Source organism: Aptenodytes patagonicus, chromosome 6, assembly GCF_965638725.1.
Source record: "Aptenodytes patagonicus chromosome 6, bAptPat1.pri.cur, whole genome shotgun sequence".
NCBI lineage: Eukaryota > Metazoa > Chordata > Aves > Sphenisciformes > Spheniscidae > Aptenodytes > Aptenodytes patagonicus.
Window position 1 is genome coordinate 48,374,495 of NC_134954.1, and position 288,358 is coordinate 48,662,852.

Genomic DNA, 288,358 nt, shown 5'->3' on the forward strand with positions numbered 1-288,358 from the left:
CATTGGGGCCTGCATCCCATGGATATCCACAGGAGCCTGGAAATCACCAGCACCTGCTGATCTGTGTGTGTGTGTGTTTTCTGGATGTGGATTCCCCTTCCTGTTTTTCAGAGACAGGTTCAGGCATGGATGTGTCAGCTGGCTTCATGACTGCATGAAGCAGTGGGAAGAGTTCTCTCTCTCTTTATTTCTCATATTTCTGATTGTAATCATCTTGATCATGATTTGCTTAAAATGCAACCACATACATGCTCCCTCCTCTGGTTAATCCTGGTTCTTCTGGTGATTTGCACAAATAAGAGTCCCATGGCAAACGCCAATAATCACTTGTCCTGCTGAAAGCCCTCAGTGAAAAATGGGCAGCATGTAGCACCCACTACCGAATGCTATGTCATAGCAAGCCGTTCAATGGCTAATGGCTACTAAAATGATCATGTAGACCAAGCACCACCTGCTGCCCAAAAAAATTAAGCTCTTTAAATCCGTAACTACCAACCCCAAGCTAACTGCATCAGGCTTCATCAAATAACCTGATCAAAGTCTGAAATAACCTGAGGAGACCTTGCAAGAACACAATGTAAACCTGGTCCTGCAGGCCTTATTCTCTCATACCCTCCTATAGCCTTCACAAAAGCATAGCAGCACTACTCCTGCCCCAAAATTAAGAATAAGGCATTCAGATTCATAAGACCAGTCCTCAGACGATCTCCTGTGATTTTGCCAAACACAGCAGGAAAGACACCTCTGTAAACCTTACTTTCTTAGCTGCTTGTGTTACACTTACTCTTAGTTTTCAAGAAAGCTCAAGACCACCTACGATTCCTGCAAAGTAAGAATAAGATATTCAAATTCAGCCTTGAACTTGCCGCAGAGTATCCTACAGACCAGAGAGGGAAATGTGCTTGTCAGTATTTCGTGTCCCTCTAATCCTACCTGTAACCGTAACTGTAACCCCATAAAAGGGAACACAAGACTTGCCTGGAAATCGAGAGTAAAGGCATTCAAATCCCTTCCTATGTGACTGTCTTGAAGGACCTCTGAAGTCACCACAAGGAAATGTTGCTGGGATCTGATTTTCCTAAACTTGACCTGAACTGCCCGGTTGCCCAGGTAGTTTCAATAAGACCATTAAATGTCTTCAGACCTACCTTCCCTTTACCTCAGGAGCCTTACCACATATAACAGGAAAGATATCTCCAAATTATCTTTTCCAAACCCTAAACTGAGTCGTAACTGTCAGCCTACAAGAGCTTAAACACCTATGGCTCCTCCAAGTTTAATAACCAGGTATTCATACATGACTGTACCAATCTCATGGCTTTGCAAAATCTGGCAGAAAACCCACTTCTGCAACACTTATTTTCCCAGATTCTAAACTTAACCTTAACCTCAACCCCTCCTTTAGATTTATGAAACTTCAAATATTACAAATAAAGCATTTCTCAGGGCCAGTTCACGGCTTATCTCCAAGAAACTTACTAAACACAGGAGGAAAACATGCCCCTGCCCCAGACCTTACTTTCCAAACTTGCTTTGTGCTCAGCTTTCCAGGTTTAAAGCCGTCCCAAAACCAGCTACTCGAATTGTCAATAATGTTCTTCAGCCGCGACACGGTCTGCTGCGCTGCCAGGGAAAGGCTGAGATACTCCCCAAGCAGAAGGGGACAATCTTTGAAGTGTCCAGACGGCATTTCTAAGACGACGGCTCTCCCTCGGGCGTCGCGGGGTTTGGGGCGGGCTCAGCCCGGCTGCCGGGCGGGTTTCCCCGCCGCCCGGGAGATGGAGCTGCGCGCCCGGCTATGCCCGGAGCTCCCCGCCGGCGCTCGGGACCGCTCCCGGAGGTGCGGTAACCAACAGCCAGGAGCCCAAATTTAAACATGCTGCAATTATCTAAAGCCTAAGCTGACTGCTTTACGCCGGCTTATTACTTTATAGCAATTAGTTGCGGTGCGCGAAGCGCTACGGGCCGATAGCTGTAGATCTACAACCTGTCCGTGTCACCACCGTTTCAGCCAGTAGCAGAACTGAGCTCCGACCAGAAGTAAAGCAGCAGGTGAATAATACGGAAAATACCATTTTTCAGTTGATAAGGATCTGAAAAAGAAAGAGGAATTTAGCAAGGGAAACGGAAAGCAACACAGTTCTCACGCGGTGATAGCAAAGAAACAAAATGTGATATTCAAACGGGAGGAAAACAGCCCAAATTCATCCAAAAATACATTGAGATTGATTTTTTCAAGAGGCACACTACATGAAATACAACATGTTAAGGCTGTTTACTAAGCTAAGCAGATGCAACCCCCTAACTAAACACTAAAATCACATGTAAAAATAATCTTAAAAAATCACTTGAAAAACAAAAGCTAAATTTAAAAAAGTATAAAAGTATTTCACTGAGACATACGTGAATTAACATCATTTAAATAAAGCCAGAATAAAACCAGAAGATGTCTTCCTGGAGCACAGAGAAAACCCCTAACAAGAGTAGGTACCATGTAAGAAATGAATAACAGATGGACCAACTGGAGGATTGCGCTTAGTGTAATTAACAGTAGCACTTACCGGTAACGGTTAATGGTCCTATACCACCACACATCCCAAAACAAAGCCTGATCAGAGATGCATCAAAAGACATGAAGTGAACCCTGAGGCTTATGTGCCATTTGGATCATGTTGAAGACATTTTCATCATTCATGAAAAACCACAGCTATTGGAGAGAAAGAGATATGAACAAGTTTCCATCTTGTAATCTCTATATTTTCTGTAATAATTACTCTTTTCCACCAAAATATTATATATTGTTAATTTTTTCTTGTCTGTCTCTAACTGCTACTGACTCTGAAGGATTTACACCCCTTCAGCTGCCATTCAATTGTAGGAACCTATCTGAAATCACTGCTTTGCATGATTTGCAAAGATTTTCAGATCATGCTTTGCATGATTTGCAGGAATCTGCTTCTACTAAAATTCAGAATGAAGCCAAAAAAATGTTTAATATTTACCAGATATGACTTTAAAAGGTGAAAAAGTTCATGTCACTAGAAGATAATTTGTATTTTCCACTAAAATTTAAAAGATATGTTTCCATGTGATGTTGTAGATCTGCCTTTTTTCAGTCAGAAGTACAGCTCTATTCAAAGTGACTTGATTGTCTGGTCAGAAAACAGCAATTATAAGTGATAATTCTCAGAAAACCCTTTTTTGCTCGTAAGGTCTTGTATTTGAAAGCTCAGCAGCGTTTTAGTTTGATAAGAGGACTTACTTGAGAAAATGGCAACGGGTTTGTAGGTAATAGGCAAACTAAAAAGATGGCATTCACTAGGTATGATGGTTGGTTGACTTTTAGCCTCTTCACCATCATGCTTGAGAACAAAATGGGAAAAAAAAGACAAGTCTTTCCTAAAAACAAATGTTATCTTTTGAATTCTTTTATATTCACAAACTCAAAGCATTTGTGAATCTGAGTTTTCCTCTTTCTAGGGCCTATCTGTAGGAAAGGTTCTTCCAGTGCCACCTTCTGGTAGGCATGATCATCAGGAAGACTGGCACTGAAGCTGATGTAGGGGTGAGAAGATGAAATGTCAACATAGATATTTATTTCTGGCAACTTATAAAACAGAATGACACAATCTAATGGCAGAGGTTTTTTTCTGCATATGATTTGTATCATTTGTACCGCTCATTGTTATCCTTCAATACATACACATATACAAATTTACTTATAAACAAATAAATGGAGCACATGGAGCATTGCTATTTCATGTCTAGAATATGTGAGAAAGATTTTCATTCAAACAAATGTGAAAGTGAAAATAGATTTTTAAGGGGAGTTAGCTTGCTTATTTTCACCATCTAATAAATATTTGCTCTATTTAGTACACAATAAAAGGACATACCCATCTTCTCTGCCAGACAAAACAGAGAAGTTTTGCAAAGGAGAAGAGTGTCTTTATCATCACTTTATTTTCTGACTTTACAGCAACCTCTCTGTGCCATCTTCAAGGATATATGTGCTGAGATGAACTGAGGACGGAGGTGGAAAGAAAGAGAAACTTGTGCTCAGATATTACTGCAATTCCAGAGGAGAACCGAGCATCCATAGACAGAATCCTGCTCCCGTGTATGGATAGCACAGTCCTGGATGACAAACACAGGAGAACATTCAGGAGACACCGACACTACTGCTGTGAGCCTGACGGCCCCTGCAGACTGTAGAGCACAGTGGTACCTCTCTGCGCATTTTAATTGTGCAAGGCAACTGGCAGCTGGTATAAATTGGAGACATTCTTCATCTTCTCTAATTTATTAAGAAACTTGATTGGGAATGCAGTAGTTAAATGGGTACAGAAATAGCTTTAAGTTACCTCGTTTCGTTGCCTCCCCCACTCCTCCCACTCATCTGCACAGCACTGCCCTCATCACCATTCATCTCTCCACCACGGCAGTAATATGCCTAAGTGAACTTCTGTGCAGGTGCTCCATTTCTTTTCTACTGCCTGTGTATTTGATCAAATCTATTTTTTCACTTCATTTCATATTCTAATACCTATATTTCATTGAAGGCTTCTTTTCAGTCCCTTGTAAACAATCTCATACCATGGTCAAGAATATTATCTCCAATTTGCATCTTAACGCAAACAAATGAAGATGTGTTCTCTTGCAGTTAACTAGAAACAAACCAAAAAAAGCCTTGCTTAAGTTCATGGTGTTTAACATAAGGCTGACTTAACAATTCCAGGCATTTAAAGAAAAGAGGTTTTCTTCTGTTTATGGAAAGGATTCATAGAAGATATTAATTTTGTAATCAAATAAAAGTTAGCATTAAGGTTGTTAGAAACAAGCCTTTGGCTGAAAGTGATTGTACATTGATCATGTTGGCTGCACCTTGGAAGGAGGAGTTAGCTGCAGAGATGCAAGAAGTCCTGTGTCACTAGTGATGGATCCTGAACACAACGTTCTATGAGTCTGATATTGACTCTTGCATGTTTCTTCCCAAATATCGCTTAGTGAATCCTTTTACAGAACCCCCTCCAACCTGGTGTGCAAGACCATCAGTATCTCGCTGGATATTTTCTCCCCCATAGAGCTTGTTAGTTTGGTTTCTGACTAAAACAATGCTGTTGTCCAGATGAATGAAAGCTACCATCTCTTCAAACTGAAAATGCAGATCTAAGCAGCCTTCTGCTGTCTGTCCTTCAGACTGAACTAGCACAGGTGACACATGAGGGTGAACTCGGAGTGAGAAGGAAACACATTGCAGATGGACATGGGTCCATGGGTGTGGATAGGATGTGGGTAGGATGACATGGGCTTAAGTCATCCCGGGAGACTTCAGCCTTGCTGAAGATCACTGAACTGATCTCAGGGATCAGTTGTTCAGAGATCCAAACTAGGATAGGCAGGAATTCCCTTCTGCCGCTGGCTGATTCCTACAAAGCTAAAAACAAGGAGGAGGACAGAATAGTGTAAACATAGTAACACAATGCTCCTGTACTGGACCGGATCAAAGGTTCATCTAGCCTGCTAATCATGTTTTCAGCAGGTCCATCCTGGATGGTTTAGCAAGGAGGAGAAAATGGTGCAGTTCCACCAGACACGATGGCTCAATGCAGTACCTCATGGCAGCAGAAAGAGCGAGGGTCTCCTCCCACTCCCTTTTCCCCTCTCCCCCTGTCTTTATTCTGCTCCTGGCTGCGCATTCCTGCCCCTTACCCTGCGTTTGTGAAGGTGTTTGTCAGGTCTTCCATGAGCCAATGTAACCTGTTCAGTGACGAGGAGTTTTCTAAACTGAGTCTCACAGGCACCAGATCTGGTTCAGGAGATGGAGCAGACTACACCGACCAGAGCAAAGGGAAGAGAGAAATAGAAAAGGAGGCAGAGGGAATGACCCCTCCTGCCTTGAGCAGCAACAAGCTGTTACATTTATCTGGCTGCACACGAAAAGGCAGCAAAAATGAAGTGTTTGTCTATTTCAAAAGCTCGGTGAGATAATGCCCTGCTTCTAGCTCTGTAGCCTTGTGAGCTAGATGTGTAAGTAATCACATTAGTTCTACTGAGATCCCTCGCATGCTTGACGTTACGTGTGCACCTACATTGTCACATTCGGGCTTATTTTCTCAGAACGAAGCCCTTAATCAAAGGGCGGGAATATGACAGTGCTGCCGACGGACAGCAGCTGCAGCTGCTTAGAGTTCACAGCTCTGACATGCACTTGGTCACATCAGCTATTGAATGAGCTACCTCAAAATTTCAACAGATAATTTGAAATCAAGGCAATCCAAGAAACTTACGACTACTTGTGGATATATAATAGAAGAAATGGACTATAAATTACCTATGAACTTCATTATATGCCTGACACCGACTGAAACTGCCAAGGGTCTCTAATTATATCTATATTTTATCCTTTTCAAGCATAACTTAATATTGAAATACAAATTTCTCAGAGGTAGAGATTCTTGCTATTGTGAACCTTGAACCTATAGTTAAAAAAGAAAAAGAGCTGACAGTTGCTTTTGAATTCTGGAGGGATTTTTTTTTTTTAAATGAGACTTCTCCCTCTAAATCAAAATGAATTTCAATTCATTTCGGAAAGAATATGTAGTTCTTGTATTTACTGATAGCTTTGCAGAGCACCAGTCTATCTAGAGATGACATGGATACGGAAGAATTACAGATGATAGTTTGAAATAGATCTTTAAAAAATACATCTTAATGGTATGCTCTATATTTCTGCTTCCACTAACGCTTCCAGTCAATTTTTAAAGATGCTAGGTCTCATTCTCCATTGCCCTGCTGTTGGTTTTGAGGTTTTCTGTGTTGCCAAAAAGATTCTGCCAAATACCACAGCATGAAGTGCCAGGATAAAAGTACAGAAATGCAAAAATCAGAGATTTGTTCTCCACTGCTTTATACTTCATATTGTCAAACACAGCTCTGCAAGCCACCTGAAGAGTGATCAGGTGAGAACTGTCCACTCCCGTCAGGAGGGTAGGTTTAACACCTACTTTCAACAGTGACTGTGCTCTGCAAAACAGTGGAGAGGAGGGTTATTCACGTGTTCTTGTACAAGTGAACATAAACAAGTGGATGCTCTAGCAAACTGACAATAGACTACTAACAAAGGGCCAGATGCTTTTATCCTCTTACAAGGGTGAAGAGGGAAAAAATGAGTAAATATTTATATTATCATAGTGGTGTGTAACTGAAGCTCAGATGTGGAGGAAATAATGATTTACCAGCATGTTCCTCCTCTCTTGGAAATCCACATAAACCAAGCAAAGGTTCAGCAGTGAGAAAAAAATTCTAATGGAAGAACTAAGCCAGACGAGAGAGCTACAGGTTTTCGGGATGTACTTTTCTCTGGGCTCGGAAGATGACTAGCGGAGAGCAATGCTTTCCTGGGCAAGAGTCACCACAGATGAATACGAAAGGTCTACCTGGGCACATGAGAGAAGCGTATGTGCATTGTGGTACATCTGCTTCAGCCCCAGCACCTCAGAAATCTTCTCTCCTAGAGCCTTGGGCTAAAGCTCTGTGTTCAGGACCTCTCCCTGCAAGATGACTCCAGCCAGAACATCCTTAGCTATTGTGTCACTGCTCATGCCACAGCTCCACTAAGGCCAGCCTTCCTCCAAAGGGGACCTGACAGGCTACAGTGTGTAGATCATTCCTCCTCTGCTGTTTTTTTCCAGCTTGTCCACCCTCCTCCCACAATTACTTAAAGTCAATGGCCATCAGTTCTCCTACACTGAGCACCTGAACAAGGCAGGTGCTTGGACCCTTGCACCTTCCCCACTGAAAGATCACAGAAAGTTAATTTTGCGCAAGAACTTACAATAAAATATTTTGCATTTCAGTCATAAATTTTATCCTAATGGACACTTGCCTTTGAGAGTCCTTGGAATGTCATTACAGGCTATTTATTTCTATGTTGTGCTTGGTCTCAGTCCTAGGGCCTTAATATATCTGTAACTCATTTAAGTGAATGTTAAGGTTGCCCCCAGCCAATGGAGGGCAATCGAACCACACTGCAGCAACTGAGAGTAGAACAAAGATGCTTCTTGGATGGCAAGATGCGATCTCTTCAGTGCACCTCTGGAGTGAAAGAAGGCAAAGTGCGTTATCTGATGCTCGTCCTGTCCTTTGTGGATAAGAGGTTGAGACACCACCTTGAGACACACGTCATGTGTCAGTGGAGTGTTGGGGAAAACACACTCACAGCTGGGATGGTTAACATCCCAGGACCATCTCTGAAAAGCAGTCACATGTGACGACACATGCTCTTGGGCATTTCCTACACTATGTGAAATACCACTGGCAATCATGAGGGTAAAATGGGAGTGATGACAGGAATGGCAGAGGAAGGCAACCACTCAAAATGTTGTGCTGTATGTAATGAAGAATATCCCCATATACACTTAAAATGCTTAGCAGGAGTTTCAGTTGACTAGTTTACTTCTACAGCTGTAGAAGTTACACTGTACTGTGATGGGAAAACAATTCTTCATCATACCCAGCTCACTGTGGAGCACTTAAAGCACAGACCCAGGTGTGAACTCACTCCGAGAGGTAAAAACAAAGCCGCATTATGTAATAAGATTTAATGATTATTTGAATCTCTTTTTCCATCCCTGTGGATCATTGATTTAACCTTCCTTGTTTTGTTCTTGGGATATTGCTAAAACAAGTAACCATGTTCTGAAAATAATCAGGATCATTTTTAGTATAACCCTGTAAAAGCGTTTTGACTTTTGCTTTCTCTCTTCAAGAAAGGGACACTAAACAGAACCAGTATCTTTGCTAGGAACGGCAAAATGTTTCCAAAATGTTCAGATCAGATGGCCACAGGGAACAAATGTGTAAGCTATTGTGTGCATAGCCTGGGATTCAACTATTATTTTCTCTCAGACGAAAACAAAAGCAGACCTTTTAAAGCCACCACTAAGGAGATTTCTATTTAGAGAATATGCAATAACTCATATTGAGACAAGATTTTAATCTCAGCAAAGCTTTGGATAATCTGCTGGCACCTGTGTTTGCTGCTCTTCCACCCCACTGCACTGCTTAGACTGAGGGCCAAAGGCCAGATCCTGCAAGTTTGTTTGTGGCAGCGGTCCTGCTTACATGAGTGAGAGTCTTGGCAGGAGCGAGGCAAAGGTTTTTCAGGATCTGTCCCTGAAAGTGTCACCTATGAGGAAATGACACCAGTGTCATCATCTTTTATATTCCTTTGGAGCCTCTTACTCTTTTTTCCAAATACTGCGCTAGTCGACATTTGTTGTGGTACATATCGTACCAAAACATCATGCTGACTTGCTTGAAGAAATGGTGTGAAGTATAGACAACGCTGTCCGAGGGAAACAGAAAGAAAGGTGTTATCTGGGATGATTTTTGAAAGAATTGGGAAAGGTTTTTCAGATGTAGATCTAAGCTACTGGACACATCAGCCTGTGTGTGCTCTGGAGAGATTTTTATAGGGGTTTCACGGTATGAGCAAACGTTTTCAGTACTATGTAGATACCATTATGGATACTGTGGAGTCTTGTTGCTCCTGAGGCCTCTGTACCTGACTCAGATGTGAACTCCAGTTAGCAAGTGTCATGCTTGTAAGAGTTCAGTCTCTGCAGCTCAAAGAAGGAGAAAGAAATGTAAAAAAAAAATGGTTTTATGCATGATAATTTGGGCATGCAGTGAATGGTGCTGTAAAAGGAGATCACGTGGCTGGGCATAGGAAAGAAAAGAAAAAAAAATCTACATCTGATGTATCTTACATAGGTTTCACCCCCTTAAAAATGAGCATTATTCATTTGAAAGGGTTAAAAATAACATCAGATTTCTCTCATTCTTTGATTCTGTGATTCATGCTTCCCATTTTAAAGTCTCACCCTGTGAAGAGGACTGCATTATCAAGGAAAGGAAAGAGGCTTGCCAGGGACAGAAGGTAATTTCCCGTAGCAGGTGCATACAGCAGGTGGTACGCAGTGTACCTGCAACAAAAAGGTAGATTTAGGCTAAGATTTTATTTAATATGGAAAACTTATTGCATCCTGAGCCACTACTGGGGACGTGCCAAAAATCGTGTCTGCAGCATGATTTATTACGTGAAAATACCACCGAACTAATCAGTGGAGTTACTAATTAATACAAATCTGCATTTTTGCATAAGCAATTAGTGCAAAGAGAGTGCAATGAAAGAGGAAGTTTGACTCATTTAATCTCAGTGTCTATTCAAGCGGAAAGACCCACTAGGGCAAGGCACTAGGATCTACATTTGGATTTTTTTTTTCCTTTTGATTAGTTAAAGGAACTAAAAGGTCAAATTATCAATATTTAATTCAAATGGAAATGCATTTGTTCAAGAGGAAAGAAAACACTTTATTTAAACAAGGTGGGACTCTGGGGGTAAATGCCTGGATCAAAAATAATTAGATTTTGCAGTTATAACAGCATCTAAATCCCGTCTGATAAGAATCCTTTTTCCTAATAACAGAGGTGGTTTGACACCGATAGCAAAGACTGCTGATGTTATTTAAACTCTAGCTCAAGCGGTAGCTGGCCTACCAATACAATTTAGACATTTGCTTTAATGGTACGTACTTCTCTGATTTGTTTTTTCTTTTTTTAATCCATTTGAATTATATTTTAAATCTATTGTGATTTCATAATTACGTGCACTTGACTAAAAGAGTCATTTAAAAAGCTGATAATTAAACCTTGGTGGTGATGTATTTTCCATTAACTAAATAGAAGTTTACATTTATAGAATTAAAACAACAGCAGCATTTACCTAACGGGGAAAAGCTCAATAAAATTAATACACTGAGTCTTAAGGGAAAAAAAGAGCAGAAAAGGCACCTTAGTCATTCGTACCAATTTCGAGCCCAGCTGTACATGTATCCTGGAGAGTAGCTTGTGCGATACAGGCGCGCCCCGGCACCAAGCCGGTACCAGAGCGGTATTTTAAAGCGTTATTCTCCCCCGGTGATCTCTGAGCCAAGGCAGCTGGAGCAAGCTGATCGTTGCTCGGAGTGTTCCGGGCAGCGTGCGACGCGGCTGCCCTCCCCTCCCCTCCCCTCCTCCCGCCGCAGCGTTTGGAGAGGGGCGAGCGGGGGAGCCCCGCGATGGGGCCGGGCGGGCAAACCCAAGCTGGCCCTTCCCGAGCCCGGCTGCCCGCGCCGGCAGCGGCGGCGGCCCCGGCCCCGCGGTGCGATGCGGTGGGGTGGGGTGGGATGGGATGGGATGGGATGGGATGGGATGGGATGGGATGGGATGGGGTGGAGAGGCCGTGCCGAGCCGGGCCGGGGATACAGGGGGAGCGGGTAGGGACACTTTCCCTTCTCTTTCTTTATTTAGGATAACCTTCGGGCTTTGTGTGGGTGCCTCGCTGGAGAGGGAGGGAGCGGGAAACGTGACAGCGAAAGGAGAGAGCCCGAACAGCCCGGGCTGCCCAGGCAGTAAATCACTCGCTAAATTATAAGCGCGGCTTCCTCTCTCCAATAGCTTTAAGCTATTTGGGGAGGCATCCTTCTCCCGCACTCTCGCAGGTGCAATATGAATCAATTATCTTAATTAAGATAATGCCGCAAACCCAAGAGATTTCCTCGGGAGCGGATTTCGCGCTCCGGACAACTGTAAGGCGTTTCCACAGCGCTGCTCCCTCCGCAACAAACCCCCCTCCCGCCCGGCCGGGCCAGGGCTCAGCCCCGGCGGCGACCCGCGGAGGGGATGCGCTCCCCGCCCGCCGCACCGGCGCTCCGGGCCCCAGCCGGCGCCGGGGCTTCCCCTCCTGCCAGGGCCGGGGGGCGGCAGATGAGGGGGGAGCCGGCGGGGCGGGGGGCGGCCGGGCCGGGCAGGAGCTTTGTTGGGACGCGTGGGGTTCGCGTGCCGCGCCGCGGGGGGGGAGAGGGAGAGGGAAGGGAGGCAGGGCGGGAGAGGAGGAAAAGGAAAAGGAAAAGAAAAAGGAAGAGGAAAAGAAAAAAAGAAGGGATTCGGGAGGAAAAATAAGCAGAAGCCGAATTAGCAGCCAGCTGGAGAAGGAGGAGTCTGTAGGTCAGGGGGAAAAAAAGAGCCGCTTGGAGCGATAAAATCACGGGGCTAGGAGAAGAGAGGCAGAGAAGGTGGGAAACCGGAGCCACGGAGGCAGGGGACGGCCCGAGCGGGGAAGGCAGAGCCGGCTGCATGGGAGATCCGGGAGGAGAAGCGGTGCCGGAGCAGCGAGAGGAGCGGGAAGGATGAAGCCGGCGCGGCAGAGCCCCGCCGCACCCGGAGCGCAGCGCCCGTCCTCCGCCCCGACGGGCTGCACCGAGGAGTGCCGCCTCGGACCTGCCGGCCCGGCTCCTCCACGGCCACGCGTGTCCCCTCGCCCAGCGCCGCCTGAGGCGGAACCAGCCCCCCGCGCCGGGCTCGGCGGGCTTTAAGCCCCTCTGTCCGACTGCCCGCCGCTTTATTTGTCTATCTACTAACCTGTCAATCGACAATTTGTTGACTTTATTTTGTTCTCGGGGAAGCTGACTGTACTGAACACACTCGGGGGCACTCGAGCATCCCAAAGCTCTCACCGCTCCCCGGGATGCAGTTTTCTGTCAGTGCCCTCCTCCTGGTGTTTTCGCCTGGTGTTTCCCCAGCGCCCCACACGCCGGGTGTATTCCCAGTCAGTCCCATCCAAACGCGGGTGACATTTTCCAGCAGCCGAGACAGGGCTGGCCCAGCCCCATTCCTCTCCCGCGCCCTCAAAACCTGTTCAAACCTCACCGCTTCCAAAACGCATCCGTTTCAGCAGCGCGGCGGCCCCCGTAGCGCCCCGTTAACGGGGTCGCGCTCCCGAGGGGGCGGCCGGCCCGGCGGGACGCCCTGCCCAGCCGCCCGGGGCACGGGCACCCTCCCGGCCCCTGCCTCGGGGACGCCTCTGCGGCCGGAGAGGGGCTCGCCGCGGGCAGGGGCTGCCGTTAGGTGGGCAGGCACCGGCGCTTCCCTCCCGGCCGTTGCCCCAGGGAAGGGCCGCAGCCGTCGGTGACCCGAGCGTGCCCCGCTCCAGCCCCGCTCGCCCGACGCGGCGGCACACGCCGCGCTGCCGCCCCTCGCTTCACGCGGAGAACCGGCCAGCTTGGAAATAACAAAACGCAGCCGGCCGTCCTGCGTATTCGATTACCGAGGAGGCGAACATCGCCCGGCGTCCCCTCCTGCCGCCCCGCCAGCCCCGGGGCTATGTAGGTCACGAACAGGAGAGAAACGTTTTAAAAATAACCCGACCTGGAAAAATATCTTTCGAATCTGTCTCCGCAGGGGGGAATTATTGGTTTCGCATTTAAAACCGCATGAGGCGAAAACACATTCTTTTTTTTTTTCTTTTTATTGATAAAATCTCCGGATAACGCGTGCCGGTAGCAAAGCTCCCCGTGTTGTCTATCACGCAAGGGGGATATCCCCCTCGTTAAAGCGCATCTCTGAAATTTGGCGGTGTTTGCAAACTCCGCCGAGGCGTTCAAAGACTTTAAAGCCAGCGCTCATCACCTTTCATTCAAACTCCCCGTTAACCGGCGGTATTTCCATCAAAAACCCGGGGAAAGCGAAACAGCCTTTGCTCCAGACGGCAGGACAGACCGAGGGGCACAGCAGCCCCGGGACGCCGTTTCCCCCAGCACCGGAGAAAGCCACGGGGGGGAGGGGGGAGGGAGGGAGGGATGTCTGTGGCGGCGGGGGAGCGGGAAGGACGGGGACATGGAGGCTCCGGGGGTCAGAGGTGCCCGTTAGGAGCTGCTAAGGGGGGGCGGCGGGGACCCGGGGAGGCCGCACCCCGGAACAATGGGAACAATGCGGCTCCGCGGGCCGGCGGCGGGGCGGGCGCGGTGCGGAGCGGAGCGGTAGCTCCGCTCCGCTCCGCACCGCGCCCGCCCCGCCGCCGCCGCCACCGGGGGGCCGCCCGGTGACAGATGGCGGCGCCCGGCGGGCCACAAAGGGCGTGGCGGCTCAACGGGCGGGCGCGCGGCCGCATACAAATAAGGGGTGTCACGTGTGGGGAGGAGGGGGGGGGCACCGCCGCCGCGCCTGACGTGGGCGGCCATATGGCGCGTGCCGCCGGGCGGGGCGGGGCGCGGGGCGGGGCGCAGGCGCGTTGGGCGGCGGCGATCGCCGCGGTACCCAGGTCCCGGTGCCGGCCCCCCGCCGCGCATCCTCGGTCCCGCTATATAACGGGGGAGCCCGGCACTGCGCAACCTCGGGAAAAAAAACACGCGGCGCCCTCGCACGGAGACCTGCGTCGGGGTTATGAGACCGTCACCGCGCAGGAGAGGCTGAGCAACGGAGGTAACGGGAACCCGGGTTTCCCCACCACCACCACCCGCGGGAAAGGGGTTGCTGGCGGCGGCTACCGGGGTGGGAGAGGAGCCTGCGGGGTCGGGGCGGGCGGGACCTGCCTCTGACGGAGCAGCTCCGGTTTAGGTTGTCGCTTGCGGTCGTGGGAACCGGCGGTCGTTCCTGCCGGTGTGTGCCGGCAGCTGTGTGCGCGCACACCTGTATCCATCCATACACGCACACACACGTACATGTGTGTATACATATATGTATGTAAATGTATATGCGCCTCCATACACACATATAAATATGTATATGTGCGTCCGTCTATACACACACATAATATATATGTATATGTGCTTCCACCTATGCACCTCCTAACTTCCAGCTCCCTCTCCTGCGCGGTGGGCAGCCGCCACGGTCCCCCCGGAGGCTGCGCCCCGCGGGCGGGCGGCTTTGTTCCTGTGCCCGGTGCGACCGGGGGACGGTCGCGGCCCCCCACAAAAGGCCCCCGCGGGGAGCGGAGGGACGATGTCCGTCTGCGGCGGAGGGGATTACGGAGACGGAAAGCCGGGGCCGGTCCCGCACCTGTTACCGCGGGCGGGCACTCAGCGGCAATCCTGGGGGGCGGAGGCGGGACTCGGAGAGCCTCGCCGGGAGAGGCTGAGCAGCGTCGGTCCGGGGGAGCAGGTGCCCGGCGCCCGTCGGGGCGGTGCGGGAGCCCCGCGCAAGGCGGCGGCGAGGGGGGGCCGCGGCGAGCGGCGGGGACAGGCGTCACGGGCGGCTGTCCGTCCCTGTGGGTGTCCTGTGGGTGTCCCCCCGCCTTTCGTCCTCCCCGATTCGGCAAGTGTGTTCTTTTTTTTTTTTTTTTTTTAAAAAAAAAAGACGCGCTTGGTCTGCCCGCGCCGTGCCGCCCGGGCTGCCTCCCGCACACATAATCTGCTTATATTCCCCGTTAATATCAGCGAGTTACATAATGGCATTTGAACATATGTCAACTTAATTATAAGGCAGGACCGCGGAGACAATTAAAAGTTTGCGCTGGCACCGTGGGGAAGCCGGGGCTTCCCTCGGGAGGGAGCGGGGGGGGAGGGGGGCGCGGGCGGCTTCTCCCCGCGGGTCGCGGCGCGGGGCCGCGGCCGCCGGTCCGGGTGCTGATACGGCTCTCTTCTGTCTCCTCCGCGACGCAGAGGCTCACCATGACCAAGTCGTACAGCGAGAGCGGGCTGATGGGCGAGCCCCAGCCCCAGGGCCCCCCGAGCTGGACGGACGAGTGCCTCAGCTCCCAGGACGAGGAGCACGAGGTGGACAAGAAGGAGGAGGACCCGGAGGGTCTGCACGCCGAGGCCGAGGAGGACTCGCTGCGGAACGGCGAGGAGGAGGACGAGGAGGACGACTTGGACGAAGAGGAGGAAGAGGAGGAGGAGGAGGAGGACGACGACCAGAAGCCCAAGAGGCGGGGCCCCAAGAAGAAGAAGATGACCAAGGCGCGCATGGAGCGGTTCAAGCTGCGGCGCATGAAGGCCAACGCCCGGGAGCGCAACCGCATGCACGGCCTGAACGCGGCCCTGGACAACCTGCGGAAGGTGGTGCCCTGCTACTCCAAGACGCAGAAGCTCTCCAAGATCGAGACCCTGCGCCTGGCCAAGAACTACATCTGGGCGCTCTCCGAGATCCTGCGCTCGGGCAAGAGCCCCGACCTGGTCTCCTTCGTGCAGACCCTCTGCAAGGGCCTGTCGCAGCCCACCACCAACCTGGTGGCCGGCTGCCTGCAGCTCAACCCGCGGACTTTCCTCCCCGAGCAGAGCCAGGAGGTGCCGCCCCACGTGGCGGCGGCGGGCGCCCCCTTCCCGGCCCACCCCTACCCCTACCAGTCGCCCGGTCTCCCCAGCCCGCCCTACGGCACCATGGACAGCTCCCACCTCTTCCACCTCAAGCCGCCGCACGCCTACGGCGCCGCGCTCGAGCCCTTCTTCGAGAGCGGCCTGGCGGAGGGCGCCAGCCCCGCCTTCGACGGGCCGCTCAGCCCGCCCCTCAGCGTCAACGGCAACTTCTCCTTCAAGCACGAGCCGGCCGCCGACTTCGACAAGAGCTACGCCTTCACCATGCACTACCCCGCCGCCGCCGCCGCGCTGGCCGCCGCGCCCGCCCACGCCGCCATCTTCCCGGCCGCCGCCTCCCGCTGCGAGATCCCGGTCGACGGCCTGGCGCCCTACGAGGGCCACCCCCACCACGAGCGGGTCCTCAGCGCCCAGCTCAACGCCATCTTCCACGACTGAGCCTCCCCCCGGGGGAGGGAGAGGGGAAGAGCCGAGCCCGGCCGCCCGCCGGCGGCCACCGCCTTGTTTACAGGGGGCAGCCCGGCGGGTCCCGCCGCTGCCCTCGGGGGCCGCCGCGTCCCCGCTCGCCTGCTGTCTTGCTTCCGCTCCTCGGAGCGACGCTGTAAATTTGGGGTAGGGGCACTGGGATCGCGTCAATTACCTGATCGGGATAACAAAATCACAAGCAATAATTAGGATCTATGCAATTTTTAAACTAGCGATGGGCCAATTACAAAATATATATGAAATCTATATTTTTCAACCAGCGTTTTACTACTTGTTACCTTTCCCATGCTGAATTATTTTGTTGTGATTTTGTACAGAATTTTTAATGACTTTTTATAACGTGAATTTCCTATTTTAAACCATGCAGCTTCATCAATTTTTATACATATTGGAAAGGTAGAATTATATCTAATTTATACAAAATAATTTAACTAATTTAAACCAGCAGAAAAGTGCTTAGAGAAGTTATGTTGCCTTAGCACTTCTTTCCTTTCAAATAGTTGAAGAAGAAAAAAAAAAAATGCACAATCCGGGCAATTTCTTTCCCATGAAAGTCTCTTTTTTTTTTTTTCTTTTTTTTCTTTTTCTTTTTTTTTTCTTTTTCCTTTCTCCCCTACAACAAGAACCAGATCCCCTAGGTCTTGAGAAGATATAAGAACGAGAGACTTATTTTCTATTAAAACATATCAATTCAACACATTACTTGCACAAACTTGTATATAAAGATTATAAGCAAATGCCAACACCCTTTTTAAATCGAAAGCTGCTTGACTATCACATACAATTTGCACTGTTTCTTTTTAGTCTTTGAACCCCCTGGCATTCCGTGGTTTTTTTGAAGAGAACTTGAAGATGTTAATGTTTCCAGGCGATATAAATGCATGATTTTATACATGTTCACACAATCCGTGGTTGTCATATGCTCATCTTATAAATCGGAACCTAAAACTAATCAGGTTGTTAAAGTCGGGCTATATACCTATTGTAGTCGATTAGTACGGTAGCTTGAAACAAATCCAAACCATTTAATCCGTAATTAGAACAATAGCTATTGCATGTACAATGCAGTCCAGAATAAGTGCTGTTTGAAATGTAACGCTGGTTCAACTGGAATCAATCTGTACTGTAATTTTGTTTGTAATCCTGTATATTATGGTGTAATGCACACTGGGATTTTAGAAAAACATCCATCCTTTGGCAACAACTTAGTATTGAACATTTGGTCGAATGTTGCATTTCTCCTTAAATGTGATTATTATTTTTTTTTTCTTAGTGTAAGTAATTCCTATGGGATTATTGTTTTATGCGGATAGCTCATGAAAGGTGCAACACTTATTATTTGTAGAATAAAATTGGACTAAAAAAAGGACACGGATTCTTTACTTACGTTGAGGGGTTCCGGGGGAAGGGGGGGTGGATTTTGTTCGTTTGTTTACAGCGAAACTGGCCATTTGCAATGCTGATTTGTTGAATTAGGGAAACGGGGGCAGAAACGCCGTTCGCCGGGGAGCTGCGGCTGCCGGTTTGGGCTGCGCCGAGCGCCCCGCACCCGCTCCGGCAGCCCACGGCCGGGGGGGCTCAGCCCAGCGCAGCGGCTGCCGCCCACCCGCGGGTCTCCCCTCTCAGGCCACAGAGGGAGCGCTAGGGGGGGATCCCCCAGCCCGCCGGGGCCGCAGGCGCCTCGTCCCGCGGTGCCGGCGGGGCTCCCCGCACCGGGCCGGTACGCGGGGAAAATGCTGTTTCGGCCCCGCCGGCAGCAGGTGCTCCTTCCCCCCGCAAGCCAGTCCTGGATCCAGCGCTATCGATTCGCCGTCTCCCCCTCTTCCCAGACGCGAAACGTGTTTCTCTAATCGTCACTGAGTATTCTGGGGCTTAAGAAACCCGGAGAGACAACCTGCGGGAGAGCAATTCCCCTAATACCAGGAACAATTATCAACAGGTCTTCGCCTCCGACCCTCAGAAACAGGTTTAAGACGTTCCCTGAAATACCTTATATGAAGCCTGTCACAAAGCAGAGGTATTTCATAAATATTTCACTTAAGTCCAGCAGAAAGTGAACAGGCTCTCCTGTGGATAAGGGCATTTTTCACACAAGCTACTGACGTCTATTTTAAAAGGTGTTTATAGTTACAGAAATCCAACGCGTAAGCGTTGCAAACCTGCATTGGTGCTGCAGCACCCTTACGGCCAGTCTTCCGTGCTAAAAACACGCTGAAAATCAATTGCGACGCTGGCTGATGCATTTTGCAGCATCCTCCGGCGTTTTGCCCGAGCCCACAGCTCTGCACTCCAAAACTGTTGCTGAATCTGAAAAGGAAGAAAGCAAAAGGCAACTTTTCAAGCACCCGATTAACCTTTCCCAGTCAGTGGCAACACAGCTAAATATACCCTAGATAACTCGGGGGGGGGGGGGGAGGGGAATGAATGACAATTTTTCAGATAAAATTGAAAAAGCTGACCCAGGCTTACTCACCTTTTGGTTACGCGCCTTCTTCTTAAACATAAAGATTCTTCTAGTCAGTCAAGGGGCAACTCACATGCCACCATCTTTTATTCAAAGGCAGGCACAGATGTTCCTTCTGCAGGGGAGGTTTTAATTTATGAAAATGATATTGTTTATGCATGAATGCACTCTGCATAACACACAGTACTTCCATCTGATGAGAGAAATACCACAGAACCAGTGCCAATGTCAGGAACATATTCTGCAAATTTAGTTGCTTAAATGTTTAATGAATATTTGGAAGGCATTTCCAAACCACAAGAAACCTTTTCAATTACCTTTTCTTTTTCCATGGTTAATAACAAAATTCAATTCCTCTAGCCAATGCAATTTACTTAAAAGATCTACCTAGGCTATCTGAATGTTTGCTACTGCGATACTTTAGAGAAAATAATATTTTAATGTTATGAGCAACCTAATAAGGAAAAATAATTAGGCATTTTGGTAACTAGAGGCTCCATTTTACAAATCACTTGTGAGTTTTGTTATTTCAATTAGTTTAGGTTTTTTTTCCCCTACCCTTATAAAATATTGGACTTTTTTTTCCCCCCTTTAGCTGCTGCTTCTGATGCCTCCATGATATTTATTTTTTCTTTCTGTTAATATCAAGCCGAATCTTGAAATCTCTGCTCATGACTCCCACAGGAAGGTCTATCAAGGTCTCTTTCAAAAGGAAAGAATTACTCACACTGTTCCTCTCCTATGAACATATCGCTAATTAACTAAGGCTATAGTGGGATTATCTCACTTCTGCATGCGGAGGAAACTCTGGGGTTGAGTCATACCCACACACATACTGGGTCATCCAGCAGAGGCCTAGGACTCTTTTTATGGCTTGTTGGGACCAGTGGCCTTTCCCTTCTTCTTTATGCCGTACTTCTGACAGCAGAAATTGTTCTATCACCAGCGCCTGCTTGAGAAGACCCTGGTGAAATCTCTGCAGGAACAGTGCACGAGTAAGTCACGACTTGCAGCTTTTCCCTTCTTGGTTTTCTGAAGCAACAGAAGAGGGTCCGGAAGTTGTGGACTCATCATTGCCTGTGATACAGCTGAGGCCCCAGCTATGACAGAGGGGTCTGAAATGGTGGAATTCCAGGTCACAAACACAAGATGTCAGAGAGGCTGAAAACTCAGCTTTTACCTAGCCGGAATGAAAAAAGAGCCTCAACATCATCAGACTTCAGCCCAGTGCCTTCAGGAGGACTCCCCAAGTGAAGGGAAGTAGATTCAAGGAGAACCAAGATTCCTGAATTCACCAGAAGACAACAGAGCATCGCTTTCTCCAGAAGATACTGTTCCAGAATTTTAATAAAGTAATATTAAAAAACAACATACAATTCCAGAGGTAATAGGAATTAACAGAAATAATTTTAAACTAAGACTTGAGACCAAGTAAAACAAACCTTTTCTATCATCTGTAACAGTAAAAATTCTTGCAATTATTTCAATATTGTAACTGATCAAAACTGGATCGACCGTGACCTTAATGATTGCTTTTGATGTATTAAAAAAATAATGAGTCTCCCTTTTTTTTTTAAACAACACAGTACTTCTGTACAAAGAACCATTTTGTCAAATACATTTAGAAATTACAGAGTTAAATTCCATTCTCTTGTTTACACATATATATTATCTAAAGATAAAAAACCCAAACAAAACCCACTCAGTTCTCACTCATTCCTATTGAGGAAGAACTTACAGAAATGAAAACTTGGAGTTCTGCCTGGTGCTGTATCAGGGAAAATATGCAGAAATTGGTCTTTGTTTTTATTGACCAAGATGGGTTGTATGGTAATTATTTCAGAAATTATAAATGGTCTACACTCTTTCCTTAGCTGAAAATCCCACCTTACAAAAAGCCTTGAAAAACATAGTACATGAATATGTGTTAAAACAGTGAGCTGAAGATCTACAAATAGACTGTTCTTTAAATATGTACATAAGTTTTTTAAATAATTCATATATGTATTTAACAAACTGTCAGAAGCTATGCAATACAAAATTAAAACTGACAATGCTCTCAAAGCATTCTCTTAAGTATTTAGGTTGCCTACAGGGTATGTAAAACATAGAGTATCAGCCCTGGCTTTCAGTTTCCCAGCTTGCAGTAGTTTACAGCAGAGAGTTAACTGCATTTTTTATGAAATAAAATAGAAGCAACTAAGATTTACACTATTTGCCAACATTTTGGTGAAAGAACAATAGAAAACAAGATTCAGAGTAAAACTTATCGCCTTAAAAAGATAGCGTATCAACCTTAATGCAAAGAAAAAAATAAAATGTCTTCTGGTCAACACATTCTCATTTTATATTCCTTCCCGTTATCACATTTTCCTCTATTTTGAATAAGATCAGTTTCAGCTCCTGGTGCTCACAGGAATGACTGCAACTTCAGACTCCATTCTTGCTGCTTCTTATTCCTGCATAATAATTTCACTCATTCTTGTTCTCTTCTTTGCAGAGATTTGTCCATCTCCACAACTTCAGACTTTCTTTTCCTTAACTGCTCTTCTTTCTCTCTCTTTTTTTTTAATGTTTTCCTTCTCCTTTTCAGACATACAGAAATATGTCTAGTAATAGCAATGCTCACTTCTATAGACTATTGGTGCCTTTTTCTTCAGAATAATTTATGACTTCACTTATTGTGTAAAAAGTTTGGTGTTCTGGTAAAGGTCTCTTCTTTGAAGTCAAGGAAAAACAACACAACAGAGCTGAATTAATATTGAGAGCTATAAAGATGCTTTTCTAGACTAGCAATGTAAGAAGGGAACATACTTAGGAGAGCTAATATTTGGGAATGAACAGCTGAAGTATAACTGACTACACACTAAACCTTCATTGTATAAACAGACACTGTAGCCAGAAAAACATACAAGCCAAGGGTATGCTGCCAATTTCAAAATTCAGATTTCTCCAGAAGCAAATCTCTACTAGCCACTGAAACAAGCCAGCTCCCAGAAATGTCCAGTTGAATCCTTCAGATTGGACATAACGTATTTTCCCCGCAGCATCCCCTCATCTCTTCTTGTCTTAATTCCTGTTTCTTAACTTCAGCATCACACTATCCATGAATCAAAAACTGGCCTTCCCATTTCTTGCCTATTCACCTCATTGCATTTTCTACCCATTTTTCTTGAGGGGAGAGGATTTATTTTCCAACAGCGTGCTTTACCTGCTTGCTCTCCTTCAGTAAACACTAGCTGTACTTCCCTCACTTGCTATTTCTGCCAGAGGTTGTCCTACCTCTTCTCTTTCTTCACTTCACAGGGTTCTTCTGGAAAAGACTTCTGAGACTCTCAGTACTTCTTAGCATCTAGACAGCAAGAGATGATTTCCTTCATCCAGAGAGAAACTGTTAGTTAAGGAGAGGTTAGCTCATCTCTTCATTTCCTATTACCTCTTGTCCAGGCCCAGAAGATCCTCCCCTCTCCTAGTTCAGCTGCCTGTGCTCAAGGCCAGCACCCTGGCATGGAGCAGTATCTCCTCCAGGTCCAGACTGCTGAGAACAAGCTCTAAGAAACCACAAGGGGGATCTCCCCTCCCTCACTCAAGAACTGTGTCTAAGAAAAGGCTCTCACCCCTGGTATCTGCCTTCATGATATTGTAGCCATGCCTGTGCCTGGCCATATCCAGACCCTGACCCACAGACTTGATACCGTTGCTTGACCTTGGACCTTCCTTGACAGTATAGACTTCCCTGGTGGCTGCTGGCCTAGCACTGACACTGGTTACTGTCACCAAACCTGACCTGCTGACTCTGCTTTTCAACTTGATGTTGGACATACCTCATTGCAATGGGTTTTTCTAGCTATCTGGACTCTTGGCTGAACTTAGCTACACACAGCTCTGCTCACCTTGGTCAAGTATGTGGGGCCCTACCTGACTTGTGGTCACTCCCAGCTCTGCTCCCTTTTTAGAGCAGCCTGCTCTTACTGTTCCTTGACACTCCTCTTGTGCTTCTGGCTGCTAGGGTCCTGAGGGCACAACTGAGCCCTGACCAGCCCTCCCTGCAACCCCCCACCAACCCCGCCCAAGGGCCCGGAGCTCTATTTAAGCTCAGACTGGGACTATCAGTCCTTTCTTTAGAAATGCTGTGGGATGCTGGTCTCCAGTTCAGCTACAGCCCTGATCTGGCTATGAGCCCTGCGGATCCAGATCTGCAAATGGATGTCCGGGCCTCAGCCCTGCCTCATCACTGTGAACCTGCCTGATGATCTGGATTCTTGGGGGATCCTGGCACCCTCCCCTAGCCTTCCTTGCTCAGCTACCACCAGGTGGGTCCTGGCCAGAATGGTCCCTGCCTTACTAGCCCTGGGGTCCCCCTCTTGGCTCCCTGGCCCTTAGGGAGCAGCTGGCCCTTGCCGTGCCCTGACAATGGCTTTGCTTCCCTTCCTGGTGTGCCCCCCTGCCCCCTTTTTGCACCTTCTAATTTACTTGAGCTATTTGTTTAAAAAAACAAACAAAAAATGTTAAGACAATTTCTAAGGCAGCTCCACTGGCTCTCTAAGTAAGTAAAATGGAGTAACAGAGTAACCTGGGATTCAGACTATAAAACGCAGCACAAAACTGTTCTGTGGACTCAGTTCTATGAATTTTTTTTTATTCCTGGTATGCTGTAAGAATGCACACTTTCCATACTTATCACTAGAAAAAAAGAATAGCTATGTCTTGTAGAGAACTGCTGATGAACTAGATGTCCTCATGCACTGCATAATTAGTCACCCTTAAATTGAAAGAGGTACATTAAATTCAAAGACAAAGTGTTATTTATTTTATGCATGGAAAACACCAAATATTTACAAATATTCAAAGAATACTTTGGGAGGCTATCTAAAGAGCCACAAAATTTAGTTTGAAGGATTTTTATAAAAATGTCCTTCAACTTACTCCTTATTAAGAGGTGAATAGAGCTTCTCTATGTTCCTGTATCTATTGCCATTGAATCAAAATGCACATGAGAGAACAGGAAAGTAAAACACATTTTAGCTGCTTTGGGTGACTTGCAATGCTTCTATATCATCCCTATTCCTCATGCAGCATACTGTATTTCTAGATGTCCCTTGATCATTCTGCCATCACAAGTACCTATAAGCGCCACTTACAAATTCTGGCTATGATCAAAGATGTAGAAGAAATAAAGGTCATTACATGCAGGTTGAGTGCTCTATGCTATTTGGCTGCCTACTATATAATTCCTGCTATACATTTACTGTTTGTCTTGTGTGTCTCTTTTTTTTTTCTCTAATATGGGAACATCACACAGGATGCTACATGGGATCATCAATACACACAACCCTTCTTACAATAAAGGACAAGGAAGTTCTATGTGTGAGAGTTCCAGACATAGTCTGGAAAATGGATAAAATTATATTGCTGGACTATTCCATGTTTTTCCAAATTCAATGTGCAAATCTGAAAGTTGTGATATTAAAAAAAATAAGTCTATTAGAGTAGACTTGCTTAGAATATTATTTTTTTTTTCCCCAGGAAAAAGTGTCTGTCTCAGACTTACAAACGATTGTGGGGATTGAAGATTTGTGAACAGTAGCAAACCAAGAGTGAACAGATTTGTATGTTCCTCATATGGTTTTTGTTACTATATACAGTTCACTTACTATTTTATGTTTTTATCTACTACGTTTTAGTATCTTAACAGTTAGTGATCTAATACACCTTTCAAGTAACATCAATAAAAGGGTGTTAGAAGTTTTAATGACATCAGTTGGAGGGTATTACAAGTCTCTTAGGAATTGTAATAGTCTTCCACTGATGGTGCTGAAAATAGTATTATTTTATGGTTCTAAGACAGTTATCAGCTTATCCTTTCCTGTACCTCATGAGAAATTATCTGGTGACAATGTATAATATACATAGATGGGATAGGCTAATAAATGGTCTCAGAAACAAATACAAATGACTGCAGGGGATTATAAAGGGCATACAGCCTCAAAATTGATTCAACTATACCCAGTTTCATGTTGTGCTTTATCTTCTAGTTAATGATTTAGCTTTCCTTTTGAATGACATCAGTGCAAACACATTAAAGATCACCGATGCCAAATAACAGACACAAGTTTAATTGGTTCATCTACTGTTGTACCAGAATGATAAATTGGTAAGGCAAGCTTGTTTGTTTGGCTTGCAGTTTTTCCTGCCTTGTCACGCAGTTATCTTTAGGCAAAAAAATGTATTTTGCACAAAACTCCCACAGTTTAGACATAATTTCAATTATTTACACTTTATTTTATCTGATTACTCTGCAGTCAAGATATTTATATCCCAACAAAGAAGATCTAAGGGACAAAAAATATTGACACAATTAAAGTCAGAATAAGACTACTGACACTAACAGCTTTAACAAGCAGGAACTTTACGTGGTCACGTTGTGATTCAGAAAGGCAAATTGGTGAGGGCTACATTTCAGTGAAAGCTGTATCAATGGCTCGATGCAAATTGAAAAGCATGTACAGGTTGCATATTTACCAAATATTCATAGCATATTTTAAATGTTGCAAAGTAATAGATGGAAATAAGTATAAAAAAGCTGTACCATAGTGATTTTTTAAATACGTCTTAAAACTGTCTTCTCAGCTACATAATTAGCAGCTTGGTACAGGTTTTTATGGAACTATTAAGGAAGGCAGCTTAATAGTCATGAAATCATGTATAATCTCATGGACTCTCAGCTGGTTTGATTGCAGACAATCAGATTTCCTTACCTGTAACAGCATTTCTCTTCTAGAGAGAGAAACATCACAGGAAGAGCCTTGGATATTTTCACATGTGGTTTAAACTGTAATTTGTATCAACCTGCAAAAGGCAGTATTTTTAATTTTTTGCTTTATTTCTCAGAGGGATGTTGTGTATTTGTCTTATTACAAATACTAAAGATAAAATTACTACACTGCTCATTTAAAAATGTCCTTTTCATGCACGAATAAGCCACCATGACATTATACAACTCGGAACTAAAAAACCCCTTGCTGTTTTCCTTCAAGTTAAGCCTTTGCAGGCTCAGGAGCACCTTATAAATTGGAGTTGATGCTGGAGCTCTAATGAGATTGTCATCAGCGAATCTTACAGCACCCGTGAGTGAAGCTGTCATACCTCCAAACAGTAAAATCTACCATTTACAGGGCGGGAGTAAAGAAGGGGTCTCCCTCCTCTGCATTTAAGCTTTGAGGGTGAGGGATGACTACACAACCTTCCGGGTATGCTTTCTGCATTGGCCCACTTGACGCCGAATCTAATGTTGTACGAGTTTATATCAGATGCTGAGTCATTGTGTTCCTCAATTGTTATGAAGGGTATGTGTAATTGTGATAACTTCACCTAGGTTTATGATAATACCGTTTTGCAGCATGAACGTCAACATGGTATTTATCTTAAGGCTAAGCCATAGACACAACCTGTGCAGGACTTGACCTTTTTAGTATGAAAGGGCTTATTATAACTTCACGTCAGTTTTCCAAAGCTAAATAATCCTAATATTTTAGTGACGACAGGAAAGCAGAAGACATATGGGACTCTGACAAAGAAAATGAACTTTTGTAGCTAGAGAATTCCTTCATTGCGCTCCTTGGGGAAGCAAGAGTAACTTAGGAGAACAAAACCGTAAGAAGCCTTTTGACCGTTGTCACCGTACTCCAGTTACCCTACAGAGCACCGTACCTAATGTAGGGTCCCGGGTTTGTTCCGCTACCCAGCACAGGCTGGGCAGCCGGGGAAGCCTCAGCGGGCGGCAGCAGGGCCGTGGTGCCAGCCTGCGCTCGGCCCAGTTTCAGGTGACCCGGCGGAGTCCTGCCCCGCTGATGGCAGCGAAGGGCTCCCCCTCAGCGGCGGAAGGGAGAGACGTCTTCCCCAGGAGGCGCTCAGCGCGGCCCCGGCCAGCCTGACTCCCTGCTCCTCACCCACCGCTGCCTGCGAGGGGACTGGCGGGCTCGCGGCGGACCTGCGGGCGGCGCCGGGCGAGGACGCGGCTGCCGTCCCGCTCCGGGCGCCCTCCCGCCGGCCCCTGGGCGGCCGCGGCTCCGCCCGCGGGGCGGGGCGGGCGCTGCCTTGGCAGCAGCCGGGACGCTGAGAGCGGCCGGTCGCGCGGGGCGGCGGTGCGGCCGCCATGCTGGGCGCCGCGGCCCCCTTCCTCGGCCCCCAGAGGCGGGCCTGGCCCGAGGGCCCGGCCGGCGGCCGCCCCCCGCGGGAGCAGCGCGCGCGGGCGGCGGCCGTTGGCGCCGCTCGCGCTCGCTCCTCAGCGGCGGCGCCCGAAGAGCGGCGGCAGCGGCGGAGGGTGGCCCCGCTGGCGGCGGCCCCGCCGGCCGAGGCGGGAGAGGAGCCGCTCCTCAGGGGCATCTTCGAGATCAGCAAGAGGAGCTGCGACGTGGTGCTGAGCGCCCGGCGGCTCCGCTGGAGCCCCATCCTGCCCGAGAGCCCCACAGGTGGGACGGGACGGGCCGGGGTGGGGTGGGGCGGGGCGGGGGGTGTCCGCCGGGGAGCGGGGGCCGGGCCCGGGCCCAGGCCCAGGCCGCCTCCGGGAGCGGGCGGCGGCACCGCGGGGCCGCCCGGGGCGAGTTGGCCTTCCCGCGGCGCTGCGAGGGAAAGGCGAGCTGCGGCTGGGGCCTCTCCGGGCAGGGCGATGGAGAGTCGCCTTTAAACGGGATTACAGTAAACTAGTTGAAGTCAGTGGTGTCAGGCATGTCTCTTCCCTTCAAGGTTATGCTGGGGATTAGAATAAAAAAAATAAATAGTTCATAACGCAGTGAGCGTCTTGAGTGTCAACTCTTCCTGGCAAGAGCCCTTACTTCTTGGCGGGTGATATGAAAAGGACAAAATGTAAGAGATGGTGGTTTTATGGCTTCTTAGCCCCAGGCAGAACAGTAAGAGGATTTGATTTTGTTTCTGCTGCATCAGCTTTTCTCAGCTTACTCTCTTTGACAGGTACATAAACTGGAGCACGTGTAGGTGGGTATGGTTTTGTGAGATGGGCCTGAGTTTTGTGATGAGGTGTCTGTGACAGGTTGTCCTTGCTCCATGCTTTTCCAATAAAGCAACACGCTGTGGAAAGTGCTGTCACAAAGGATTTGATCAAGTGAAACAAATTATACACAAAAGTTTTAGAAGAAAAAGAATGCTCCTTAAACTTACTCAAATAGTCTTTTTTTTCTCCTAGAAACTGTGCAAACATAAACTTACTTTCAAAACTACATGCAAGCTCTTAGAAGTGCCTGTTTACTGCAGTGACCTCCCAGTGCTTATGTGAAAGAGAAATCAAAGTTGCGTTCAGGAATGCAGAGTTTCCAGACAGCACAGTTGCCTTACTGTGCTATACCAGGCACAGTTAGATTGTCCAGGCCTAAAATACCAGGTTTATTTTAGTATTATTTTGGACAGAACTTAAAACTTCATATGGGTAAGATCCAACAGCCATAAATTCGGCATACTGAGAAACAAAGTTTCTTCCACATACCAGTTTTTCTATGTTATGATAATCTGTTCCTCTTCAAGGTAGTCTGTATGCTGCAGAGGCTCGAGAGTGGTGTGGAAACCTGGGATTCCAGTACTGCTGCTGCAGAGAAATACTCAGATGCTCACCGCTGAAGTTGTTATGCTTCATTTCATGTAACCATGTTGGGATACCAGAGCTACTGAAATCAAACTGCTATGGTGCCATGCACAACTATTGACTCTTATCCTCCGAATAGTGTAACCATGTTAATGCAGTGTTGTGCTCAGACTTAGATACCTGCTTTTCAGCAGGACCATTGAGTTTTGATGAAGGCTGCACTGGTGTGCGTACGGTCCTTCCTCTTGTGGAGTCAGTCTGGGTGCCTTAGTAATGCTGTTACACAACACTGTAGCCTCTCTTCCTTCCCTTTTGGGGTTAACTACAGGTCTCTGTGTATGTGATCTGAAGTGAGATTTATTAATTATTTAGTTCTGTGTGCAGTGCTCTAATATGATTGCCACTTTATGTTCTGGCTACTTTAATGTAGCTTGAATTGTCATATATCAGGAAGTTGGGTCCACGATTGTCTTTTAATTGTCACCAGTGAAAGATTTTTAAGGTACAGACAGGAAGAATGAATTTCAATATGTATTGCTTCATGCTTCCAGGGATGGGAATATATTCTGGTATTTTGTTTTTCTAGGAATAATCCACCCCCTAAATTGCTACTTTGTGTAAGATCTTTTTATCCTGAGCTTACTTATACACACATTGTGAGCTTTTCTGTCTTAGTTCCTGTGAGGTGATAAAGCACACAGTGCTTAAAGTCAGGCATATTGCAGATGGCAAAACTTCAGGGATCTTATGGAAAGCAGCACTGACAAGTTGGTGTCAATTATATCAGGATTTGGGCTTTTACCGCACATGTATTAAATATTTGCCAATATTTTCTTGTCTCTGGCAATTCAGTTTTGTACTATGTTGTATTGACCTGCTGAATATTTTGGTTTCTGAGTAGTTCTTAATGTCCTACTTCTTTACTAGCTTCAGTGGAAAAGGCAGTGGTGTCTGCCAAATGCTAGGTTTTTCCTGAAGTCTGTGGTAGGCTATGAACTTTTACCATAGGATTTCCAAATTCTTAAATGTCAAGTACTTACGCTGAAGATAAGAGGATTTTCAGTTCCTCAGTTGGTATGGATGCCACCACTATGTCATCTGTAGCCGTTCCTGCTGATGCAGTTGCAGAGGTCAAATACAGGTTTTGGAAGCTGAATGGTTTTTTTCCCTCATGCTATCTTGTATCCCAGTAGCAGTTACTCTGGGGTGTTGCAAGTGTGGGACCTGTACTGGTGCTGGGAGGAGCCATCTGTGTTACTGTCTCATTTGGTGTAACGGAAGTACAGCAGTGCAGTGCTGTCAGAAGGTAGGGGAGATGGTCGATGGCTGTCTGGATAGGCCTGTTCCACCGGGGTTTGGCTTAAGCATACTTTCTCCAAACCAAAACCTTCATAATGTAGTTTACTTTAGGCTCTAAAAGGTCAGGTCAGGTCTTCACCCTTTGCCAGTGATGCTAAATAAAATGTCTCTTGCTTGGACTTGTATGTAGTAATTCTTCGTAATTTTGGAAAAGACTTTTCTTCCATGGCAGTCACTCTAGTCTGTCAAGTCAGAGAATTGCCAGGTAGTCGCTTTCTCCCCTTTTCCCTACTCCCCCTGCCCCCCTGCTCAATAGTTCCTCAAAAGTATTCCTGTCTTGCTGAAGTTGTTGTTTTTTGTCCACAGTTCTGTGGCTCCCATTGTGTGTTCTTACATGTGGTAGCTCGTGCAGCCTTGGCTCCTTCAGCTTCTCCTAAATAGAACTCAAAGCTCCAGCTTAAAGTTCTCAAGCAGGTGACATCTGCTGTGCCTGCGCTTGATCATTTCACGCTCATGTATGCGTAGTTCTGCCCCATTGCACTGTTTCTGTGGAGCTTTTGGCAGTATGATTATCAGGCAGACTTCCTTCTTTACTCTCCCTTTGATTTCTGCAGCTTCTGTCTCCTAGAGGTTTTTGGCTACCAGTGCTCGCTGAGGATTTTTGAAGGCTTCCTTTGTTGTTCACTCTCCAGACCTCATAGTAAGCTCCCCAGCAGCCTCTTCTCTCCTCTCAAATAAGCATGACCCGTTATGAATTTTGTGTTCTCCATTATAACAAAGCTTTGGGCACAAGTAAGGCCTGGGCAGGCAACTGGATGTGGAGCCTGAGGGAGCAAATGTATCAAGCAGGAACGTGGGCAGTGCGAAGCATGGCGTGGCTGCCCCCTCTGAAATGCTAAAATTACAGCCCGGGTGTGCAGCTCAGCTGAGCCTTTACTTCTCACCGGAGCCAGATACCCTCTGACCCGTAGCTGGTTGCTTGCTTTTAACAATGCAGTGGGCGTTGCAATGAGAAGTAGAGCTCACAGTCGGTAGTCCCTAGTTTTTTTTCTCTAGCTTCTTTCTATGTAGCTTTCCTATGCTATAGATATAACCACTGAAATTAAGAAAAAACAAGACTTGTCTATCTGTATTAATAATCCAGCCCCAAACTGTAGAGCTTCTCATTTTGGATGCTGCTTCAAAACCATAGCAAAGAAAGCTATCTTACATACAGATTTGAATATTATATGTGATTTTTAGAAGTTCCCAGAAGATAATAAGAATGACTGAATGATGGAAAAAAAAATATTATTTACATTTAAGAACAAATGTAAAAAGGCTAAGTGCTGGGTCCTGCACTTCAGCCACAACAACCCCATGCAACGCTACAGGCTTGGGGAAGAGTGGCTGGAAAGCTGCCTGTTGGAAAAGGACCTGGGGGTGCTGGTTGACAGCTGGCTGAACGTGAGCTGGCAGTGTGTCCAGGAGGCCAAGAAGGCCAATGGCATCCTGGCCTGTATCAGAACTAGTGTGGCCAGCAGGAGTAGGGAAGTGATTGTGCCCCTGTACTTGGCACTGGTAGGGCTGCACCTCGAATACTGTGTTCAGTTTTGGGCCCCTCACTACAAGAAGGACGTCGAGGTGCTGGAGCGTGTCCAGAGAAGGGCAACGAAGCTGGTGAAGGGTCTGGAGAACAAGTCTTATGAGGAGCGGCTGAGGGAACTGGGGCTGTTTAGCCTGGAGAAAAGGAGACTCAGGGGAGACCTCATCGCTCTCTACAACTACCTGAAAGGAGGTTGTAGCGAGGTGGGTGTCGGTCTCTTCTCCCAAGTAACAAGCGATAGGACGAGAGGAAATGGCCTCAAGTTGCGCCAGGGGAGGTTTAGATTGGACGTGAGGAAAAATGTCTTTACTGAAAGAGTGGTTAAACATTGGAACAGGCTGCCCAGGGAAGTGGTGGAGTCCCCATCCCTGGAGGTATTTAAAAGACGTGTAGATGAGGCACTTAGGGACATGGTTTAGTGGGCATGGTGGTGTTGGGTTGATGGTTGGACTCAATGATCTTGGAGGACTTTTCCAACCTTAATGATTCTATGATTCTAAATGCTCAGAGTGGATTTTTTTTTTTTTTGGTGTAGCTAAAGTTTAAAAACTAATGAAATGTAGGCGATTGGCAGCAGTGGATGTGGGAATCATTTGTATTTTAGAACAGTTTCAGTACAAATAGTGTCAATTCAGTCTTCTTTATGCTGTTCTTCCAATACGGCTTGTTTTTTGCTGTTGAATGAGAACTTTAATCCTGATATTTCTTTAAAGCCTTCAGCATCTTTTTAAAGATTGCCACAGAATTTCCTGATTTACAATAATTGCAATTTTTCAGCAGATTCCTGTCAGATAGGAAATGGAACAAGACTGGCACTCGCTCAGTGTTTTATTGGTATGCGAAGTCTGGAGGCTTTTGATCATTACGAAAAACTTTATAAGTGTAGTTTCTTGTGTGTGTAGTGTACTTGACTGAAGCGTATATGAAGTTGTTCTCTCAGACTGACAGCATGTAGGCTGGACTGAGTATTTGGATAATAATAATAATTTCAATAAAACTTGCTTTTTTAATATAAGTAATTGAACATAATATTCTAAATTAATTGACCAATAAGAAAGTAAGATCTCTGGAGCAATCCAGAGGTTAATGTATTATTGAATATATATTTTCATAATGAAGTAAAAAAGATCAATATGTTAAGTATACTATTCTTATATATGGTATACTATAGTTCTTGTTTATATTATTCTAAAACGTAGATTTATATATATGCTATATAAGTGCAGCAATAAGGAAAAAAATCACTGATGTATTGCAACAGTGAAAGAGTTAGCAATAAAGGACTTAAAATTAATTCCAAGTGCATAGTGGCCTGCTGCCAAGGCTATTTAGGAACAGATGTGGCTGAAATAGATACCAATAGTCTGTTTGGGATCTCTAAAGTAAGACATCTGTCAGTCTATCGGTCAGTCAGGAATAATGGAAATGGGAACTGGCTGTTACAAAATGTGAATTACCGAAGTGCCACGTTGGTGAAATTCAAAGCTTTTGAATCTACTCCTGATGTGTAGAGAGCATAATTTCTTTAAGTGGCTTATCTATTGTCCAAATAGGAAAACTATTTTTAAGGAAGAGACATAAAAAAAATAATATGAAGTGTAACTCACTCATGAGAGTGAGATGTACATGTATCACATTAATATGTAAGATGTAAATTGGAGGACGAAAGCATGCAGTTTTAAACAATCCCATGGTGTCTGAACTTGTAAGACACTCTTAAATCTTTTTCAAGGAAGTCCATAAAATTAATGTCTTTTAGATAAATGCTGCATGAAACTGTGAAAGAATTTATTATTTTACAACTTTTGTGAAAAATTAAAAATATTTAAGGACATACTAATTAAAGGTCTTTTAAAATTTATTCTTTATTTCAGGTGGCTTCTAGACATAATGTCTCGATTCTCTGTCTGTCTTTTATCCTTTATCAGCAAATCAGTTCATGGCTATGTGTTTGTGGAACAATTTACGTTTCTGGTGTTTTTCTTGTATTTCATGTTTATGCTCCTCTCTGCTTATGTTGAAAGGGATTAACATACCCTGGGCATCTAATACTGGCTTTTTTATGTACTACAATTCTCTACCTCCAAAGAGAGAGATCAGATATTTAAATCTTTGTTCCAGAAAATACATTTCTGTGCTAGGTCTTGCAAATTGTATTTGTGTGTGTTTGGGTTCACATACGTGTTAAGCTGTGCATGTGTTAGTGAGTTGGATTCTGATGCTACATGAGTTTGAAATAACAGGATTTATTTAGCTTTCACACAAAGTAATAACTCTTCTTCATGGCCTTTTCTTTTTAATGCAAAACTATTTCTATTGGTGATATTGTGGTTTGTGTTACCTTAAAGCTCTTGTAGGCCATAAAATGGCAAGTTTTAGACTTGCCTAAAGGTGATGGGTTTTGTTTTTGTGGTTGTTTTTTTGTTTTTCTTCACTTCTCCTGTTGCACTATGTAATAAGTACGCCTTGCCATATACTAGTATAGATAAGGCGATGCTCTGCTTTATTCATCTCTTCCGCCTGCCTGGCGAGCAAGGGACGGTGGCTGGCTGGGTGCTTGGCATATTATGCATCATCAGGCATTTGGCACACCAGTAACAAGCCAGACGTAGCTGGTGCTGTTTTTTGGCTGCTGAGCAGGCCAATTGAAGAAAGACAGGTTGGAATCAAGGAGCAATCAGGAGGTGGGGGTGAGCTGATATATTAAGGGAGTGTAAGGGTTTTGGTGAAGTGCCATATGGGTGTGGGAGGGATTTGTGGGTACTGTGGAGAGGGATATTGGTGAACGGAGGGGAAACTGAAGCTGTTGCTGGGCAGATAGGAAGACATGCAGGGTGCTGCCATAGTGCGTGAGGTATGCGTGATACAGGGTAGGGAAATCACTGGCAAGTCAGAGGAGACATAATAAGGTGGTGAAGTAAAGAGAGGTAGGATGCAAGTTCGTTTAAAAAAAATAGTATTATCAAACTTCCATAATTTTCTTGTACATAGAATAATTGCCAACTCTTTTGACTATGCTTTCTGTGCAAAGGTGTGCAAGAGGAAATTGATGGTCTTGCTTATATAGCATGATGGAAAGAATCCAAAAGTGTATATTAAAAAAAAAGTTGATATACTAACCAATCTTTGATGTCCATGCTAGTGCTATTTTCATGTCTGTGATAGTGCTGTAGGGCTAAGAGTCCCTTCTTCAGTGTAAATTAATGTTCTTTTTAAATCATTAAAAACAGTATGCAGTCAAATCCCTTATCTAAGCATTTATCTTGTATCTCAGTTTCTGAATTGTGCTGTTCTTCAGCCTTTGAGAAACATTATTTTTTTTTAACCCCTCTTTCATATTCTAGGTGCTGTTGTAATCTTTTCTTGGTTGTCATTTTACCATATCATCCCTGAATTTGTGTCTCTCTAGTATGCACCTTTATACCTTTTCTGTTGCATCAAATGTTACCAACTTATCTTGACTTTCGAGTGTAGTTTATTGGAAAATGTGTGGTTTCTTTCAGGCAGTCCCTCACATTTAGAAGCAGTGCTCTGTAAACGTCCAAGAAGCTACATAATTCCTGAAATCCTTTCCTAATTTTTTTTTTTTTTTTTTAGTTAATGTCTGCAGGAAACAAATACAAAATCTGGTGAATAGCTTGGCCGCTCAGAGTCTGAAACTGCTGCCTACTTTCTTTGTCTGCGACTGTTTCTCTCCTCGGACTGTGTGTAGGATGTGGTTCTGTAGCACCTTGTGTGGGATAGTTGTAGGGATCATGGTTCCTAATCGGGTCTTCTGCTATGGTAAATCCATATAAGCTTGCCTCCATAGTTGTAACATGTTCATGGTAATAAATGGGTTAGAATTCAGAATATGATGTTCTTTTGCATTTTCTTATTTTGTATCTTGACAAAAGACATGCTCAAATTAAGACATTTCTATCTTTATTTTACAGTTACAAAATAGAAATAAAAATAAAGCAGGAAAGTCTGCCATCTGTCTTGTTGGAGTCAAAATAAACAAAACTTACATAAACAATTTTCCTTTCATTGTAGATATCTTATTTGTTAACTGTATATTAAAAGAGCAGCAGATAAATAATAGGTGGTGTTGCAATTATTGAAAAAACAAACAAGTAGGTATTGGATAGAAGGAATCCCTTTTTGTTTTCTGTTTCATTTAGGTATATCCAACTATATTATGCACTGCCTTTAGAAGGAAGTTTTTACTTAAATACACATAGTACTTTAAAAATATGTTTATCCTTCTTGGACAATTTATGAAAAAGCCTAAACGGCTGAAAATCTGAGAACATAAACCTGAAGAATTGAATAGTCTTTGTGTACCTTAACATTAGTGGGTTGTGGAACTAATGTTTTCCTTTCAAGGAAATCAGTGGTCCTGGTTTTTATGACTTATGTCGTAACAGTATGTGCAGACAAAAAAACATAATGTGTTGAGTATCTGATACATGTATTACCATATTGCCATAAGGAACTGCTATTATGTTAGACACCAACTGATTTTGTGATAGTGTTGGATTTCTCTCACATATGCTTATGTTTTTGTACAGATGATCCTCTAGGAACATCTGCTAGTTTTGTGGTGGTATCTGCTGTTTCCTTTCAAAATTTGACCTTTTTGTCATTTACTACTGGGACTGCTATAGAATTGCATTCTACTCAGATCCTTTTCTAAACTGATTCCTGTCTCATAGACATTAACTGTCAATTTTTTGAGTTAATTGTGTTTCACCATTCTCTGACATACTACAGAGTTGAGTGCAACGGTAAAGTTAATAAATTAACCTTTTAAAATACCATTTTATGATAATTTTTTTTAAACTGCTAACTTGAAATAAGTGACTAGAACGTCCTCCTTCCAACTGTTTAGGTGGTCTCAAAAATACTTGCGTCAGCAGACTAAGTGTAAGGATGGTATTTCTCAAACTATTTCACTAGGGAAGAAGTTTTGGAACTCCCTTCTTACAATTTAGGAACCCTTCCCCTTTTAGTTGGATTGCAGATAATATCCTTCGGACAGCAATACCAGTTTAGGATCACATCTTTAAGTGTAGCTGAATAAGTGAAAATGCAAGCACAACTGAAATTCAGTTGTGCATGTGGCACTGCAACTGGCAGGGAAGTCATGACCCTGTAAATGCAACCAAAAATGGGTTCTTAACGTGTTGGAAACTCCTCCTCTTGGATGAACAACCAGATGTATTATAATCTCTCTTTGACATGTAGAAGTTATCTGGGTAACTGGATTTTATGTAGTTACGATGAAGAGTTGAAGACATTAGTACTTCCTATTTCTGCACTCTGGCTGAGCATAGAAATCCTTTTTGTAGGACTGTAGATTTTACTATCAAACTGTTTTGCTGTGGCCCTCTGGAGGAAAAAATGGTGTGTTGACTTTTTATAATTTGGAAAAGTGGCTAATTATTTTGTTTCCAACAAAATGTATGCTTGTGTAGAGATAGTAGTTACTTTCACATAATACTGCTTGTGGTTTTAAAAGTTAAATGTGTATTTAAGCATGCATGAGACTTAATATTTTGAAAAATAATTAGGCTTCTGGTATTTCTTTAGCTTCATTTATGGATATGCCTTGTCATTTAGTTATACCTTTTTACTCCAAACTGATTCGTTCCAAAGGTGATTTTGAAGTTAAAAGTAATTGACTTGTGTTAATATTTTTCAGTGACAATGCTGCTAAAGGAAAAAAATAGTTAACTCATTTATAATGCGTTTGTGGCTTTCTTGGTTGAACCTGAATTTCTTTATAAACATGTGTTTTGTTATTATCAAAGCATGCAGCTTAAAAATGCACTATTGAATAAGAACATTTTGCGTCCTGTAAGGTCTCAAAGTAACTGTTTTCCTATTGCGTTTCCTCATGGAGTCATAACCTGTCCCCCCAGTGTAGGTTCAGCAGAGCAACAAGAAATGTCCCACAAACTGGGAAGTTTCGTGATACTAGAACTACCAATATTACCAGCTCTTCTTTGTTTCTGTGTTTCACACAACATCCCAATCCCCATTATTTAGGTACAGTTATCAGGAGTGGCTTGTTTATGGTGTAGAATAGTATTAGCTGAGTTTATCTTTTGGGAAGGAGTTTGGTGCTCAGAGATGAGTGCATTTGTTTGAAGCCTTGAGCTGTATTTGTATCTTTATCATGCTTGTAAATGGGAGTGTTTAAAAATGCTTATGTAGAGATTGAGGGGGTGCTTCTGATTTTATTCCTTCCCCAAATTTGCCTACTTTGTTTCTCTTTAAGATTGAAGAACATCCTCAGTTTATTCTTTGATGGGTGGGTATTTGATTAAAAGAATTTTTTTCTGTGTGATTTACGTTTGTCATCCTAGCTGAAGATTGTAAAATATTTCAGCATCATGTCTATTGTAAATGCCAAATATTGAATGTTATTTTATGAATATTAGAGATGGAAGAAAACAAAGCACAGAACTCATGTTGAGCTCTTTATGTATATCTATCAATGACAACATAGCTCTTAGCAACTTTGAGACTGATGCAATAAATACGTAAGCTCTTAAATTGCAAAACCAAGAAAATGCTTCAAGCCACACTTAATTTGGAGGTTTTGTAATACGATTGTGTCGTGGTTTAACCTCAGCTGGCAACTGAGCACCACACAGCCGTTTGCTCACTCTCCCCTGCCCCGGTGGGATGGGGAAAGAATCAGAAGAGTAAAAGTGAGAAAACCTGTGAGTTGAGATAAGAACAGTTTAATAATTGAACTATAATAATAATAATAATGATGGTAATAGAATATACAAAGGAAGTGATGCACAATGCAATTGCTCACCACCTGCCGACCGATGCCTAGCCAGTTCCCGAGCAGCGGTCGCCGACCCCGGCCAACTCCCCCCAGCTTTATATGCTGAGCATGATGTCACATGGTATGGAATATCCATTTGGCCAGTTTGGGTCAGCTGTCCTGGCTGTGCCCCCTCCCAGCTTCTTGTGCACCTCCAGCCTTCTCAGTCGGTAGAGCATGGGAAGCTGAAAAGTCCTTGACTAGTGTAAGCACTACCTAGCAACAACTAAAACATCAGTGTGTTATCAACATTATTCTCCTACTAAATCCAAAACACAGCCCTGTACCAGCTACTAGGAAGAAAATTAACTCTAACCCAGCCAAAACCAGGACAGATTGTAAGCCAGAGCATATAGAATGATTGTAAGCCACAACGCTTGATTTTTGTAAAATTGGAGCTCAGAAACCAGAATGGATCACAAATTATTCAAATGATCCCAGGGTAACTTACATAAGAATTAAAAATTATTTTCCAGGCCCACCATTGGCTTTATGTTACAAGGAACGATTAGTTTTCCTTACTAGTAGTACGGAAGCTGCTGTTTTCTCTCATGGTCTGTCAGTGGTAACAGACACAGATAAATATGTTTATTTAAAAAAAAATAAAAGGCGTTTTAAAAAAAATAAAAATTGTAGGTCTGGCTTTTCATGTGAGCCTTGATGTATGGTAGCCTTTCTGTAAGGGATTTGATGAAAGAAAATTCTACTTCTCATGTTTAAGATCTTGTGCAACTTCCTCCCTCCTCTGACTTCTTGTTTAGTTGTAGATGTAGGAATATATTAAATTGCTGATAAAAAATGTACAGTAACTTGGTTTACCTTCCAGTCCTCTAATCTAGCATGTGGCTGTTTCTTGCCTGTGTGTTGCAATTTTAAACAAATGGTCAGTTCATGAACAGAATTCAATGCTGAACTCTGAATTTCCTGGCTTTTGTCTATTTGGGCTATGTAAGATGGTAGTTACTCAGATGCGTTTCAGTACAGAGTAGTTGCTGTAGTTGTTGGTTTATTTGAACTGTGACAATATATCTCTCTTGTCAGTCCATACACTCAAATGAATATAGGAAAGTATGCTTTGTGAAGCTCAGAAAATGCAAAGCAACAGATGTTACGTACTGCACAATTATATGTATCCTGGAAACAGATCTTTACACAGTGCAGTCAGTCTTGGAAAAACAAAATTTGACATACAAATGATCAAGTTAAGGGTAACAGCAATAAATACTTACGACTAAATATATTGCTGTTTCGCAGATACTGTTCTGAGTTTGAGTAATTAAATGCTCACCGTTCTATTAAAACCCCCTGTGAGACAGATGCTTAAAAATCATCTTTGTATTTATTTTTTTCTCTATTGTTTCAGTACAGCATAGTAGAAATAGAATAAGTATTCTCACTTAAAAATAACGTTATAGGAAAATGGCTTTTTAAAAAAAAAAGCCTATGTTATTCTAACCTAAATGAAAATTCTTGTAAATAAATTACTAAAACCAAATAGGAAAAATTTCAAGATACCTTGCTGGCTTTCTGTGAGAAAACAGCACATCTTTGCCTGGCTGATCTGTTGACTGTTCTGAAGGTGGTTCAAAATGAGACTGCTCCTGTACCAAGTCCTCTCCCTGGTATGCTGTTTGTCGCAGGGCCTTTTGGAGACTTGTCAAACAGCTCTGTCAAGAAAGGTACTGAAAGATTTCATACTTGGATGGTTTTGGACTTCCCAAAGGCCTGCTCTGTCATATCTTTGTAGTGTAACTGGGGGTGAGGTAATTAGTTAGGCATCAAAATTATCATAGCACCAGTGAATAATACTGGCTATAGATGGTGGTAACTCATGTCGACGTCAAACTTTGAACACATTTGTGGTTTCATTTAGTAAATTCTGCAGTTGGCATATTCCAGGGTAAACCTAAATATATTGATATATTACAATAATCAGGAGAAGGTTGTATATAGATGTCTATTTTTAACTTGGTATTATTTTTATTAAAGGAAGAAGAATGCTTCTGAATTTTTCATGTGAAATGAAATGTTTCTTGGTCACTTGACTGCAACACACTCATTAAACAAGGCTGTGATTAAACTAAGAATATCCTCCAGATCCTTCTCTGTTTCATAGATCTTTTGTGATGGAGGACTAGTAATAACTATGGTTGCTTTAGAAAAGTGCTTAGCAGACAAAAAGAGTACCTAAGAAATGTTTGTAGTGGTTTTTTTCTTTTACTATAGTACAAACAAAAATGAAATAGGCTTTTTTTGTTTTGCACTTACATTTGTTGAGGAGTTAATTATTTAAGATATGATGGAAACAAGCAGGTGGTGTTTTTGAAATTTCGTCCCGAGGTCTCACTTGTTTTATGGAAACCATTTGTGGAACGTACACACAGAAATTCAGTACTGAACTTACAATGTAATTTATACATATATGCTTGTTTTGTCTTGCTTAAAGCAGCTATTGCTTTTTACATTTGCAAGTTTAACAATTTAGCAATATTAGTTTGTATGCAGGAACAGACTAATAAAATGAACTTACAGTAAAAAGAAAGCTGTTGTTAAATACGCTTATCTTTGTTTCAGTGTTTGTAATGTTTGTTTCCTTTGTCTAATTCATGGAGTGAAAGCTGCCTGAAAAGTTCATAGTGCCTTTGGTATATTAACAATGCAGTCTGGAAGGAGTATGGAAGAGAGAAAATGGCATGGGATAAACACAGAAAAGCAGAAATGCTGAACTTGTTTTTTTGGGGACTGTTAAAATAGGAGTGGAAAAGCATTTAGAGATTGTCAGTTATGTCCTACAGCACAGCTTCAGAGGCATGGCTGTTTTACCAATTTGACTGGGCAATGGGACAGTGAGTCCAAGAGTTGATATAATTAAGCATACTGCACTTATTTGAATGCCATCAGCTTGGGATCAAGATCAGGAGCTGTAGCTAGACCATTCCTAACGTATATGATCATAGGTTTATTATGTGGAAAATGTCATCTGTCACTTAAACCGTTGTTAGGATTATTATGTTAAGGATCATTAGGACATAAATAGAGACTAAACCAGATGTTTGTATGCTCTATAAACCAACAGTTATTTAACCATATCTTGAATACTGTGTGCAGTTCTGGTGTTCTCAACAAAGATGATGTGGGACTGGAGAAGGTTCAGGGGGTGACAATGATTAAAGGTAAGGAATGGCTCCTGGATGAGAGTGATGGACTAGGCTGGCCCTTTTTGGTCTGAAAGGGAGGCAGTTGAGATAGGTCCTGGAGAGAGCAGATGGCAATGGCTTTCTATCTTCCAACATAAGAAATATGGTGCATCTAATAAGGCTAAGAAGAACCAGGCTCAAAACAAAAGGAATAATCATGCAGCAAGTAAGAGAACTGCAAAACTTACTGCCAAAGGATATTGTTAATGCTAAAAGATTTTGTGGATTCAGCTGGAGGTGGAAGGCCTCATTTGAGTGCTGTTAAATGTGTAGAAACTGCAGTCAGTTCAGGGTGTCCCAAATGAAAACAGGTGGAGAGTGGAAAAGTATTAGTGGAAAATAGAATAAATGCTTGCTTTATTCCTGCTCCTCTTCTCTTAGCATCTGCTTGTGGCTATGGTTTGACATAAGATACCAGGACAGATGGACTTTTGCTCTGACCTGGTGTTGCTGGTCTTACGTACCAGAAACAGGTTAAATTATATTTAAATGATATTTTATGTAAAAGCACACGCACTAGTCTGTAACTCCATCTGTATTTGCACTACTAAGCAAGCTTTCTTGGTAGAATTTGAACTTCAGTTTGCCTAGCCTTCCATTTGCAAGGTACTTATTTTTATTGGTGGATCGATACAGTTTAAAGTATATGAGTTCTTTGGCTGACAAAATATCAAGAGGTTAATTTTATTAAATGCTGTTAAGAATTACAATACAGCAGCAGACTGTATAGGAAACCTGTATTTCTTAGCCGTAAGTGCCTTGAAAATATTGCTCATATGTATGTTTATAATTACTATAGTCTTGGGGTTTTTTATTTTTATTGTGGAGAAGGAAAGTTAAATTCCAAATACAAAAGCTAAACTTGTATAGGATATGAGTCTGAAACCATTACAAACCATTCCAGAAGAGTAATTAGTTTCATCAACCTCAAGGTTAGGAAAGAGTGCAGCTTCAATATGCTTAGCTGTTTTTTTTCCATAAATCTCTTTCAGAAGATTTCTGATATTCACAGGGTAGAAGATGACCCTCAATGTAAAACATCCATTTGTTATGTCAACAGCTCAAAGATGTGTGCCAAGGTATCTATAGTAATTAATTATTGAACACAGGTAATCATAATTTTCTTGCACTGGTTCACTTGAAGGCTAAGTCAAAGATTATTGTCTGATTTGTAACATGTGGCTGGATATGTGTAGAAAGTCAGATTTGTTCAATTTAGTTTTCAATGAGCAAGATAAGTTTAATATTGTGATAGAGGAAAATTTAGGTAGAATAGTAACAATAACGCACATACTGTGCAAGCGCCCGTTGGAGACAGTCTGAAGATGCATCTCTGTTAGTTGCTGTATGGGTGCTTTGGATAGGAATCTCTCTCTGATCCTGCAACCATATGCAGGATCTTCATGCGGTGAGTAAAATTCTTAGGATCTGCAAGTAAGATGTTTACTTCAACCTCATAGTGGTAATCCCTGTACGTATGTGTCCATTTGGTGTAATGCTAGGCATTTAAAAGTTTGGGGGAGTAAAAATTCGTATGTATTATGAGCGGTTTGAATTGTATCTTTGTCGTCGGACATGCATTTCTCCAACAGTGAAAACTCATCTGAAATAGGTTTTTTTTGACATGTTGATCAGTAGTCTTTCTGTTTGATTTTAGTCCTTCTTAGTACTAGGAATAGGAATAGACTGCAATTAGGAATGTGGTATGTAGCTACAGTTACCACACTGGAGTTAAGCGGAGTAGATGGGAGATGTCAAGGAATTTGCTTAAAATATCTATTTTAATAGCAGGAGACTGCTTGTTTGAGGCTATTGGTGCATGCAAGGATGAAAAGCATACATCATGGAAAATTTTGAGGTGGGTTCTTTGTTGGTGGTTTTTTGACTAGTGGCTCTGTTTTGAAGCAGTTGATATGCCTGTCAGAAAATAAGTAGGTTTCTGTATGTAACTTAGTATACTAATGTAGTTTGATGTAAAAGTGAAAGCTATTTCTATGCTGATAGTTAATTTTGAATTTCACGGTACTTAATGCTAAAATTTTATTCACAAAGCATTTTGTGGATTCTGCATGTTCTTTAAAATGCATTAACTTATTCTACTTTATGCACTGGTTATTACACAAATCAAAACCAAGATGGAGATCTTTTGATGTTTGAGAATCTTGTGAAAATTTCAAATAATGTGTTTTAAATGACATACTACTATTTAGTCTTATAATTCCTGAACTGTATAACAACATAAAATATTAAAACAACTCAAAGTACTGGCTTTACCTGATAATTTTTGAGTGTATTTTGATTTCCAAAATAGCATTATATATAGTTTTCTGATAGTCTAATCAGATACTCCCCAGAATTATTTTTTTCTGGAAAACATTTTGTAGAGCTGTTGATGTACTTTATCAGTGTCTTACATACATGGTTTGAAATTTAAATTAGCTTAAAGACATTTATTATTTATAATTCTAGTTTTATTTTAACGTAAGTGTATTGCAGTGTGTATTCAACAGTTCTGCTGCTAAATGAAGTAAGCATATACTTAGCTTGCTGCGCAGATACATGGGCACAGGTGGACGTCTTGGTAGTATGCACCATGCAGTGAAACACATGGCACTACACAACATGGGGCAAAGAGCACGCAGTTTGAATTAGAAGTGATTTTATGGATACCTTGTAAATTTGTTCTTGTTCATATAAGGGCTGTAATTTCTAAAAAGACTACATGTTTTTATATGGAACATTTAGGATACACACATCACTCTGATGTAGTTGTCCTTACTTTGTGGAGAGAAGTGGTATTGTATGAGCCTGTTTATGTCAATATTTTAATAATTTATCTTTATAACTGCTTTTGTCTATATTTATAGTAACATTGGCACCCTGTGTACAGAAGATACAATTGGTGCTGAAAGGAAACTTGCATCCATCTGGAAGCAATAAACTTTTCTAAAAGACTGCACAGTGTTACTTAATCCTGTGATTTCTTACTGTGAGTGAAATTAAGGTTTGGTTCAGTTGTGTCACATCATATTGGTGTCAAATCTTTTGTGAGAGCTTTGTCATAGTGTTAAGCTACAAACAAAGTTTTAAAATTGATGAAAGTCTGAGAATGTAATTTCTTCAGTCACAGGATTATGTATCCCTGCAAATGTAGTCAATTCCATATAATAATAAATTGTCATACCAGAAAACTTCTGGAGTATTGTATTTTGTAAGCTTTCTCTTTATATGAAGGACTAATTTGTATACAATTGACTAAGTATACCTTAAATTTTGCATTGTGTTCTAAGTCATTTTTGGACTATGCATATATCATGTAGTATAAAGAATATTTTTAATATGCCAAAATATTTTACAAAGTTAGAGAAATATGAACAGTTCCCTTAAGAGGAAGGGGAAAAAAAAAAAGTATGTTATAAAGATCATCTAACAAAATTCTGTGGGTTTTTTTGTTGCTTTTCTTTTAAGTCTGTTACAAGTGTGGTGTACATGAACAAAATAGGATTCATTCATCCCTGCAGGCAAAGTGGTGTACCTTACATTCTTCCTATTCCTATGTGGCAACTGAGCTGAAGAGCGTTGGGGTGAGGGAAGGTTTTTATGCTTGTCAGAGGACTCTGGTAGTGCTGTTGCCATCTCTTACCCTTGGGCTAGTGTAGAAGGTGCAGATAGAATGATACAAAAGATGGCTGAGTTTATGAAGAAAGCTCCTAAAAAAAAAAAAAAAAAAAAAAAAAAAAAAAAAAAAAAAAAAAAAAAAAAGACCAAAGATCAACAAGGATAAAGCCAAACATGTAGCTGTTGACCAATGAGAAGCTCATGGATGAGCTTATCTAGCAGCCGACAGCTATGCTTCAATACCTAAAAGCATGAATTGCTAATATACACGAATTACCAATAGCTTACAGAAGGAAATTGTCCTGTGTTTAGAATGGGATGTGTCTGTTCTTTTTTTCCTGAAGAAAATATTTGCTTGAAAATCTTTTCCAGAAAAGACCAAAATTCAGATATTTGAGGCATGTTGAGTTCCCTGAAAGTGGGACACTGATATTTAGCAGTATGGATGGTTTGTAGATCTGTATTGAGGCTGAAGCAAATCTTGTGCCAGTAAGAGTCCAAATAGAACTAATTATTAACTTGTAGTTAATCAAACTCAGTGATGTCATGTGGTCATAAGAGGCTATTTTGATTCCCCACTTCCCCTTATTTTCTGAAATGACAGAAGTAATTGCCATGATTATGACATAAATTAGTAGGTACAAAACAGTGTGTATGTGTGAGATTTTTTCCAAAGGAATGTAAAATTAAGCTCATGTTTCCTCTTTGGGGATTCTTTAGTATCTTTCAGCTCTGCTAGCCCATTGTATTAAATCATGTAAGCCATTAGATCCCAGTCTTCTGTTTTATTTCAGAAATCTCTCTTTAAATGAATTCCATTATATGATGGTTGTATTGTTGGTCTGTGTAAGACTAGTCATTTAATCTGATGCTTGTGTTTGCAGAGGCTTTACAAAATGATGGAAATCATTGATGTTTGTTCCCCTGTTGTTACTCTGAAGTTTGTTACGTAACTCCTTTCACTTATTACTTGAAAAGCCCCAACGTTTCAGACACTTAATAAAAGGTTTGCTGCTACTTTTCCAATCATATTATGAAATTAGGCAGTATGTGGGCCATACTCCTAACATAAAATGTAGAGCTTTCTATGGTAAATTTATTTTCAGTGACCTCTTTCTTGGTGTGGTGTTAATGAGAAAATGTAACTATTAAAAAGCAAAGACTTTGCTGCATGCATCCTCTCAAATGCTTCAGGTTCAAAATCACTCACTCTGCCTTGTTTCCTTTCAGCTAGCATTGTAGCTGATGTATAGTATAATGTATAGCATTATTCCCAGTAGATCTTGTTAGGGGCGTTATTTTTCATTTCATCATCTCCCTCAAATTCTTTGTTGGAGAATGAAGGGGAAACTCTTCCTTAAGTTGAAGCTTCTTGTCTGGAACAGCGTTAGGCCTTGTGCTAAGCTTTAATCACACTTTTCCATGGAGGTATTTATTCAAGAAGCTATTGGGCTTCTTTTAAAACTACCAGTTTTGCTATGTTTTTCTGACTAAGTTCTGCCATTAGCCTGTAATTAATAAGCAAGGTACTTCACTGCTCTAAAACAGAGATGGAACAAGACACTAATGAAAGCTTCATGGGTAGATGTCTCATGAGCTTCATTACAAGAAGGGCCTTGTCCATGGCCTGCTGGGCATCATGGAGACCCAGGATGCTGGGTGCAAGTGTCACTCCTAAGATCTGGTTGTGCTCAGAGGGGAAGTCCCCAGATCTGTGTCCTCTCTAGGGGGAGTCAGCTCCAGCAAAGACAACCTCTGAACTGTACTAAACTCTGCCCTTGTGGTATGAGATTAATTAAACTGTTCCCATGTTTGCTCTGCCAGTTGCCAGCATCATCTTTCATTTTGGTTCAGCCAGAACTAGGCATTTTGGCAGTGGTTGGTTGTTGTCAGAAATTTGCCTATTGCCATCTTTTAAAGGTGTAGTGAAACTTAACCAAATTTTAAGTCCTTGAGTATGGTCCAGCTCAGGACTTCAAGGACTACACCGAATGTCCCCTGAAGCTGCTGTTCCTGCAGCTGCTGTGATGATATGATGCTGGGGCACAGGGGCACGTATCTGTAACAGCCCTCTCAGTTTGATAAGGAAGCTCAGAAGAATGAGGATTAGTTTTTAAAAGATATGGTGGAGAACAGGGATTGGAATCAGCTGGTCAAGGGGTCTTGGGGGAAAGAGCAGTTCGAAACACGGAGAGAGACAAGAGAGGAGGATGAAAGGTAGAAAGTTACAGTTTTATATGTGTTTACCCATGCTATGAATATAGTAAAATTGTCAAGAAATACCGTGAGCAAAGAATAAAAAACTTTTCACTTTTTGTAGAATGTATTGAAACTTGCACAACACCATTAAAGCCAGTTTTATGTTGTATTTATCACTTTTTTCTTTTTTTAAATTTATTATTTGTAAGAATTACTAAACAGAGAAATAAAATAATGTAATTTCTGTTATTTGATATAAGCCTTTATCCCATGATCTGGGATTTGCATTGGAAAATTACTGGGGGTTTCTTTTTTTTTTTTTTTTTGGCTGGGATTGAGTTGAAAAATTGGAGCCTGAAGTACAGATTTATTCAAGAATATTATTTTTTAGTATATCAATTATTCTTCCTAATAATGTTATTTTTCGGGATAGATATCCATGATAGTAGTTTGAAATAAGATGAATTCTCTAAGCTGGAATAGTGAATAATGCCTTTTACTGCTGTATTAAAATAGTGTGTAACTTCCTATCCAGTGAAACTAACTGCCGTTATAGGTTTATAAAGTGGAGTTTTATTCTGAGACAAATTTTTTTGAATTGATAATTTTTTAGAACTCTGTTTACATCTTAAGAGAAATCATTGTGTGTCTTTCCCAGTTCTTGCTGACTCTTGTTGATCCGTGTGTGTGTGATCTTTGGGGAGTTAGCAATTGGAAGTGAAAATGCACAGCAGATTGTCTCAAACCATGTTGGCTTCCTGCTGATGAAAGGAGACAGTCCCAGTCCTTCCTTCCTCCTTGCTGTGTATTTTCTTATCACTTTGAAGCATCTCTGGTTTTGTAGGACTTGTGTTGAGCTGATTATATTAAACAGCTTGTCAGAAGACTAAGCCAGCAAAAAAAAAAGTGGACAATCTATGTTACTTTAGGGAGTTGAATTGAGTCAGCTTGATTTTGCCAAGTGCCAGACATAAGGAAAAGGGCTGAACTACACAGTCGTGGCAGGTGAGTGAGGGTAGGTACCTGTATTGGAAGAGGGATTAGCGGCAAGGTATTGCATTGGCTTGGCAAAATACATCACTTCACCCTCAGATTCTCTAGAGAAGGAGAATGAAAATTGGTTGTATTCCTGTCAGATGTTTTTAAGCTCAGTTTTCTGCCCTGAAGGAATACAGCTGTTGCTGCAAGTGAATAGCTGCCATTAAAAGATTAAGTTAGTAGTTACACCCTGCTCTTACTCTCCAGTTCTGGAGGAACTGAGATGCATCTCTTCAGTACTTTGTAGTACTGCCTGAACTCCTTGCGGTTCCCGAGAAGGTCATCATACACAGTCCGAGAAATGTTTTTCTAGACTAGGGCCTTGGTTGTGTTACGCTTCTCTTACACCACCATTTAAAAGGACTAGAGTAGTATAAACGTAATATTCAAAGAAAACCCAGCCCCTCCTCAACTTGGCCCTTGCTGTACCTGCTTCGCCTCAGCTTAGTTTGATACTCTTGGCAAGCAGAAAGTGCAATTTTGCTTTCTCTCCTTGCAGAAAAGAGTAAGAGGTATAGCATCAAATTTTGCCAAAGGTGTTGCATGACCTGTCTTTTTGAAATTAAAAAAACCTTGAGAATTCAGATGTTCTGAAAATAGCTTTTCTGTCTCATGTTTAGAGTCTTTAAATTAATGTTAAATAGCATGACGAGCTATACAGTGATTCTCAGCTGTTCTGGCAAGAATGATCATACTTGCTCCTTTATATTTCTCACTGCCAGTCCTTCTTAATCAAAGTTGCAGCTGAAATGTAGAGGTTTTATGAATCAGTTGCATGCTACTTACTGTGCTTTGCAGACTACAGTATGGGAAAAATGGGCTTAATAGTTAATGAGTTAATAGTTGCTGTTTTATGTGTATTAGACATTATCATATAAATTTTAAATATTTCTAAGCCTAAATTTGTAGACATATTGTCAAAACTAATTTCATTTTTGATTCTACTTACTTCCTTTTTGGTTTTATATTAATACAGTTATATTTTATTGTATATCCTGAATCGTTATTTTGAAAATAGTGTTCATACAGTGTAATATTATCTGTAATCAGTTCTGTAATAACTGCTGTTGATCACTGTATTTTCTTTGGTATAGTCTTGATGATTTTTATTTCTAATTATTTCTATTATGTTATGCTGTACTCAGCTATAGCAATCAACTATTAATGAAGTAAACTTTGAGAGCATAATGGGACAGAGCCTAAAATGTGTAAGAGATTTATCTATTAAAGGTAGTTAAGTGGGGCTAGGTGTCTTGCCAAAGGTCATAGGAAGAATTTATGACCAAGGGATTATAACACATTTTCCTTCATGTCCAATTCTCATGCTTGAATTATACAGCCACATTTCAAGTACATTTTCTACTGTTTCCTATGTACTCCAGAAATTTGTTATAGAAATTAAGTCCTCAAATACCACTTCTAGACTTGGGCCTCTATTATAGGAAAACAGTCCAATAAATGTTTTGTTATTGAAGTGTTGGTGCTTAAATTTTAATAACACACTTCTCTTTACAAACTGTTCTATTTTTCAGTAGTACTGCTTTTTTCTTTGTGTATGTTTTCATCAATTTTGCTGTTAACATGAGATAATCCATTTGTTTAAAGACTAGTTTAACACTCTTAGCAAACCAAATTTTAATTAGTTATCTACAATTAAACTGTATTTGAGTGAATTAGTCCTTCATCCTTTGATTTAGCTCAGTGTGGTGTATTTAGACATAATTTTTTATTAAATAATAGATTAGACTACCATAAATAGGAAAAATGTAAGATAGTCTCATTGCTTGAAATCAGTGAGAGGATAAATAGGGGCATAAAACGTCCTAGAAATTCATATATCCAGGCAGGCTTTTTTTCATGTTGTATTTGGAAAAAAAAAGTGGACATGTGCAGAAACTGTGAGTACAATTAGCGTCAAGCAGATAAATCCAACTCTAATCCTGTTTACGCTCTACATCAGACAGATGTGCTGAGATTGATTTAGACAAGCCCTTGGCTTATAGTAATTTTTTTTTAAGTGTCATATATTCTGTTTTTGTTAGATCTTTGTTAAATGTTAAGTGCTGTTAGTTTTATTCTTCCTAACGCCTGTAACCTACTTTATACAGGTTCCCTCTCTGCTCTCATGATGACAGGGCAGCCTGGTAGAAGAGATTATCTTTATTCCTTGTAATTAAATTGACTTTTTTTTCAGAAGATACAACAATGGGAAGTGGGTACTGAATTAAATAAATAGCATGATATCTAATAGATGTATACTTAAATCTCTTGCAAGAACAGATGGTACCCAATATCTTTCTAAGTAATGTGAGAGGACAGTTAATGTCCTGAAACAGCTAGCAATAACCGATATGATACTAACGAACCAATAGGTTTTTTTAAGTTTAAAAAAGTGTCTAATCCAATATTTACTTTATATTTAAAGTAAACTTGGTTGTTATCACATACTAGAAATACTTTATAAATCTAGCTCATGACTTAAATTTTCTTTATCTGAATTGTTTTATAACATTCTACTGCATTTGCAAGGGTCTTATTTTCAGTAAAAATAGAAGATGAAAATTATAGAATATGCCTAGGGACTTTTATACAGATTTCTTTTCAACTTTAGTAAAAATTTGCTGTCCTAATCCTACTAGCTAGTTCAATATTTCCTCTACAATTTAAAACTTAAGGATGATGCTTTTGTATGATTCAGTATTCCTACAGTTTATATGGTTCTCCAAGCTGTATCTGAAAATGTATTCCAGTAGAACAACTAGAGTCAAATGCTATTTTTGAAAGTGTAGTGTGGCCTAGTAAGAATGTATTATTTTAATTTTCAAAAGTTTTGATGTGCATCTGAGCAACACAAGAATTTGACAAATACAGAGTAAGAGGAAGATGTAAAAGCAAATAAAAATCTGGCTGAAATAGTAGCATGAAAAGAAAAGACAAGACAAGCCTTACCTGGCTTATGATTAAATGTCATTCTGTGAAAGCTAGTAGGGAGAATAAAAAGTATTTTAACAGACGTTCATTTTACTTGATTTGTGCACGACAAATAAGCTGATGTTTGTAATTTATTTGTGATGCATGTGCATAACATTAGCATAGCAGAATTTGTGATACTCTTAGCAGAACTAATAGTTTAATCCAAAATGTTATTTGTTTAAAAATATTTAAAAAGCAAACCCATTTAGCATATTTGTATTTGTCTGGGGGAATAAATGCTGCAGCTCGGTTGTTGCTGCAGAACAGTTGTTATATTTCACGTGTCTTTATGTTTACCAATTTTCCTAAAATGTTGAGTTTGTGGACTGGAACTTTCAGTGTTCTGTATGTCTGACAGCGAGACTTTCTGGAAAAAGATAAGCAGACCCCGTCGAAAATGCTGTTTTTAAAATTAAAACAAGTCTTAAATAAAGGTACTAAACTATGTAGTTCTAGGTAAGTGATTCAGGATATCACAAGTGAATGTTTCATTTAAGGCCTACAAAGACTATTGACCCCCAAATGTTTTAGAAGAGCAATACAAAGTTTGAAAAAAATCAAGATCTCGGGTTTGGTAACATTAGTATTAAGGTTGCTTGTACAATGTCCACTCACCTTTTGAGTCTATGCAAAATCATAGTTCAAATGGAATCATACACATTTTTTTTCCTCCTCAGTCCCCTGGTTTCAAGCAATGTCTCTTACAGAAAATACTTTTACAGCAGTCATTATAGTACTTTAAGCTTTGTTTTGTTTTATATGTTTGGTGAGTTGCCTTCTGTTTATTTGCTGCGTACTTCTGAAAATCTGCACTACAGACAATTTCCTGTGTACTATCTCAGCGCACACAAACCATTACTTGTCACAGTATTCCTGCTAAGTATGGAATGGTTTTAGTCCAATTTTACACCTTAGTAGCTGACATCTGGAGAAATTAAGATGGTAAAATGTAGCAAGTTGGAAAAATGTGTGGGAAACACAGGAGGGTCATGCTTCTATCTCTGCAGTAGGTTATTTGATATGGAATAGGAAAAATACCAAAATGGGTTGGTTGAGAACTGTTGGGAGAGGTAATACTGACCTGAGCTTTAGCTGTGTTAGCATTGCTGAGGTGCAATCCTCCAGGATTTCTGGATAGAAAGATGATCACTGCATAGCCTGGTTCAAGAAATGATGTTGAGAAATGCCAGTGTCAAACTGTTACAAGAATTGATGCAGGCTTCTTTTTCCTGCTTAGAAAAAGTATGACTTTCTGAAGCCCTCAGCTTCATGTGGTGTAATGAAATAGGTGATACTTGATTTTGCAGTCTCACACCTGCAGTGCTGTCCATCTTCTCCAGGAAGACAGTTAAAATAGACTTTTGCAGCTTCTCCCTGGCACTTCAGCACTTCATCCAACAGAATCTGGTATGGCTTTTGCTATTGAGAAACCACTTGACTGAGCTGTTGCTAGATTTGGAAAAGGTTTCTGGTTTTGCAGCTTTTCTTGCCTTGGGCTGCAAAGGGAACTTTATTGGTCTAATGTATTGGATCTGTTGTCATTACAAAACAAGCAGGGAAACTTTTCTTTTCATGTGCGGAGTATCTGACACCTGCAGGAATGGTGGCGTTTTTCCTTCAGTCTGTGTATTTGACTTTGTTGTTGAGGAATCAGGTGTTTTACAGCTCAAGAGAGCAGAAAAAGGAGAAGCCTGTACCACAGTGGTTCCGTTGATACATCTTCAAAAGGCATTTGGAACTAGTGTCACGGAAGTGATAGTGTCTGCAGCCACGGGGTCCATGTGTATAACAGCCCCGAGACAAGAAAACCTTCACTTAGCGTTCCAGCCTAACACAAATCTCCCCTGGGGTGAGGGTCTTGAACTGTCACAAAAACTTTTGAAACTGTTTTTCTTGTCTTTTAAGTAAATTCATAACTCCAAAATGAAAGCTAAGATCAGTGTCACACTTTTGGTTTATTTTTCTGTTTTTGCTTAACTATTTTCTGATTTGTCGCTAGTCTAAACCCAAAAGGCAGCAGTTGCATCAAATGCCAAATTTATTTTTTCATGAAGTCAGCTTGGGTCATAGCACACTTTCTGATCTCTGAGAGCTATGATTTAGGAGAATACAATGAAGAATTTGCTTTTTGAATGCAAACACACACACACACACACACACAAAGATGGTTCACTGTTCTTGGAGCCTGCAATTTTATTTGTTTTTTTGAATATCAGAAGAGGGATTAAATTGCCTCTCTGAAATTGAGCTATTTGTATAGCTGGATACCTAATCTAAAAAACAGAAAGTTGGTAAAATATAAGACCAGTGATTGAGGCAAATGATATGCAATAAGTTTCAATATAGGCATGAGCAGATGCAACAAGTGAAGCTAGAGATGACGCCATAACAATATTTTTTAGTAGATATTACTCCTAATCATGTTGATAACGCTTTTTTTTTTTCCTTTCTCCCCCCCCCCCCCCCCCCCCCCCCCCCCCTTACAGGTGATTCCCGTATGCTTTTACAGGCTCAAGAAGAGATTATTGAAATGAAAGATGTCTTTTCAGTAAAACTGAAACGTCGTCGTTTTGCAGGACAGAAAAAAGGTGGTACTTTGTTGGGTATCACAATTTTTAAATGCTTGAATAAAGAAGAAAATAAACTAACAGACTGTGCTATCCATTTAAATAACTTAAGTGAAGATCATTGTCATTCATGGTTTAGACATCTAAAGGAAATTTTGAATGGTAAGCACTTAATTGAGGTTGATACCATTATTTTTTCAGACTTGTTTCTATTGGCAATACGTAAGGTTGAGTGAAACTTAGAAAAATACTTGCCTGTGGAAATTAAGACACAAAGATATGAATGTTATTGCTGGAAAATTTTGTTTACTACTGAAGTTTTACATAGTGAAGTGTAAAATTTAGGAAAGTGACAATAATTGACTAATGCATCGGTAAAAATTAAACTAATGCTACTTTTTGGAAGTGTTTTGCAAGCTACTGAAAATAAGTAGCTTACTGTATTCTGACTGAAAAGTCTTCTGGGAAATCTGTTTCTTAAAGAAATGAAATATACTGTTGATATTTTCACTTGGAATTGCAGCACATCTGATGGTACTACAGTTGTTGCAATCCTGGGAACTCTTCAGGGACTTCCTGGTGACTGTTTAGGAGCTCCCACTTGAGACCCGCAGATTCTTTAAGAGGCTAATGGGAGAGGCTTTCCTCTTCTTCATAAATTCACAGGTGGAAGTGCTCTTAAGGTTCTGTAGGACTCTTATTGTATAATTTGATACAAAATGTATTGACACTAGCTAGTGATGAGAGGCAATTCTTTATTTTTAAAATATCTCTCTGTGTTTGCCTGGGCTAATGCCAGTTTTGGGATGCTTTGGTTAACCCATGATAGTTGCATTTTTTTCATGGAAGCTGTATCAAATTTAAGAAAAAAAATATTCACCATTTAGGGGGAAAAAAACCCCAACAAACCAAAGCCTTTCACTGTAATTTAATACCATCAACGTGGAAAAGACACAGAATATAGCACACTTTTGTTGTTTTGTTTTTTTAAAATCACAAAACCCACACAAACCAAACTCTGATTTAGCTCCAAAATGTGTCTCTGTTTACAGACTATAGCAAATGAGTTTGTTTATTACAGAAGAAAAACAATCCATCTTGTAACAGACTATTAAAACTCCAGCTGAATTGTTAATACTGAGCCAGATTACAGAATGCAAATCTTAAACATCTGTAGCATTTGTAACAACACTTTCAGTAGTGATTTATAGTGTACTTCTAGTAAAGTGACTATGTCAAAAGCAGGTACTAGAGAAAGTAAAATAACATGAGTTATTAATGGTGCATTCTTACATTGTTTGCTTACAATATGCTTTGGATTTTCCAAATAAAAATGTGTACTAAAAAGTGCCTTCCCTTGCCCCTTTGTGAAAGACTTTACCACAAAATACCTAAATCTGCAAAAGTGCCAAGATTCTTGCAGATCTCCAGCTACCCATAAAGGCAAGGACATTTGCATAAGGAGCAAATGTCTGTTTTGTTCCCAGATTACCCTCCATCCATCAGGAGCAGTGATACCATATGTTCACAGAAAAAAAGCTGCAGTATCTCTTGCTCAGGTTGCCTTGACTTCGAGGTGCAGTCTCTGTTTTATAGCTTTGTAATTGGAAGCCACCTGAACCTGAAAAAAGCATTCTGTGCAATGTTGCTGTTTCTAGTTCTTCCTTCAGCTTCAGTCTTTCTCCAGAAGCTCAAACCTTGTGCAGATTTTTCTTGATCTCGAATCAGTACATTTTTCTCCTTTCCTTTTACTTCAGGAATAATCAGGACTCAGAGGGGGGAAAAAAATAACCAAACACAACCCCCAAAATATCATTCACTAATGTGTATATTGTTTTAAGTTCTGTAATTACAGTAAAAGTAGTTTTCACACTGTTACATTTTGAAGTCTGAGTAGCTATTCAAACTGCCTTTTTATCCAGAAAGTCAGCAAAAAAGCAGCAGCATTTCTGCATTCAGTGTGGCAGAGACACATTATCAGTAATTGAAACAGTGATGGTATAGTAATGGTATAATTCAGAAAAAAAGGCTTCTGATTTAAAATGTACCAAACATTGGTAGGAAGTGCCCAGTGGGATTCAAGTCTGGACTAGAAGTACAAAATGCAGATAGGTTCTGTTGATTCCTCAGTAACTGAAATCTCAAAAGGCACATTGATATACCTCTGCTTGAAACAGTGATGAATTTTCATAGTTTTTGCCGCAGCTTGTTCTCGTAGTAGTGCTGGTGTCATCTTTGTTAATGAACTCAAATTGGCTCCTTTTTGGTTTCCTTATGAACTGCAGGATAAAGTTAAAATTTCATCCTTCTAAAATAGTCAAAATTTAAGTGTACATGTCTTTTTCCTAATCTATCTGGTCACAAAGTAAGTTTTCATTAACTGCTGCATTATTTACTTGAAGGTTTTTTATTGCTTCTAGGCTGGAGCAAATTAAAAGCAGGTGATTTATCAAAGTAGAGTGTATATATGTTTGGGTATGGCTGTCAGTAAACATGTACTTTCATTTGTCAGAATGGCTAAATATTACTAAAAGGTGTGCCTCCTTTGAAAATAAGTGCAATTTCTATTTGTTTACCTTACTCTCTGACAGTTTTTTAGATTTTTATGCGTATACATTAGTTAAGGAACAACAGTAGCAAGTTTATCAGTGATGATACAAGCTAGAGTTTTATCTGGAAATTTGTTCTAGTGAAGACTGCATTTTTTTCTGAAATACCACGTATACAGTTTCCCTTTTACTGTGCATTTTGTGTCTGACACGAATGTTTCTTGCATGGTTTTTCCTGTTCATTCTTACTCTCTTCATAGTGAGTATCCTCTGTTGCTTTGAATTGGTGTCCAGAGTACTTCAATTTAAAGTCTAACCAGGCTATAATTTTTTATGAAGCCTGTCATCATATAAGTGAGCACACAGATACGATATAGTTGTTTAGAATTTAGTTACAATGGCTTTGTGTGTGTGTGTGGCAGGGTAACAAAACACATCTTCTCACTTTTAAATAAGTTCTGATTTTCCTCATAACATTGCTGCTGTTCAGATGCATGCCAGCTAGATATGAAGAGCTTGCTCAATGACATGGTGTTCAGGAAAACTGATCTTCTGTGTATCGCATATTTGTTAAACTGATGTAAAATAACCACTACCACCTTAAGGCAGGCACTTACGGAGCCTTGGTTTTGGACTGGCTCCTGGAAAACCCCACATGGCAGCTTAGACAGGTTCTAGTATGCTGTTGATCTCATGTCAGACCTGTTGTACACCTGACTGTCAGTGATTTCCATTTATACATCGCATCTTTTTGTACTGGACTTACGGGCATGTACAGTGGACATACTGTGTCAGTGGAATTCACTGTTTAAAATCCTCTGTGCATGCAAATGCCCAGTGTTACTTAAAGGGTTAAGACAGCCCCAGAAATGAGGGAGAATGCATAATTAGCAATGCTTATCCATTTATTTGATTTTTTTTTAACCAAGACTTATTTTTATTAACAGTTGATTTGAAAAAGTTTTCTGTAAACTAACAGAAGACAGTAAATATGGTTATGAATAAATGATGAAGTAGCAAAAAATGCATGAAGTGCATTTTATTTTTATCTACTATTCTGTAGTGTATCTCACACTAGGATTTGATATGAATGTCTGAAACTTCATGCATGAAGTTTTAATTAAACCATTAATGTTAAACATTAACTTTGGTTAGTTAATATTAACAGTGGTGTCTCCATAGTTACATTAACAAATCTGTCTCATATTATTAGTTTTCCTCATGTATGATATTCTTACTGTTGTATAAAGTATTTATAAATGCATGCAATAATGACATGATTCCAGGCTCTTAACTTTTGTAACATAAACCCATTTTCATAAAGCTAAGAACTGAAAGCAGCACAGATGTATGTCTGAGCATAGCGTCTCTGCTGCCCTATGAGCCTTTGTTTTCAGAACACCCTGATTGACCCACCACCCTTCATGGTTCACTGATTCACTTGATAGCTCAAGTTTAAACTAGTGCATATTAGCACATTTGTTAGTACTAGAGGAACAGTTGGCCTTCCTGCTTTAGGCTGCTGGTTCATTTCAAATGGAGCAGCCACAGAAAACAATAACAGAATACCAGTTAGGAGAACACCAAAAGGCTGACAGACTGAAATCAGCCGCAGACTGTAGTAAATGAGATTGAGTCATTCATACAGATGATGTTAAAGAAAATTAAAAGACGATTATTATTTAAAAATGCTTTTAAAGAAGTTTCACTATATAGTTGTATGAAAGTTTGATTTTTGGCTGTTATTCGATATTCTTTCATTAAACTCAGTTGGTGGTGTGTTATAACATGTCCAGTGCACGCTGGGAATGATAAATAATAATTTTTGTCTTACCATCGATTCATGTCAGTTGACAATCATCTGGTACAAACAAAACCACATTAGTAGCGTACCGTATCTCTGCTCACATGCCTTGTTTGTGACACCTATTTCTATAAATAAAATAGCTTAACTTTCTGCAAAAGTAAATTGATATTCAAGTAGTCATAAAGAGAATATTATAACGCTTTTATCCTTTGAATTCATTTGGTTCTTGAAAATCTCACTAGGATTTATGTATTAACTCTGATCTACTTTTCAATGATAGCCTAATATATATAATCATAAATACAGTTCCTGTTTGAGAATAATTTAATGAATGAATTTTTTGTTTTGAAAAAAAGGAAACAAAAATTCAATTAAGTTTCCTTAAAAATCTAAGAATTTTTTTCCCCACCCATTGAAAAGTCTGTATTCCTTTGCCTGCTTATGTTTTCTTTTAAAACTTTATATTGCTACCTGGCACTTAACTGTTTTTCAGTTTTATGTATAAAAATTTAAGTGAGCTATCGATGTTTGCTTTTTTTTCCTTCAGCTTTCTCCTAATGATGGTTTAACAGTAACAAAAAATGAATTGTAACTCGCACTGTCTGAGTAACGGAATTTATGACTCTTCATCACCTTCTTCTACTTCTACAAACTCTGTACTCTCCTTTATCCCTCTGTTTTGTGTTTTATAAGTGTGTGTGTGTATATATATTATGTTTAAAGATATACTTTACTTACAAATTAAAGATTCTCTAGTCAGTTTTTACAGTTTTCTGGCTCTGGGTGTTGGTGGGGGTTGAGCATTTAGGGCCGGCTGATCACAGGTAGGAGTTCCTGTAGAGAAGATAAGAAACATGCCAGCACATTAATGAATGTGGCTAAATCTCTTCTCTATTAAATCAAGAGTCCTTATTCTTATAGTTTTCCATTTAATTTCTATTGGTACTTTAGGAAAAATATCAAGTCACAGAAATTATTTTTTTGGTCTTAATATTTTTATAACTTCTAAAAGACTGCAATAATACCCTAGCAGATTTCCAGTAAGTCTTGAATAATGATTATTATAACGTCTTTATGATGATGATTTGTATGTTTTAATAGTCTTTAGGAACTTTTGTGTTCTAGGTAGTCTTCCTTATTTGTGGTGTAATTACTATGATTAGAAATTGCCAGTACATACCTGCAGTGCTTGTTTCTGTTTCCAGAGAATCAAGAATACTTTGGGTTGGAAAGGACCTCTGGAGATTATCTATTCCAGCCTCCTGCTCAGAGCAGGTGAGCTTCTAAACAAGATCAGGTTGCTAAGAGCCATGTCCAGATAAGTTTTGAAAGTCTCTAAGGATGGACATTCCGCAGCCTCTCTGAGCAGTGTGATCCATAGCTTAACTGCCCTCATCGTGAAGAGCGTTTTCCTTATTTCAGATTGGAATATACCCTACCGCATCTTGTGTCCATTGCCTTTTTGTCCTTGCACCTGCAAGAAGTCTGTTTTGGTAGTCTTTGTTAGTCCCACAGTAGATACTTAAGGACAGCATTTAGATAGATACTCTGTTCTCAAGGCTATACAAAGCCTGCTACCTCTGCCTCTTGTATGTGGCTTGTTCCAGCCCCCTTGCTGAAGTCACTTCTCTGTTGGACTCACTCCACTTGATTAGTCTTGTGCTGGGGGGCCTAAACATGGATGCAGTTTTTGAGATTCAGGCTCGAAAGACTTTGAATACAAGGGCATAATCACATCCTTTGAACTGCCAGTTGTCTTCTTGTTAATGCAATCCAGCAAGCACTTGGCCTTCATGGCATCAATAGCACACTGTTTACTCACGTTCAACTCCTTGTCCATCAGGAACTTCAGATGCTCTCTAAAGAGGTCAGTCCCCAGCCTGCACTGTGAGGGTTTTGCAGGGCCAGGTGCTGGACTTCATGTTTGTCTTTATTGAACATCTTGAGGCTTTTGTCAAACCTTTCTTGTAGCTAATCAAGGTCCTTGTGAATGGCAGCCCTGCCCTGCAGCACATCTGCTCTCCTCACCAAGTTCCCTGTTTTCTTTTTATCTCCTTTTTAAAGGAGATACTTTCTTAATGTAGGTACTAAGGCTTATTACTGAAGACATGCAGGATTCACCAGGCATTAAGGATTCATAAGGATTAATTTGCCGTGCAATGACACGGCACTGTGTGTAACATTTTGCCATAAATGTAATTAGAAATCTTGTTTTTTATGTACGCTTTTAGATTATAGCAGAAAACTGGTCCAGTAATTTTCTTCAGTATCTTTAAGAAATCTTCTAAGATTTACTAACACAAACTGGATAAAGTGCTAGTTTTCATTTCCAGATTCTTTGATGTGTTTAAATAAGTGAAAAAGTAATCTATGGGACTTTTGTAATTGTTATGTTTTGATCTTAAGGAATATTTTCCCCTTTGATGCTGAAATAATATTTAGCTATAATTTCTCTGAGGAATTGTTCCTGGTCAGTTGTTGAGGTAGAGTAAGCGGGGAACAGTTTCAGGAAGCACCAGCTGACAATCTGAAGGTACACGTGGCTGTAAAAATTGAAGTAATACTCTACATGGGGCAGGAAAACGTGCTTTCACTCTTGGTTCTTTTTGGAGCTGTGGCCTACTACTAATTGTGTTCTTGAATGCTGAAAGCAGTACACTTGCCAGGTATTCTAGCTTTCATTTGGCTAAGAAAGTGATAGTCTAACCTGATACTAAAAGAAAATTTAGAATTTATAAATTAGTTAATTGAATACAAAATTTTTCGAATCATATATTTTAAATAACTACTAAAGAAACAGCAGTATCCGTATGCCACCGCTTGCTTTTTGTAGCAAACCAACCTGACTGAATCATGGCAATTGTAGGAATTCTAGAAAAGAGAACTTGAAAAGTAATGTTATTGTTTTAGTATGAATTATTTACTATTCAACAAAATACCACATTCCAAGTAATAAAATTACTTCACGGAATCAATGTGCAAGACAAGGTACTGTTTGCATAGCAGTATTTCTCAGCATTTGCTCAGAGTTCGTTACTTCGAAGACCTAAATGCAACTTTTTAAAAAATAAAATGAACAATAATTCTCAGATTTCTGAATGATATTACTAAGTTTTCTATTTCTTTGTATTTCTTCTGACCTCTTTCAAGATGAGGGAATTTCTTTTGCACTGTTTGATTTACAATCTCAGAAAACAAAAGTATTGGATTGTAATATCAGTTTTGTTGAGTGTTATTGTCATATGCCTGCTGGGAGTGTTTCATATTAAATTGCCAAAAAGATATGTTTTGATGTTTGGTTGGGTTTGGTTTTTTTTTTTGTTGCCCAATCTTATAACTTCTCCACATTCACCCTGCTCCTGTATCAGGGTTTAACTAGTTACAACATATACTTTTTTTTTCTGGTTCCTACAATGTTTTAGTTAGTGTGTGATTCATTTCTACTGTTTTAGCTGTACATACAGAAGTAATCAGTACTGTAATTTTAAGATAAATAGCGCACATCCAAGAAGAAATTGAGACTTTTTTTAGACTGTAATTTACTTATCCTGTTAAAGTACTGTAATGGTTCTAATAGTACAAAATCAGTTAAGCTGTAAAAATAGCTGGGCTGTGTGTAATCTTAAATGTTCTGTGTTTTCTTTTTAGGCTTTCAAAATAGACCAAAATCCTTAAAAGTGTTTGTTAATCCAAGTAGCCACAAAAGAGAAGCCACTCATGTTTATTATGAACAAGTTGCACCTCTTTTTAAGCTTGCTGATATCAAAACTGATGTCACAGGTAAGTTGCTTCAAAAGCATAGTTTAATCCTTTGTGAAACTAGTACTTAAGCGTGCAAGACAATTTGAATTTACTGCTAATCCTTACTGGCTTTGCCTGCAACTAATGCATTTGGAACTGTAGTTAATACAATGCGATATATTTTTATTTAATCAAAAAATGTTTTAGTAATTCTGTTATTCATTGAATATTTTCCCCTATAGCTATCTAGTAATATATTTTTTGTATTTCTTAAAGCAAGCATTCTGTAAAAAGAAACAAGCATTTAATGTCTGACAGTCATGTATGTGCTTGCTAAGACTTGTTCCTGCCTTCTGACAAACCCGTGTCCTTAAATATTACTTCTCTTCTGAGAAAATCTATTGGCCTGACATCATAAGAGGGGCTTATTGGAAGGACACATTATTTCTGGATTCTGACTCAGTTTCAGGGATGACCTGGAAGCCAAAGTGGTTAAGTTCTGTAATGACAAGGGCGGCTCTCACTAGGCACATGGGCACGACTTGGTGTCTGGAGAACACGAAGGTACAACTTTAATGTTGTAGTGATGCTGCCTTCTGCTCAACAATGGGTTCCTGATAGCAGGTTTGGATTTAAGGCCCCAGTTTCTGCCAGAGTTCTGCTTTATGTCCTGAATTTGCCCTTTGGTTGTTTCATTTGACTGCCCTTTTTATAAGAAATTGAACAGGGAAACAATGAATTTTCTTAAAGCAGTAAAATATTAATGATCTGATCATTACTTCTGCCCCCTTCTGTGAAGAGATGGAAACTTACGCTACATCAAATTTGGTCCCAAAACCCACCCAAGTTTACAGAGAAATGATATTAGTATTTCCCATTCCAAATATTTTTTTTTTATCCATAGTATTACAATTCCCTTTAATACACTGCTAATTTTTGATTATGCATTTCATATCCATGTGATGTGTAAACTCTGGTGCAAGACATTTTAACACCAAAAAGTCTTTTTCCTATGGCTGTTGTAATTGGTTTGCAAAATAATCAGTTCCAGCTTAAGCAAATTATAAGGCAGAGGGCTCATCCTACAGTTGTCCCTTAAACTTCTTGTGAAATCATGACTAGTTCAGGTTGCAGGCCAAAAATCATTCTGAGCAAATCTGATTTAGGCATGAGGATATAATAATGCAGTAAGTGTTTGTATATGAGATTTATCTTGCTAATTTTATTACCTGTATCTATGTATTTTTAAATTACTTAGTCCACAATTTAAAGTAAAATAAATTGAAGATTAAAGATGCATGAGAATAAGTGTGGAAAAGATTCAGTCTGTGTTAGAATTCTGTAGTGATAACTTCTTAACGTCCCTTAATTGACAAGTGAATGCCAGCAGCTTTATATAAGTTTTGATTCTCACAGACGTATTTTTCACCTGCAAGACATAGGTGATATTGTAAACAGATTAATAATAATGCTGCCTTCTTAGAAATTGAACTTAGCCTTGTTTGGTCACAATTTTTTAAAAAAAGTTTTTGTCATGCAAACCTTAGTTAGAGATGAATGACTATGTCATATTGTTAAATTAGTTATTACTTTACTTTAAGCAACTATTTAAAAAAAAAATATATTCCTTGCTACTGGTTAGTGTTTCTTTTATTGTTACTGTGAACATAACCTTGTTTGTTAAACTCGGTTAAAGGCAGCGTTATCATTAACCTGTATAAGATTACATTTTTAGCTATGTAATGTCACCTGGAATCCTAAAGCTGAACTAATAAGCCAAATCTGCATCAATAGTTTTTTAGATTACTTCATAGAATTTAATATAAGCTATGAATATAATTTATAGTGGTTTTAAAAACAGTTTTCCTAATTGAATAAAAACAGTTTAAAGTTTAATTTTTATTATTTTTCTTTTAAATTTTGAAAAGAAACTTCCGTTTTTAGCCAGATAAATGTTTAATGGCTTATCCTTAAAGTAAGGTTATTTTGGCAATGTCCAAATACTATTGTGCTTATTAGCTGCCTAACACTCCTCCTACAGGCAAAATGGGAAAACTGCATTACAGTTTTAAATGCTAGTAGTGAACTAAATAATTAAGAACTATGCAGTTAAAAAAAAAAAGAAAAAAAAAAAAGGGGGGTGGTGGTGGTGGGTGCTGAGTGAAAGGCCTACCTACTGGTACCATCTTCTAATAAAACCAAGTGCCTCATTTCAAGTAAATTGAACTGGTTTTTTTTTCTCCCATAATTATTTTGGATTTTGTGAAGTTGGAGTGTGCATCTTGCTGTTACTGCTTTTTTGAAACGTGGCCAATATTTACATACATAGTGGTGTTCAAAGGTGTATTAGGTAGTGAAAGTTGAAGGCTTTTGTACAATTTTTACACTAAAGAGTTTACTTCTAGTCTTTTCACATAAACATATTTAAAGCTTAAAATTAATTGTACACAAAAATATTAAAGCAAATTTGAACCTCTGTCGTGGTTTAACGCCAGCTGGCAAGTAAGCCCCACACAGCCGCTTGCTCACTCCCCCCTCCAGTGGGATGGGGGAGAGAATCGGAAGGGTAAAAGTGAGAAAACTCGTGGGTTGAGATAAAGACAGTTTAACAGGTAAAGCAAAAGCCGTGCACGCAAGCAAAGCAAAACAAGGAATTCATTCACCACTTCCCCTCGGCAGGCAGGTGTTCAGCCATCCCCAGGAAAGCAGGGCTCCATCACGTGTAACGGTGACTTGGGAAGACAAACGCCATCGCTCCGAACGTCCCCTGCTTCCTTTTTCCCCCAACTTTATACGCTGAGCATGACGTCATATGGTGTGGAAATATCCCTTTGGTCAGCTGGGGTCAGCTGTCCCGGCTGTGTCCCCTCCCAGCTTCTTGTGCCCCCCCAGCCTGCTTGCTGGTGGGGTGGGATGAGAGGCAGAAAAGGCCTTGACTCTGTGTAAGCACTGCTCAGCAGTAACGAAAACATCCCTGTATTATCAACACTGTTTCCAGCACAAATCCAAAACATAGCCCCATACTAGCTGCTGTGGAGAAAGTTAACTCTGTCCCAGCCAAAACCAGCACAACCTCTGAAGTGACTTCTAGCACATACACAATACAAGACTTGCAGGTTACTAAAAAACAAAAAAAAGCCCAACAAACTTTGACAGTGGAGTGCTGAAAGACAGCTCCCCTCATCCAATCTTGTATTTTGGTAGCTGGCTGTTGCTTCCTACGTGATCAAGCTTGCCAGATCTTATTCTTCATTGTAACTTCTGTTGGAATAAACTTTTTGTTTTTTAGAAGTTTGGAGTGAAGGTATTCTCTCCTACTCACGGATATACAGCAGTCAAAAGGCATGTATGTAAATAAGTGAGTTCTGAAATAGCAGTTACTTTCTCCAATTATCTTTAAATTTGGTATGGTTTTCTTTTTTTCTGCCAAATTACTTTGGATACTACAGATGTATTAATTTTAGTCAAATTAACAAAAGTCTTAAAGCGTGGATTGTGTTTTGTTGGTTTTTTTGGTTATTTTTGTTACATGGAATAAACACATCTCTGAAGTGCTCAGGGCAGTAGAAAGTGGGAATTGGCAAATGTGAACTGAAACAGTACTTTATTGCTTAGCCTTAGCTACAGTTACCTAAATCTGGTCTTTATACAGTCTTTTAAGAGTTTGGCAATCTTGAGTGCTGCAGCTGGGATATGGCTGTTAGGAGAAGAACAGTGACGCTTCTAAAAATCAGTTCAACAAAAGCTCGCTCCACATTTGGGTTACCTACAAGCACTATCAAATAGTGATAATTGGAGCTAGTATTTTAGAAATATATTAGTATCTTGCAAAATCTTACACATACTGAAGAAAAATAAATAAAGGTAACCTCAACAGACTCCTAGTTTGTCTCGCTTCGCTTCCTAGTTTTGACTCTTCTGCTTCTGTTTATGCACAATTACAAGCTGGATGTTTAGGCAAAAACAACAGCCTTCCCCACATCCCCATTTTTAGGGCAGAATCACAAAGGAGAAGAGAGTGATTGAGAATTGGACAAATAACGTTGGTTTAAATTTACTGTACAGTAAATAACATTAATTTTTTTTCATCCAGTGTCAACACCAGTTAATCTGTTGTTATCATTAGCAGTTTTAATCCTATTGACATTAGTCTGTGACACGAGTGCCAGTATTTATACGTGTCATATGGAAGTGTCCCACGTTTTGAAGTGTTGAAATAATCATATGTTGCTTTTTCTGTATGTAGGGTCTGAACCCTTAGTTTCTTGTTGGCTACGTGAGATAGGGTGTTACAATGTATTGGAGTATGCGTGACTGTTCAAATGAGGTACACTGTCAGTGCCCTTCTCTCAGAATGCTATTACTTGAAACTTAATGCATACTGGAATTTACAAGTTGGGAACAAAATGTCCTTGAAAAAGGAAAACTTTTTCAATTATGCATTACAAATAGTTGGAAAAAAGCATTAAATAATATTTTTGTGATAATATTTTTGCCAAATGTGTAATCTGAATCCTTCTGAAATGGTGAAAGAAGTGCTTTCTTCCTCTTAACAAATTTATTGTGTGTGTGGGTTTTTTTTTGGTTTTGTGTTTGGTTTTGGTTTGGTTTTTGTTTGTTGTTTTTTTTTTTTTTTTTTCCCCTGAATTGGAACAAAACCAAATATTCAAACATCTAGCTTTTTTCCAGCTATCAGAATGACTTTTACGTGTTTCTCTGGAGGTTGTCAAGCCTGCAGAAGACTTTTTAGACATGGACTTTTTATGTCTGTGTTGGATTTTTCAATTTTTTTCCACTTGATCATTTTTCTATATATTCTCATGAAGTTTTTCCTGGAAACTTCATTTTTTCATTACCTTTTTGTCACAATGTTTCAGAATAGATGCTGTGTACCTCTGTCATTCTCTCATCAAATTTTAAATTTCTTGGGATTATCCCCGATGTTAAGCCTTGCAGTAGTCCTCCTATATAATTTCCGAACTTAAGCTATTAGATGCAAAGAGGATGGAGTCCCAATCAATCTGGCTAACACTAGTAATTTTTACTGCCTTTATTGATTTCTCTGTAGACATGAGTCCTCTTTACTTTCATGTCCTTGTTCTTTGAGTGAATTAATTTTGTAATAGTAAACATAACTTACATACACTACATTAGGAAACCATTGAGCATGTTTTCTTTTACAAAATAAAATCTTATTTACTGTACCATTTTAATTAGATTGTACTCATAACTTTCTAAATGTCATCATGTTAATTTAAAAAGGCATGTAACCTGGTAACCAACTGTATGTTTTCATGGGTAGAGTTTCTTTCACAGTTAAGCAGTGGTAAGATATTTGAATCTTTCTGCATTTTTGCATGATGCACAGTTTTATTGGTCACTTTTTTCACAATCTATAGATAATGATAAAAGGATAGTTCCTATTGGTAAAAGCAAAACTGAGTACGATGGCTTAAATATTGTGCTTTGATCTTCCAGAAGAGGTCCTGCATGAAAGTAAATTCTGTAAATAATTCCTGAAATCTATTATAGTGATAGGTATTTCTGTAGCAAAATGATAATTCTCTGCCTTTGATACAATCAAAATAACTCTAGTTTTTAATTAAGAATTTCCAAAACACCAAGCACTAGAACTTTGCTAATACTGGCTGGGAGATTTTGAAGTTATATGCTGATATACAATTGTTTAGTGTGAAGTGTAAAAAATTTTCACTTTTACTTTGATTTAGGTTTTTTTTTTTTTAAGTTATATATATACTCGCTATATATACACGCATTTTTTTGTGTGTGTGTGTGTGTATATATATAGGGAGACAGAGGTGTTTTCAAGTCTTGTAAGCAGCATTTGAATAGTCTGTAGAAATACTGTTATAACAGGTACAGATACGGAATGATTGTTTTAGACACCAAGACTAATAATTTTAATAGTGTTTAGAAACACTGGAAAAAAGCCTTGAACTGTGCTAGCACCAGGGACAGACAAGCATGAAAGATTAATGTAATTTTGCATATAATGATGCACATTCTTACACAAAAAATCCATCTGCAAGTGTCATGTCAGTCACCAAAAATCTTTGATGGGTGGCTGCAGCTGGGCTGTCTCTTCTGGCAAAGCTGGCCTAGAAAATGCTAAATGTAGTTATGATGCTTTGTGCCATCTGTAGTATGCCAGTTTATCCTGTCTTCACTGGCATTTACAGTACTATATACGGTATCGGCAAACAGAGAGACATCAATGTAGAGTGACAGATTCATTTCCTCCAGAGGCTATGAACTCTGGTGTATACTTGTGCCACCTTCCTCTGTGTGTTATATTCTGTTGTCACTGGTATTTGGCTTGATTTCATACTTCTGTGTTTAACTCCTCATATTTTTGATTTAGCAATTTGCATATCCTAACACAAAGGCAATTAAATTTGATTGACACTGAAATAATTCAGTCTTAACTGAGGATATGCTTACATTTTCCTGAAGTTTACCAACTGTGTCAATGCTAAAACTTACATTTTGATGCAACAAACATCTTCTCTCATTCTCTAAATTTAAATGCGCTAAATAGCCATGTGTCTGATGGCAGCTGAGTTTTAATGTGTCTTGCCTTTCAGCTAGCGTAACTGTAAAACATACCTTCTCATACTTTTAATGCATTTAATGATTTAAAAAAAAAATCTGAAGTGAATTACTGTGTGTTCCTTATGTTAGAAGGGCAAAAATTTTAAAAACCCTTTAAAATTATCTAAGCTTCTGATAATTAAATGATGTTATTTTCCACAGTAACTGAATATGAAGGACATGCTCTGTCAGTACTTAAAGAATGTGAACTCCAGGCATTTGATGGGTGAGTTGGTTAGTGACAATGAATGTTAGTAAACCTCATCACATTAGTTTTCATTTGTATTCCATCCAAAACTATGCTAGTAGGTATTTCATGAGTTACTCTGTTTGACATATATATTAAGCCTGAGGAAAATCAGTTCTCATGAGATGCTTTGTTTTTTATTACTTACTGACAATAGGTTTGTATCATAGATTCATAAATGATGGTAAATAAACATAGCGCTTTCTTAAATATGCTTCATGAAAGCTTCGGTCTCTGTATTTGCAAGAATGATACGAGTGCCTTGTATTTCACTCTATCCATTCAAGTGGTTCTTAAGGAGGACATTTTATCTAAAAGTAACTTGAATGTTTTTTCCATTTAAAAAAAACAAACAAACTTCAAACTTATTTAAAGTGAAGAGTGAAAATGCTTGTTCGATCATTTTTAAAGACCTTCCTATGTGGATTAATTCTGAAATCTTTGGTATTTTTACATTAATCATTCAATAATAAGATTAAATAATATATAAAAGTAGTTTTGCATACTGTGGAAGTCTTACAGGATTCTTACAACTCTAACTGGAATATGCAGTAAGCCATACAAGAAGGCTTAAATAGTGTCTTGTAGTCTAATCAATTTCTATTAATTCTAGAAACTCGGAGTTAGGTAAGAAAATATATCTGAAAATGTATGTATGTATTGCAGATTCTGAGGATAATTTCTTTCCAATTAAGACATGCCTTTTGGGATGCTAGCTGGGGAACGCAGCCCCCCAAACCACCTCAGTCTTTCCCAAATAAAATTGTAATGACAATTTTGGTTTATTGAAAATTAAACCAGAAAATGTATGGGATCTGGTTTGAATTGAAAAATGAATTCCACAACAATGAAATTGTCCTACTGATGAAAAACTACACTTTTAGCAATTCTGGCAGCCACCTGACGTAATGTCTTTTCACTATTTCCATTAAGTCTTGAGAAGTTTTACTTGTCTCTTGAGCAGCATTGCTTGTGACTTGGCAGGCTTTAGTTCTTTCCTGTTTTGCCCTGGCTTCCTGTCCGGTTTTGTTCAAGTCAGATACTATATCTGTCGCTTAGTTCCCTGTTTAGAAAACAGAATAGCACTTCTGTACCTCCTTTTAGATGTGGAGGGCACTGTATGTGGTGGTAAGAGGTAAGGTAGTTTTTGTGCTATTTCTGCATGGCAGAGTTCATGTAGACCTGATCTGCCTTGCCCAAGCTTGGAAGCCACTGGAGGTGAGTTAGGTGTGGACTGAAGGCCGTGCCTGCATGCATTAGTCTGCTGCTCTAACTCGGCTCATGCTTTTTAAGTGTTGCCTATTGCAGATTGACTGAAAGCTAATTCAAGTAAAAATTTACAAAGGGCAAGACACAATAGTTTTTTATTCATTACAGTAGGTAAGCAGTATAGCAACATACAATTTCTGATCTTGAATTTCTCTCTAACAGAGTTATGGTTCCTTACATGTTAAACAGCATATGAAATAAATTTGAACCTTACGATTTGCAGTAGTAAATTGGAAGTTTATATCTCAGTGCTTTCTGTAAGCAATACTGCTATGTTTTAATCCTTTGTCAAAGCTGTTTGTATATAATTTCTTTTCTCTGATTTCTCCAGTTCCTACTCTGTTTTGCAAGACCATAGGCATATGTCATGTATCTCATATATATACTCCACCTCTTTTGCTATCTTTTTTTTTTCTTACCGACACTGGAAATTTAGGTACTTTGCTAACTTGGCAGTGTGCTTTTTTCCCCGCCTTGGGGCCAAGCCTTGGTGACAAATAGAGAGAGTGCATTTGTGATGCTGCTATCTCAGCTGCATTTTCTTGTTTGTATAGTGACAGAAATACACAATATACATGCATGTATTCCTTCCCTAATCAGGAGCCTAAGGTATTATGGATATTGTTTAGAGTAGCCCGGGTTAGTCAGACTTTAGTGAATAGTTGATTAAGAAACTTGTGTCTGATGGTTAGACTGATGGTTAGACAGATGTTTCTTCCTCTAAGAAGCCTTCTTCAAGGTCTTAGTCAAATCTGTTTGCTCAAGACTTTCTACTCCTTATGCGTAGCAGGTTCTTGCTGATGAGCTTTGGAATCCCTGGTCCCTGATGGTATCTCTGTTTCCAGCCAAAAAGGCAACTCTTGATGATTAATGCTAAATTAATAAAAATTAAAGTTAGAAGCATTTTTATGTTATTCTTTGCACTCTTCATCTATTTCCAATAACAACACAGCCCCCAAAATCAGAAGAAAATATACCTGTTTTCAAAAGTTTTAATAGCCAGAAGACAATCCATGTAAGTTCTTCCAGGTGTACAATTTATCAGACTACAAAGATTAACTGTTTTTGCTGCTGTGGCAGAAACGTTTAAGCCTAGGAATAAACCAGTCTAAACCAAAAATGAGACAAAAGACAGGAGATGACTCATGATTACGAGCAGAAAGCAAATGTGCTCCAAACTTTTGCTATATACTCTTTTTTTTTTTTTTTTTTTTTTTAATGTGGGCAGTGTTTAGCTAGATAGAGGAAACATTCCTAAAAATTTAGAAATTAAAAAATAGCTAGGAAATAATAATAGGAACTGAAGAAAAATGTTAAAGGAGCTGAGACAATTTAATTTAAACATTTAATACCATAATGAGTATTTTCTTATAAAGAGCTTACCAGTTTTATCTGGTTGAATTATTGGACATAGTTTCACAACTGTATTCATATAGATACATGAAAAACAGATATTTTAAGTAAGTGCCTCCTAACGTAAATCTGACATTTATATTGTAAATGCTTGTCATGTACTATTTACTATTTTTATCATTAAAATGTGTTTACCTTAAAAACATCTAACTTTCAAACATTACTAATTTGGAGAATCACTTTAATAGTTACTTAAATAAACAAAAACAGAAAGAAAAAAAAAAAAAAAAAGACGTTTGCTGTAACAGAGCTTTTACAGACAAATGCATTCCTCTCTATAGCCACAGCAGGTGGGAGTTTAATTACATGCTCCAGAAGCAGTGATTAAGTACCTTCATGCAAAGGATTGCTTGGCACTAGGGTTTTATACCTTGCTAAATCCCTCAGCTGCCTGCATAGTGTGTGGAATTAGCTGTTTTCAAGTATTTTTAATTTTATTGTAATATTTGGTGACTTGTTATTATAAGGGCAATTAAAAAGCATTGGGATGCTTGTGTGGGTCAGTACTGAAAGATTTAAAGAACTTTTCCACTGAGGCACTTGAGCATGTGCTTAACTCTTCCATCTGATCGGTTCACGTGCATTAACGTGTGATAAGGCAAGAAATACTTTGAAAGTTGTTAAATATATTTACTCCTTCTCAGATAGAAGAAAGCAGAAATAAGGATGCTTATATCTTGCTAGCTAACATTCACTGATCTGACAGTGAAGCTCTAGCTTGTTCTTAAAGAATGGTTTTTAGCTGTTTGAAATGTCATTATGTAGATGGGGTGTGATAGCTACCTTCCACTTATTTGCTCAGCTATGGAAGAGTTTAATTTGAACTGTTTAGCATTTTTGTTTTGTAATAGGGTAGTTTGTGTTGGTGGAGACGGATCTGTCAGCGAAGTTGCTCATGGTCTACTACTTAAAGCCCAGATAGATGCTGGAAAAGACACAGACTATATACCAACACCTGTCAGAGCACTGGTTCCTCTTGGAGTAATACCAGCAGGTGAGACTAAAAGGTACTGTTACATTTTGGAAGTCATCCGTTTTAAGTCCCTCTGGTATGTTTTATGGTTTTGGCTACTAAAGGCAGTTCTTGGTGCTAAAGCTTCAGTTACTTAAGGGAGCTATTGAATACATGTCCTAAATTAGTGATTTAGATTGATTACAAATGACTAGATTTTAAACCATTATGATAATTTATAGTAATGGCACAGATGAGCTCTTTGCCTAAAGGAAGAAGCTCAGGAAGACGAAAACTAAAATAATTTTCAGCTGATACATGCAAAGATCAAGTTTTGCCCTTATTTGCTGCCAGAAATGATATCAAATGAAAACTTTGTTTTCTAGAATTTCCTTAATATAAGCCATGCTGTTTCGCTTCTCTCTCCAGTTTTTTTGGCAGGATTCTCAGTTGGATTCATGCTTAGAGTCTATTTTTAAATGGTGTCCCAGGAATACATTTTGTGGATTATATTAAAAAAAAAAAAAATAAAAAAAATACTGTGCACACAAAACTGCTTTCTCTCTCCTTTACTTCTACAGACCTGAAAATGTATGCATCTCTCTCGAAAAAATCCTCTTGCTCCTTTATTAACTTGTACTTGCATCTTGTGGTGTGATTTGGGTTTTTTGGGTTGGTTTTTTTGGTTTTGTTCTGGGTTTTTTTGTTTTGTTTGCTTTGGGGGTGTGTGTGTGTCCCTTCTCCCATTTTTTGTATTTGCCCTTCTTGGAGTATAACTTGGGCCAGGCAGGGAGGCTTAGCTAGAATTAGTACAGGCAGGGTTGATTCTGGACTGGTATATGAATCACTTCTCTTTAAAAGAGGAAGGGTATTTTTGCATGGATGCTACCCTCTGGTGTGGATGTTGATGTGACTACTTGACGTAATTTCTCAGAGGTTTTTAACTAGTAAGGAAAAAATTCCTACAGCCAGGTGAACAGCAAATCGTTGTTTTCACTTTTCTACAAAAAAAGGAGCAAGTCGCTTCCAAACTGAAGCAAGCAGGTTTTAAGTGCTCTGACTTGCTTTGCACTTCTAAAAGCAGCGTTAAGACAGGGACTAGTTGCTTGTAAAAATGCAAGATTACACTAGCTTTTTTCAAGTTAAAAAAAACTTGGAAATGTATTGGTAAATGATACAGTAATCTTAAAAACATGAAGCAAATGAATTTTAGTACAGCAGTTGGACCATCACTTATCAGTTCAGTTGCTGTCAATATCTTGATGGTGTTGAGACGGAATCTCTCCAGCGCTTGACTCCATGCTGTTTGGGCGTGCTTAGGTCACTGTGCCTCATCATTAGTGCTTACTTTCTTCAGTTTAAGACAAATATGTCATGATCAAAAAGGATTTGTAAACCCAAAAGAATGCTGTATGGCCATAGACTATGGCCATAGTATGCCATAGACTTTGTTAAAAGAGGGTGAGAACAATTTATAGAATGGTAGCATGAGACACTCCTTAATAGGTTCTTAAAAATAATCTAAGCTTATTTTATTTCCAGGCTATTGATATTCCAAAAAGTAGTCAGTTAGGAAACAGGTAAGTATGATACTTGTGTACATGAAGAAGATGGAACTCAGTGGTCAGTTAGTTCCGCGCCCCCCCCCCCTCCCCCCGCCCCGGCCCCGAAATCCATTGTACCAATTTACTAGGATTCTCCAGCTGAGTAAAAATAGGAACTGTATTATGGGATAGCATTATCTGAGTGGCTTAAAATCTGGTTTTAGCCTCTATTATAAGTAGTTAAGACAGCATTTTGAAGTTTCAGCCAACTTGATGGGAAGGAGCTGCTCTTGAAACAGTTTACCTCCTGAAGAGAAAGGTCCAGAGGGGAGTGTGTTTTTACTAAAATACTCTACTGAGCTGCCTTATTCTGGTCCAAATCAAATGGATGAGATGTGGGGAAGCCTGCAGTTGTACTGCTGGCCATTAGCAAGAGTGTTTGTTGCTATGGGAACTACTGCTAAGAAACTGTGCGGAGGGGGAACGGGAGAAAGGGGAGGGGGAACTGGAAGGACATTAGAAAAGCTATCCAGTTGTTACAGAACAAGAGACAATCTATATCTGATGACCAGGAACCTTTTGGTCATGAACGGTTCATTTAAATAAATTCATGATTTCCAATTAATTCAGAAAATAAAATATTACTGAGGGACTGTTAATTTCTGTGATATTTCAGGCAAAGAACCAAAATGTTGGTGCGGTTTTCATCAGAATTTTAGCTATGCTTGACTAGGAAGTCATTACATCACATTTATCTGTTTGGATGGGGGAGACATTAACAGCCTTATGAATATTCATGTTGTCTGGTTAATTAAGTTAATTGTACTGCAGAAGTGCTTGCACTTCCAAGGACAATTTTTTTCTCTACAATTTCTGTTTGGTACCTTCATCAGTCATGCTTTACATGACCTGCAGATACTTTGTCCTTACTGTGACGCTTTTGCACATTTCATTGGAAGGAGGTTGTAGGAAGTTGTTTGTAATGTCGGGAAAATGGGTTAATATTTTGAACAGAATTGTATTTTTTGAATAATAAAATCTTCGTTTCTATTTAAAAAAATGCTGGTGACAGAGATGTTGGAGTTGTATGGATGAAACCTTTTTACAGTAAATTGAGTAGTTGGAGTGAGATCTAAAAATGTGGCTGTTAGTAATCTGTGAGGGGTGCAAGCTCATATATGAGCATCAAAGAAGGTTATTAGTCTCTGAAGTAATACCATAGTGTTCAGGGGCACCGTCTTGTTATTGGTAAATAATATTCCAAGCTTACATAGGGGAGAAAAAGGTTTAGATGACTTGGGAAGATGAATAACGGCATTAAAACCACTATTATTGAATTACCACTTAAATCAGCAAAGCTTATATTCTAATATTTTTTTGTATGATAACTTTCATTGTTTTGGTTCTGTTTATAAGCTTGCTTTTTTGTGTGCCATCCTGCTTGTATAGGACCTAGGTAATGAGACACATTATTCAGTCATTACTGGGATCAAAATGCTGTTAGGTGTGTATTAAGAATCTTTTAGAGAAAGTGACGGTACTTGCTGCTGCAAAACTGTGCATGTTCTAGATCTTCAACTTGTGGAAGGGTGGATGCATTACTTATGTTTTTGAACGCAGGCAGAACTTGTTTTATTTTCCCAGGAGTCATGAAAGGGTGGGGTTTTGCCTTGTTTACTTCTGCAACTGTTAATGAGCTCCACCGATTTCAGAGAAGGGTGCAATTACTTGTGCCTATCCTGTTTAGTAAGAATGAGATTTAACTCTCATTAAAGTCAGTATGAAGATTGGTATTGACTTCAGCTGTAGTCACTTGTTATCTTACTGCCATCTGTATTGATAAATTACTCTTACTTAACGTGAGGAATCCCAGTCTTAAGACATACCAAGCCTGATCTTCAGAAGTATATTCTGCCTTGTGCTCTTTATTAGCTTGATCTTCAGTGACAAAGAAAAATATTTTTTCAGAATAACAACTTCCCTGTTATCAATTTACAGGAAATAAACACGATTTGCAGGACTTGTAATGATCTGCTCTTTGTGTGTGTCATTTCCTTTGTTTTGGAGAGGTGCCCATAAAAGTTGGTAAGAGTTGGGAAAATTTGATTGAAGGAAATATTTGAGTATTTTTGAGCTACTTCTTTAGCTAGCTTCACTGACTAAGCAGAATTAGTTGAATCTAGAGGTTAAATGTCATGTCATTCAAACATGAAATGGTGTTGGGCATATACTTGTATTACTCTGTATTGTTGTATTATTGTTGTATTATTGCTTTTTAGGTCAAACCTAATTTTTTGTCCCTGAATTTTCCGTATAGAACTGTATTTGATGTTCACTGAATTGAAAAACTCACTATTTTGCGTAGCAAATAATATCTAGAGCTACATTTTTGCCTTTTCTTTTTTATGCGTACTGTACAGAAAGGAAAGTTCAAATTACTGTTACTTGAGTTGTTGGATATAAGTTATTTGATATAAATGATTGAAATAAATGGTAATATTCTTAATAAACTGAACTTCCTGTTAGTGTATCTAGAGAGACTTTCTTTTGGGAGAAAAAAGCGAAGACTTGCATTTAGCTTTTGGAGTTGTCAGTTTATTCTTCTTTCAAAGTACTTCATAATCCCAATTTGCTGGGTTTATTTAAACATTACTTTTTTTTAGGAAAAGAAGAAAGAAATTAATAGTATAGTCACCTATAAAATTCTGAGAAATATGTGAATGAAATTACTTTTTTTTTTTTAATTGTTCAAAGAATAAAACTGTACATAACCTGATTTCTTCCATGTACCACTGGCGATGTAAACTTCAACAAATGTTTTGTATCTGTTATCTTAATAGATGTACCTCACTTACTTCCTTCACGTAGTAGGAACCCTGACAGCCTTACTCGGAGTTCCTCTCTCTGACATTATGAAGGCTTTCCATGAAGTTCTGAGTATTCTGAATTACTTTCAGAGACTAAGGTGCTCTAAGGACATAACAGGTGCTGTGTGAGATACTGAGATACAATTACCAGTTATTTTACATATTCTTATTCAGAGAAAGTATTGAAAAAATCGAAGCATATACTCCTGAACAAGAATGACAAGATGCTTTTAGACCTTTGTAACTATGTACATCAGTCTCTCCAAATTTAGTATTTTTTTTTTCTACCACTAACATGACATCAAAGATTGCAGGGTTTTGGGATGAACATAATTTTCCACTCTGGTACATGATACTTTTAAAGTACTTATTTAAATATTGAGTGCCTCTTGTTTGAAATGTGATAGTCTTTCCCTTTCCTCTCTTCTCTCCCTCACTTTTGAAAGACAAGTTTAAATGTTTCCATAAAACCTAAGGCAAATTTAGCATCCAGAATTGTCTGTTGCTGCTGTAACATATTAAATAATGCAAACAACAAGGAAATGATTTGAGAATCTAACCGAACTCATTTCTTTATGGAATGTTAGGTTCTAAATTGTTCTTTTGTAATTTTTGTTATTTTAATTAATCTGTTATTGAATTATTCATCCCTTAATCAGTGATATGAAGAAGCTCAATATACTGCCTGCTGGGTGGCAGGCCCTGGTTCTTTATTTTTGCAGAAGTGAATCCTATGGCCCTGCTGCTTGGCTAAGAAATGCCAGAGATGTGATCAATGAGAAAAATCAACTTGAAATTCTGTTAAAACTATACCCATTTAGGAAAGACGCAACCATTCCTTGTTCAGGATTTTTAAAATAAATTGCTGTTTAAAAATCAGCTGATACACAGATACACAATGTCCTATATGTTAAAGCAGAAGGGCAAAATTTACGTGTATATCCATGTTTCTTACACAGGTAAAGTGACTTGACATATCAATCACCACCAAACATGGGTCTCCAGAACCGTGCTTCTTTCTTTTACAAACTGATAGCTAGTTTTCCACTCTCTCTTCCAACTCCATGCTCGCATTGCTAGTTCTTGACTTTTTTTTCTATTTACCAGCTGATTTACTACTCATTCCTTTGTTTCAAAATAAATTAATCTCTTCTATCCAGTGACTAGTAGTACAACTGGTCTGCCAATGTCCAGGCAATGACAAAGACAAGTTACATGGGTCAGTTTTAATGCACTGAATGTAAGTCAACACTTTATCAGACACACGTCAAATTCTACGTTCTCTCTGTTTTTCAGTTATTAATGTATTCTCATATGTAAAGCTGACGTGCAGTAATTAAGTTTATTCACTATTGTTTCTAAGAATCTAAAACGTAGCCTGCAAGAGGCACAGCAGCTATCTTAGACTAGATCTAGTAGAATTTTGTCTGGGAAACATACAGTTTTACACTGGCTGGGTATTACAGTATTTTTCCAACTTAAAAATACTCCCCAAATATATCTTATTAGATAAACTGCCTAATCTGTACAGTTCCTCAGTACAGCACTTAGGGAAAGAAGAAGTGATTTTTTTAGGGAGATTGTTTTTAAAAAAAAAAAAAAGAAAAAAAAAAAAGGAAATTTTTGCAAAGCTTTTTTTTTCCTCCCCCCCATTGGTTTTTATGGCACTTATGAATGAATTTGCAGAGAGGATTTTATAGACCTCTGGAAGTTTTAATGGTTTTAATTTGTACTATTCAGCATTTCTGCTGTTACCAAGACTAAGTAATTTGTGGGGAGGCTTTCCTTTTTTTGAAAATGCAGTAAATGTCTCAGTTTCTTCATTCAAAAAATGTTGTATGTATTTTTTTCTTGCTATTCTGTATCTCTTATTTTTACAATTGTTTGTGTTTGCTTTTACAGGTACTACTAATATTTTGGCCCACACTCTCTATGGTATTAAGCATGCAGTGACTGCAGCATTGCACATTGTGATGGGTAAATATTTTTACATACATTATCAGATTTTAAATAATGAAGCAGCATTTAGAAGTCTGCCATAACTGGTGATTTAATAAAGGCATACCACTATGCTATATCACTGTAAACTACATTGTAAGACTTTTAAAACCCAAATGATTCTATCCTGATTTATAGTGTACTGGAAAGGTTATGATTCTTTGAGTATAGTTTAGTAGCAAAGGTTGTGGACCTCATCTTCTGGTAACTAAAATCTGCCATGGAATAATGTCTGACTTTGGCATTCATGCCCTATTACTGATGTTCTTTTAATGCAAAGAGTAACCTTTTCCAGACTTGATTGTGTGAATAGTGTTACTCTGTGTGTGTTATTAAGCAATGATTGGTTGTGTAATCACTTGATTATTTTAATTTAACGTACCTGCCGAAGACAATAGGAAAATATACAATACTTTCAGCTTGAGGAAGTGGTTACGATTGGACTTTTCAGGAAAGTATTGTCATATTTCAGAGAAAGTATCATTCATCTTTTTAGCTTCGTGTGCATTTCTTTTAAATACTAACAGTTGGTATAAGAAAGCTTTATTAGTAGAAAAAACTGTATCACTTGCCATTTGGTCTGCACAATAAATAAGTTTTTGAATGTGAAAATGTAATTATGCTAAAAGGAAAAACTAGGTTGCTAGTGCAAACCTTATTTTCAGGTCTTAGGAAATAGCAAATACTTAGTTGAGCAATGTTAATATTCCTCGGAAAGCAATTTTTTTTTTAGGATACTCCCCCCCCCCCCAATAAAAAAATGAGAATAATGGAGAAGGTCCATCTTGAGTATCTATTTTCTAGACCTTGCAGTCAGCAGTGGAAGAGCCTTTGCTCTATTTCTTAGACAGTAATACACCAGCCTTTACAGGTAAAATCTAAACCTGTCTTTTTTAATCAGAGACACTCAATCTAATGGAAACCACCCAGGTTCTATTGGTTCTATTATAGAAAAAAATTTATATAGCCTATCTTGAACAGAACTGGATGTCTAAATTCTATAACTGTAAACATAAATACATTTAAAACCTATATTTAAGAGCTCCCATATCTCCTCCAGTACAATGTTCAGTCATTACAAATATTTGGTGAAATGGTTGCAAATATTTATGTCGCAATATTACATTTTCTTTGATACTAGTTGTTGAAAATTTGAATAGAATTGAGTCAGACACTTTGCAGCCTGATGAAGTAGCTGAATTTTCGCCTTAACTTTTTTAACATTTTGAAGCATCTGAACATTGTTCTCTGAAATGATTACTTTTATAAGGTCTTAATTGTATCTAGATTGATTCTGGTTTCCATTAGTAAAACTTGACTTCCTAAAGAGAGAAGAGTCTGGAGTTTTTTCTCCGCAGCTAAATTAGGTGAAAAAGAAATGGTAAGTTGTATTCTGTTTGAAATACAGATGTTATTTGTAATTTCTGATCTTTATCTTTGAAATTTTAGGACATATTCAACCAGTAGATGTCTGTACTTTCAGTACTCCAAGCAGGCTTTTGCGGTTTGGGTTCTCAGCTATGTTTGGTTTTGGTGCAAGGACTCTAGCTTTGGCTGAAAAACACCGTTGGATGCCCTCCAATCAGCGGAAGGATTTTGCTTTTATCAAAACACTGGCAGATCTCAAGTATGCCATGAGCTGTTATATTTTTCTAGTATTTCTCATTTTCTTGAGGAAAATGCAATAATTAATGTGGTAAAAATACCGACAACAGTAGTTTAGCTATCTTGACTTCTTAATTGCAGACAGATTTAACTCAGATGTGATGTATATCCCTCTTACGAGTTAGAGGAGATAAATTCTGTATATTCATCATCTCCTTAAAATCATCTTAACTTTGATAAAAGTCTGTCTAGCAGTCAGAATATTGGTTTACATGATAGTAAATATCAGTACTTTTCTAGGCCAGAGGAATGTGAATTATCATTTCTACCTCTACAAATTCCACAGGAAGACTCTCATGAGAATGACAGGTAAGTAAAACTGAGTCAAACAATTCCAAAGCTACAAAAAGATGTGTCTTTGAAGATAAAATTGTACAGATTATTAATTTTGTTCAAATTTGATCATCAGGTAAAACAATCTTATTAAAAAAAAAAAAGATTTGACAACTGCAAACTTGTACGCTTTGTAAAACATTCCCTATAGACTATAGAGGATTTGTTACAAAGCAGTCTTTCACTCAGTATTACTGGTTTGTTCAGTTCCATTTATCCTTTCTTCCATTGAGATCTTACTTTTTTTCTAAAGTAGGTGTTGTTTAAATGTGCTAAAATAAGTTTAAATTATTTTACCTACATGTTTTCACCCTTTTAGAAAGAAGAAAGAGAAAATTAAAAAAAAGGGTGAGTTTTTGCTTTTATGATTATTTAAAAGTGAACTGTGGCTGGTTAAACTGGAGTAATATAGAATTACTCTGTTATATTTAGGTAGCAAGGATCAATGGCACAAAATTCAGGGTCACTTCCTGAATGTGAGCATTATGGCAATCCCTTGTCTGTGTTCAATGGCACCAAGAGGCTTGGCACCTAATACGAGGTCAGTAGGGGTTTAGAGAATTAGTCATGTCTATAAATTCTGACATCTTACCTTAAGACCTTGGCTTTTCCGAGAACGCAAGCCTGTGTTTAGGTAGTCTAGACCTTCTGGAATGGGGGAGGGAGCATGGACTGCAGCAGACTTGATAATCCCAGGAACTGTAATCAGTTTTTGGATCAGGCAAATAAGGTCAAGCAGTCTAACTAGAATAATGAGTGAATAATTACTGTGATTAAATTAGTTGGCAAGTCTGACTTAAGTAGTAGTCATCGAGCAGTCATCTGTCATAGGATTTGGCTATATGTAGAAACTTCATTCTTGGATTTTATTTTTTCAAATATAAACGTGCCCCTCATCTTCTGCTTTACAGCCAGCAAAAATGAAGTATGAATCTTTCTCCTGTTATGGAGAACTGAAATTCACACTTATCTTCTGCCCTTTTTTTTTTTTTCCTCCCTCCTCCCGCCCCCCCTCCCCTCCCCCCGCCCCCGAACTTGGGAAATGCAGCTTCTACATGTAGGGTTTTGGGAAACAAAGGAGTATGTAATCTGGTTGTTGACATTGACTCATTTTGCCTTTAGCTCATTGTTGAGAGCATGCTTTGCAGTGATCAAAACAGTTATCAGGTGATAAACGTTTGTACTTGATGTATCCAGTTGATGATTAAGCAGAATAGCAAGTACAAATTTTGTAGTTGTACATGAAATACAACATGCTCCCTCAAAAAAGAATGCAGAAACTCTCGTGTGTGTGTGTGTGTGTATCTATTATAAAAAAACCTGCAACCAACACTCAGGGAAGTTTATGGAATGAGTCTGTTTTGTTTCATTTGATTATCATTAGGTGAAAATAGATGTGCCTTAGAACTGATCAGGTATTTTTCTTCAAAATTACTGGCTGATCTGGTAGAATTTGACTTCTTGGAAACAATGTAGAACCAAATGTTTTTGATGAAACTCCTATTGAGAAGTTTTCTTTGCTACAGGAGTCCTGCTAAGCCTCATATACCTCAAGATAGTGCCCTGATGCTGTCCCCTCTTAGGAACTTACTGTGTTCAGCATTTAGTGTGTTATATACCAGTCAGTAGAAAAATTCTGACAGGAATTGAAGAAATTAGTCTTTTTTTTAGCTTTGCTTTCTCTTTCCATCTGTTCTGGCACCTGTTTCTCAGTGACAGGGAATTTTATGACAACTCCATGCAATTATTGCAGGTTTGAATGAGCCTGTTTTTCCCACAGTGTAGTTGCTCAGTGGATCCCCCTATCCTTTCATATAAGGACATGCTTTTTTTTTCCCCTCGCTTTTTAAAAATAATCATCTGAAGCGTGCAGTCAGCTAGTAGGGTAGGAAGAGTAGACTCTTCAGACAGGTGCTTCATTTCTCGTAGTGAATAGCATCTTGACTTGAGCTTTTCGATACGGGAACAAATGTTGCACTAATTGTTAGAGACTCAAGACCCGTTATGGAAGCATCAGTTAAACTCAGCTAGGTTTCTTCACTCTGTCCTGTTTTCTCCAAGAGGTTTTTGCCATATGAAGATATTTGAAGTGGAATGAAAGCTTTGACTGCTGCCTGTAACTCTAGTTATACTAGTCTAAATTTGCAGAAACATGTCAAGATACGTTTAACTGTCTGCGCTATTTGAGCCATGTGGGGCATTTGTTTCTCGTAGCGTAGGTGGTGTGCTCCGCTGCAGATTGGAATTTCAAAAGAATTAATGAGAATTCTTAGTCATCTCTGAAGATAAAAGGCCGTAGTGTCGAATGCATTGCCCAGTAGCCTGCTGTGCCCTTTTATTGCAGCAAATGTGATAAGGAGGCAACTTTTTCAATTTCACCATCACTGTTTTCTAGATCAGCAAAGTAATGCTATGACTTGTTTATAGTCACATAACAAAACTGTGGCTTGTTTAATGGTTATGTAAAAATTATCTTCCTAGATTGTGCTGTATCGTAGTCTGAGAACATTCCTGATGCAGTCGTTCAGTAGCCAGAGAACTATGAGTGGGGAGAGATCTGTGGTGGTAGGCTGGAAGTATTTTTTTTTTTTTAAACATTCTTAACATATTTTCCGAGCATACATGCTGCATAAATAAATATATATGTATGCATATATATTCAGAAGATATGAAATACATCGTCTATATATACAATACAATCTCAGCAGTCATTGTCATGTTCATCATCATTGTCATGTTCATCAGATACTCTTGTTGACTGTTGATTTGTCTCTATAGCTTAAACAGGACTTAGGCGTGATTGCATTGAGATGCAGATTGCTAGTTTCTGTGACAAGGTACAGTTGCATTAAGGAATCTGTGAATTGATACTAGCTCAGACAATTCTGAGCCAAATTCTCAATGGTGCTAAAATATCAATGGCGACTAGATACCTAGGACCATTGAGTATCTGCACTGTAGGGTCTCTTCTTGATTAACGTCTAGTATATGACTGTTTCATCTTGTACAAAATTCCCTTCAGTTTTTAACTTTTATGTGCTTTGTGAAATGTGTAAGTAGAACTGTACTGAGAATTGCTAAGAGAGTTTGAATAGCGGCATAGTTGAAGATCAGGATCTATGTTAGGGCAGCAGGAGTGTTAATGGAGGAGGTGAAGGAACCCATCTGCACTGGGTTATAAGATGGGGATGCGCTTGCATGCATCATGGGAATGGTTTCTTGGTAAAGCTCTGCCTCACAACATTTTGTGGTAATCATTATACTTTGCTGGAGAGAAAAGTGTAAAGATAAACTTGTGATCCCCGATGTTTAAAAATCATCATCTGTTAAGTAGAAAAGCAGTTTTTTAAATTATATGTTTTCTGTTCAATAAATTCTAGATATTGACAAGGGAGTACCATTTAATTATTACAGTGTACATTATAAATATATAGATGCTAAATAACCTCAATTGCGTAGTTTATATTGATCTATAGAGGGTGGGGTGTTTTTTTTTTTTGACAGAAAGATTTAAAAAAACATTGAGACTATTCTATTAATTTATTCTTGCTAGCTTTTTTTTTTAAAAAATGTAGACTTTTGAAGAGCCTGTTAAACTTCCAAATTAATGAATTTACTTTTGTGAACTAAGTTGGTCTGCTTTTCAGGTTGAATAATGGGAGCATGGCTCTTATTGTTGTACAAAATACTTCTCGAACAGAGTTTATAAAACATCTGAAAAGATACGCCAGCGTAAAAAATCAGGTACTGCTAATTTCTTTCTGGTGGTTATAAAAAGAACACTTAATTGTGAAGGTAGGCATGCTGCAAGAGTTAATGTTAGCATCCTCATAAGGAGACTTAGCTTCCTGTCAGAATACATTAGCCCCCTTTTTATCTGATTTTTTTTTTTTTTTTTTTAAATCACTAGACTAATACCGATTAGCCTATTTCAGCCCATCTGTTGTGGTTTAAATTGTATTTGTGTTGTAGCATAGTTTTATGGGTGTAAAGCCCTTTCACCACAATAAAGGAAATGCATGCTGTGTTTAAATTTTGTGTAGTACAGAGATCAAGAACACAGACTGGGGGGGCATCATGGAACTCTGTAAGAAATAGGTAAAGTCTGTAATTTCAGCAGATCACTGCATGCTATGCTGGTAGCAGTGGATTATGACCATTGATTTTTAGCAGGTATGCATTCCATGTAGTTATGAATGTTTGCAGAACTGCATTTCAAAATTTTGGTCATTATTCTGTCTTTGAAGAGAAAAATGAAGAATCCAAACACAGTGCCTTATTGCTGTCTGAAATACGCGATGCCTAGCCTAAGCGTACTGGTACTCATTCAAATGTTTTGGGATTATGTGAAATCACTTTTACAAGAAGGTTTAGGTTTGAATTAGATAACTGTTCAACAGTCAGAGAGTTTGGGGGAGAGGTGGGTCACAGTTCCATGTGACAGCACTAGCAGCTGCGTTTAGGAAATAGTTTATGCTTTCCGGTTATGCTTTTGGAGGAAGGCTTTGCTTTTCTCTCTGCCTTTGTAGTTAGAAATTAGACAAGGAGATATGGACCCTCCTTTAAACTTAAGATGACCATTTACTGGAATTCTAACTAGCCTCATTTAGGACAGGATTACTGGTAATGATGAACAGAACACAGGAAAAAATCTGCTTGGACTTTCACATATTCTGAAAGAATGTGCCGTTTTGGCATGTGCAAAATATACCACCTCACCTGTAAACCGAGCAAGTCCGATATGGAAATGCAAATGGACAGTACCATTTTTTCTGAGGCACTATTTAGGATAAAAATAGCATGTTAATCTATAAACGTTAGCTGGAATATATAATGCCTCGTGGTCAAAGCTAGGGTTAAGTGTTCCCATTTACTTAAGACAAAAAAAAAAAAAAGGCAAGCTCTTTAATTTCAAGTAATCCAGTTTGTTGCTAAGCTACCACCTATATCTTTCATCTTCATTTAATATATATCTGTGTTTGGTTTAGTTCAATTTTCCCTTTGTTGAGACCTACACAGTTCAAGAAGTAAAAGTACAACCGAGGCTTAAAAGTGGGCTTGATGCCAAAGAAAATACATATTTGAATGCTGCTTCTGCAGAAGGAAATTACCCTTGGAACATAGATGGAGACTTAATGAAAGAAGCGTCAGAAGTTCACGTTCGGTAAGGCTAAGTATTATGTTTATGGACTGTATACCTGTAACAGATTAGTACTGCAATCTTAAATGTCTATGATACAGATGACACCCCAACTGGGTGTCGTACGTCCTGTAAGAACAGTACTTTTGTGTGCTTTTGTGCACTGCACAGTCTGGCCCCTTTGTCATTGTTTGGGCCTCTGCCCTGTTGCCTTGTTGCCCATCTTTGGAAAGGTTTGTTATGACCCACTAGGCCTTTCCTTTCTGGTGCTTCGTCAGCTTCCAGCTCCGCTTCTTCTCTTCTTTCTGCCTGTTAGTTTACCCTTCTGTTTCTTAGAGGAGAACAGAAGTAGATAAAGGTCTGTGACTCCTGGGAGGAGCTCCTTTTGGAATAAGGATTCCTGCTTGGAAAGCAGTGTGTGTAACCTTAATAAAAACATGTAGTTGTTCAATTGTGGGGAAGCTTAGTGCTGATTGAGAATAGTCTCCGCATCTAGGATCGGAGAAAGAGACTATGAATATGTAGGGAAATAGGAGGATTCTCAGTGGAATTAAATGGGCGGTGGCACATTCTTCTGCAATGCACACAGGATTAGTTGAAGGTGCAGAGCTCAGAGTAAGAGTCTGGTATGTAAAGTAAAAGGCAGATCATGTTACAGGATATATAATATATACATCTAAAGATGATCTTATAGAAATTATCAAAACGGAATTCACCTGATTTTATTCCATATAGCAGTTCATACATATTTGTTCCCCCCCCCCCCCCAACCCCCAAAAGTGGCACACCCATTGCACGAGTTAATGAAGTTGATAAAGTTTGACTTCCTCACTTCACAGGGTGCATCCTCAACTTATTAATCTCTATGGAGTGAACACTGATGACCTGGAGAGTTTCCAAGCAACCTGCAGTTGCATATAGAAGGGACACACTGCAAGTTCGGTATTAAAGAATCCTTTTCTCACCTCTATGCGCAGCTTTCCAAGGTCCCAGTCTTTCACTCATCGAATTCAGTTGTTGTAGCGGAAGCTTAACTGGGATGTCTGTAATATTTCTGGTTTTAAATTTTTTATCAAGTTATATATTTTTATCAGGTTGTATTTAACTGTAAAGAAACTGTTAGGCTTAACAAGAAAAAATAAAAACTGATTATATTGGTCTCTTATAAATTTGGGGTCTGAGAAGTGTCCGTCAGAAGAAAATATTTGTTTTTCCTTCAAAATTGTTCTAGCTTTTGCAATAAATATAGTATGAGATACTTTTAAGTTTGCTGCCGCTATCAGTGTTGTCAGGTAACTCAGTTCAAATAGAGCTGGTGAGTGGAGGTATGGTACTGCCTCGTGCTGAAGAACGGTGACAGAATATAGATTTATTTATTTATTTTTTTGAATCAAGTACTTCCATTTCTAGGTATCATTTTTAATGTTGCCTTAATGTATTTGCTTTCAAATTGTTTCTAGTCAAACAGTAACACAAAAGAATATGCTGATGTCTTATATGGCTTTTCTTTGATGAAATGTATTTTAAAGACTACTCTTTGTACAAAATAAATATTGAAAAATATTTTATCTATCCCAGAACTGAAGTGATATTCAGTATAGTTTTTGCTGTTGCTGAGAATAAAGTTATGATAAATAACTTAGAGTTGACTTAAAATTTTTATAACTTCCTTATAGGGCATAAACATTTTTGACTGGCATTTTTTTTGTAACTTATTAAATATTTAATACAATTACTTGAGATGACAGCGAATTAAGACTCTGTTCTTTCTGGGAACTGGCTTTCTCTGAGATGACGGAAATTAGCAGACCGACAAGTTTGTCCATCTGCAGGACCACAGGGATAATGAATGTTCTCCTGTTGACTTGTCTATGAATCGTTCAGAAGGCGGCTGACAAATAATGGCATGAAAGCTGCATTTTCCTGTGGCTAGAATGAGTTGCTTTAAGTTCTTTCTTTAGTAAGCAGTTGAATATAATGTGAAATGCAGTCATTTACGATTTTGTTACATCAAGGCACTAAGACTTTATATGGGAGATATAGCTACTATTTTTTGTTTGATTTTAAATACTACTTGTGAAAAATTTTTATCTGTGATAAATACGCAAGACAAAGTACCGCTCCTAAAGTACTGCAGATGATTATTTGTCTCCTAAGAACAAGCTGTTACTTGTTGGAAATCTCATGCAGTTTCTGCGGGCAAACCTGGCCAGTAGTAAAGGCCAAACTGATAGACAATCAAACGCCTGCTTTGTAGGCAATTATTATAGGAATCTTACAGCTAGTTCTGCTCTTTGCACTGGAGTTCATGGCTGCAGAGTAGGATCAGAGTCACAGTGCCCTTTGGGCTGGACGAGGCCCCATCAGGGCTCTAGCCCAACCTCCTGCTCAGAGTGGGTCCAGCTATGAGATCAGATCTGGTCACTCAGGGCTTCATCCAGTCCGGCCTTGAAACCTCCAAGGGTGGAGATGACGCAATGTCGCTGCACCCCTGTTCCGATGCCTGGCTGTCCTCATGAGGAAAATGTTTTTCCTCATGTCTGGTTGGAACCTCTCACTTCAGTTTATACCCGTTGTCCAGGTTGCAGTCTCCAGTTAAACTACTATAATTGATACTGTATCACATCAAATACTTTTAACATGTGTGCTGGTTTTGGCTGGAGTAATTTTCTCCACAGTAGCTAGTATGGGGCTATGTTTTGGATTTGTGCTGGAAACAGTGTTGATAACACAGGGATGTTTTCGTTACTGCTGAGCAGTGCTGACACAGAGTCAAGGCCTTTTCTGCCTCTCACCCCACCCCACCAGCGAGCAGGCTGGGGGTGCACAAGAAGCTGGGAGGGGACACAGCCGGGACAGCTGACCCCAGCTGACCAAAGGGATATCCCACACCATATGACGTCATGCTCAGCATATAAAGCTGGGGGAAGAAGGAGGAAGAGGGGGACGAACTCAGAGTGATGGCGTTTGTCTTCCCAAGTCACCGTTACATGTGATGGAGCCCTGCTTTCCTGGAGATGGCTGAACACCTGCCTGCCGAGGGGAAGGAGTGAATGAATTCCTCGTTTTGCTTTGCTTGCGTGTGCGGCTTTTGCTTTACCTGTTAAACTGTTTTTATCTCAACCCACGAGTTTTCTCACTTTTACCCTTCCGATTCTCTCCCCCATCCCACTGGGGGGGAGTGAGCAAGCAGCTGCGTGGGGCTTAGTTGCCGGCTGGGGTTAAACCATAGCACAGGTTAAGACAATTCAAACTAAACTTCCTAAAGTTGTCTAAGAAGGGGATTCCAGCTACATGGAGTAGATTTAACTGTTTTTGTTACGTAACTAAAAATTAGTAAAATAATTGAACTTGCAGAAGAGACAGCATTCACGTGCTTGTTGGGTTTCTTTTTAATAAAATGAAATTGTGTGATACTTTAACCTTGCCACCATCAGGACGTCGTACATTCATTTTTTTGTCAACCTGGTTTATAAAAGCTAATTGAGTTTTGCTTCATAGCCTAAGAACAGGCAGCCAACATTTACATGTTAATAATAAAATCTGAATAGGAAGGCAATTTCCAAGGCAACATTCTCACACGTACTGACTGACTTATGTAAACTATATTTCAAAGATACATAAAATGCTTTAGTTTCACTTCTTTGCCTTTTTTGTATTAAAAGAATGTTAATACTTCTTCCAATACTTGAGGTATATTTTTCACAAGATTCTGTAATGTCAAACTAATTTCTGTTCAAAGATATTTTGGTTAAAGTGCAAAAATTCACTAAAGCCTTTTGGAAGATAAGCATTTTGTGTATATTTTCAGCCTTGCAAGAAAACATTTCATTCGTCAGATTTTATTTTGATTATTTTAAAAAACAGATACACATTCATGTGTCCTTGCACTGCAGAAGATTTTAGAAAATGTACTTTAGAGTGATCCACATCTTTGGCATCAAATGACGTGAAAGGAAATTACAAAATGGTCCCCGATACCTTTAAAATCTGTGGACAATGCGGCTTTTATGGCACCAAACACTCTACTAGCAAAAGTGCTTGTTGAAGGCACTCCGTATCGCTTTTGAGTCTCAGGCTAGTTCCCGTGTGATGGTGCAGCTTCAAAGTATATGTACGTGTTACATTTATTTCTCCTTGCAGTTCAGAGAGACATCAAAGGCACGGCAAGAAAGGCCATATCGCATACTGCTGTTGCAATAAATTCAGCTATTGAAAAAGCTGTACATTGTCCATTTGTACTGGGGAGCAAAGTAACATTCCCCCCCCCCCCCCCCCCCCCGATTGTACTATTTCACCAAAGCTAGGTGGCAGTGCAAACTTATCTAGCTGAAGAAACTTCCTGTAGTAGCAGAGCAGTGGTTTGAACCATGTTTCTATTCAGTCATTTGCCTTTCCGCTGGGTGGCTTCTGAGGGTGTCTGTTTGGATGATATGTAGCTGAAAACTTCACAAGTAAACCCAAGCTAGCTCTCCAAATGACTTCCTTATTAAGTACTTTCAGGTAAAGGGTGGTACATCTAAAGATAAAATTTGGCCCAGTAAGGTTGGCATTTGGAGTCTTTTGGGTATGTGTTTCTCTGTTTTGTCATCATGTGAAGTCTTTTTTTTTTTTTTCTCCAGGTCCTGGAAGAATGCCAGTACTAAATACTACTATGCTAAGTACTATAGAAGAATCTTCAAATAAATAAAAATAAATACTTGCTTTAAAACCCCCCACATAGAAGTATTTCATTGGAGAAGTCCAAAACATCATGGCAGCAATATCTGAGGAAAGGATGAAACAACTAATTCTGTCACGCTTGCAAGTACCATGTTAAAGACGGCTACAAATTATGACCTCCAATATGTTACTCTTTCCACAGCTGAGAGGATTCTGTGCTGCATCTCCAGGCTACCCCACAGAATTCCCTGCTCTGAATCCACCTTTGACCTTCCTGGTTCTGGCTTGCCTGGGTGTCTAAGTCTCTGCAGTGTTGTGGCTGTGCCTGTGAAGCCAAAGCTTACGAGGTTACCTTCAGAAGCCCCGGAGAGCTTCTGATAGCCGTTTTCTACATCCATGCGCTCTACTTACAGTCCTTCTATTGGTTTAAGCTAATTTACCCTTGTAAAACTGCCAAATCAAGATGAGGGAGGATTTCTTCCTGAATGTCTAAATCAAAAGATTATTGAAACTTGAAAATGAACAGAATAACTCACACTAATGTGTTTGAGATCTTATTTTCCAGGATTGGCCAAATGTTACTACTTTCTAGAAATTCTTCTTTCCGGCAAATAATTATTCTTCTCTTTATCGTTAGTGTTCTTCTGTCTGTTTGAAACCAGATAGATATACGGCATTTCAAATATTACTGTGAGACTTCAAAACAAACTGTTTTACCATTTTCATATTAGAAAACCAACAGTACTCTAAGGTGTAGTCCTCCATAGAGTTCAAGGAAATAAAGTGTATTTTGTAAGAGCGAGTGAGCTCAAGACCAGTTTTCTTGTCACTGATGTTTCTCCTGGGAATTAACCTGAATCTTAAATTCTCCATTTTAAAATTAAACGTTTATTTGCCATCTTAGTCATCTTTGTTTCCACTTGTAAAACTCCAGCTGTCTCTTCTGTTCTTGTCTTGAGGGATGGGTTTGTACTGCCTTTTGAAAAAGCCAATCTGAAATACATAATTTTGGAATCTGTTGTCAGCAGTTCTTTGTTATCAAATCTAAACCATAAAAGATGAACTAAAATAAAATGCATATACTTGGTGTTTATGAACGATGGTATTTGCCATTGCTTTGTCATACCAAGTAATCAAGTGTTACTCATCAATCAAAAAAAGTGGGTTTGCTTTTTCTTTTACTTTTTGGGAGGCTAATACTCTCCTGCAAGGAGTAAGGACGTGGGCTTGTGAACTATAACAGTCCACAGAATCCCGTATTTTTTTTCAATGTGAAATGGTAATAAAACTTTCCTGTTAAATTGGTTTCATTTCTACACTTCCCTGGGAAAAACGATGGATGGAGAAAGTCTGCATGTAGGTAAAGAAGTTAACAACCTCTTAATTGCTTGTCAGAGAAGCTGCTTCCTTCATAGTTTTCATTTTTACTTATGCACAGGATTTTTTTAGCATTTATGCTGCAGTTTAAAATCTTAAACATTTTATTCTGGCATGAAACTATGTTGTAGACTATTAGTCATCAGGTGTCAAGTGACATTAAATGTGGAGCACCATCCCACAAAAATAATCCATTTGATATCATTAAATTATATAAATCATTTGCAAACATGAAATGCCTTAAAACATGGGAAGGGGTAAATAAAAGATGATGTAGAATACACAGAAGATAAAATGAAGGAAAATGGAGAAGTATTTTGAAAAAACCGGAAGTTACAGGAGGAATTATGTTTCTTTAGAAAGGACAGATCATAATAAAGTATTATTTCTCCTTTAACCTGCATTAACAGATCCAGAGATCCACCAACAGTGTGAGTTCCTGACTTGAGAACAACTGAGAAATACCGAAAACCTACCTTCCATAATATAAATGAAAGCAGCAAAAACAAGGTAACACCAACTATTAAGCCTATTCCAATAATTAGCACAGTAACACGGTATTTCGGCTTTTGGTGGTGCACTCCTTCCAAATAGACCTGGAAAGCAGAAAATAAGTTGAGTGCTGACTGATTCCCCCTTCCCCCCCCCTCCAAAAGATACTAAAACAAACTAGGAAAATTAATTACGTTCTTAAGTAATTAGCACTATATTCATTGCCTGTGTATAGATATGTACAGAATTCCACAATTTTAATTGCTGTTGGTTTTTCTACTTTGACAAGTTTATCACAAATTCATTAAGAGAATTCTTACATATGTAACTTGTTTGTCCTTGTGTAGTTCAATAACTTTTGCATTTTTTTCTGGTGAGGCTGTTGCTCTTACTTCAAACTTCAATGCTGATGCATCATCCTGATTAAAAAAAAAAAATCCTATCTTTTAAAAAATAACTTCAACACATTAATTCCTACCCAGCAAAAACAGTAACACAGCTGCTCAGAAACAGAATCTCACACAAACACACAATGGGGCCTTCTTCTGATCACAAACCAAATTAGTACCAGAAGCTGGAATGAAGCCCAGTTGGATTTTACTTAAGTCCACATCCATGCTGCTTTTCTTAGAAAAGTACAATTATCAGTTGAAATTAAATCCCAATCCTACATAACCCAGCCAGAATAGGCAAAGCCATACACACTGTAAAATAGCGATAATCTAAAATACGTATTTTTCAGTTTTCATATATCACCTTGAGACTTAGCATTGAAAACACAAAATAGGGAACACCTAAAAGATTTGGATTTAATCATCTGTTTGCCAAAATATATTAATACCTAGAATTTATATGCAGAGAATACTGCAAATACGCCTTGAAATATTCCCCCCAAGTATGAAAAATTCATGTGTTACCATTTCTAAAAGCGAAGGAGTAGCCTCCAGATGCAACTGAACGGTTGCTTCTTTTCCACTTTCCATGTTTCCAAGCTTGCAATATATTTGTAAGCAAAGGCTGTCATTTTTCATGCAGTACTGTAGAAGGGAGGGAAAGATTAAAACTTAAGTTTATCAACTTCAGCATCTTGGTATTAAAGACACTCAGGAACCGAGTAAAACAAAAAGATCCATGTTTGTTCTTGAAAAGTCAGGGTGTAACTCTAGGTTGTCATCCATCCCTGTCAGTCCATAGGTGCTAAAGGAACAGTACATCGTTATAGAAGACAACAGGTCATTTTTCTTAAAAATTCAATTTTTCTTAGACTGAAAAATAACAATTGTCATAATTTGGTTATATGGTTGGGTTTTTTTTTACACTGTTATTTCAAATTAGCTTTTATCAAGAGTGATAAATGACAATGACTATATGATATCTAGTATAAACAGTGTACTTGGTTGATCCTTACACTTGTACACGGACAGCTAGCACCATTTCACTCAGCTTTGGAGAAGACAAAAAAGCAAGCCGGTACATGATTATATTCTTTGTCCAAGACTGCAACGCCTAAGTTCTGATTTGATATTCTAGTGCAGGCTGTCTCTCAATCATTGGTTGATGTTCCTTGTAACGTGCTTAATCAAAGTTCCAAATTAACATATTTTAAAATGTCCAGCTTCTTTTAAGATGAAAGTATTAAACAAAATTGTACTTTATCAAACACAAGTTGCAGGACATGGAGATTTCTAGGAGAACAAACCCTCAAAAATGTAACACTAGAATAGCAATTCTGGTTCGGGCTACATAGACAAGTATATGATCTCCAGCAGGGTCCATAAGCAGGTACAGAGGGACGAGCTTGAACAGGCCAGGCATGTATGATATTCTCCCAGCCTTCCAGATATTTTTAATAAGAACTTCCCGAGCCAAAAATTATTGCCATATATTTTGTAATTCTTATTGACTTTCAGTCCCATTCACTTGTATAGTCTCCCTTGGAATCCACTTATTTTTAGCATTCATAACACCCTTCGGTAAGAAGTTCCACCAGGAGCACTACTTTGGGTTTTGGTTTTTTTTTTTAACCTGGCTCCTATTAGTTACATTTGATGGCACTTTTTTGATGTGGAAAAGGCAATTGAATATTTGATCTGCACACTTCATGTAATTAAAATTAAGACTGTTTCTCCCACATGCATCATTTTCAATTTGTTACTGAATTTCATCTGCCATTCTGTTTGCCCGCTCATTCAGTTACATAACCCTTCGGCAGCTCTTCGTAGGTGACTGTCATCCACGCTGACTTCAGTGACGTGTCATTAATCAACTTTCTCACCTCTTTCACTAAAGTCATTTATGACTATGCTGAACTTATCACCGCAAATCCTTGGAAGACTGCTCTAGTGACCTCATTATATAACATACACCGTTGTCTTAAGGCTCATTCATTCAGTCATTTATTTCCCACTGATGTCAAAAGACAGACCTTACCATTTGTCTCTTAGCAGGCTTTGAAAAGAAAGTGACAACATCCTTTAATATGTTTTCGTTTTTTTCTGCTGCACTACAGTTTCTGGGATATCTATTATAGGAGCACTGTCCAACTGTTGTCTGGAAATAAAAGTAACACAGTGTAGAATTTAAACATCAGATAATAATCAGAATACAGATTTCTGAAAGGCAAGAAGCTCAAAAGGAATGTGAATTTTACTTTCAGAATTCTAACACACATGGGGCTGAAGATCAACCTATTCTCGTTCACTCTGCTTCACCATAGCTAACAAATTGAATGCATGCTTAGTACCTAGTTCTGCCGTGCTCTGCTTCTCTTTTTCATAGAATTCATATAGCTAATAAAATTATATTGAGTAACCTGTGCTTACCTTGATATCCAATGTGTTGAACAATTTGAAGTCATTGGGTGGAAAAGCATTAGGTATCATTATCTCTAAGTTTGTATTTGGAGCCATGCCTGGTCCTGCACTGATAACCTTGTGGGGAAGAATGTTATACATTTAAAGCTTTAATTCATGGTAGCTATTCAAGTAACAACAAAAAAAAAAGTATAAACACATAAAACTTCACAGAGCGGGGTGGCACCTGCATTGGTACGCTGTCATGAAAGTGGACTCTGCTAGGAGTTGTAACATTTTGCTCAATTCATTCTGCAGGCTTACTGAACCCTTCGCTTCTCTGAACCCATTGAGTAAGTAGTGCTAATCTGCGATGACTACCCTGAGGTCATACAGACTGCCTTCCGGGAGAATATGCAAAAGGAACTAGGAGAGATTAATGTCTAACTCCTGCTTTTAATCCATTGCAGACAAATCTGATACTTATAGATCCTCTTATAAGGAGCTCCTAGTTCCTTTTGCTTACCGTAAGATAATTCCTTTTAAAGTGTTTCTTAATGGAAGAAGCGGCAAGTCAGAACTGCTTGTGCGAAGTAATTTTTCTCTGACCAGTCAGTGGAAGATTGTCCAGGCCAAAAAAAAATTGTTCAAAGAGGGATTAACAGCCACTTCCCATCACTAATGCACAAAAGTTGCTCACCGTGCCCTTGTACTCTTAAAAAAATTCCCTTACTGACTGTGCAGACTGTCATTAGATACACTGGAAATCTAAGCATTAACCTTCAAAACAAGGATAATAGGGTTTACAAAGAAAAACACTTACATGGAAAGTGAAGTTGATATTCTCCTTCATACACGTAACTGGTGAATCTTTCTCATTTGTTCCATAAACAAATGAAGCTGGTGATACAAATCTACAATGGTTTAGAAGTTGTTAATTAATAGAATTGCTGTGTATCGTTAGCATAACTTTCTGCTCCATGCTACCACCAGTAAGATTGGGTCTAAGAAAATACCTGAGTTTGCGTTTTAGTAAACCTAGAACACTGAGTAGAAGTCCTCTACCTTTGTACTCTTCCCTCTTAAAAAGGCAGACGAATCGGAAAAAGTCATAAATCCTCACCCAAAACTATGTTCCATGAGTGCCCCGCAACAAATCCAGAATATGGTCCATGTTAAGCAAGGAATCTGAGGATCTGCTGTGCTCTTATTAAATACCTCTTTCTATAAAAAATATTCCAGTTCTTAAAAAATATTTGTCTGTTAAGAGACAAGTTTGAAGCACCACAGATACCATTGGTCTCATCTCACAGTAGTGGAAACAAAATCTTAGAAGTGTAGCTGTGTCATCTCACCCCGAGGATTTTTCAGCGACATCACGCTTCTGCTTAAAAGCTTTGGGAATTTGGAATAGTAACAAGACAACAGTTCTACGGATGTGCAGGTATAGCAATAGCTGGCTTACTTACCCATGAACATTTAACTCGACCTCGTATTTCAGAGGTACAGCTAAAGTTAGTGTATTATCCAGCAACATGTTCCCATCTTCATTTTTACTATAAAAACACAATGAAAGAAAAATGAGTATCGAATGCATCATCATATGCTAAGCATTATTTCTATAAACAAATATTAAACAGACCTTTTGGCTTATTAAAACAAAAATGTTTTATTAGTAACAGGCAGTTAAAAAAAAAAAAAAAGGGCATTTTATACAGGGAGAAACCTCCTCATTATTTAAATATCTATTACCTGGGTTTTTTCTAATTTCCCTTTCTCTACAGATTTGCAACGGATGTGCTTTCTTGCAGTTCTGCTTTGCTAAGTCCTTCCAGTGTTCCCTATTCTGTTTTTCAAAGCTAGTAATATTTTTCATTGAGTAATTTTTATTAGACTTTACCAGGTAGCATTAATGATGATGTTGAGGTCATCTTCTGCTCTGGTAAACGAGCTTGCATCCAAGAGGAAACTAAAATCCAGCTGTAGAACAAATAAGATTTTCTTTATATCAAATGATAGTGTGTCTTAACACAGTTTAAATAAAAATATTTTATTAAACTCATTTAGAATTTCCTGCTCTGAAAAAATTCAGAACTAAGAAAACACTTGCTTTTTGTGTCTTCTACTCCCTTTCTATTGACCTAACACATTTGTTCCTAGCCTTAGTCAGCTCACTTGTCTAGGAAGCCAAGCACAATCAGTTGATGCATAATACAAAGAATGTTGTCCCTTATTGAATTATTCCAGAAGGTGTTTAAGCAATTAATTTTAAAAGTAGCAGAGAGATTCAGATACCAACATGATAAAAGACGTTAGTTGGGAATGACAGAGAGATTCTGAAAACCAAGGTGTCGTCCCCCCCCGTCCCCCCCCAAAAAAAAATCCTCATAACGTATTTCGGGTGTTTTTAAAGCCAGGAACTTCATACATAGCTTACCTTTGATTTTTGATCTACGTATAAATAACCAACGCTGCACTCAAGTTTCACTGCATGAATTTCTTTATCTAATACGTCACAATGTATCTGTTTTTCTTCCTAAAATAAAGGACAAATTATTAATGATTAAAATAAAACTGCTTTTTTCAGACATTTCAAATTACATGCGCACACTGAAATGGGTGGTTTATATTTCCCTGAACTAGGTGTTTGTTATTTCACTGATGCTAATATACAGAATATTCGTATTATTCATGACTACTTTAACATATCCTTATATTGATTACTTCATCTTCTGTTTGCTAATAGTGAAGCTAAGGTGTACGCATCAGACCCACTCAAGTTTAAAGCCAACCTCTGAAAGGTGTCAGGGGGATTCTACACAGAGAGCAGTAATTTTAAAAAGGCAGAAAGAGAGAACAATTAGACTTGTGACTTTTTCATAAGGCTATGTATCTGTGAAAAAGAGCAGATTCAATGAGATCTTTGTGATCACTGAAAACATGATCATCAGACAAAAACTAGCTGTAGTATCCTGAAACACATTTAGAAACAATTTTTTTTTTATTTTAGTTGTTACCATCACATCCTGTTATTGAAATGATTTGAGTCACCTGTACTGATTAAATTGCATGTGGTTTAGGTAGCTAGAAGTCTGAGAACTTAAAAACTGGAGTTTTGTCAGCTTTTTTGCAGGGCGTGTGTGTGTGTGGTGTGTGTAGGTTGTCAGTATCTAAAGAAACTCAACAATCCATTAACAATTTGAAAAATGTCTGGCTGAAAAAGAAAAATATCAAAGGATTACTGTTTGACAGATTTTTTTTGTTCTTACCAATTCTAAAACTCGGATGAAATAAAGACCTTTAGGGATTTGAATGTGGAGGACAGTTTCATATGCATCATCTCCAACATTAAGCAGAGAAACGTTCAACAATAAAGTCTTCGTACTTCCAACAGCGAGATATGTTTTCTTATCATGAGGCCTATAAAAATAATTATCATAATATAAGGGAAAAGTAATTCTATATACAGCTTGTACGCAAAAGTTTTCTGCCTCTGCTCTTTTTAGTTAATTTCATTTGGTTCTGACAAAGTTCAGCTGGAGATCATTAGGAAAGTTTTTACCCAGTCCTGTAACTGCAGGTACTACCCCAGTTGTATGATGGTCAACTCCAGTATTGTACTTTTTAAGGCTGAGGTTATAAATGCGAGAGCAAGAAAATTGTTATCAGACCGGTCGTGCTTCTGGCTTTTACAAGACGAGAATAGCAACGTGCTACTGCTACGGTATTTTCAGACATTATTTCAAAATTCACCCTGTGTACTCAAAGCATAGGACTGAGTTAATATGAAACAGGTCACAAAGAGGGCAAGTGAACATGCCTGTCTTACGATCTATGTAATGTTCTATAATCGTGTTACAAGTACAGACACCCTATGGGGGGCTAAAAGTAAACTTCAGCGTGACATTAAAGTTTAATTAAGACTTGTAGAAAGGCTGCCTAGAAGTAGACATTTATCAGATATTCTGGCTTGAAACCAAAGCATTAGTCACTGAACACCTTTGGGAAAGAAGATGGCACTTTGAAAAGCAACAGAAGGTAAAAGCACTGCATAAGCAGATTGGTTCCAAGACAAAAGCGAATTAAAGAAAAACACAATGTTAATCAAGCCACTGAAATGTTAAGTTTAGGTTGAATTTTAAAGTTGTTTTACTAGTTACATGCTTACCATTCAGTCCTCTTACATGCACTAAAGCCAAGCTCATTAACAAGATGCTGTCACGAAGATGCCTCCCAGCTTAACACACAAGTACACAAAAGCACCAGGTGCACATCTGGGACTACAGCAAAGCTGAACTAGAGCTTTTCCCTGGTCATCGTATTTCATTCTTCATTAAAAAATGCATGATGCGGACTAGAAATTTACAGAGCAGGCCAAAATCTAAGCAATTTAAACAAAACATGATAGTGTATACATGAAGACTCATAACTCGGTAAGTAAAGCATTACATTGACGCTCCTATTTGATTTCATTCTTTTAAGACTAAAAGCGGTTGCTTTGCTATTCAAGGATAATGAATGCATTCTGTCTAGCCAAAATAAGTTAACGCTTCACAGCTAACTATTTTTTAGTCGAGATTCTAGGGGCACAATGTAATTTAAGGTGATACTTCACACTTTATCAAGATATTTAGCCTATTTATTTACACTGAAAATCTGCTACTGGTACCTAATGCCAAGCAGGTATGCTGCAATCTGTTTTCCCTTCTGAGAGCTTTGTAATACTTAGAAAACCGCATTGCTAATGTCACGAATGGAAATGCTGCACAATCCTTCTTTCTGAAAAGTTTATGATTGTTCAAATAAAATAATCTTCAAGCGTGAGAAAACGAAAGGGCTTAAGGCTCATGCTACAGGCCACGCGTTAAAGTAGGCAGAAAGACGCTAAGCTTATTCTGAAATCTGTGAAGATGAAAAAGCTTGTGCTTGGGATCACACAGGTGTGATTAATCAGCATTATGTGATTGTCATCGTTTTTCGGTGTCATTTTAGGTTGTTCAACCTAATACCTCGATTAAAGTAGAATCAACTTTAAAAGTGATAAATTACACGAGAAAATCCAGGTCATACACAAAAATACCTAACTAGCTGGGATTCACAACAGGTACAATTTCTCTTTTTGCACACCAACAACCCATATTTCTTGCTTTGAAGTATAATATTCAATAAAGAAAAAGGTTGTGATGATAAAATATAACTTAAAATCAAATCATTAAAAGCCATCCTGAATAGAAACGATGGTACATGGCTTAAAACCTTCCAAGTAGAAGTATATCTCACAAAGTATTGCTTGGTGTAATACAGATTCTGCAAGACAATAATAATTGTATTTAAATACTTTGGAAGTGCATTAATTATCTTGCATAACAACAGGATTTAAACATGCTACCTAATTGGAAGGAATGGGAAAAACTGAAAGATACTAAAGGGTATATAAAAAAAAATTAGGCATGTAAATGAAAAAAGTCACAAAACAAAATTAATTTTGGAAAATGCAAGCTAATTCATATAGGGAAAAGAAGTCTAAACCTCACATAATACTCAACCATCTGGTGTCTCAACCAGCAGTATAAAACGGAAGATGTAATATTCTGAAGTAAACGAGGAAAAAGAACCACTTAATTATTTTATAATTGAAATAATAAATATAACAATGTCAGTACAAAACTGAAGTATCTTTGTACAGTGCAAGTACAGTATCTTCACAAGAGCAGCAGAAATAACTGATAGCTTGTCAATTTAACAGTAGTTGTGATGTCTAGATATTGAGTATGCATTGTGCACTTTATCTTAGCCCAGTATATATGAAAAGTAGAATACAAGTTTACCTTTTTGTGTAGAAGATACATTTTATGAGCTGTAAAGTCTTCTAATTATGCAAGAACAGTTCTTCAATTATATACATTTCTGTTACATTTCCTGGAAGATCTACGATTTAAAAATATCCTCCAACTAAACACAGCTTTACTCCTCGTATTTTCTCAGGGAGTCCATAGTCTACTTTTGCAAATGAATGTTCTTTACATACAAAAGATTAAGGAATAATTTAAATAAAATCTTATTGAACCTCTTTCAAAAAAATGAAAGCCACATTACACTTACTTTGGAAAAGCAACTTTTCCAGAAACTCTCAAGTCAGCAGAACAATTTTCTTGGGAGCAAAATCTTGCAAAAATGAACTATAAAAGAGAAATTAAAAAAAAGGCACTTTAGTGTATTATGCATATTATAGTGAATAAAAGTATTTCCAAAGAAAGAAACCTATCACCTTGCTACCAAGTATCTGGAATTGACTAATAGCTCTTGCTCCTAAAAACAATTCAATCAGGCTATGATTTGCCATTTTCCAAGCACATTCCGCACACCCAGAATAACAACAGAGAGGCTTTCCAGACTCACTCCCTCACAGTTAAACCAGTGGGTGGATGTTCAGCGGATTTTTTAAAAGTAGTACCTAAAAAGGGCAGAGTGTTTTAGAGGACCCAGAACTGAGGTCTCTGCAGACTCTCCTATGATACAGCACATTAACTTTTACAAGAGAGTTTCATTACACAAACTTTACTTATCATACAGTTAGTAAGGTTTGATGAGACTAGAGGCACCATGAGTTGCATGTGTCCGTGCCTTGGTTATCAGTATGCTATAGAGCACATTTATGTCACTATATTCAACGACACCCTCTTTCTCTCTAACTGTGGTTTCTAAAACAAATTTTGAATGAAGATGAAAAGGAAAAGCGTGCCATTTAAAAGGTGCTTTTATATATCTCAGAGTTCTGATCATCAACTGTATCTGAATTACGTGAAACTTACTGTTTGTGAAAAGTTGTAAGATGTTTATGAGCATTTGGTAGTTAAAAATTCAGAGCATCCTGACTTTTGCTTAAGTCAGAGTAAAAGTCTATTAACTCATTAAGTAAGTTGTTTTGGGGAAAAAAAGTTAATTTCATACTCATTTAAGGATAAAGAATACACTCTTTTTTCCCCCCCCACAGACTTTGTGTTTGAAAACCTGCAATACCTTCACAGAACTAATACTTAAGCAACATCATTGAAACACTTCAAGATTAATACCAACACGATATTGTATATTTAACACAGAATTAATTTTAAAGAACAATTTTATACTGGGAAGTGACTCATCCCGTGTAGTTGAAAAAGAATGAATACTTCAAAGAGTGAATTTCATACCTGTGTGTTCTGAGGTGTATAATATTACATATTCTTGCAAGTTCTCTGCACATACCTCTTTTTTTTTTTAAGTCATAATACAAACTGTATACCAGCTCTGCAAAGATTTTTTTTTTTAGCGAAAAATTAGGCATTTTTTAGCATGCTGGTTTATTAATTAAGATCAAGGCACTAGGTGCTGGTCTGGAAAATGCGTTCCTTCACATGCTATGGATGTGTGAAGCTTTTTTTCACTTAAGATTAAAACATGAATATTTACTTACTGCATTTGGAAAAAGAGAACTCATACACTAACCTTGCTTTTTATAACATCTTTTTCTTTCCTCCGTTGAAGAACGGGTTGAAGTGGTGAAAATTCTTGAACATTTCTTTTCTGTAGAATATGATGCCCCAGATGATAACTTGCTTCAACATGTACAGGAGTCAAGATATCCCTTACATCTTTCTATGAAAATTGGAAACCTAATGAGTTAATCATATAAGACAAGACATGTATGCTTACGTTTTAAAGATTACGAGGTTCCCTAGAACTAACTTAAACAGGAACGCTTATTTTTTACATGTAAAATAACTTCATATGCCATATGGCTCATATACTTTTCCAGACATCTTTGTCACTGAAAGAGGTAGTCAGAAACGCAGAAAAGCATAATACATTCAATGACAGCATCAGGCATTTCAGAACGGAAAAATCTTTTATTAAAAGAAGCCTTATTGAACGGTGAACCTATTTCTGTCAATAATACTGCCTCACACACCTATGAAAAGCTGTACTGCCCAAATAGAAAAATAGGGAAAAGTTGGCTGAAATGGAGAAAGTTAACCAGTGGGATAATGCCAGAGAAAACCCATGGGTATTTCTGTATGAAATCAAAAGGAGTTCTCCCACAGTACCACTAAAGCAGGTCATGACTGCGTTTTATTTTTCTGCCTCTTTATTTCTTATTCTGTATTAAAAAGATTGAACTCCTCAATAAATGACCATTTTGTACACAAAGGCTTGACTGTGTAGGAATGTTGCAGATCAGAGCCCAAACTACCTACTTGTGAAAACTGAACAGCTTGAAGCACCGAGTACTAACAATAGCAAACCTAATTAAATTATTCCCTAAGTGTAGGAGATAGACAGACACTGATTGTCCCTCCACATGGCCAGTACTTTAATTCTTATCTGCAAGCTTGCTTTGGCCAAATCACATATTATCTAATTCATAATAATTTTCCACAAGGTCTTCTCTGCATCTGCTTTATATTACTTCCATTATACTAATTAGCTATTAATTAGTCTTTACTCAAAATACATAAAACATATATTGTCTCTTGCAAGGACTGTACTTGACAGACATTCACACTTACTTAACTTTAGGAGCTTCATACAAGTACAGAAACCTCAATGGGTGGAAGGAGATGCTTATAATGCTATTAATTAAGAATAAAAAAGAAAATTGAATTATATGGAGGAACAAATACTAATGATAGACTATAGGAAGTGATGAGCCAAATCATATCCTTCCTCCTACACAAATACCTGCTGATGCTGGTACAGCAATCTGTACAAGGTCAGCTGTCAGTCAGATCTCTCTTAGCTTACAAAACTCTTCTAAGTAAGTGGCAATTTGCCATTGCTCCTGTAAGTAACATTCGCTTAGGTGCAACTACCAGTTGAGATGCATCTGGGCAATTTTCCAGTAGGTAACATAAGCTTTCCTTTTTACCCCAAAGCTTTATCGTGAAGAACTGGCTTCTAATGGTGTCATAAACAAAAAATAAGTAAAAGGAAGGAAGAAGAAAAATACACGGATGACTTTTTCCCTGCAGATTTTTTTGTAGCTGTAGAAAATTAAGTCTATTTCCCAGCCTCTGTGCAGGATTAACTGCACCCATCATCCTAATAGATGCTTGTTTCAAAAGGTCACAGAATTGCTACCTCGAGGATTTTAAAGAAAAGGCTAGGCAAACTAGTCCATTATTTTATTACCCTTGTTTCCCCTTACTTCTAAATATTCCCTGTCCTTAGTATTTCTTTAAAGAATTCTTTTCCCCCTTAGATAAGGTCTTACAGGACATAAGTCTATTTTTTCTGAATTTAGTAAAACACGGTTCTTCCGTGTCCGCTAGTTTTTATTGTTTGATTGTGGTTTAGGACTTCAAGTTCTTCCCATTTATTCTCCAAAATTTTTGTTGAAATAGGCAAGCTTCCAAGATGTTTGATAGACTGAATCACTTTTATTCTTTCTTGTCCAGTGAATGGCCTTAAAAATATTATATCCTTGTCCTGATTGCAGTTGTTTTTACTTTCAAGACAGGTCCCTCATTCACCCTTCAGAGGGATACATCAAGCACGAATACGACAGTTCATTTCCTCCAGGGCAACAGTGACTTTGAGACTACTATTGCAGTTAGGATCTTACTGACTAGATCCTTACTAACTTATTTCCAAGTCAGTACCGTCCTCAATTTCAAAGGATGGTTGCTGTTGGATCAAACTCTATTTCTGGAGAAACCAACAGCCAACTTCCTCCTGCTGAGTAGCTGGTACCGTCTATTACTGGTGTTGGTACAGGCCTCCCTGGCTAGCTGACACCTTGCAGGTCTCCAACAGCCTCCTGCTGGAGGAGGCTTCTCCTCTGAAGCACTTCTACCAGCAGATTCCTTCTACAACAAAGTTGTCTCTACACTTTCACAGACAGAGAACTGTAACCACAGTCGCTACTGATCCGGTCCAGGATTCAGGCTGATATGTCCAGGAGAAAGACGTATCTGTGCAGGCTTCACTTTTGTGAGCAGAGAGATCACTTTGTCAGCACATTGCACATTCTTCATATTGTTCAGCTCTAAATTCATTCATAAAACTGCTGCGAGTGCTCTTCCTACCCCGTTTCTGCCTCTTGATTGTCTGAGTATTTCCCTTGGTGAGTGCTGCATTCCTTGCAGGGAAAAAACAAACAATTCCAAGCAAGTGTTCTTGTTCATGCCCTGCTAGCCTTTGGCTCCTTGCAACAAATTCACAAAACAGACCACACTATAAACCTCGAACTACAGACTCTCTTCTGGCAATCATCTTCTTTTCACTTCCGGTTCTTTTCTTATCAGGTGAGTCTACTTCATCTACTCAGAGTAAAAAAGGGAGCAAGACCATACATGTGTTCTTTGAAATAGTTACAAATGACAAAACATAATAAACATTTTCTCTGTGTAATTACAAGTTTAAAAATTTTGCATTAAGGAGTACATAGGAAAGTTCCATCAGAAATGTTCAGCAGAAAATGTATGTTATACTGTTTCTTCTTGGTTGCTCCAAACGGGCCTCAATCTATGATCCGTCATCCATAAAAAAGGGCAAAAAAATGTCAAGAATGCTCACTTCGTCACTGTGATTATTATTATTATTATGCATTCTCACTGACATAAGAGATGGCAGACCCACTGACTTCCCCACAGAAAGCTAAGAAATCATCAGAATTAAAATATATTAACTGTGGAAGTTATGAACACAAATATTTTACTTCCAAAATGATGTGATGCAATTGAAAACAGAATTGGTTCTATTGCAGCAGGTGTGCTTTTCAAAGGAGAACAAAGGATTTACAGGGCAATACATATTGAAAATTACATTACCCTCATAAATGCTGGATGATCTTTGCAGGCAATATTCTTGCTGTAAATCATTACATTTCCTGAGATTGTATCAGATGTTCCATTGGAGGAAAAATAAAATCTTGCTTGTGTATCCACTTTTCTGTTCACGTCAACACTCACATTATAAAGCAGTACTGCAAAATAAAACCCAGGGAAAATAAGAGTTATAAAAACTTTAAGTGTTATAATTTTCATGAATTTATGATAGACATTACATCTTCTGACTCACTTCCTTCAGTACGTCCCGTAATATTAATTCTGAAATGCTCTGCTTAAAAATTCTCCGACACAAATCCCTACCTAACAAAAGCTTCAAGCCCTCTGAAAATTGATTGCATCATGACTGATCACTGATACATGCTTTTACATCAGGGATAGTTTTGTCAAGTTGTATTTATAATTTTCTATTAGAATCTATTTAAAGAAAACCTGCTTCAGTTACTTACAGGGCTGACATTAGATTTCACCAAACAGTAAGTCAACAGACACTGACAAATAGTGTTTAACTTCACAGTTTTTTCTATTTAAGTTAGCTATAATAATAAATTGCAAATAAGTTTCAGAGCATTACTGATCTATTACTTCTTAATCTCTGCCAAAAGTTGAGTTGGGATATCTAGAATTCCCTCTAGTCTCCTCTATTTAAGTTGAAAAGTCTTATGTCCAAATCCAGCAAGGGTAATCCAGTCTGACTGCTCATCTTTCACAACAAATATGAATTTCAAAAGATCTGTAAAGTTTTAAGTTCAGTTCATCGTTGGATGTGTTCTCTGTAACGTGTTCCTAAAGGATATTGTATATTATTATACAGAAGATTTAAGCAATTTCATTTTATATACTTTTATATATTTATATATTTTATATATTTATATATTTTATATACTTATATTGCTTATATTTAAGCAATTTCATTTTTATTTGCAGGGCTGTTTGCAGTTTACAAATAGCATATGACAAGTAGGTTAAAAGCACCCAGGCAATAAAGTCAAATTTAGGCAGTAAACTATTTTAAATAAGTTCACCATGAATATTCCCTCCAACAGATATTGCTTCAAGCAATACCAGTTTTTGCCCAAAGCAAAATATGCATTATCTAAAATATAATACAAGACACATTGTTCGGTAATTTTGATGGGACTTCCTCTCTTTCACATCATGCTCCATAACGGTATGATCAGGTGCTTGAGCTGCTTTATGAAGGGAATATCTTTTCTCTATTGCTAAGTGGAAAACTGCATCCTACAGCAGTCCGGTATGGTTTGGTCCATGTCTGGGAGGACCGCTTTTAGAGGACATCTGAATATCATGCTGAATAATCCATTTGATTCTACATTAAGAAAAGACATTCACCCACCATTAATTCCCTACCTAACTGCAAAGCAACAGCCCAGACATTTGCATGTGGAAAGTTCAGACAAACTTGACAGACACTCCCTGTTGGGCCCTGTGCAAAACAGAACACGGTCCCTGGGCAAGTACGTAAAAGAAAGCATTCACAGAATAAGTGCGCTCTATTTCTTTGTGAACCCTATCAGCACACTATCTCATTCAAAAACCTATCAAAATGACGGATCTAGTTATTATGATGCTATGAAAGGGACCATCTGAAATGGCGTCATTACAATGAAGTTCAAAAGCATGAGTGTGATTCTAATCACACCACTGTTAGGTAAGTTAATTCAGGTACTGGAATTAGCCTACCTATGATGGTACTGTTTTAGTACTGCTGCAAAACCCATGTGAAAATATTGCACACAGCCCCAGCTGAACTCTTCAGTGGCACAACCCAGCTAGGTAGCTAAAAATTAGTCTAAACCAGTTGCCATCAAAACTTTAGATTACGTCGTTGATGCAACAGACAACTAGGACCTTCTACCTTCATCTTCACAATATCTCACCTTTTTAACATCACTATCTCTTCTAGGCCATGTAACTCCGGTAGTCCTAGTAGGGATGTGCTGTTATTCTAAATTGAATAAAAGTGTAATGGCTCGATGTTATAGGGTAATTATGAGCTAAAAAAAGATATCCATGTTTTTAATTTTTCATTTTATACTGAACTCAGATTAATGCTCCACTAAATACCAATAGTGTTATTCTGTAAATAAGTGCATTTAAAATGAATACATATACTGGAATTTTTTCCAAGTAGCTTACCAATATAACCAGGTACCTCTCGTCCTGTATAGGTAAAGCATATCTTCAAATTCATACAGATGGCAGGCTGGTCATTTTCCATGCAGTTGAAATTAGTTCGATTTATTGAGTTAGGATGTTTTAAAGAAGCTTCAACAATTATCACTGGTTTTGTTCTAAGAATAGAAAAAAGAGTTAATGTTCACAAAACACTTCAGAAATAGCTTACAGAATCTCTGCAGAATCTAACAATGTCTGACAGAATCTATTTTTGTATTTTATAATTATCATTTTTTAAGCTATCTGCACTTTTTCAGAATCCAAATAGTCATGTGCACATTATTTGTTGCCTCAAGAAGTTTCAGAATGATGTTTTCTTTTTCTTCAAGGTGTTTACTTAAACGTTTCAGTTGTAGAGCATTCTAGAGCCTAATGACTGAAGTTCAAGACACCAAGAATAAATATCACGAGGTTAAAATATACTACTGAGTTTTATTAAATTGCATTAAAAAATACAGTTAAATTGTATGGTCTTTAAAAGCACTGAAATGTAGCAATCTTACCTCAGCACCACAGCAGAATCGGAGAGAAATGCACCAACTGCTACATCTGTACAAAAAAATAGATCAATAAGCATAATTTGTCAACAGGAATTACTTCTCAGGTACAAGCATTTTGTAGCATATTCACCTTTTGGTCAGCATTAAAACACCATTTCCCCCTTATTTATTAGAAGGCATATACTAATATTCAAAGGTGGTGTTCTCCGTCTAGAAGATGATTCCTCAAATACTTGCCCACTGTCCATTAACGCTGCATGCTAGTTTGCTGGACTTGCAGATACTGGTGATGTGATGATTTGATTTCTATTCCACGCTTAAGTGGCTGACACTGAAGGACAATTCAGCTAAATAGGAGGTACTTGCCTTCTTTTTAATCCAAATATTCAATATTGCTACACGCATAGACATATACATAAACAATTCAGTTATATGTATAACTATATATAATATGTATGAAATTATACGTAGAGATAGATAGAAAAGAATTATTTAATTTATTCCAAACTGAAAACTATTCATGCAATAGGGAAAGAAATATACACAGTATATACACACCTCTCAAACGAGGTAGCAAAAGTGAATCGTCAGAGGAGTCTAAATGATATAAGGGTCTGAGGATGCGACTCCCAAATCAGTAAACAACAGGTGACCTGACAGCAGACTACTTGTACGCTACCTCTTAGCCCAGCATTACAAATTAACCTGGATAACTTTTCTGCTGACATAGCCAGAGCATACAACATGCAGTTCATGATAACTTTATGCTTTTACACCCACAGGAGCAGGAAAGGCAATACCTGACCCGATAAAATGCTTATCTGCATAACGTCAAAATATTTTGACAATACGTATAAAACAATGAGTATATACTTGGAACCAGCCAAGTTGTTTTACACCAAATTAGCACTTCTGTGTCATGCCCACAAGAACTCCACAACAGTCTTAATCCAATGCTGTGAGCCCTGACTCAGGTTAATGTATTGTTGACACAAACTGAGAGTCACGGAGCTCAGTAACTCCTGGCAAAATCTAGACTACGTGAACACCAGTAAGATTTTTAGGTTAGCACACTGGTCTGGACCACAAACGTGCTTCTGGTGCCCAAACTAGCTCACTGTGGCATTAGCAGATAAGATGGCTGCCGTAAAAATAAAAACTACGTTTTTCTTCCTCTTGTGCACTATGATCTTACTATTACATCATTCTCAGTCCTTAAATAATAGTTAGATGACCGTGAAAACTGAGTGCTTGGCCTCAGCTTTACCTCTCTTTTTTTTCTCTTCCCCAAATGCAAGATGTGACATGTCATCTTAATAACAGATTTTGCTTCTGTTAAAAGTAACGAGTAGCACGGTAGGGTTGTTCCCTATGGATCTCTACTCTTTTAAAAATGAAAAATAAACAAAATTGTTTAATTCACCTTGATAACCATTATTATCTGCATCAATGCCACTTGCTATGGATTGTCCAAACATGCTTAAAGAATTACTGACTTGATGTCCTTGTATTCTCTGAGGAGGAAAAAAACAGAAGAGAAAATTATTCTTGGAAAGCAAATCTCCGAGTTACAATATCCAATGAAAAATGTTAGCACAACCATCCTGCTGCTGAAGGCAGTTACCTGCTTACCTGTGAAAGTATACCTCTGAAAGTAATATTCCTCAATTACTGCAAATGTTATATCCCATAAACCCTGTCTGAGGCCTCCAAAACAATTTATTTTTCTGTTACAGCTTATATTATGACTGGAAATCACACACTAAAAAATTCCTGAAGTCTTTTACAGTACCTCAGATGGTCTGAGTGTTAAATGAAGGGAAAACTGCCTCGAATTTAAACTTAAGGTTTTTCCAGATTGATTATTTTTCATCGAAAAAGCGTACCTGTGAAAATGATGGTGTTATTCCCTCTTCCCTGCCATTGTATATATAAATAACCCCTTTTAGATTATCTTCTTGTGGAGCCCCAATTGCTACATCTGTGGAAAAACAATTTAACATTAATCAGTTGACTAGGAAACATGAACAAGGAAGAGTTAAAGAAATCCAAATCACGATGCATGCAATGCCAGACCAAATTTATTTGACTGAATTCAAAAGAAGTGCTGAAGATAGATATAAAGCAAACGGAAACAATACAGACCAGCTCAGTAACGTGACTCTGCCTTACGTACTATGTTTCTGGGCCAAATACAGCCATTTTGTTCAAGACAAAGTCTGTTCCTACCAGTACTGAATTTAACCCGTAAGAGGTTAAGAGGTTATGTCATAGAGAATACCCAAAATGATCATGGTCTTAAAAAAAAAAAATAACAAACTAAAACCCCAAACCCTAGTATTCATGGAATTATGATGATGTTCCTGCACTCTGCTATTCCCACATGGATTAAATCACTGAAACACAAGAAGTACCCTTATTACGCTGCCTGAAATGAACCATTTATTTTTCTATGAAATGTCCTTAACAGCTGATAACAGGCTTGAACAGGCATTTAACAAGGAAATGAAGGTAGCTGGTTTGTACAAAGGGATATGTTTTATGCCTAGATGATTCAATCCCAGAGGGGTGTAGCGACACATCAACCAACCAACCAACCCACCCACCCACCCACTCTCAACAGCCTTTACCAAAAAGCCCCATGGTTCAAATAGTCAGAGGTTGTTAACCGAGAAGTGGATGAGGGGAGGGGGAGATGAATTACATCATCTTGAAATTCCCTAATATAAATTAATAATTGTGAACTTTCATTCACAAATAAGCAAAACTGAACTATCTGCAAATTGGAAATACTGTATGGTACATCAAACCAAAATCACAAGAAAAGCAAAGCTCCGATAATTTGGTTTTACTGAACAATTCTCTGATTGAATCCATATTGATTGAATCCATCCACACAAAATATCTTATGTCTCTCTACTGGTGAGATGAAAATAGGACAGCCAAGTTGTGCTAATTAAAATTACACCTATGTTCTTGAGGAGATCAGATTCTACACCAACACGCATGCCATTATCTTCACAGGGCTGATACTGATGGTTTAGATCATTGAAGAAGTTGGCTCTGCTGTGCTTTTTTATTACTTACTACAGACAAATGGTTTCTAACACCCAATTTCTCTTTATATTTTGCTTCCAGCTGTTTTTCTTACAAAATTTCTTTTCCTACTGTCACTCTCAATATTGCCTCCGCTTTTTCTTTTCAATGTTTTTGCTCCCTTCAAAAGCTAATCCACTTGTTTGCTCCACCTCCCCCTGCAGTTTTAGTATGCCCGTTTTACATTACATTCCGTATCATGCATCTACTTTGCTATGCTGCTATTAATTTGATTTTACTTCTCTGTTCCCCAGCCCTACATTTGGATACGGTTTTTCTTTTGCAGTTTGCAAATGTTTTGGGGCAAAGCCTGAAACTTGTCTATAAAATTGTGAAGGTAATGCAAAACAGGAGAAACAAAAATTAACAAGAGTTTAAGGAACAGGTACCAAAGGAGGGGGGGGAAAAAAAAAAAGACTACTTTAAGGAAAAGACCAGATAAGAAGAGAATGACTGTTCCAAGCTTTGCAGGTCACGGAACAGGACCAAGAACACAAGACAAAGGGAAGAGTGAAAGGAGAACCCTGGACGGTAACTGCAAATAAAAAGGGTAATTCAGAAGCGTGAAGAAAGATATGGACCTGGTAAAGATACAGCCCAGAAAAAGCTGACAGTTTTTGCACAAAGGATATCAGCTCCCTGCATACAGTCCAAGTTTTGATGATGGAAAAACTGAAACTGTTTATGAATTTTTGAACAGTAGAAAATGCCTGTCATATTTTTATGCTGTCCCTACACAGCCTATTGTGCCTGCCCTTCTGCTGGAGGGGAGCACATGCCAGCTTTCCAGACAGGAATACTGGCCATTCCTATTTGTTTGAAACCATGACAAGATGAATGAAGCCACTGGGCCAGGTCCCCTCTCTGCTTGTCTTCAGTCTAGCTGGAGGCCTCCCAGTTGGCTGTGTTTTTGCAGGCTACCTAAACAGCTACTGAATGGTCTTGGAAGGAAAGAAGCCGAGAGCAGTAGACCATGGGGCTTTCTGTAGCAAATACATTTTAGGCAGCCTGACTGGAAGCAGAGGGGAAATAGAAGGCCATGAGAGTCGTTCTAGATGTTTTAACACATCTTACATCCTTTCATCTGTTTTCTTTAACTAAAATATGTTTTACCTATAACTTTCACAAGGCATTCTCTTTTCAATATCTATTACTTTTATGCTTATTACAGAAGTTAGACACAAGTCTGGAGACCGAATCTCTCTGCCCTCTGAGCAGGTTCCACCTGAACAACATCAATGGAAACTTCAGCCCATATCTCATCATATTTAGAGAGGGTGTTTCAGCTTGGGCAGTGGGGAAGGAAGGGATTCTCAGTTTCTGTTTAGGCATCTAACTTTATGTGCCTGAAATAGATCCTCCTGTATAGACAACAGGAAGAAAAAGCTCCCTCAGAGCCCCATTAATATTTTCAATTCACTATCGGGGCATGGCCATCGAAGTCCTTCCCTGCGTTCTCCATCCTAGCCCCACTGGAAGCCCATGATAGGCAATTCATGAGTCATCTGAGAGCTTGAGTGGGAAGTAGTCCCACAATAGTCTCCCAGCTTGCAGGACGTTTTCAATATCCCCGTGTGTTTAGTACTTCCTATGGGTGATACAAAAGCAGATCTTGACTCAATGTGTAATTTTTATTTATGATGTTACAAAATTGCCAAATGGTTCCCCAACCGTTGTCTCAGATGTCTAAAACAGGATTAGGGATTCCACTTGAGGTCCAGCATCCAAAGTTACAGACTATGTTATCACCTTATGCTCATGCTCTTTATTAAAGCGACAGAACCTAATCTCTTGGTATTACACATCAATGACCATGAAACAGCTATATTTCAAATCAGCGGCCTAAAAAAGAAAGGTCGAGTCACCAACTGAAAGTCTTCTGAGACTTCCATAATCCTCCTGTTTATCGTGACAGTCTACTGCTCAGAGAGACTTAAACCCAAGGGTTTTGGTTTTTTTTTAAATATACTTACCTTCAAAACCATCATTATCAATGTCTCCTAGATTGGCTATGGACTCTCCAAACCTGGCTGCATATGAGTCACTCCCGCTGAGCTCTATGTTCAGTTCTACCATCTTTGCCTCCTGAAGGAAAACAGAGTCAATGGCACATTAACAAAGCATCTTCCAGGTGACCTGGAATATTACTCAAAATGTTAAAACTGCCTTGGATGCCAACATATAATCCTACTGAATTCCTTGGTGCAGAAGCAAGCATTATCAAAGATATTTAACATTACTGAGTATAAGAGTAACAAAGAAGAAGAAAGCTGTTCGTTAAGAAAGAGAACAGCAATGTGTTCCCATAGCAAACACCTGTAAACAGCAGCAAGCTTGTATCAGAATACAGGGGCTTACTGCTCTGCGAAAACTGTTTGCTAAAACAGTAGGTGCTTCAAAGCTATTGTGAGTGCCTTAATTTGTTGTAGGTATCCTGGAGTGACTGTGAGGAAAACATGTTAAGAAAATGTTAATTGCAAGCATAAGAGAATAAATATGTATTAGTGTGGAGAGGAAGGAAGGGAAAAAAGGTAACAAAGATAAAGTTTACAAAGCCAGACAAATTCAAAAGCCCACAAAAAATAGTGATTATACTTTCACTTCTGCTCCTTAAAAAGAATAAAAGGAAGCTAATTCTAATGCATGATCTGTCCAGTTACTTTATTTGCCAAACTGAGGACTCCCAGTCTCTTTCCTGACTGCTACCACTAACTGCACACAAATTTTTCATTCCTTGTTTGTTTCTGAAGTGCTAAATAAGTTGCTCTTCAGATGCCAGTTCAGTGGTAAGCATGGGAATGGAGAAGAGCTTGCAAAGAGGCTGTAGTAGCAGGCTGTCACCACCTGAAGTTACTATGAAACAAAACCAGTCTGTCCTCAGTTCTAACACTAGCATAAGTAACAACATGTTATAGTTTATACAGCTAGCCTTTGCGGTGTGCTACACAGTCCTGCTGGGGTTGTCATCGCGGTTCTAGAGTTGTTTTCCTATATCCTGAAATACTGTATGATAAGAGAGAAGAAATCTCTTCTTAGCTTGTTATACTAGAATGACTGTGTTACCATGTGTTTTTAAGAGAAAATACTTACAGAACCTGAATTGATATAGACATAAACTCTTCCTTCTTCTCTGACGGTACTTTGCATTGGAGCACCAACTAGCAAGTCTGAGAGGCCATCTGAATTCAGGTCCACAGCACAAACTGCAGCTCCAAAGTAAGAACCAAGCTGTGTGCAAACAAGAAATAACGTTATTTCTGAATTTTGATGAAGACATGCTAGAAGTTCTAAGGTGCAGAAAAGTAGTATGAAAGATTTACCTTTTTACCCCTTAGTTCAAATAGAATATTTAGTTGCTTCTCAATGCTAAAAATGTATGCCTAAAACGAAAAGAAAATATAAGTGGAGTTCAGCAAACAGTAATCTGAAATACTGTCCTGTGCTTTCTCTACAGCATGTGCTAGAGAATCAGCAAAGCAACACACAATATCACAAGGTACACCTATTTACTATTTCCTATCTGTACCTTTCTTTACCACCATAGTTCACAGCAATGTTATCTAGACTATCCTCCCTCATTCCTTCTTTGACTTTTCTCCCCATGAGAAATCATATATATATCTGATACTTGTCTTTAATATGTTAATCTAAATTGGAAAATCATGGGTGGGTATGTAGGGGTATATTCTTCAATCCAATAGTATAGACAATCTCTTACTTTACCAGTCTGTTCCTGTTGGGGAGCCCCTCCAATTACTTCTGTACTGGCTGATGTCAGAAAATGTCCAGCTCCAACAGAGTATCCTGTAAATTAGAAATGCACTATTCAATACTGGAAGTGCTATATAAAGGAAAAAAAAAATGGGAGCATGACATATAGAAGCTGTCAACACCACAAATTATTGTGAGTCTGACATTCAGACCTCATGCAAGTTAGCAATGAAAACAGAAAATTTTTGAAATATCGGCAAAAGATCAATACAAACAGTAAGTTCCAGCAAGCAGAATCAAGTGTCAGAAACACTCGTTTCTTCCCAGGATCTCAATTACCTGCCATACTTTAAAACCCAGTACAATAAATTGCAAACACCTTCTGTCAATGCATATTCTACAGCTGTTCAGAATATGAGTCCATATTGTAATACAAATAAAAATGATCAAGTGTCCACACAGCGCAATGTGGAAACACTTGATTCAATTGTTACTCTTTGACTACTGTTGTAACTGGACTGCAGAAGAATGAAATGTAGTGCTACTTATATGCATGGGCACATATACATAGGCACATACATAGAGCACTGTGGATATACACATATGAAAATGTCAGGAACAAATTGGAGCAAAAACTTGATTATGTAATAAGAAAACGTTGCATCAGCTTTTGTAAATGAATCTACGTAACGAAATATTTCCGTATGTGGAGACACCTCTTAACAAACAGGACCATATTTTGGTGCAGACGTCCAGCCACAGAATTGCAAACTGAAGGCTAACACCTTCATCTGTAGCTACACAAGTCATCCTTACTCTTTCCAAAATACATTATGGCTAAGTTGAAACAGGGAAGACAGTTAACATATTCTGCTACTCTTGCATTTACTGAATGACTGTTGATTTTCACAGCATACAGAGAAAATGGAAAAATCATCTTGGATCAGATGAGAATGAGCCTTAAATCTTTCATCTGTGAAGACAACTGTCTAGAATTCAAGTTCTCATTAAGCCAGCTTTTTCTTTTCATATTTTAAGCTAAAAGAGGTGCACAAGGCAATTTATCATTTAACGGTCAACACCTAGTTTTTACTTATTCAACAAAAAATTAAGCTTAAGCGAATGAACTTTAATTTACCCCCTCTGACCTTTATTTTCTAGTTACTTTGGTTTTGCTGAAGTGTAAACATTGGTAATTCTAATGAACTTTTTTTTTTTTAAACCCAACAAAAAACCAAAAAGCAATCACACTAAAAGAAAGTGCAGTAATCAGACAGTCCTCATTCTTACTGTGGTATTAAAATGTTTGGTGGGGGTGAGGGATCGCATAATTGACCCTTTAAATTTAAAGGCATAGTCAAATGAATTTTAATTTCCAGCCCCAGAATTCTCTCCTCTTCACCATTTCTAAAGTTTTTCAGTTTTCTGAAATGTCATTTGCTGTTCTCAGATTCCTAAAAGAAACTACCTATTACTTTGTGATTTCTTTAAGGCAGTTTAAGTGTCTAAGGTTACTCTTTCATCAGGCCCAGCTGATTTGAAAGACTGACTGTCTTATCTAATTCCTTTTAAAGAAGTCAGTTATTAATGTCCAAGATACTCTGAAGTAGTCAAGGAAATACTACCAAACATTATGTATTACCAGCTTCTCTTTCTAACTTCTTTCTTTTAATTGTCTGGTACTTAAACAGCTTTGTTTCTTCGAACTTATGGAAAATGTTACGATACTTTTGCATACTCTTCCTGCAAACTCTAATTTGTTCATTATTACTCTTTGACAGTTTAATGAAAAATGTAAATAAAGAAGCCAACTTCTCAGTCCCTGCCAGAAGAAGGATAGTGTAAGTAGATAATTATCTAGTCATATGCTTGAATTACACTCTGGTCACAATATACTTCCACCACTTGGTAAGGATATTTTTGTTCATTTAAGGGAGAGGCAAACTCAGTCTTCCAAAAAAAAAAAAAAAAAAAAAAAAAAAAATCTTTGGTAGCAGAATTAACGTTAAATAGATTTTGGCTTTAAGATGGCAAAGATGGGACAGAGCAGAAGCTGAGGGAGGGGAAGGAAGGTACCTTTACATTCTTTCAACCACATTATATATTATTATGAGGGAATGAAGTGGAGGTTTAAGTAGCATAGAATAATGCAAAATTTAAGGTTTATCACAGCTGCTACGGTAGAGACACACAGATGAGCCAATGTCTTGGCTTTCACTTTCCTGTAGAAAGGGCAAGATTAGAGGACACATGGCTCTGTCAAGCTAGCGTGCTGGCTGTTATGGTTGCACCAGGTCACTGGAAAGTGTTTGTGAATCAAACTCCAGCTGATCTCATGTCCTGGATGGCCAAGAGAACTAGAAGAGACTACACATGTGCAGGAAGGCTTTCCCTGCACCCTCCCCAGCACAGTCCTTATGCAAGCTTTTACCCATTTGCCTATATCCGGCTTTTGGCTATCGATGACTTGACTCATTCGTTACAGAAATTCTTACTCTTATAGGAGCAGATATCTGGAATGAGCTTTTTTCCTCAGACAGGTGCAATATTTTTTCTGCTGATTGTTACTGGAAAGCTGGAGCAAGCATTTTCTGAAGTTTTTCATTTGTCCTATGAAAGGTTAGAAACGTTACTGGTTAACCATAGTGATCTGGGTATCTGATCACCTTTTACCACCCAGCATCTCTTTTGCTTGACTTTCTCGCAGAGCCCAACTGCAGCCTTTGCAAGGCTCATTACTGAATTCTGAAGTGTTAGTCGCTTTGTATTTCTAACAGTTATTTCATAACGTATGCCTGCTTCCTATTGTCAAAAGAGTGAAATCAGAAACAGGAAAAGTTTATCCACGTGAACCAGATCTATGAATGGGAAAATGCAAAAACCAATGGTCACAGGCAAAAATATTCTTGCTCAGGAGTTCAGGAAGGACAGATGAGCTTTTCTTAGTGTGTAGTGAGAAAACTGAAGCTGCTGATGGTTGTGGCATAAACCCCTATAAATTCTAGCACTAAATCCAGCTAATTACTTGGATATAGGTACATGAGTAGGAGCTTCATAGCTTGCTTTGCAGACATTTGTTGATAAGGTTTGCCTTCCCATGTATCCAGACCAAGATATGGTTGGAATTAAAAAAAAAAATTAAAAAAAAAAAAAAATCACAACCGGAGGCAAGTCTGTCTCTTAAGATCATAGCATACTTCCCCTTATTGACAATGCAATTAAGACTTGTTTCCTTGCAGCTTTCACTGTAACCAACTTTTCATATTTCTGTTATATGTGAAATCATTATGTCTTTTGCTATGAAAGCCCTTGGCAGCATTTCAGACTTAAGAGTGAAGTGCAAACCATTGCTAACCAGAAGCACACCTCTACCTTCTAAATCAAGAAGTGATAGAAACTCAGTGGAGAGATGATAAAAACAGAAAGCCAATGTTTGAGAAGCTTCCATGTAAAAAGAACAGAGAGGAAACCTTATAATTAAATAATATTTAACAAAATCAGAACAAATCTTTAGAACCGTCGCTTCTGGGATTAATAAAGAAAGCACTGATAAACACTGTGCACTCACTTCGAGATCAGCTATTTAACTAATTCTTTGACTTATATTTTTGTAAAGTATTAAATATTTTTAAGTACCTAGATAACTGCCAAATTTCACTTGATTATTTGAATCTGTATAAGCGTGGATTGTATTTGCAGTTGTGTTGTATACAAAAACAGAACCAGTCCAATAAAATGATCCAGGGGCTCCCATTATAATTAAGTCCTAAAAGAAAAATAAAACAAACCCATGTTATTCATATTTAAATATTCATGAATATAAGCAAAACAAGTCAAATGCTTTTCTTTAGATCTCCTGTGAACTCAGTGAAATGCTATTGGAGATGCATCTGGCTCAGTACTGGGGGATTACCACTAGATCACAGACAACATTTTTCAGACTTTCTAAAAATATGGTTATATATAAACTTTGAGCTGTGAACAACTTAAAAGAGAGTAACAAACAGGATATTCTCTTCTCAAAAGAGTTTTTTAGAAATCGTAATCTTAGGGTGAAATGGAGATAAAATAATACAGAATATTACCCTGTAAAGCAAGAAGGTAAGTGTTATTAGTGTTAAAGTTACCTTAAACAGATTACTTTAAAGCGAATAATAAAACTTCATACTCTGTTATATTCAATGCTCTTTTTCCAGATTAAAAGCAATTTTGGATTTAGTAAGGTGTAAAAGTATTCTTGGGAATAAAAAGTAAAAGTATTAGTTGGGAATTATCATTCAAGTCTTACCAAGATTCAATTAAAAAGAAATGGGAAAAGTCTGATTTTCCCTTCCCACAAAAAAAGACAGTGTTAATGTTTGCATTTACATATACACTTTTATGTATGTATACATATATGTAAGTATATATATATAGAGAGAGAGAGAAGTTTGGTTTCTTTAATACTCACCTCAATGTAAAAACTAGACATTCCAGCCTGGCATGACCCATGGTTTTCTCCAAACTTTCGCACATGATCTGGGAATGGGCAAGAAATATTAAAAAGGATGAGAAGCATGTAGTTTCAGAATTTGTTACCAGGTCTTCAAGAGAAGTTGAGACAAGTTAAAAAAAACCAAAACAACACATTGGTTTTCAGTTCTGTAATAAAACTAAAAACACTGGTTTCCACTGTATAGCCTTTAGCTTCAATATAATATTGTAACAAACTCAAAGCAGTGCTTGATCATAGCTTCCTTTGAAATCTTGTGACTTTAAAGGCTATACTTTTCTTTTTAAATTGTTCCATGAATGAAGTAGCACAAATAGTTTGAGCAGCACAGCTAGATAAGCTTAACTCTTCTCTTCCACTCTGTATAATTCAGACATAATCTGATTGACAGGCTTATGTATCTTGATAGGAGTTGCCCCGATGCTCCACTAGTGCTCTGAAGGGCTTGTGTTATGGCTATCTTAGACACATTGGTATCTATCATCCTTAGTGGTTGCCTCTGCATCCAACTCTCCCAGCTCTGTTTTCCTGCTTTTCTTTGCTAACTGCCTCCTATCAGGGTTCCTTTCATCTCATCCATAGATTTGTTCACTTAAAAAGTCAACGAAGATAAAAGCATGATTTCACCAACGCTTGTAACAGTGTCCGAAGCCAGCAGCAGGATGTTTGATGGCGTTACTCTATCCGTCTGCATGGAGAGGCCAGATAGTCAGCTCTTCCTTGCTTTGGCGAGGGCCAGGGTCACGAGATCGTTCTCCTGGATGGGAGGGAGGTATGAAAGGGAAGGCAGCGATGGACTTGTTTGATAGCTTCAGGTCTTGACTCTTATTCTGCTCCTGCAGTCCTCTGAGGAAGGACCACTGAAGGTTTCACACCACAGCAGCGGCCTTGGCAGGAGGGAAGTAAGGACAGGGACACACACTGTGTCAAGGAACCACAGCAGCTTTGTATCAAAGGCTAAGGAGTGGACGGCAACAATCACGTGCAGGTATTAATGCTGCTCTGCTGTGAGGCACTCTCCTGAGCAGAGCAAGCAAATGACAGAGTAAAGGAAGGAAGGATGTCCTCTACTGGCCTATTTTTGAGAAGCACACATCCTTCAGTGATCCAGTCCAAGGAGCAAGTATTCTGATGCCCTATTTAAACTAACTTTTTGCCTGTTGAAAGCAGCTTTTCTTTGAAGTGATAAACACCTTGCTAACAAATTTACATCATAAGTTGGGCTCGTATCACCAGCACTCAATCTTCAAACCTTTGGCTGCAGAAAGCCTGCTCAGAGCAACACAGGCTCTTCACAAACTCCACACCATGCAATTATGTATCTTGCCCTTCCCTACAAAGGACCCAAGCATTCCGCTTACCTATATAGCATGGGCATATTCTTCTGCTCAGTTCAGTTCGAAAATCAGAAGAGACGGCAAAACAAATACCGTATGGGAGTTTGTGTTCATTTTTTATGTAAAAGATATTTTTCCATCTATGTCCACAAGCCTATGGATAAAAAACAAACATGACGTTTGACACAGAAGCATAAGAAAGGTGAAGGCAGTCTGACAAACAGACACGCAGCTCCAGCGGTTAATACATACAACGATAGATCCATTTTCTTTTGGCTGTCTCGATAAGCTGACACCCAGCCACTGATTATCACGCTCTTCCAAACAAGTCTTCCCACAGCTCTCTCCATTGGGGTTGCCTAGGACACAAAGACCAATGCTCTGAACAGGGGGACAAGCTGAAGGGCCATGTGGTTGGTAACAGGAGCACCCAAGAACCCTACAGGGAGACTGCAGTAACTCAGGTTTGGTGGACCTGACCTCTGTCTCTGTCTTACACAGGTCACGCAGACTTTTCACTTTCTTCTTGAACAAAGGTACAACTGCACGTAGCCAAAGCGAGCATACTGGTTCTGAACATGATAGGTTGGCAGTGAGAATTGGCTTCTCGATCATTATTGAAATTAAGATAGAAAGTGACATTACACTCAATCTGACGAAGGGCTGGCTTTGCACGTGTTCTTCAGCCTAAAAGTTCATAAGAAACACAAGTAATACCCGTGAGTGCTACCTAAACTCTAGCCTAAAGCAAGCATCTCTCCAACTACATATCTATTGGTAGCAGACCTTAAAATGATCTCTATTGCAAATGGCTATCAAATAAAGGGTGTATAACTGCAGTCTCTACTGGGGATGTCAGATCATTATGCACGCATGTCCTGTGTACTCCTTGCACTGTTGCAATTATTTAGCAGCAGCTCTTTGTTTTTGTTCTTAAGGAGAGTTAATTTTTAAAACCTTAGAGAACATAGTGAAATTTCTTCTAACTCCCCCAAAAGGCTACAGTATTGCCAAGTTAGCAAATATTTGCTTCCTTCTAGAAAGCAGCAGTGGTATCCATAGTAAGGAGAAGCTACACATTTAAAAGTGTTCTAAGTTATAGAAAGCAAGCTTTTCATTTGTAAGATGTTTGTATAAATAAGCATTAACCAAATTATTGAGCCACTATTTTCTATGCATCAGCACGACACGGTCTATGAAAAAACTTCTTATAAAATAAGGAAACACATCAGGTCATTTGAACAAGCTCTTTTGCATAATTTTTAAGACTTTCCCAGATTCAATGCAGTTACTGGCAAACCTGAAACTTTTGAGGTTTAAGGGGTTTAGTTACCCAGAAGAGGGCGCCAATACAGATCACAGAGTAGCAGTGCTGATGGGGACATGGTTTGAGAGGAAAACACATAAATCAACACCCCCCCAAAACTGCGCTCGCACCAGAGCTGAAACTTATTACTGTCCAATGCATTAGAGAGTTTAAATAAATAAACTCCCAGTTTAGTGAACTTGCTGAATTCCTTTTACAGGACATACAACTACACAATATTGATCAAGTATGGAAACAGGATAAAGGGATACACCTTGTCTATTTAGTAGCCAGGAGAAAGATGAATGACTGTGGGCTTTGCTACGTACATTCTCACAACCAACACTGACTTAAATGATTCTATACCTAGGATGTCATGGACTTTTTGAGAGAAAATACCAGATTAATGGAATCAAGATAATTCTTTATCACATGGTAAGAAAATGTCAGGAGAAGCATCTGTAGGAATAAAACCCAACATCCATCCTTATTTCAGAGCTTGTTGCCTACTGTTTTGTGACAGGCCTAGCAATTGACATTTGTCTGAAGAAACTGCTGGAGCCTTGATTTCTTCTACTTCCATATTACCTCTCCACTTTTTCCAAACATCACGCTTTCTCCCTGCTCCAATGGACAGACCAGAGTAGTGCAGTCAGGAGCCCCCCACCATACTGCAGAGAGGACGACACACCCTGCGCACCGCAACTGTGCTCTACCTTCTTCCAAAAGCAACACCCTTCACAGGATCAAAAGGCATCTGACCCTCCTTCTTCTCTTCTTTACCACTTCCTCCCCCATGTGCCTTTCCCTAAGATAGCAAGGAAATAGCATGCAAAATCCAAGTAAACAGGAACCAACCTTAGCGCTCACAATAACATCACATTCAATTGTCTCTGGGCCAAGAGATTTTATATTACTGTAATTTAATAATTCCTGTAGGTCATCTTGTAATTAACAATATGTGGGCTCTTACTCCAAGACAAGCACGAAGTAAAATGCCTTACTTTAAAAATATACTAAAAAGAAGTTTATTTTTCTGCAGGTTGTCAGTTACTGAGGTTTAAACAATAAGCTTCTGAATTCTCCTACTTGGCTAATGTCAGTGACATGAACTTCCAGGTACTGAATACATACCATTTTCAGACACAAGTTTGGAATTTACTTTTGGAATTTAATTTTGGAGTTATGTCATGTAGAACTCCTCACTTCCTAAGGGAGACATTTCCATGGTTTGCATGAATTATAGAGCATGTTAATCTGATTGAAATCTCCTCAGAAAACAAAATTCCATTACACTCCCACGTGTAAGAATTAATCCTCCTTTAAATCAGAAAAGGCACTTCTGGTAACTCCCTTCTAGCAATGCTTTCCGTCCTCTTATGACAATGACTTATCTGGGACTTGTTTTATAGTGTATGTGGATTTGCAGGAAATGGAAGAAATGGAGAAGACCAGTATCATAAATTTAGATCTCAAGAGACTTTCTGGGACTTTCTGTCAGAAAGTGAAACAAGACCAGGTAATGATGATGTGAGAGATAAGAGGAAGTTTTGCTCATCTCAGTGCTTCATTCCTGTGCCTATTTCAGAAGTCCGTAACAAGAAAAAGCACCACCATTCCTTCGTGCTCCTTGGAGGTATTCCCCTTTTCCTTGGCTCCAGCATATGTTCTTGATTCAGGTTCACTTTGGCCCTCTGCTGACCTGCTATCTTATGTCTGCTCTCTTTCTCTGACTGGCAAGTATTCAACCACCTTGGAAATGGCAGGCCTTTGTGGGCGAGAGAAGCGTGAGCTTGACATCCCAGACACTGTGATGAGTCCCTGCTCAGGGTATGACATTATAAAAGCTTTATTGAATGAGAAGAGAAAATGCTGTATTCTGCACAAGCAACAGAGCAGCACTGCATACGCTCAAGAGGACACAGCAGCTTGGTTGCCTCAGGGAAAAGGAGCACGTGCTGTTGTAAAGTCACCAAGAGATAAGTAATTGCCCAGCCTGTGTACATTACACAGCTGGAAGATACACTTCTGCTATAATCCCCGCTGCACGCATCCACAGAAACAGCACAATCGCATATAAATAAGGTCACAACTTATAAAGCCACTTCTAGCTTTGGCCTCAAGGACTCTAATACAGATGTTTGCAATGTCATCTGAGAAACCAGTTTTATATAACTTGCTCCAGTGCTTTCCATGCACAGCAGCCTCCCGTGATCCTTTTTATCCTCCCAGAACTCCTCTGGTCCTATTGCTAATTGATTAAAACTATGAAGTCTACCGCAAAGATGGCAAGCCTTCTGATATCCTCCTCCTAGATGTCAGGGCCTCATCAGACTCTTTTTCATTCATCCAGGGCACTCTTTTCTCTTTCCACAGATTTCATAGGTCTTATCCCTCTTACATCCCTCAAACCACTTCTACCCAAAACATTTTAGTTAAGTGCCAGCTGTTTCCTTAATTCTGTAACAGACCTAGGTCCAGAAGGTCCTGTCTTTCTTGGAATATTATGGCTATTTCAAAGGAGATCACTGGCAGGGTATGAGCAATGCAAGTGAGATCAAAAAGCAAAACCACCACAGGCAAAACTTAGTGAAATCAAAGTTGAACAAACACAGGTCAGCCTCTTGGGGAAAACCATTAACTGTTCACTTTTCCATTGTAATGATTCAGCTGGGGGAGCTAGAGGGCAATTTGTTCATAGGTTAATTGTAGCAGGGACTTAAAGGAAGGGTGGAAGGCTGAAACTGCAGGCAAAGCTTTCTGGCCTTATGTTAAACAACATGCACTGAGTTTACTGTGTACCTTCGTAGTTAAAACTTTTTTTTTTTTTTTTTTAGACTTCATGGCAAGTTTTATAAATTGTTTTCTGTATTTTTAGCCAATGAATCACTCTGTTTCAAATCTGAGAGCAATTTTGTTGAAGAATTTCTGTAATGTTTTGCAAGTCCAAAACATCTAAAGGTCAAAACACCTAAAGAACTTTGTGCAAATCCCTCCGCAATAATCTATGACTACCCCAAACTGACGTGGGCAAGGCCTTGAAATTCAAAAGACTAGGAAGACTGGTAGAAGACAAACACTTAGTGCTCCAAATAATAAACCTGAAGCATTGTATTTTGTATTTGTACCTAGAGCTTGATTACAAGCCTCTGCATCTGACATAAGTCATCGTTTAAAAATAGACCAAATACAAATAAATCAGCAGTCTAGAATACTTGACACCATTGACAGAAGTAATAGAACTAGAAAAGAAACTCTCAAAACATTACTCCTCTATTCAGTAATCAGAGAGAGATTTAAAAGTGCCAGTGAGGGGCTAGGAAGACAAAGATTTGCTAGTGTATCTCATGGCAGTGTATCTCATGGCTCCTCTCAACTCTTAAACCAGCCCAGGCCCCTGCAACACCTTGAACAACATTAAAATTCTCTAAAGTATGAGTTATTTCCAGATGCTGGGATGACTGCAGCACAGGAGTATTCCCAGCAACTCTTTCTCTACTGAGGAAGCAAATAGGAACGTGTGACATAAAAAAATACAACAGCAGTTTTGTGTGATCAGAGGCTCCCTAGTTGTGCATGAATCCTTCATTAATTCGTTATGAGAGTTTCAAGGCTATTTTAGTGAAAAATAGAAACAAAGTGTTTTAACATATTTATGTATCTAAGTAATTCACATCCATTTATTACAGAGGCCCAACATTTGGAAAAACCCACTTCTATTGCCTGTTGTCACCTCTACATTTCTATGACTCACAATTAGAAAATTATTACCTCAAAGATTCATTTACTGAAAGAAATGTGAATTCAAGTATTTAAGATAGAAATAGCTATTTCTCAATTTGCCTGTCCCAGCAACGTAATATATCTCTGCACATTTTTCAACGGAAATTACCCTATTCTACGAGATCAGAACCCAAACTTGTCAACTGGCAAGAATCCAAGCAGAAAAATGAGGAGGTCACTGACTGACAGACACAGCGTCGATAAAACCATTATGTGCAAAAGTTGCTGACAGCCTGAATGAGTTAGACAAGAGATAATTAAGTTCAGCTTTGCAATTGCAAGTTCCCTTGTGTATTTCTGTGACCGCTCGGCAGGATGGCAGAGGCTTAACAAACCTCAAATACTATCCTACTTCATTTACATCCCATGCACCACAGCCGCCTTTGGCTTCTTCATTGACCTTATTGACCTGTTTTACAATAGAGCACTTCTTTTCAGTATCTATTTAACTTCAGAAATACTGTAGACGTACATTAGTGATGTAAATATGTCATCTAACACTAAGGGAAACAAATGTTTTGCAAAAATCTCTTGTGGTATCACTGTTTTTAAAAATGCAGGACAAGACCATAAACATCATTGTGTAACCCGCAGCCTCTAGACCTGGAAATAGAAGCTGTATTAAATTAAGCCTTTGGAATCACATGAACATTTTCATTCACCTGTTGCATCATTTTGTTTAGAATCCACTAAGCTACTGAGGAAAAGCCCATCAAGATACTTCGTTAGAGCTTTTGTTTCTCCACTGACTAAATGTGTAAGTTGAGAAGTACTGCAGATGTACGTAGTTTTCAAAGAACCTGAAACTTTCTACCCTTCCCCTCCTTTCCTTCCCCCACGCAGTGAAGGACTATTTTTACCTCCAATACAGGAGTAGGGGTTTATTGCCTCTTAGCATATGCTATTTCACCACTTTAGTTGACTTCTTTGACTTTTGCAAGCCTCCTCTTACAAACAAGCAGTTGGAGAAAAAAGCTCTTTGTTATATATCATTTTTCAATAGATCTAATACAGGAATGAAATTACTCAAAAAAAAAAAAAAAGAAAAAGAAAAATAACTACTTGGGCTGGAATAAGTTTAATTGCAGTTCTTTCTATGAGCAACTGCTTGTCTTTTCCTTATGTGGCTACAAGTAAAGCACCACTGAAGTATCTTAGGTTTTCGTAGCTGAGTTACAAAAAATAACTCTTATTTCTATCTATAGGAAAAAAATAGATAGAACCCATCAGTTCTAAGCGTTATGCATAGATGTGTAGAGAAATAATTGTTTTAACATTGTTGTCACAGAATGCCGCGTTCTGCCCTGAAAGCCCTTCAGTTCATGGTGCGCTATTGCTTTCACTGGTTTCAAATATTTTGAAAACCCTTTCCCGCGCTTCTTATCCTTACTGGGCAGCAAGTTCATAGTTTTAACGGATCGCATGGTCTCGGTCACAGCAGGATAGAAAGTTCAGGAAGCTTTCTATGCATAGCATAGGGACAGAGTGAATGGCACTGTATGCAAGGGGGACAAGAACAGAGCCCAAAGCAGTTCATGCATATTAACCGTAACCCATTGCAAAGTGCTCTCCTTTTTAACAAGTATCAAACACCTGGAAGTTGGATAATTGCATCCAGTTACACCTCCAAGCATGGGGACTGGGGAGGTAGAGAGGAGTTAGGTTAAATGCAGCAGCTGGAAAAATTCATTCAGCCAAAAATAGCTTTGTTCCCCTGAAACTCAGTTTTTCAACAAATCTGCAAGCAGGGAGAACCCATCTGCAAGTTGACTGTGGCTCAGAGTTACTTTAGGGTGACTTCTACGAAGGGAAGGCTTTGCAGAAGGAAAGATGATTTAGGCACATACTTCCATCCCCCATCTCTGAGCTAATTACATTCGCCCTCTGCTCTGAAAGCTGAATTAGCTTTCTGCTGAGAAGTACGAGAGACAGACAGAAACGCGCACGAGGCTTTTGAACTGGGTGCTGAAAGGTGCGAAAGAAAACTGTGGGAACGGGAGCTGTCACACGCGACTTCTCCAAACCAAGTTTTGGTGCATTTCTTCCTGTCTACAGAAAAAAAGGTGCTACCGTTGCTGCTCTTCGGCGATAACGTCGATCTCGCCCTTTAGCGAGAGGTAAACGCCAGTTTAATCTGGAAAGGACCCAGAAGAAATCGCCCGCAGCCTTGAAGGCAGCGTCCCGTCCCGCCGCCGGCGGGGACACCCCTGCCGCTCGCCGCCGCCCACCCCGGCCCCTCCGCGGCCCAGCGCCGGGGTCTCCCCGCCCGCGCCCCGCCGCCGACTCACCCAGCTGGAGCTGCTCGCACCGCCCGCGGGGGTTCCTCCCGATCCGGCACCGGAAAATGGCCCCGGGGTTGGCCACCGAGCTGTTGGCGGGCCAGCTGGCCCGGGGGGCGCCCGCCACGAGCCTGTGGGGCAGAGACAGCAGCGTGAGGGGCCGCGGCCGGAGGAGCCGGCGCGACGGGCGGAACGGGCCCCCACGGGGGCGGCCCGGCCGGGGACTCACCATCTCTCCTCGCCGTGGCGGTGCAGGAGAACCGAGTACCCGAAGAGGGTCCCGTTGCCCCCCCGGAAGAGCAGCGGGTGCTGGGTGTCCACGTTGTAGGGCCGCGCCGTCGGCAGGCACTGCCACAGCAGGAGCAGCGGGGCGGCCCAGCCCGCAGCCCCCCTCGCCCTTCCACAGCTCCGCATGGCTCCGGCCGGCCAGAGGCAGACGGGCGCCCGGCGCCGGCTTCCCGCCTCGCTCCGCTCTCCCGCTCGGCGAGAGGGCAGCGCAGCGCAGCGCCGCACCCCCGCCCCTGCCCTGCCCTGGGACGGTGGCAGCCCGCGCCCTGCGCCGCCTCTGCTACCGGCGGGCCAAGCCGGGCCGGGCCGGGCGGCCTCCCCGCAGCCCGGGGTGGGGTATCCCCTCCGGATGGGGGAGTCGCTGGGCCGCGCCGCCTCCTCCCGCGCAGCGGCAGCCCCTCTCCCTTCCCAGGCGGCAGGGGTCGGGTTTCTCCCCGCCCCGTCCGCGCCCACGGGGGTGCTGCGGAAGGGGGCACGGCCCGCAGGCACCGGGAGGGTACGGCCCCCGGGACCCCCTATTCCGGGGCAGGCCACGGCTCCATGGTACGCGGCCGCCCCGACCCCCGCCCCCGGCGGGACAGCGAGGGGGTCGGCTCACCTCACCTCACCTCAGCCCCGGTACACCTGCCCGGAGGGCGGCGCGGGAGAGCTGCCTGTGTGCCGGGCCGGCGGGTGGCCTGGAGGAGGTGGCGAGCGTTTTGGCGGCGGAGGGGAAAGGGAGAGCTGGCAGGCTTTTCCTAAAAACTCCCTGCCGCCTTTCCCGCCCCAGTTTCCTGCTCCCGGACCCCATCTCCCCTGAGCACTAACCGGGGAGCTCCAGCTAAGCGCAGGCCCGTCTTCTGGGAGGGCAACTATGTGGCAAAGCTTGCACGTTCCTTTCAGATTTAGAAAAAAGCCCGGTACCCCTATGCTGTAAGCCTTGCCACACCACCGTTGCGCTGGGGGGGGGGGGGGGTGTCTTCCCTGCCACCTCCTCCTGGTAGGGTGGGTATTTGAGTCCCAAAACCAGTGCCCTAGCAGCAGAGGACAGTCCTGAGCCTGGCCTACCCGTGCTGTGCAAGACTGCTTGCTGCTGATTACTTTCTTCTGCGTGGGATGAAATCAGAACAACCCCCCATCGCTTTTTTTACATTTTAGAGTAACTTTTTCACATTCCTGTTCAGTTCTTCAGTTGCTGACAGAGTTACCAGCCGTTCCTCCAGACAGCACGGGAACAAAGAAAAACATGCATCATGCAAGAGATCTGATATTTAACAGGCCTTGAAAAGGATCCCTTGATCTTAGGAGCTTTACTGTGTGTGTTTTCAGAAGTCAGTCACTGACTCTTGATTTAGCTCAATTGTGTGCACACTGAAATCAAGGCTGTTACTTCTACCTATAAACCTTGCCTCGCTGGAGTCCCTTGAATACCAGGGCTTCCCTGCTGCTATAATAATCCATGTATACAGATAACCTATATATAACGGTATTTTGAGCCAGAGGAACAAGAACATACGCACTTCTTCAAAATTAAAAGTTTAGTTACAGAGATTACTTACTGTATCTGGAAGACAAATCCACTACCATTTCAACTATTGAATATTATACATATTAGAAATAACTGTGAAATAGTAGAGTACCATCCCCTAATGGAAATTCAGAGCATGGCATTTTAAGCTTCATGGAATAAAACCCCCTTTCATTTCCATTCAGTTGGTGGAAATGTGGAAAGTTTAACATTTCTGCAAAATGCTGAGCAACTACCAAGCGGGACACTGAGGCAATGCAGGAGTGATACATCTTGTCATCCTAAGCACATGCAGATTTGTAGCTCCTGGAATGAGATCAGCGTGTTGCAAGATCTGACAGTTTGTCAGTCAGTCAGAATGTATCTTTTTTTAAGTCCCCATCTTTAGAACCATTAGAGGGCTTCCCTGGATCACACCGATGTGGAGCAGTGAGTGTTTTGTGTAAAGGAGTTAAATACCTCCTCAGCTGCTATTCATCTCCCTTCCAACTACTGACATCAAAGGAGTTATAACAATCAACAGCAGCTGCGAATCTGCATTTCTACCAGTCTTGACTGGTTTTCACCGTCATTCCGAAAGCAGCAAAACAAGCACGATTCAAAACTGAAATGCTAAATTGTGGTTTAGTTGGTAGGAAATCATAACATTGTTTTACCACCACCCTGACCACTTAGCCAGTTTTGGGGGACTTTAAGGCTTTTCTCCAAGAGATCATTACAATTCCTGGGTTCTTATTCACAAAACTGGATACAAAGCTCTATCCCTCGAATGACGGAGAAGGGAACAGTTTCCCAGACTCCTTTTCCCTTGCAGGTTTGTGTCCTAAACATCTCTGTTCCTTCTGCTTTCTCTCAAGATCAATCTTAAGACTATCATTTTGCAAATAGCTGATGCAGGAACCGCGTGGCTGCATCTGAGCAATCTCTTTGCAGCCGTATTTCTAACCATTTGAGAGAACCCCACCCTAACCCTTGATAAGGTGACTTGTTCCTCACACTTGGCATTGTAGCTGATCAATGAGTGTCATATAGGCAAGGGATAAATGTGTGCAAGCTGCTTATGATACTCAGAGACAAATTACAGTCTCTTGAGACCAGTATTGCTGGGAGAGTTTGGGGAAAGAGAGACACTGCTGAAAGTTATAGGGACTTTGTAGAACCTCCAGTCTGGTGGCCCCTGGATTGCTAAAGTGGGCACTGAGCTGGTGGCAGGGATCCTAGCTGACAGGAAAAGGTAGATGGTAAAGCTGTGGGATTCAGCTATCAGCATATAAATAGCTGCTTATGTGATGCAGATGAGAACTGTATTGTACCTCACCTGTCACAAGGAAACATGTCTGTTGTCTCCTAGACTGTGCTAGAGTAGATGTGACCATGATCCACCAGACATCAATGAAATCAGTGGAACATAAATCTACTGGAGTGTGAGAAATCCATATTTTGAGAAATATTTGAGGTTTTTAGTACTGATCAGGTGCAGGACCAGGCAGAGAGCAAAATCAATGCAAAACTGACAAAATTATGTAATAGAGAGAGAACTCAAGTTTTATTAGGGATTAGGAGAACTTACAGAACAAGTGGAACCAACACTGGAAGCCAAGTACCTGTATTTACAAAGAAAATATATATTTATATATATATAAAGCTGTTATCCTGAAATAATAAAAAGAAATTCTTCCCAAAAAATCTTGCCACTCTGCAATCTGGACAGCACATCTCCCATAGTCCTCTGTGAGTTAATAACACTAGAAGCAAAATATCACAGTGACTTCCTCTTCAGCGTGACATTGGTTCACCATCTAAGGCAATTTCAGAGAAGCTATTGGGATTGTTTGTTAAGTGAGAAAGTGTATTAGTCCACAGTCTGGCAAGCATTTTTTATAACAGATGCGTGCCCTTCGTCTGACTGTCCTCATCTCTTGCTGCTCATTCTTGAATCGTACTGCTGCCTCTGTTACACTGATACTGTTCTGTGTCTGAGCAGCGCACCAGATCAGAGAATTGATCTGGGTTAAAAACAACCTAGCAAAACCCCTAAACTAGATCAGATTTGCAGTGCATATGTTGTGTGGCTGGCCAGTTGTGTTGGTTATTTTAGTAGGTGATTTAAGCCAGTGCTGCAGGCACTTTCTCAGGCAACAGCCTTAACTTTCCAGAAGAAGTGGCAGGAGTCTGCATAGTTAAGGCCTACACATCTACCTTAATATGGAAGCAGAATTCCATTTCCCCAGCATCGATCTCCTGCTGGAGTTCAGGCATCTTCATCCAAATACTCTTCTGCCTATGTCCTGAGGGGTCCAGCTTAAAAAGAGCTATATTAGAGTAAACCTGATTTACTGGTGCCATAAATGTCAACATAAAACATCATGTGAACAAGGTGACCATATAGTTCTATATAGGATCATACATGGTCCTTCAAGATTTAATATTTCAAATGCAATTCTGAGGTGGTAACTACTGCTGATATTTTCATGTGTTTGTTGCATTTGGAAGGAGTGTGAAAGGAAGTCACTGGCAAAAAAACCCCAAACTTGCCTTCCCCATAGTTGTTCAGTTTGGGAGAAGCAATGGTTTGGGTCTTTAATCACTCTGTCAGCATTGCTTACCTGTAATACATCCCACTGCTGGTGAGAAGAAGGGAAAGAAAATCGCTGCAGGAAGAACATATTCATTCTGAATGTCTGTCTGTAGCTTTCTTCTGTGTAACTGGTACTATTCCCTTTTTGATTCCCTAACTTGGAAGGCATTTGTATTAAATTAAGTCCTGTGTATGGGCTGACGCTGGGTAACTGATCACATGAGTGCTTCCACTGTGTTGCAAATACAAGGGAAAGCACACGTTCCTAAAAATCTTCATGCATATGCCTGCTTCCAGCTGTGTCTGTCCTTGTTCTCCTTTGTGTCATGTAAGCCTACCACTGCTTATGGAAGAGTGTCTCCAAATCTACTCTCAATTAGAAATAAAAACGATCAGTGTTTGATTTCCTGTCCTAATTAGAAAGAGTTGAAAGTTTCATTTTGAAATTGTCTAAGTACTTAAATATTGGTTTTTCAAATTGAAATTTTCTAAACCTTTGTAATTCACTGAAACATGGTAAATGTAGGGGTTTGGTCAGACCAGAATTATGTCTTTTTTTTTCTGTAAGCTTTCCCCTCCCCACCCCCCAACAAGGGCAGTGGGCCAAAAAGTCTATTATTCATACGCTGTCATCTGAGAAATTATAGAAAACAAATATACTGTTACACTTACCCCTAAGATTGTCTTCAGGAAACTTCATCTTCCCTCTGCTGTAAGATACATGTGAGCTTGCACAAGAGGATATATTGTCCACTGACAAGTATAATTAAGCACAGATGTCTGAGGCACCAAAAAGCAGCTAATATTAGCAAGGGTCTTAATTTTTATCATTTTGCTTATGTTCTTTTTAGAGATCTGAATTTCATTTAGAATCGGTTAAAGATGAAGAAGCTTTTCATTTAATCGACAAATAATGTCTCATGCTCACGTGATGTCTTTTTAGGAAATATTTAAAGAAGTTTTTTCTTCCCTTGAACACTTGTGTTGGTGAAGTAAAGACAGGCTTTCCAAAAGAGCTTTCCAATATTTAAGCTTATAATGGCATCATACAGACAATGACTATGGCATCCGGACTACGAGAAGCAAACAATAGATCATTATAGTTAACAACAGCTTAACTAATGACTGCATTCTGATTTATAGATAGGTAAGGCTGGAAATTAATCATTATATGTGTATGTGTGATAAATGCATTGCATATCCTTTTTCTTCCTTAGAATTTTGTCTAAGATTTTTGAGTTGCAAGATCAGATCCAACCATAAATAATTAGTTTTGAGAGGAGCTGGGCAGTAACCTCTTATCCCATCCCAAAGGAATTGCTGAGCTTTTGAAACTTTCCCATCTCAAATTCAAACAAAGAGTGTTTTCATGTGCCATCTCTGTGTCTTCCATTGCAAAAGTCTGGATCAGCACTGTTGTAGCATTCTTCATCATTTTCACCTTTTAAAACAAATAGTTTAGGTTTGATACAGTTATTTTGACATGAAAAGCAAATATGTACATTCAGAGAATTTCAACATAAAATATTATTTAGTTTTAATTTTTTCAAAATGAATAATTTCTTTAAATCAACCCTTTCCTGCAACTAATTTCCATTTCAACATATTAATCTCTCCACAGAAAAATTCCTGACCATCTCTTGATATTGCGAGTTTCTGGTTTTTTCATATTTCTAGTCTTCCATAGGTTCCACATGTCTGCTGAAGAGATTGGGTGCAATGGGAATGGAACAGAATCCACAAGAGCTTTGCCTAGATTTATTTCCTAGCTGCAAAGCAACTTTAAGTTAAACATTGGTCTGTTGCTTCTGCTAGGCAAGATAAACCAGAGGACAAGCTAAAAGCAGAAACTTTGGTTATTTAACCAAAGTAGATCAAAGTGGATATTAGTTTTGCTGACAAGAAGTATCAGTTCTGTACTCAGGTATGAATTTATACAGCACTTATCATCACTAGACCAAAATCACTTGGACATACGATAGTTTCAATTTGTATCAGCCTTTGATTATGTGCATATGTCAATATGGTAATACCGTTATGTTACACAGGGCTGCCTTAATAGTTGTTGTTTTCCAAAGGTGTCCATTCAAGGATACTTGAATGACTGAGTATTTTGAGAGGAGTGGGGTGTTCCTTGCTCTCTCTCTCTCTTTTATTTTTAATTTTTTTCTTAATAATTTGTAACAACAAATAGGCATGGTAAATGATTGGTGAAAGTTGGACAATTAATAGTTTAGAATCTGTGGGTCAAATGATGCTGAGCCTGAAAGCCTTTGGATCCATAGGAAAAGTGAGCACTATGAAAACAACCCCCAAATTATGAAGGTTTTGGTTGTGTGCAGAGCATGTTCTTTCTGCAGTGACAACGGCTATGTTTCAGATAAGAAACAAACTCATAAGACCCCCTTATTTCTTGGAAAAAAAACCCAAAACCCAAACCAAAACAGTTGTTGGAAGAGAACTGTTGAAAGGAAACATCTGGAGGAAATGCCAGTCCAATCTCAATCTTGTCTTCAGGATACCATAACTTATGTTTTCCAGGATGTGATACTGTGCTTCATCAGACAACATCACAATGAGATCATACCTCTGAATATGGACTCCAGGCCACCTTTATGAAGCATGGTAATCATTATGTCTGATTCTGCTTCCTGAGAGAGTATATTAGAAATATTTCTCACCCAATGGTCATTTCTTTGATGCTAGCATGGAATCCTAGATACACACAAAAATTATTACTTCGCAAACTCTGAATCTATGTGAGGATGGAAGCAGGCATCTCTAACCAGGAGCCAGCCCTGAGATGTCAACAGAGTTGCAGAGAAAAGCCTAAGACAAGCCACAGCTAAATCCAGGACAAAATTGTGATAAGAAGGAATTATGGTAGAAGGCATTAAAAATTCAGTGATTTTGTATAGCCATATGCAATGTAAGACTTCTGGAATTTTTCAGAGGAGGTTAAAAAAAGAGATTGTTCTAGCTTGTTATGTATGTTATGTATGTATATTAATATTGTTCTAGCACTCCTTCCATGGATGCTCTTAGTATGACTACAAAAACCATCCATTCCCCATAATGTGTCTTCATGGATTTATAAACCTTTTTAAAAATTAGGGAAAACAAAAACTTTCTGGCAATCTATCAGAGCTCTAGTTGTTAAAATGTTGACTTAAAATGTCCTTGGTACTGGCATTACCTTCATAGGTAGTTATTTGCTAGCTGTGTATCTATGATTTCATAGTAATCAGGTCCAATAAAAGTTTAGACCCTCACATTTTAAATGTAAAGAATTTTTGTTGGCTTGCAGGAACAAGACCAATCTGAGTATCATTATTGTGTAGTCTGCAAGAGAGGTTTTTTTGAAGTTACAGCCTCATATTCAAGAAAAATGTATGAATATTGATACTAGGCAGAAAACGAAGTATATAGAGAATATACTATTAAGAGTTCATGCACTTACAGGTAAACTTAGTTGTCCCTGTTCCTGTTTTTTGCTGAAGTAGGCTGTGTCTATTTACCTGGGTTTTTTTTTTCTGTATAGTGATCCACATAATAGACACCATAAACAATTAGTTACAAGTTGTTGCTATAAAACCTGTAATGAAATGAAACAATCAGCTGCTGTCCTGCTTAGAGAAGTTTCTCTGAGTTGTCTTGGCCCTGTTTCAGAGTAGTACATGTAGTAGTTTTAATATTTTCTTTTTTAGGCTTTGATGTTGACATGTCCTAATTCTCAATTTCTTTCTGAATTGTTGTAATCAGAGCTGGATGTATTTGAAATATATGTAGCCTTTTGTGCACTTGCAAACTTTACAGACTCAACACCTAAAATACATGTATGAGCTATGTACATATGTATTTTCATCTCATATTCCCATGGGTATGTCTTCTGTTGCAAAATGGGCCTGGAACATTCATAGCATACTCCTATACTCTTTCATTAACTTATTCTAGAAATTTCCACACCCTATATACATAGGGATCAGGTCTGAAAAAAGTTGTTCTCCTTTTTCAGTGAGTGCTTATCATACCTGAGCAGGTGCCCCACAGTATAGCTTGTACTGAGAAGAGAATACCCTGACTGCATTGCTCCTCCTGTTATCGAAGAATATTGATATTCAGCTCTTTGTTGCTAAAATACATCACTCCCAAAACAATTGTGTGTTACAGCAACACAATAAGCAAGATGCTTTAACAAAGAAAAGCCTTGGCAAAAGAGCCTTCTTATAAAAACAATATTATATTATAAACCTAAGACATCGGTGATTTCCTAAGGAAGGAGTAAGATCTACCATGTTTTTTCGTTTTAATGAGACAGTACTTCCAAAGTCAAGGAAAGGCCATATGTCTGTCTTCCACATAGTTGTGGTTTGCTTCCAACTAAGCATGATAATCCTTTTCTTTGTGGGAGAGAACCGTAAAGACACATGTATCAGTTATTTTATGCCAAATGCATAAACATTTATATAGGAGCAGAATGAACAGTGAAACTGATTATTTAATAACTCCAATAACACAAATGATTCAGAAAATCACTCATGTCCTGGAAGACCATGCAAGCATGTGTTCAGCTATAGTACAGCTCTGAATTTTAGTGAACTTTAAGTTCAGCTCATATGTAAATATCCTGATTAGAGACTCATTGATTGAATTTGTATAGTTTAGAGAATTTCACAGGAAATACTGAGAATATTGCCTAATTTATGAACTGAAATGTATTCCTTTTTAATTTCTAAAAAATCCTGCAGAGATTTTTATGTTCTAGAGAGTTGCAATAAAACCTGTTAGCTAGTTCTTTCAAATCAGCTTTGCATGTGTGGAAACAAGATGACTGATTTCTATAGTTTTCCTGCCTTCTATTAAATGGAGAAAACCAGTTGAGTTAATAAATGATTGAAACATGGACCGAGTTGTGCAAATTTTGGGACAATCCTAGCTTCACTGGCTTTTGGTACAGCTGGGAGCATCGTTATGTTTAATAGATGGTGAAATCTGCTAGTCATTTAAATGCTTAAGAATGGTTGTTCTGGTTCAGACCAAGCATTTGCCCAAGCCAGTGCTCCTGTCTGCAGGGGCTGCCAGGGCAGACCATGGCAAGGACAGGAAAAACCGATGTGATACTCCCCCACGGATGCTTTCCTGATCTCAGTACCCAAAACAATTTTCCACTTAGGGTTTTCCTGATTATGCATGAAGAATGAGCTCCTAACATTTGTTTGGAAGCTGGTTCCCCCAGCTGTATTTGTTCTCCCTGAGCTCTTGTACCAGAAGACTCAAGGGGTAATCAGGGCCTGTGTGCGTTCCCCACGCTCTGCTCCCCCGTCTCTTCCCCAGGCTGAAGAGGCTTGGCCTAATTCGTAACTCCTTGCATGGAAGCTGTATGCCTTTAATGAGTGCTTGCTGAAAGGTCATTTTGGGTGTCCAAGGCAAGGTGCTGGCAGCAGGGCGGCTGCAGGGCAGCCTCTATGGGAGGAGTCCAGGGGCTGCCCTGTGCCGGACATAGCTGGTTCCAGCCGGTTCCAGCCAGCTCCTCAATGGACTCCCTGCAGGCTGGGCCAATCGGTGAAGCTGGTGGCACCTCTGAAAATAGCTAACAAAGGGCAAAACGCTGCACAGGCAGTGAGGAGTGAGGGGGGAAAGAGCGAGCAACAGCCCTGCGAACACCAGGGTTAGGGAAGGAGGAGAAGGAGGAGGTGTCCCAGGAGATGGAGCAGACACTCCCCTGCAGCCCATGGACAGGAAAATGCCATAACAGGTATCCAGACTGTGGCTCATGGAGGACCCCACCCTGGAGCTGGTGGATATGCCCTGAAGGAACTACAGACTGTGGAAAGCCCACACTGGGGCATGTTTTCCTGACAGGAACTGTAGCCATGGAGAGCCCATGCTGGAGCAGGTTCTCCTGACAGGAGCTGTGTCCTGTGGAGAGCTGATGCTAGAGCTGGTTCTCCTGACAGGAACTGCAGCCCATGGAGAGCCCACACTGTAGCATATTTTCCTGACAGGATCTGTGGCCCTGGACAGCACATGCTGGACCTGGTTCTCCTGACAGGAATTCTGGCCCTGGAGAGCCCACACTGTAGCAGATTTTTCGTGACAGGAATTGTGGCCCATGGAGATCCCACACTGGAGGATGTTCTCCCTACAGGAACTGCCCCACGCTGGAGCTGGTTCTCCTAACAGGAACGGTGGCCCGTGGAGAGCCCATGCTAGGACAGGTTCTCTTCACAGGAACTGTGGCTTTAGAGAGCCCACACTGTAGCAGGTTCTCCTGACAGGAATTCTGGCCCTGGAGAGCCCACACTGTAGCAGGTTCTCCTGACAGAAACTGTGGCCCTGGACAGCGCACGTTGGAGCAGATTTTTCCTGACAGGAACTGTGGCCCATCGACAGCTGATGCTGGAGCTGGTTCTGACAGGAACTGTGTCCCTGGAGAGCCCATGCTGGAGCTGCTTCTCCTGGCAGGAATTCTGGCCCTGGAGAGCCCACGCTGGTGCAGATTTTTCTGACAGGAACTGTGGCCCGTGGAGAGCCCACACTGGAGCTGGTTCCCCTGACAGGAACTGTGGCCCTGGAGAACACACTGTAGCAAGTGGTCCTGACAGGCATTACATGCATGCTGTAGCATGTTCTCCTGACAGGAACTGTGGCCCTGGAGAGGCCACACTGGAGCAGGTTCTCCTGACAAGAACTGGGGCCCATGGAAAGGAACTGGGGCCCATGGAGAGGAGCTGCAGCCCATGGAGAGGACCCACACTGGAGCTGGAGAAAAATGTGAGAAGGAAGGAAGGACAGAGAGGGACTGTTATGAACTCACAGTAACCCTGCATTCCCATCCCCCTTGCACCTCTTGGGCGTGAGTAGGGGATGTAGAGGACCTGGGAATTAAGGAGTGAAGTTGTGCTGGGGAAAAAAGTTGTGGTGGTGGGGAAGGTAGTGTTTTAATTTGTCTTTTTTCTCACTCTCCAAATCTATTTTAACTGGCATTAAATTGTCTTCCCTCAAGTCAATTCTTCTTTTCCTGATGACAGTAACTTGTAAGTGTTCTCCCTGTTTTTATCTTGACCCCACAAGCTTTTTCATCATACTTTCTCCCCTTGTCCTGTTTGAGGAGGGGGAATGAGAAAGCAGCTGGGTGGGTGTCTGGCAGCCTGACAAGGTCAACCCACCACAAAGTTCCAGACCTTTTCCAATTCCACAATACTGCTTTCAGTGTAAAGGGACTAGGGCTGTAAAATTCGAGGTATAATCAATATTCAGGGCAATATTCAAGGTACAAGTGAATGGATTTATATAATATCATGTAAATGTTCTCTATTTAACTCTCTTTGTTTCCTAAAACTTGAGTTGGCTTTTGTTTTTTACTTTTTTGGTGCAGCTTACCACAAGAGTCATGATGAAAGAAGGCTTAATCAAGGTCTAGTACCTGCAGAAGAGTCAAGCTAGTTCTTCATAACTAAGCAGTAAGAAACCACACATTATTTGATTTTTCCGGAGTTTAAAGTGATGTGGAGTTTTTCATATGATATATAAGCAAAGGATCCAACTCTTGGTTACACAAATATCTCAATGAGGTTTACAGCTATTACAAGCTCAGTATTATACCTTGTGATCTTGCCTCTGATAACCCTTCCCTACTATGTCTTCCCCATAAGAAACCTCCCTGGGCTGTACAGAGGGTTGAAGAGTTCAAAAAGGGCTGAGGATCTTGTCCTAAATATATGAATTTGTATCAGTTTTAGATAAGGTGAGTGAAGAATCTGCAGGATAGTATTTATTACATAATGATTAGAGATATGAAAATGCATCATAATTTTAAGAACAAAGGATTTTCTTATTTTAGGCAGAGTACAGTTATCTTTTTATGGTCTGTCATAATTTTAGAGCAAGTAAAAAGATGTACTAATAAAAAACCCACACCTATATTTAAGCATCATGATAAGCCATATGTGATAGCACTTAAAATTTTATATAAAAAATGATAGGGGTATTAACCTACCACATAAGAAGAGAACAAAAATAACTGAGCCGTCTTCTTTCTTGTGACATATCTGAACCACAATTTTCTCTTTATTCTCACAGTCAAGATTATTTCATGTACACAAACTGACCATAAATGAGCATGCAGTTTGCATCATAGACATGCCTGTGGTATAAGACATAATATCTGTTTTGAGAAATGAGTATTGCTTATCTAATTTTTTTTTTCTTCTTACTGCGATCACAGAAGGCAGTTCAGAGAAAAGTAAAGCAGAATTTAAGTGTCATCACAGATGGGTAAAAATAAGATGTTGAATATGCATTTTGTGTAGCTAAAACAAAACTGTATGTTTCTCAGAAAAACAAATTCAGATCTAGAGCTAACAAATGCTGAACATCTTCAGCAATAGGCCATGTCTCTGTAACCCTCAGTAGCCGTAAAAGCTGTTTGGCATTTCACTTAATAAAGCAAAGATTTGCCCGTACTATTCATTATTTAAGGTTAGTCTCAGTTTGACATTCTAGCTCTTTTAATAGCTAATGGAGTTTTTCCATTGTTTTCAACTAGGCCACAATTTTGCCCGTCTCTGTATTTATCTGGGACTGTGTGAAGACTGAAGCATAATCATTAGATAGAATCAGATTAATGTGCTTTGCAGTGTGATTTTTTTTTAGACTTTCTGGCTAATGAAAATTGATCTTCTAATTAAAACCCCCACAAAAATTCTGGCATATTTGCTTAAAATATGATTACATAAATACTTGGCAAAATGTATGAAAAATAGATTATCTATTTAAGTGAGTTTTCCCAAGTTCTTTCTATTTTGAAATGATACAGTGTGTTATAATGTCTTTACTATATCGTATCAGTATCATCAACCTTCTGTTTTGTAAAAAGTTACATTTTTTTCTTCTTGTTAAGTAGAATGAAGTGTAATATTGTACATCTCTTTCTGAACAAACTCTGTTTCTGCTATAAATGTATAGCAATTACTATGAGGAACAAGTCACTAAACATTCCCCCTCGTGTCCCAGTAATTCATGTGTTGACAGCAAAACTTTCAAAGTCAAGAGTAAAGGTCTTTACAAACATAAAATGTATGAAAATATAGAGTTAAAAAGGCAATCATCAGTTATAAAAAAATAAGTTAAAGGATGAGTTTGCTTGTGGTAATTTCATCTGTTCCAGATCATTTTGACCATTTTGCCACTTAGTAATTTTCAAAGTTATCACTTATCTGAAAAAGTAAATAAGGCTTACATAAGCAAACCTGACAATCAACCAAATTTTTATATGTTGGAAAGCTTATGAGTTGGGTATATCTCTGCATGAATACAGTTACAGCGTTCTGAACCTAACTGGATCATGTGCAGAGATGTCTGCATTGCTTTTCCATCTTTCTTCTTGTCTAGATCCAGTCTTTTAATTACTTCTAGTTTTCTAGACCAGTAACGTCTACTTTTTTGAAATTAAAAATCCAAAACTTAGACTTGTGTAATCTCCTTTTTCAGAAGCTTTTTGAATATTCACATTGTGTTGGCTGCTTGTTCGTCTTTCATGGTTTGAAAATGTCATTAGATGCAGTTTATGAAGACTGTGAAAACAAATAGCTCTGGTTTTACGTATTTCCAGGGGTTCTGGTGTTTTGAAATTAAGGAAGCCACATGTGTCAGTCCAGTAGTACAATTCTGCTCCAGAAAAGATACTTGGGTCCAGTGTTCATGGTCACTCAGTTTGATATACCCATAAAATGCTAAATATTTTTAAAGAAATCTCCGTGAGACTTTTCCATAGAAAGGACAATCCAGTGCTTCTAAAATCGTTAGAAGACTGCAGTGACTGTAGGACTTCAGGCTTATGGTAAATGAATAGAGAAGAACAGAACAATTCCAAAAGTTAATGGTAGTAGAGGGCTGCTTTCCACAACGGAAAAGAATTACAGCTTTTCAAATGTCTCCGTGTTTAAAGGAACAAGTTGGCTGATGGAAACCTCAGTGCAAATGTTAGTGTTCCCTGAAGCTTGTTTTATTGGTTTGCTCTTCTAGAAACTGCTTTCTGAAATGAACATTTCATTTTTTTCTATTAATCGTTGTTTATGCCTGCCAACTGTTAAGTATAAGCAATAGGTAATTATTCACAAGGGATGTTGCTTTTCCTTCATTTTCATATTCATTTGTACAAAAGATAAGGAAAAAAAAAGTATTGGCATTAAAATTTCAGAGAAAAAAAATGTCATCTGGAAACAAAAGCATTTCACTTACAATCATTGATTTTTTGGGGTCTGTTACTGTAATGAGTCCTTTAAGTACAGGAAGATAGATGTAGAAGGTAGACACAGATGTAGCTGTAGATATGGATATATACACACACGCACACATACACCCATGAAAGTGAAAATACTGTCCTTTAAAAGGGTTAAAACTGGTACCTATGCATCTTTCAAAATCTACAACATGGCAAACTGTGTATTTCAACAAGAGCTATAGTCGCTGAAAAGAGAGAATACAGCAAGCACTGTGCTACTTACGAGTGGAGAAAGGCCTGTTTAAGTCTGGGGTGATATTGAAGGACAGATTCATAAGCACAAAGGAAGTGTCGTGCATAGTTCCGGTATTTGGATCAAAATTGCAGCTCTGGATCTAATCAGCTGAGCACAGGGTCTGACTTCAATAGATGCGTGTGTAGCAGTAAGTAACTGTTTGCCATCTTAGGCTGTAACAGCCAGCAGAGCTTATAATGAGCTGTGACTTGTGGAGAAATACACCATAGTAAATCATGCAGATCATATATTAAAAACTTTAAGATGCAGCAATACAGTTTGTTAGGCAAACTGCAGAGTTTTTATTCCATGTCTCAAAGCTAAATAGTATATGCCTGAGGGATGGAGGGGATGAGAGGTCAGTGGAGTTAGACTGATTTACACTAGCTGAGAATCTGGTATGGTGAATTATTTCCAATCACTCCTTGAGCAGTAGATACATATTTTTATCTTTCTAAAATATTTTCCCCTCCACTTGCCTCTGTTCAGCAGTGGTTGCTGACATTAAATATTTGAGAGCAATTTTGCCACAAGTAGGGCCTGTTTCAGTGACAGCTGAAGTTTTCCCATAAACTTGTGTGGATTATGCAATTTAAATGGACAGAATTCAATCTTAGCTGCCTGTGATGTTGATCATAATCACAGTTACTTTTTAGAGAGTATTTTTGTAGTCTTTGCACATATGATCTCTGCAACTCGGAGTGTTTGCATACCACGCAGCATCTGGCTCAGTTTTTACAGGATCTTAACAGATGCAGTCAGGAACAATGTACAACTCCCTGAAGTCTAAAAATAATTGTATTTCAGTAATCTCTTATGCTATAATCACTATCCCGTACAAATATAATAATCATACAGCATTGGAAATGACTGAAAAATCAGAGGAAATGCCCACAGTGTGTAGCCAACTGAATCTTTTATTTAACAAAGAAGAAATGTTAGAGATAGAGAATACTTAAAGACATATATTGAAATCTTTGTGTCAGAATAGTTTTAACTTAAATCACATTGGAAAGATTTTGAATATCAAATCAACCCTCCATATAAAAGATGTAAATGATGTATTCACTTAAATGAGTACCAGGATTTGTCCTGCATTATTTTATGTTAAGGAACTTCCAAAATGGCTTCTATTTTCTTCGTATCAGGAAGAAAGAAAACTGTGTTTCTTTTGTGTCTGCAGTATAGATACACCATTGTAACATACTGGAAGGAAGTCTAACTTCATCAAGCCACATGTTGGGCTTGATACTTTCAGTTCTTCCACAAGAGTATCATTGACTGAAATTAATGTTTTGCCTGAATAGATGAAAGTCAGAGAGAGCAGGACGAAATGCCTGATGAAACAGACTGCTTACAGTAACTTTAAAATAAATATAATGTCCCGCAACTGTAAGGAACTCCAAGTACAAATTGTGTGTAACCCTTTCAGATTCATGCAGCAGATCCAAAGTTAAATCCCATCCTCAAGGTGTTTGCTGAAAAGAAGAAATAATTAGGTGCTGAAAAGAAGAAACAAATAGGCACTGAAAAGACTTCAGCCATTCATCAGTAAAACCATGTTTTGGGATATTATTTTGTTGTAGAGAGAATCTTAAAGCTAACATTTGTCTAGGTTTTCCCTGTCTTATGTCCTGAAGTTTTGACTGGCAGGAAGAGAGGAGTATGGCTGTTGTCTGGGATTCCCAGGGCTCCAGCAGCACTCTGGGCTACAGCCATTGGAACTATTAACCACTAGTACAGTAACCACTCCCGGGCTACACCCACTGGACTAGTAACCACGATGTATAGTTTTTTTATGCAGGGCGGGTGTAGTCAGATGGAAAATGAGCAAAATTAAGAAGAGCATTAGGTATGACTTCAAGTTAATACAAAGGCCAGTGGCTTCAGGCCAAGCATGAGACAGGTGCCTGAAATCATGTGCTATTGAGGAAGGATATAGTGATTCCTGCATACACGTATAAGCAATCAAAGAGAGACCAGGCTCTGTAGACAGTGTAGATGAACAGCATCAAGTTCATGTCTCCCCTATTACTTGAGACTTGTACGTCAAAGAAAAAGGAAATGAAAATTTTGTTAGGCAGCTCACTCAAACCAGAACGAGCTTTGAAATCTGAGGTCTCCATATTTTACCAGCGAAGATGTCTCTAGTTAGTCAGATTTCCCCTGCAACAGAAAAAAAAATATTCCTAGAATTAGATCTCTGTCTAATCACTTAGAGATTCTAAAAGTAAATGATTTTCAGGTATGCTCAATTTTATGAAACAGAGATCATCTAATTAACATCTAAATAACATGTGACTTGAGTGATCTATCACATACAATTATGTCCAAATAATGGCCTTACATTTCAGATAATCCATAGGCAGTAATTTGTTTGGACAAGTGTCGGTGAACAGTGATGAATAACAAGCAAATTCTGCAAAATCATTATTGGTTTGTGGTTCAGTTCTAACAGGGAAAATGACATGTAGTAAACAGAGTGTTAATTTTGAATGGTTCATCCAACTCTACTGAAAGGCTTATTTGGGAAAAGATGACAAGGTTTCTATTCTCATTTTCAGCAATTCATTTATGTATTGCAAATAACTCATAGATAGCAAGTCAGGAATGTTCTCCCTTAGAACATGAGCAACTCTAGCTGTGTGTACAATAAAACATTCTTTGGTGACAGCATTAATCCAAAAAAGCCAGATGTATAATATTTTCATGTTTGCTTTTCTTGTCAGTTTCACATGGTTCCAGTTTTCATCTCCTAAAGGTTTTTGTTTTCACGAGCAAGGCATACTGGAGAGCACTCCAAATTATCTGACGTCCTTTAAGCAGTGTTTTTCTGACATTTCAGAAATTTAGAATGAAAGTCCTAGAATCTGAGAGGTATACGGTAGCATAAATTATTTGTTAACATTATTTAATTATTATGGGTACTGAATACAACATTCAGCCAATAGCTAGTAATGTTGTTTGTCTTTTGTTCCATATTACACAAGTCTGCCCTTTCATCTGTTGAATAGCACACAACTCTTCTTCAGCCATTCTCAACTTGAAGATTGGTTGCATGACAAACTTTTGCTTAATCCTTTTTATCATCTTGCGTTAGAGAAATAGCAGACGGTAGGGATATTTATCTGCTTCTTTTGGGGACCCTGGTACTGGATGACCTGCCTAGGTTAAGCATGCTCTGATATCCATGCAGAATCAGTTTTTCTTCACATAGGCACAGCTTTCAGCTCTAGAAGTATCAACTGCAACCCTATAGAAATGGGATTTCTCCTATCCTCCAGTGAAGGAGTGCTATACACTGTTGTATCTCAGGTATCAAGATAGAATATGGTGGGTTTTTTACTGATTTTTATACCCCAGTGCAAATTTTACCCAGATACAAATTTTAAGCCAAATGAATTTGGGAAAATTCCTCTGAAAGAAAAAGCACCATTTCTGCTAGTAAGTGGGTTTTGTCAAGTCATTAATCTATACTAAAACAGTTCTCAGTTTTGTGACCTTCTTTTAGTGCAGATTAGGAAGTTCTTGATCTGAAAGTACAGCATAAAATAGAAAACAAAGCAGATTTCCTCTTTATTATATTCCATGATGCGTATTTTTCACTTCACTGCAAATTTATGTTTTTCCCTACTAACTGAAGTATATCGTAATTACACTCATGCTCATACCATGTAGCATAGTACAGCAACACCAGGAAGGTAAGGCACTTTGGATTTTTTTGTCAACTACAACAATAAATAACTCTTATTCATATGGGAAATATGAAAGGACTTAGTATCTTAGCTCTTTATCTAAGCTTAGTATCTTAGCTTCTGAGCCATCAAACTGCTTCTGCAGCATCTTCCCTCAGAAGAAGGGAAGATGAACTTGTATCTTCTCTTTGGTACGTTACCATACTTTTCTCATCTATTATTATGCAGAGTATATTTAAAGCAACAGAACCAAAGCTAGGCACTTATTGAATGAAGTTTGATTTGTAAACTTCAGCAAAACCAGATCCATCTGGATGATATAATGCCCAAATATTCATGCTTCTTTTGGTCTTCCTGAAAATGTTTAAAGCAAGAGTAATTTTTCTGTGGGGCTTGTGGAAAAATAAAACTTGCTCACTGTTAGGATTTTAGATTCTGGAGCTAATTTCTTCTTAACTAGACTTTTTGTAAAATGAATTTGCCAATACTTAAACCATCTCAGAAGGGAATGAGAGGAGAAATGCATTCTCAGCAGCTGAAATGAACTGTTTCTATTTGGATAGATCTTTTTGGCCTCCTCAAAAGCTGTGGTTTGACTTCCTCCAGCTCCTCATGCTCAAATAAGCATAGATGCTAGCTAGCTTATGTTTCCAGTGATGTGCTAGAACAAAGGCTCCTGTCTTGCAAGCACCTTCTTTCAAGGTGAGAGGACACTAAACAGTATAAAACGCACTAAGGAAGGTGCAGGCAAATCAGCAGTTCAGCCTGTAGAAAGCAGGGGAAATTGTGAAGCACCCGAACGTAAAACTCCCATTTGAGTATAGCAATATTTATGCAACAGGAATTGCTGTTTTCAAACAATACAACATAATTGTCCATCTTCTTTAGAAAGTTTTAATTAAAACAAACAAAAAAGATAATTCTATTTCCAGTTTTGGTGACATTTTCTAAAGAAAAGGAGTAGAAGGGATGGAATGTCCTTTTTCAGATTAGTTTTACCAATGCTTCTCCTTTCTTATTAGCAATTCTTTGTTCCTACTGTCTTCTGACTTACCTTAAACTATGCCCTGAGAGAATCTAAACTGTGCCACGCTATAGTTTGCATAGCTGAGTACTTCTTGAAAAGATCCAGGGAAAAGATGTCATTCCACTTTTCCACAAGGCCTGGGAGATTTGGAGGATTGAGATTGCTAGCATTTTCATTCCTATACACTTTGTGAGTGGCATAAAATTTCATGATGGAGCCTGGATGTAACTGAGAGACTTTAGTTATATGAAACAACAATAAATCTGGATTATTTGTTAGAGAATAGATTTCACTAGATTTTAGTTTTAATTTGATACTCTCAGGAACATAAACCCGAATGAGCCTAGGAGCTGAAAAATGTACACAATCTAGTTGCATATCTTATTTTAGTTGACTTCTTTTATTGAAATCACAAGAATATAAAATCTAGTACATGTAAGTAGATAAATTCAGGGTATACTTCTTTCCTCTTTATTTTTTCCCCCTCATATTTGCTTTCAGTATCAGTTTAATGCAGTTGCAGAGCTCTCTTTCACAATCCAACGGCAATGCTTTGCATAAGACCTTTCCGTAGAGATTCTGGTAACTGGAAGCTTGATGTAAACAAAGCCCAAACAGGAAAGAGCTTTCTGAGGGACTCCATTTACATGCATGGTTGGACCCTGACAGCAAAGGAATGCTTTTGGAAAGGGTTAGGACATTTCAGAAAAACAGTTATGGTTTATTACTAATATTTATTTTATTTTGTATGACTGGAAAAATTCTACTATCTACTATCCCAACTCATAAGAACAGTTACTTTCTAGTTAAATATTTAAAGTGAAATTTTCTAACTTGTTTTGGACCACATCTTTATCTCCTGTGAGCTTTTTAGAGATACAGCCTAATATCCCTTGAGTGCTTTTGAAGATCTTGTGGTTAATTTAATATACTCTTTTCTACGTCTCTAATGTAATGTACTTGCTAGCAAAACTTTTTTATAGCATGCAAACATACAGTTTTTGAACGTTTTACCAAGCTTATCTGAAGGATTATTCTCTTATCACAGAGAAAGAAAGAAAATGTAACCAATACTCTATTTACTGGTCTTGGATAAGAACATAAAAATACTGAGAATATTTCTTAATTAGTACCAAATTTATTTCCTGCTGACTATGGGGAAAAGAAGGCTTAAAATCTTTAGATAGTACTGAGCAGAGAAAGTGCTTATAAATGGAAGTTATATGTGAAGTCAGTGAAGAACAAAGAGACTATTTTTTGTAAGTGGTAAAGCGGGTTGATTTCTGAAGGACACAATAAAAAATGGGTGGGAGGATGGGGTAGAGGAAGAAGTCCAGGATCTCTGGTACATAATATTTTTTCTGGTGTGTTCAGAGGTTGTGTCAGAGTTGATGTTAGATACGATTATGGTTGCTATCAACAGAAATTAGGATGAAGTTACATGGTCTGAAAAAACAGGAACGATTTTCTAACCCAAAGGTCTGGGCATGTCACGTACCCCTGAGTTAGAAATGGAACTAGGCGAAAGTAGTCTGAGGTAAAGGCTTCAGTACCAGCAGCCCCCCAGAATGTATGGAGATATCAGCTTGCATGAGTATATGAAATAAATCTAAAACTATGCAAGCTATTTTGTTTTTGAACTAGAATAGAAGAATGCAGCTTATTTATCCAAGAGATGTTCCCAGTTACCTACACTGGTCCATTTCCTCTCTGAAGACAAGCCATTATATGAGCAATAATTTGAGGTATGCGCATTTTTACATCTAGTTGGGGTTATCTACGTGATAACCTTCTACCCTACATGAAAAATGTCCAGATGACAACTGCTGTAAATATGACTCTAGTACTGAGTAGGAATCAGATAAAGAAAAAAAAGGACAGAAAATGTTGAGGCTGATCCAGTATTTCCTCAGTTATCTGTAGCAATTTTTTCTTGCCATAAGTACAATACAGTAGCATTAGGTGGATATCCTGGTTTCGGCTGGGATAGAGTTAATTTTCTTCCTAGTAGCTGGTACAGGGCTGTGTTTTGGGTTTAGCATGAGAATAATGTTGATAACACACTGATGTTTTAGTTGTCGCTAAGCAGTGTTTATACTAAGTCAAGGACTTTTCAGCTTCCCATACTCTGCCAGCGAGGATGTGCACATGAAGCTGGGAGGGGGCACAGCCAGGACTGCTGACCCAAACTGGCCAAAGGGATATTCCATACCATATGATGTCACGCTCAGCATATAAAGCTGGGGGGAGTTGGCCGGGGGGCAGCAACCGCTGCTTGGGAACTGGCTGGGCATCGGTTGGCAGGTGGTGAGCAATTGCATCGTGCATCACTTGCGTTGTATATTCTTTTATTATTATTATTATTATTACTATTACTATTACTATTTTACTTTATTTCAATTATTAAACTGTTCTTATCTTGACCCATGAATTTTCTCACTTTTACTCTTGCGATTCTCTCCCCCATCCCACCGGGGCTGAGGGAGTGAGTGAGCGGCTGTGTGGTGCTCAGTTGCTGGCTGAGGTTAAACCACGACAGTGGAAAAAGGGATGAAGGACACACAGGAAGGTATTTCATCTGCAAATAAATTATTATCTAGGAGGTAATACTTGGCTTACTCACAGAAGATACCTCTAATAAAATGTTTAATTTCTTGCTTGCTATAACAATTGTTTTATTATGTTAATTAACAGTTTTGTAACAATGAAACATTAATGAGAACAAACAGCATGAACATTTTTGTAAAGTTACTTTGTTAAATATTTATAAAAATATACAAACTGGATAGCTACTGTATTAAATTAAATCACCACCATTTGTGATAAATAGAACATATATTACGTAAAATGTGATTTTAAATTGTTTAAACACTCCAGATAAATGGTGGAGGTGAGACCCTGGAGTTTTCCCATTGAATTCAAGAGAGACCAGGCTACTGCTGAAATACCTTAATTTAGTAAATCGGTATCCATGACATACATGTGGAAAAGAATGTAATATGAAACTACCACTGTTGTGAGAGCAATTTTACCGTGATATAATAAGGGAGAATTTAATAAAAAAAGGAATTCAGAAGTCACATGGGAAAGGTAGAAAGAAAAGCTGCTTCAGTCACAAGCGGAAGTTACTGGATCTGGATAGAAATTTTTCATCAGAATCTTTTTCTGCTGAGAAGTGCAGTTTTAGTTCAGTCAAATGGACTGAAATTTTTAGTGTTCATGATTATTTTCACTGGAGAAATAAAAAAGAAAGATGTGATTCCTTGGACTTGTGAATCCTTGCCTGGTGACCCAATGGAGCCACTACAGAGCCAGGGCTGCCTCAAAGACAGGGACCTCAGCCCTGAGGGAGGCTCATCCCTCGGTGTCCTGGGGACTTTGGTCACCGCAGAGCTGCTGCCTTTCTGAGTGGGAGGGCTGGAGGCCTGCAGAGCTGCGTGACCTGCTGAGACAGTCAGAGGACCACTCGATGGGGCGACCTTGTCCTTAAGCCCTTCCTCCACGGATTCCTGCCTGTCCCTTTTAATGACAATGCCGGGGGTCAAATGGTTTAATAAAGCCATTGGTGGCTTTTCCTGACCATCCAACTTAGAAATCAATAAATCATGGAAAAATAGTTCACCGGGGCACACCTCCTCAGAGGTGCAACCCCATGCAGAAGGCTGAGCCAAACGAGGGAGTACTATACCTGGAAGTCTGGGTGGACATAAATGTGTTGCATGTTGGAGCAAGCATCATGCTCCCTTGAGTTGTGGGGCAAGGCCTTGGCTGTTGCATGTCTGCACAGAGTGTGTGCATGTCGTGGAACAGAAATCTTGCAACAGAAGTTGCCATCTACATGCTATACCCATTCTCCCTAGTAGACAAATTGGAGGTTTTGTGCCACCGAGTGATGTGGTTCGGTTCCTGCTGCTGCTGCTCTCTTAACGCCCCATGACAGACTGAAATAAGCTGATACTCCTAAATTGGACTGAATGAACCTTCAAATATCTTATTTTCCTGTTCAAAGTTTCAAACAATTCAACTACAAAATATATTTATTCAGTACTATGAAGAATATCTGTTGCTGCTTAATTTAAAAAGATAATTAAACAATAGATCAGTATTAAAATATTAAAAAACCATAAAGCCCAGGTAACTCAGGAAAGAAGGGACTCCTAAAATTATGATTCCTTAAGTTGTGAGCCAAAATTTTGCAACTCTGCTACCAATTTCTAATCTTTGGGGTTTTGTTCTATAATATATGAGCAGAAACAGATGTTTTCCACTACCAACATCTGATCTGTGTGTGAAGAATTAAGGGCATTATATACTGTCAAAGCAATGAGTGATATTTAGCCATACAGACTGCTGTTAACCCCAGACAGAACTACAGTGGTAAGCATCTGCATATTGTCCTCAAACCTTAGAGTAACCTAATATGACAGTCAAGTCTCTATAAATGACATATATATATTTAAAGGTACAACTTGGTTAATTTAAATAATTCCAAACAAGGGCAAGGTTTAGTTTCCAGCAGTGTTAGAGCCATGGAATAGTTTTGGTTTGCATGATTCAACAACAATTTCAGGTATCAATCATATATTTTAAAGATAAGCTTGAATCCTCTTCTTAAGTATTCCAGCACATTCAGCTTCTTTTGGTTCTGCAGGCCAGCCTCAGGGTGGGCTTAAATGGCCACTTCTGCTTACGATGGTCACTGTCTGATATGCTATTTTTGTTGTTCCTACTCTGTTTCCCTTCTCGACATGGACCCAAGAAACTGGAAAGTCAAGAAGTCAGCATTTCTCTTCAAGTTTCCTCAACCACCCAGGCTGGAACGCCCAAGGAAAACAGGCATTTAGCAATGTATAATAATAATAATAATAATAATAATAATAATAATAATAATAATAATAATATAAAATAATAATATAGCAAAGCTATATTATTGCTGTCTCAGTACTGATCTTCTTGGCCATCAAGTTAGAATAAATTGTGGCATGGACAGAGCCTGTGTAAGTCAGCCTCAGGGTCACGACAGAGCAGAACCATCTGACAGCTCTTATCCCTCCACAAGGATGTTTTATGTAAAGTTTCCCTGGATCTAGCATATTTAATAAATATCAAATCTGATGCTGTTACTTACAATCATAAAGTGACAATGGCTTGTTTTATATGGCCTTTGTGAAAGCTCATTTTGCACATCCAAGTATTTGCTCCAAGTTCTCTGTAGTTCATATAGTCAAGATTGGTACTAACAAGAGGAAATTCCCAAGAGCAGCCAAGTTACTTGAATTGAACAGAATGCTGGAAATGACTTTTCTAAACCAGCATTCTCCAAAGTCATCGCCATAAATCTGCCAAATACATTCCAGACTGGTATTTTATGACAGAGTATTCCCCTTGTTACACCCAATGGGAAAGACTGTAATCCGTGCCTTCCTTGCATTAACCAAAGAGGCATACTGAAGGATGTTAATTTAGAAAAGATGAACATGATGTAACATTCCATAGTAATTTGCAGTTTGAATAGTACTCATGTAACAAAACAATAATAAAGGGCCAGATGCATCAACGAGGCCACACTTTTTAGCAGATGCAACACTAAATAAGGAATTTGTTATCAAAATGTGCATGTCAGTCAATGGACTATGTTAATTTGTAGTATGCATTAATTAAAAAAAAAAAGTTCTACTGCAAGTGTTATAGCCTGCTGTTTTAGGAGAAATGTAACTTTTTTATTTGTTGGAAGAATAGAGATCACAAAACCTGAAACCCCTGTAACTTTCAGGAAAATGTGTGGCCAGGAAAGAAGAAAGATTCTGTGAAAGTGTCTCCAAAGTTGCCTGGACTGTGCTCTCAGGTGACCCCCTGAGCAGTCACATCAGAGGCCCAAATGGCACACTCCTAGCTCCAGCCATGTAAATCTGAGGTGTGCCGAAGCTAGAAATGTTGGATCCATGCTTGCAAAGTTGGACAGGCTTTGCTCATGTCTTCAAGAGTCTTGTGATCTGCTGAAACTCTTTTAACTTAAAAAAAAAACAGGCTGCATTCTGCTGTTTGGAGTAATAGGAGAAGAGGAGCGAGATGAGCAGAACAATTCTAAATAAAAATAGACAAGGATTAGGAAATACATTATTGTGTCCCTTGCTTTTCCTAAGGTGAAATTAAACAATCCAGACATACTGAAAGTTGAAGTGGGACTTTGTTGCGTGCCCTATGATGAAGTTCAGAGGCATTGATCTCTCAAGAATGAGACTCCTGTGTCTAAGGGTGATCCTGGACTCCCTCCCTACCCTCGCCACTCACCAGGTGCAAGCTGGGCTAGGTATGTCATCTCTGAAGAAGGAGAAGAGAAGCTATGGACCAGATAATGTAAATGTGTTTGATCCTTGGTTTGCTATAAAGAAAACATTGCTACTTGCTTTGTCAGGGCTTGTGGCAAAGCCACCAACTAGGCACCACTCTGCGAAGAGATTTGGACAAACTCCTGTCACTGGACCATATTATTTAAGAAAAGCAATATGGAGTTCAGCAATATGGAGAACAGGGAGTGAGGTGATTTTATTTCATAAAGCTCGTCTCTTATCACCTAGAGGATGCCACTGATGACAAGAGGCAGATTTAACCACTCTTAGCTGATCCGTAAGGGCATGCGGCTGCCTCTTCTTCTTGTCTCCCTAGGGCTGGCCCCCATGCCCTCTGGGGACAGTGCCCTGCTTCTTCAATATGTCACAGAAGGGACATTAGGCTAATGGCTTTCATTGTTTTTCCTGGAAGAGAAGCAAGTTACATGATGAGGGTAAGCTTTCCCTCATCAAGGGAGAAAATGGTGTGAAATCTCCTTCAGGGTAAAACGTTGATCATTATTCTTCCTCTTTTGGAGTTATTTCGATGCTTTTTGTGCAGCAGAGGACAGGCAAGGCTCTAACAGTCAGTTATAAATGCCTTTGCATTGAGTAAATGTGTTTTTTCCTATATGCTAAAAAAATTAATGACATCAGCTCTTAATCATAGTTAATCACTCACCCTATTATAGTTCAGCTGTGCTTGGACATTAAAGAAAAATCTGTCAGACGTGTTTTACCATTTTTTGGTGCCAAAATTCTTTTCCACAGTTCATTTCCCTATGAAGTTAACTTCAGTCATTTTGAATTAATTTAGAAGGAATGGCTTCTCTCAGTCATCTACCCACCCACAGATGCATGCAAAAACCAAAAAAGCTTAGTATATGATGTACTAGGAGATTGTGAACAGCAGGCTACATTCCTCCTTGTGATGCAAGGGAACAATAGTTGGGGGTCTGTACTAACTGGGTTATTAGTAAATACCTTCTCAAGATCCCAATTTGTGTGTGTAAATATGGTTTACAGACTATCAGCAACTCTTTTTCACTCTTTCCCAAGTTAGTTTTAGTGATAACCCCACTTATGATATTAATTGTGAGGCCGCACCTCGAATACTGTGTTCAGTTTTGGGCCCCTCACTACAAGAAGGACGTTGAGGTGCTGGAGCGTGTCCAGAGAAGGGCAACGAGGCTGGTGAGGGGTCTGGAGCACAAGTCTTATGAGGAGCGGCTGAGGGAACTGGGACTGTTCAGCCTGGAGAAAAGGAGGCTGAGGGGAGACCTCATCGCTCTCTACAACTACCTGAAAGGAGGTTGTAGCGAGGTGGGTGTTGGTCTTTTCTCCGAAGTAACAAGCGATAGGACGAGAGGAAATGGCCTCAAGTTGCGGCAGGGGAGGTTTAGATTGGATGTAAGGAAAAATTTCTTTACTGAAAGAGTGGTGAAACATTGGAACAGGCTGCCCAGGGAAGTGGTGGAGTCCCCATCCCTGGAGGTATTTAAAAGACGTGTAGATGAGGCGCTTAGGGACATGGTTTAGTGGGCCTGGTGGTGTTGGGTTGACGGTTGGACTCGATGATCTTAGAGGTCTTTTCCAACCTCAATGATTCTATGATTCTATGATTCTAATTATCTCAAACACAAATCTGTATAGGTGAGCTTGGCATGGTGAACTCCATTTCCATGAGAGAGTTTCAAATACAGGCTAATATCATGGCAATGGCTATCACTACACCATCTCTATTCCCAGCTCCACCCTCCTTTAAATGTACTGTTTCAGCCAGCTCTCTGACACTTCACATGTGCTGTAACCCTAGTATGGGCTCTTAAATGTACCATAAGATTAACTCTAAACTCAAGAGAAACTGAGCCTACAGCCATGAATTGGCCTGTAGTTAAGCAGAGCTGCACATAAATCCCTAAGCAACATGGTAAGTTAGAGAGCTCTCTTGTTTATCCATTTCATGCTTTCTTTAACATTTAATGCTCCAATTAATTCTTCTCCGTATTAATCCACATGTCCTTTTTGATTCCCTTGGATTATGTTTTCTGGATTTATCCTTTCTTGAATGTATGTTTTTAATCCCTGAAGAATAAGATTCTCCTTAGTTCCACAAAATTATAACTGTCATAATTATTTCATCCCCACAAAGCTACAGGAAAAAATAAATTTTTGCCATTAGACACCTGGAATGCTTGAAGCATTATTTTTCTAGCTTATATTTCTTTATTTGCTATGTAAAGAATTATAAAAGCAAATTTCAGCTTGTATTAAAATTTGTTGAACACCTTTAGCAGTGCACAGAACATTAGGACTAGCATATGCCATCCTGTAATATTTCTTTTTGTACTCTGCCCATGGAAAATATTGCATACTGTAAACATTCATTTATTAAATGTTAGTGAATGTTAGATGTGCAATGACATATTTCTTGCTAGCTCAGGGCCAAAGGCTAGTGTCCTATTTGCAAGATGCTATTTAGTTTACCTAGTGAGTTCATAAGCCGTGATCCGTTTAAACCAAATTGATATTATTTTAAAATGTTTTTCCATGTTTATTAAATTTTTGTTTTAAAATAAAGGACACAAAGAAACCTCCCAATTTTTGGAAGCATGCAAGTGTTGATGCAACAGAATTCATGGTCTTTGAACAATTTTTTCAGTAGGTCATATGTGTACATTTCAAGCAATTAATTACAGGAACAATGTTTACCATGAATTCAAAAGTCCTTAACTTTTTCGTTCAGCATTAATGATGCAAGGATCTGTCTTGTCATAAGTTTTGCATTGCATATACAATGTACAGCAAAGGCTTAAAGACAAGAATAGTATGAAAAAGTTTACTTCTTAAATGTGGTAGCAACTTTCATAGCTTCATGTCCTTTTTTTGGTATTTTTGTATTACCAGAATCAACTTGAGCAAATTCTAGAGCAAATTCAATCAGTCTTGCTTAATTCTACCTCTAACATGTACAAAAATATAAGTGTAATCAAAAGACACTAGTATCCCTGATATTTTTCAGTTTTAGGAAACTGATTTTAAAAAATACATTTTTTTGTTTAAAAATGAGATGAAAAATTATTGTCACAAGTTTCCAGTCAGCAATTAGATCTTATAAAGCGTTTCATGATAAAACGAAGGAGGCAAAAATGAAGTGGCATGAACTTGTATAGGCTGCAATTATTGAGGCAAGGATTTGTGGGAGAATAAAAGGTATTGTACAGGAAACATCCTTGCAGATCAGATAGAAGGCCTTTCCATGTTACTCTAGCGTGTAATAAATGAAAACCCCACACATTTGACAAAACAAAGGTGTGCAGAAGGAAAATGTGTCCTAGGAGGGTGTGAGTGAGCCCAGGCCCAGAGGCTATTCCAGATCTGTTAGCACAACTGCCTTTAGACCTCGCCACACAGCCAGATGTTGCTGCTAGAGCCTTCCCAAGCTTGGCATCTGGGTCCTGGCATGCCCCAGGAACGGCCTGGGGTGCTACCTCCCTCGTTGGGGTAGGTGCACAAACAGAAAGGCTGGGTGAATTGCTTCTTGTCTCAGCTGAAAGATCTGATTTGCTTCAGACTGCAGATCCTGTAGACTGCAAATGTGAAATGTTTGAGTAAAAGTGCCATGGAGTAAATATTTCTCACTAAATATAAAATTGTATACGTCTATTAAATATAATTTCCTTTTCTTCTATTGATAGAAGCTCTTTTTTTCCAGGATTTCAGGCTCTGTGTAGTAGTACTTTTTCTCAATTTCTAGTAATTTGTAGTGGCATTTATGAGGTTTAAAAATAGTGTTAAGTTTTCAGACTGAATCTTATGAGGTTCCTGTAGCCTTTGCACTAGAGATATCCATCACTGGATGCCGTATTCTGTCCTAGACAGATAGGATTTCACCCACACAATAGGGATACTGAGCAGTAACTCTAAGCCAGATCTTCAGCTGGCACAAACTGCACTATGCTTAATCAACCTCAGTGTGAAGCTATGCCAGTTTATACCAGCTGGGCATCTAGCCCTTTGTCTGCCCCCCACATAAAAACTGTGTTTATCTGCTTTTATTGAAGCTTTACATTTTCCATGTGAGCATAAGTAACATTTACATTTTAGCACCAAAACTGACTTTTTATTTCATTTCCCATTGTCATGGTTTAACCCCAGCAGGCAACTAAGCGCCACCCAGCTGCTCGCTCACTCCCCCCGAGTGGGATGGGGGAGAGAATCAGAAGAGTAAAAGTCAGAAAACTCGTGGGTTGAGATAAAGACAGTTTAATAGGTAAAGCAAAAGCCGTGCACGCAAGCAAAGCAAGACAAGGAATTCATTCACTCCTTCCCATGGCAGGCAGGTGTTCAGCCATCTCCAGGAACGCAGGACTCCATCACACATAATGGTTCCTTGGGAAGACAAACGCCATCACTCAAAACATAGCCCCATACTAGCTACTATGAAGAAAATAATTAACTCTGTCCCAGCCCAAACCAGGACACCCATTTCTGCTCCATCTCCATCCATCTTGAGAATTAAATGCACACAGGGGAGGAACATCTGGGATGCATAAGAGTCTCTGTTTCAGTCTCCAGAGAGAGCAACCCATTTGCATGGTACCTCTGATGAACATATAGCTATTACTGGAAGCAGTGGCTACTTCACAGGCTTAATGGGGTGTCTGAATCTTGCTGTGCTCCCTTCCCTTTAACTCCAGTCGACCTTCAGTAGCTACTCTCTGAGCTCAAATAGGTTCAGTGATGGACAGATGCTATATAAGGGACAACGGGCTTGATCTCTGTGACAAAATCCTGAAATGGCTGTGCGTCTGCAAGTTTCTGCGTCTCCCTACTTCAGCCTGGATGAGATTGCCACAAATTAGAGTCTGTTCGTGCAAACCTGAATACATGAGCAATCATGTATCCACCAGTGCTATTGATTTCAACTTCAGTGTCTAAGTGCTCACCACATGAGTAAGGCTTGAACATAATAGCCTTCTGATAGTGTTCCAAGTTTGGGGGGATATATGAAGGTTAATTGAAGCTACAGACTTGGCAACTTGCCTCAAATGGCTGTGTGCCATGGTGTTTGGGGATTTTAGCTGTTATATGTGTAAGTAATTGCTCTTTACCAAATGCTTTAGGGAGGAAAAAAATCACCAAATCTATCGATTTAACATATAAAACCTTCCATGAAAAAAGCTAAAGCAAAACTAAACCTTCACTATATGTAAGGTATGCCTTGGCCCTGGTACTGTTATCTAGCACCAAATATCATGTTCCTGCTTCTGAAAGCATTTATCAGCAAATCATTGACTTAGTAGATTTAGTCTTGCTGTACAACAACAATATTTCTGAGAAGTGTCAGGCCCATTTTGCATACCTGGAGACCTGGCATACAAAAAGGCAGCAGGCAGGCTGAGCCTTTTTAAGACAATACTTTTTCCACCTGTCTGTCCTTCCACGGCACTGGGGATGACCAGCCCCACACCCCATCAGCTGAACAAAATGCGTGCTCATGCACCAACCATTCTAGGCGAGGGTTTGATATCCTAAGATTCAGCAGATCAGATACACCGAGTTAAGCAGTAGTGTGTCAAGCTAGTACGGTGAATTGGGAATTGTGAACTGAAGGAGCTGGGAAACGTTCACTTCTCCCATCCTTGCTATACAGGCTGTAACCTCCAGCAAAGTGGTGAGGTGGACAACCGGAGCAATAATGTTTAAGTGATTGATGCTAAATCCAACAGAGTACATCTGTCAGGACCCTTAATGAATACTGTCAAAGTTTGTGTTCGTATGATAGGCTTTAGACTGAAGTAGCTAAGGCAGTAGGTCTTTTCTGCTGTCTGGTACCAGCCAGTGTCTTGGAGCAGAAGGGCAGAATGGATTTCTTGGCTAGGTTATTGTTGCTCACATTTTAACAGTTGAAAAACCTTCAGTCAAAATCGGATCATCTGATAATGTATAACAAGAATATATTGAATAAAGATACTCATGTCACTGTTGTTGGAGATAAAAAGGGGACTGTTGCTGGAGATAAAAAGGAGAGTTCTTTGAGTTGACACTTCAGAGTAAATACTAATTCAACATTGTGCTGGTTTTGGCTGGGGTAAAGTTAATTTTCTTCATAGTAGCTAGTATGGGGCTATGTTTTGGATTTGTGCTGGAAACTGTGTTGATAACACAGGGATGTTTTCGTTGCTGCTGAGCAGTGCTTACACAGAGTCAAGGCCTTTTCTGCCTCTCACCCCACCCCACCAGCGAACAGGCTGGGGGTGCACAAGAAGCTGGGGGGGGACACAGCTGGGACAGCTGACCCCAGCTGACCAAAGGGATATCCCACACCATATGACGTCATGCTCAGCGTATAAAGCTGGGGGAAGAAGAAGGAAGAGGGGGACGAACTCGGTGTGATGGCGTTTGTCTTCCCAAGTCACCGTTACACGTGATGGAGCCCTGCTTTCCTGGAGATGGCTGAACACCTGCCTGCCGAGGGGAAGGAGTGAATGAATTCCTTGTTTTGCTTTGCTTGCGTGCACGGCTTTTGCTTTACCTGTTAAACTGTCCTTATCTCAACCCGTGAGTCTTCTGACTTCTACTCTTCTGATTCTCTCCCTCATCCCACTCGGGGGGAGTGAGCGAGCAGCTGTGTGGTACGTAGTTGCTGTCTGGGGTTAAACCATGACAAACATATTCCCAGGACCTAGGAATATACTTTGGACTCTGGCATCAGGAGAATGCTATAAAATCAACTTCTGTCTCTTTCTGAGGATGGCAGCATTAGCTCAGCTGTGCCAGTCTGACTGCAGCAGTCAGCAGAAGCTGTGTATGCAGCCATATAACTACAACAGAGTCTGATCATCATCCTGATGAAATTACACTGATCTAATTTGCACGCTGTGAAGACATTTGGCTCTGGCTGGATCTGAGCCGTGACATCTTCATTGGAACTAAAAGTACACTAAGAAGCGACATTACATTTCATACTCTTTTGTGCCAGACTGTGGCATTTCTTCCTCTTTAAAGGCATTATTTCAAGAACATTTAATTTGGCTTTGATATGTCTGCCATTTTGCTATGCAGGAATGTACTGAGCCAGAAAAGCTCAGCTGTAATAAAGTTTGGCACCATCAGCCCACCATATACCTGCACCATCCTGTGCAATTTAATTGGCATTCAGTGGGTTGATAAATGGATTGGCTTAATGAGACAATATACTTGACATATGCAGGACTCTCCTGAGGAATAAGATTCATTTTTGCACTTCACACATCAACATGCTACAGATACCAACACAGTCACCTCCAGCAGCTGTGCTATAACCAATGACATGCCTTCCACTGTGTTGACCAATAACTCTGCTATCTCTCAAACTAGGTTTACATCATTTTCCACATGAGCATTTTTCTTTCTTCATTTTTCCATTATATTTCTGATGGTAAAAACAAAGCAAGATATCATAACTGCCTTTGAAAGTTTCTGTAAAGTATAATATCCATTTTTTTTGCTGGTATAAATCAGCAAAATGGTATCTTCATAGCTTCCTAAGGATTTACCTCCATGTTTAGAAAAAAATTCTAATTATAGTTTGAATATAGTATAAAAACAACTAAAAATATGCAGTAAAATACACATAAAAGCAAAGATCTATGTTATGTAGTTTTAAGTGACTATGACTAAGCATGACCTATTCTCCTCAAAGGTTCATTTGCATGGATGAATTAGATTTATGTTAGAGCCATCTCTGGATCGAGTAGAAGATGAGGATCTCTGTGAAGTTGTACCGTAGCTGGCAGAGGGGAGTGTTTCAGTGCTATTACAGTACAAAGAATTACTGATTACAGTAAAAGTTTATTCAGCCCTTTTTTAAAAAACCCAATTTTGCCTTAGTCAGGAATGAACAAAAGAGGATCAGTAACATCAAGGATCTGGTCCAGTGTTTAAAAAATAGTAGTTTAATGGTAGATCTTTGAATTCTGCCTCTCAGATGTAACAGTGAATGTAATCAATGTCCTTTGATGTTTTTCAGAGGGCTCCTTGTCGAGGAGCTGATCATTTAAGAGTTGGGATTTAACAGCAATCCAGAGAGCTAATCTATCTTGCATGGACAAGAGAGATACACATCCAGCTTTCTGGTATTTTACAAAGGCTTGAAAAACAGTTCAGAGACAGAAAACATCAACCCACTTACACAACACACACACTGGCTTAGTTTCTTAGCTGACATTAAAAGTGTACATATATATATATATCTCCCTTATTTTAGAAAAAAAAAGGTCAATATAACCAAGTCCTCAGTCATCATTACCATCAGGATAATGAAGATAAAAGCCAAACAGTTTTATTGGTCATTCTGCTCTGGTGCAATTCTGGAGGCCAGATTCGGATGTTTTAAGTGAACCAGCTGTTTATCAGGCTATAGAAAGGAATCACTACCGAAGAGCTGGAAAAATTTGTCAAAATCATGTGGGCAATTTTCTGCATCCATGAGGAAAACTGAGAACCAGAGCACTGTTTGCCTGTCTTGCCCCTGAGAAACTGCAAGGATTTTCAAAGGAACCTAAGGGAATGAGGAGATAAACTCCCACTGAACGTACATGCAGGTTAATATGTTAAATTCCTTGTACCTACTGGAAACAAAAGCTAGTCTGCATTCCCAGAAATGTACAGACTCACACCACAGGAACGGCCACTGCTTCAACCTGGAAAAGAAAATTCGGCAGAGGCAGAGAGGTAAGCGAGGCTGCAGCTGGCTGCTGCTGAGCTGTGCTCTGGGCCGTCACAGTACCTGCCGCTGGCTTCTTGTCCATGAGGTGGAAGAAGCCCACGTGTCACTGCCTTGGATTTCAACTGGGTGCCAGTTTGATGCTTGCAATTCTGCTCTAAGGAAAGCCTCATACATGCAAATAAGCCCAAGGAAACTAAAAAATGAAACGGTGTGTGACAGTTTCTAATTACTGCGTAAAAACAACATATGGAAACTTCATTGTCCATTTCATCCCTCAACATGTACTATCAAGTTAGATTTCTTTTGCTCAATCATTCTCTCTAGAGCATTTGGAGCTGTTTCACTTGTATTATATGAAGAAAAACAGCACTTGATATGAGCAGTGTGATGCTTTTACTTTCTCTGTCCAAGCTCATTAATCTCATGGAGGGTTTAAAAAAAAAAGTAAAATCCTACTGGTTTGGCACAAATTGTAGTTTTCCAAAAAAGGCATCAGTTCAAAGTAATTTTTCAGAAATATTCCATCCATTGTCATGAATCATGCTTGAAAGAGTGTAAACATTGAGAAACAGGAGAATAACTTCATATTTAAACATAGCCATGGTAAATGCTAACAAGTAGAGAACGTCACTTACTGATGTGTGTTGATGGGGTGAATTATTGTAGAAGATCAATGAGGAATCTTAAATATGACTTCTTGCTATGTACAATTAAATAGGAGGATGTATTCTTCCAAGCTTTTAAGTGTTTCCAGCGAGATTTCAAATTTAAATATTTATAATGGAAGCATAAGAGGAAATTTAAAGGATATGGTTGGGTCAAAGAAACGAAGCATACATCAAAGTCCCATTTTCTGGGAGCAAAAGTCTTGCAGCCTTCCCTATCAAGCTCTGTGGCCACAGAAGCAGAGTCAGTTAATGAATCAGAAAAAAGCTGGTTACCAGATGTCCTTACTTATTAACACACACATCGCATTCTGTAATGGCATTCACTAAACAATCTGTGTGGAGCAGACGCTGCTCTGTTTAAAGTCCCTCTTTCAAAAAAACACTTCTAACTTTTCTTCCTCTGTCGTTGATTTCAGGATAGCTGTTGTTTAAGATGTTGTCAGGCATTTTGTCTAATTGAAATTTCTCCACCATTCTGAAGGTTCCTAACGTACCCAGGAAAACAAAACTGTTTTTAGCATTTATCCTTTTACCTCTTCTTCTAAAATGATAGTGAAATAAGATAAAATAAATAAAAAATATTAACTTAAAAGCAAAGCAAGAGAGAAACCGATTCTCTTTGATTGGTTTCCACTGCTGCTAATTTTAATGCCACCCATTGTTCAGCTCTGCAGTCTAATTTTATGTTAATATCCTGAAAGTTGTCAAATCTTGGCAAAACCTATGCATAAATTACACAGAAAGTAGCTCACAGGAGGGGGAAAGTAATGACTGTCATGGTTAGCCAAACCCATTAATAGTCTGACAAGCAATAACCCAAGAGCTCTGGTCAACTGCTGCAGACATCTGTGAAACTTTTGCAATTAATTTTTTTTTTTTTGGAGGAGGTATCAGCTGTGAAATAGCACATAAGTGACTGATTATTATCAGCTCTGCTGGTGAGGGCAGAGCTGATCAACTCCAAGCATTCATCCTTCTACTACAGATTGATTGTTTTAGGAATATAAAAGTTTTATTTTTCTTTATTTTCTAAGGCACTTTAATCTCCAGAAAGGGAAAAGGAGAGTCAGTTGTACATGAGTAGTGCTTTACTTGTCATACTCTTTCACATCAGCAGTTAAAAAACTTTACAGAGGTCATTAGCATTATCTCTGTCTATAAAGCGGAGAAACTGAGGCAGAGGCATTGTCTGTGTGTTCATGCACATGACAGAACATGAAAGAGGCTGAGAAATGGATAGAGGGACTTCCCTGAAGTCAGATATCAAGCCAGGAATATCTCTGCTACCCCAGGCAGTGCTCTATCAGACTGTGCTGTCACCTATTTAAAAGCTGGAAGGGTCACACTGTGCTGAGAACAATGTAGCTATTTGATCAATTTTCTCATGTCTCCAAAATCACCTTTCCCCTGAATTCTCTTTTATAGGCTGAGGGGACAGCTGAGATCTGTTCCATGATTCCTCATGCATCCAAAATTCTCAGTGGCACTAAGTCTTTGGGGAAAATGCTTTATAATATATTGGGTTGACCTGGTAGAGGTCTGCTGCACCAAAGTGCAGGCCTGTTAAAATTGAAAATGTGTATATTTTAGTTGCTGAATTGGTACCTAACATGACTGACATGCTCACAAGTAGCCCCTTGATCTGTAAAGAAGAGTGAATTTGCCCTGTCGCATTATCCTATCTTTTTTTTTTTTTCTCCTTTTGTATACAATCTAAAATCCTGGTAAGCATTTGTCACTGGTAAACTGTATTTTTATCTTTAGCAGGATACCATTACCAGAAGCTTTGACTGAATTAAATACTATAGTTCTTCCTTATGTTCTTCCTTAAAAGCTTTTTCTTATGCAAGCAAATTCTTTTTTCCTATAAGTAGATGGTCTGAAATACTGTCTCTGAATTTCTTATTGTCACTGCAGTATGAAATAATCCAGTAGATACCAAAACCAAAACCAAACCTCTAAAAATCCTCAGGCATCATGATTTATACGGAATACTATACCCCTAAAGAAAATAATTGCTCTCACCAGTATTAATGAACAGATAATTAACATGATAAAATACATGGGGCATATAAAAGTGCAGCAATATCTTATTTTTGACTACTATATAGACCCTATGTGCTGCTATAACACAACCATTACATTCCAGATCTTTCATTTTCATACTTTGCTTTTTTCATTCTCTGTCTTGAACAGTGCTAATGCTTAGTGGACAACACAGGATAAGCAGGCATTTTAGGATGTATTCTGAAAAAAAGAAATGTTATTCAAAGAATAGGATTTTTAAAACCAAACTTATCTTGGAAAACACAAGAAAAAGGGACATGCTAAATGTTGCACATAAACTGATGCCCAGAGTCTGGAAAACAAGTTTGCTACTGCCTTGGGACACATAATTTTTAGAAATAATGGACCATTTGGCAGTTCTGCACATGTCACCAAGCATGCTTGGAAACACCCTGGGCTTTGCTTTATTAATATACATGGTTTGAAATAAATTCCCTCTGAAATGCTAGAGGAATCCTCAAATCAACTAATTCATGTGACCTTTCATTATTTAAGACAGCCTTTATACTTAGGCTGTACTGTACTCTCAAAAAAGATGTATATTAACCAGTCTACTGTTTTTCATCTTCAAGCTACGGCAGAAATCAGTTCTGTGGGATGGATGCAGTGCATAGATGGGAAACTAGCAATGGGCATTTACTTGGGGTGCTGCCTCATTCCAATTAGAAGAAAGATAAAAGGAAAACAGATCCTTGATCTTGATTCTGTGAACTACTTCAGCAGACCTTCCCACCTCAAAGACGCTGTTTCTAACAGGATAGCATGCGCTGCCTTTTCCAGAAGGGTCCTTGAAAAGAACCTGAACCACAGCAGTGGCAGTGGAGAGTTCAGAGACTCTTTCCACAGTGCCTCAGTCGATTCAGTCCTAGGAGTCCTAAAGGTGAACATAATCGGTAAAGGCAAAACACGTACTTAGGAACCAGAAAAATCTGCTTCCTGATTCCAGCCATACCCATGGTGCAGTAAAGTGGCTAATTTCTAGGGGCTTTAGCCTTGTGGAGTCCTGTCATTCCATGAGTACAATCACTGCCATTGTGCTCGACCCTCTGCTGAGACTGAATGCCTGAAGAAGGTGCACTTCTGCCCTTGTGTATGTCTGCAAAGACACAAACACGATTTAGCTTTTAGTTCTCCAACTGAGCTGATCCTTGTTATTCAAAAGCATCTTTTCTTTTGGCCATAGGTTATTCGGAGGAGAAGGATTTGAACAGCCCACTTTTTTGCCCTTCGGCCCAGAAACTTCAATAGAATGTTTGGGTTGGACAAAGGCCTGCTCAGAATTAATGTAGCTACACTTTTTGTTGTTAAATTTACTAATAAGTTAAACCCATGCATTTTTTCTTTGTCAGTTTATTGATATGTTACTACAAAGTAGGAAAAGAGAAATGAGATAAAAATAAACCAGTATGGACAAGGTCAGAAGGAATATCAGGTTTTCCTAGCATTGAGAAGATGAGAGAAGGGGATATTCCATTTAAAAAAATCTGGTTGTTAAAATTAGATAATCATTGTTTCCCCCTTTCCCCTTTCTTCCCACCTTTCTTCCCTTCCATGAAGAGAAAGTAAAGATTTTGATTTTCTTTTTTGATCCACACTGATTATTTCTATACCAGTAAATCAAACTTATTCGTGACTGTTCTCTGGCATGTGGTGCAGACTGGCCCACATCCATGCTATGAAACTCTCTCACTGTCCAAAGGGTGTTTGTGTTCACGCTACCTGTAGGGAAAGGTCCTTGTGAATTGTTTGGAACTGCTCTAGCTGGCAAAAGCCAGGAGTGTGCCAGGGACTCTTTTAATGATTTAACAGTGTAGACAATCAAATTCCAGTGCCTGGAAGCGCTTCCCTGGCACTCTTAAATCTACTAGTCTAGACACAGCTACTGTGGTCAAAATCTGCTTCCCTTATTCACATAAATAGCTCCAGTGAAGTCAGCTGTGAGATTGGCTATAAAACAAGAATTCTGTTTTGCAAATGATTTCAAGCATTTGGCCTTCATTCTACATTGGGGAAAAAGAAAACAACCCACAACCTTGAGCTTTCAAATTTTAAAAATTAAACAACGTAAGTGAGAAGTATCCAAATAGCCAAGAGGTCAATATGTTCATCTAGAATGTCAAGGCTCATGTTGAAATCTCTATCTTCTCTAAGCGAGAAAGGCTGTCATATTCCTGATGAGTTGGGAATCCAACATATCAGGGATTCTGGCTCTCCAGATTGTTTTTTTTCTTACATTAGCAAGAAAGCTTACCCTGAAGCTGAGGAAATTCCAATACTGAAAAATTTTTACTATGGAAAAAGTGTCTTGTTAAAGATACCCTGGTAATTTACAGGATTTTATTCCAGAAGTTCAAAAAACCCCCCACAAATCAACCCTAACCCCCAAGCACCTCAACCTACACTACAGTACTGGTTAAGATATTTGCCAAAGTAACAGCTGATCCCAGAGCTCACAGGAGTTCAGGTGGGACAAGAATTTTCTCAGACAACAGTTTTTTCTTTTGTAAGTAAATTAACTTGAACATGAATTTGTCAAAGTCAAAATGTGCAAAAATATACCAACTTTGACAGTACTATTTTAGAGAAAATACAGGGAAGCATTTGACGTTCTTTTAGAATATAAAATATTAAGCCCTTGTTTTGAAAGTTTTTTTTATTTGACTTTCATCTTGTAGAATAAAATTAAAAGAGAATTATTTGGTTAATTCACATGAAAAATATAAATTGAACACAATTGGGTTTTGAGGCATTTCTGAATATGTTATTTTGATTCTTGCTTGAAAAATCAGTATTTTTAGTTTATACCTTTTATCCCCAAACAAAAAATACAATCTATCCCAGCTTTAATAAAGCCGTTTTTACTGGTAGTATAGAGTTTGGATATAAAGCTAATTTTCTGGAAAAATCATGAGTGAAAGTAAGTTTGTAGCAATTCTCAGAAAAATATTTTTAATTGAATTCAACTTTTGCTAGGCATGCGTTTTCAGTATGATTTTCCATGTGTAATGACAGATTCATATTTATATACTGCAGTTGTTTGCTATAATACCTCTCCATATAAAGAAGAAAGAAGTATGCCATAACTGTAATATTTTGAAAAAAAGACTTAATATTTAATTGAAGAAATACCTTTAAATATAATGTTATTTGCTTAAAATGAGTAAACTCAGGCATGGCCTGCACACAATGGACCATACATTAACATTGATTTGAGCTACTTTCACACAGAGGCTGTTGGGCTGATGCAGACTCATACAAAAGCATCATAGATACAAACCCCATACAATTCATCCACAGTCACATGTTAAACTCATATTTTGTTTGATCAACCACATTAGCCTTATCTTTTTGGATCTTTTTGGATCTTACAGTATTAAGCTAATGCACATCCCCGTGCACCTTGCATCAAGCTGTTGCTGATCATACTGCTAAAGCAGTCAGAATATGACCTATACAATCCTAATGGTATTGATGTACATGCCGTGGCTGGATTCAGCAAGTACTTGCTGGGAGGCTGTGTGACAGACCTCAGTGCATGATGGGTCACTCTCCATAAGGATGAAAACCCCCACCCCAGGATAACTGTAAGCAGTATGTCTACTAAATTCACTAAATAGTCAAAGGACTTACAGCATGTGATGGAGGAAAAATAAGATTAATCCCTTGAGCAGAGAGGACAGAAAAGGGACTGCTGTGTTTCAAGCTATTCTCTTGTCTGATTCAGAGAGAAGAGGGGAAGGGGACTTCGACAGTTAGCAGGGTTGTGTGATATTCATCCCCTGGGCAAAGAGCTGACTGGTGGGCAGCCACAAATTCCCCATTAATACATAGGTCAGCTGATTCTCTACAGCCTTCCTAGGACTCAGGCATTTTATTGACACCCACCTCCGAAGTGAGAGGATGATGGTTGGATGTGAAAGACTTTGAGATCAACAGCTAAGCGAGGGCTACCACAGCAACCCCCAGCATTGGAGAATGAATCATGATGTTGCTGTGGCCACACAGAGGGGAGCATCCTCTTTGGAGACAGACAGGGGCAGAGCCAAAAACAAGTCTAAAATGAGAAATATCAAGGGCTTTTTCTGCTTCAACTCCTTTTCTTATTTTTTATGTATGTGATTTTAAACTCATGTCCTTGCTCTGTAATGTGATCCTGATGTATTTCACATCATTCTAGGTAAAGATATGAACGATTCAGAGAAAAATACCCACTGAACCCTAAAATTATTGTCACTGGCAACAGTGTAGACTAAGACAGTTCATGAGTTCAGATTTTTTGTAACTCTAATGATCTCTAACAAAATACATTGAGCAAACTGCTAATCTGTTTAAATTCTAGTACAGGACTTTCAGAATAAAAATGCAGGTTGGATTGAAAAAAATGTCAATCATATTTGGAGAAGGCTTAAAGGCTTATGTTTTCTTTATTATTTTGTATGAAAATACTTAGAAATCCAAATACTACTGTGAAATGGAAATACTTTGGAAGGAAGTATCCGTCATTGAAAACAAAATAGAAAAGCTGAAGTATCAAGGTTACCTTGTATACAGCCCAGTTATAATGAATGTACAGTGTCTTAACAGCATCCTAACCTTTTGATTTTCTTATTTCACATATGAAGATGTATTATAACATCTGGAACTGGTATATTGATTGATTCATAGTCACCATCTGTAGGAATAATTATATACAACTATAATAAGTATCAGAACTCTTTACTTTTTAAAAATAAGCTATCTGCCTCCTCTTTTCAGGTATATTTTAATATTTAAAATATATGAGATCAGGCACTCTCAAGTACTCAGCTTCAGTCTACTGCAATTCAGTAATGTTTGTGTGAATTTACACCATGATAACTGAAAACAGAATTAGATTGTCTTACTACACAGTTATAAACTTTTTCCTCAAACTTATGAATGGTAAACAAATCAAACTAAGGTCTCTTTCAGGCTTTATTACTAAACAGGAGCTGTCTTGCTTGCTTTTAATCTCTCATTCTAATTCTCATTTATTTCTTATATGTCTTTCTTAATTCTTATTTATTTCATTAGATCAGAATGAATAATTTTTATCCTCAAGGTCACTAAAGCCATATTTAAATTTGGTGTTTGTTTTTGGTTCAACAGTAGATTTTGGAATGTCTGAAAAGATTGGTGTCCCTACAAACTTGTTGATCAATCATTTTCAGACTGATATATTTTTAATTAGCAAAATTGAAAAGGGCCATTATTTGAGACATATTTTATGCTATATGTGTTTCCAAGTCAAATATTCTGATTTGGGAATGTGGATCTCAAGAACTTCAATCTGAAGTTAATCTTTGTAAATCAGGCTAGAGTGGATTAAAACGTAAAAAAGGAAAAACCTTACTACAGGTTAATGAAATGGACTGGATCTAATCCAAAAGAAACTAAGTGATTATAAATTGAAGATTACTACAGAATAAGTCCTCTGTAATCCTTCTATAGTTGACATTGGATGTGTGACTTTCTAAAGGCAGGTCTATTAGAGTTTAATTCATTCAGTGATTTTTTTATTTTCTAGAGCATTGGACTGTCTTATATAACTAGTTCACTGCAGTTTTTATAGGATTTAAAAAATCCTTTTCCACTTTGAGTATAACTCATAGAGAAATCTGTACCTTGATTATTATTAACAAGAGGGTTGAGTATTTTTTTTTAATTTTTAAAAACAAAGAAATTTCTTTTCTGGCATCTCTCCCTGCATTTCTTTTCCTAAGCAAATTAAAAGAATAAGTTATTAGAATTAAATCTTTTGCATGTCTAGCTTTGATTTTCAATAACCATTCCAAAAAAACCCCCACCAGGTTGGGTGGGTTGGATGGGATGCTGTTGGCTGTGTTTGCTGTCAGGACACACCGCTGGCCCGTGCTCAGCTTGCTGCCCCCGAGGTCCCAGGGCCTTTTCCACAGACTTGCTCTCCAGCCTGCCGAATGGCAGTAAATCTGGTCCTTCACTCATACAGATTTCAGAGAAAATAAATCATCACTGTATTAATGGTATTCTCATTGAATTTTATTAGATGAAGAGAAGCTTTTAATAATGCAAGAAAAACTGGCATTCATTAAAGAAAAGGGTAAGAAAGAGTAATAGGTGTGTTTGTAAAACACCAGTACAGCAGGGCCAGATCTCATTCTTAACAGATCAGTACAATTCCACTGATTGCATTGAAGCTAAAGTCAGAGTGATTAACAGCCAAAACTCTCTTTCAACTATAATTGCATATTTTAAAAGTTCATATCAATGAATGAAAATTGTTGCACTAACAGAAAAGTCAGCAACATAATTGTTAGACAAAAATGTCTACTTTTCATAATAATGCACATAGAAACAATGGTGAATTTAGAAAATGACAACTGAGAAGAAACTTTAAGGTTAGAATTCTTCTCATTGTAGTTAAGATGGAGAATCACAACAAAGCACAGATGATTCAGATTAAGATCTTGATTATATTCTTATTTCTTTAACCGTCTGTAATATTCCAGGCAAGATCCTTAACAATTTTATTCTCTAGTTTCTCCAAATAATAATTAAGATTACAGTGCTTCATTATTTTTGCAAGCGGCTTTGTGATTAATCAGTATATATGTGTATATATAAAGTGTATCATATTAATCTCTATTACTTTTCATTTCTGTTGCAATATATGGTATTTTTGCCAAAGAGGTGATTTTCTTATGAAAGTTAGATTTTAATCCACATAGGGCATTGCCTATGATCTGGACAGCATATATTTCAACATAGCATTGTTGGCAGTATGCATTAGTAGCAATACAATTTGACCTGCACCAGCATACGTTAGCCTAAACATTTTTTTTCTCAACCATTTGGAGCATTTGCAGAATATATCCTTCTGGATGTCCAGAAACTTTATGCCCTGTGCTCCAGAAATTCTATGGCTTTTTCACAGATGCAAGGAGGAAGAAAGAAGACACTGATATAAAGTTAAGTTAAATTGCTTCTTTCTTTTGTCTAAGCGAAGATTTTATAAACAAGGAATGCAGAATGTAAACTCATCTTCTAATAAAAAGTAATCCTGAGTCCACTAATATCCATGACACTCTGAAGAGGAAACTTTTCCTTGCTTATTCCAGTGAAGTTTCTAAACCCAATGGCTCTTTCCAGGCTGCTTAATGCAGACCAGTCTTCCACAGTAACCAAACAGGCTTTGTATCATCAGAGGAAATATTTCCTCCTGGTGTTGAGGTGCTGGGACTAGCCTGAAGGGCAAGCAGTAGGAATTTATTCTCACCAGTATTCTCTACATGGACTCTCCCTGTGCAAAGATATAACTAACTTCCTGTACATCAGTAAGCTCAGCGACACAATACAGCAACAACACATTAAGCATTTTAAATCTCCAGGGCAACAGTCATGGTGATAGATAACTCTTACACAACTAGTTAGCCCCTGAGTAATCAAGTGAAATAAACTTGAAAATGACAGTGGCTATAGTCTTCTCCATTAGAAGATCTCACACCTGCAGTTGACTTAATGACACCTAAGTTCAAGGACTTCATGATTTCTTGAATGTAACCTATATCACCCCAGAGTTTTGGTGTGTCACCACTGATCACTGTCTCCAGTAAATTCCATTGGTTAGTCGTGGCCAGAAGCCACACCCCACCATGCTACACGTCTGGAGAAGGATGTTCTGCAGCAACACTAGCTTTGTTGTGTTTTACAGATTGTTCTCCCTTAGTAGCAGTACTGCTGTGGCATCCACGGTCATCTGAAGGCACAGAATGAAATCCTGTCATCTGTATGACTGAATGTGCATGGGTATTACTGTACCACTTGGTTATCATGTGCCCTCCATGACATCTTACAATATTTAAAAAATGTCTCTGACAGGATGCTCCTTCATTTGATATATTTTATTACAATCTCTTTTGTACTTTGTGTGCTTTTAGTCTGTTTTACAGAGTATAAAAACAAATTTCACTGCCTCAAGTTTATACCAACCTCACCCAAGAGAAGGCTTGTCCTATTTTATTGGTAATCCCTATTGCTTCTTAGAAGTGTGAATCCCAAAGTTGCTGCATTGGAAGGGCAGAAAAGATGATTCCCTCTGATCACATCACATACCTGATCGCTATTTAGCCTATTACTATATCCCAAGGATATAGTCCTTGGGACTGTCAGTTTAAAGATGTCTTTGAAATGGGTCAATCTATTTTGCATGTTTATGTTTTCTCTCGTCACTCCACAGTCATCAACAATCTTAAGTATCCCAGAGTAAATTCCAGGAACTGGAATCTTTTTCTTTTATTATTTTTTCTCTTTTTTTATATATGAAATTTCCCTTAATACTTAACTTCTTGTCTTGAGATCAAATGTTGCTTCTTTACACACACACAAACACACACAGAGACACATATTTTTATATATATTTATATTTACGTATGCATTGCTAAGCCAGTGCTTGGGACTGAGTATAATCATAAATAAGAGAGCATCTACAGGATAGAACTGTTCTTAAGAACGATGGGCAACATAAAAGTGAACAAAGGAACTGTTCTTCCTCCAGGATGCTTAAAAAAAGGCTATTGACCTTATTAATTATTTGGGATGAATCTTAACATAACCCAGAGGGTTGTGAAAAGGTTGGAAGTTCTCTCTTTACCTAGCAAGTCTAATCTTCAAAGAATTGGTAAAGTGCCTCCACAGCCTTTTTTTGCTGCATCTAACAGGGTATTTGAATCCTCCATCATTTACAGAGATGCTCAGGTACTCAGGGCATAAAGGGTTTTTCTTCCTATAGAGCCAGTGAACACTAATTTACAGAAAGCAGAGAATCTGCCTAAGGTTTTGTGTCTCATAGTGGAAGATCATCCATAATCTCGGTTTTAAAATAGCAGACAGTTAAAGGTATCAAGCTGTAGCGCTGAATTCATTAGACTGATCTGACTTCAATTAAGCTGAATTATTATGAACGCAGGAAAATTTTGACTTTCCTGAACTTTTGGGTTGTTTTTCTCTGTGAAAAATGGAAATATAAGTTATATGACAAGAAAGAAGAGTCCTGGTTCAAGGCATTGTTTCAAAAAATCCAGAAACCCAATGAGTTTTAAAGATACATAACCCTTTATAAAAGCAAGCATGAAACTACAGTCATTGGAAGTCCAGGATTTTTTGTTACTAATATATCATGACCTTGCCCACACAACATTTTTACATGCACTATCATTAATCATTAGTGCTATTAGAGATCCAGCACAATATAATTAAATTAATCTCAATTTACTAAAACATTAACATACAAACAGCTACCATGCTATGACAAAATGACTAAAACTCAGGATCAGTATAACAAACAATGTAACAGAAGTTTAAATATATTTTTCTGCATTTCTTTTTTGAAAAAAAGAACAAGTTTTTTACTTTAGTATGGTGACATTTTATTTTGTGATTAATTTTAAAATAACGTTGTAAAAACTATAAACTCATTTTAATTTGACAAGCATTTGGTAATTAATTTTCAAACAATGCTATGGGAATCTAAGAAGCACTCTTCATTTGACATGTATTTTATAATTTATTTTAAAACAATGCTGCACAAATCTGCAAAGGCATTATTCATTTGAGAGTTCATTAATTATGCAAATGAGTTGCAATTAACAAATCTGTTCTGAGGATGGCATTTGCATAATAATGAACTTCATGTTTGTGACATTATTTAATAAGATACCTTTGTGCATTTTTAAACAAAACACCCTTGTGAATACTTCGGTTAAAAATGGACAACCAGTCAGTAACATTAAACAACAAAGTACTACCAAGAGCAGCATCACTAAAATAAATCGAATTACCTAAGCTCTAAGTAATAAATAGGGATATAAAAGCTGATTCTTTCATTAACCTCTGCCTCCCAAAATATAGACTTTAATTTTCATTTATGGTGTTTTCAAAATGGTGCTTAAGGACTGGCATTGGAAAAGAACTGGTATTTATCAAGACAGCTGGAAATAAACAAATGAATGCAAACACCTATTTAGCATTGCTGCTGTGTGGCATAGATTTGAGTCCGTGACTCTTAGATGATGGATACTATTACAAGCTTATTATATGCAGCATGTGAGCCAAAAGTCTAGTGATGATCTTTTGCTGGTCGTATGCTTAGCAAATGGCAGCAGCATCAAAAACATACTCTGGGTTTAACATTCTTGCTAAAGGAGAATGGCTAGGTAAAGACCTTTTGTTTATACCACTGCAGCAGTTAGTTGCAGCTCACTGCAGCCAGCGATCTGTTCCCACACATCCCATTCAGAGCTTAGCAGCAGCAAAGTTTTTGGGGTAATGGAGACCTGCATGGTAACTGAAGGCAAGATTGCCAGTGTGAAGAAAAGGGACTTCAGTCAATCATGAAGCCTTTGTGGCACCTATTTTTGTGTTTAGCCCAAGACAGGGTTGCTTGGCAACGCTCTGGCAGAGTCTTGGTCCTCTGATGGGAGACGTGAAGCAATGAATCAGTGATGCGACTGATAAATTCACGGTGGCACCTTTTAGCACTTTCTGCAAGCTCAGAAGCCTGAAAATCCTTAGACAGAGCTTGGGTCCTTCCCTAGTGCCAGTGGCTCTCCTCTGGCATCTCTTATATATATTATTCCACTGTCTGTCACTGGTGAGGAAGTATTGTGGATCATAGCTGTGTGTGAATTTCCCAGGACTCAGTCAAGTGCTTTGAAATGCATGTGACAGCAGCTTCCATCTGAGAAAGTCAGTTATATATGCATTAAAGGCAGGCAAAAACTTAGAATGAAGATCTATAGAAAAAAGATGAAAGTAAGTCCTGCAGAAAGTTGCATCTCCAAACTCTTCAGTATTTGGAGACAAATAACTTAATCGGCTATTTTCGATAGAATATTTTTAAGTAATGAGCTGGAGGGGAAAAAGGAGAGAGTATGAGAAACTTTTTTATTAAAAGAGTTGATTGGTGTTATGCTCTTATTCACATTTACACTCACTGAAGTCCAAGATAATGATTTTATTAACGTTAGTGTTTATAGTGGTGCCAAGGGATTTCAGCTGAGAATGACACTACTTCGTGACAGACAAGATACAGGGACTTCCCATCTGGGAGAACTTACAGTTGAACAGGCAAGGCAGAGAGATGATTTGGGCAGGAGAGGATAAAACAGACAAAATAGTAACATTTTGAGATGTCACATTAATACCACAACACTTCTGTTTGTACCTTTATAAAGTTCAAAGAGATGGGGTTTTGTTGGGAGATGAAGGGATACAGAGAGGGGAGACAAGAGAAAGGGGAGACAAGAGAAAGGGGATGTGAACAGGAAGGTGAGGCAGAATAAAGTGGTGATATTGAAGGGTTTGGGAAAACATCGAGCACAGCTACTTGATAAGTGTGCAAAAGTCATTCTTCTTGGCAACATCTGGAGAAGGTACCTGCTGCAGCCATTCATCCTCAGCTCCTGCTGGATGGTCATTAGCTGATATCAACAGCAACTTTTGCATTTTTTTTTTTCCCTTTTACTCAGAGGCCCAGTGGCTAGGGATAAGCAAATTAGGTCTGGCATCTACAAACAACCTCTGCGTTAACATTTTCATTTCAGAGGGGATGAAAGGAAGGATCTTGCTTCTCAGCCCCTTCCATCAGGCTGTTCATCAGGTTGAGCAGTGATCCCAGTTTTCAAGGTATCCCCAATCAGTATGGGAAGAGAGAGCATGTTGGCTCTTCTTTTGTGTGAGCAAGTGAAGAACAGGAGTTACCCCTTAGTACAAAGTTAGTAGGGGAAGAAATTTTAACAACCCAAATGTCTGTTATTTTACATTACGCATGCGTAGGTGACAGAGTGAACAGAAACAACTAGAGATACGGTTATTAGATCATAAAACGATCACTCCTGAGGGGTGACCATGCCACCTTGTTGCTGCCTTTTCCTCTTCTTTTTATAATATTTGTACCTTTAATTGCCAGCTCCACTACTCATATTTCCTCTGAGCATCCTTCTCAGGGAGCTGTGCTGTGCAATGATGTCCCAAAAATGTTTGGGATGCTGCTGGTGTTCTTATCCTCCCTCAAAGCACACAGAGGCACGCTGTCTCCCCCAGGCCTGTCCCACTGCTTCAGCTGCAGTCTAGTTACGTTCACAGATTTTAAATGATTTTGATAACCTCCTTCTTTGTGATCCCACTGCCAGGAACTAGCAGCTCACTGGAATTAATCCATGCTGCTTTACATGGGCAGTTTACACATGCTGGCTGATAGCTTCTTGGTCTTTGGGGCTTTCCCAGCTTCTTACTTCCTGACAGCTTTAACACAGCTTTTGGACACTCTTTTACTCAGCCAGTCCGCAGGCAGGGATGTGCCGTCTCCCTCATTCAGTATGGAAAGGGCCGGCAGTGGCTTTCAGAATCTTTCTGACGGTATTAATTGGTATTTTTCTTAAAATTGACAAGTCAATCAAGTCATTTACTTGATTGTCAAATCAGGATTTAGTGCAGTTTTCTCACTGTTCTGAGATAACTCTTCAGGTGGGATTTCCACTTATTACTTAGGCGATAAGTAGAGCAAGTATAAGGGTATTGCAATATTAACACAGCGTAAGTGAACTGTCTTTGGACAGTTTAAGACATTTATAGATTTCTTGGTTCGTAAAACAGCTGGGAAGCCTTTGATGTACTATGCAAATTTGAGATACCATTTCTATTATTAAACAATAACCAGGGATCTTCTTCCTGCTTTGTTTTTTGAAATCTCATTAACTGGGTAGTGACTGTTGATCATATAATTTTGCCACACACATTGAGTGAAAACCCAGTCTTAGATGTATACTCTCCTACTTGTATTGATCATCCATAAAACATTGCCCTCACAAAATACTTATATTTCTTTGTATCTTAGTTGCTTTATGAACTCAACTTGTGCAGTTAACTCAATCTACATCTATATAACTAACTAGAGCTCAGTAGAGGTATTCTTGATATGTGACACTTTAATTTTTATTTTACCAAAGTAAAATTTGAGTGCTTTCAAAAAGAAATAGAATCTATTCCAAGTTCAATGTAAAATGCAGATTTATCATTAAAATACTACTGCAACATTGGATCAAGTGGTGAGGTTTTGATATTTGCTCAAGAACAGAGTAAAAATGAATGTGAATTTCAGATTTCTGTAATTGTTGATAAATGTGATTCTTCTTCACACATAGAGAAAATATTTCTTAAAATTAGTTTTTAGACAGAAGGAACTAACGTGCAATTAGGTCATGTAAACATTCATTAAATCATGTAAAATAATTAATAGCTCAACAACTGCTGTAGGACAATAATGTTTTAGCACTAGTCAGCTCTTGTTCAATTTTCCTTTATATGATTCAAACACTGGATAAGTCCAGAAGCACTTGGGACAATTTCTGTTTCCTAAAGTCTCTCCAGATGAAAGCATGACAGGAGTAGCCAATTGATACAATATTGAAAATAACTGGGAAATTAAAAGAAACTGCTATATCTCAAAATCCAAGAATGGTGATGTTGATCTTTTGCCCTTATTTCATAGCATTTATTATTTCCAGCTTACATGTCTCTACTGAAACTTTGTCAGTTCTCAATGTCTTGGGAGCTTGATTAACCTGCGAAGAACAGAGAATGGGTACTTTTGCAACAGCCACTGACATGAAAATCTGCAGTAAGAGACTGATGGTCTGAACACGCACCCTGCTCTGGAGGTGCTTAGTTCTGCAGATTCTTGGTGAGAGTTTACTTGAAAAAGATTTGCAGAACTGGGCTGACGGAGGTTTCAGTTATACATTCTGGCTAGATCTTTAAAATATATAAATGTATATAGAACTGCCCAAGGGCAGCAGAGGGATGCATTGTTAATCAATTTTCCTAGATCTTACAAAAAAAACCAAAACAGTTTTATGAAAACAGCCTTTTTACACTATAAAGAATATAGGTGCATATAGCACCGGTATTCTTCAATAAGTACTCAGCTGCAAATGTGCACAGCGTTTATGGTGTTTCCTTATTGCCCATAAGTGAGACTACTGAGAACTGTGTTAGCACTGAATATTGAGATAATGAATTAGTACAGATGGGCATAGTCTACGCTACAACAAAAATTGCCCCACTTTTGTAAATTATGTAATATTGTTATTAGTAGCTATATTCTGTCTACTGTGATAACACCATAGCAGGGGAGAGTGGAGACACTGAGGTTTCGAGGAAGCCATTGTGGAAACAAAGGCCATGCCTTCTGTAAGCCGCTGGGGAGAGGGAACTGAAAGGTTACAGCCGAGGCTTTATAATGAGTTGACCATTTGGCTGTAGCCTCTGGCATATTTCTAATGTGTTTCACTCCCAGCTATTGACCTTTGTGCTGTTAGATCGTGGGATTTCCTAGTCGTCCTATCTTCAACAGCACTGCAAAGACCAGTCAGGAATTTAGTACCAGAAAGTACTGTGAACTGGTTTTGTAAGTAGCTGTTTACTAGCTGGTAGTGCCCTAAATTTGAGGAAGTGATGCTTGCGAAGGATAAGATATAAATAACTAATTATTTCCTTCTATAGATAAAGAGACCCTTTTCACTGGTTTGTGCTATCCTTTCATTTGTGCTGAGAGCAAAGGACAAATTCCCCTAGAATAATTGAATTCTATTTTGCACTGTCTTCCCCCTATGTATTGGCAATGTAAATGACACTTTCAAGGGTTTAAAAGCAATAGATTGACTAAAATAATTGGGAAGGCTTTGTTTTTCTCTTATGTACTCCTGAGGTCTTAGGTATTTCAGATGCTTGTTGCTATAAAGTGAATGTATACCAGAGCATAATGAATCTCACTGGTGTGTATGTATGCACGTATAAGGCCGTGTTCAATCTCGCTAGCTCCGTCAGTGAGATCTGGAAGTCTCTTCTGTATAGTCATTAGTTTTCCATAGTGATCCCTTTGAAAACTAAACACAGGATGAAACAAGCAATCCTGGCAACATCCCATTTTTGATCTCTTAATCATTCCTACATGCTAACTTTCTGTAGCACCAGGAGACGTTATTTTTGACCAAGCTGCATATAACCATGAGCTGAATCATTGACAAGGGAAGAAACAAACAGTGTGCTGTGCTTTTGGGAGAGGACATACAGACACTGAATCTGGGAGGAGGAGGAGGACTAGCAGCGGCAGTGGCCCTGCTAGGTGGCCACATAATTTTCCTGTGCTATTCTGTAAATTTCTGTAACACCCATTCACAAGTAGCCTCTGAGTCAATGGAAAATTCTTACAAACATGAAGGTTCAGAGCAAGGTATTGCCTGATTTAAAGTACATCCTTACTCCAGTTTAATCTCCAGCTTTAACTTTCTCCAGTATTCCCACAAGTTTCCATTGAGTTTTAGCTCTCTCATTTAGTTCTGTACCAGATTATTTTTCTGTTTGCTTGACCACCAATACTGTATTTTGTTCAACAGATCACATCACGGGTATAAGAGAGATTCCTCATGCAGGGATTGAGTCTTTACTGCTCAGCATTGCGTAAGTGATCTGCTCTGCTGTACAGTGGCTGTTTTAACTGGATCCTGCCAGAGCTTCTTTGTGGTGCAGAGGAGGTAGCAGAAGGAAATACCCCTTTCCTTTGTACTCTCACAATCTGTTCTTGCCAGCACAGATCTGTAATTATATAGGCTTGACTGTGGGCAATGGCTACATGGGAAAAATCTATTCTTTGGCCTTCCTAGTACATGCATTCTTTCTGTTGGGTAATTCCAAATCTAAAAATTTGCCATCAGACTTGCCCACTTGCAGAGTGTGTTAGTCCCTTCTGGGACTTCAGTCACCATCTTCACATCTCTAGTGGTATCAGTGTTACTGTTATTATCACTCACACAATACTTATCTTCCTTAAATATATCTTCTTTTCCTACTCTTTTCCATCTCTCATAATTTTTGCCTAATTTGACCATTTCCAGCCTCAGTCTTCTTTCTGCTTAGGACTGTTACACCTGTGTAACCATTAAGAGCTTGTTTGAAACCTATCTTATCCAACTGGACAGTGCTTTTAGAGGCTGTACAAATTTGTGTTTTGATTGCAGTGAATCAAGCTGACCTGTAAAATATCAATTGTTGTTCCTTCTCCCAGTTACATACTTGTTTATCTCTCCATAGTGTGCAAAGCTCTTGAAGACAGAAACATGTTTCTTAGGGCAGGCACCTCTTCTGCCTCCAGGGCAGAAGAGGTGCTCTGAACACATCATATGTGAAAAGCTTGTCTGTTATTTTTTGCAAAACATGAGAAAACACAGTGAGTAAGGCAAACCCTGTGTAATAAATTCATATAAGGTGACTATATTTTGCCTTCAACTTGAATACCGTTCTATTTGGCTAGTACTAAAACACCAGATAAAAGATTGTTTAAGAGGCCTGAAATGAAAGCACCTTTCTGGATTTTATAAATTCCACTCATTGAAACACCAGAAGGAGGAGGGCTTTTAATCTTGTTTCCATTCTTTATTAAGATGCTTTGTGTAAGTAGTTGCATTTCTATTGGAATAAATGGTAATTTGGAATTCATCCAAATTGAAAACCTAAATGAAAAAGGAGCATTAGTGGTGGGCTGCATGCTAAAAGAGGCAAACTTCTCTAGGGCAGATCTGTTCATGCAACTTGGCCCTGCTTAAATAAAATCTATAGAATCCATGTGGAATTTAAGAGGGAATGTAGCACATAGGAGGGATAGGAATGCAAAAGAAAGCAGATTTTCAGCCAGAAGGGCAATTCACTTATAGTTTAATGAAATCCCCCTAAAACCAGTCAGAATTATGTATGCTATGTTGAAATTTTGTTTTGGAATAAAAAAGAAAGCCTATAAAGAAATGCAAAAATATGACTGTGTATTTTACATTATTGAATTGAGTGTGTTTCAGGAGTGGCTGATACAAGGACTTTGTTGCCAAATGAAATTATGCTGTATTCAGGTGACAGTATAATGAAAGTACTCTTGATGCTGCTGTAGGGTATAGTGTGTCACTGCTTCCAATTATGAATTCCACTTTGCAGCTGGTTGTTTGGCCCTTTTAAAGTGTTCGAAAGGCATAACAATTTCACCTAGTTTATTCAGGCAGTTATAAATTATAAATATTTTTTCCTGCTGTCTTTTTTTTTTTTTAGCTAAAGATTTGAAGACATTAATCTGTGATGCACACTTAGTGCTTTGGGGGGAAATGGTAAATGACTAACTTATTTTTGTTTGAGGAAGTTGTTACTGATAATGCACATTACCTTTCTGGGGATAAATATTTCATAAGGAGTTTTAGTGCACAGACTTGTGTACATGAGCAACAGCCACACAGGACATGATGGACTAGAATGCCTCTGAAAGAGCTGTCACAGTCCATCGTGTCAATCTATGAGCTGGGGTGTGCCTGAATAAACCTAAGAATTCTCTGTGTTGGTTCTGGTGACATTTTGATTGTGGTGTGAAGAATCCGGCTAAGGAAAGCAGAGATTATAGAGTCTTGATACTTGATCAGAAATGGCATACTGGTTGGTACTGGTTTTCATAATGTGCTACATAAATCGTGAACTGTTTTGCTTGACTTTCAATGCCTAATACTCTCCTTAAAGCCAAAGGTAACTGGGCTTTTAGAACATGACCCATGATGATTTATATGATAGATCCAAGAGGTCTCTAATTGCATATGGATTTAATAGTTCACATGTTTTATAGCTAAATAGACAATAAGATGAAATACTGAAAGTGTCTTAAATTCCTCTTCATAGTGAGCGATGGAGGAAACATCTTTCTCTGTTGTTGGAAACCTGAATTACTCCCATGGAAGCCTTATTCTCCTTTGTTTATTGTTTTAAGGAAGCACTTTTCCTTTGTTTGGTGGTAACAGCAAAGATAAAGATGCTTTGTGTTCCAGCTCCACCTTTTTTTCAAGTTGATTGATCTAATAGGAGTTTTCTATCATTGAATTCTATAGGCAGACTACAGATCCCTCTTCTACATCATGCACCAAATTTGAAAAGCTTCCTTCCTTCTAATACATACATGAAGGAATCAGCTACAATTTGCCTAAAAATTGAGTCAAGTTACAAATTTACAGGGTCTTCTAGAAGATGTATAAATTGGAGGCTCACCATTCAAGTACCCCACTTAATTTCACTTCTTGGAAATAGGACATAAGCTCTACAGTGCTTAGTGATCTATACTAATACATTATTTTATTTCCAGAAATAAAATGGATACTAATGCATTTTTCTGAGTAGCTGTAAAATGTCACTTACAAAAAATAAGCCAGCTAGGCAGGCAACTTTATGCTCTGCTCCCTGAAATTTTGAGATCAATAGTTAGGTGTATTGCTATGTAGAGGCTCACTGCAATAATCCAATCTGGTTATGACAAAGAAGTAACACAATTTGGTGGACAGCCAGATCCAAAAGAAAGGCTGCATTTTCTTATAACAAAAATTCTAGCTAGCATTGGACTATGGACCTACCTGTGAATTCCTTATGTTGTGATCAGTATTTCCTTGCTGGAAATGATAAAACCAGCCAGTCTTGAAGACCCTTTGGCTATGAATCTTTGTAACAAAAAGATGGTATTCCTACTATCTCCCACTGTGCCATCAATATGTTGCTTTCTCAAAACACTTTTCTTAGTATAAAGGCATCACCTGCATTTCAAAGTGAGCTATAGTCAAGGTATTCTCATGTAAGCTTCAATTTAGGCTAAACACAAGGGAAACCCAAGCCTGCGGTATTATCTGTGTCTATGATACATCAGGCTAAGTGTGACAGCCAGCTATTAGCAATACAAATTAAAATGCCTCCTTTAATGCAAGAAAGGTCAGAAATGAAAGCTGGGAAGTTCACAGGAGAAGGCCCAACAACAAATGAACACTTACCCAACTTCTGCTTCTTAGAGAAAAATTAAGTGCTATTTCTTACACTCTCTTCAGAGTCTGTAGCATGACAAACATACCACAGAATAAGACACAGCAAAAAAAGTCTAAAATATTCTTGAAGATCAGTTTGTCCTGGCCAATTACAAAAGAATATGCATAGCTAATTAGATCAGTATTCTCATCACTGAACCCAAATCTCTAATTAGGGGAGCCAGGAGATGCTTCATCAGATCTTTTGTTCCTCCTAAACAAGATGACTAAACAGAAGACACAGTGACAAAATAAGTAATGCAACCTCTGGTTATAAATACTGTGGTCAATTCAACATGTGAAAATGTGTATGACTTGGTCTCTACCAGGGATTGGAGGAGGTGGGCAAATTCAGTTTTGGAGGATACATGAATGGACAGTATCAGACTGTCCAAAAAATCAGACCTTTGCAACAAAAATATGAATGCATAAATACTTAAGCGTAACATTTTTGGTACTTGTGACTGTGTTTGCAGCTGCAAAAATTATTTTACTGAAAGTAAGTTTCTCCTGTTACATTTCAGGAGTGATCTTTCCAGGACTATCACAACGTATGGCTGTTTTTTCCTGGTTGCCATTTTACTTTTTTACATTTCACCTCTGTTCTCCTGGGTATGTGGCTAGATTAAGTTTGAGAGCTTTTCCATATACAGAACATCATCATATTCTGAACATACATAAAAGTTGTGTATTGTTACTGTCTTTTGATCAATCTTTTCAACTTGTGACATGCAGCAATTGGAAAACAAATACAAGGCAGTTGTCTACTAGGTTTTGTAGCAGGGCAACTAAAATCTTGGACTACATTTAAAATCTCAGCTTTAAATGATCCTCTGCACCAGGTGTAAACAATTGGTTTGATCTAGCATTTCTTTATGATCCTTTTTTATCCTATTGTAGCTTCACTTTAGGCAAGAACATTTTCTTGTGAATAATCACCTCATACAATAATTTTATCATGGATATTTCAATAATCAACCTTTCCTATTGCTCCTTTTGCCAGTTTCATACTAATGTGTTCTGTGTGGCTTAGAAACTGAAGGTATTTACCTACGGAATGGTTTTGATCACAAACATTTTCCACAAACATGAAGTGAGACAGAACTGCTTTCTATCCTTTTAAAAATGTAGTACTATAATGGCTTTTTCTAAGTCTACTTACCTTTGGAGTCTGAAAATGTTGAATTTTCAGTTTGTCAAAGACATCTGTAAAACAAAATTGGCTAAAAGTACGTTCTGTGTTACAGCAGAGCGAAGCCATGAATCACATGATAACACATTAGAGTGACTAGTATCAAAGGACCCCATGGGGAATTTAGGAAAAGGTAGTTAAGCAATTAATGAAGATATTTAAAATCCTAATATGGCAGAGACAGCTTTGAAGGCAGCAAGGGATTAATATTTATTTAATAGATCGTCAGATTCTGTGCCAAAAAAAGAAATATAACAGAAGCCAACCTACTCTGAATGCAAACATGCACAATTTGAAGAATATTTTGTGGCAGCAGTGACATCAGCACATCACGCTTTGTCGTGATAGATGAGAAAATATCTTGCCTTAAAGAGAAAATTACCTTTGCTGCTTTTGACTGTTTTGGCTGAAAATTACTTCAGTGATCCAAGCTCTGGCACAACACATTGAATACAATCTTCAAAGAGAAAGGAACATATTGCTACTTTAAGAGGTGGCACAGGTTAGTTATATGATTGACAACAGATCACTGTAACTGCTCTGCAATGTTTTATGGGGTTTGATGTGACTATTACCTGCTTTTTTTAAGAAGTTGCTTGTAGCTGAATGGAATTTTCCAGTTTCCTAAATTGCTGGTCACATTGGATGGGAAAACTCCATTTAGGCCAAATTTTACTTCTCAGTGAAGGACAAACTTCTATGTTAATTGTAACAGTTTTCAGAAACTGTTTATGACTGACCATGACTGGCATTGTCTCTGAGATGCAGCCTGTTAGGAGTTTGAAAGATTGCTGTAAAGTTCCATTCTTTCTTTTTGCAGAAAACCTGGAATTCATAAAGAGCTCATCTTCCTTAGTGGTATTTCTTTAGGTTTCCAGAACATTGATATACTGTCATTCTTCCCAGTTAAAGGATTAATGAGGCTGCTGAGGAAGGACATGAACAAAATTACTTTTAATGTATTTGTTCCTTCAGACGCAGGTGGTGGGGTTGCCTTATGTCCCCTGCTCCAGGGAAAAATAAAATTGTGTGTAAAAGCTGGCTTGTCTTAAATCAGTTCAAATAAAAGAGAACTAAGAGGTGACAACTGTTCCCTTGGTGAAAGTTCAGGGAGCTTCACATGCAGAGGTACAGAGCTGGAAAAAATACAGGCAGTATTTCCACTGTTATCAGATATCCAATGCATGAAGAAGACTAGAGGCTTCAATGAGCGCAGCAGTACACAGAGATTGAATCTATCCTACAGTTGGGATTATTTCTTTCATAGCAGTTCAATAAAAATTTCAAAATTGTAATACAGAATTGATCTAAAAACATTAGGAGAGCTATTCTTTATGGTTGCTTTTGGTATCACAGAGGACTGAACAAAAAATCAGTAGCAAGACAGAATGGAAAGCTGAGAGTCAACTATTCTCACTGGACCATCAGTCTATGCAATAATGATGAGGCAGAAGGGATTTTTTTTAAACTTCTGTTTAGCATATAACAGATTTTTTACTCTATTTGATTTCTTTCAGACCTTGACACTATTATACCCATTGAGTAAATCCCAAGCAGCCTTTGTTTTCGACGTGTTGATTTAGGGAGAATTTCTCAATAAACAGTTAATGATGGCATGTTTTAAAAACAGACCTCCTGGTGTGCATTGCTGAGAAAGTAGCTTTGCATGTATCATTCTATTTTAAGTGACTGTCTAAAATACATTGATAAAGATAATGCATTTATAACACAGTGAATTTAGTAACTACCACCATGTATCCCTCCTAGAATCATATGCTAATGAAAAAGATGGTCTAATAATTAGGGCCGAAACCCACTGAATACAACACCTTCCAATTAGCACTCCCCAGCTTGAATACTACCATTAACATTAAACAACAAAACCAAAAATGGGTATCAATTCACATAATAGAAAATAATTGATGAAGTTGGAGGGTGTGATTATTTGTGATTACTTTACAGTCATGCACTGAAAGTAGGAGAACCCCAGTTAGTAGTTAATCTCTGGCTACCTCTTTGAAGATAATGAAATTGGCTTCCTACTGATGATTATTCATTAACAATTAATTCTTTCTTGGTGATCTGCTTCATTTTCAGCTTCTCACCACAAACATGCAATGGAATAATTACAAGTGGAAATGAAAAAGCAATTAGTGGCAGATAATGCCAACATCTGATTAAAAAACAGTAGAACAGATTAGCCGTTCGGTAACTGCAACTCTGCTGCCTTCAGCAGGGAGATGTAAGTTACCCAGCAATATTACAGTTCAAGCTGCGTTTCCCTTTTATTGCTTCCCCTACATCATGGTCTGCCACATTAAATGCTTTCTTTTATTCTTGGGGGCATTGACTTGTTGTAAATAATTTCTAAAGATTAAGTATTATTTGACATGATTTGTCATCCTTCATGCTGAGACTCTCTGTCAAGAAAGAAGGAAAGAAGTACTTAAGCTAAGTCATTTATTGCACTTGCAAGCAAATGTAATGGGATTTTTTTTTGAGGGGAGGATGGTTGGAGATTTGCTTAAGTGAAGTGTCTGGAGACAAAGATCCTGCAAGTTAGACTCCACTCTCCTAATATTTTCTTTAAACTAGAGAACACAACAACTATCTTCTGTTGTAGCAAATGATAGTTGTCTTTACTGTCACAAGCTTAGCTTGTTTTTGAAACATGCATTGTGATGCTGCTGGGTCTGCAGATCACCACCATAGAAATTCATAAACATACACTGTGATCTTTTAAAATTGCAAATGATTTACGTCATGCAGTACCTAGAATCCTGTAATTACCAGCAAGGTAATCCAGCTAAGCAAATAAATGCTTTGCAGGAAATCTGCGAAGTCTGGGCAGGTTCTGAGACCTGAACCTAGAGCCCCTGTTGCATACACAAACCACAAGAACTGAAAGGCAGAGTCTCAGCCCTTTCAGGAATCCTAGGCTGCATTGTCACATTGCAAATCCTTCAGCAGGGCAAGTTCCCATTTCCCGAGCAGAGTTCATGTGGCCACTCTCTGGACTAAATTTATGAGAAGGTTGCTTTTCAAATGCTGATTAAGGAAGTGACTTCTATAACTTGATAATTTTACAGTTCTGCTTTAGAGAAGAGAGTTCACAAACACAAATAAGCACAGCTGGCACGGTGGGCATGCAGATGTGTTAATGGCAGGAACCTCATTAACCACTTGGTCAGAAAATGATCAATAACACGGAACTACAAGTTATTTTGGTTTTCAGTTTAGAGTTAGCACAGTAGTCAGTGTTGTTATGGGCATACGGTCCATTGGCTGTTTTTCAAAACAAAGGAAGAACAGAATTTTAGGAGTTAATGTTGCTTGGTTAGTTTGAGAGCCTGAATATTGTGTTTTCAAGAAGGATGACTATAGACAATCTGTGTTTAGAGATTTCTGTGAGGGGAACTGAAAATTACCTCCAAATACATGGAAAACATAATGTTTTTCATGGTGTTTATTTACAGGTTTCATTGTTTACATTTGCTTCCAAAGATGCATGATGCAGATGTACTGAAATATTTGTGACAAACTCATGATTTGCAATCTGCAAGTTCCTTCTCTATCCTAAGGCCAGTTAGGATATGGTAAGAGGGTAGCCTTTCAGCCACTGTTACTTTAGCAGGTTCTGTATTCTCTCTCATTTTGTAATTTTCCCTACTTTTTTTCAGAAGTCCTGGCAAAATCTTTGGAAAGACATGCCTTCTGTCTTGACTTCCCTTTCTCTCCCTTAATTATTTACTCTGCTTGCTCCCTGTAGAAGCTTTACTTACTTTTACCTTATCATTGGTTCTTGAAAGTATTTCTCTTTCTGTCTAATTCTTCCAATTTTCTCCCTTGCTTGTCTTATCCCACCGCTTTCCTTCATCTTTTCCTCTAGCAAGTGAAAGAATAGTTTTATTTCCCCTATTCTTGGTAAAGCATTTATTTAAAAAATGTTTGTCCTATCACCCTTTTGTACATCTCTAAATTATCTGTGTGAACTTCTCACATACATTGTCTCAAATTCTTCTGGGGACAGTGGTTCTGATTCATTACAAAGCTGCTCAGATTTTTTAAGGTACCTCTCTCAATTAGATCTGAGACATCATCCTATTACACACCTAATTTCCTATCCTGTACCTATTACTATGGAAAGTGGGCATCAGCAGGAAAAACTTTCACAGCACTGAGCTTTTCTTTTTACCTGTTAGCAGCCACAGTACCACCATCTTCTCAGTTACATAGGCTTTCATCCGTCTATATTACCCATATATAATTAAAGTGTTAAACATGAGATGAGTTAGAAAGAAGCAGCCATGTATTTCCCTGCAAAACAATAGTATTTTCAGTCCAGAGAAAGCTTTCATTTTGCCTTCTGTTGATACTAACAGCAAATACTGACCTGCAAAACCCACAGTAAAGGACTCTAACCAAATATTCTAACCACATATTTGGTGGAGTATGACCTAGTCAGACTAATCAGCCAAATGTCTCATGAGAACAATTAAGGGTGTTGCATGTGCAAGGACTTGCCTTAGTACCATGTTTCTCCCACTTGGTAAACTTCTTGTTTTGGAAAGACTTTCACTGTGCAGCTGAAGCAGATTGCTAAATTCCATGTAAAATGTCAGGGGAGTCCCGGTCGCATTGCACTGATGTGTGGAGCTCTTTTTTAGCACAACCTCCATTCAGTTATACAGGAATTTCTTGCACTAGGTTTATAAATGTAGGGGGGTTTTGTAAGAAAAAATAATTTATTTGAATTTTTTTTGCATGTGCTTTTTTCTCAGTTGACTCGTCTCTTGACACAAGGTTGTGTAGTCAGTGCTTGGAGATATATCAATCGCATTCAGATGTAAAAAAGAGAAAGAAATTCATAGAAATTGCAACATTTGTGCCAGCTAGTTTTGACTGGCTGAATCTGTGCTCTGTGTACTAGAGCTGTGTTACTGACACTGGAAAAGCACTTTCAGGCCAAAAATTGTCTCCTAAGGAAACCCTTTAATGTTTTATATTTTTATTTAAGATGTCAAATATAACATTCATACCACAGAGGTAAAGTACTAAGCCAAAAATACACAGCAGTAATGAGATGGCCATTTCATTTGCAATTGCCAATAAAATAAGAGCCCCCAAATACTAGATTACATTTGTTGATGCATTATCATATGTTGCATTGGTTTTTTTTCTCCTTTCATTTTGTAATTAGTAGCTCAAACCTGTATTAATGTAGAACATTTACTTAGCAATCCTATAGTATTTAAGGTATTAGGCGGTTTGGAGAATTAATTAAAAATAATCTTAGCAATTGGTAAGAACCCATCCACAGGCCTTTCCAAGCTTCATGAGCTGAGCATGTGATCCTGCATGGTCCCTCAACAGCAGCAGCACCAGTAACATGGTGTTTGCAGTACCTGCAGGTGATGCTTCTTACCCACTATTCATCAGGTATAGCAAGTCAGTATCACATTCCCCTATGAGAAGGCACGTTTCCCATACTAACCTACCACTATAAATCTATTTTTTCTTTATAGTACCAAACACATGTAGGGATAATCCTACACATGATTCCCCCATACCAGTTTATCCCTTGTGTGATTGGACATGTCATTAGCCTGTTCATCACCATTTGAGTTTCATGTGTTGGGCTTCTGATAACTTTCAAGATTAGTAACCTGTTTTAGACATGAAAGCCTTTACAGCAGGCTTTTATCAGCCACCTTACAGGAAGTATGGTTAGGCAATAGGCAGATTGTCTCATTTCTGAAGTAGCAGAAACACTACCTGACCTTTCTTCTGCCTTGGGCAAGTCAAGATCTCCATCTAGCTTCTGAACTTCTCCTGTCTTTCCTAAAAGGCTTTAGAAAGGAAGAGCTATAGTTTGTCTGCAAAATGAAAAATGCTGCTTGGAGCCAGGGGGTAGATGGTACATGGTGCTGACAAGTCTGTGGTTATTTCCGAGTACAGGTTTTAGATCACACAGATGAAACCAGGACTGCTACCCGCCTGTAGCAAGCTGTCAAAAGCAAGAGCACCAGCAATAAACATTGAAATATTCAGGAAAACAAAGGTTTTCATTCTTGTTTCATTGGCAAAGGTTTCTCCATCGCATTCCCCAAAACCATTTTCTCGTTATGCTTAACCACTAGAGATTCCAGCTCAAGTAATACTGATACTTTCCTTGTGTTCTCTTTTGCATCATGATCAGCAGATGTCATCTTCAAAAGTCTTACAGACGACATGTTTTGGGTCTAGTTCAAATTCTATTTACATCTGTAGATTGTGTTATCCTCAGCTTAAGGTCCTCTTACTTTGTGACACTTGCAGCAGTGCATTTTACACTCATTACTTTTCTCCTACTGAGCATGGGGGTGATGTTTCAGAAAAGCAGTTGCAGATTGTCTGTTCCAGTAAGTGCTCGCTGCTTTCTTCAGACTTCTCAGAAAGACTTCTTAGTCCACTGCTGTCACTAAGAAATGAGAAGGCATCGCGTCCCAGACAGCCACTGATTTCTTGTCCGAAGTCATATTTGTCTCACCTCCTACTAATTATTCTCTTTAAATTTTGACTGCAACAGTTTTCCTCTCCTTATGCCTACTCGAACTGTCAGACCACATCAGCCATCCATCTGACTTCTCTGCTGACCTTTCCTTCACCTTCATGTCAGAAACAAGCTTTTCTATTTTGACTTCTAGTGCTTAAAACTTAAATCACAGCTTAAATCTTCTTCAGCACATATAGGCAGAACAGGGAGAAATTCAGATTGTTCAGAGAGAGATTATGTGGTGAAGACTGGAAACAGCAAAAGAACAAAGCTAAGGATTAGCATGCCAGCTTAAACCCATCATGACAAACTACTGGTCCTAACACTTAGGTGTCAAAATGTTGTCTAAGGAAATTACTACAATGCATAACACAATCATTTTATTGCTTGAAAGACTGTTACTGGTTTTGTGTGCTAGATATTTTACTTCTCTTAAAAGTTCACTTTAGATGTCTTTGGGCTAGAAAAGAAGCCCAGATAGCAAAATGTCTGTGTCCTCATTTCAGCTGGGATAGAGTTAATTTTCTTCCTAGTAGCTGGTACAGGGCTGTGTTTTGGATTTAGGATGAGAATAATGTTGATAACACAGGGATATTTTAGTTGTTGCTAAGTAGTGCTTACACTAGTCAAGGACTTCGCAGCCTCTCATGCCCTGCCAGCGAGAAGCTGGGAGGGGGCACAGCCAGGACAGCTGACCCAAACTGGCCAAAGGGATATTCCATACCATATGATGTCACGCTTAGCATATAAACTGGGGGGAGTTGGCCGGAGGGCGGCAACCGCTGCTTGGGAGCTGGCTGGGCATTGGTCAGTGGGTGGTGAGCAATTGCATCGTGCATCACTTATTTTGTACATTCTTTTATCATTATTATTATTATTATTTTCCCTTCCTTTTCTATCCTATTAAACTGTCTTTATCTCAACCCACGAATTTTACTTTTTTTTTCCCGATTCTTTCTCCCATCCCACTGCAGGGGGGGAGTGACTGAATGGGAGTGTGGTGTTTAGCTGCCTGATGGATTAAACCACAACCGTCTGAAATAATCAATAAAAATGCCAGCATACAAAATGCATTAAGATTCATGTTGTATTGTGATCAGTTTGTTTTACTACCATAGCACTGTGATTTTGACATAAAGAAATATACCAAACCAGCTAACCTTTTCTTTGTGTCTAATGTTAGGGACTAATTAATTTATTGTGCCTGTGGCTCCCTGGTAGTTTAAGAAGGCGGCACAATTCAGTGACAGCTCCAGGGACCAAGAAAGTCTCTATATGAAAGAGCATGAAGAAACCACTGTCAGTGAGATGACACTCACTTGCAAAGGACTGTTAAAATAGATTATACTATACCTGTGCACAGGCTGTACACAAACTGAGTGACAAGTGTTACAGAACTCAGTCACACATTTATAAAGGAATGGAATTGTTCATTACAGAAGTAATTTTATCTTGTGCAGAAGTACTACCCAAAACACTGTGTATTGATAGAGAAGCGTACGGGTAACTACCCCATTAAGAACATTAATCTAAAATGTAAAATACCCTTAGACATTCTGGTTAAAGTAATTTGCTGTTACTATCTCACAGCCTGCTTAAACTGCATGGATCTTCTTCCTTTTCTCACAAGACCTCTTCTCCACTTAAGTGATTATTACCTTTTCTTCTATTAAAGATTCACCATAGTTTCAAGCTTGGAGGTCTATCAATCACCACCTGAAATCCTGAAATCCTTAGATTAGGCTTGGAGTCAAATTTATGGTCAGTTCAGCAAATCAAGATGGAAGAAAACATACTTTGCTTTAAGCCTCAACTTTGTTTCTCATCTGTGAAACCTTGCAGTAATAATGTAATATTTTTAATGTTTCAAGAATTTGAACTAGGCCTTCACAAAAAAGAACCACATTTCTGCACCTATTCAGTTTGCTAACCACCCCCCCCCCAAAAAAAAAAACCCAACAAAACAAACAAACCAAAGCCCACAACACTGCGACTCTGCGGGAGGGTAGGAGGTATGTACATGTAATACAAAAGGAAATGTGCTGTGGAGCTCTGTGTGCTGCACAGAGCCTCTCTGCTGTCCTTCTCCTCTTCCATCTCTCCCAGTGTACTTCCTTCCACTGGATAGACACCTACCTCTGCTTTTTTTCCACTGAGGTGGGGGTTATGTACAGCAAAACATGGCATGGCATCTCCTGTTTTCTCATTTTCCTTCTTTACTGACTCCCAATCTGGACTTTTAGGCTAAAGTTTTCACAGGTGCCAGGTGGCAATGGCAATCACGATGGTGATCTCTAGTGAGTAAGGAAGATTGAGATCTGTGACAGTTCTGTGATTGGATATTCAGGGCCTCATTATTCTTCTGCAAGAGGGAGAGAGAGGGTGTTGTGTAAGGGTCCTGGAGAAACTGAACATGTTTTTAAAAGTAGGAATAAATGGTAAAAAAAAAAGACGGATTCTTTCAATCTATTTGTCCAGTGTCTCCAGGCACTGTTGCTTACATAGACAGATCTGCTGTATTTAGTTCAGCAGCTAGCAGCATTCAGAGCAGTACAGAGCTCAGCAGGGACAAATTTCCTAAGTGCATGCTTAGTATTAGTAACACAAAAGTAAGTCAGTGATAGAGCAAGGTTGTTTAATGATAAGATGGCAACGTCTACATCAGCCACCTGCAGCTCCAGTCTTCCATGGAAATTAGCATCGTATACTCAGTGCCATACTCATCTACGAGCTGTGTGATCCATAAGCAATAACAAACCAAACTGAACTCCTCCCAAAATCCCATCTATCACTGTGATATGCATGCCTGTGGAAAAGATAACAAAACCAATATTTTTTGTTTGTAAACTTGTTTTGTTTAGCATGTAGTTACTAAACATTGTTACAAGTAGCTACTATATGCAGATACGATGAAAACAGGTACTGAACTGCCCTGAAGTGAAATTGAAGGTGGAAGGGATGACGTTCATAGTTGAGCTGTTTTCTAGATTTGCTGGTACAAACAGTGTGAATGGCAAGCCTGTAATATAACACGTTCCTTTCAGAAAGTCTGAGTTCTCCCTGAAAACACAGTAAAACTCTGCATTCCCCAAAGGGAAAATGTAATTCTCCTTTTATTGAAATAGTAGAAGTTTGACCATATAGCTCTCTTTTATTTATACAGTGTGTGGTGGTCGATATTAGGTGAAATGATTGCACTATGTTCCCGACCAGGCATCTTTCCTAAGGGCTGAATTTTATCCTTCACCACTTAAAGCACATATTACAAATAAAAGTTGCAGTTCACAGGGCCTTTTCCACAGAGGTCCACCCTAGCCAGGCAGTCCCCAGCCCATATCATTGCAAGGGGCTTGTCCTTCTCTAGTGCAGGACTTTGCGTCGTCCTTGAACTTCACAAGATTGCTGTTGGCCCTTTAGTCTCTCTGGGTCCCTCTGAATGGCAGCTCTGCCCTCAAGTGTATTGACCAGTTCTCTCCAAATCAGTGTAAGCTGCAAAGAACTGAAGCATCTTTAATCAAAGATAGGAATTGGGCTCCTGTCACTCTACCACCCCAGTTATGACTCAAGTCCACATGACTCAAGTCCACAAGTTCTTATTTTTCTCCCCAGTAAGTTCTCAGCAGGCACTTGTGCCCAAAGTGCTGCAGGAGTCTCTCCTGCACCTACGTCTGGTCAGACTGTGGGAGCAGCTGTCCCTTTGCCCACCACCACGGCAGAGCCCCACAGAAGATATTATTGGGCACAAAGCTTGCACAGGACACTGCAGCTGAAGTGAACTGCCACATTCACTTGAAAACAGCAGCGGCATCTGAGAAGCAGCAGTTTCCATTTATGTAATAGCTCAGCCCTCAGTCTAAAAGTGTTAAAAGATTTTGTTTGGGATTTAGTTGATTTGTTTTCATACCATTTCTGTCTGAGCACAACCAGTCTTCCAGTGCAGCTCTATAACTACTGAAGCCAGTGAGTATTTTATCACTAGTCAGACTCTGGTGCCATTGAAATCAGTGAGGAAGTTTTGCCCTTAGAAGAGTTACCATTCACACCTAACAGTGACTCCATATATCATCTAGTTTAATATTTGAAAGGAAGCCAGTGGAAGAGTAGAGTTCCCACTGTTATGGTCTACTCAATTTATACTCTGCAGACTCTAATTTTAAAAAGTAAACACAAAATTCCCTTTCTTAAAGAAGTGCCATCTAGATTATTATTATATTTAGCACATATTTTAGCACATATTAATATATTCATCTAGATATTAAATGAAGAGGAATAATTCATATGCTAGCATGTGGAGTTTTTCCCTTTGCTTCTGTACAGTCTCTGCAAGTCAGGATACAGTAAGATGTTATGTTTTTAATTTATTTATTGACTCAGAAGATTGGGATGAGGAGTGAAGCGAACACTTCTTACTATAAAGAAAGTGAGATCCAGATCATCATTAGAGTATATAGAATAGATTTGTTCATACATTTGCTGTTTACCCTCAGAAGAAAGTGGTTAGCTGTTCCTGAGCTTACAGAATAGTCTCAGCCTCTTGCCTTCCAGCCTATGTGTTCCTCTGGTGGTCAGCTCCTAGACTTGTTTCCAATGAATGCTGCTGGACTGTGAGAAGCTCTTCATGAAAACCTAAAGTGTCACACAAAGGAAACATCTCAGCAGCTGACTGAGTCTGAAAATGGTTGAAAATAAGCCAGGAGAATAACAGGAAGCAGTTTTAAAGTTCTAAATATTGATCTACCTAAAGCTTACATTAATTCTCCTTACACTTACAGTAGACTACGGTCCCATTCCCCACTTAGTGTTTATTTTAAAGACTTTTTGTAGCCTACAAAAATCTCTTTGCTGGTGTTGAGACAGATTTTTTTTCTATTTCTACAAGCAATGTGAAATTTCACAGCTCTTTTATCACATTACGAAAGTCCCCCCATGCTGTGCATCATGATCATGCAGACACAAGGAAATGAAGCTTACCAGGTTACCCAAGCACAGCTGAAGGAACAGAGTGTACTAAAAATACACGCATACACTCTACAGTTACATATGTGCACACAGATATTGTGTTGTTTCGCAAGATGGAAAAGAAAAATCTTTTCACCAAATGAAAACACTGAAAATGAAATGACAACAGCAGCAGATGCTAAAGCAAATCATCTAATTAAGATGATTTCATCAGCCGTTTTAAAAGTCATTTAAAAAAGCAATATAATACTAAGTCACCAGAAGAAACGTTGATTATGCTTGCATATACAGACACAATAATACTCTAGCTGAAGCTGCCCTTTCAAGCGTGAAAACAAATGATACTTTCAAAACTGTTTATTTTTTTATCCAGCTGTGCTTCACATCCTGCTAAGGAAAAGTATACACATTACAAAAAATCTTAGGAAGATACAATTCAAATCAATGGAAGTTTTGCCTGGGTCAGGACTGCAGAATGACTTCCATGCAGCATGGAGAACAGCTTCATTCTGGCAGCGGCAAGAATTTTCAAACCAACTTGCAAACACGGGGAACCTCATTTTCACCTTGTATTCTTTGTATGGGTGGGCCAAATTCTGCCTCAACAAAATCTGAATCAAAAACCCAGGATGAAGACTGAACAATATGAGTCTGCATTTTAAGTCTAATATTGACTGAAAATCAAAATCAAAAGCCAGAACTTTGTCCTGGTCCCTTAGAATAATGTTATTCTAAACTACCTTCCCCTACTCTTATGTTTGCTCTTCCTTTCAGATATACTGTAGAGTGCAGTATTGGGTTTTTACTGTTCAGTGTCATTCTTACTTAAAACATTTAGTGCGGGAGAGGTGCATGGGCTGTCTCCTTACCACAGCACCACACATATTCAGCTTCCCCTTTCACTGAGATTTATAGCAAGAAGCACTCATGCCTTCATGCCACTTGCTGAATTTTTGTTCCCTGGTGTTGCCTTCTTTATTTTAAAATGGTTGCTGGAAAAAATAGTAGGCATTCAGTAAAAAAAGTCAAATATATACCTCCACTCTCTTTCTATCCTCTGAGATCCAGTTCCTGATGGACTTCATACTGGGCAGTTTCATTTCTCAAAGGCCTCTGGTTCCTCTTGTTTTCTTTGCTTATTGTAATTGCTTCTGTAAGAATGTATCTTTACTGCTTCTAAAGCAGTCTACAAAAGCACATTATGCTTTGGAAGAAAAGGAAGAAAATTTTTAATGTGAATGTTACATTAAAGGGTAATAACTCTGAGTGTTCTCTATTTTCTTTTAATCCATCTTCATGCCCTGTTTATCTTTGTCAGTTTTCCTTTTATTTAAATCCTTCTTCCTCAAAGCAGGGTATTAGAACTTCATCCCTTTAGAGGAAGATGACCAGACGCTTTCTAGCACTGGCATCATTCCTAAAGATTTCAGAAGGAGGTTTTTTCCCCTCTCATCTTGGCCCCAGTGATTGACTACCAGTACAAAAGACTTTTTTTTTTTTTTTTTTTTAATCTTTGCAGAGTGGTTAGTCACAGCATGAGCGAGTAAGCAGGCTCTTCCTAACACCCTCCGCAGGTGGTAGCTTACAGGCAGTGCTGGGGAAGAAGAGCAGGGACAGAATTAACCTAACTAGCTGGGGCAATGAAAGAAATGCAATGCTTAGTGTAATAAAGCAAAGCGGGGCTTCAGGAACAGAATTTGGTTTTCACAGATGGCATTCTCTGACCATAAAATTCCTCTGTAAGAAGCTCAGCTGAGCTTCTCAACAGATTTGCCACATGGTCAGGGCTCACTTGCATATTTTTCTATGGATGTTTTTCAGATGGAAATAAATCCATCTTGAGAAAGTTTCTATTTATTCCTCTTCCTTCCTGAATCAGTTTGGCAGCAAATGCATTAAGCAGTAACAAACCTTGAATAGAAAGACACTAAAATGATGTTGCGACAGTGGATGCTACTTAAAAGTATTACTAATATCAATTATTTTCAGAGGTTACCTCAGCAACATTGTGGAACAAACAAGCAGATGCTGACAACATTAGAGCTCAAGCAAAATGTTTCCTCTTTCCACAAATAGTTCCTTTAACACTCTTATGTCCACTGACACTACAGTAGCTTTTTCTTAAGAGCCTGAAGGTAATCACTGGACTCACAAGGACTGGCAAACCTGAAAACCCGCTGTACATCAGAAAACCTTACAGAGACAAGTTCTCAGAGGAATGCCACCATTCTTTTGGTGAAGGCGATTAGATTTTGTGAGAGGAGGCACACTCCAAAGCTATTCTCATTTTCATCAACCGGGAAGTGGAGCATCCAGTAAACCCTTTTGGTGCTGAGAATGACAAGGATATTATAACTGTTATTAAATACTTAAATTGGTGTTCAAGGCTGCCATTGTTCCAGTCATCATAAAAATCCATCACTAAATAGTTGTTTTGTCATTAAAAAAACACAGATAGATAAAGGGTCGAGATATGCCATTTCCTGCAAAATACATCAGAAGCAAGGAACACCTGAATATTTAAATAGCCTAAGTCAATTCATTTGAAACAGTGACATCAAAAGTACTAAATATTTATACCAGATGGAGGGAAAGAAATTGTGACTGGGGTCTTGGACACGATAGATGCGTCGTGGCAGACTGTCACAGCTGTGAGGCAGGGCTTCTCTTCTGACTAACTGCTCCCTTGCATTTTTCAGCTGATTAATGAAAGCCAGTCTACAGTAGAAAAATGTAAGAGTTAGCCACTGTTCCTGCTGTCTATTGTGAGTGGATATTTTGGTATGTTGGTACACAGCAGTGGTGGATGGCTTCTCACAGAGAGGAAGAACCCTTGTCTAAACATAATTCTTGGTGGATGTTGAGATGGGAGTTTCCTAGCCCAGGAGTAAAGTTAAACTCTTTCTCTACTACCCTAAGAAAGTATGTTAGCAACATCGTTACCTGCAGTTAATTTGTTTCAGTAAAGAAAAATTCAGCTGTAACGACTGAATTGAAATTTTGACAAAACATGGTTTTTCAGATAAGCAGTGTTTTTCATTGTCTCTTCTTCACGTGGACATTTCAACCAAGCCCTGTCATTTATATTAAAACTCAAAATTTACATTTGAAAAGCCAATGTTTTAATCAAAAAATTATGTATGTATTTCTTAAACAAAACCCCACGCCTTCTACAGGAAAAAAAAAATCAGTCCTATATCTTCATGGTAAATAGATGTTGTTCTGTTAATTTTGAGCTAGCGTCATTAAGCTGGACTTTCTGGATGACTGTGCTAGTCCTCGTTTAAATGGATTATGAGGTCACATCACAAAAATGAAACTGGTTAAAATGACTAAAAACTCTGAATTATTAGCATATTTCTCACACAAATGGCCTATAAAACCTCCAGATTGTCTCACTGCCAGTTGATACAAACTACCTTTGTACAGACTTGAATAACCCAGCAAAGCAGAACCATTGTAGCGTAGCTTTTAGTGCTGGTCTGAAAGCCAAGAGAGTGAAACTTGTCCCCCACGCTTGGTTCTTCACAAGCATCTTCAAGAGAGTAACATTTCATAGACCTTTGGTTGTATGCCAGCTGGGTCACAGACCAGGCCTGCTCATGCATTTACAGCCAGAAATAGGAATCTCCTCATTAACTATGATGACTCTACGGCTGGGTTGGACAGTAGCTGGGCAGTGTCTATGGTGGGTCCTACAGCATTGAGAGTTTATGCTGAACTCTCCATTGAAAAATAAGGGCAAGATGTTAGAGGAGGAAAAGCTAGCCTAGAAAGTGGAGAGTTAATGTGTTAAAGCTCCTTTTTCATTTAGAGGTGAAGGAGGTGTTTGTGGTCTGTGGTGAGAAGTGTTTTGGGGTTGTGTGCACATTTAGCAATGTTGTTTTTTATCTGTATGAACACATGTGACAGTCACAGCCCTGTATATTTGTTGCAGCAGAGGTAGAAAGGCACAAGCCCTATCATTTCCTCTCCTATAGAGCTGGCATTTGTGTGGTTTTGTCTGATGGAGGCACTTGAGTGGGGGTAGTCTGCTGTAAAGATGCTTGAGGTATTACTGGAAAGGTCAAAAGAAAGAAGTCTGTTCTCCTTTTTGCTCACATATGTGTGAAGGTGGTTCCCATAAACTGTGCTATAAAAGTTTTCTTTAACATCTTTCACCCAGAAATACAAAGCCCTGTTGCCTGTTTGCCCTCTTTGTATAATACTACATGAAGGTAAGCTTTGCTTTCACTGTTAACCAACTGTAGATCTGCTGTGGTTAACTTCAGGCCACACCTCAACCGAAAGGTTTTGTTGAGAGGCAGACTGTTTTAGCATGGGCTCATGATTTGCTTCCAGTTGCTTGGAGCTCTGGCAGTGCACACATACTCTGAGAAAAAATACAGCAAATAGGTGAAGAAGAAAATGTTGCTGGGGTCATCCACAACTACAGAGTAAAATGGGCTGGAAGTCATCTTTGCCATGCCACAAGCTATTGGCAGACTGGGGCCTTCTCACAGCCCTCAGGAGCTTCTGCATTTCTTGTCCGACTCGCTGGCAGAATGACTCCACTGAAACTGCATAGCCTGGTTCCTGTAAAGATTTTCTTAAAAAGGGACAATTTTGGGGCTGGAGTTGCAGGATTAGAAAACCAAGCCAATCTGCATTGTATATTTAAAACAATGTATCCAAACCTGATTTGCATATTTTACCTTTTTTTCACTCATTCCTCTCCTACCTATCCCTTTTGGCTCAAACAAATCCATAAGCCATAGAGCAAAAACTGCATGTTGATAGCCAGTTGGACATCCTGAGCACTCTAGGACCTGATGAGGGGTGACTAACGTATGAGATGCAGGGAAGAGATGCTGACCCTTTTTGCAGACTCTTTGGCTTTCACGGAGGTAGTGGGTACTTAGCAACGCAGCCCTAGCAGGCTCAGGATTACGACTGGGTGAATAAAGAGTAAAGGTTCAAAAGTCTGCCCAAACATCACATGAATTATCTGTGTTCCTCTCCATGACATTATAAGACTTTCCATAAGACTTGCATAAATGTCAGCAGAAAGTCTGCTTAAGGTTGAATTTCACAGCATATGCTCGCGTACTCATCTACTCCCTCACAGAAACATGGTGGGGTGACTCTCATGACTGGAGTGCTGCAATGGATGGCTACAGACTCTTCAGAAGGGACAGGCGAGGAAGGAGAGGCGGTGGGGTGGCCCTGTATGTTAGGGAGTGTTTTGATTGTATAGAGCTCAACGATTGTGATGATGGTACGGTTGAGTGTCTATGGGTAAGGATGAGGGGGAAGGCCAACGAGGCAGATATCCTGCTGGGAGTCTGTTATAGACCACCCAACCAGGATGAAGGGGCGGATGAAGCGTTCTATAAGCGGCTGGCAGAAGTTTCTCAATCGCTAGCCCTTGTTCTCGTGGGGGACTTCAACTTCCCGGACGTCTGCTGGAAATACAACACGGCAGAGAGGAAGCAGTCTAGGAGGTTCCTGGAGTGTGTGGAAGACAACTTCCTGACACAGCTGGTAAGTGAGCCTACCAGGGGAGGTGCCTCGCTTGACCTGCTGTTTACAAACAGAGAAGGACTGGTGGGAGATGTGGTGGTCGGAGGCCGTCTTGGGCTTAGCGACCATGAAATGATAGAATTCTCGCTTCTTGGTGAAGTAAGGAGGGGGGGCAGCAAAACCACAACCATGGACTTCCGGAGGGCAGACTTTGGCCTGTTCAGGACGCTGGTTGAGAGAGTCCCGTGGGAGACGGTCCTGAAGGGCAAAGGGGTCCAGGAAGGCTGGACAATCTTCAAGAAGGAAGTCTTAAAGGCGCAGGAGCAGGCTGTCCCTGTACGCCGTAAGAAGAATGGGCGGGGAAGACGACCGGCCTGGCTGAACGGGGAGCTCTTGCTGGGACTCAGGAAAAAAAGGAGAGTTTACCGCTTGTGGAAGAAGGGGCAGGCGACTCAAGAAGAGTACAGGGATCTTGTTAGGTCGAGCAGAGAAGAAATGAGAAAGGCAAAAGCCCAGCTAGAACGCAATCTGGCCGCTGTCGTTAAAGACAACAAAAAAAGTTTTTACAAATATATTAATGACAAGAAGAGAGCCAAGGAGAATCTCCATCCTTTATTGGATGCGGGGGGGAACATTGTCACTGAGGATGAGGAAAAGGCTGAGGTACTCAATGCCTTCTTTGCCTCAGTCTTTAACAGGCAGACCAGTTATCCTCAGGGTACTCGGCCCCCCGAGCTGGAAGACGGGGACGGCGAGCAGGATGAACCCCCCGTAATCCAGGAGGAAGCAGTCAATGACCTGCTATGCCACCTGGACACTCACAAGTCTATGGGGCCGGATGGGATCCACCCGAGAGTGCTGAGGGAGCTGGCGGAGGTGCTCGCCAAGCCACTCTCCATCATTTATCAGCAGTCCTGGTTAACGGGGGAGGTCCCGGACGACTGGAGGCTTGCCAATGTGATGCCCATCCACAAGAAGGGCCGGAAGGAGGATCCGGGGAACTACAGGCCTGTCAGCCTGACCTCGGTGCCGGGGAAGATTATGGAGCGGCTCATCTTGAGGGCGCTCACAAGGCATGAGCGGGACAACCAGGGGATCCGGCCTAGCCAGCATGGATTCATTAGAGGCAGGTCCTGCTTGACCAACCTGATCTCCTTCTATGACCAGGTGACCCGCCTAGTGGATGAGGGAAAGGCTGTGGATGTGGTCTACCTGGACTTCAGCAAGGCCTTTGACACTGTCTCCCACAGCATTCTCCTAGAGAAGCTGGCGGCTCACGGCTTAGACAGGTGGACTCTGCGCTGGGTAAAAAACTGGCTGGATGGCCGGGCCCAGAGAGTTGTGGTGAATGGAGTTACATCCAGTTGGCGGCCGGTCACGTGTTCCCCAGGGCTCAGTACTGGGGCCGGTCTTGTTTAATATCTTTATTGATGATCTGGATGAGGGGATTGAGTGCACCCTCAGTAAGTTTGCAGACGACACCAAGTTGGGCGGGAGTGTTGATCTGCTCGAGGGTAGGAAGGCTCTGCAGAGGGACCTGGACAGGCTGGATGGATGGGCCCAGGCCAACTGTATGAGGTTCAACAAGGCCAAGTGCCGGGTCCTGCACTTGGGCCACAACAACCCCATGCAGCGCTACAGGCTTGGGGAAGAGTGGCTGGAAAGCTGCCCAGCAGAGAAGGACCTGGGGGTGTTGGTCGACAGCCGGCTGAACATGAGCCGGCAGTGTGCCCAGGCGGCCAAGAAGGCCAATGGCATCCTGGCCTGTATCAGAAATAGTGTGGCCAGTAGGAGTAGGGAAGTGATCGTGCCCCTGTACTCGGCACTGGTGAGGCCGCACTTCGAATACTGTGTTCAGTTTTGGGCCCCTCACTACAAGAAGGACGTTGAGGTGCTGGAGCGTGTCCAGAGAAGGGCAACGAGGCTGGTGAGGGGTCTGGAGAACAAGTCTTATGAGGAGCGGCTGAGGGAACTGGGGTTGTTTAGCCTGGAGAAAAGGAGGCTGAGGGGAGACCTCATCGCTCTCTACAACTACCTGAAAGGAGGTTGTAGCGAGGTGGGTGTTGGTCTTTTCTCCGAAGTAACAAGCGATAGGATGAGAGGAAATGGCCTCAAGTTGCGGCAGGGGAGGTTTAGATTGGATGTAAGGAAAAATTTCTTTACTGAAAGAGTGGTGAAACATTGGAACAGGCTGCCCAGGGAAGTGGTGGAGTCCCCATCCCTGGAGGTATTTAAAAGACGTGTAGATGAGGCGCTTAGGGACATGGTTTAGTGGGCATGGTGGTGTTGTGTTGACGGTTGGACTCGATGATCTTAGAGGTCTTTTCCAACCTCAATGATTCTATGATTCTATGATTCTATGATTCTACTGAGATCAAAAGAATTACTATTTCTCAAATGGCACTATTTCTCAAACTGAATTAAGTACCTTCGTTCACTATTTTTGTGGACCACAGCAACTGGACAGTACTCAACAGTACAGATGTCTTAAGCATCTCAGAAATTTCCCATAAACTTTCCATCAAATTTAAATTCAGTGTCTGTCTTTGCCGTTTGACATATTAAAACTCATATTCCCACCAAGATTCTGAGATGAAAGTGATGTTTGGCAAATTTGCTTATTGTGGAAGAAGTAAAGCTTGAAATAAAAATTTCTATGGAATTCACCTGGAAATGAAATTATCTTCCCCAGGTATATACCTCTTATTTACTGCTTCAAGTGCACACTGATTTTTTTATTGTCTCTATCAGAAGAAACACATAGCAACAAACCAAACCAATCCATGCTTCTGTAATGCCTAAGGAAAAACAAATTCATCAAACATAAACCTTTTCAAAACAAGTAGCTCTACAAAATGTACACCTCCCTCTAGTAAGAATATGGGAGAAGAAAGCAAACTGAGAGATATTATTCACATCATTTAATATTTTCCTACAAGTGGCTGCTAAGGTGATCACTAAAGTATCCATATAGAATATGGTTTTGGTATCCACAATGTATCATTTGAAAACATCTGTCTAATGTGTCTAAGTAATGAATAAATTTGAGGAAACAAAAGGCTAAAATAATCTAATAAGTTAAGTGAAAAATGATTCATTTAGCAAATTGTAAAAGCTGATTACAGTTAAGATTCTTGTTAAATCCTCCTAGCCTATATGGCTGCATAACAGTCTAACACAAAGGATATACCTACTTTAAGTTAAGATCATCATTATAGTGTTAAGCACAACTTATGTTAAGCACAACTTAGGATGGGTTCAGGGAATTCAAACACATTAGAAAAATATTAATCAAAACCAGTTTTAGTCATGCTCAGACTCAAAAGCCAAAGCTACTTTATTAAAATTGAGAAACTTTATCAAATGCACACTGAACCTTGTGTGTCTTCCCTGAGTTTCAGTGGGTGAGTAACTTCATCACAACTGCCCTGAAGAGGGGACAATAAAGATTTCAGTCTTGCTGTCTATAATGCAATGATAACGTAAACTAATCCTGCCACAACAAATTAGCACCACTGAGAAAAGCTGTTTGGCAGCTGCAGGCCAGTAAATCCATTGATTCGTTTTTAGGAGAGTATGTGACCTCTCGGAGTGCCAGACTCCAGACATAGTACAGTGCTTCCTCACAAAAGTGTGTTAGTAGATCAACTACGAACTCAACAAGGATTCAGCTCGCATGATTTCTTCAAAACTTTCCAAAACCAGAGAAAAAAAGTCAATCAGTTGTGGCCAGCACTGAAATAATAGGTGCAGTCTTCACCTCAGAAGCCATCTCTTGATGTTACTGTCCAAAGATCCTATTTCTTCCAAGGTATTCCCCCTTTCCTTTTTCAATGACATCCACGTGCCCCCTGTTTCGCTCAGCACAGAGTTACCCAATTTGACTTTGCAATGCCAATGTCAATTATCTCACCTCGAGGCACTTGAAACACACTGTACCTATTCAGAAATACAATCAAAAACAAACAGACAAATAAAAAGCCTCAACTTGAGGCTGGAGATAAATTCTGCTATCATAGGACACAAGTCAACTTTACTGATTACGCTAAATGAAAAGCAGAGGGTAATTTACCACAATACTTGGAGTGAGTCAGCGGTAAGGAAAGAAATATTTCTGTACTTGGCATTTGATTTAAATTCCTATAAATAATAGCTACAATGGTGACAGCTTATTCTCAGAGAGAAGACAGAAAGGAGGAAAGAAAACAAATGTTGCTGTTTCCTGATGAATATCCATTCTTAATAGTCTAACTATACCATCTGCAATGCTGGCAAAAAAGTTTCAGTCTTACCAAGATCCTGGGGACTGTTGGGATTCTTCCTCAGCTCTCTCTACTGACCAAGCAACTATAAACCGCTAGGTACCTCTTCAGGCTCTGTTTTTTCATTTGATGAAGCATGATTGGCTGATATGAAATTATTTTCTACTCAGGTTATAAGCCACATTAGAGACATGGCTAAACCTATACTACCCTGTTAGGTCAGGTTCAAATTTTTGTTTCACTTCAGTTTATGTCTGCTGTAACTCAGCACACAGCAGCTGTGTGCTAGTAGTGAAACTTGGGCTTGGGAGTGGAAAATCCCTTAAGAAAGGACAAAAGTGACCAGCAGTCACCTGGCTCAGGCCAGATCATCCAGAGTCCTCCATAAGTATCCCTGAGACCTCTCACCATGCCCCTATGTCTTTCCACATCACCAGAACACATCAAACTTGGCAAAAGCAACACATGGTGAGCCACAAAGCTGTCCTTTCATTTTCTGAGGATTTTTGCATGCATCATACCAGGTTTCCCCCTTCACGTGGGTAAGCAGCACCGGTATGCCTGCTGCTTCAAAGCTGGCACTGCACTCTTTAGTGTGCAGTTGCAGAGTGGGAGGTGGTCGCTGGCATGCCTGCTCTGCAGTGCAGGGAGGGGAAGCTGGGAAGGCTTGCTTTGCTCATCCTTTGGGTCACTGCCACAAGGTAGAATCGGATAGGTTTATGGCACAAGGCAGGCACCAAATACTGAGACAGTGACAGCACAGAGACAGACAGGGACAGAAATAAAACTGTGGGTGGTCCTAAGCCACCGTGGGCATATCATACTGGCTATTTCTTTCTCAGAAAGACATCACACCTTTGTGTGGCTGGGAAAAAGCGTTGTGCAAAACCGCTGTCTATGCACATACACCAAAGAGCCAGCTAGCTCGGCTTCACACAGCTGCTTCCAGCAAGTCTTTTGCATTAACATGAAAGTCTGGCCACATTTTACACTTGCGTTTCACACGTGCCTCAAGGCACAAACACATTAGATCTACAGAGATTGTCTGCAATCTCTTGACTCTCTAGACCCTTTTTCTGCCATTACATCTGTCTAGCAGCTCTGACGTGATCCTCCTCACCAGGGTTTCAGGGAAGGAATAAGCAACCTCTGACCATGATGGCCAGGGAATTTATCCCACCCCACCCCACTAGCCCTGCCCAGTAGCTGCAGCAGAACATGAGCTAAGGAACTGCTCCTCACGCTTCTTGCAACACGTAGTGTTTGGGTGGATATCACACTCCCTCTCATTGTGATCCTTGCTGCAGCTGGCAGCATGATTGCTCAGCATGTTTGATGCAGTTGCTGGGGAGCTTACGGGTAATTTCCTGGTATTTAAGGATGTCTGTCAGCCGGAATTGATTCTCTGCTGAATATGGTGTGCACAAAGCTGGCATAAGCCAGAAGAGCACTCATCTACAGTGTAGATGCAACTGTTTTAGATCACCCAGATCAGCAAATTCCCACCTGGACTGGGTCACTGCTTCCACAGGAAGTATATGCGACTGCTACAGGATCTGATGACCTGCACATTCAAGGATGTCCAGTCCTTGTTAGCACTAACCTGCACTCTCAGAAACATCTTGATTCCTTTGGGGGGGCTCCAAAACCTCTTACTTTCCCATCCAAACCAGCAACACTTTATCAAATTGACAGTGTGAAAGAGTAGATTTAAATCTTTGCATTAGTCCTGACAATACTGTGAAAACTAGCTCATCTCTTAATATCTGTATTAAGAAGCCAAAGAGAAGAATTTGTGTCTACTCGATTTTGACACAGCACTGGTGTGAGCTTTGCATAGTACAAACAAAACCAATTACTGAGAATGTGGTGATGAGACAATAATTTTTTGCCACACACTTTGAATGGCAAAAAGTGAAAACCATTGGTCTTAACCATTCAATAAGTGCATGATAATTCACATACCACCAGTACATAGAAAAAGGGCTTTAAGATTTGTGTATGTACAAAAAGCATGGGTTTTCATTGCATGTTACATTTTGAAATAGACTTTGCTTAACATGTACTCGCAGTACATTTTGTTTTCAGCCAAGTACTAAGACAAAACAAAACAACTCTTGTATCAGGACTTTTATCAAAAGTTGCTTTGGCTTTCATGGCCTGTATTATTTTACTACTGTATCTCATTGTTGCCTTCTTCAAGCAACTTCTTAGGAGTATTTAGATATAAAATAGAAACTAAATTGAAGTGGAGCAGTGTTTCCTAGAAGCAAGTTGCATAGAAATCAGTGCAGTGGGACTGCTGTCTTATGCAGTTGAAACAACATGTTTTTTTCTTCCCCTTCACCACACCACCCAGAGTCATGTCAAAGTCTATACTCCTTTAAGGCTGGATTTTGTTTGCTCACCTTGATGAGAATTTATTCTCATAGGAATTTATCTGGAATTTAATTCATTATGGGAGGGAACGCGTTCCCTTGTTTTCTAAGGAAATATATTACAGGCACCAACTGGCTGCCTAGAGATATTTTACAATCCTTTCACCAATGTTTTCTGAGATAAAGCTTGCTTTATTCTCCAGGCCATAGTGGTTGCTTCATAATTTTTTTTTGTAGGAGAGAAGGTGTTTGAGACCTTCCTTCTTGGATGGTTGGTAGTATAACATTTAAGTTGTGTGGCTTGGTGACTTTTTGGCCCACTTAAGCTCAGTTATGGTCACAGAGTGATCAAAGTGACACAGTGCCCTAGGACAGAAAAGGCAGATTCCAACTGGGGAGCTCTTGGGTTTTCACGGCAGCTGTGGCAGGCATATGGAAAATCTGCTGATGTGCTGCGAAGTGACTGGTATTTGTAAACTGTTTGCTGGGTCATCTGTCTGCTTCAGTCTGCAAACACGGGAGTTGTGCAGGGAAAATAAACCCAGCAACATCTCAGTGAAACACTGCTCACTGCAACTTAGAGGGGGGTTTCATCTTCCTGCAACTCAACTTTCACAGACATTGATAGGATTGACTGTTTGTGACTGACAGTGATATCACTCCTAATTTGGGAAAACTGAGAGCTGTCTCACATGAGTGCCGAACCATATGTGTCTTAGGAAGAACTAATGAAGGATTTAACTACACTTCATCCAAGAAGGGCCACGCGTGGGTGCTGGCTTCTCCCCATCCTGCTGTCTTTGTCTGCTGGGCTCCCACAGGCAGAGTTCATACCTATAGACTATGTGTGTGTTTTCCAGTCTTCAAACAAATGAACAGGAAGGAGCAAATTATTGCTGAAGACCTTGGTCTGCTTTTTCTACACCATGTCTCCCTTATGAACAGAAGACAGTCCTGACTCAAAACTAGTGGATTTGCTGGATGCGAAACAAGGGCAGGCAGCTTGTGTGCTGTGCACTGCTGCTGCCCCGTACGGAGTGCTTTGCCTTTGGTTGGCATTGTTTGCTGCTTACCAGTAAGACTCCTGCTGGAGAGGAGAACCTCAGCCAGAGAGGAGTTGTCCCCACCTTGCTGCACACTCTCCAGCCCTGTCTCAGGGCATGAAAGGCTGTGATCTCCTCCCCAAACTGGAGGTGTTCCCTGATGTGAAACTGAGACAGAAACAGACTTACACTGGTATAAAATGTAGCTGTCCTCGGGGAGGTGGGCATGCCAGTTGCCTTTCCTTCTGCCGCTCAGTGCTCTGCCAGCAGAGGATAGCAGCACCCACTTGGAGGGATTCAATCCTTTGGGGGCCCCAAGGAGCACCCAACGGCTGGGACTCATGCTTAGCACTGGTGAGCCTGTGCACGTGCTGCTTCCAGCCTCAAGTGCTGCCAACGGCACTGGGAGCACCCCATGTGCACGGCCACTGCGAGCCCTCGCATGCTCTGGGCAGCTCACTGGATACCCTGGGAGCAGGCAGTGGGAGATGTACAGCATGCTGGCAGCACCACAAGAACCCTCAAAGGAGCCTCTGTGGATTTAGTCCTTGAGGATTTGGTCTGAATGTTATAATGTGAGTGCTCAAAGGTCCTAATACGAAACAGTCCCTTATGACCACTGTGCTGGGCTCAGCAGGGAAGCTCTCTGATACAGCACAAGCCAGCAACTGATTCCACTTTTAATCATACATAACATATAATATATAAAACAAATTTAAAAATGAAATAAAATATATGTATATAAGTATAAATAAGATATATGTATACATATATGTAGATATACATATAATATGCATATATATGTATTTATATACATATAATGTACATACTTTTAATTATACATAATGTATCTACTCAGAGAAGTTACTGTCAGAAGCCATCCTATGGGAATCAGCCTGGCATTTTTCTCCTTATTATTCAGAGGAAAATGCCTATGAGCTCTCTCTACACAGACTTGCAGTAAACATAGTTTCAAGAAAAAAGGTCCTGAAGAAAAAGGACTTCAATATCCCTTATCAAGCACAAAACCCTTTTAGCAGTTTGCTAACGGTTGCAGATATTGACAGAATAGTTTGATACCGCACAAGAGGTCACACAAGATTTCTGATAATGACATTATACTGATGAAAAGGGGGCTTAAGATGCTCTTTGTGGTACTGTTGTTCAGGGGACTAGAAATGCACATCCTAGGCCAGGGGACGTGTATTAGGATGAAAGGGTGAAGCATCCAGACAAAAGAACAAAGAGCTGTTGTCATTTAACCTGATTATAAATCAGGGGCATGGCAATTGTTTAGCCTGCTTCTCTTAAAGTGGCTAAAAATACTGGAGGCTGGATTATGCTCCCCCTTCTCTACTCCCCTCACTATGCAGGAGGGGGGGTCTGGGGGCTCGTTCTTTGCACAGCCCATGTGAGGGCTGTCCCCAGCATCTCCCCCCCCAGCTTGTGAGAGCACAGAGGCTGCGGGTGAGTTGTCCATTTGCACCAGTGGTGTGAAAAATAGGGCCAGACTGAAAGGGATGATAAGGTAGTTAGCAAGAAGGATGTAACACCCCACCAGGCTTTCCAACAGTTGACTCTACCCAGCCCAACTAGATAAATCAAGTAACCTCTGGAGCTAAAAACACTGAGTTATCCCATGATCTGTCAGCCTCATTGGAATATGTTATGCTATTTAAATTTAAGTGTGAACTATAGTATATCTCATTAAGTTAAAAGTGCTGTTTTAATATTAACATATGGGTTGGGTTGGAGGGGAATTTTTAGGATTTTTGGCAGGGGGGATTGTTTGGAGGTTTTTACTTCTAAAACCTGTTTTGGGGAAAAATTGGTCTTGAAACCAAAGTTTTCGATAATGGAAATATTCAAGCAAACCATGTAAATGTCATCACAGGAGAAGCCTTGTGGACTTAAAGCTAAATGTGTGCAAAAGCGTGTCCAGCTACTACATTAAATCTTTCTCTTAAAGCTATCCAACTAGCAAGACTTCACAGTGAAAATCTTCTGTGACAATAAACCCCAAGAAGATTTCCAACCCGCTTTTTTTTTTTCCCCACAGCTGTAGCAAATGCTTTGTGCTATTTATTCTAGGGAGGCTCCTTCTTCCATCCTCTCCACAGCAGGAACCTTAAGTCACATTTTTCTAGGTGGAATTCTTGGAATCACCTGTCTGATGATTCAGGAATAGATCTCAGCACAAGTCTTTGTAGGACTTTTTTTTTTTCTTTTTTGTTGTGATTTCTGGAAACAATTTTTTCCTGGGAAAGAGTTGGTGTGAATATATATCCCATTTAAGAACCTTTCAAAAGAGCTTCAGAGTGCTCAAGTGCCATTTTACCATTTCTGAAACATCTGAAGTTTTCATTTTAAAATTAAATTTTTAAATTAATTTAATCCCACCCTCCCCCCATTCCCACTCCAGTTGTTCAGATTTGACTGTTGATTCAAATGCTGAAAATCTTTCGCTAGGTAAAATGCCATCTAATGTGGCCAATGCTACTTACAAACTAAAATTCAGGCATGGAAACTTACCTGGCTTCCAAAGAGTTCAGCTTTTCAGAACATGGCAAAGATTTGCGTAGATAATATACATACTACTATATATAATAAAATAAAGATAATACAATATAAGGGTAATGCTTGTTCTTACATGTTAAAGGTCTTAGATTTATCTTTTTTGACTGTGATGAGCAACCTCAGGCTGAAGTTCCTATAGTAAAAGATGCACACAAAAATCTCTGTGTAAAATCTGAAATCCTAAAACAGTCAGAAAATTGAAAGCAAACAATACATATATGAGTTGGTCTCAAATTCATAAAGATTTGAGGAGCTGTAAAGGTCAGATATAAAACCTGATGTTCCATGATGTATCACAGGTTCAGAATTTACAGCCATGGCCCCAGCAGCACTTTTTGTTAATCCCACTCCAACGTTATCAATAATTCTGTCTGAACTACATGTACAAGCACAACATTCTTTGAAGTCTGAAAACAAAGTTCAGCCAAATTGTCTCTGGGCAAATTTCTGTCATCACAAAGCCCTGTGGAACTGATTTAAAGCCAATAGGAGCTCTTAATGAACATGAGAATTGCAGTGGCAGGGGGCACGCAGGAGCAGTTTGCGCTAACTTGTTCCTCATTGCACGTTATACAATACTGGGTTTGTGCAGTGGGCAGGAAGGAAAAGAAACGGCTTACAAAGAACACCCACCAAAATGAGGGTTGGCAAAAAGGGAAGAAGTGAGAAAACTGCTTGTCCAACTCTCATTGTGGTTAGGACCGTAACACAAGAACAGACATGCTGGGTTAGACCAGCATCCATTTTGCTTGTTACACTCTTTACTATTAGCCATTAGTGGATGTTAATATAAGTATATGAAAAGAGGCACGTGCTGAAGGCAGCTTCACAGAGGTGAAGTGAGAATGAGCAAAACAGTCCACCAACTTCACTGCTAAATATATTGAGCAGAATATTGCAAATGCTGCTGGCATATTCAGACAGGCTGAATAGTAATTACGCCTTTGCTTTCTCTGAGCTTCTGCTTGTGTTTCTTTTCTGTCACAACTGCATTTGAGCTAACACTGCTGCTGCAGACTGGGAGGATATTGTCTCCACAGTAGAAGTATTGATGGTGATACAATAGCCTAGAACTTCTCATGCAATGACGTAAGCACGTCATATGCTGTATATGGCAAAGAGACAACTTCATCTATCACACAATTGCAATTACCTGTAGGGTAGAAGAGGGGAGCCATTTAAAGGGACATAACACTACCCAATGACTGAGGACAAAAAGCAAATATTATCTATCAAAATGAAATTATGCAGGAACTGTTAGGTTTGTAATGGTTTATAATTTCATTCTGCTTCCACTAAAGTCAGTTTGACTATTTCAACATGGGCAGAATTAGGCCTGCTGTAATCTCTCAATGGAAGTTTGATTAAGGTATGACAGCTAATATCCTAATGATAACAAAGAGCACTGCAGGAGCAGTAGAGACTACAAGCTGTCAAGATCTTGGAATGTAAAGTTCTACTTACCAGCCCTTGCTGAGAGACAGCCATGGGGTGTGAGTCCCGTATGCTGGATCACTACAGCCTGCTCTGTGTCAGGTTTCTTGGGAGTTTTCCCATCCAACTACTGATTAGGCCTGACCTTTCCTGACATCTGAAATCAATCAAGAATGCAATTAAATGGTACTAGAGTATCTATAAGGTAACCATTTGAGCATGTAAATTTGTAGAGATCTGATGTGTCTTAGGGAAAAGAAGAATTAATACTTGACAACTGGTCACTGAAAATTGTAAGTTTTAAAGCTCTTATTTGTTGGATGTACTTACAGAATGACCAATAAGCTCAGAACTGCAGCTGAAAATTCTGTGATGAAGTGTTGATGAAAAAGATACTTTTTCTTGCAAAGATGTTGAGTCATTGAAACTAAAACTTCTGCTAGACAGGGTCATTTTCCATAGATTAGACAGAGCATGCATTTGTTCAGAACAATCCAAACTCAAGTCTGAAATTGAATCAGAAAAAGATTTCAACCTGGCATTTTCCCAGAGATATGTATGCAATCACCAGTTGCTTGCTTCTTATATCTTATTGAGCAAGTAAGTCTTAAGCTGTTGCATTCAAATAATCATTCACCACTCCGAGGTGATGATTTCCTTAAAAACTTCCTTTCTTGCAAAGACTATCAAAAATTTGAGAGCAGGCAGTCAGCTTGTTTCCTGTGCCCCTCGACTGGCATGCTGGCCAATGCTGTTTTGCTGGTTTTCTGTAAGTCTGTTAGTTTGAATTGTCTTGTATATAAACTGAGATATCCAGCTCCTTAGGGACAGACAGATTTTTTGCTAGATGTTTGTGTACAGAGAGGTTCCTGGCCCATACTGCCATGTAAACAAACTAGCAGGAAAACCATATTTGACTAGGTAGAGCTTATAGAATCATTAAGGTTGGAAAAGTCCTCCAAGATCATCGAGTCCAACCGTCAACCCAACACCACCATGCCCACTAAACCATGTCCCTAAGCGCCTCATCTACATGTCTTTTAATACCTCCAGGGACAGTGACTCAACCACTTCCCTGGGCAGCCTGTTCCAATGTTTAACCACTCTTTCACAGTAAAGACATTTTTCCTCATGTCCAGTCTAAACCTCCCCTGGTGCAACTTGAGGCCATTTCCTCTCGTCCTATCGCTTGTTACTTGGGAGAAGAGACCGACACCCACCTCACTACAACCTCCTTTCAGGTAGTTGTAGAGAGCAATGAGGTCTCCCCTCAGCTTCCTTTTCTCCAGGCTAAACAACCCCAGTTCCCTCAGCCGCTCCTCATAAGACTTGTTCTCCAGACCCCTCACCAGCCTCGTTGCCCTTCTCTGGACACGCTCCAGCACCTCAACGTCCTTCTTGTAGTGAGGGGCCCAAAACTGAACACAGTGTTCGAGGTGCGGCCTCACCAGTGCTGGGTACAGGGGCATGATCACTTCCCTACTCCTGCTGGCCACACTATTTCTGATACAGGCCAGGATGCCATTGGCCTTCTCGGCCACCTGGGCACACTGCTGGCTCATGTTCAGCTGGCTGCCAACCAGCACCCCCAGGTCCTTTTCCGACAGGCAGCTTTCCAGCCACTCTTCCCCAAGCCTGTAGTGCTGCATGGGGTTGTTGTGGCCAAAGTGCAAGACTTGGCACTTACTTCCATTTTAAACAGCTGCACCTCCTCAAAGCAAATCAATGTTTGTTCTGTCTGCATTACTGGTCTTCAATGTTTCATTTAAGCCACAACACGGCTGAGACACATCAACAGAACAGACCACAGTTTCTTATCATTGCAATGGTGTTCTTTTATGCTACTCTTTAAGGTAAGCAAGGCCTGTAGGAGAGGTCTTAACTGCTGCATCTCAAAAGAGATCCTACTGAGGGAAGGGTGGCAAATTAAATAGCCATTTCCACTGCTTTAATGAGAAATCCCTGACTCCATTTCTTTCTCTTCATTGAAGCAAGAAGTTGCATAGATTCAGGTTTGCTATATGTTTCTGGCAGGGGAAAAGAGGAATACTCTTAATACAGTTGTCCTATGTCCTAGTTGTCAGTTGGATGAAAAGAGCACTTTCCTGAAGCTGTTGGTTAAATATCGAAGAGTGTCACCTGAAAAATGAATATCTAAGAAAACAGCTCTGAGATATTGCCAAGCTTGCAAACAAAAAAAAACCCCAAACACCAGAAGCCTGCTTTCCTAATGCTTCCAGCTCACTTCTGAAGCCAAAAGCTGCAGAATATATGTTGGCTTTTGGCTGCCTTTCTAAACCCAATAATAACTATTAATAGCTTGGGAAGTTTGGTTCAGAGTTTCAGTAGTGTGCCTGCAAGTCAATACTAGGTGTGCACCCAGTTACACAAATTCTTCAGTTCCTTGCTTCAAGAGTCTTTTTTTCCTATATTCTCTTCTAAAACTTCAAGCCATCAAGTTTCAGACTTGGCTGAAACCAGGCTATAGTAGTACAGCTATAACAGGTTATACTACTTACAGAAACATTTTATCTGATGCAGCCCTTTTCCCATTTTCCTAACAGCCTATTTTGTTTTAGTTGTTTGGAGTGCCAAACACCCAGCCAGAGCACATTTCTACTCATGTGGTATCCCTCAACTGTTAATTCCACTGTATCTTTGCCTATTCACAACTCATTATATAAGATTAGTAACCTAAATCACATGGCACTGTTCCTACTCTTTGACTGGATGATGGTGAGTGCCCTATTGGGGCACCAATACCTTATTTGCAAATAAAATAAGTTGTCACTTAGTGAAGAGCCAAACATTTGTGTGGGCAGATGTCCGTTAGCACAAATGTTCATGGATTAATCACCAAAAGGGGTGTGAACACTTTTGAATAGAAAAGCAATTTAGAATTCATGCAAACATTTGTGAATAATTTCCCTAGCTTTTCTTTAGCTTGGAGAATGCCTAATGTTTTGATATGGGACTCGCTGATTATTTCAGTGCAAAATGGAGTATCAGAACTGAAATATGAATTCAAGTTTCACTGAGACATTTACAAGTAAATTTGCTTCACTGTAGTTGCAGGTTGTACTTTCTATTGTATTGACTGTAAAAAGAAAGTGTTTTACAAAGCACGGCCATGCACTGTACAACACTTGCAGCTCAGTGCAGAAATCAAGGACTGTTCTGGGACTCCTTAAACTGATCAAACAACTTCTCTTTTCAAATCAGCACGTTCTTTTAAATACTGTATGTTTCAGTGATATATTCCCATTACTTATTATCTGCAGACGGGTGTATTCTCCACAGTGTTTTATAAGGTGATCTCCACCATTTTCAGCTGCTCTTAGCACGCTTATCGAGCATGCATTACCTCAAAGATATTGCCTGTATATCATTAAATGCAGCTTTGTAACAGAAGCTGAGACCTCTACCTGTGATTTATAGACTAAAGAAAATGTTTCTTAAACATGTAGCCTTGTGGAAACAGGACTCTCACACTTGCAAGACATAAAACATTACAAGGACCCTGCAAGTTAAAACTGTTGTATTAGTTGTTCATTGCTGATTAGATAGCTTGTTACAGGTGGTTCTCTCCCTACTGCAGCCAGAGTTAGAAAGATAAAACTTACTGTACATAATTTTAACAAAAGCAGATAAGCAAAAAAGCTGCTGGATTGATTGTGAACATCAGAAAAGGAGCTTTGGAAAAACTTAGATTTATATGAGAGTCTGTGAATTGCAGAAAAACATTTACTTGGCTCCTGACACTAATATTTTGAAAGGCAGTCTGTGAGTATTAAGTGCTTGACCCTTGGAATAGCAAAGATTTACTAAACTAAAGGTACAGAATTAGATCCCTAGCACTGGAGATGTGCTTTTAAAGAAAAAATACTGCAGTTATATTTTAAGCACACATCTTGCTATAATAACATATCCATTAGTTATAAACACCAACTGCTGTGCAAGCACAGCTGTTTACGATGATAACTTATGACCTGACCTTCATAACAAATCCATGTAACAATGAAGACCTAATGCTACAAACACAAAATATAAATGAGAAAAGGAAGCATGAGGTCTGACAAATACTAGGAACGTCCCTTTTTAGCATATTACTCTCTCTTTCTCTCTCCCCCTCTCCTTTTGTTTTTCTTGCATGATTTTAATGATTAAAAAAAGAGCAGAATAATTTTTATAAAATCTCTGAAGTCTTGTGTTATGTGCATGTCTTTCCCTTGACCATAGGTATCATCAGCATGAACTTACTTAAATTTTCTCAGCGATAAAGCACCACTGTAACCTGACAGTACCATTTCCTATGATGATAATTTCTATTGCAGTGAATAAATTCTGGTCCTTTCTTAGCAGGTGTCTTTTTTTTTTTCCTAAATCATAGGCAGGAAACCACCAGTGAGGAAAAACCCACAGCCTAACACGCACTTCTTGGATCGCGTAGCTGAGGCAAGCATCCTGGACCATGATCAGAATCTAGGGACAACTGCCCTGTGGAGAAAACATAGGGAACAACTATGTGACAAAAACCTTTGTCACTGATTAAAAACAAAGAAATAAACAACCTCTCTGCCCCCTGAAGGTGCAGTTCATGGGTAGAAATGAATGAGAGAGAGACAAGGCATACCAGAGTTGCCTTGTGAGATGCAACCCTGACAGCTGGCCAAAAACACATTAAAGAAGAAGTCAGGTTGTGGGATGTGACAGGCATCCCCGTCTTCCACCCTCATGTTACTTTTGGCACAATGGTTTTATTTCTGACTGGTGAAGCTCAGTTGTGATAAGATATACCTAGCAGCTATCATTCCCCCTGTGTCCACCCCTCCTTCCCCCCACCAAATCCCACTGTCAGCAGAGAAATAACCATGAGCTGCTTCACATCTTACCTTCTCCTGTGAGATCCTTATACCTTGTAGGAAAAGGGCTAAAAGAGGAAAACTAATGCACTCTCAGGAAATAAAAAATACAAAGCCATCTTGGGCTGGATGAAACAACTTTCTATTGCTACACACGGCAATGAGAACAGAAAAAAGTTAGATTATCACATACGGTTGTAAGATATTATTTAAACACTGACCTGCACAGGAATGAGGGATGGGAGAGAATAGAAGGTAAAACAGGTTAAGTATATGTAGCCTTTTAGAGCCGTACTGAATTGAAATATCACACCCTAGTTTAATTAGCTAGTCAGACTCATTTTAGTAACCTAAAAGAAAGAGATGCAGCTTTCTCTTTCTTTCCCTGTAATAGCAGCTAGCTTATCTGATACTACTAAGAGCTGTGAGTTTCTGGGTTACCAATTGCTAAGTAAGAGCAGTGCTGTGCTGCCTACAGAAAGTGCTGAGGATGTTTTTCCCTCCTGAGGATGGGGATCAGTGTGCCTCCCTGAGCCACACTCTGCGAACCAACAGCTGTAGCATACCATGCAGGGCTGCAGCGCACTTGCAGCCAGCCAGCTCCTGTAGGCAGCCTGTACCTCCAAGGGTCCCCAGCATGAGCCAGCTGGAACCAGTTATGTTAAGATGGGAGCTTGTGCTTAGCAGTGCTGTTGGGTTAGGGCACAGGCGCTGAATGAAACACAATCTGACTCCAAACGATTACTGAAAACACATGGTACTGGGAGTAAAATGAGCTAAGGAAATATTCTGAGTGGAAAATCAGAGGAGATAAAAGCAGATAAAATGCCATAGTTGAAACTGTTGAGGATAACGGGATAGTTTAAACCGTCCTGTGTGCTGAATCTGCTTGCAATGAATATGGTCTATGTAACTTTGTATCTGATGAAAACTGCTTCTGAAGCACTTTTTTTTTTGCTGTAGTTTTCAGGCCACAAATGAGAAAGGGTACAAGGCCTTTTCAAGTGAGAAATTGTCCTCATCTAGTTGCATGAATGAGGATTATGAGAATGTAATTTTATAAAATTATCTGGTATCCACCAGATAGGAAGCAAATTTTAACACATTTTCAGGATCTCACGGTGTTAAAAAGCGGATCCTTTTACTAGACGCGATCAAAGGGCAGAATGATGTTGTTCACAGGCAGTTCCTTCACTCTTCCTAATTTTAAGACAACTATTTGTATTTACTAAGTCTTCTAACCACAGAAGAGCAGAAGGAGAACTTAGGGTTGCAGACAGCTGGGAAGAAGGCTTTGCCATGCTCCTGTGATATATACATCTCATTCTATCCAGCTTGCGCATCTCCTTGAAAGAGTGAACTGCACAGAGAAGTAGTATGCAAAAGAATTGGTTGTAGGTCTTCAGAGAGCTACACAGAACACCACATAAATGGGTTAATCTGCCAGCTGGAGTCTTTCGAGAGGAAATTATTTGAGAGTCTCATGAGTGAGCTTTTATTTTGCGAATCAGGAGACAAAATATTGATCCCTTCTGTATCCATGGGAGAAGATTTCCCCCTAGAAGCTGTGCAGGGAATAATGAGAGGACTCTGGCATTAGCTGTGAGAGACAGTGAGTCCACACCCAGCCACAGCCCAAGGTCTGAAAGGAAACTCTATCCCTAATGTCCAAGCTGGCCTGTGCATTGCTGACTGAGGTTAAACCACGACACAGGGTTTTTAACTTACTAAATACTATAATGCTTCATAAATTCTTCCATTCAGGTCTATAACTGTGTATAAAATGAATTATTGCCTAATGCAAGTAAAATGTCACAAACAAATCCTTTAGTAGAGATGGATGCTTAAAACGCCTAGGGTAGCAGTTCACTGTTTCAGCTCTGGAACTGGGTTGTGCAGTAAGACTGACTGTAGCATAACAGCCAAATTTTGAAAACTCTTCAGATGCCTAACTGCTCTAATACTACTGAGATTTAGGTGTCCAACTATCTTTATAGAGCTGACTCTACACAGTTAGGCTCTTGCTGTAGCACAGAAATTCTTGACTCAGTTAGCATTTCTCAAGTTGCATGAAAGATAGCAGTTGCTTTCCTAAAGAGATACTATCCCTGTCAGGCTCTGAGAATGTGGAGGAAGTATATGAAATATTTCATTCAGTGTGCTCTTCTGGGGGGAAAAAAAAAATGTGGTTCTCAGGATCTTTTGTGCAAGAAGATGGTGGTTAAGGTTACACTCCCAGAGCTTATAGGAAACTAGTGGGTGTAAATCATACAGTTGTTTTCTGGCTTACTGCCACAGTCAGACAGGTGGTTCTTTGCAGCCCTAAAAGACATGAGGAAATTGGCTTACAATGCTAAGTATAGCTTATAGCTTCATTAACATTCCTTTACAGAAACTGCTAGGTAAGGACCTGCATAAAAGTTTAAGATTTTTACATATTTTTATACATATATATATTTTTTTTAGTGTTTGACTTTCTCAAGAGACAGCTGTGAAAGTAGTGTTGAAGATTCTAGCACTTGTAAATAACACAGAAGATGAGATAATTTAACCTGTTTAGATCTCGCAAGGAAAGAAGAGTTTAATTTGGGAGTTCAGAACCCTGATGCATCATGATCTGAAATAGCATCTTAAATGATGGATTGTTAAAGGGTTAAATGAATGCTAGCTAAATTTCGCCTCTCCAGTATTTCTGGGATTATATTCTGCTCCGTTCATTCTTGCTTTCCTCAGGGGAATTATCTGTCCTTCTGCTGTTTCAGCCAAAGATTTTCCTCAAGCTGTTTTCTCACTATGGTAATGGTAGAAGACACGATTGTGACTTTGTCCAAAATACACCCTCTTGGCTCTATATTCCCATCCTCAGGCCCTGCTGTGCTGCCCCCTCAAATGGTGTAACAGAGCTTCACTTCCTGGGGTTTTACACTCACAGGAAAGTATGTGCTGGCAGCTTTTCTAGTAGCCAGCTGAAAATATTAACCACAGTTTGAAGCTTCTCAATTCTTTCTGCCTAGGTATATTGCTTTTCACTTGTTCCTGTAGATTATCTATCTGTGCTATGTGTTTACAATGACAAATATACAAGAGTAAAAATTAGAATGTGTGTAATTAGCTGAACACGAGTTAAAACTGTTATGGTACTGAAAGAGTACCATCCGCTGCACAGGGATAGATAAACATGATCTATTTTTCACAAGTTACAATTCTGATGACTACAGATTTATTATTTACTGGTTAATTTGTTGAGACAGACAGGTGATATCATGATTTGATACCAATTACACCACTTGACAGAATACTGAACCTTCGGAAGCAATGAGTCTTGCTCTCCCACACAAATTATTCTTTTGTGTATAAATATTAAATCTCATTCGATACCAGGGAATACAATACTTCTTAAATAATGGATTATTGTTTTCCCTGTTGGGGAATCAAGAGGGGGAAAAAAAAAAGTTGATTAATAAATAACATGGTTTGCCACTAATAGCAATGATTCTAGGTGGAAGCAAGCTAGCTACTAACTGTGTTCCTTTATCAAAATGTAACACCTTCTGTTAACGTTTCAGTATTTAAGATCTTCAGATTCTGTTATCCCTGTATATGTACATTCACTCAATATTTACACTGTAAGATATGTCTTCACTTTAGAATATGTTCTTTGCCTGATCAACTGATTCAAACCCTATAACTTGATCTAGTATTGTACACTTTGGATACTTCACTGAAGTGGGAAGTGGTAATCACCACTTCCTCATTTATGTCGTGTCATTTAATACATTTTCTGAGTGTTTTCTGAGTGTTTGCTGGCAAGGAGCTACTTTTCTGTTCTTAACCTGAAGGTTAAGAAGGTTAAGAAGGTTCCTTAACAGGAACAATGTCAAGCTAATCAGTTGTAAAGTAAGTCTTGATACTTATTATGTGAAAGAATCCAATAATCCATTATGTGAAGGAAAATGTATTTGTCTAAGAAAGAAAGAGAAACAGACTTTACAGAGAATCAGATCTATACACTTCAGATCTGGCTTGCCATTGAGACCTCTTCAAATAGTCATTAATTACACTGGAATCAGAAGTTTAATATTAATCCACTGAACATCAGGCATCAGTACTGGCTGACTGTGTTGCCTTGCCAGAATGCCTGAACTCCTGACATGTGGAAACTGCTTCCCATATTTAGAAAGCAGGACATACTCCTTGTCTATGCTGCTCTTAACCACTCTTCAGAGACATTGTCAGGATAATTGCAATGTAAGGAAAAATATTGCTTCTCATTAAGCTTATGATGCTTACACCCAAAACATTGAGCAGTGAATAATACCTAATAAGAAGTATAACATGAAAATATAGAAGCAATATTAATAATGAACCAGACCAGAGCAGTTTCAAACCTATCTTTATAATCTTATTTTTCCTGAGTGTGTAACTATTTTTTCCATTTATATTTAGTATTTTGTAATATCTCAAGAAACAATTCTTAATTTGCTAACAATCATCTCTTAGCATCACATGGAAACACTGAGACACACAGAAAGCAGGATCCTGCTCTCATTAAATGCGAGGAGAAATTCCAAGGTGCTATCCATTGACAGTGGATAGTCCTGTTGATGCCAATGCAGGTGTTACAGTATGAGCATTGCATGTCCAAAAGGGACTCGTTCGACTGTTACAAGCCTTGCGCAAAGCAAGGCTTGCCTTTCCTTGCCTCACATATACTTGAAGGAAAAATAACTGATTAACAGAAGATGGAATATAAGCAGTGATGTTCCTTTGGTGCAAGTTATTAAATGTCAGGTGAGAGGATCAGGTGGCCTTGGGAGAATTTTTCCTGCTATTCTTTTTATTTTCCTCATTTGCTCATTACTGCACAGACAACTGTTAGGAAAGGCTTTATTACAGGAGCTTCAGTGTCTTCTGTCACTGCTCTTTTGAGCTGAGTCTCCACTGAGCTCTTCTACGTATGTAGGAGATCAGCAGAAGCAATTGTCAGTCAGTTCTGAAGACAAGAGAAGAAGTGCTTGTGCTGGGCGGATTTATAGTCTACCAGGAAATGGCACAATAGACCATAGAATTCCACCGTTGCAGAGAGTTAAATAATGGTTAAAATAACAGGAAAAATATTAAAAGTGGGTTTGTTAATAGAAACTGTGTGAAGAAAAACAATTAGTGAATCCATCCTTTTACATGTGAGGTTCCGTAACAATATATGTAGAAAAATGTATTCAGAGGTATTGAGAAATTCTCAGGTTTATGAATACTCTGAGCATTTTTATTCTTGTTAGCGCTACTTCTTGCTTACAATATTCTTGGCAAGCTAAAAACTGACAGGTTTTCATGATATTCAGGTAAAGAATCTGTGACTTGATGCAGAATCTTTCTGTGATGTTTCTCACAGTCAAAAGGGGACACAGAGAAACTCCCTTCCAGCAAGAAGTCTTTCCCCAGAAATACAGGACCAATTATGTATTTTATTTTATTGCCCAGAAGATAGCCAAGAAAGAGTATGTCTTTCTGCTAAGTACTAAACAAAGAGCATGACAATAGTATCATTTTTAAAGAGCTCACAACCTAAGTAAAAGACAAGTCAGAGGGCTGGATCCAGAGCTGTGGAAAGTCCAAGGGAACTATGGAACCAGTACTGAACCATGTGAGGAGCAGAGGTCTCAGCATCAGCTGTCTCTAATCATTCCAAGACTTTGGTCTTAAATTAGGAACTCCCCACTGCTAATGAGATCCATTACTCTAATTCTGAGCCATCAGTTAAGCCTCAGATATTTTTTTCAACTTCAGTACTGTTGCTGAACTCAATCTGCATAATTGTATATTATTCGCAATATAAAGAGGTAAATATTAAACAAAAAGGAGGGAAAGAATTGGCTAGTTTAAACATTCTTAAATAGTAATTATTTTTGCAGCAAAGAGGGCATTAAAAATGTGTTGCATAATACATGAAATAATTTAATTTGCTAAATATCAAGTTCATTGCATTAGCAAGTAAAAAACTTTGTTTGCATGCCAGTTAAAGATCATTTAGGGATACTTACTCTTCTGTTTGACAGTGGAGGTGCCCAAAAGATGCAAAACACTGCATCAAATTTTGTCAGTGATTTACATAGGGGCCAGGAATTTTCCATCTTCCACCATGCTCAGTGAACACTACTAGTTATAAACTACACCTTTGTTAATTATTTATCAAAATCTAATAATCTTAAAAATAAATAATTATGTGGAGGAAACTAATTTAAGCAGTATAAAACACTTTTTTCTCCTATTCTTTAAGAAGTTCTCTGAAAACAAAACGTGAATTGATTGACTTGTTACCTAATAATTCCCAGACTAATTTTTGCAGTTACTTTTTCTTCTTGAGTAGATCACTGCAAATGGTGCAAACAGGTATTTCAATTTTTTTTTTTTTTTAACTGGAATACAATTCTTTTATAGCATGAAAAGCTATTAATAAAATCTCAAAATTGCATTTAATGAGTATATCCAGCAATATACTGGATTACAAAGCTCTTTAGTCATTGCCTCTGTTACAATGCAGAAATAAAGGACACTGTCAGTAAACTAGTATGCTGAAATAATTGCAGGCAACGGATACCCTATATCAATAAACTGTATAAGAATTTAAATATTAGAAGAAAGTGTTTTTTCTCTATTTATCATGCTGTATACAAAAGTAATATTGGACAATCTGAAATTATTGCTGCATTGTACTTCAGAAGAAAGGCTGACAAGCTCCTGTTGAATAGCCTAAGAACCTGTGTTCTCAGAGGGGTTTATTAAGACTTCTATTCATCGTTTTAGATTGAGTCTCTTTAACGTAAAATGAGCAATCCTCAGAGGGCCTCAATTGTATTTGGGATTTATAAACTATTCCCTCAACAATGTGAATGTTGCTATTTGAGGAACTGAGACTGCATAACATTTGGACAATAGTTTTCCAGAGTCTGCAAAATGTGGACTTACAATAGAGAATATATTTTTCTCATTTATAAACATCTGGACAAACCAGTGTGCTGTCTAGATCCCACAGCAAATTAGGGTCTGATTTTTAATTAAGTTTGGCATGCATCAGAGGGGTACATATGTTCAGCACATGTTTTTACCTTATACATCTTTTGCTCCATTACCTACATATTGTTCACAATGAGTTCTGCTGCTGAATACAAACTGTCCAAATTGCTTTACTGAAAAAATTCACAAAATGAAAAATAATTCACAGCTTTGACAAAATGGAGCCACAATTTTTCTGAAAGAAAACTCATGGGTTGGGAAAAAATGGCTGAACTTGTAAGATTATTATAATTAGTTGCCAAATCACATGCACTTTCCAGATTTTGAAACCTCATACTCAAGCTAAGTTCACCAAAAAGGTGTTAATTTCTCCCTAGTGTTTGAGGATCCATGCAACTCTTATCCAGTGAAACTGGAATAATTTTATTGTTCTGAATTTTTAAAAAATCATTATTTCATATGGTTCTCATGTGGGAAGGACTCAGAATTTAAACCCTGGAGCTCATCAGCTTTGAGAATTATGATTGTAGGTACAATTATAGTGATATGCTTTCTGGGAGAACTTTTGGAAATAAGCTTTATGACCTCAAGTTGCAAAAGGATGGGGGTAAATCACAAGTCTTTAAAACTAAGTCTAAAATTACTGCTGCACAAATCCTGGCCTCGCTCTGCTCCCTGAATACACCTGGATCTGCAGGACAGTACATCCCAGAGAACTCTGCTTGGACCCTTGCACCAAGGCAGACTGGACAACATTTCCAGGACTGCTAAATCTTGCATCCTTACAGATTTGTCTGTGACCATGTGAGTCCAGAAAGGCAGGACTGTACCTGTTATTGGGTATGTGAGCTGTCCTTGCCACTAATAGTAAGAGAAGGAAACGAAGACATTGAAGACGAGTACCTGCTGGCACCTTTCACTCCAAAAATCTAGTCTTGCAATAGTCTCATTAGAAATAAGATTTAATTGCCTTGGGAAAGAAAATACGAAGTAATTTATCTGCTTAATCAGTCAGGCCTCTCAGAATAGTACTTCATGAGTGAAGGAGAAGCCAGTTTGGCAAAGTTGCCATGGAGACTGGATGTAGCCCCAAAAGTAGATGTTCTATTTTTGCCCTCCTCAGCTCTGCTGCCAGATACTCTGCAACCCCAAGGACAGGAATGTTGCCCAGCACATGATGCCCTAAGCAAGAAGAGAAAAAGACTGGGGATTTACTGTTTGGTGAGCCCCACCAGCTACACAGAAGACTGGAAGGGAGTTCTGCTTATGGAGAAAGAAAAAAGAGAAGAGATTTGGTGCAAAAGAGTATTCAGCTGATATGGGAAGGTACTGACCTACCAAGGAACACCACTGAATACAGAAGTGAGATGATTGATACACAGGTAGGTCTTTGTGCTAATGCAGAGTGCACACATAGGAACATGCACATGAAACAGGAGCTTTGCCAGAGAACTTATCATTGTAAGTTTTTTTGCCCAGCTTCTTGGTCTTAACCGTAAATCTACACTCACAACACTGCTATATTTGATAGCTGGAGGCTCCTCGTTCTACAGAGTAGCGTCTTTTACACAGTTACAGCTCTTGACCATCCCTCTTGCCCACTCAAGCCCCAAGGAAAGTGAAAACAGTGGATTCAGTGGATTCTCACCCCCAGTCAGATCCCGTAACCTGAAGTGATAGTTCCTTGTTTCTAGGGGAAACAACCCAGGAGACGTCTCATAACTACATGTTTTTGATTGGCACGGTACAAACATAAAACTGGTCAGCACTTAAAGGCATACGTCCCGCATGCCTACACGGTTCTAAAGCTTGCATCTTTTAAAAGTATACAGAGCTTAATGCTGGGTTTTCCCTAGGGGTAAAATGTGCACAGTTTTGCATTGTTGCTATATTTTTCATATATGATAGTAAATGTTGTTTGAGACAAAGGCTTGACAAATCTATGCATTCTGCTAATATGTAATTGACCTAACAGCATCTGTGGCCAGGGTGATTTTCTAGAGTTTTCTGTGAAATTCACTTAAATTTTTCAAACTGCTTTGGACAACTCCATCTCTGGCCTCTTTTCATCAGTGAAGTATCCCCCTTGTTTTCACAGTATTCAGTAGGAGACACCAGGACAGATGTTCCAGAAAGTCTAGTGAACTTACTTTCCTGACGCTTTCTACCTATTTGGGTTAGCAATTTTCTGCTGTCCAGTTATCCCCTTAAAAAGTCTTCGTAATTCAGAATAGTGGAGTGTGTAAGCCTCTTTGTATGGCATTGAAAAATTACAATGCTACATATGCATGTATTACATGTACTACGATACATACTAAATGTACATACTGTACATATATGGATGTACTGCAATCTGTACTAAATGTACATGTTGTCAGGTGGTCGAATGTCACTTTTTACCACAGACGGAGTGTGGTGATGTCGAAAAGAAGCTGAGCTGCTAAGAAAGCTCTGGTTTAGGGAAGCTATGTCCCTTATGTTCTCTGTTTCTCATCCTGATCAGATTGGCATAGGATACAGGGGTTTAATTGGCCATTCAGATTGCACTCCAGCGATTTCTAATCAGCTTCTGGCAATGTGCAACACAATATGATCCAGAACGTCTCCTGAGCAAAACAAAGCACCCTGTGAAATTGTATGATGGTGAACTCTTATTTGTGACACCTGGTCATCGTAGTATCCCCCCCAAAAAACACCCCAACACCACAAATGAACCAGAAAAAGGGCAAACTTTTTGAATTGGAAGGAAGTGGGTAAGAATTGGCAGCAGGCATATAGTGATCTGAATGAAACTGAATCCAATTAAAAAATCTGTATGAAAGTATGGCTTGCAAAAACTTCTTTTGTAAATCATGGCCTAAGTTTAAGAAGGAAGAGTACAGGAGGTGGACAACAGGCAAGGAACAGCCAGATCCAAGGGTGAGGCCAGAGGGTAGGGAAGCAGAGATTTGGAGGTTAGAACCTAAGCAGGGAGAAGGGGTCACTTGCAGAACTCAGCAGATTTATGAAGCTTTATGATTTCTGGGACAGGACGGATGACAAAAAGGATTAGATATTTCTGGAGATAGTTAACATTCAGTTCAGAAACTAGCTCTTCTACCAACATTGCCCCAGACAATTGTGTCTCCCACACAGTCTGAACTGATGCAGCTCTTCAGTGAATAACTCTTCATTTTTGTAGCCTTACTTTATAGTAATTTGTAATATGAAAACAATTAGCTTGAATAGTGCATGAACAGCCTCTGTAGAAACAGAATACCAAGTAAATACACTATTTCACTGTGTTTCCCAAGAATGAGACTATTTCTTTTTAGCATTTAGTGCAAGAAAAGAAGTTTCTTAACCTGCTAAATGAAACTATTTTCACCTCAAGGTAACAGTAATTTGCTTTGTGTGAATCCTGAAGAAGTACAAGAAAATCCTCTCTTCTGAAACAAATAAGCAACTACTTGTTTAACTTTCCTCTTCTGCCCATGCATAAAGTGAAAATCTGAGAAACAACCACAGAGCAAAACTGGATCTCCATTGAACAGTTTCTCAGCCTGTTCTTTTTCATTTGGAAAAGTGCAGAGCTGCCTATTGGAGAGACTCTCTGACAAAGAGGGTCTATAAACCACAAAGGCATGCTGCATTTTTGCCTGGCATGAATCAGCTGAGATCCATCTCCTTCAGTGGATCTATTTCAATTTACGCACACAATAGGGAGCAGGGAGTTACGAGCAGTTGTAGTTCTCTGCTATTCTTTATCCTTTACTGTAACTGCTTCTCCACATTGCATGCTAACCAGAAAGATTTGAAGACACCATGTGTTTCTAAGTAACCTGCATTACTTAGGATAGGGATAGAATTCATTAACATTTCCTCCTTTTCCCATTAGCAGCTTATTTTGCACAGAATGAATGTAACACTGGATATAAAAGACATTACAAGCAATATTTCATGTGTCCTTTTAGCTGCTTTGAGAAACACAGCTGCTTTAGAGTATCTTAGGACCACTGCATTTATGCTCCCAGCACTCGTCTGACAAACAGATAGTTAACAGATACTTTCTATTACTTATTATCTATAGATACTCTTGATATTTCAAGAATCTATAATAGGAAAGCATAATTGATGCTCACAGTAGCTGGTAAAAGATTAAATAATTGTGTAATTGTTTCAAAATTCATGCATTTAGTATTTTTTACAATGACAAAGACTTAAATTAATAGGGTTTACTTTACCTTATGTTTCATTCATGAGGTTATGATACATACATATTTACTTTTTAGAGAATGCAAGAATTACTGGACAGAAATGTTCCCAAGACACACCACATTTTCTCATGTACTGGTCTACAGTAAACACTCATATAGTCAGGGAGCGGGGAATTTGCTGCCTTTTTTTTTTTTTTTTACTTTGTAGATTCTTTGAGTCCTTAATGAATGCTGTAAAACTGGTATGAAAATCCCTAACTCACAAGACTGTTGTGAGGATTAATTAGTGAATGTTTGTAAGATGCTTTGAAGATGAAAGGTGTGATGTAAATGCTAATTATTTATTATTACTATCTTCCTAATCTTGGACAAATTTGGTTGACGTGGAAGTGATTGATTGATCTTGCTAAACAGAGGTATGCACGGTGGGAGAAGGGTCTTTGAAAGCTTCACATTAATAATTCTCCCTATGAATCTCAGCTCTGTTCTGAAACTCTCCGCTTACTTACCCTAACCCTCTGCCTCCACACGGCTTTGACAGTGCCCTTCAGACTAAATTGCTACACTACTGCAGTCTCTGGGCCTGATCCAACAACCCATGAAATCAAAGAAGATTTTTCCATCACTTTCAGTCAACTAGGCAAAAGGTCAAAAAATAGGCTTTTATGCAGTATTTTGGAAAAGAACTAAACGACAAAAACCTGTTTTCTGAAAACTGCCCGTATTTGCTCTCTGCATGATTAGCTTGATACATACTGTCAGGTTTTGTCAGTTGTGTCAGATCATATTCATATCATACAGTTTCCTCTGTGCACAATAATATGATTCTTTGCAGGTCTGTTCAGCTGTGAATCTGTAGCTGTCTGCTGCATTAAATTACGTGCAACTTTAGCATCAGTATACTATATCACATAGGGCAAGACATTTTGGTGCTCAGGGCATGAGAGCAGTTTGGTTACCACTCCTACAGCACACGAAAAAGTAATCTTTTCTCTGTGAGGCAAAGGCTCTCAGCTCCCACTGCTTTCACAACTCAGCAGAAGCTGCAAGCCACGGCCAGCTACTTCTTACATGCTTATCTCTGTCAGCTGTACCTCAGAAATGTCCCTATACTGGAAGCTGCTCCCCTCAGCTTTCTGATTGTGAGGACGCACCATGGGTAGTCACCACCATAATGATCGTGAAACCGGAGATTTGCTTAGAATTGGGTTCCCTTTGACTTTACAGACCATTCCAGCATAGAAAAAGGTGTTAGCACCTTAAACCTGATTGAGGATATGATTGCTTAAATAAAAGTGAATGGGTATACGACAACATTTGTCAGATACAGCAGAATAGGAAAGTATTAAGCAAGAGGAAACATGTAGAAATTTCTTACTTGCAAGTACCTGTTCACATCTGTACATGCTGTCAGTGTGCTATAGGCAAGTATCGAGTAGGAGCTAACAGATTTGGATAGCTGACATTAAAGCTAGAGCAGCACGGACTAAAATAAAACCTGTGTTGTTACTCGCAATGGCAGTTATCCAAGGACTGTGATATATTCTCTGTCACTCGCCATTTTAAAAGGCAGTTTAGTCTATATGTTCACCCAAATAAAAGAGTGAATCCCGGGCACTCCTATAGCTGATGTGAAATGAGGAGTCAGGCTCTCTTCACTATCGAAACATCCAGGAGTGCACACAGTGAAGTGTAATGCATCAGATAGATACATTCATTACCCATGATGCCTATCAAGCACAGGTGACATTTGTCAGGACACAGCTCAATAAATACCAGTCCTCATGGACTATCACAGCATGTCATGCTACTAAAAACAGAGGTACAAACAAAATCCTTTCTGTGGCAGTTGGTGAATTGGCTCAACTGTGAACCAAAGTTTTCTTCCGCCCAGTTTGGCATGGGTTAGCTAGCTCCGTTGTGTAAGGGAATAGCACTTGAGCTGCAAAAGACAAAATAAACCAATAGAGAGACTGTCCTGCACCTACAGGTATGACAAATTGCATCCATATAGAGCTGTACTGGTGCTCTGGGAAGCAGAGAACATGTAGACCCAGGCCTAGAAAAGGTTTCTGTGTCCCCAAAGCAAGTGTGCTTTTTTTTTGTTTGTGACTCCAAAGTGTCACAGTAAATCTTTTGGGATGTTCCATTTTCCACAGCTCTAGAAATACTTCACTCTCAGACTGTGAAGTATTTACAATTACAAATCAAGCAGCAGGGTGTGGGGCCGCTGTGTGCGCTTACACTGGGGGGTCTTACAAGAGAAAAATTTGCATTTACAGGTTTTGTTGGCCCCTTTGTAAATCTATTGTGAGCTGTGGGGAGTTTACGTCATCAGATGAGGAAGTAATGTAATTACTTTCAGTTTGTTTTGTGTTGGTTATTTGTTTTTGATGCTTCTGTCATTAAAGACACATAGCTAGATCACAACAATCATTGAGATGTTTTAAAATCATGTGTAATGAATACATTGGTAATGTTAGACTTGATGCTGCACTTAGGGAAGTTAGTACACAGCCACAAAGTTGCTTGAAAACTCCCATCTATCTCAGTGAAGGTCTAAGTGCTGAAGTGGAGGTAAAAGGCACTGAAAGCACCTCTATACCTCCACAGATCTGGGCCTTAATTTATAACTACGTCACACAGTAAAATAGGATTAGCCTTCTTATAAGCTTCCTTTAGTCTGTTATTGCTCTACGGTACAGTGCCCTCCGAGAACAGATACAAAAAAGCTACTCATGGGGTCTCCAAATTCTCAGTGGCTGTGGTCAAAGCCAGGTTGCCCTGGCTGCTTATTGTTAGGTTTTAAATGTAGCCTTCATTCATTTGATCAGCAAGATTGCTGTCTGCCATCAATAGAAATACCATTGCATTGTGAGGCAAGTCTGTCATCAAGTTAATAAGCATTATCTGTCACCATTATGTTTTTAGTTTAAAGATATGACAACTGAGGGAAATGACACTGCAAGGACTGAAATATTTGTCTTCAATGCTCCTTAACCTAGTAATATATTATTCTGAAGTGCTGAGGAGCCACGTGAATATCAAAGCTTGAGTTTCTATGTACTCAATATTGAATTACCACCAATCTGGAAAAGATTAATTATTTGAGGGACAGCTTTGCTGAACCTATCTGAGTACATTACATATAACCTTTTTCAGCTGTCATAGGAGAGCCCAGACAGACCTTTCTTAGTCTGTTTGAATTCTAAATGAGATTTCTGAGATTAAAGGCCAGTGCCAAGAAAAAGAATTCTGTAGTAAACACCAGTAAGATTGACAAGGCTATGTGGCATCATCTCTAAAATAGCTACCATTCTCAAAAATCATGCTAACAGAGGTCCTCCTTAAGCAAAGGAGTTAGGCATTGGGCATTAAGTATGATAATAGACTGGTGATCCTTACCTGTGCCCAAAATCCTACTTATGATAGGATAAGTATAGCCTGATAGACCAAACCAGCCCTTCAGACCACAAAAATGATGCTTCTCTAATCTAGTAACAGTTCTTAGAAAAATTAATAAGGACTTTCTGATGACTTAGTGAGTACAATTACTAAAATTATTAGAAGTCCCAGTAAAGATACTACAAGATGCTTTAAAGGAAAATAATCATGCATCAGAAGCAATATTGTGCTGCAGATTAAAACCTACTTTCAATCCACACACATGGACATGCTGTGCATAGGAGAGGCTCTGTGTGGGAGGAGTGTGGAGGAAGGAAAAAGCAAAACATCAAGAGAGCACATGCAAAAAAGGACTGTTTCCATTTTTCCATGTAAGCATGCAACTAATTCACCTCAGAGGCTGACTGCCTGCAAAAGAGTCTCTAAATTTTTTGCAGAACATCTGTGCTAGAAATGGGTGGACACAGCCGTTCTGAATCGGTTCTGCGTTTACTAATTTATTACCACCTGCAACAAGTTTATCACATATTACTTTCCCCAGAAGGTAAATTATAAGGGCAAAACACATAGGACATGGCAACTGTATGTGAAGAAGTGTCATTATATTTTATTGTATTGCTGGCAAAGCTTCTGGTGAATTCAACTTGTGTTTATTCAGGTTATGTGTTGTACGTGGGTTTGGATGATGGATAGATCCTCCCACAGGGTCCTACAGAAAACACAAACAAAATACTCCACTGAGTATGGAACTGAATTTTACAGGGATGAAATGAGTAAAAGGACACAAGATACAATTTCTCATCTTCTGATTGAATTCTACAGAATGAACTCATCAAATCTCTTTTTTCCCCAGTGCCTGACTGGCTTTATCCCATGTACTGTAAATAAGTACTGCAAAACAGGACAAATGAAGGTACAAAGAGGTATAGACCATGAGTTTACATCTTTAATATGCATAAATAGACACTTGAAAGAAAAATGTAAACAACCAGTAAATGCTGTGATAATAATTGGAAAAAACTCAGAAGTCTCTGTAGCCCTTCAAATTGGACTATTAATTATAGTTATAATTTTTATGCATTTATTCCAGCAATTATGTTAAAAGGCCACACTGCTCCAAAAGACTTTGCCCCATCCAGCCTTCCCTGGTACCCAAAGTAAAAGCATTTCCTAAAGAAACAGACAGATTTCATGAAATAATATTTATCGCTGTTTTCTTCTCACTGCTTTCTGTTTGACACGTGTTTTTACCTTTCATATTTGCTTCTATTCTATAGCCGTGTGACTGATCAATGACTTATCTTCTGTATTTTAAGACTAGAGTTAGCTATATGCCACAGAGAAGTTTTCTCATACAGACAGAAGATTAAAATATGAAATAGAGAAGAGAAAATAGCAGTTTGATCAAAGAACATTCCTTTATTCAGCTCTTTCACTCTGAGCTATATTCAGAAAGGAGCTTACAGCATTCAGCTGATAACAAACAAAAGTTCACAAAATAATTTTATTATTGACTTGAAGTAGGATGTTTTCAGAAACATTCACAAGTTTTTTTATAGTCATCACAGAAATAATAGAGATCTCCTGGGCAAGTTCCCATATAGTAAGTTATGTCCAACAAGGATATTGACAGAAGTTCCGCTGGGGGTCACTGGGAAAAAAGCATGTTTAGTTGACTTTTTCTCCCAGGGATCTATTTTTAGCAGGGGCTTAATTTAAAATTTTCTTGATTACTTTTTTTTTTTTACTGGATTCACCTCCTAGAATAATTTTAACATTTCTTGTTTATATATTTTGATTGAAGAAATTTAAAGCAACTAGACTGTTTCTGCTTCTGCTGATGGAAACAAGGAAAGTCTCATTCATATGAATGCAAACTTGGTTGTGTATTGATGTTAAACATGTTCTTTTATTCTTGTCAAGGGTACATTATGAATTTCTGTTATGGATAAATTTAAACTGTTCATACAGCTACCAACTGACTTCAATGATTGCTTACAGACTTGTTCAACAGAAACAGTCACTCTGTGACTTTTGCCCAGACCAAAATGTGCTTCTCTTCTCTGTTCTTTGGCAGTGCTTACAATTGAAATTATGTATTGTATATTTTTTATATACAAGTGATTTTTTTTCACCAAAAGCCTACTGTAAAGACAGTTTTACTGAGATTTCATGCACAGCAAGGATATTTTAAGAACAGTGGCCAAAATGTGTGTCTGCCATTAACATTACAACATTTTTCCAGAAGTGTGAACCTAAAAATTACAACAAAACAGAGATTAAATCTGATTTTGGTGACATGACGCCATTAAATGTAAACAAGGCATCTTTATTCAGGAAAATTTCCAGTGATCAGAACAGTCTCTTCCCAGGCTAAAGAAGAAGAGAGCAGAAAATACAGCAGACGTGCACAGAGTGCCTTAAAGTGAATTATCTGGAAACTGCATCTTCAGGTGATCTGGGAGAAGTAAATATTCTGACCAGTAAATGTGTTGCATCCTTCTCACTGCTCATAAAATGATGCAAATTACATTATATGATTTTGTAATTAATACATGAAGTTTGACATTTTGAAATCCCCAGTCAGGCATGAGGTTTTTAGTAGCATATTTGTTGAAGTATTTTTCTCTATATCTTCATGGAATTTATTTCTTTATTTTCCCCCTAGAAAAACCCTTTTAAACATGTCTGCCTATCCCTTTACCAATGAGGTAAACTTTGCAGCAGTCAGTATGCTCAATAAACTTCCACCAAAGCCAATGCTTTCTATTTGCCCTTATAAGAAGCAAGACTAAGGGCTTCAGGAGGGGTTTTTTTGGCATCTGGAATACTGTTAATAATTTATATACCTTCTGGGGTTTTGTAGCAATCAGAATTTGCTCTGTTTTTAAATATCTTTGCTGCCTTTGTTGCTGTGGAAAAAACAGTTAAAAAACCCAGAGGAAACATTTAACTATAAAGAAGGGAAACAGCTGAAACAAAGTAAAGAGTACAAGTGGATAATGCAGGGAAAATGCTTCTCTCTAATTTCCACGATATAATCTTATACTTGGGAAAGTAAAAGACAAAACAAAAATAAACAGAAGAAAGATGTTTTAGTTGGTATTCCTTGAAGTTACTCTATTACAAATAAATCAACCATCTGAACCCTGGGAAGGACCTTAGAATTTGCAGTTTGAACTCTTGATCTTTCATAAACTGCAGAGATCCACTGAAAAACAGTGCACATCCAAACCCACTTCATATAATCCATTTCTTCTTTTGAGAAGGCAGGTGGTGACTGTTATCACAATGTTCTGATCCAAGGATCTGATTAGAAGTTTACTAAACCTAAGGGAAACTATGAGCTCAGCTCAGGCCCTGTAGTTCTTGGCTTGGGTGAGAATAGCAAACCTGCTCTTGGAGCTTAGGTCGCACTGAGTAACATGTTACAGATGACAATCTCTGGTCCACTTAGAAAAAAAGAATCAGTCAATTTTTATGCATTATTGTCACATACAATGGCACTGCAGATTCGAATAATAAACTAACAAAGAACTGGAGCATTTAATATCTGATTCAAATAACTTTACAGATATTTCTTCTTATCTTCTAAAATTTGTCCCTGATCATAGGAATATATTCTTACTTTAAAATCCTTTTTTTTTTCCCAAATATGATTTTAATAATGACTCTTGCCATTTAATCTCAATTTCCTACAAAAATGATGAGAATAAATACTAGTTGTTACACAAGGCGTACCGTTTCCTCTTTTGTTAGTATAAGGCAGAGATGCTGAGAACATCAACAGGCAACTGTCTCTTGACATCAACAATGAGATAACATCTTTTTATTGTACAAATATTTCACACTTGATTTAATGATTTACCAGATGGAATAAAACACACTGACATTTGAAATAATTCTATAATTTCACTATTGTTTCAATGATATCACAAAGCTCCTGCAGAAATATTGCCTAAAATACAGTTCTACTAAGGAGAGGTGTAATTCTGTATGCCACCAAACAGTGCAGACTGATTTTTTTGCTATGCATGACTTAATCTTTTTCTTGTGTGACTATGTGGGAGTCTTATAAAAAGAGGAACTCTACAGTGTGTTAGGGCATATTAAAATTATGAATGATATGAAGAGGAATTCTTAAAATCAGTTTCCTGGTTTCTTAAGGCATAAGGTACTAGAATGTGCTTCAATGTCTCTCAAAATGTTGCAGACACTGAATCCGAACCCAATGTGGCTACTTCTAGTAATATGTGCAAGCTATGAGTGAAGCAATGTAAACTCTATTCAGCTAGTTCATTTGTTTTTTAAACTGAATGCTTTATTATCATTCTTTTTCATTAAAATGTACATCCTTACCATACAAAGCATTAATTAAATAATAATGTATTTCAAAAAGTTCCCAGACTTCATGAATTGTTAATTAAATACAGCTCAGGCTTTAGTTACATATCCTTTTAAGAGTTCCCATTCCCCTGAGTTTAGAGATCACAGCAGGTCACCCTGTTCAACCATGGTCTCTCATGCAACACTGAATAGTGTTGCTATTTTCAGTGAATTCTCCCATTTCACTGTAAGCTTATTGGAGATGAAGTTGGCTTGTAAAATGATCATGTGTTAGAGATAGAAAAGAATAATTAAATAGCAGTGCATGCTTTCTGGAAGTATTATCTTCTGATATTTAAGTGCATTACTTTTAGACAGATAGCCAAAATAATTTTAAAAAGCAAGTTCTATTTGAAAAATAATAAGTGACACAGAGCATTAGAGCATCAATACAGTGGTGGTAAACTTGTACCTGTAATACCATGAGGAGTAAATCCTACCTATGTCTAATAATAGGCAGGTATTCTTTTTAACTCATTTATTTTAATAAGTTTTCATCTGCCCCCAGGCTTTCAGGCAAACAGCCAAGTGAGTCAAAGGGCAGCCTTGCATGTATCGGTTATAATTCAGGGTTTGTTTTCACACAAGAAGATTCACCTGAAGCAGCTAAAAGTGGAATCTGAAGTCAGTTAGATATGTTACCTTAAATCCCAATGTGCGAATACTTTTATTCAGAATAAGTGATTTTAAACTGAGTAGAAAGGGATTGATGTGGTTTACTTATTCATGTTTAAAAGACTACTTGGATTTTATCTTTCCAAATGTTCCTGTGTAACCATTTTTAAATGTTAGAAGCAGAGCTGAGGATTTGGTCTTGGGCTGCGTAGGGGCTTGTACTAGCATTAGCACAGGACTCAAAATCCCCATGTTTGTGGAGGTGGGAATGGTTTGAAATTGTGCATGCATCTTGAATAGCCTTGCAGGATCCATGTGATTTCCACTGGTTTTTATGACAGTTTGCACCCCCAAATTTTATTTCATCCTATTTATTGTACACTGCCATCAGCTTCCACTGAAGTTAACCCAGTCTCCAAGTCAACAAAAGCATTCATACTTATCAAAAACTATGTTTATTTACAACATTTCTGAGATGCATCTCAAGGGAGCCTTCCAGGAGTTACAGATCTGGGTCATATGATCCCATAGATTGGAAAAACACAAGCAAACAAACAAAAAAAACCAAACCAGAACTGGCAGTCTCATGGTTCCTGCTTGCACAGGATGGTTTGTGATCTTTTGTTTGTGAAGGAGATGCTCGGATTTTTCACAGACAATATATGGAACCATACTGTTCCTCTGGGATATAACTGTTTTGTATAATCTTTGGCTATGCTGAACAAGCTTACATCTGTGCTCATGAGATGTCCCTTATGCCAAGGACAATGGGGGAAATACTGTATACAAAAGTCTCCCCTGGGAAGCTGTGAAGGTCACAGCACATGTGATATTTCTGACGCAAATCAAAGACAGGTCTTGAAAACTTAAGTTGATACAACTTTCACCTTCTCACTGATACATCTTGTCTTTACCGCCATGTATTACAATTTGCTTCCTTTTTACCTCTCTGCATACAGAACTTTGTTAAAAATACTTGTACTATTATATTCATAATTTTGATTTTTCTTAACTTTTTGTGTGTGTCTGCCTCATAGTAGAGCTTCACTTTCTAGGTTTATTTAAACTATTAATTGGCAAGATGGAAAGGAGCATAGTCAAAGCAAAATATAGTAGCTGTTTGTGATAGCACGGGAGTCCTTCTGTGTCAGCAGCCTACCTCTACATTTTCTATATGGGCAAAGGTTATTTTTTTAGTAAGAATTTTATATCATATATATATTATATATTATATTATTTATATAATATATAATTATGTTATTTATATATATTTTATATATTAAATTCCTGCTGTCAGTCAGGTACAGTAGACAAAAAATATGCTCCTGAGAGGCAGCAAAAACTCCACTCTATTTTGAAGTCTCAGAACCACCTTCATTCCTCTTCAATCAGAGTAGACTACGTTCAGAGTATTTGATCTACTTCAGGACTGTTAATCCTAGACTCTCTGTTAGATTACAAAGGAGGATAGAGGATGATTTCCTGCCAGCAAATTTATGTGAGTGCCCATTGCTAACCACTATATCAATTATACACCAGAGAAATGTTGATTAATGTTAATGTTTCTCACCCTATCTAAATATTATATAGCCTGAATAGTCCATACCATTCTCCTAGGAGTAAGGAAAGAAAAGAAGTGCTATGTTTTTCTGCATTTTTCCACAAGTAGCAATAGTTGCTCTTCAAACAATATTTCATAATTCTTTTTTTTGGGCAGAAGCTAAAAATTGTTTTCTTTTTAGAACAAGATTGATTTCATACAAAGGGGCCTAGATGCTAATGCAAAGGAGACCAAATGGGATCTAATACAAAGGGACCAAATTAGGGGAGGGCAGGGACACTTATAGAAGCAAAACATCAAAACATCATCCCAGGCCTTCCTTCAATTTGGTGGCAGATTTTTAATACATTTTTCTCAGAAGCCCCGTGAGGGCTTCCAGCACATAATTTCTTCACTGCAAAACACAGAAACTGTCAACAAATGCAAAACAAGTTCAATGTGTAACTGGTATTTAGGCCAATACATGTCAATGAATACATGGCTGTGAAGTCCCTTGTGCATTTCTGTTAAAACCAGGAACGGTGGCCCCTACATTCCTCAGAAAGAACATTTTTTTTTTTATCTGGGAGTCTCACATTTACTGGTCTACATCATGTTCCTGCCTCCTCTTCCTGTTCAGTTAAACCACACCCAGAAAATTCATTCCTTTGAAGCTGCTATAACATTCTTGGACTTTTGAATATTAAAGGAAAGGCAGCTTTTTACTCTCACCGTAGTAGCCTGGCTGACTATGCTGAAACATCTCTCTCCTTTCCTCCCTGTAAAGAATGTGTGACAGGGACCATGGTTACTCTGCTTTGAAAAGACAGGCAAGGAATTGTGTGTTTCATGATGCTAAAATACACTGTTTCTCCCTTTTCAATTTTCAATAGGAATGGGATCATGACAGGAGTTCAGTGATGAAATAAGGGGCAGCTACGAACCTCCTATCACTACCTTTATATAAATCAGCATAAGCAAACCAGAGGGTAAATCAGATTATTTCTTATGTGGGGATGTCATCTATTTATTTCTAACAGATACAGTGCCTACGGTCCCCTGTGCTCTTCAGAGCTGACCTAAGGAGACTGCCTCCAAGGAGAGGGCAGCTACGGTCAGTTAGCCGGGTACCAACTGGTAAAATTGTCTTTTAAAAAGTAATTGACTATGACGTTAGACAGCAACTAACCTCTTCAAGTTTCTGGATGTCAAATAGGCGAGCAGGGGGGTTTATTCTGCAAGAGGGAGTTCACCGTAGCATTCAGCTAAGCCAAAATAACTCCAGTGAGACAACAAAATCACAGCGAAGATGCATTTTCTGTATTAAGTTGTAAGATAATAAAGAGTTTAGCTGTGGAAGTTGCTCCCACATAATTCTTCCACAGCACCCACTTTTCCCTGATGACTGTGTGATACAAGTTAAATACGAGGGGAAAAGCAGCCTTTATGTTAAAACGAGAGCAACTCAGCCCCTGCACATTTGTCATTACGTAGCTCTGACGTTCCCCTGCTGTACTGTGGAGACTAGAAAGCAGATCCCCAAGACTCACATTTAAAGAGCCCTGTAGGTGTTTTTGTTTATTTTCGTGGAAGTTGCAAGGTAAATAAGCATGGTGCTAAGGGAAGAGTCCTCAGGGAGGCCCATCGGTGGAAAAATTTTATCCAGTGATAGCTTGGTTATCCTGAATGTAGAGGGAGCAATTCACTTTGCCTCAGTAACAAGAATTAGCTGCTAGAGAAAACCATTCTTTTAAGCAATATGGATGGATTTTTTCTTTTCTCTGTTTCAGAGTCCTCAAATCTTACATGAGTACCCAGAGAGGCATGTATGCTTCTGATTCATGTGTGAGCTTGAGCTGTCCTGGTTTGCTGGGCTGAAATATCATCAACCCAAGCATTGTGCTTTAATCCTCCAGCCTGAACAGCCTTAAAACCAATTTGAAATGCACTGAAATGACTTTGTAATCTCTGGGAGCATAACTTTAAAAGCATGCTAAGAGCTGGCAAAGGTGCAAACATGCTGACTCTGTAGAGAACATTAATAGCACATCTCAAGCACAATTGCATCTGTGTCTCCTAAGTTTGCTTTTCACAGTTAAAGATCATTAACTGAAATTAGGCCAAAAGAAGAGTGCTTGCAAGCAGAAAACATAGGAGTTATCATATAAATTCTTAAAATCAAGTCAAGAGTTTCAAGTACTTCGAAGTCCTGATTAATGCCTGGTGTAAATTCACCATATTTCCTTTTCTATGCCGAAACATGTCTTGCTTCGTTGTTGTAACCAAAGAAAAGAAAATTAACGGCATATCATCGGGAACATGATTTTAAAACAAAATGAACGTCCTCTTGGGTTTTTTGACTAATTTTGACTAATTTTGCTTAGTGCTGCTTTTAAGCAACACACTACCTTTCTTCAAGAAGTTTTGGGCAGGAAAAAATATGCATTTTGCATGCAGACTGTATATTTTCCCCAGAATTGTTTTAGCTGCAGTTTGTCAGCTGCATACCATACAGCACCGTTGCATTAGCAGGTGTAGTTGCACATTCCACAGGTGAAGCAGTCTGCCTTCCCTGCAAAGGGGTGTTTCCATAGACTTCATAAGCCCGAGGACTTGATTGCTGGTAACTCCAAAGCCAAAGAAATGATAAGGAATTTGACACTGATCCCACACTGCTATTCATCATACCATATTCTGGCAACGTCAGAAGGCAACACAGTACTAGCTGAAGTGGAGAGCAAAATCAACTTCCAAAAGTGAAAATGGCATACAGTATTTTCATTCTAAATGATCTAGTGATGAGCTGGTTTTTTTTTAATTCCATTTAAATGAAATGTTCAGGGACACTGAATTTTAAATATTATTACAAATAACCAACCTCACAACCTTTGCAGAAATTCCCAAAATTCTTCCTTGATTTCATAATGAAGCTGAACTAACATCACTAGGACTGAATCCTTACCACAGGTGTGGTTGAAAGTGTCCTTAAAAGACTGTATCAGTAATTGCATGTCTCAGTGTAATCTCTTTCAAAAAAACCACTTAAGCACAAGAGTATCTTACATACATTGTCCCATGTGTTGTGGCATGTTCCTTCTCATATAAAGTCATTCATCTGTGTAAGTGTTTCACAAGTAGGATTTGAATGCCCATGACAATGCTGCAATGAATTTTACCTTTTGCAATAATTGAATTATTAATCAAAGTATTAATTGATTTTTTCATTTCATAAGTATTAATTAAAAGGACATTGGCCTTGTGTTAACATATGTTATTGGCTGCTGGTAGTTGACACGACAGGTGGGTATGCTGTTTTATGTCACTCTTCTATATTAATAGCTTAGAAAGTCATCATTCATGTTGGAAAATGCACAGACTTAAAAAACAATTGCTATTTCAACCCAGGAGGAGATTCCATGAATACCCTACATTTAGCAGTCAGCTAATAAAATCAGTGTATCAGTTAATGGCTATAAATAACTGAGAATGGAAGGTCATGAATTAGTGTTGATCTGGACTCACTCTGTCAAATACAATGATCTTACGACAATGTGAGACTGCTGACAGTGCATAATCAAGCTCTCAGCTTGTAAATCAAACTATTGATATTGTAAATGTTATTAAGAGTGCCTGTGAAATAAATAAAAATAAATATTAAAAAATGTTATGAAGCATCCAAATTGCTGCCTTTCATGTAGTTCAGCAGAGATTTTTAGCTTTCTTTTTCTTCCCTTTTTCATGTGTTTACCAAACTGTTACAAAACATATGCACTATTTTTGAGGAAAAATAACACAAGCCAAGCAGAAGGATCTATTCATGATCAGAATGCAATGGCCTTCATTATATTCCAGTTTGCTTATAAGTGACTGATTGAGAGTTAGCAGATGGTGTTTTCTTTCACCCCTTTGCCTTCCTCTTATTTAATTACTCCAACTTAGTTTATGTGCTGGCTCTATACCGCCTAACAAGCATGTATATTTGTAAGATCATCACTTCTATGATCTCCAAATTCAGCAATGCTTAATCTACCCTCACTCAAGTATCTTAGGCCAGGTATTTAAGCTATATGCCTAAGACCAGCCCGACCTCTTACACTTTATGTTCCTCTTGGATGTGTTTCCATCAAATGAACACCCTAGCATCCACCTAGGAAACTGTAGCACCTGTGGAAAATCTGTCTGGTAAGTAATGTATTATACTTAAATGTCCTTCCTAGCAGCCACAGCTGCCATTAGTAGTGGCACAGAGGGACTCTGCAGGCTGCCTCGCTAGGCTGTGAGGGGTCTCCTTGATCTGGGAGGGCAGTTTTCTAAGGGCTGATAAATAGCCAAGCAGGAAGAAAGCTTGCAGGTACAGTGCTCTGGAGCTGTACAGGGATAACAGTGCCTCCATTTGACTTGGTAATTAAAACACACGCTGTTATTCATAAATCACAACAATTCCATTGCTGCTCACATAACAACCCTCTCTTCTTCCTCAGTCTCTAATTTTATCCCAACTTCAAACATTCAAAACATATCTGGACAAGATTTATGGTGGGCCCTGACTCTTGTCTGACGATGCTTCTTCCCCTCTAAGTCTTGGATGTGAGTTCTGTTTCAAAACCAAATATATCTCACAGCTAGTACCTCACCAGCAACCCTTCCTACCAGGAATTCGAGGTCCAGTCTTGGTGAATTTACACCAAGTCATGACTCCTGAAAGCCCTCTTTGGTCCAGAGCCTGATGGAGCACAGCTCAAGGGGCATCCCAGAGTGGAGGGCCCCCTTTAGCAGAAAATCACCACACAACAATTCACTCGTGGTTGAGAAGATTGGGATTGGAAGACATGAAGGATGTAGGGTGAATAGAGTCCCCTTCCATCTGCCTTTTCCTCAGTAAAAACTCAGGAAAGGAAGATTCCTCAGGCAGGAACGTATACACAGGCCCCTCCTAGGGGGGCCTATGTGGGCTAGAGACAGTCATATCTCCCTTCTCCCCTGTCTGCTGCCTCCAGTGCAATCTGGCATATCTGGGTGTGCAGCAGTTAGATGAAGAGGTTTTGTCTCCGCACATTGCTTTAACTTTACCATTCTGTCCTTTCAGCCGAAGTTCTGCAGGATCAGAAATGCAAATATGAGTTCATTTTAAAGCAATCAGCAAACATGATACTGGCATAACTGTTTTTTCCCATTACTAGGGAGAATTCAGAACTAACACACCCACAGCACCTAAATTTTGAAGAAATGACATTATTTGCTGAGAGATCTACTAGAGGACATTCAAGACACAACTAAACTGCAAGCCTTTGTATTGAATAAAAATCAAGAGATCATTTTATTTTCTTCTTACCTCTGTTTTAGCACTGATCTACATTGCCCAAGTGAATTTAGTGATATAGAAACTGTGGAAAGATTTAATTGGCTGAAACTAATACAAATATTTGCCTCTAAGTGGCATGGATTATTTATATACACTACAAATGTCCAGCAGATCAATTCTGTTGTTTCCATTTCAGGTGCAGATTCCTGAAATTAGCCAAGTTCCTTTAGCAGCAATGTTTTAATCTGTTCCAGGACATCTGAAATTCTGGAATATATGGAAATTTATTCTTCTGACTTGCAACTTAGAAGGCTAAGCATGACATTAGTTAATTTTTCTCTTAAGGGAGCTTTAGGCATCTGATGATTACTAGCCAGAAAGACCAGGCTTTTTTTCTTTCTCCTGACTTCACACTACTTCTGAGCTAAAGAAAAGAACTATAAAGATGGTGCTTTAGAAATAGCTAATACAAGACCTAACTCCCATCCCTGTGAAATCCCCAGATGCTCCATTAAGCTGGATTTCTGGGTTGTTTCCACCTCAACAGGAGTATCATGGCCCCAAATAGTATCCATGATCTGGTTCATGGTGGTTAAAGATGGCGTTTTAGGTTTCTTGCCTGGTTTATTCATGATGCAGTCAGTACAAGCCCTTTGGATAAGCACTTTACACAGTGGGTGTGAGGTTCAGCTCTAAGGACAGTGTTACACTGCATTAATCCAATGACTTTAATACCTTTACTCCTACTATCTTACAGCAATGTAGCTGAGAGTGAATCAGGCTGAAGATTTTGCGTATAGGTGATTCCATTATTTTTATGAGGCCCCGCAGGCTCTAATTCTTTGCACCATGTGGGAGCCTTCCATGAATACAGAGTGCCATCTGTGCTTGGGTCTCATTCCTTAAAGAAACATTTAGCTTTCTATTCATCCTTTCTGCATTCCTGGGGCTGAGCAGTGTGTGAGTGTGTTACCCCTTCCTCCCTTGTGTCACCAGAGCTTATTGATCAGCCTCAGGACTGAAAACACAGCAGAGAGCCCTGCTGTTTCCAGTAGCTGTTGCCTATCTTTTGAAGCAGAGATGAATGTTTGAGCCATAATGTATTCTTTCGACACGAGAGCATTAACCTATTGTGAAAAATAAATGCAAGAGATTCTCAAACTGGGAGGAGAAAAGGCATTGGAGCATCAGAAAGCTTGCACACCGAGCCTTTTGCTTCAGCTCTTGCAGCCTGAGCCTCTTGTATCTCTGACTAATTCTCTCCCTGTTCACCACAGGAATACTAATTGCCAGATGAAGCTCTTTGTTCAGCTAATGCTCTAATTGTTGCTTAGAAGAGGAATTGTCTCTTGCAATCATTTACTCTTAAGGAAACTTGAAACCTTATTTCTGTGGTTGAATCCAGAGAGCGCACAGTTATAAAGCTACTGAAATTACCAGACCAGAGTCACTGGGTCAAAAAAAAGCCCCGATTCTTTCTGAAATGGGTTGTTCAAATCCAGATATGTAACATTTTGCCTTACATCACAGGTGACCTGCGACAATATTAAGTGCCTTGCATCATTCTACTGTGACACAAAAACCACGGGAGTTTCAGTATGAATGAGAATCCAGAAGTTCAGATATGAATCACAGTCACATTTGACTTACCAGCACTAAACCACGGGAGCCTATAAAAGCTACCTGAAAACAAGAAACATTAAAACACAAAAGCATGATCTTAATGTAGGTAAGCTTTTGAATGGAATAGGTCTTTGTGTTGCCTGTGTTTTGATTTATATCCATCTAGCCTGTACTTGAATCTAAAAATTTAAAAGAGCTCTTTGAGGTGCACGGATACATACCTATTCTGCAGCACACTAAGGACAAGAGCACTTATTTGGGCATAGGTTCAGCTTCTTCAGCTTTTTCAATGATTAGAATTTGTGACACTCTACCTGAACCCAAGAACACACATTAGCACAAACACAGAGATAAATGTATGCCTGGAGTAAAAAAAAAAAAAAGATGTCCTAGTTTCTCATGAGAAAAAACACACATAAGTATGTAAGAGAGAACAGAATAAAAGTAGAAGAGAGAGGTACCACTACAAACAGGTTAATAAAATGGTGCCAGATTATATGTAAGGATAAAACCAGTACAGGAGAAAGTCACATAAGTAATTAAGAATTCAGAGGCTTTTTTTTGCCTGAAGGCACTTCCTGGGCACATTTCATACCTTACAGAGGACTCCTTAGTGCATGCTCTGCTGACTGCGATCCTGGGCATGGTAGCTATCAGACGTCATCCATTCATTAAGACTGAAGTGGTCTAATGAAAAGCAAGATTTCTTAAGATCGTTGGTAGTGTAAAATAAAACAAGACAAAAATATATATAAATATCCTGCTAATGTATTGGGTAGTGTGTTTTAGAGCTAGTTACAGTATATAATAAAAACCCTACATATTTCTTTACAGAAATGTTTCTTCTTCTCTGACCTACCAAACCTTCAAGCATTAGACTGATCTATTTCCTTTTTCTTGACTTTTCAAAGCTTGGTAATACCTTTAAGTTTCTTTTACGTGGTCAGGTTTCTTATGATATCATGTAACTCCTGTGGTCTCATCCCAGATTTGCTCAGGGTGGGACTAACTATTCTCAGTTCGTGGCTGTATCACCTTTGCCTCTTAATAAACCAGTGTGAATGTTGACTCTTGCAACCACTTATTTCCAAACATAAAACTGCATACTCTCACTGTACTGCGGGAACGAAGGAGGCGGCTGTGGAAGAAGCCCTGTAAGGACAGCAACCATTATGCTTGTAAGTGCTTGCTGTCCCTGACCAAGAATGTTAGAGAATTCATTACTTTTAACACTAATTCTGCTCTGTATGAAGTATGAATTACTGATTAATGAACACCAATCTGTTTCAACTACATCCTACACCCCATATGGCATATAAAAAACCCTCTTAAAAATAAAGTTATAAAAAGAGATCTACTAAATCATAGCCCAACCCCTGACTAAAGTAGGGTTTTTATCTGTAATCTCATGACTTATTACATTATTCAAAATAGTTTTAAAAATGACTAACAAGGATTCAGATGCTTCTTTGGGAGACTGTCTCATTCCCCAAAAATGGCATTAGCAAATTTTCCCAGATATTCAGGGCAATTATTTCTTCCCTTATAGTAGACGTTGGTATTGAGTCTAGCAAGAACAATAGATAAGATACACAAAGAATGTTCTACATAAGCCAAAAATTCCATGTGCTGAAAATATATTTTAACAAATAAGGAGAAAGGTGTTCTCTTAATACTTATCAATGATGATGGGACCACATTAGATGTACTTTCTTTCAGTAATGCAGCTATATCTCTGATAGCTTACAGAACAATTTTTTTCCATTTAATGTCTTCTTTCTCAGCAATGCCCAGAGCAATGTTATTGGCGATCTATGGCATATGACAAAATAACAGCTGTCAGCAAGAGCATTTCTACTTCAGCTATGCAAAAAGAAGGCCGGGAAACAAAGTAGCTGCGAGCTGTTTGAAGACCTAGAGCAGGCTACTAGGCACATCTGGAATGAGGTATAGCTCTCCTGAGCCATGTCTAGAGCACACAACCCCAAGGACACCAACTGCCCTAGGCTCCTGATTGTCCAGACTGGGAACCTGATGGCTGCTCCCCTCTCTTCTGCTTTCCAGGTCCCTGCTAAAGAAGCCAGGGCATGGTGAGAGATGGGTTGGCTGTTACAAACTTCTCCTAACCTCACAATGGAGTCCAAATGAAGCATGAACCTGGGTGTAGGAACTCAAAGCACTCCTAGCTTTGCCAGCAGACATAGCCTTGATGTCTTGCCTACATCATTATGCTTATGTCCTTAAGTTTATAGGGGGTAGGGTTTTAAAACACTCAGACAAATAATTTTGGCATCAAGTATAACAAAAAACCAGGGGTTCATGCAATAAGTGAAGCCCTACACAATGGTTACACTTGTTTTCAGTAAATAGGAGCAAATGTGACTATTAACAGAGACTAAGTCAGTTTTGCATGATATATCTAAAGCAGATTAAATCAGCATGTAAACATGTACAGAGTATAAACCTTGTATACATTCAATCCTGTTCATGCCAAACTCCAGTTCCAAAAAAATGGAAAGTTAGTGGAAATTCATATCCAAAGACTGTTGGATATTATAACCTGAATAAAGGGTAGAGTTTTATTGGGTAGTATTCACTTACTCATATATTAGGACTTATATTGCGGTTTATGGGCTGGTTGGGGTTTTTTTGCTTCTGACTTTTCAAAGAATACAGGGTCACTAAACTTAAGTGTTTCCCTGTCATCCACAAATAGCCCTTAAAATCATAGATTGTTTTCTCTCTTTTCAGGATTTATTTGATTTTAAAAAGTGTATATTTGGTTATATACACATATTCCATAAACGTTACTTTTTCTATAATATTTGAAAGACCTTCAGGTGATATATAGATCATGTATGACTTACCCTGGACAGGGGACATAAGGTACTTTTCAAAATTCAGCCCTGTTATTGCCTCTCCTTTTATTTCTGTCCACTATAGCGAAAAGCTTTGTATGCCCTTCCAGTAAAGGAGGCGAGGCTGGCTAGCAGTCAGTGTGACAGAAGGAAAGCAGTGCAGCAGAAAATTGGATAACAGGATAAAAAACACAAGGACCACAGGAAGCCCATCAAAACTGCCTCCTCTTGTCAAAAACCAGACAAGTGACAAGTACAAATATAAAGTATTATCCACAATTCAGTATTTCTAATGTTATCACAATTACAGTCCTGCTTCCTATAGGCAACCACTTAACTTTTTAGGCTTGACCTTACAATAGCAAACCAAATGTGGTGTGACAAAACAAATCTGTGGAAGAATTGTTTGCAGTCAGACATCTGACTATACAGTCCCAAACTAACTTTTTTTTTAATTTTCCCTTAGAAAAAAGTGTTTAAAGATTATTGCTCAGTCACTGATCTAAAAAACATGTTAACTTAAGACTGTGTACATATTTAGTGATTCCAGATCGTGCATCAGAAAGAGGCAGGCAATTTAAATTGTCTGCCAACAGTTCAAGACTGTGGCTAATTCATTACTCACACGTCTCTAGCTGGAGTACTAATTTAAACTCATGTGTGCTGTATTAATTGTAATCTTGTTTCAAAGTGACAAGATAAATATCTCAAGGTACATAATATATTATGGACATAGGTCAAAACAAATGAGTGTCTAAAACAGATTAACACTAAATACATGCAATATGTCATGTTTGTAAATTAAGAAAGGATAAATTACATTAACATTTAACAGATTGTTCATTATACTTCATCTATGCTTAGGCTTAAATACACTAACGGATCCTTTTCCTTTATATAAGGTTTCCTTAAACAACTTATACAGAATATTTAGAATTGCATACTTGGGATACAGAAGCAGCAGTTCCCAGATGCTATAAAGAACAGTACACAGTGCTACAGGATAAACAAACCTGGCATCCTGTTGTAGTTTCCTTGATTTATTCTTATTACTAGTAGAAGTGTAAAAGAAAAATTCAAACATATTCCCTGCTTTTCTCCTTCCTTCCTGTTACAAGATTAGTTAAACATGTTGGAGACCAGTGATTTAATTTAAAAGCAGTCTTGGAACTTTTTCTAACAAGGAAAGCCGCTTCATCAGTTCAGTCACCTGAGCGATATACTGTCCTTACTGCACTGACAGAGCTCTATGTCCTGCTTCAACAACAGCCAGTGTCACGTGGGGGCAACCAGCCCCCAGGACAATGCACTGCTACAAGCCCCCTCTAAAGGCAAACCCTTTGTTGGGTTCAGCAACTCACAGGAATGGCTTTGAGAGTGCTCCTAGGTAAAAACTAATGAAAGTGTACAGGAAATAAATATAACTGCTCCTGTGACTGTAGAATTTGACCTGTCAAAGAGAGTTCATTCATATTTCTATTGTCACAAACGTGTGTTAAAAAGAAAGGAAGTATCTCTATATTCACTAATACTCAGAAATGGGACCTTTTGTAAAAATCTGTATGTATGATATATGTATATCTGATATATGGATTCATCCTTTTTGCCACCTGCATAAGAAACATATTTTACATTCACAACTTCAGTTGCTATTCAATTTCCTGGTTTGATATTATCACTTAAATACTCTTTAAAATACATTTCCTTTTTCTAGGGACTATTCTCCCAAATGCGTTATTCAGTTACATAATTAATGCCAAAGCAACCTGGATTAGGAGCCCAGCCTCCACAGAATTTATCAGACAAAAAGAGAAAGAAGAATACTTATTATATCACAGTTAGTAAGTCTTTCATGTCATTGTAACTGAATCTGGACTAAAATTTCTAGCTGTGTTAGTTGTATTTCTCACCAAAATCTACATATAGACCAGCTCTTGTACACTTTCAAAAGCAAGTATAATCCCATTGATTCAATGAATCTGTCCATATAGCTAAAAATAAATAAGTAGGAAGCCTTAACACAGGTCATGTTTTAACCAATTTACTGAAAACAATAATAATTTCAGGTTGAAATCAGTGATCATGCTGATTTTATCAGATAAACTGTTTTTTCCCCCCTTATCATGTAAGGATTCCATTGATGGAATGAATAATAATAAAAGGATTGACTTAATTCCAGATGACATTTTAGTTCATTCAATTTTAGTCATTCTGATGATAAAGCTATAACACTGCTTTCAGATAAAGAAAATCTGATGAGAACGATGTACTGAATGGAGGCTTTTCCATCACTAACTCATGCTATCATATATCCATCTATTTCTACAGAAGACTGCTGTAGCCTCATACTCTTTAATTACTGCCATTTAAAGATAATAATTTAAATTCCATTGCTTTTGCCATATAAATGTCATTCTTTATATAAATAAGGCTAGCCATTTAGATGTATTTGTTTTGATAAGTATGTCATCTATATTTCATTTCACTGTATTTCATCTCTCTCTTAAAGCATCATGATGTTTCTCACCCTGCTTTGCTATCTACCCTGACATTTGTCAGCAGGATTGCAGCATTGTTAACACAATTCATGTATCAGTCACCGGTTGTTGTCATCTCTTGCTATTTCCAAACCCTTTTTTTTAAAAATCTACGAATTTTCATGGAAATGTACAAATGCTAATTGGAACCAGCAACAACTCTAACTGTGGGATAAAGTAAGGAAGGAACAGAAATAGGTGGGACAAATCAGGCTTCATTGCTTACTAATGCAGATGTCAGTACACATGTATGAACAACTTTTCCTTACTTGCAGACCTCACATTCTGCTCAGTGGTAAAAACAGAAGCAAAATTGAAGCCTTTGCTGCTCCTATATGCTAAACATGGGCCACTGGTATTCAGTAAAATGGGCAGTTACTCAGTGTTAACAAGGCCAATGGAATAGTGTCTCATTCCTTATGTCTGAAACCCCTGGGTAACATGGCTGTGGGGATTATTCCGATTAGAAATACATTTGCTACATATTTTGAGTGTAAGTAGTCTTTTGTAGACATGTTGGTCTGGTTCACGTGGGATCTCATCTGGCTCCCACAGGGAAAAATCCTCCAGTTTTTTTGATAGTTTACAGTTAGATTACCTCATGCTAGTAATATCTGTCAGACAGTGGCTGATGCTTTCAGGAAAGCTGTGCCTAGACCACTCTTCCTCATTCAAGCAAGTAATATCAGACTGACAACATGGAACGACAGAAACACAACCTGGAAGATCACATTTGGAATCAATAATGTGCAAGGCAGAGGGAGGGTCAGCACACATAGGAAGGAGACTATGGAATATAAGATGCAATAATTTTAAAACTTTCTAAAACTCAGTACAGAGTTAAGCAATAAGCGAAACAGTGAAAAAAGACATCCCAAACTAGAGTAATTTTGTTTCTCAGTGTATTCCTTTCCCCTTCTTTTGACTGAACTGAAATATTGTGGCATTATTTTTTGTCATATCGAGAGAGAATATTCAATGAACTAAAATTTACAGATAAATTCAATCTGACAAAACAGTCTAAAATGTGCATGAAAAAACAAGTGAATTTATAAACATAGCACTCAGCAGAAGTGTTCACGTGCCAGGCAGACATATATCTGATATGCCATCAGGTTATGACCACTGAGATAAAATTCTTTTATGAACATAGTATGTGAGTCGATTAATGAGGCAGAGCTGTTGAATGACCTCCAAAGGTCCCTTCCAACTTGAATTATTTTATGAATATTGATATCAAATTAGTTTTGTGAAGTGTCCTAGGTCATTGGAACTGCAGAAGGAGCAAACCTGAGGGCAAAAATGTGATCCAAAGAGTACCCTCCAGGGAGTCTTAGTATAAATGACAGGAAAATTTAATGTTTTCAGGTTTTTAGGCAGGAGCAAAAGCATCTGCTTTGCATGTCTGGGGAAGCTAGAACACAATAGAATGGGGTATTGCCGGTTGGCGCTCAGAGAAAGGGAAAGCTGGCCAGCAGAAGTCTTTCACGAACAACTCCTTCCCATGTTCTCCTGTTGGATAGTGAGATATGTGGAAACAAAACCTGTGCAGATTGATTTATTACTTCAAACATGTTTTCCATCAAATGTTTCATGTTATAAGTGATACTTCATTTCGAGGACATAGTTTGCTCCCTCATTATTGCTGTAAGGGCTCTAAAGAAAGTGCAAGAAGAAGTCAGTGCCTTTAGTCTAGAGCAGGGCAAATTTTTGCACTTTTTAAAAATCACTTGTGTTTGGAAACATCAAAATTTTGAGTAAGGTACCTTTCTGAAACCTGCTGAAATAAATGGAGATGCATACTGTATTTAAACAGAGAGGTCAGGGGTCAGAGAGACTTTTTGCAGCAATAATGACAACACATGCAACTTTTTTTCCCCAGGAAATTCTTAGATCTTGACATTTTGAAGGCAGTGAAGCCATTTTGCTTACTTGTTGTTTTTACGAGGATTTTGAACTACACTGAGCAGATGCTAAAACAGATGGACACTGTCTTTTGGAAAAGTGGGAAAAATATCTGATTAGAAAATGTCATGCTATTGTTTCTTCTTTTTTCCAGCTGAATAAGCTATGAAAGGACTTTTCCTTATGTCATAATTTAAGGAAAATATAAATGCTGATACTACTGTAGTAAATACTACGTAAGCAGCTAGGTCCTGGCCCTGCTCCACTCCTCCTTTTCTAACGAGTGATGTCACATTGGATAGCCCCAGTCTCTGTTTTCCCCCTGGGGAACAGCATTTCAGTGTGGCAAGAATCACAGTAGACTGTAGCTGGAGTCAGAGCAATCTCAAATGGGCAGGAGGCCCTATGGAGACGGTGAACCTTGCTCTGACTGGGGATAATAGCAACAACTTGGCAGGCTGAGTTGTTTGCTATATTTTGTTCTTTCACCACCTGGGCTAAATGTCTTTGTGGGAACCCAGCAGGACTGGGAGAAGGAAAAAAGAAGAGATGCTACTCCTCACCTCTTGACGGTGTCTTTCTTGCCTACTGCTTGCCCAGGGGCTGGAGGTGCTGTTGTTCTTCATAAAAGCCTCCCTAACGATCCCACGTGTCCTTCCTCCTGGCTCTGCACCAGCCAAACTTCAAAATTTGCCATTCATAATTGGTGCATGGGGACATCTTTGTTGCTTGCATATAGCTGTTTCACCTCCAGATTCAATCAGCTTGAAAGCCAATTTATATTGGTGACTAGTCTAACTTGTATGATAGCCAAAAGAGTTTCTGTTTGCCCTAACACTGGAGTTGCATGATAGAGATCTGCCCATGGAGGGGTTACACATTGTGAACAGAGCACAAGGGGGAAAAAAGGGGGTTTCTTAACTGATCTGAGTTCTGATCTTTCCTCTTCTATAGATGACGCATCTCTCCATGTTTCATCTGTAAATTAGATAATGGACTGCTCAATAAACCAGGCAATTTTTCTCAGGCTCTCCAGTAGCATTTGCTGATGTATCAGGTGGTGGGAGAATTCTCTGGTCTGCTTCCTCCATCACACCAACCTGCCTTTTCCTTTTAAAACTTGTTCCTTCTATTGTACTCTGTTCTGTTGATTTCTACCTCTTGTGTCCAGACAACATGAGAAACAATTGCAAACAGAATCAGAGCCCTATGAATAACTGAATATGTGCTTGATTGACTGAATTGGAAAAAGATTCATTTTAAGACAAGCTGGAATAAAAACCTGAAAATTCAATTTTATATACAGCAAAATACTTCACTCACGTCTAAACAGAATACTTTGTTTCATATTTTTAGGTCTCTAAAAGTTAACAGGATAGATCTATTTTTACATAGAAATTCAGTTCCTACAAGAAAAGCTGTTTCGATAGTAGAAGCGCTTTGCTTTTAAATTTTGCAGCAAGACGTTTCAACATTGGATTGTTTTGGAGTTCTGTTTTTCTCCACTGAAAACAATCAAAATTAATTCAGGAAATGCTTTGTTCAACTCAAATTGGTAATTTGGGGTGAAAAACATTTCAGGCAAAAACATTCACGCGTCTCCTGTTTGAAACAAGTTTCTTTGTGATGATATTTTAAAATAAATAAACTGCTTTTGGTCCCAGTTTGTCCTTTGGCAACGTGGAACCGTGCTGTGAGTGGATTCTTCTGATGATCTTTTTTGAGGCAAACCTGAAACACATCTGGAGTATGCCGTCTGCCAGCCTTATAACTTGAAGCGCGTGAACTTGTATAAATGTGAAATTTTGGTCTAACTGAAATTGCAGCAATTGCAATATAGGCCAGATTTTAAACTGCTCATAAAATTGCTGCATGAACTGTTTAACAACTTAATCAAAAAAAGGAACAGCTTTTTTTGCTACACAATCATTTTACTAAATTAATTTAAAACAATGGTGAACTGACAATAAATAGACCACTCACATGAGATTATTGATGCAACAAAGTTATGTCCTTGCAACAATACAGTCATGTTATGTCATAACAGTGTCAGCTGAAGACTGAGAAGAAGTTCTAATCTCTTTAGAGCAGTAACTTTTTATGCCAGTTTGGAAATAGGTCAAAGACATTAACCATCATGTTAAGCACATAGCACTATGCAATGGAATAAGAGTCTACCTTAGAATTTATGCCGTTTTCTTCTGTACATTTAATTCTCTACAGAAAAATGAAACACCCACTTCTTTTCCACTGTGATGTGTATCCACAAGTCTTTAATATTTTTCTTCTAGGATAAGTCATATTCTCCATGCTCTTATTTTCACATAAAAATTACATGGAAAAATTACTGTGTACCTCCTAAAATATTTTTATGATGCAATAACCAAGTCCAAATTTTGAACAACTCCATTGAGCTGAAAATATTCGTAATATCTTTAACCTTATTGTTCTCACCTTTGCCTCAGTATGCTCTTTGTGACTTTTTTTTTTTTTTAGGATGATATGCTCCAGCTAAATCCTTAATTTGATTTAAGAATCATACTAGTGGCCCTCATTCCACACTTTTTGTACTCTATATAAATTAAGAAGAAAGTGTAACAGTCTGTCAAACAGTTGTTCTATCTCAGAAGTCACCCAGATAGGGAGACCAATAACTACTGGATTTCACAAAGCTTATCTTTTTCACAGTATGTTTGTATAATTTTGAAGGAATGCACCTACTTCCCTTCTTTCTTTCCATGTGAAGAGTTTCCTTCATGTGAGTAACAGAAAAAATACACAGTCAAGAACTGAGAAGAAACCAGGAACAAACTACTGTGGCTAAAATAATGCGCCAGACTAGTTACCCAAAAGAAATCATAGGAGGCAGCTGAAACGGCATTGGAGCTCCTTCAGCACAGCTCCCAGCAACTCCCACCCCCATCGCTCTTCAAACAGCTGTGGGTTATTAGAAAGGATCTTGAACTGAACCAAAGAGCCCTTCTTAGGGTCATTTCTTATCACAGAACTGTTAACGAAGACCTGATGTTGCTGGAGCAATACTTATTACAAAGGAATGATATTTCACTGCTGCTTGGTGGGTGACATAAGCTACCAAGAGTTCTGTCTCTTATCTGTGTCCTATTGAAAAGTTAATTTTATATCTCCACCTTCTTGTGATCCCTTGAGACTAACAAATAAGAATCTTTGCACTTAATTATTTGGTTTATGGAATCTTTTAAAATACAATTAGAGTAAAGCAGATAAACCAAAATTTATTCACTTTTTAAAAATTTAAGACTTGCATGAATAATTAAAAATACAAATATTCATTATCTCGGGAAAAAAAAAGCAGCTTGAACAATTCAGGAATTACACTGTTAAATCACCAAATACTGCTACATGAAATGAGTCAATGGTGAATGTTTAAATTAATTGCAAGCATCCTTGAAAAACTCCTTTTGCCAGACAGCTAAAGTTCTGTGTTCAGCAGCATAGTAGGCACAAGGTCAAAAGTTAGTGAATTTTAAAATTTCACACAAGATCGGTGTGAGTCCTGCAGGATTGAAAAAGTGAAAATACGGGACTTTAATTCTGTGCTTTTGTGAATGTTTAGTAGCAAAGCACATTCTCTTTGGTCAGTGCCTTAAGATGCATTAAGAAAGCCTCCTGGAATTAGACATTGGTAATGACATCTGCTCCAAGACAGCAACAAAGGAAATAAAAGTGGAATGAAAAGAAAACTGCTTGCCACAGAAAACATGCAGTGCCAATTATTTATAAAAACAAGAAAACCTCCCAAGCCAATCCCAAACCTCATCATTCTACTCTATCATTAAGAAGTTGTATAGAAAAAAAAAAGAAGTACATTTTTCCTTCCAGCATACAAAGAGTTTCTAATTCTACTGTGCAGAGCAAAAAAATGTATCACATTTTGACAGCTTGTGGTACTGAGTCATGAGAAAGTATATAAATATTTATACATGTTAGTCATTACTAGACAATAGATACTTTCAGTGAGATATATCCCAGCTGGGACACAAACAGCATCAGGTATTAATGTTCAAAATCTTATGTTTTGCATTAAAACTCAATGAAAGAGCAAAGATACATCAGGTCTATACCGGAATAAAATACACAGTTGTTTTTTCAAGTCCCAGCATCAACTTAATCAACCATGAGAGCCTATCTGGAGCCATACTTGCAGAAATACTAAAGTGTGTATGAGAGATACATAACAGGATCACATTTGCTATGAAGTTTTAATAAAAAGGAAGAGATTCTGCTAGAAAAGAAAAGGCTGTCAGGGAAGAAAAAAAAAAAGAGGTAAATATGCATCCTTATTAGGAAAAAGAGAGGCTTTAGTCCTCATTTGTTGTAGAACCTAATCACAACAGCTGCTATTACTGTATCTTTATTTATAAAAGAAACTAAAAGTCTCCAAATGTTTTAAAAGCTGGGATTCTCACTCTGAGGAATACCAGAGTGTGACAAGCTGCACCCTACAGATAGATTTCAGGCATACATTATGTGGTGCAGAAACAAAAAAAAATTAAATCTCAGCTTTTTTGGAAAACCAGCACACTGTGGTTTTATATGCCAGTCTTTGCATTGTCAGAGGAGGCTTAAGGAACTTTTAAGTAACCTAGACAGCGACCCAAAAGTTCATGAACTGATGTTTACTTATGAAAACTGGCATTTAAAAGAAAAATAGATGAACTAAAGTGTGTAAAGAAGCATCTTGGCACCATTTGCATTCTGCAAAACCGGCATTTAAAATTAGTGGGTTACTGTAAAACCTGGACTGCAACAACTGAGTCTCAGAAGCTAAAGTACAGTGCAACAGTTGAAAATTTCTGCAGAGCACAGTAAAATTTGTTAAAGGTTAAAACGCATCTTTTGCAATCCTGTAAATACTTCCTTGCTTAATATTTATACTGTTGTCTCACTGAAAGCGTTCGCAATTTCACAATTTTTTTAGCTTCAGGAAATCAGAGAGCTGTGGATTTTGAATGGTAGAAGAATAGCCTTTACAAAATCCTCTATCTCATTACATGGGACCTATTTTGCTGGAAAAAACAGGGCATGTCAAATGTCATAAGTGGAAGAAAGTTTTAAGCTTTGTCTGAGACAAATTTTGCCGAGCAGGAATAGCTGGCTTTATCATTTCATTTGTGCCAGTGTAGTTAGTATCTGATCCAATTTGGATAGAAAGTGTCTGTTCCAAATGTTCAGCAGATGGAAGGGTGGTGAGTAGTCACAAGAAACAGGTTATTTCTATTACAATAAATTGCTTGGAAAACCAGGTATTCCTCCACTGCCACTGACAGATATCATTATAGCACAGAGTGTCTGTAAATCAGGTAGATTACTGTCAACCCAAATGTAAGGTGTCTCACTCTGAGTAGTGCTTCTTTGTAAAAACCAGTTGCTTTCCAAACGCTCTGCTCATCAGGGCTACAGTTACGTTGTAAGGAGTTCGCCTGGCACGTTCTGCCATCTCTTCAGAGCAGGGTAAAGCTTAGTGATTTGAACCGAAGATTTTGCCACTATAAGGACTTTACGTTCAGGCCCCTCTCTGTTTCACTGTTACCTTGGAAATTTCTCATATGAAGGAAGTATTTCATAGTACTATTGCTGCTGCTTTTACTATTAAAAATAAAAGGTACCAACGGGAAAGGAACAGAATCGGTATCTCTTTCTTTTCCCTACAACCACTTGTAATTCTCTTGGCATGAGAGCTGCCAGACACTTTGACTCATGCAGTCAGAGCTAATATACCAGTGTAAAAATAAGAGATACTGAGACAGCAGGAAGTGTTCCAGAAAAGCAGTCTGATCTTCACACAGCTTCTTTTCTCCTTTCTTCTACTTGGCATGCTGTATTTTGCAGCTCATTAGTTATCATATGTTCACTTTGCTCTCTGATTCTCATGATAAATCCTCTGGTAAAGAAGAGCACAGCTCAGAGAATCTGCCTCCCCATTTTGGGTACAGTGAAGAAACTACTTTTAACCCCATCATCCTCAGTCCCAGGTTGCAGTTGTGTCTTTGAGGTCCTCATCTCATATTCCATTTGCTGTTGTTTATTTAAAAAAAATAAAGAAAAGAAATAGCAATAATATAATCAACTTAAGCTGGTAAGCATGACACTATTTCTTGGGTCTAGGCCATATCCCTAGCATTGTTTTATACATGCAGTGACAAATGTAGCAAAGGCTATAAGGTTGGAACGTTGATTTAACCCTGAACTTCTTCAGCGTCTGTAGAGTGCTCAGTTTCATGGCTCTTCCTTTGGCCAATTGTACATAGAGGAAGTTCTCAAAGTTCATTCAGAAACATCAGATCCAAGTTTCTGTTTCCTTCTCAACTGAACAGGGAGTTTTATAGTTTTTGCATTTTCATTTTTATAATAATTGAATACGTTCTTATGTGGTATTTGCGTGGAGCTCTATATTACCTTTGTACAATTCTAGCATGGTGCTCTCTGTGACAGCAGGAAGATTTGTGCCCTAGCACATATCAGACATTTAAAGCTTTCTGATACTGAAAGCACTGTTGCCACTGTGATTCCATCCAAATAAAGCCAAGGAGAGATGTAAGCATAGCTTGGAGAGCAGCACTGAAGGTGCAGTGTGGTCATTACAAAGCTTTCTTCCTGTTTCCGTTTCCATAAAATCATCGCTGGGTGACAGAAATATACTACAGGCTTAGACTGTAACAAGAACATATTTTGAAGGGCAAAACATGCACTACGCCATTTCTCTGTCCTCTGGCTGTCTTACGGACAGCTCCTCATCTCATTTGCTTATTCTTCAGGTCTAGGTAGGGAGTTTCTCAGTGTTTATATACAGCTACAGTAGTGTCCAACGTTATACTTCCATGGATTCAGTATGTGGTGAGCAGCTGCAGAAGAACAAGTTTGAACCCTCCAAGATTTACACACTGATCTCAACAAGGCACAGAAGATTGGTTTTTGATCTCCTGTGGGGCACCTTCTGTGTGTGCATGTTAGTCTTAATATGTAGTCACAAATATATCTCTATTTAAGCCAGTTCTTTAAATACCATGGGAATTGGATTGAGATCAGTTCCCACAGACTCAATAGAAATGGAAAATTAGGAACTGGGAAGAAATCCAATGTATATGAATTATGCTTCTTCACTTCCGCCGGTTTCCATTTACAAAGAGCCATAGCGGATGATGCCACTCTGAAGATTGAAGAGTCTAGCACTCCAGTGAAATGATCTTATCTTCTGTCTCTATATAATTATTATTGCTAGTTCTTACAAAATTTTACAATAGTAATGCAATATGAATAATTAAAGAAAATAATATTAATTTCAATATTACAATAATATTTGCTTTAGGAAAATGTACAGGGAAACTTGCAGTCCTCGTTAAGGTGTCCAGAAACATTTACCCTGTTGCTGTTGTTCAGCAGTTCTTTTGTACCCTGAAGTGCAAGCATGAGGATTTATATTCCTGCCAAAATTCTTGTATGATTCTTTACATTACAATTTTAGATACCCATAGAAATAGCTTATCCCAAACCTTGTCCATCTCCTTATCTTCATGATATCATATGTAAACAAGATCCATTGACCAATGCTGTTTTGCATGAGAACATTTCTCAAACATTAAATGGTTTGTAGTCTGCCAGAGAACTGTTTCTGTTGCAAACACACAGCCTCAGGGGCAGCTTACAAGGCAGAGGGGAGTGGGATACAGCCTTTGAGCAGGTTCAGCAGCCCAGAGCACCTTGTGCATCAGCATTTGCCCTTCTCACTTACACACAGAAGGCTGTATTTTTCTTCAGAGCAGGCTGCAAAAGACTTTGTACTTTCAAAGCTATCCGACCAAGAAAATTGTTCAAATGTACAAAAACCTTTTGAAACTTCTTTTTCTGTGATGATAAAATATTGACTTAATCCTTCAATTATAAGTTGAGCTGGAGATAGTTACCTGATTTGAATCTGAAATATAACACGTGTAAATGTCTGACAACTGCTTTTACCCAAGAACCTGTTGTCCAGTTTCAAAGAGCCAAGAGCAACCAGAAATCTCTTTTTATCTCATTCTTTTTAGAAAGTGTTCTGACATGATGATGACCTTTTAAATAGATGGTATATTGTAATGACTGAATGAAAGAAAACATGCATATTGTCTGTCTGAGCAAAACATCTAAACCCTAGTGTTAATCAACTTTTAGTCGTCCTTGTGATTTTCCAGATGTTAATGTTTAAGCTTGGAAGTCTACCAGCAGCTGTGACACTTTTATGATACTCCAAGGCTCATACCTGGGTGCTAATGGGAACACCAGAGAAAAACTTCTGCATGATCTGTAACTGCTGAATCTGACTCTATGTAAGTTCCCTACGATATGGCTCCTTTTAATCTGATCCCAGAATGAAAATAATCTTTCATATGTTTTCTTAGTAACATACTTGGTTCTTGTACAAATGCCAAATGTTTTAATGAGTTTTCTCATTTTTATGAGCCTTTTTACTTCTTATTCTGAAGCTTTGTTGAGACAAACCTCAAAACAATGAAGAAATCCCTAGTCTCAAATATCTTCATGTAAACTGAATGACTGGTGTTAAAGCTTTTGTAACTGTGGATCCTATGAAGAATAATTTTTCCAAGATCTGATGGTAAAATAGAATCTGTGGGGCCTGTACTCCAAGGGCAGTGTAATATCGGAGGTGTAATATCTAAGCATAACTACTGACAACCTCTCATCTGAAACATGCCAATGTCAGAGTTCCACAGTGCTCTCCTATTTTAGTTTGTTTGTTTACATTAACTAAGTTAAAAGACATCATCAAAACCTCCAGGCATTGTATGTTTTTTTAATAACAGATAACTATTAAAAAGGATTTGCCATTGTAGTCTGAAAGTCTTCCTAGACTTTCTTCTAGAATTTCCCTAGAATAATTCGTATCTTCAGGAAAAAACCTAGGCAGAATATACAGAAGATCTGTAAATTGCCTTCGAGCTTTTAGCCAAAATTTAGCTGTCTCTTTCTTACAGCTGCTATTCCATCAGTATTTTGGAAGATACCAATCTCTAGCATAAGTAGGATCATATTAGAAATCATTGTTCAACTTTTAACTTACCTGGAAACATTGTGAAATGCTTTACAAATAAGGGAACATAGTCTTAACATATTTCCTATATCCATTGTTAGCAAGTAAACACAGCAGTTTATACAAGCAAAAGTTTTTTAATGCTCTGTCTTTACAGCATAAGCAGAGTCCAGGAATTTTACACTCATGCTTACAGAAGCCTAATATAAGATCCCTAGCTGAGAAGATGATAGGTAGCTTCCAGCACAGATCAAAATAATTACCATTAAATGTCTTTCGGACAGTAGCCAATGGTTCAACAAAATCCTGTCTAGCAGTGTAGAGGCATTCTCCTGCTATCCCCTGTTGGTATGCGTGTCTGTGACTGGACTGAGTCATTAGCTAGTTCAGAGGCGCTACCCAGCAACCCAAGGAATCTCTGGGAAAAAGGTGGCATCAGAGAAAAGGGAGAGAAATCCCTATCCTCTTCTGCCACTGAAATCACTGGAGCTGGCTAGAAAATTAATTGTATTTCTAACAAGCTATTCCATGTGACAAAAAGGCCTTTTTCCTTTGAGGTCCTGTTTCTATGAACTCCAGGGAAAAAAAAAACAAAAGAAAAGAAAAGAAAAGAAAAGAAAAGAAAAGAAAAGAAAAGAAAAGAAAAGAAAAGAAAAGAAAAGAAAAGAAAAGAAAAGAAAAGAAAAGAAAAGAAAAGAAAAGAAAAGAAAAGAAAAGAAAAGAAAAGAAAAGAAAAGAAAAGAAAAGAAAAGAAAAGAAAAGAAAAGAAAAGAAAAGAAAAGAAAAGAAAAGAAAAGAAAAAAAAAAAGGATTGTCCTGTAGGAAGAAAAAGAAGAGCCTATCTGCGGATCCTGGAAGCAGAAGGAAATGCGATCAGAAAAAAAGAGAAATCAATTTCATTTGAGAAGACAAAACTGCAGACAGGCATCAGCAACATGAAATGACTGTAGAAAGAGTCTATCAAAGCTTTTATGGTAACCTTTGGAAAGTGTCCATAACAGCAGGCGCCAAGATGGGCTTTTAAACCTTTTGAAGTTTTTTTAATCACTAGTCATAAGAGTTTCCCAGTATTTACTTTGTGAAATTCTTCTTCATAGTTGTAGGAGAGGATTGGTCAGGATATGTTAAACCAAGATGTGCAAATGCTTCTGAACTTAACCATGCCAGCAGCAGATTAAGAGCTCTCATACTGTGAAAGCAAACCTTGCTGCTCAGGCAAAAAGATATGATAATTCAAGCTCCAAAGACTGGTCAAATAAGGAGTATAAACATGTTTTAGGCAAGTCTCTTTGTATAACTTAAAACTTCTGCTCATGTCTCTGCCAATGCATTCTTTTCCAGGAATATGAAATTGAGATCTTCCAAATTTGGCTTTGCGTGTTTTTAGCAGCTTTTTACAACTGGATCCGACATCCAAACTGATACCATAGCTCTGTTTTTCTTCACTGGGTTACTGCAGATTGATGACAGATTGAAAAACAGCTTTATATGGAAAGAGTTTCAAAAAGCCTCCCAGACTGTTAGCAATTTATTTATTTTTCTCCTTACTGTGGAAATGTTTTGGCTCTGTACTGCAAGGTAGCATCTTTAACTGGCATCACTCAGACAGTTTCAGGCTATTTGGTTCTACAGGCAAGCTCTAGCAGCCCTCTGAGCAAGCTCCAGAAAGGGACCCCTTGAACACGCAAACATTCCCATTCACATCTTCACAGACTCCCCGCTATTTTCTCAGTAGAATCAAGATTTAGACACTTCAAATCACCTGACAGGAGTCAGACAGGAAAGAAATATACAGTAGGGCAATACCTATGCAATCTATACCCATACCATGTAATCAAAAGCAGTCTCACGAAACCCAGCCATTGAGCATGCTCTTGGTGAAACAGAGCCCATTCCCGCTCCGCCTGCAATGTAGCCTTTTCTTTCCTCTTTTCTGCTGGATTAGTTCCCATAGCGCCCAACAGAGCGCTGGCCCTGAGCAAGGGCGAGAGCTGTGGAGGGGAGGAGCTCTATGAGTTGCTTAACTTGACAGCCATGTAGCTGATAGGTGCATAGCTCCTGCCTTGGAGCCAGACCAGAGCAAGAAGAAGGAACAGTTACTGTTTCATTTCTTGTGACAAAACAAGAGGTAAGCTAAGATCCCTGTGTGCAAGATGCTGTGCAAACAAAACATTGCTTCTAACCCGAATAGCAAGTAGACATATATATAAAGACAATAGACACACATATAGACAAAGACAGTAGACACATCTATAAAGACAATCCAAGGGGATGTAGTAGCACTTGCTAGACCTTTATATGAGAATGTGAGAGGTTTTATCCTCAGTTGCTCAAAAGGGAGATTTTGAAGGAAAAGGAATCAAAGAAATGGGCACATGCACAGTTCGTTTTTAGGCACAGATAGTTAAAATTGACCACAGGGAAAAAGACCCCAGTGATTCAGGTAACCTCAGAGTAAAAAAATTAGGCTGTATCTCAGATCTAATCTCTGTGAAGGCAAGTGGCTAATAGGCTGATGTTTTCTGACACTGACCTCATGCCCATGCTGAGCTTTCTGCTTGCAGATGTAAAGACACTCTTGGCCTTTGCAGTTTAACTTCTGAGGTGTGGCTAAGATTTACTTCCAACAGGCTGGCCACTTTTCTTCTTTCTTAGCATTACATATTTCTATGCATATGTTACAGGTTAGTAGTATGCTATTTTCATTCAGTTTTGTATTCTACCATCAATAGGTTTAGTATAGTTCCTTTAAAGCCAGGTCTTTGAAAAAACTTGTTTCTCTAGAACTTGATTCTTCTACATTTATGTCTTTCTCTGGGATCAATATGTAATGCTTCCAAATATATTAATTATTTTTTAAGCTCTTCCCTTTATTTAAATACTCTCATTTTGCATTTGCATGAAAACGACCAGTTTCAATACCAGATAGGCTAAGGCAGGAGTCTCTTCACAAAGAAGTGCCAAGTCCAGTGCGGTGGTCCTCTTTCACGCCACCAGCACCAGGGAGCAGCTCAAAATCCCCTGAGAGTTGGCAGGGCTCGTCACAGAATCACAGAATCACTTAGGTTGGAAAACACCCTTAAGATCATCTAGTCCAACTATAATCACAGGCTACTTGGCATGGCAGTGGCAGTAGCAAGGACACTGCATCAGAACTGAACTTCCTCTGGATGAAAGTTGCTTCTGCCGCTATCTGTCATACAAAAAAAACTAGCTTTGCCTGGTGTCAGGAAAAGCAACTACAATTTAAAAGGTAAATAAAGACAAAGTACGTAACTGGTGGCAGGTAAACATCTTTAAAAGGTCACAAGTCAGAGCTGTGCAGACAGAAGATGCACAAATGTAACTTCCTAAACCCCTTTGAAACTGGAAATAATCATAAATAACTGTCTCCACACATATTCCTCCTTCTGTGTGACTTTCCAGTTAGCCAGAGTCACTCCTTGCTATGCAGCAGTGAGCTAAGCCACTGAATGAACGCCTTGCCAGGTCTTCTGGTTTGTTTATCTGATGTGTTTCACTTCCCCTGCAAACTCTCACCCTTGCTGCTGGGTGGCCCACGGCCTCTTCAGATCTGGGATGCATCACTGCATACTGGATTCCCTGGATTTAGCACCAAAATTTAGCCACCGACATTCACAAAAGTGTCTGTGACCCATGCGCAGTAACTTAAAGAAATAAAAGTTTCTGAAGACAAGGAAATAACTGGTAGAGAAGGAGCTTGATCCTGCAGGGCATGAATGAGGATTATTGTGTACATTTCGACAAGGCAAATGTAATGAACAAAATAAGAAGGCACGGACTAACTTATTCTTGCATGATTGCCCCTTCATAGCTCCCTAATGATGCATGACCACGATTATCAGAGGCAGATGGAAGAACGTACAGCTAAACATTCATCTGCACAAAGAGGATCATGGTTCAACTCATGGTTCCCTAAATGCGCTCATTCACTGCCCACGCCTTGAACTTCTTTTAACCTTCACACTGGCAAATAGGCGGGTGGAGCTGAGATTAACTTCTGCTTAGGGCACAGGGATCTACTCCATCCACATGTGACCTGAAGTGCAAACCATCATGTCCCCTGGGACATATCACACAAGGAGCTGCTGGCTCAGAGAAGACAGGGTGTGCTATCAGCCACGTTCCAGCCTCAGAAAACACCGATTACACAACAGATTTGCAAGTAAACAAGACCAGCGTAACTCATTCTTCAGATGAACTGTACTTATGCGCATGCACACACTGAAGTACCCTGCTGAATAAGATAGACTCCAGCATGCCCTTATTCATAAAAGATTTTTTCAATTATTTCAAGTGCAGAATGATTCCAGGCAAATTTAATTTTTAGATCTTTTACCATCCAACATACAATTTTAGCTGTTTTTTGCTACATAATTCCTATTAAAATCATGCATGCTTTTGAAAGTTTGTTTCCATGTACTGGTTCGCATAAAAGGGCTTAAAAACTTTTAGCCAAAACTGCTGCTTTTCAGCAAGTCCTCAGCTTGCTCTGTTTCCTCAATAGCACTGAACGTTTGACTTGAAAGGTAGATATGAGAAAGGGAAAAATACTCCCGTGCTGAAATACTGCTTTCATTGATGTAAAAACTTGGAAATTAAGCAGAGTGCCAGAAGGTAGGGAAAGATTCTAAAGCTAAATGCTTTCCAGTACTTTCAAACATAAATATCTGTTAGATGAAAGCGCAAGACAAGAAACAGTAAAGACCATATGGTTTCAATGCTGTCCATGTGAAAACAATTCCACTCTTAAAAATAATTAACTGATGATCTTTCTGAATTAGATCAGACATCTTCCTGCCACTGAGGGGAAGAAGACACGATAGTGCATGCCGCACAGTATGTGTTACAGAAAAAAAATCCTCAGATGAAACATCTTATATAAGTAAATAAGTTATTTTACTAGTTCTAACAGCTATTTTTATAGGCATTTCTGTGTTTTATTGGTTGCTTGGGAAGAGGGAGAAATGAGATAAACGAACTATAGAAATAGACATTTAATGTCCCAAAAACTGATTTCCCACAAGCTGTGTAAACTTTTTTATATTTAAAACAAATGGATTTAACAAGTTTTAAATATTATTTGTTCAACAGAACATTTACAAGAAGCTTTTTCTGCTTTTGGCTCTTGTGATATCTAACAAAGAGTTCACAAATCTCTGCTGCCTATCTCTGAGTTTGACATGTTAAAAAACATTGGTTGATCTCAGATTCCGTGCTTAATGCAAATATTCCCAAAAGGAAACATCAACTAGATTACAGATAGAAAAACACTGGACAAGGTTTCTGGGGCAGCCAGACAAGATTGCACTAGATCAGGATTTTTCAAATTTTAGAAAGTGATGGTGACCCTCTTTTTGGGTGACCATTGTGACCCAAAGGTGGCATCTCTGGATCAGCTGAGCTCCTGTGGGAGGAGGGAAGAAAACCTGCACCTGATTTTGAGTGTTTTCTCTTAATCCCCTTCAACCTTGTAGTTGTCTGTAGGAACTGCTCAGCCTTCAGCAGTTACAGCATTGGCTTGTCTGGGGGTACCGGAGTCACTTGCAACCACTAGTTAGGGCCTGCTTTCACTCTTCTACCTTATGAAAACTGGTCTGCTGCTAAATCACTCTGATATAAAATACTGTGTGACCCTCTATGAAGCCTTTTCTCATCACTTTGGGAATCAGAATCCACAGTATGAGAACCTCTGACCTTGTCAAGCATATTGATATGATCTTCCAGTGTTTTACACTGTGTACAGGATTGTGTCAGAAGTTTGGAGCTTGACTTTCCAACCACAACCAATGTATAGATGAACCAGGTGAAATCACTTGTAGAGTTTTGATTTGCACCTGAGGGCAGTGTAAGGGCTCAAGGCACACGCTGCTGCATGACCATGCCGTTTGGCAGAGACCCTGCTGCTGCTGTCAGCATTCTCAACCCATTCAGCCTCCAGTGTCATTCACATCATTTTTCCTGTAATGCTGAAGAGCAAATAAAACTGCATCCACCAAACATAAGCACTGAGGTTTTGCTTTCTATAGTTCTCCACCAAACTTTTTGGCTGCCTTCAGTCATTGTAAGGAAAATACAGAATTCCCAACATTTGGTGTTCAAAAAGATTCCACAGCAGTTTTTGGTGGGGAGAGAGGGAAGCAAAAAACCCCCAACCAACCAAAGAAAAACACACTCTAAAAGCCCAGAGGCATCAGCATAGTGTCTGGGCCAGATTTCTGGATTCAGTTTTTCCTTGAGAAACTAGGTTTATATATTATCTATATTCATGCTATTTACAGTATCAACTGGTAACACACGTCCATTATTGTAGCAGCATGTGCAGCTATGTGTGCTGCTGAGACGATAGAAGTAAAAGGGTTGCAAATGCAACATAGTTCTTAGCTATTTATTGTGTTAGGATTACATGGTAAGGCTGGGAAGTGGGGAGGAATGTAAAAATTGTTATCTTTATTTCCATATGCAACTCGCTGTTTACCTTATGCAGACATGGCTATTGTTATTTTTCATTTCTTATGGATTAGTCAACAATCTCCCAAAGGATGGTAAACCACAGCAAAATCAACTTAGTACTACAAACTGCACTCCTAATGAGCTGAACATTTACTTTGGTGTTTCCTTATACAAGTCATTCTTTCGTAACAGGAAATCCGATGTTAAAAAAGGAAAATGTTAACTGGAAAAATACAAGCTACTCTCTGTTTTGAGAAGGACCTTAAGTCCTTGTAGAGTAACAAAAGGATGTGGCTTTAGTTTCTTCCCATATCTGAATGTGGGAACTATAAATAGTGAGTAAACTGAAGCACTTAAAAAAAGAAAGAAAGATAAAAGAAAAGGTATGCAAGAATAGCACAAGATCAGGAAATGAAAAGTGTAAATGACTTTACATCTTGACACGCTCAGTCCTATCTAGGGGAGCTACCTTGATCATTGAGCAAAGATCAGAGCCAAGACATATGAAAGAAAAAGCTAAATTGCTCTCATAATTACCATAACACATACTTCTTTTTCTCTGAGTTATTTTTTCTTATTCCCTTAACATAAACTCATTACTTTAAAATTGCTTTATGGAAAACTAATAGAAGTTTTCCATCAAGAGTCTGAGGTTTTCAACTCATAGAGTCTCTGTGGGTCTTTTATGCTGGAGTTAACAGGAAAGTGTCCCCTGATCAAAACATAGCTACAGCAAGAATGACATAAGCCCAAACAACTCATGGGAGGTGAAAACATAAACCATATTTCCAGCCTTTATTGCTTTCTTAAACACAGCAGCTAGGTGAACTCAATCTGTTCTCAGATTGAGTGAAGCTGTGATGTGAAAACTGAAATGTTGGATACTTTTAGGAAGTGACCATTAGCTTGGACTCTGAAAAAAAATTTCCATGTCCTCTGTGTATGCAATGTGTGAAAGTAATACCCCTTGTATTTCTGGGGTTTGTCTGTGTTTTGTTCTGAAATTAGCTCCTTTTTCATCCTTATTTTGAAACGCTGTCCATTTCTTAATGTTGAATTCTTACAGTTCTGCTTTTTTTGTTCCTCTCCTATCCCTTTAGATATAAAACCAAAACATTATACTTCAGGCATCTAAACCCAAAGCCTTTAATAAAGTTCATGAGGATTTAAAGGATGCTAAGGGCTTGCTTTTTGTTTTAACTTTCTCTTGTCCTCTAAAGTGCATGCCTTTTCCACCATGCTGATTATCTCTGAATTTCTAAAGGGCCTGCCACAAAAGGGCTCTGAGTCAAAGGAGAGCAGCCTTCTCCTTTATACAGGATGCTAGCTGAATGAAGATGAGACTTTGAAAGATGATCATTGCAGAAGTTTGCCCTGACAGCTCTTCAGGAAAGGGATTGATATCCATGGCCTCATATTGAAAAGATGGTGCAAATGCTGCCATTAAAAATGTTAATCCTTCCTAGCAGCTGAATTTATATAGGGAAACAGCCCCTGTAGTAGCAGGATCTCTTACAGAGCTTACTCAGGTGAGGAATGCTGACAGGGAGTTTTATTCTGCACTGCAGTGACTCTGCAGTGGAAGACCATGGTGTCTATTCCACTATATTCAGAGTAAGTTGGATTTCCTCCTCTTTCTTCTGGAGTGTCTGGATATCGAGGTGAAAAAAGACAGGTTCATTCTAGCTAGCTTTTACTCCAAGAAGTCAGCATTTCTTGATGACTTAAGGAGAAGCAAGGAAAATTCCAGTGCATGAAAAACCTCACTCATATAGTGCAAAATCAGTTGGATTTGGGTACATGCATTTATCTGACTCCTTTGAAAACCCTGTCTTAAACTCACAGAGTGATCAGCAATGTAAGAATATGTAAAAGAAATTAAACAGAGTAGAGATGTATCCATCAAATTGAAACACTGAGAGTAAGAATCAGACTATCCTTTGGAGGACAGTTGTTCTGCACTGATTAGTAAGTCACAGCCCATGTAGTTCATTCCTGTTTAACCAGAATTTCTTACTGATATGAACTTGATCACTTTTTTGGTATTTATAGGCAACAAACAGAACACCTGAATAGGGATTCCATTAAATTAAGACACTGGATAAATGCTATAAGATATTGGTCAATTATCAACCTTATTTTCACTCTAATGGAGCAGAGGAAAATCTACACTATTATAATAACAGCTATTTGCTCCGCGGGTTTTACCTAATGGAATGATAAGAATTAAGAGAGAAAGTCCTGCTGCCTTAGCACAGCAAGAAATAATTCCCATGGATTGAAAAAGGATCTGAGAGGATAAGACTGCTAAATATGGCAATTTACTCAAGTAAAAGTTCCTAGAAAATCCATAAATTTTCAGCTGAAAGCACTGAAGGCACAATTGCCAATTAAGAATACATACAGTCAGATGCTTATAAGCTAACTTCAAGGAGAGCACTTGTAGCATGACACAAAAATAAAAACTATTATGTTCTCTTTCTTCTCATCATAATGGCTACTTATCAGTACACGCAGTTCTCTTATTTTCATGAAGCCAACAGCTAAAAATAGTTGTATACATAATTAGTAGTCAGCAGTTGTGAATTTAAGTACACAAGTATAAACTTGTAAATATTGTAGTACTTATATGTAAACTCGTAAGGAATCCAGTGCTGTCTGCATTTCTGATGTCTTTTTGTTGTTGTTGAAGCAGATTAGATTTGGCATCATCCTTTAATTTTGCACTAATTCTGCATGGAAAACAATAGGAGTAACTTAACCACATTTTTGGTTGCTTGGGTCCCCTGTTCCCTCAGTAACCCCTATCCACAATGGACAATGTGATACTTTGTCCATAGATTTTAAGTAAAGGCTATGATTCTCTAGTATAAGAGTTTTGTTATGTCAAAACTGTCAGCCTACAGGATAATTTTGGAGTGTATTGTTCATAGCCGCCTTTAACTCCCTGCTGAAATTAAACTTCATTTCAGCAAACACCAGCATGTTCATGATTTCTGTGCACTTTCACTGAAAACTAATCACACTAGATATGAGGCTGCATTCTGGTTTATCACAGGAAGGACTGTGCTCCAGAAAAAAATAAACTGTGAAATATTCAAAATATTCGCATTGTTGATGCAACTCACAGGGACACACTAGAGTGTCTAGGGCAAGTGATGCTAATTGTGAAGGCAGTGCATTTGAACTAGGGAGACCTGAAAGCCAAAGAAGATGCCAACAGTGAGGTTCGCAGCTCAAGCATGCACCCACAAGCACAAATCATCTAAATCACAAACCAATGCCATGTGGGAGCTGAGCTGTTGACTCCCTTCATGGCACGGTAGGAATTATTGGCCAGAACACCTTGGTGGCTCCTGTTACAGACAGGCACGAGGACCAGAACTGTCATCACTCAGTCAAAAGAGCACTCCTCAGGAATTGCAGAGAAGCTGAAATTTTACATTAAAAAATGGATGTCAATGTCCAACTACGTATATGAACCCAAAAATTCATTTCATTGTTTGCCTGCAAAACCCAAGACTTCCTAATCCTTTCCCTGCAATCCTTACAGTGAACACAAATGTAACCAATATGTTAGTGTAGGCAGAAAGCACTCTGCAGTGTATCAAAAAAGAATCCCATAGAAACAGATTAGCAGTTGTTCTAGAAAACCAAACAAGCCTCTAAATTAAATGCAGCTTCACTTTGATGCTGGTGAATAAAGCGCTTTTGGTGCCCTTGAGATGCCTTTCTCTAAACAGAGGTTCCCATTGTGACATTCCTGTACAGAGCAGTAACAACATGGTTTTACTTTCTGTTTGATGAAGTTGTGTGCTTTAAGTCTGACAACATTCATGATACCTTGCTGCTTATCAGCACTTTGAACAAAGCTCTTTTTTTCACTAGAAAAGAGTGCTGACACATTATTAATTTGGGAATAAAATTACAGGTTATCAAATGGTATTTTAGAAGGTGCTCTCAAACACTGAGTTTTATGATCCAAAATTGAGACTTCATAACAGTTAATAATCTAGTTAAATATTAAACATAATTTGCACAGTCCTACTATTGTGCAGTCAGTCACAATGCAGTCTAAATAACATATAAATGAAAATCCTATTATTTCTGCTAGGTGTATCTCATTATTATTCTTACTACTTCCCTCTAATTTGTGGACCAAGAATAGAGCAATTTTACATAACGAACATTAGCTAACAACATACGGTTTTCTGTGCAGGAGAGTGAAAGAATGACTGACAGGGAATATAATAATAGAATAATCATCTGTTGACTAGTCCATTCAAAATAATTCTCAAATTATTAATAGACCGTAACTGAGCCCTCTTATGGCAAATTTTCAGTGGTGTCAAAGCTGTTACCCTTAGCTGATAAAAGACATCACATATAAAACACTGACTTCAGTGAGACTTTGTAAAAAGAATAGGAGAACTTGAAAAGATATTTAGAAACCTGATTTTACATATCTGTTTTTTAAATCCTGGCTTCTTCGTGACCTACATGAATGCAACTTTGCTGAACATGAGGTTTGGATTAGCTAATTTGATGGATTAGCTAAATCACACTCTGCACATGCCTCTCATCTATTAGCTATACAGAGAGCCTAGGGCAACTCAAATCCTAATTTAAGAACTTCCTGTAAAAGCCAGATGCTGATTGGGATTGCTCCCTGCCTCCATTCACGGTGAGGTGGGCCTTTCAGGCGAAGCACAGCCAGATGAAAGATCATTTTGATGTAACTGTGCTGCTGCTTCTTGACAACAGGCAGCCTCTGCCTCCCCTCTCAACTTCACAGTGTTCATCCTTACAGCAAAGAAAAGGAAACCTTGGCAAGGTCCCCACTGACCCCAGTGGGACCAGCAGGCAGGTTAATGGCAGCATCCAACAAGATCCAGTTTTCCTTTCAGCAGCAAATACAACTTTTGTAATACCTCAAAGACTACAACATAGAAAAAGAAATGCAGCCCCATGGAAATTAGTGACAGTACTGACTGTTTGCTTCACCAAGTCACCATTTCATCCACCACTACAGCCCAGTTTTCCTGCTAGCTGAGGTATCTCTGTGCCACAGTGAATTGCTCGGTGTAGATATAACGTCTTGCTTCAGACCCTCACCTTGAACCAACCCCAGCACGTACCCAGCTGCTGCCATGGCTCTAGGAAACAGCAGGGAGCCGAGGCTCTGATGCACACCAGTTGTGGCAAAAAACATTTCTTTCCCTTTGTTTGAATTTTTAATGTCCCACTGGAACATGCTCCCAGATTAACACTTTTCAGTACATCCACATCCCTGAACAGAAGCTACAGTGGTTAGTCAACCTTGTGGGAAGTCAGCATTGTCCTCTGACTTTGTGTCACTCGATGGCTTGAGTGACAGCTGCTCAGTTCTCTGCAAATGTAGTCATTACATACTATCATATATTGCAGGTTTTGTTTTGCAGGTTTTGTTTTGCACTTTTTTATAGGAGGTGCTGAAAACATAGAAATCAAGTCACTTGAAATTTCAGCATGTCTTGTCTTCTCGGAAAGCACTTACCTTGTTAAATTAATGGTCTACTGGTGGTGGTTAAATGAAGCCTTCATTATGTTATCTATCACCTCTGCAGACTGCTTCAAATAAACACAAGACTCCATCGTTCTGAAATTTGCTGTCTATATTTTTGTTCTTGGAAAAAATTGGTCACTTCTTCTATTTTCCATTAAGCAAAGTTCCAGATGTGTTTGCTGACACTTAAAAACTCATAAGTAGAAAATGTTTTGCTCATAATAATGTTTACATGATTAGATACATTTTTAATTAAAAGTAGCAGAGGACATTAGATCATAGAAATGAAATAACCGCCTCATTGACTGATTTATTGGAAAGACTTAACAAGAACATTTTACTCCAATAATGGTGATAGCACCAGTTCCCTGCTTAATGTATGTTTTCAGAGATACTTAGCCCACAAATATTTCAGAGCTATCTCAAGCATAATATCAAGTTGTTATGGAGAAGCTATATAGAAATAATCAGAAATACCATATTTGAATTACAAATACATCTTTTTCCTCTTTGAATCTAGGTTGGAAAAGTTAAAAAAGGCTTCATTTTATTAAATGTTAAACATAAATTGGAAAATGCAAAGACTGAAGAAATTAAATAATTTTGAAGCAATGGTGTTATAAATAAACATAATAAACAGAATAACAGCCTTAAGAGATTACGTATGATTTAAAGTTAGCTGCAGCTCCCATGTCATCATAATTTTTAAGGTAAAGACGTATTTGAAGTGATAAGTTACCAAATTCCAAGAAGAAAGCTTTTCGGTAAATATCGAGAATAAACTACTACTTCGTGATTGATTTTCATATCAGTTGTCTGCATGTATTTTATTCAGGCAAATTATTTCAGTGGCAAAAGATATTAGGCAGAATCAAGTTTCTGTCGTGATCAAAAGACTCATTAATATATAAACTAATGCATTACTTGAGTCGATGAGTTTTATTTGTAAAGGCTTTGTCTTTGTGAAATAGCTCCTGCCAAATAAAGAAATAACTACTTTAACCTCATGAACGATGAATCCTTCAGCAATTACAAGCAGATTGTCCCCAGGTGCCATGTAACTTCATTAGGTTTATCTCAGGTTGCTTTGTTTAACCTGCCCCACACATCATCATCTGATTCTGATCATTGGTATTAAAAAAAAAAAAAGTGGAAAATAGTGAAATCTTTCTCACTGGTTTTGAATCACAAACATCTGAAACTGGCATAAATTCTAAGGTGTTTTACCACCTTTCTCAGCAGATCCTATAAAGCAATGACGATCTTAATGCCAAATGGATCCGTAAACGGCAGGAATGTTGTACAGTCAGTGAATGAAATCACTTGGGCATTACTCATGCTTGTATTACCAGGGCCGTTATCTCTTTGCAAGCATTCATTGCTGCAGTGATTCAAAAATAAAACCAACTTCACAGCCTTCTTTTAATTTAAAAGAGATTAAATATCTATCTGTATGAGGAACATATCCTAGCTCCATAGCTATTTGTGCATACAAAACCAATTTAAAAGCAATAGAGCAAGCTGGCAGTGGTACAATATAATAGCTCCTCATTTTATAATACTACCCAGAAGTCTCGCTCAAGCAGACTAAACATTCTTCAATGATTGTCAGGTATTTGAGTTTACCTAAACTATGAGAAATTTTGATTCAATATCTGTAGTAGAGACTGCAGAGAAGATGGAATAGTTTGCGGTGGATGACAGCTCTATCCTGAGCCAATTTTTCTGACATTTCTACGGTTCCAGTGTGGACCTGACAAATTAATACCCGAGGGTTGTAACTTTGAAGTTAAATGCGCAATTATTCCAGTTGAATGTAAAATGTTTTCATAACATGAAGTGCCTGTGAGGCAGCAATTTATTTACAAGACTACAAGATAGAAGGTTTAACATCAGTCATGCAAACAACATTTTAATCTTTTCCCATCCTGAACAGAAATACTTGCAGGGCCTCCTGGAAATCAGTAATATGACCATCCTCAAATGCTTTCCTTTTTTATAATTAGAAAATCTGATTCTCCTACATGATTAGGAATCCCCTAGTGACAATTTTCCCAGTGCTCATGAAGAGAACAAATCTCTCTTTTAGAAGGTGTGTACAATAAATAAAATTAACATCATTTGTAGAAACAGGACTACCTGTGAGTGACGTGTGAAACCAATAGAGCTGGACTCCTGCACACAGAACCCTGACTGTTCTATTCTGCCTGTAATGTTAAATTTACACAGTTACAGACAACAACAAAAGAGCCCAACAAACACAGACATCTCTCAACAAATAAAGCAGCTCCCAAAAGAAGCTAATGATTGAGGTTGAGATTTTGTAGTAGGAATTTTTGGCATGAATGTGAGGCTGATCACCTGTTATTTTTATAACTCGGTGCCTGTGTGTTTATATACACACTGCATATAATTGTATATCAATATACGAAACCATGAGCAGAGAAATAACCCATCCATCCATCGCCCATACGGTAAGCAGATCTAACCCATGAACTCTGTCATTCTTTCTGGTAAAGAACAGTCTGAAATCTTTTCCTCAAAGGAAAGGGATGGAGACAGATTCTGCTAAGAGAGGTTGGGAGCCAGGACTATCTTATTCTCCATCACTATTTTCATGGCAGCATTTCTAAATGGATGATTCTGATTGATTGTCTTGGGTTTGCTAAATTTAGGCATTCACTAAAAATTAATTTGTTTTGTGGTTCTGCATATACTTTTGCAAAATGATCCTTTACACCTATATTTCAGGGGAGATCAAGAGGGAGATTCCCACTAAATACAGATTTTCACTAATAGTGCTAAAAACAGTGTGAAAGATACCTCGGGGAAGAACAATACTCAGATGTAAGGAATAAATAAAAATGAAGCAAAAGCTTCATTTCATACTGTCAACAACAGTGTTTTGCAAGTAAGTTTGGGAGTAATAGATTTGAATTCAAGTTCCCTGAGAGCCTTGCGTATAAATTCTCACATGCGTGTGCATGTGGCTTATGAATGACACTATCACCTATTTTGTTTATTACCTAGCTGTTTTATTTATTACCTTGCTGTTCTAATTTTGAAGTGACAAGGAATGGCAACCCATGAAATTCAATTCTTGGTTCACAAACGTGTATCACAACTCCGTGGCCACAGATTTGTTCTTCAGTCAAGCAACGTTTAGTACTGCCCGAGAACCCGCCGTGAGATTCCTGGCTGCTGGCACCAGAGCCCTTCCCCAGGCTGCCTGTCGAGAAACGAGGGGACAGGGAAACCTCCATATCACCAACCATGTTCAACAGCAATGCCAGATGTGAAGCTCTCATTAACACCGAGTGAGATCGTGGCCCTGAGGAAATCAATGACCCCAAACAGATACATCCCCCTGAGACATGTTTATAACGCAAGTATGCTGCTAACCATGTTAGCATTAATGTGCATCTAGGGAACAGGAAGCCTATACTTATCAAGACAGTATAGACAAGTATAGACAGTATAGCATAGCAAGGCAGTAAGCTGCATCTTAAAATATATTTAAATCAATTGCTAACACAAATTAATATGTCAGTTCATATTCCATTGCCAGTTATGTTAAGGCACTGTCCTGAAAATGGTTGGTTGGATATACTAAATCAGAGTGGCCCTAAATTTCTACTTTAAGTAAATATGTCATGATCAATCCTACAGAATAATCTTAGGGCAATCTCTCCTTTTGCATTTAGAGTTATTTTTGGAGTTGTTTTTTCTCTTTCATATTTATGAAGCAGAAGAAAGTAATATTGAAGCAGATGGTCATGGTGGAACACTGATTTCAAATAGGAGAGTGTGAGTCAGCCTGTAGCGAAATGAAGACAGGATAGATTAGGAAAGAACAGTGACCCTCTGATCAGGAATTCAAAACTCACATGAAAGGGGAGCCTGTGAATGCTTGTGGATATTTCAGACAAAGTGGGAACAGGTGAGGTTGCCACTGGGAGCCCGAGTGGGCAGCGCTACCCGGAGGGAAGGAAACAAGCAATTTTTCTGGTGCTGGAGAGAGGCTGCAGCATTGCCCCGTCCCACTTCTGCTATCCTTCACAAGGAAGTGCACACATAAATCATGCCATTTTGTAAGAACAAGTATTACAGCACCTGAAATGTTGAATGCAATAAATAATTTCATAAAATTCACAAGTCCATAGCTTTTCCCTTTCAGAAGTAATATGTAAATGCAGATAAGGGGTGCAACTTGAGGAAGAGTCTAGAATGAATCAGCGAGAGTTCCTTATCTTCCAGAGGTGTTTCCATATGCATGGCAAGCCAGAAAAATGATACTTCCTGTATCATTCCTTCTGTAAAGGTCTTGTAATGAAGTCTGGATCTTGAGACATGCAAGATTTTTTTTCTGTGCTTACACTTTTGTTATATACTCTGGTTTCTGCATACTACTGTATGACTTTCAAAGATATTTAGCCAGGTCAGTTCAGACACTCTGGGGAAAATACTTTAAAATGAAGCAGGTAAAAATTATTAGAAAGTAGACTTAAAAAAGCAAGCCTCTGTGTTCAACTTTGTGCATGTATTCATGGAGTTTAAAGCAGAAAGGACCATCAGATACTGCTGTCTCATGACTTACTAAACACCTGTTAACCCGATGTTTTGGGAATTACTAATACGTGACTTGCATTTAATTAGAGCCTATCCTACTGAAGATCATTGATTCTTTAGTTGAAGGAAATGTGTGACTCTAAGTACATGACCCCCAAAAGCAACTCATTCTAGCGGTTCATCTAATAACATCTAATGTTCATCTAAGGTTCATCTAGCAAGCCTCATTTAAATTTGTCTGGCTTCAGCTTCCAGGCACTGGTTCTTGTTATGTCTTTTTCCACTAGGTTAAAGAATTTACAATATGTATTTCTTCTTTTTATGCAGCGGCTATTTGTGCATGGTAGCCAAATCACCTCCTTCCAGTGAACAGACTGAATTCTTTGCCTCTCTCATTCAAAAACTTTTTTTTTGCATCCACTCGTGTGGCTTTTTTTGCATTTACAATACCCCTTTAAAATGTGGATACTGGGATGGAATGAATTGTTTCCATATCATCCTTGTCAATGGGAGATTCAGAGTTAAAATTGTTTCTCTCTCATTTTCGCCCTACATACACGTATTTAGTGACAGCATAAGGGTTTGTTTAGTTGTCCACTTTGACCCTAATTCTTGAAAGTCACTGCTTTCCAAGATGTAGTCCCTTACGCTGGGCATGTAGTTTGCATTCATTGTCCCTAGACATATTTTGCATTTAGCTCTATCTGAATACACTTTGCTTCAACTAGCCCAGCCTGTCTTTGTTGAGATTCACCACTCCACTCATCTTTGGGTCATCCGTAAATTTTATTCACCATGATCTTATGTGTACTTTCCAGTTCGTTGATGTGAATATTCAGTACTGGTAGGAATGGTTGCAAATCTTTGTAAAAGCTGCGTAAAACCTCCTGCTTAAGTCCCAACTGAAAAGTTAATGCTACACTGTATCAATAAATCATGTATTAGATGGTTTTATTAGACAAATCTAAACAAATAGCTGTCGATAGGAACAGTATGCCGAATGTCTGACTGAAGCTTATTACATTTATGTTGTTACTTTTACCAACCACATTTTAAAGTTTTTCAGGGACAAAAATCAGGCTTTTGAAGTAATGGGACAACATGGAAAATTTCCAGAAGGCTGAAGAGGGCTCCTTTTTGTTTTGAGCCTCTGCCTGTGAGTATTGTAATGCTCCTTCCTGCTCCTGGCTATGTGATTCCAACATTTCACACTTAAAGCTGCTATGAAATTAGTGGGTCACTGTAACCAAAAAGTTTCCCTGTATAAATCATGAGAAAAAGCTATCTGCAAAGGTTAGCTATCAGGTCAGAGAAAGCGGGAGAGAAAAGGAAGAGCTGAGCATCCTTCAGTAGGAGACAGCATGACTGACTTGCGTGTTTGCTAACACTTACTGAGTTTAATCAGCATCAGTAAATGTCTGTTTGAGTGGATTTAAACAATAAGCCTTGGTTAAATATGATGAGCAAAAAGAAAAAGAAGGGGAAGCCCAATACAGGTCTGCAAACTCTTTCACTCACCCAAGCCCCCTCTCTTCCTAGCTACAGTGTCTGACTCCCTTTCAGTGAAAGCAACGCCTGAAGGGCACAGTCTATGACCAAGTGCAGACCTGTATGAGCACTGTGCCTGGAATCCTTTTCTGTGGAGCTTCATCTTGATTAATTGTTCAGTTTATTCCTCTAGTGATGCTGGCTGAGCAATTTTTGGAAATCGGTGTCTGCAAGCATGTGAGACACACACAACCCACGTACCGCAGTCTGTTCCCTGCACCAGTGTCTCTTGGGTAGCCCAGCATATGCTTGAGGTGCTTCTCAACAAGGATCAAGCTGCATGAGAAGGAAGAGAGAGAGGGTCACTGGATTCCAACTGGTCACCGCTGCTGAAAGATGGCAGTTTCAGTTTCCCCCCTCCAAATCCTTTTGCTGCGCAATCCCATCTGCTTACATTCATTATTTACATAGTGCCAGCTATGATAGTCTTCTGAACTGCCATGAAATGCATCAGTTCACTAATCCAGCACAAAACTAAACTTGCAAAAAGACAAAGCGGGTGGTTTTCTGCTGTACTGTTGGAAGTGGCTTGTAGGATGTGTGTCGGGGGCTGTGCAGAGCTGAGAGGCAGGAGCAAAGGCAGAGGAGGAAAGCAGCAGGGCAGGAAGAGCAGTAGTGGGACCTCCCTCAATGGCCACTGGGTATCAGAGGTACCCCATGCTCTCGGGCTGCACTCCTGGGTCCTCCAGAGCCAGAATGAGCAATGCAGCTCCTGCCCACCAGCCACCTCAGAGACATGGGCAGCTAAACACCTCCTTGGAAAAACCTCTTTCCCAGAGGTTATTTAGACTAGCTGGTTTCAAAATGTTTGTGTCTAAGATTTTCCTTAGCTATAGAAGGGCTACATCTACCTGGTTGCTAATATAGAACAGAACGATTTGCCAAGCTCTACCTTTCCTGAATCATTGTTACTAGGTTTTCCTGTCTGCTTTGAGTAATGTTGTGAGAGAGTTCCTAAGATTATTCTTTTTTCTGCTCTTTTAACATTTTCCAGCTTGCTATTTTTCTAGCTTCTTACATCATGTTTTCATACTCCATAAATCTTTTTTTTAAATTGCCTCTTTTTTAATATATTTTTAATTCTCCCAATAAAACAAATGCTGTCTTTTCTTTTTCTTGGAATAAATATTTCTCCTTTTTCTCATTTTCCTCAGATGTAAGACAGTATACACACGTGCACATAGATCTCAATGTACCTTGGCTCAGGATATGCAGGAAACACATGATCATTTGTTCACACATTCTTCTGAAAATTTCAGTTCTAGCCACAAATAGTGAAAGAGTGACATTAAAATATCTTTTAAAATAAATAGGTAAACATCATAAACATTCATATTTGAATGAAGATACAGTAACTTCCTAAGCTGATCAAACAATAAAACCTTTTAAAGAGAGTATTTATTTAACAGACATCAAGTAGTATCGCCTGCTATATAATCCACAGTAGTTAAATCAGTCGGTGTTGGGTTTTTCCTCTGTACTAGAAACCATGTTTGCAGTGTACAAATAAGGTAAACCCAAATAGCTGTATACCAAGTCAATCAGTATTACTCTCTTTAGCTAGGAATTTCCCAAGGTTATTCTCCTCTGTATTAAAGTTCCCACCCTTGGACTTTCAATTTAAGAAGGAGATGAAGGGGCATTCATTGTGAGATTAGACAGGGAATGATTTTATAAGTGGACATAAAATCCGTGCCTCATAATTTGGAAGGTTTCACTGTGTGATTTACTAAGCTTTTGTTGGATTTTTGTTTTGGTTTAGGCTTTTGTTGCTTTAATTTGCAAAATTTCTTATTCTGACAATTACTAATATCATGGGTGGAGAACAAGACCCTGTTTCTCCAATTTCCACAGAAAAAACTACAGGGGTTAAAAGACATCAATGCAGGGAAACCAATTCCCTATCTCCTGGGGTTCTCTTAAACTGACACCCACTTAAATTTTCTTTAGGCTGCCAGAGAGCAATTAACATTAAAACTTCTGTTTTTTCCTTTTGTTCTCTGTAAATAAAGGAGCGTCCATAGATACGTGGGTTGAAACACTGACTATTCATTCTGTAATAGCTCTTTTATAGCCCACTGTGGATGATAATGATGTAATTACAATCCTTTTAAGGCTACATTGTCTACATGATAAACTAGCAATTACCTGATTAGAAAAATTTTGGAGACCAATATTAAGTATACAATAGACCACAAGTCTGGTCAGCTGTGCAATTATGGAACCAGAACTCATGCTGTTCCTAATCAAAATTTATCTAAAAGCAGTGCTTTTTGCATGGGCAAAACATAAGTTTAAGACTTGGCTGTCTCAGTTTCCTTTAATAATATTAAACAGTAACAGATGTTAGTTTGGGTTGAAAATTGTTTTTTTATTTGTCCATTTATTTTTAAGTTCATTCTAGTTTTACACTAATGTAAATCTGTCTTACTAGTTGATGCCATTGTGAAATGCTACTTTTAACCAACTCATTTGGAGGGATGGAAATGTATCCAGACTTTGGAGATGATTTATTGCTCTGTGAGGTCAGAGTAATCTTCCCAGAAGGTTGTTCTTGAACTGAGTATGCAAGAATGTTATTAACATGTTGATCTTTTTTCCATGTTATACATGTTTCCGTGTTATACAATCTAAAGCTATAAAAACATCAGTTTCACTGTAGCAAGAACATTCCCTGTTAGAGAGAGATCATTAAAGTGTTGATAATGCTGAAACCGGTGAGGATGGCAGATATGGTGAATAAGAATTAAAGAGACACAAATGAGCAGGAAGTTTCATGTGCCTGATCAAAAAACGTCCGGTAGGTTAGACATACTTTGAGCAATTCTGCCCTGCCTTTCCCATGACAATAGACAGGTGAGGGGAGACTGGAGAACTGGATAGATCCTGGCTCAGTGCCTTAAACACATGAACCTCCTCCATCATATACAAAGTTTTGAGGTTGAAGTAACTTGAGGTAATTTCTGCAAAAGCAAAGAGATTCCAAACCACTTAGAACAAACCTGGAAAAAGTAATACAGTCCAAAAAAAAAAAGACAACAAGTTTCACTCAACTTTCCTGAAAAACTAAACTCACAGGAGAAGTACAGAAAGAATTTGAATCACCTTTTGGGTCCAATGGGAGCTTAACTGTGTCTGTATTCTTCAGCCTCTCTTCAGTCAAGGATTTTTTGGACATGCAGTCACTAGTATCACGTGATTGTAACCCACAGTAAAGCCTTCAGGACAGGAAAGTTGGAAAGTTGAAAGTTGGAGACCCTCTTAGTGTGGGGAAACATTTAGGTAAAGCATTATAAATATCACATAGGGGGAAAATAATCAATTGGGCTGTAATAACAGGGGAACTGAAGGAAGAAGTGACCCAAAACTGGAACCAAGGTAAATGTGTTAAAGGAAACAGGAAAGCACGGCCATACGCACAGAAAGTGGAAAGGGGTAATTTGAGTGTAGGATACTCTGTTTTAGGGTCTGATACCTGTGGCATGAAACCTAAAGTAGTACGGGGCTTGTCCAGAGAGTCTGGCAGGGGAATAACTGCGTGACCTAGAGACTGGCATGCCCTGAAGAGGGTGCAGGGTCTTGGGGAAAAACTCCACCCCAGCGAAAGCAAGGCAGCTGCACTTCTGTTCAGACCGTGTACCTGTGGTCTCCCTGTGATGATGGAGCTGAGGATACCCAATGTTGATGGTGCTGGAAGCGACAGGGAAAAGGTGCATGGGCAGCTGGGGCAGGAGCACCACAGCTCCTGCCCAAGCAAGCGTCCAATATAGCTGTGGTGGAATCACCCAATTTTACTGTTGGAAAAGTTTCTGTGCAAACACACTTTACAAGAACAGAGATGATCTCTGCCGTGTTTTTTGACTTTCAAATTAAAAGAGTAAGCAAATCTGTGGAAAGAGTAATCATCCAATGCTTACAAATCATATATCTGCGTCTGAGCTGATCTTACTCAGACACTGTGCCACTGTTAACAGCTCACTTTTGTGAAGTCCCAGGTCACTGAGTATTACACACAAGTGACCACAGTATCCAAAAGGCAGTGTATGTAAAGATTTGGAAGGGAAGTCACTTTAATTCCAACTTCCTTTTCTGCACCTGAACCACAATAATAATATGATTCTATGATTCTATAATAATAACAACTATAATAATTGTATAATCCAACTGAGTTTTTAAAAAAACCTGTCACAGACGTTTTAGTGATGCGAGTGTAAGAAACCGGCATTTACACACACATTTTTGTAAACCAAAATCATACCAGCTTCAATGTCAATGAAAATACACAATCCAATATCTTGGGATTTGTCTGTGTCCTGGGAAATGCCCCTAGAACTGTTCCGCAGTAAAACAATTTCTGTCCTGGATCTCAAGCTGTATTTGACAGTGGTATTTCCCATTTGTGATAGAAACAGGCTACTCTCCTACCATACACATTTGTGAGTTCATGAACTATCAGAGGAAGTTTTCATATTGTGAACATCTGTTTTTTCCCCATTCAGCTGCACAACTACAGCTGGGAAAGACATGAACTGAGCTGTTAGTCATTTCTGAAATAAAAATAGATATAGTCTATGACTTTAGACTTTGGCTGTAAGCCATCATTTAAGGCTTTTTATTCCCCTACATTGCATTACATCAACTTACCTAATTACAGGAACTTTATTTAAGAAAGTATTTTAAAAGAATAGAAGAAAAAGCACAATCTTTTCTGATAAATTAAAACGCCTCTTTAATGGGCTATCTTCCAAAGGCCTGTAGTTTTTGTAGTACTACTCTTCAATCATTGACTAGCCAACACATCACAGACAACATGCATGGATCCAAACAGCTGAAAAACTGGCACGCTGGTTAGTCTTTTTCCTGAAAGCACTGATTTCTGTAAGTCATTTCATGTAATGATGTAGCAGTTCAGGTGTGGCCTGTGCTTTCTCCTGTAGATTTAGCACTGAGCAGTACAATAATATATAAGGAAAAATACCTAGGAATTGCTTATTATGAGTAATTTTGCCTGAGAGCTAATTTCAACATGGTGAATAGAAGAGGTTCATGCATTCTTATGAGGAAATAATGGTGTGGGGCAGGTCTATCCAGTGGAGACACACATGGAAAGAGTGCTTTCCAACCCATCCACCTCTGCTGCATTACTGCTTCCCTGTCAGGGAGATCTGGGGATCTCCCAAGTGAAAAGGGTATGAGCCAGGAGTGGGATCAAGGAGAATGAAATTATTTTCCCCATGAAACCAGCAGAAAATTTTGACCGAGGTTAAATCACCCTAGAATTTCATAACTTTCTTGTAAAAACTTACAAATAGAGATGATTGTTGGAGCGGGTCCAGAAGAGGGCCACGAAAATGATCAGGGGGGTGGAACACCTCTCCTGTGAAGAAAGGCTGAGAGAGTTGGGGTTGTTCAGCCTAGAGAAGAGAAGGCTTTCGGGAGACCTTATTGCAGCCTATCAGTACTTAAAGGGGGCTTATAGAAAGATGGCGGCAAACTTTTGAGCAGGGTCTGTTGCAACAGAACAAGGGGGAATGGCTTTAAACTAAAGGGGGGTAGATTGAGACTAGATATAAGGAAGAGATTTTTTATGCTGAGGGTGGTGAGGCACTGGAAGAGGTTGCCCAGAGAGGTGGTGGATGCCCCATCCCTGGAAACATTCAAGGTCAGGTTGGACGGGGCTCTGAGCAACCTGATCTAGTTGAAGATGTCCCTGCTTATTGCAGGGGGGTTGGACTAGATGACCTTTAGAGGT

The 288,358-nt window shown here is 39.1% G+C and overlaps 3 protein-coding genes across 6 annotated transcripts; 2 read left to right on the forward strand and 1 right to left on the reverse strand.

Moving 5' to 3' along the window:
• Positions 1–14,238: 14,238 nt before the first annotated feature.
• NEUROD1 (neuronal differentiation 1) lies at positions 14,239–17,982 on the forward strand. The gene is made up of 2 exons (XM_076340747.1): positions 14,239–14,304; positions 15,483–17,982. The coding sequence occupies exon 2, from the start codon at positions 15,492–15,494 to the stop codon at positions 16,569–16,571; it is 1,080 nt and encodes a 359-aa protein (XP_076196862.1). The 5' UTR covers positions 14,239–14,304; positions 15,483–15,491; the 3' UTR covers positions 16,572–17,982.
• A 9,256-nt stretch (positions 17,983–27,238) lies between these two features.
• On the forward strand, positions 27,239–90,802 carry CERKL (CERK like autophagy regulator). Of its 4 annotated transcripts, XM_076342490.1 has the most exons (14): positions 27,239–27,554; positions 53,900–54,142; positions 61,985–62,116; positions 68,852–68,915; positions 72,470–72,612; positions 78,884–78,958; positions 80,429–80,606; positions 80,885–80,953; positions 81,297–81,325; positions 81,410–81,518; positions 84,625–84,721; positions 85,966–86,141; positions 86,957–87,059; positions 90,740–90,802. In XM_076342490.1, the coding sequence occupies exons 1-13, from the start codon at positions 27,239–27,241 to the stop codon at positions 87,036–87,038; spliced, it is 1,713 nt and encodes a 570-aa protein (XP_076198605.1). In that variant the 3' UTR covers positions 87,039–87,059; positions 90,740–90,802. The 4 variants fall into 4 exon arrangements, 3 of the variants coding, with proteins under 3 accessions (XP_076198605.1, XP_076198604.1, XP_076198606.1); XM_076342489.1 differs by lacking the exon at positions 90,740–90,802 and having other exon boundaries at positions 86,957–88,155; XR_012995673.1 differs by lacking the exons at positions 85,966–86,141; positions 86,957–87,059; positions 90,740–90,802 and adding an exon at positions 83,459–83,542 and having other exon boundaries at positions 84,625–84,692.
• Positions 90,789–129,383, reverse strand: ITGA4 (integrin subunit alpha 4). Its single transcript, XM_076342488.1, has 28 exons — positions 129,199–129,383; positions 128,979–129,100; positions 121,854–121,960; positions 121,626–121,755; positions 120,223–120,290; positions 119,409–119,538; positions 115,780–115,865; positions 115,382–115,441; positions 115,152–115,289; positions 114,035–114,146; positions 110,852–110,946; positions 110,389–110,479; positions 108,969–109,014; positions 108,427–108,581; positions 106,249–106,403; positions 102,926–103,075; positions 101,543–101,619; positions 98,710–98,860; positions 97,878–97,976; positions 97,341–97,420; positions 96,910–96,996; positions 96,264–96,354; positions 95,471–95,578; positions 95,079–95,198; positions 93,566–93,685; positions 92,969–93,067; positions 92,633–92,752; positions 90,789–91,772 (listed from the first exon to the last, which is right to left on the reverse strand). The coding sequence occupies exons 1-28, from the start codon at positions 129,381–129,383 to the stop codon at positions 91,680–91,682; spliced, it is 3,075 nt and encodes a 1,024-aa protein (XP_076198603.1). The 3' UTR covers positions 90,789–91,679.
• Between the last annotated feature and the right edge of the window lie 158,975 nt (positions 129,384–288,358).

Coding starts and splice junctions, on each gene's coding strand:
- CERKL (XM_076342490.1), top strand. CDS start 27,239: ATGCTGGGCGCCGCGGCCCCCTTCCTCGGCCCCCAGAGGCGGGCCTGG. Junction 27,555..53,899: donor CCTGCCCGAGAGCCCCACAG/GTGGGACGGGAC, acceptor CCCCCCTTACAG/GTGATTCCCGTATGCTTTTA. Junction 86,142..86,956: donor GCGTCAGAAGTTCACGTTCG/GTAAGGCTAAGT, acceptor CTCACTTCACAG/GGTGCATCCTCAACTTATTA.
- NEUROD1 (XM_076340747.1), top strand. CDS start 15,492: ATGACCAAGTCGTACAGCGAGAGCGGGCTGATGGGCGAGCCCCAGCCC.
- ITGA4 (XM_076342488.1), bottom strand. CDS start 129,383: ATGCGGAGCTGTGGAAGGGCGAGGGGGGCTGCGGGCTGGGCCGCCCCG. Junction 119,539..120,222: donor TGTCTAGTTTTTACATTGAG/GTGAGTATTAAA, acceptor TTTTTCTTTTAG/GACTTAATTATAATGGGAGC. Junction 93,686..95,078: donor AGCCTGCTAAGAGACAAATG/GTAAGGTCTGTC, acceptor TCCCTTCTACAG/TACTGCATGAAAAATGACAG.